Genomic DNA, 251,643 nt, shown 5'->3' on the forward strand with positions numbered 1-251,643 from the left:
ACCATTATTAACTTGAAAAAGTTGATTTCTGGAACTGAACCTTAGAAGTTATAATTTTTCAGCAGCTCTGTGGTCACATGTGTTTATAGTACAGCTACATCAGAAAAGGCTATAGTTATGTATAAGCCTGGCCTCTGTAGAGTAATGTGGGCTTAAACCAGTGATTTGTTCCTTGCCAGACATTTTCTCTTTTCTCTTTGGCATCTAATGAGACAAACCAATGAAATGATTAATCAAGTTCTCATTGAATACCAGGGGAAACACTTCAATTGATGGGGCAAACAATTAATGGCATCCTGTTTATTTGAAGTGATTATACTGGGTTTGTTCCCATCTGCCTCGTGGGAGGAAATGGCGTCCCTGGTGCAGATGCTGTTTGTCAGAAGTCAGAACGGTGAAGCAGCGAGCCAGCATGAAACAGAGGAGATTCAAGCAAACTGAAATAGAACAATGGCTCTTCCAAGCCCTGTATCCTATTTCATAGAGAACAATGCCTAGTTTGTGGCATTTTTCCATACACATGAAAGACAAGCCATGCTTCTATAGCTATATACTGTACGCATTTTTGTGATATTTTCGTGCCGTTTGTTTTGAAGTGTGGGAGAGGAAAGACAAGCCTCAGCACAGCATCAAATGCATCATTCTCTTTAAAGCATTTTTTATGCGGATATAATGATTTAGTCCCAGACTGTGTTTTAATGCTTATATGTACGCTATATTTAGGATTGGCTGCTGCACCTCAGGCCTCTGTCTCTTAATGTAGGCCCAGTACAGTTTGAGCAGCAGCTACAGTAAATGGAATTAGTTCTTACCCCAAAATTGTTTTGCAGGTCGTAGCTACAGCTGTTTTTGTAATGTTGCAAATTAGATTGAATTTAAGACCTACAAAGGAGCCAGCCCCAGAGATAGTTTAGTTACCGCTCTCTTATTTGTGAGGACCCCCATGGCCAAACTGTGGTTTAAGGTGACTCCTCCTTCACTTATTTCCAATGGCATGGTTGTTTGTTTGTTGCCATAGCAGTATTGTTTTTACTGTCACTTGTTGATCTTGGTTTATGGTCCCAGATGTTGGCAGAGGGGTGCATCCAACAGAAGAGACATCTTAGGGCTGGAAATGTTCACTGAAGTTCATGTGGTGTAGGGCTTTGGCAATCACTTCTGTTAACTAAATTAATAGCCACATATGCCACTAAGATTAGGCTACAGCTAGCCTGATAAAACCTGTTTTTCAACAGTTTGTTTTGCAGGTACTGTTGTTTCCCAATTGAGCGTGGTGAATTCCACACTCATTTCCTCTCTGTAGGTGACTCCAACCTCCACTCCTCTGGTTGTTGTCCGATTGGTGTTAGGAGGCCACCCTGGTCTTTTTCTACTTCTGTAAAGGTTAGGAGATGTGAATGGGTAGAGGCAGCACAAAAGCCTGTTGTGGGGGGTGAGATGGCCCCGGTATAGCGTCTTACCACCAATCAGCAGTGATAAAAAAGAGAGAAGAAGGAGCCAGAGGCGGCAAGGGGAGTAGAGCTCCTCTGTAATTACAACATGGTCTTAAAAAGCAAATACCAAGCCCTAGCAACCTCAGCCGGGAGACAGAGAAAAAAAAGGGGGGGGGGGGGATAGTGAAGAAAGAGGAGGGGTGGAAAAAAATAGGCAAGGGGAGTTAAGAAGCGCCACAGAGAGCGACCCCGCAATGACCTCGGCTCTCCAACAATCGTCCCCTGCCAGCTGGAGCCAGGGTTAGGGGCGAGAGCGAGGGGCCGGGCAGGATCCCCTCCGATTTATGACTGACTATAAGGCCCCTAAAAGAAACCCAATCACCCAGGATTCCTGCGCAGCATGACTCTAGCTGTAGAGAATAGATAGCCCAGGAGAGTGTGGGACTGGGGCTTCGGCGGCAGAGCCAACGACTCATACACAAGCTCTGACACAGAGGGCCACTTTACCGAGGGGAGGGCCAGTGGGCACTGGCTCTATTATCTGCAGCTCTAACCATTGAGCATGATATCATTACACTGTGCCGACTCTAACCTCAGCTGCGTTTGTCGACTGCCCAAACTCATCCTCTGAACTCTCTTTGTCCAACATATTTCACAACCTGGACTTACATGCACCCGGCTAATTGCTCTATCTGTCTAATTAGTAGAAATGTAATGGTTATTACATTTCAACCTGCTATCAATGTAGAGTGGGAAAGAGAGAGGCAGCCTGAGAGTAGGGCATGAAAAGAAAGGGAGAAGGCAGCTGTCTTTTAAAGCGGGGTAAGCCGCGCTTGGAGCTACCCCGCTGATCCATTAGCATATCTGAATGATCCTGTTCCTGCACAGCTACCACCACGCTGCAAGGTGGCACATCTGAAGAACGCGCCCTTTGAATGTGCTTGCAAGCTAGGGAAACTCTTATTTTTCAACCCGTTTGAAAATTCGGAGACAACTTGATGTTTGAGAAGCCAACAAAAATAAAAGAGGGAAAGAAAAGGGGAGAGGGGAGGAAAAAGTTTGAGGTTTTGAGGAGGACAGAGTTTTACAAGCTTTTTGAAGCTGGATACTTAATAATTCACTTGATGCTACACGCAGCAGTGAGGCTGTATGGAAACACACTCATGCATGACAACAGTTTTCGTCGCCTATGCGTTGTCAAAAGAAAGTGTGTCACAACCCCGGGTTCAGGCAACAGAAATTCGTTATATTGTTAAAAAGTGCTGAGATCCTCAAAAGCATGCCCATGTTCGAGATGGATTTCATTAATTGTGCTTACACAATTTTGAATATTTTGAAAGTCAACATTTTGTCCAGCTTAAATGTTTTGATAATACCTGTAACAACAAATTGTTTTGCGGCTAGCATAACTTTGACGTCCACTTAATCCTATAGCCTTTCACAAAACAGCTAATATGATTCTCTAGTGGCTGCAGCGTCACGTCCAAAGCACAATTATAATGCACTGACACCTCCAACTTCCTGCCTTACTCTGCTAAAGAATTTGAAACTTGCAAATAATTATTAACAAAGTATTTTTGAAAACAGGTTTGGTTGTATGCATCCCTTAAGGGAGACACCCCCAATATCTGTTGCACGAGTAATACAAGCAATTCTGAATTTCTGAATGCATAATATATATGTACGTTCTGATCCTGATCTTATTTGCTAAATGTGTCAGAGCTTAGTTTTTTTTTCTTTCCCCCCTTTTTTTTTTATCAGCCTTGAAGTTGGTCTCCCCTCGTCCACAAAGCGGGCTTCTATTGACTGGTTCCAGGGAGCGTATTGATGGTTCCATCATTTGGGCACAGGAACACAAAAAGGCTGACCCCCGCTGGGCTCAGCACGACAGCCCAGTCAGCAGGGAGGCTTGCATTTATTAGCCTGGGAGAGGAGCTCCTGCAGAATTAAAGCACATTCACCCACCCATTGATCTCTGTCATGAAAACAATACTCGCCTCCGTCTCTGGCAGGGAGCTAGCACTGCGTGCTCTGAGGTAATTCGGCGGCCATAGAAAACAGGATGGCTCACACCCTCGGGCTCCAAGTAAACTATTTGAAAAGTGAGAGGAATAGGGAAAAAAAAACCTAAGCCATATTAGATTATCAATCCACCTGTCCAATTGTATTATTCCATGAATCGTGATGAATGAGGGTTGAATATGAATGCAGCTGTTGTGTACGTGCTTCCAGAGAGCAGAAACCAGTCTTTGTTTTCTGGCTATGTTGTGACATGTTGAATGCTACTTTATGTGTCTCTGGAGGATTCTGGGCCGGGTTTCCTCTATTTTAGTGAAAAGCTGTATTTGGATTGGAGCACGGCTCAGCTTTACACAGCTTACTGAACTTGTATTTTACTTTTGGCTCTGGCATATGAGAGGTAGTCATATGATAGGTGCAGCGCGTGGTTGCATAGCTTACATCTCTCCAAGGGATCTTATCTGCTGGCAAGTGGACAAGGTTAATACATGGGATACAGCTGAGGAAGAATTAGGGCAGTATGTTCCAACACTGTGAGCCCCCACCATCTAAGTTTCTTTTAATCCACTGATAATAGCCTTCATCACCTCCGAAAATACCAGAGAGTCAGTCACAAGGCAGGAGCATGCCTTCCACTATCTCCCATCTGATAGTGTGCACATGTGCATGAAACATACTGTAGACCCCAAAACAGCTTTGAAGTTGGCCCAGCACAGACACACAAGACGGATTCATGAAAATGAAGTTATCAGTTGATGTTTTGGGCTTCAAGCCTTCCTCTGGGCCCACAAGAAACAATCGTGAGGAAACTGCAAGGGGGGGCTGCACCAAAACTGCCGTCATCACCCTTTGAATCAGTTGTGTGTCTCTGTGTATGTACAAGAACCTGACTTTTGACCTAAGGTACTCACATTGCTTTGATGCTACCCTTAGTGGCTAGTGTCCAAGGAGCAGGGGCTGTCTGGACGGTCAACTCCCCCCACGGAGGCTGCAGTGTCAACACAAGACACAAGAAGACAGAGAATGTCACAATTCACACATAGTTGAAAGGAGTGATGCGTCTCATTATGCCACCTAGAGCTGCTTTTGTCAGCTGGGGTTTGATGTGTGGAGGGGAAGGGCTCCAGGAGACGCCATGGCCTGGTATGGGGCCTGCCGCTGCCACCTTTGAAGTCACTGTCGGGACAAGGTCTTTCATATTTGCAAAAAAGAGAGAAAAACTCAAGGGATGACCTTGATTGGCACACTGTTTTGTTAGCGCAATAAATGGCGTGAACTAATCACCATTTGCACCCGCACTGTTCATCAACCCTCTTGCAGCCCCAGGAGTTTTAAAAACAGTGCTTTGCAGGCACTTTTTTTGCTCCTCAAGCATGAAACTGCCTTTAATCTATTCTTACTCAAAAAGCCATTCAAACATCTTACATAAATTATGCTCTTAGCATTAGAATCAAAGGCAAGTAACATCTCCTCATGCTGTCAGTTAACCTTTTGATGGACATGTTTATATATTGAAGCTTGCTTTATGGGAAGCTTATGCCTATTGTAATTCCAAAATCAAGTTTGAGACTCGACTTTATCCCTCGGTGAAGGAGCTCATAAACACACATAATCCTATCGGTGAAACCGAAAAGTTGATGCATTTCACGAGCATATTATTATTCCATATATTTTGAATATATATATATATTTGTATATATATATATATAATATCTGCATGTATATTTTCTATTTCGACATGTATATTTTATATTTTATATTTTATTTTATTTTTCTTTCTATTCTTGTATATTTTGTAGTTTTGTTTTATTGTAAAATGCCTTTTATGCTGCTGTAACAACAATTTCCCAATTTGGGATCAATAAAATACTATCTATCTATCTATCTATTAAACTGACGTTATATTAACCTCCGCTACACAGTGTATTTTGCTTTAATAAAAAATGTTGATCACAAAAAAAAGGGTTATTTTGCGATTTGGCAAATCTGAGTCTGCTGTTGACTCCTGCATGAGGACGAGTCTGCTGGATCTCTGGATCTGCTGCTATATACGGCTCCGAGTCCGCACGAGTCTGCTGTGTGTTGCACAGTGAGTCAGGATTTGCGAATCTGAGTCTGCTGTGGACTCGTGCATGACGACGAGTCTGCTGGATCTCTGGATCTGCTGCTATATGGTTACGGCTCCGAGTCCGCACGAGTCTGATCCGCTGTGTGTTGCAGCGAGTCAGGATTTGCGAATCTGCGAATCTGCGAATCTGCGAGTCTGCTCGTGCATACGGTTAGGAGCCGTCGGCTCCTCTGAGTCCCCACGAGTCTGCAGGAAGTTTCACTGATCCGTGTCCCCTCCCCTGAGCCAAACGATAACTTCTGGCAGGCCGCTATCCTGTATACTTGCTAAAGGGTAGGTAGATGGACTGGGGTACGTTGTAATGTGATTTTACATGTTATAAAGAGAGTAGCGAGTGACGCAATTTATAGTTTTAATTTGTACGTCACACCAAGTGTGGGACTCAAGGACTCGGGTTAATGGAGAGGGGAGACTCGTCACGACCAGCTCATTTCTAGGATCCGGGTTAATGATCCGGATGAATCAGGACTCGCCCATCTCTATCATGTTGACTTGATATTGTAACCTACTGGCTATCAGGACAAAATGCGTCTAATATACACACAGACACATACAATATAGTATGCATATACTAAAGCAATATAGGCCTATATGGAGTGTAGCCTACCGTTCCTTTATTCATAATCACTGCCCATATCAATCGAAGCCGACAGAGCATACTTGCAACACAGTCTCACTGCATTTCGTGTTATAGTCACGAAATTAATCTATTGATTCGTGTTCACCAACACCATTTCCCCATTTTTTTCGTGTCACACAGAACGATTTTAAAAGCAATGTAAATAATAACAAATTAGAAGGAAAAAGAGATATAAAAAAAAATACAGATTTCAGTATTCTGACACAGAACGATTTTAGAAGCAATGTATTTATATCGTACTTGGTATGTTTCGTGCCTGCACCAAATAATAACAAATTAGAAGGAAAAAAAGATTTGAAAAAATACAGATTTCAGTATTCTGAGGCTCTGAGCCCCATTTCTTTTCCTCGCGGACGGCAAAAAAACTCAGACATTATACTATTTAAAATAAAAGGGTTAGTGTTAGGCTTAGGGTAAGATATAGAGTGGCGAAGTCCCTCCCCTTCCGGTTGAGCCCCATGGGACCTTATTTCGGAAAAGTTATGCATTGAAGTCAATGGAGAGAGAAAGATTATCTTTCGATCCCGTTTGAATTGTGCCACGAATTACACATATGATGTTTGTCAATTTAAAAGATAATTTTGCAAGTCAAAAAAAAAAAAATGTGTCGTAAAACTGTGAAGTAACACATTTGTTTGTGTGAAACGCTCAATGAACTACATCTCTCTCTGGTCAACAACACACGTCACCAAGATGGCCGTCACTACTGTCTTGTCAACACAACGATTGACTATCCTCACTATCACCACAATGAAACACGTCCTGAAGAATGTCATGCAAAGCTGCCTGCCTGCCTTCCTTTGATTCTCTCTGAACTGCCTGGTCGTTTTAATGTTTAATGTCAACCATTTGTGCAGATAGCATGAAGTAGAGAAGATCGCCGATGCTAACGTTAGCGTTAGCATTTCTCCCCCGGGCTTAAATGGTGTATTATAGAATGATCACACCGGTGACAGTACTATTCAAAGGGTTCACGAAATATGACTACTACTCTTACTGTTTAACATTTTGGGTTACTTAATGTTACTTCATGTTAAGGCTAATAAAAATGACAAGGCTGTAATGCTAACTAACGTGCTAGCTACTAGCTAGCTTGATCCACACACTCCTCTTTCATCAGACGGGAAGCGAAAGAACGAGCAAGACCCATTGCTGGTATAATAACAACCTGGTACTAAGCACACAGGCATCTTGTGAAAGTTATCTTATCTTAGCCAGCGCCATATAGATAGATTATATCTATATGGCGCTGATCGTATATATACGGTATTATACGTATATCGTAGTGTCTCAATTGTGACATCACTTACGCGACTCTGGGATTTGTAGTCTTTCTAGTTGCGTATTTTTCATAGTCTTATATTTCAACAGTTTTACGACAAACTGTGACTTTTTTGACATGGAAATGATTTTTTAAGATTGACAAACATCATATGTGTAATTCATGGCACAATTCAAACGGGATCGAAAGATAAGTTTTCTCTCCCCATTGACTTCAATGCATAATTTTTCCGAAATAAGGTCCCATTACCCGGAAGTAAGTGGGCGTGACTTCGCCACTCTATTGAGTAAGAAAATGTTTTTATGAACCACACAGCTTCCGGTCTTCCAAGACCCGACTGGACAAAAAGACGTGGTGCAGGCACGAAACATACTACCAATAGAAATACATTGCTTTTAAAATCGTTCTGTGTGACAAGAAAAAAATGCGAAAATCGTGTTGGTGAACACGAATCAATAGATTAAATTAATTTCGTGACTATAACACGAAATGCCGTGAGACTGGGTTGCTACTTGCTAGAGTATAGCTAGGCTAATGTTAAATGAATAGTTTGATGTTTTAGAAAAACAAACACCTACCCTATGCATATAAGCTTCCTCACGAATAGTTTGATGAAAAGATCATAACCACTCTCACATCTGGTTGTTCAATATCAGGCGACAACCAGCAGACAATTAGCTCAACAGTGAGTAAACAGCTATCCTACCCTAGCACAGAGCCAGCTAAAAGTGAGCCAATGCTAAGGTTTTGTAATTAAGACGCGATACCTCTTGTTTTTAGCTAAGCTAACAGTTTCTTTGATGCAGCTTCATGTTTGAAAGACACATTTGAGAGAGCCATCATTCTTATCTAACTTTTGGAAATAAGCAAATAAGCTTTAATTCCTTAATAGACTCAATGGACATAGGATAAAGAGTCAGACCTGTGTATATACCTGCTATACACATTACATTCTTTTCACTCTCACGACTGCTTCACAGTGCTCTTCAAATGTCTGTATGCTTAATACTGCACATAATTGGTGAGATTAAAGGCCTACAGTAAGTGTTCCTCCTCTTCCTGATTTTCTTTATCATCCAAGTTATTTTATTGTATGTATTATGTTTAACAGGAAGAGCATCCATATACAAAATAAAAACTGCTTTTACTCAGGATAAGAAAAAGTATGATCCTTCCTCTATATTGTAAATGAGAGACGGAAGACTTTGTGGTGTTGACTAGTATACCTCAAAGCACCATGGAAGGTCACGATCAGGGCCTCTCTTTGTAATAAACACAAGGATTCTTTCATAAACAAAGGAGAGAGAATGAGAGAAGAGAGGGTGTGTGAGTGTGTGTGTGATGAGGGGGGATGTAAATAGACTCTGTTCTTATCTTTGTTCAAATAGTGTGGAAAGGGAAAGTCAGGAAACACACAAAAGGGAGAAAGGAGAGTGGAAACAAAGCCAGGTACAAGATAATGAGAAGGTCAAGTGTGCGCTCAATGGCTCAGTTCAGTCGGAGAGAGATAAGGCCCAACCTGCTGACAAGGTGTGTGCAGCAGAGGGGAATGGGAGGTCAGGTAAAGCTCTGGGGATAGTTCCCCCTTCCACCTACACACACATCTCAAACTCCTTTTGAGCATCTGTCTATGGTAACACCAGCTCTCCACCACCATCTGTTGGACAAATGAGAGAACACAGCTTGTGAGTTCACAGTGTGAGTGACAACAAAGTAGAATCTCAAAAAGGTCTGATCTTCAGCTGAAAAGTGTTTTAACTGGCTTGTGAGGTAGTTCTTATGGATGCTACAGAGATAGATACTAGAGTTGTATCCATACATCATGCCCTTATGTCTGAAGTCGAAACTTTTATAATGACAGCAGTCTGGGAAGCTTTCAGAACCCACAAACCAAAAACAATGCAGGCTTGAAGGGCACTGTGCCAATGCATTCATCAACCATTTCCTGGAGCAACTCCAACAATAACCAACAGTTTTACTGGAAGAATTATTGTCTCACTATGATGTTTAAGTTTCTTCTGTTCCTGAGGGGCACATCACTGCTGAGTGAAATTTAAAAAGGCGCAGAGCTCCCATCTGACGTCGAGCATGACATTAAGTATGATTTCAAACGACAACAAATAAAGTGCGAAAGGACTACAGGCTCGCAACTTACTTTCACACAGCATAAAGGATAGGATTAGTTGAAGGCTATCTCTGATGTGTCACTCATCTCCAGGAGAGAAGAGAAGAAGAACACAAGATAAAACGTCTTTTAGTAGACCAGCAAAGCCGGAAAAGAGAAAGAGAGATGCAGAGATATGCTTCAATAGATAACTTATTCACACCTGATCCTGACACTGACCCTAATCCTGATCTGGAATTCTGATCCCATGCTTGGATAAAGGGATAAAAACCCTTCGGGGGTTTTAGGCAAAAAGGGAGGCCTTAGACTGATACTCAGAGGTGGGCTGGGTCAGTGGGGCGTCAGGCAGTACTTTGACCACACCGAGCCTTGAAGATGCGAGGGGCCTCATCTAATTCCTACCAACACAGGGAGCCACAGGGTGAGCACTAAGAGAAAGCACCAGGAGAGTGGGATTGAAGTGAACTACAGGGAGCAGGCTGGCTGTGCAGTTGTGAGAGATATATTGATTCAGCCATTCTTTGCTCTTCTTTATTAGACTATGGGGTGTGAAGGCAGATTCAGAGGAATTATACCAAAAAAGTGTAACATCTAACCCTTATAAAACCCCCTTCTTTATTGTTAATTGTTTTAATTTCCTTTATAAAATCAATTTTAAATGGAGTAGGAGTAGTTCTGATACAATTGAACACAGTAGGTTTCTTCAATGTTGTCATCCAGGGTTTACATACAAATCCAGATAGAGCATGATTCAGCTAATCTGTTTTACTGTAATGAAAATAAACAACTAAATACATTTTAGCTGATATTGCCATCTAGTGGTTACAAAAAAAGTTATGATCAATCATAATTTATAAGGGTCTATGTTACTTTAGTTAGTAGGTATAGTGTTCAGGTAAGGCTTCAGAATATTGGCTTTATATATTAGAAATGCACTCATGCCAACATGAACCAGACGACAGCTTGCTTCCAGGAGGAGGCAGTCTTAGGTCAGAGATGGAGGTTTACACACACACACACACACGCACGCACACACACACACACACACACACGCACACACACACACACACACACACACACACACACACACACACACACACACACACACACACACACACACACACACACACACACACACACACACACACACACACACACACACACACACACACACACACACACACACACACACACACACACACACACACTCAAAATCCCTGGCAAAGCCTCTGCTCTGTGTGCAGAGGATTAATCGGCCATAGCAAGGGCCCTGATGGAGGGGGAGCCAAGCGTAGAGAAGATGGCTGGCCCCCACTCTATCAATCACACAAGTCTTCTTCTACCCGAACCAAATTGACCTGCCGATGCACTGGCCACGTCCGAGCTCTGTGTGGAAATAAATCACATTGAATCAGAGGTAGGTACCTGTCAGCTCCACTGAATGCACCATCCCTCCCTGTGCTCTTCCCTGGATGGTAAACTGTGTCTGGCTGCATGGCTTACTACCTCACACACCGCATTGAACAGTTATACTGCACACGCAAACAATTATGGAAAGAGCTTTTTTAATGTATGATGTCAGGCTTTGGCTGAGTCTATTATCATGTGTACATTCATTTTGATGCAGACGTGGGATAAAGGAGTTTAATAGTACAATGCATTCTTTAATCCCCTCGGATCATCCATTGGCCCACAACAACAGCTGTAAAAACAAACTGTAGCAGAATCTGAACCAAAGAGGTTAAGGCTGGACGTTAAGTGCAAGTTTTGTAATCACTGTATCCCCCTCTCCTTGAATGAGAATAAATGAACAGAGATTTGTCCAGCTGGCAGTGGTGCAGACTTGTCGATATGTCCTTGCATCAGTGCTGACAAGACAAAGTCCCTGACACTCATTGTACTTGATGAATACAGATATTTAATTCTCATTAGAAATACAACCAAAACAGTGTTGCATCCCTCCCTCATCCTTCACCTCACCCTTTATTTATAAAATCTGTTCCAGTGGCTCTTAGCTCCAGGAACTTTCACAACATGAGCAATTGTGTGTGGGGAAATAATGTGAGGAAGGCCGGGCACTAAATCTCAGTTTTGCTCATCTCCTCTCATCCTCTGGTTCACCTACGCAGCCGGCTGACAGATGACACAGTGTGCGGTCCAGGCTGCATCTCTGTTCCTGGGTCATCCATTGCTCCTGGAGTGATAAGTGGCTCTGTCCTGGCGTGGCTCATACCGCTGCATACACAGTCAATCACAGGCAGAGCCACAGTCCAACAGCAGCCTGTGGAGGACAGCAGAGCAATAACAAAACTCGAGGTGACATCTGTATCACCGGAAAAGACAAAAGAATATGCTACTGTGGGGGCAATACAGGACAAGTTGGGCTAATTCCACTTTTACATCCAGTATCGTTAATGACCCACAGCTATTGTATGAGTTTGTTAAGTGACATCTAAAGAGATTACAATTATGAAAATGTAAAGCATGAAGGAATACACACTATGTTTTAACTTTGGGACATTGCTATTACAGTAAATATTGTACACTAAAAAATAAACATGGATTACAAGATCGGTTACATGGAGATTTGTATGTTTGTTGCTTAACACACCAATCAATGCATAATGTATTTTTTTAATATTCACTCAAGAAGAATAAAGTCATAACACCCAAGACTTCATTGATGGCAGTGAATTAAATATATGTTAATGAGAGCATTATAATATATATAAAGAGATGACATTTTACAAAACAGCAGTAATGCACTTTTCCTATTAAATCACAGAACAAACTGTGGATTGCAGTGTTCAAAAGGACTATTTCCTTAGGAGAAAGTAGTTCCAAAGTGACAAGAATTGTTATATCAATCGTGTTGTGATGTGACACATACCTCAGAGAAATTCAAAAACATTGCAAACGAAGCCCATAACTATATTTGTGGTTGGTCAGAATTCTGTTAGTTTTATATATTTATTTTTTGTAATGTGGGTGAACTTCATAATTGACACGGTCCCAAAACCATGGAAACAGATACGCACTGTGAAGTTAAATCGATAGAGTATGGCAATAACAGTGCCAGGACCACGGCTTTGATACCCTCTGGGATTACCCTTACTGGAGACATGTGCACTCCTGACACTGTAAAATGCTCTGAATAAAAGTATGTGTGTGTGTTTAAGTGTGTGTGTGTGTGTGTGTGTGTGTGTGTGTGTGTGTGTGTGTGTGTGTGTGTGTGTGTGTGTGTGTATGTGTGTGTGCGTGCGTGCGTGCGTGCGTGCGTGCGTGCGTGGGTGGGTGGGTGGGTGGGTGTGTGTGTCTGGGGATTATGCCTCAACAAACACTTTTATTCAGAGCCTCACACACACACACACAAACAAACACACACACACGCCTCACAAAGATAAATGAAAAGCAAATGCATGCAGTCCAGAATCTATTTTACATCCCACTGCAAGCAGAACGAACAGCGAGGTGCAGCCTTGAAGCACTAGATGGCAGCAAAACCGCACTCCTGCACCGCTGCCTAATTGAATATTTAGACACATTTCACCTGATCAGTTCTATGACATAACATGATTACATACAACATCGTAACTGTCTATTCACCTGGTTTGACATGAGATTGACATGTTGCCTGCCCTAAAACTTCTCAAGTGTGCACCTGCCCCTGTGAGGAAAAAAGAAAATCTAATAACATGGCTGGCTAACTGCTCAGCCTGCATGTCATGCTGTTGTGAGCTTGCACGAAAAGAAATATACATAAATTAAAGTTGAGCTCTGACATCAACTCATTGGCCTTTCCCTAAACCACTCTCTGGAGATAAAAAAAAGACTGACTTTTAAATGAGAATATTCCCTGTTAATTTTCCGATCGCAGTTTGCCAGGTAATTCCTGGAACCTGGCACTCTATCAGTGAAATGGGAAATTGGGCTTAAGACGTGGAGGCCCTCTGGTCTTGCAGCGAGTCTTTAAGAATGCTGAAGGGGAGTATTGGAAGTTTAATGATTACAGTCTGTACTTACTGCTTTACTGCTGTTTCTGTTCATGTGCGGGAATTTACTCCAAACTGAAACACGCTTTTTATATTTTTCAGTGTTAATCATAAAATGACAGCAAACATCAAATGACATCCACACTGCACATGCTTGATATATAATTAGACTTCAGGAATTTCATATATCCAGGAATCCAGGGCCATGTCCGAATGGGTTGTCCGTATTGTGTTTGTAAATGTATCGTGTGGTGTTGGCGTATACTTATCTGACTCTGAGATTCCTGACCGTCATGATTCATTCCATCATGGCTGACTGTGCTCCCCAGAGCGTGAGGGAGAAGCTTATCATCTGTCTCCTCATTTCATGCCCTGTAGCAGGCAGCCTTCAGCTAAGGAACAAACTCAGGATGTAGCCATCATTGACACACCATCAACACTACACAGGAGACATATAGGGGAAGCAGTGGGCACACATTTAATCATCATATTCAAAAGGAGATTCAGGTGTGATATTTTCACAAAGATGTAACCTTTCAGCTGCTGCGTTTTCAGGATAAGGTGACTGGCTGCAACCTTAAAATGTGCTGTAAGCTGAGATAACCTATCCAATATCAGCAACTAATGAGGCAGAAAGAGGAGCTGAAGCAGACAGACACTATCATTTCAGCTCCATACGTTTTCTTGTGCAAGAGCTTTGTCAGAGGTCAGATACTGTGTGATAGTTTGACCAATTTTCAGCACTATTTCTGGCAACGGCTGTCGATTTGATGGCAGCCTGGAATGCTAGCCGTGGTGAATGAGCGGCTGCTTTGCTTTTGGCTCACAGGGGAAATCTGTTTGGGCTGCCTGGAGTTGAACTGCCGAGCACTTTTACTCCTGGTGAGAAGATTGCTCTCATGTTTTATTGAACGTTGCCACAGGCACCTCTCATCCTTGACAATCTGATTCTACCAAGGTCCACCTCATGACCTTAATGTCCAACCAATGGGGTGTTGCAATTCACTCGCTCTGACCCCTCCATCAACCTCATCAGCCTCTCAGGTCCTTTGGGTAGCATTTATGGGCCACCTTTAAAGTGGATTGATAACTTAGCTGCCTGGCTGCATTGTACTTAACTGTCCTTGTACTTAAATCACCTGCCATCTTTGCCCTTTAGTACGCTTGTCTGATTACAGACAAGGCTAGACATCACTTTATCATCTATTCTTGGTTCTCTTTACTGTTAAGCTGCATGGCAAACAACCTCCTCATACTGAGTATCTACATGTCCTTTTAGCAAACATATTACATTTGGGTCAAGGCCCCTCAGCGTGCCAGCAGCTGAAATAAGAGTCTGTCTCGTCTCCTTGTCTGACCTCTACAGCTGCCGCACAAACTGTATTGTTGTAGAGATTTAATCCACTATAGCTGTCTTGGAGCAAGTGATGCTGTCATAAAACACAAGCCCAGTCATCTATTATCCATTTCAACACTTAACCTTAACAAAGTTTCAACAAGTAGGGGAAATACAACAAATAAGAGGAAAAAACTATTTATGGTCTTTGCATACCAACAGTGTGAGTCTACACAGGGCCGGCCCTAGGCACTGGCGAATAAGGCGGTCGCCTAGGGCGCCAGATCTGGAGGGGCGCTGCGCTGGGAGAAAAAAATATATATATTTAAAGAAAAAATAAATATATTTTTTATTTTTATTCTGCCTAATTTTCTGCCCTTGATGTAATACATTTACATTAATAATTGAATAAAGTAAACACCCTTTGCACCCCGGGCCGGCAATATTTTGCATTTGCCCTGTACGATGTGCGCTGTAAGTGATGAAAGTGGGGGATGTTGATGACTTATCAGGCGCCCGCAGCTCACAGCCAAAGTGCGAGCGAGCCTCCGAACGAGCAAGAGAGAGAGAGAGAGGGCGCTTCAGTACCGCGGATTGTTGTTGGATTGAGGCTGATAACTACAGCTCAGTGAGGTAAAGGACTCTGAGTGTTTCGATAGTTCACTTTAGTCTAAGTTATCTCAGTGGGTCTCAAACGGTTTGGTCACAATTTATGTAAACAAATCTTTCCAAGGCACACCTTTATAATTATTAGGATAAATAACAACAGGTTTGAAATCATTCCAATGCATACTATAGGACAGTAAACCAAAAATATCGTTTAAAACTGGAGATATTCAAAAATATTAGATTTTTCATTTATTCTTTATATATTCTATTGTGTATTGCTTGGAGGGGCGGGGCACCAAATCATAATCTCGCCTAGGGCACCAAAATGTCTAGGGCCGGCCCTGAGTCTACAGCTATTCACTGAGTACTAGCAAAGGCTGTAGCCTACTTTTGGCAATGTAGAGCTAAATTCTAATGCCAGCATGCTAACATGTTCACAATGACAATGCTAACATGCTGAAGTTTAGCAGGTATAATGTTTACAATGTTAAACATTTAAGTACAGCATGGTAGCATGCTAATCTGACAATTAGCAGTAAACGCAAGTACAGCTGAGGTTTATGAGAATGTGATTCATTTTACAGGTATACCTGGACATAAAGCTTAGACATGTTGACCTGATGGTGATGCTAGGAATAGTAAAGTGATGATAATTCAACCGAAATTGAACATACATGTATGTTACATGTTTCGTGACAATCTGTTCAATATTAGTTGAGCTATTTCATTCTAATCCAAAGTGTGGAACGAACAATGCGTAGACTACATTTCCATGCATACAGCCATGCTGCAAGCATGACTAAAAAAGTAGAAATAAATGATAGATGAATGCGATCGGAGGGATCATAATAAATCTTCCATGAGATATCTATGCTTAATTGTGGCCTGAATACTGCATCACTGATTTCATTACCCCTGTTAGTTCCTTAAGATAACTAATCTGGTATTTAATGAGTTGATTGTTAAAACATGAGGATTCCGTGCATAACAGATGATTTTGGTAGGAGACAAACTATCTGTTTGATAATTGCCTTAAGTGTATTATTTTCTTCTTTCAGCTTTAAAAGGAAACGATCTTTAGATGTTGAGATCTTGTTCTTGTTTTGTGTCACTTTGTTTACATATTTCTTTGATAATTGTCAAGACTGCAGCCTCCAGTATGTGTCTCTCAGATATTTCAAAGCTTTCTCATTAGGCAAAAAAGAAAATATGCAAAATGTTTGTATTGTAGAGTAAGAAGGAGCAACCAAACATCTGGTTTTCACCCACTCAGAATCCATCTGGTTTCTGCTCTTCCAGGCAGCTGTGAGACGACACAGGCAGGAGACTTCCTTTTTCCTCGGCTCAATGAGCCTCACGAGCCTACGCTTTCAAATAACCATTGTTTCAGGGAAAAATACAAACATAGTCAGAAAGTTTGATGACTTCTAAAGTTAGGACATTTACCCTTTTACTTTGACTTAGAGACATCATTTATAAAGTAACAGTATTTATGTCAGATTTCCCCTTGGATTTCTTGAGAAGTCTTACATAAACATGACAACACTGGCACATGCCACAAATCTCAATCACGCGCATCCCAGAGTGCACGCTTAGGTCAGGGTTATTTTAGGTTGAGGAGAAATTACTCAATTTAACTGAAAATGCAAACAATCCTCAGTTGCTTAATGCATTTTAGTTATTTGTCGAGACATGTAAACATCAATTCTGTCGTCAATCAAGCGTGAGAGACAATTTTCCTCTAAAGTGGCTGCCATCGCTGTGTTAACAGTGTGTGTGTCTGCTTGTGTGTGTACAGCAGTGTGTATTGGCTGTTCATTGGGCCTGCCTGTCTTGGTGTGTCTGATTTCTCTGTTGTGGTGTTGGGATTACTCTGGGGATTAGCAGGATACTGGCAGCACCCATCGATGGGACAGAGATGACAGTTACCATCATGTAGTCTCCCGCTTCAACCCCTCGCTACTTCCCAGACTTAAAATGGCACAAACAGCAGATTACATGAGAACGACAGCAGGGGAAGAAGTCACACATCGCACAGTGGAGATTAGGCGGAACAAACTCTTCTTCGGCTGCTTGGGGGTATTCAACCCAAACATTGAGAGCTGTTTCTCATGGCACAGTTTGGGCTGGATTAGGGAGCTGCAGAGAGCATTTCTTTGGACAAGAGTTTGGGAAAAAACAAATATGTTAGTCAAATAAATGGTAAAATAAAAATTGTAGTTAATATGCTGTTGTAAGCATCACCATTTTCACATACAAGAGCATTGGGTAGGACTTTCATCCATGTTTAGCAATAGAACTACATCAAATGATCTACCTCTAAAGACTGTACATTATCATATGAGTTTCACCTGTATGTTCAAGCCTTATGGATGTTTCCGTCTATCTCTTTCTGACCAAGCTAATCTGTATGACTCTAAAACCCAGTAGAAAAAGAGAAGTCTGGCTCTTGCCTGAATTCAGCCATTTGAGCCTGTACCTTTCAAGTTTTACAGACTTGCAATTAATGTTTGGAGAGCAGCATACATGGGAGTGCAGTGGATGCTGTACAGGCATGTCATATGAAAAAGACTCTAGCCGACTCCCTCCTTGTAAAGCACACAGAAACAATTATCTGTGTGCTATAGAAACTCTCAGCATAACAAAGATATATATCATCTTTTGTCGTTTTATCTGAGTTGGAATATAATGGTAAAGTGCGCTTTTGTACTGTAAGTTGACAGAATGGTTTTCATTGGAGTTTGAACAATGTACACTCTTTTATGGTCTATTGTGAGAGGAATGTAGACGGGGCTACAGGAAGGTGGGAGGATCGCAAGCTGTAATTGCATGTGGTGTATTGACTTGGTTTAAGAAGACTGTTTGAACATAAGCGTCAGTATGTTTAATAAGACTTAACTGTTTGTATGCGTATTGGCATCTTTATTTTGGCATGCAGTTTGTTACTGTCGGTCTTAACCACCACTCTCTGCAAACAACACACATCCCCTGTTTGTCCTATAGACACTTTGTTTCTGCTTTGATGCACCTGTCACTTTAGTAAGCCCAGTCTGTGTTACAGAATCTACTAGACTTATTATTATGGGCATTCACCTGCAGAGAAGTACAAGACCCCTACTCCGTACTCTGAAAAATATTGAGTGTTCAAAATCATCAAGAAGCCACGGTTCTTTAGTTTTAACACCTTCGGCTAGATTTGAATATTGAGCCATATTTGCAGAGGTGTTGATTTATCTGGTGAGAAATGTCAACTCTTGTTAACTTGAAATAACTCTAAATTTAGGAAAGTCAAAAAGTATCCACACCGTCAAACTTGATCTGAGACCCAATTTGCACCAAACACTGGCTGTGTGTATTTTTAACATTGTGAGTGTTATTCTGCCATGGGATTAATTTATTTGCATCAGTGCTAAAGTCAATTACAGAGAAACAATTGAAGAAAAGCAGGACTTTTTGACAAGGACCCTTTTGTACAGTGTTTATAATTTAAAACGTTATTGTTGCAAATAAAACATCTGATTTATAGATATGTAGTTATCCAACAATTTAAGGGTTTCCAGACAATGGAAAACTGGTGTTTTATGCAAATGTGTTTTGTCTTTTAAGCTTGCATTTTTTGTCTGACAAAACACTTTTTTGTAATTTAAGTACATTTTATTACCTATTATATTATTACTTTTATTAAAAGAAAAGTTAGAATTTTGGAAAAAAGTGCTGTATTTGCCCTCTTGCCAAGAGTTATGTAATAAGATTGATACTACTCTCAAATATGACATTAGTATCTTAAATATGGGAGTGGTATCGACCCTTGCAGTAAACTAATTTATTAAAAGATTACCGACATCTACAATTCTTTTTTTTGTATTAAGTAGAATACAAATAGCATTATGGAGTTTTCAAAATCAGCCCACTATACACAATAACACACAAGCACACTCCACCTTGGACATCATATGTTTAACCTTCAATGGTTAGCAACAATGTTTTTTTTTTTTTAAATATGTAAATATCAGAGCACTCACTTTCTGAGTTTGCAATGAAAATGAGAATGGGAACATTATAATGGCGTGTGTGGCTAAATGCACCTCAGCACAAACTACCACTACCTGTCAAACAGAAGGATGATGTACATTGAAAACACATTCGCTTCCTCGTGGCACTCACATCTATCACAAGTTTATGGCCACTCTCCCCACTCTAGCACATCTCTGCTGTGACATCCATCTATGTCACCGTCCTAACTTGCATATCCGGAGGCCTGTGTTGTTTTTCCGTCTTTTAAGTGTTCATAAGATATTCTTGACAGGTTTCACCATATGTTGTCTCTGCATATGCGAGCATTTGTGGATTCTTCTTATCGAGAGTAGCTGGAAGGTCAACATTTTTTATAGTTTAATGTCATGTTAAATGATGGGTGAATGTGTGACGGTTCTGACAAGTAATTCTCCATATGCACTACATCAGGTGACTAACTAAGCTGTTTCCTTGCAAGAGCATGCCTCTGCTATTTTAATAAAGATTGCGTTGGGAGATTACTCAGGCATTCAGCTGCCAATGTCTCACATCAAAACTGTTTCATTTGCATAGTAGGGAAGAAATGTGGTTCTGTTTACCTTCAGCTAACATGGCATGCTGAAATATAATAAATATATGCCTGTGTATGCATGTGCAAAAAGTATTAATGTTCTGTTTTTACAGTCACTGTGTTTGACATTTGGGATGTATTTGTACTGCTGTAGAACTTCAGCTCTGTTACGGGGCGTAAATCTTCTCAGGTTTTTCCGAAGACACAGTGCAGTGGCTGATGCTCTGCGTGAGGGGCAGGTAAATAGGAAAGGATCTAAATCATCCTACAGCAGCATTACACAGCAAACTGGAGCAACCCAACACACAGATGCTGCTGCTGCTTATCACAGTGCTGCAGTGCTAGGGAGGAGCTTGAATACACTCACAGCAGTAGCTTGTGGCAACTTCCTCCTGTCTCCAGATACTGTGAAGTTTGGTCACACACTCTTGTGAGTTGACAAGTTGGATAATCCTCCTTATTAGTCAATAAATCCCCATTACATTTACCACTACAAGTCTGCAAACAAGTCACTTTTGTTGGCGTGAGTATGTGCACTAAGTACAACACTGAGTTGTGCATATCAATGCTTGTGTTCTGTTTTTGAAGGATAACTGTTTGTCATCCTGCTCCCTGTTCCTGAAACATGCACATATTGTGTTGAGTTTTAGCATTTCTTTCACGAAGCATCTGCGCATAAGAATAACGTGTGCATAAATGCATGAATATCTGTTCTATCTATTAGGTTCTCTGTTAACAAATATGTGTTGAACATCTCCAATTTCTGATGCAATTGGGATGCAAGCAATAGTCAGGCATTAACCTTTACTTTCCTGACACAGAGACTCCTCTTAACCATCAGAGGGCACTAAAAATCCACCTGATGCTCTCAAACATTCAGAGACAATTAATCTAAACATCACTTGACTTAGAGCCAGTCTATTTGGTCAAAGGCAATATGAAAACAATTGTAAAGTACATGCTTGGTTGTATATGAAGAATAATCCTCTTTATCAATTTTTAAATGTTGAACGAATTTTAATAATGAGGTAAGTCTGATGCAACCATGTGCTTTGCCCTGGCTGAATACAAAGTATCTTAATTGTACATGCAGACAAAGTTGCAACTTCCTAGCGCGTTCTATGTAAAGAAAAAACGTCTATTTTTCTGTGTAATGAAAAATAAACCCATACATTAAACGAGACTGGAAATTGATTGAAAGTTTGCTGATCAGTCTTATGGAAATTATAAGACACTAAATATGTCACGTTGATCATTTCTTCACTCAAACCAACGCAGGGTTAATCCTACCAGCTGCGTATTGGACGTGGCTTCCTGAGCGGATGAACAGTGACAGATGATGAGTTTAGTGCCCTGAGGATTGCGCACAAGACAGTCAGTGATCTATTAACAGCCGTTTAACACCGCAGAGTCCCAGCCGCGGCGGCAGACTGGGAGACCGACTCAAGCTGGAGGATTTGTTAAGATAATTCGCTTAGAAGCATAATATTGATCGCACCGAAACATTCTCCGTGTCACAGTTTCAGCTCAAGACTTCTGACCGGGCAAAAAATCTCCAGGAGAGAGATCTCCAGGATCGTTACGCACAACTTTTACGCACAAACGGAGACCTGCCGATGAACAGATCTTCATGTCACCTTCAGCACGGACTATACTACAATTTATACTCACACAGGTGTGATAATGTTAAGTGTGCGAACTGCAGGAATGGATGAAACGATCCGCTACATGCTCTGCTAAAACAACACCAAACCACGGACACTGGGAACTTGCCTGTCACAGCGAGCAGCGCCGGGTGCCAAAATGAGCTTTTACCACCAGAGCTGGAGGATCTTACATATTGTCGTTGCAACAATTACAGCCGTTCTCACACAAGGTAAGTGACCTGGAAGTAATAGTTTTCGTGTTTTGGTGTATTAAAATCTAAAATGCCCACCAGGGACAAACAGAAGTCAGCTTCTAGCAAAGTGAAAGGAATTATCCTCAAGTTTAACTGTTTCATACTGTTTCAACACATTAACTGATAACAGTTGAAAACGAATGATCTATTAAAGAGAACTGTCCTTCTTGTGCACGTGTTACTGATGGGGGTTGGCCTTCACTGAGCAATGCCATGCCAGCTGTGAAACAGCCTTCTCTTCTAGTCTAAATAATATATAAATGTCCTCATTTGTGCCACAAACTTACGTCTCACTTCACAGTGATACAGCTTTCCAGTGAGCCAACAATGAGCATTGATGTTTTGTGGCAAAGGGGTGTGACAGCAGTGAGTGGAGGTATTAAACATGTAGGATGAAATCGGTGCGGAGTAAAATCGTTGATGGGTTTACATTACAACTCGAGGCATGCCTTAGCAATTCACTTTTGTTTGGGAGGAATTGCTTCCCCAAATTGTGTGCTAGAAAATGTTCACATAGCAAACAAGAAGCAGACAATCTGAAATTCCAACTTTGATAATGGAGAAAAAAAAGCATATCACAAAGGCATTTACTGTAAAGCCTATAACTGCCTCGTAGATTGCTATTTCCAGGGAATACAGGCTTGCTGATTTATGTGGATAAAAGGATGACACAAAAGGAGAAAATGTGATAAAACCGGAGATTTAAGAGTCTCATTGGACATAGAAATCCCTACCAATCACTGCAAAAGCTTAAGCCTTCCTCTCTCTCCCCCTTTCCGCCTATCTTCTCCAACCCTCACTCTACCCATCCCCTCGGGCATTACATGCTGCATGATCAGAACATCCTATTTGTATGTTAGTATAAAGCACTTCATGCAAGATGAGAATATAATGCTGCCAACAGCACTTTTACTAGACCATGACATTTGACTGACAAGGAACTTTTACATTGGAAAGTGTGGAACTGGGTTCTTCACTCCACTGTTGACAGCACATAATTCAACATCATGACAAGAAGTAAATGGCACAACAACAAATCAGCTAGGGAGTCTTGACCAAAGAACATACATAAACTTCCACTGAAGAGTTTTGAACAACTTGCAAATTGCTTATTGTAACAACCCAGACATTTGAGATCATTATGTACAAAATAGGTAAGCAAACTCAAAATCTTTGTGACTTATCTTTTAATTTGGACAGCTATACCCTAAGTAGATTCCTGTAGCAGACACTACATTGTATCACACACAAGTATGTCTTCCAGACCTTTTTTTGGATCACATCATTCCAAACTTTCTGGATGCCCTTTAATAATTTACCACAATGTTGAGAAATACCAAAAATAACTTTTTGCAACTTTTAAGAAATCCCTTGAGTGTGTCTGTCCTCTGTTGTTAGGCACTCTTTACCCCCCAAGATTATTGCCAAAGGCCTTAATGTCTCCAAAAATACCGAAACATCTTTGTATTTAACCTATACTATATTTTGGTGTAAAGATTGGAAATTGGAAAGGTCAGCCAGTCAAAAGAGAAAAACACATAGTGCTAACATAATTTCTAAGACAGAAAATATTATCTGCTTCAGGTGCTTAATTATCGTTATCGTTATTGATGTATGACCTATAAAGCTAATATAAAAAAGGGAAAGAGAGACACAAAAATATCTCAATTACTGATTAAAATGAAGACATCCGTTGTTGTCCTCTGTGATGCTATTGGGAGCTGACTCTCCCTCTGCAATCTGTTTTGCACATATGGTGAATGTCATTACCGCACATTAGAATTCACAATGTTTACTCCGCAGTTTAATAGAATAATAAATACATTTATTATAATTTGGGAAATGCTGAAAATAAGTTAGCTGACATGTCTTTAAACATATTTTAATATAGAGCCTTGAGACAAACTGTAGAGCCAAATGTATCGCATTAGAGACAACAGTGTTTTGTTTTTTAAACTGGTGATGGGGAACATTACTTTTAAATGGATCTGTACATCTTAATCCCCAAAGTAAACTTTTCAGTAAGAGGTTTCAACAGAAGACATTTCAGTACACTTTCCAAAGTCAAATACCATCTTTACTTTCCACATCCATTCAAATGTGTGGATTTAAAGCCCTCATTGGACTGTATTTCCTTCATACAGGTGGCAGAGCTGAAAGATATTATTTGATCCTTGGCATAAAGGAGCTCTCCAGTTTTTTTGCCCTCATAAGAGAGCACTTAAAGGTAGGGTAGGTAAGAATGGAGAAACCAGCTCGAGTGCGCTATAATTTGTATACGCAGCCGAAAAAAATCTGCCCCTTCCTTCAGACTTCCTTACAGAGCCCCTCCTCCAAGGCCGGCTAAAATAATTGGTTGTGCTTTTTACAGCGCTACGGCTTCCACAGATTTTTTAATGTATTTATTGTCAAAGCATTTAATGTATTCATTGCTATCGGGATGTTAAGAGCATTCCATGGAATATAACAAAAAGTGTTTCTGAAGTGAATTACCTACCCCACCTTTAACCTACATACTGTGAAGGAAAGAAATTAAATAAAGAGACAATTCAAGGCGTTGAAAAGGAGCAATCTCAGAGTGGTGTCTTTTAGAGGCAGCTGTAGCATCTGCATGGCAACACTGATGCTTTTTGACTCAGCCAAGGAGCAAGAGAAGCTCAGGGTCTTCAAAAGAGTGATTTGAGAGGCTGTACCAGCTGGTGCAGCGGATTTTCTCTCATGTTTATCGGCTGGGGGCAGGACTCTCATCAGGATGATAGGACCATAGAAGTACAGCTTCATCGGCCACTTATTAAACATCCAAAATATTGGCAGAGGCATCGGGTGCATCTTTTGCACTTTGCCAGGACACATTACAAACAGTGCTTGCAAATAGTTGCGTGCTATTTACGCCTATTTACTCTTGTTTGACTCTTTCTGAAAATAAATAGCATGTGAAAAAAACAGAGAGCACAGATGACCCATTTAACCCAATTGTAAAGGGATGAGCTTGCATGTGAGGTACTTTGTTGCCACATTGGCGGTACATTCTCCCTCCAAGAGACAGTGAGCCAGTTTACATTCACTCCAGCCCTGGTATTAAAACAGCACATCTGTCACTATAGCGACTGCTAGGCTAAGCCAGGACAGCACTGTTCCTTGCTCCAGTCCCTGCCACATGCAGTGTGTTGCCCACTCAGAAAACATGACTGACACTCTTGTCTGTGTGTCAGGGAGAGAGAGAGAAGGAGGAAAAAAACAAAACATGCTATTGTTTTTTCCAAGGGCTGCTGGGTGACATGATTTTGACGCGAGCAGTGTAGTCATTGCTGTGTGAACTGTCAGACCCTCATGACAGGCTCTTTGGATAAATGAGGATTACAGGCAGAAGAGGCCATGATAGAGGGACGCGTCCATCAAATGCCAACAACCATCAGGGACATGGCGTCTGATATTGACATAGAAAAGCTTCAAACCTTTCTTGTTGGATAAATAACAGTTTAGAATTCAGGGACAGACAACTCTATATCTGACAACTTTCCTAATACTTCACAAATGCTTAAATCTAAAGACATTATCTCTTTTGTTAGACATTGTTAGCTTTGGTTTACCAGTGGGATGATTTTTGTTTTGGTCTTTGATGCTGTTTTTCTACCATGCTAATGCAGCCCCATCCATTTTGTTTTAATCTGCAAAGTAAACACAAGTGTTTCTGTCCTTAATTCACTAAGTACGGCAATTAGCCACCAGATAAAGACAGCACACTCAGGTCAGCTGCCATAATCTTCATAATTCTATCAAAATGGACGTTTAATCAGGACACTTGATGGCCGAGTGACCTCTGCTCGAGTCCACAGAGACAAACACTTCCATTAAGCTTTTAAACCAGCTCAGAGAATATTTATTCAGTTTTTTTTTTTTTTACTCACTTGTATAAAAGGTCATCCTATGCATGATCGGTATTTAACACTCAGCCAGTAATCCTTATGATCATTATACTAGTATACCGTCCTTTACAAAGCAACTAAAACATAAATACACATCTAACAAAATATTATACAGATATATTTTCAGATGTGTTTCTCTAAGCTTCATATTTTTAAATTAAAATCTGTATCATCGCCTTTACTTCATGTGGTGATGCTCCACCATTCATTTTGTTATGGGGGATCTGCTGGGTATTCACAGCCTGCTGTGCTGACAATCTGAAAAGCCATTTTAATCCCAGTTTTTGATGGGAGATTTGAACCTAGAGCCAGATGTATTAGATCCCACCTTTGCTCCTCATATAGAGAAAGCTGATCATCCATGAGAGGTGAAACTGGGGCAGTGGGCGGCATATGATATTCTTTTGCTTTTGAATTGAAGTAACAGAAGACATACTTTTAAATGAAAACATATGAATTGAAGAATTACTTTTATAATATATTATCTTTTTATGACATTTTATAAAAAATATTACTTAAATGGATATAAAATGTGTGGACTGTACAGAATTTGTTAGGGGCGAAGAGGGGCTCAGAAATGTTAATCCAACTTCTTTTTGGCTTAGGTCTTTTTCTTTTTTGTAATCCCAAACTTTTTTTTATTTTTAATTGAGCCCTCTTTGAAAACATATTTAATAATCATGCCAAAAAACAATTTATTTGACTTGCACAGTGTTCATTAAGGTGCACATGTAGAGGACACAACGTCAGTCTCCTTATCAGGGTTTTATTAATTTGCAAATTGTGGTGCACGTTATAATTTTTCATTAGAATATTAAAATGTAAATTTGGGTACACAATTAAAAGTGTTTCTTTGCAATTTAATACTGTTATATTATGTTTTATGTGTTGTTGGGAGGCTGTTGCATTTTCTTCTAAGTTAAGAACAGGGTTAAAAGAAAACACGAAAAGCTCAGGGCCTTGCTCGTTAAAAATGGGAAATAGAAGGTTCAGCTCTCCTCACGCCAATATTTTTTAACAGTCTGAGCAAAGTCACAGAGTTCAGCTGCTGCTTTATCCCAATTTCGGAAAGTATAACCCTTTTAAGCTTCCCTTTACATTAGTTCACCTATGTGTACTGTTACAGGCATTTAAGGTTAAGCTCAGAGGCCTTTTAGTCTAATACATTGATGTCTCACTAAGTTGATCAGTTGGCCTTGACTGACTTTAGGTTCCTGGAATATTGTCGGTATTTTTCACATTTGATTCTCAAATGTAAAAAAAGTCGTTCTCATTTTGTTGAACTCTAGTTGCTCAGACACGTGGAACTGTGACATATTTCCATGTATTTTAACAGGCCTACTGGGATTCTGTCTATTTTTACCTTACAGATTTGAGCAGTACCGAGCTGAGCGACATTAAGAGCCCAGTGCCTTTCCCTGTCTTCTTGCCTGTCAATTATGAGGTGCGAGATGCTGACTACCTCTTCCTTAAGGAAGCTGGGCAAGACTTCATGAGGAACTCCAGCATGCAGACTCACACGCAACCCTTTGTCATCTTAAGATCCAGTCGGCAGCCAGCGGTCAACGCCAGCTACGGCCCGATGTCCACAGAGCAGCTTGTGCCTCTAGATCTAGTCCAGTCTGTGCAGCTTTTCAACGCTCCGGAGGTCTTTACCTTTAACTGGAAAATCCAGTCCTTCGTGCTGACGCCTCGGGTTTTCTCCCCCAAGCCCAAAGTGCGCGTGCTTTTCTATGTTGCGGGTAGGGACTGGGACCGAGGAGAAGGAACTGTGGATGAGCTACCGTGTGTGACAGTGTACGCTTTCTGGCAGACTCAGGAGGTCAGGGGTTCCTGTGCCATGGGAGGCGAGAGGGGAACCTGCATGGCTGAGCTGAATCCTGCACCTGGTTGGTTTGCTGTGGGGTCAGAGGGCACCAGCAGGGAGAGGCAGGACCCGACTACTGGGAACCCTGTGGAGCTGTACTACCAGGCGCAACCCAAAGTCAATGGGAAGTGTAATTCTGTGGATGGAAGTCGTTGGGGGGGCTCACAGCAGCAGGCAGAGTATGTTCCCATCACAGCCATGCAGAGGATTGGCAGTGTTCGTCTTCTGCAGGTGCCCAAAGGAATGGCAACACTTTCACGGCTCAAGCTCGGCAATGCTATTGTTATACGGACATCTTCTAAACCACTGAAGAAGACTGATATCGCCACCTTCTACATACTCATGGCCAGCTCTGCTCAGCTGACTAACTTCACTCTCAGGTAAGGCTGTGTCTTCCATTAGCTCACAGTTTGTAGTGGTCAGACTGGCTGTGTTTTAAAGACTGAGGTAAAACCCTTCAGTCTAAATTAATTGGGTGATACGAATTCAATACATGGAATGGTTATCTAACTGTATTAGTCCTCTTCTCTTCTTCTTGCAACTCCTGTACCGTGAAAAATAAAGGAGTATTGGAGGGAAAGAGATTAAGCATTGATTATAGCATAGAGGGTAACTGTCTTTCCGAGAACTGGGGTATATTATTCAAGTCAAGTTAGACAGGTACATGTTCGAGTGAGCACAGCCTGATGACATGTACTGCTGCTTCATGAGTCATCAAGGTTGACATGGATCAAATAAGATCTCCAGTAGCTCGTGACAAATGTTTACTCTGCTTTCTGTGGTATCTCAACCTAATGCAATCGCTTGTGTTGAGATCATTAGTATAACCAGAATTGCTTAATTTGATTTGAGTCTTAATATGCAATGGACAATTTTCTCCTTTACTCCTTGGTATATAAGCTTATATGATACAGTTTTCCCAAGAATGATTGCCTCAACCAATGTTCTTATTATTCTCTGACGGAGAATAATCCAATGAACAAAGAAAAACAAAACTTAACCTGTTCATATGACTTTCTTTCAAGATGTCAGTTTGTAACTCCCCTTTACAAGGTGAAATGATGCAACATGGGAGATTTGCACCTTAAAACTGAACTTGAATTAAATGTCTCTCACCATTTTATGGACAGTGTTCATGGTCATCTGCGCAATAATGTATTTTATGATAATCATCCAGACGAGATCAAAGAGAACCACGTTGCAGGATAACTAGAACTGTCGAGGTTAGCTGTCGAAACAGACAAGTGGAGATTTACGTTAACTTGATAAGAGACTGATTTATTATTATTGTTCTAGACACTATCTGTTTTACTCCAAGTCAGTGAATAATGAACTGTCACAAGGTGTAAAATACATTGTCTCAGTTATTCAATACGTTTGTGTGTAGATTCATATCACGAGTAAAGAACGTTATAAATCCTTCTTATATGTGTTTTTGTTTCAAGTAATGATAAATGAAAATGATATGGTGCTGTTGAATGATGTCCAATAAGGTGCCGTGACAGGCTCAATAAGAAAGTCTTTGAAGGCAGCTTGTTCAAGTGTGTTAGTCCCTGAAAAATAGTTACAGCTTTTCTTAGTAGATTAAAAGACGCTTTAGTACACAATCAATGTTTCCTGAAAAATTAATGTGCTCCGAGTAACCTCTGACTTGCAAATTCATGCTTGAGTGGAGGTGAGCAGGTGAGGGGACAGTCATGCAATATTCATTCTTTTTTCACCTGGTTATGTATTCATCCACTGATTCACTTACTCACATCATTTTTGAATGGATAAATATTGATTGAGCCAACAGCTGTGCTCGAGTGCACCTGTACACACAGGTTTCTGACTTTAGCCATCCATAGTCACTCAACATTTCTCTCAGGTCATTCAGGGTTTTTTCTTCTGGTGCACAAACGTAGTAAAGAAACAAAAAGGTGTTTTATTCTTCGGGTTGTCTTGTGAGAATCTGAGAATGAATGAATCCACGCAATATATTTGACTAGCTTCATTCCTTTTCTGTCTTGATTTTTGCTGAAGCAATGAACCAAAAAAATAAATCCTGATTCCCCCTCTTCATTCCGTCACTTTTAATCATTGCTGCTCTAATTCATTTACTCAGTCACACATGTTTCTGAACAAAAAGCAGATGTCAGAAAAGCCTCCCTTCCCCACATCTTGCTTGTCTTCTTTCTTCTCCTTACCTTTCCTTTACATTTATTTCCTTTCTTATTCCCTTTTCATCTCCATTCCTTTATATTCCTCTCCTATTTCCTATTCTTCTCCTTTCTTTTGCCCTTCTCCTCTCCCCTCCTTCACTTGATTGGAAGATTGACACGCTTGTTAGTAAGCTTTGTAGTAATATTCTTGACATGCATAATACACTCACTGTACTTTTAACCGATATAAACAACCCCCCCCCACACACACCCCTCTATCAGCACATTAACAAGCCCTCTGCATCCGGTCCACAACAGCTGTCTGTGTGCTTCATCACTGTCTGAATGTCCCATTAAGCTTTGCTTAATTCTCTCATCAGCGTGATAAACCTGTTATTGATGCCACTAGCTAGAGTCAAGGGACATACACATTTGAGGTTGATCGAGAAAAAGACAAGCCACACCTGTCCTTTCCTGCAAAATGTAATCATTCTCAGCGATTGTTGGATAAAGGTCATAGATAGACTAAATTCATTATCATTCAACCTCGGAAAGGCAATTAGATGATCCCTTCATGTTATGCTCAGATAGTTGAGTGGCAAGAAGTATGAGCTTACAATAGCTTTTAAAAGTCAGAAATGAAGCACACACTTTTATTGTGTTCAATGTTTTCATTTGAAGGAAGCAGTGTGTCGATAAGTAACCTACAGTAAGCTTCTGTGTCAACAGGACACTGTGTCAGTGAGCTCTTCAACCAGGGAACCTACTCATTCATCTGTGGGACAAAAAGGAATTTCACATCCTTTTTAGTGCTTTGGTGTTTGCCATCTGGCAAACATGGTGGCACGAACGTCTCCCCAAGTCCCTGAACTGCTCCATAAGTACGATAAACACATACCGATAGCTGGCCATCAGACGGCTAAACGGTGGACATTTGCCTGCATAATTAACGATTGCATCTGTTTCCGATTGCACCGGGGTTCACTGGTGCTACCATTGCCCCGCAGTGATGCATTCACAAAGCCAAAGATGGTAATACAAATTATATCGGGGAAGCAATTACAAACCTAAGACATCTTGATAACAGCGTTGGAGATGAAATGGATCTGGGCCAGGAAGTGCAGCTCACACAGAAAATATTATCTAGGTCTTTAAGCAGTCTCTGTTTTACTGTATTATGCAGAGTGTTCGTTGAATTGTGTCATTGTTCTACATTTCCTTGTTGGCCATGGCTGTGTGATGTTTCAAATAAGCTTGAAAAACACCATTCCACAAATACACAAGGGAGGGAGCTGACTGATGAAGGCCAAGGGCCAACAACCATTCTGTGTGCCAGTTTGCCGGCACATGCAGGTGTGTGTGTTAGTGAATGAAGAGTATGTAAAAGCTGCAGGAATACTGCCACTCATGCTGTGCATGGTCAGAAGTGAGATGGATGGCAGGTGCAGCACCTGAGAGCGGCTTTTCTCACACACTGTCAGCTTTAGTCTCCACAGCCATCTATTTTCCCTGCCCAGGTACCCCCCCCCCCCCCCCCCCCCCCCCCCCCCCCAGGGCCTGCTAACCAAAGACATAGACACTGGTCCATGCTCCCAACTACTCAGAAGAAAGCCCTCTTCCAATCGTTGGGGATTTTCTTTTTTACAAAAGGGGAAGAGAAAAAGAGCTTGAGATAAGGCTTGCTTGCTGCTGCCACTGTCTATTAGTTAAACCTGGCTCCATGCAGCTCAATACACAGAGGTGTTTCGTCACAACAGGACATGTTATTCAGAAGTCATTACAAGATTAAAAGTAACTTGGTTTCCTCATTCATGCATGCATGCCATCCGGCACACTTCATTGATTATGCCCAGATTACATTGCATTTATAATTCTCTACAGTCAGCATCTGTGGGGTAATTATATACGGAAATAGAACATGGAAGTTGGAGTAATCAGCACTATGTTGAAAAAAAAAATCATATAGCAAATCTTTGATAAAATGTGCATGTGCAATGTTTTATGCAGCACATGTCAAAGACATTTGTAGACATAGTGCTGTGAATCCAGACTAAATGACTTACAAAACTATTAGATGGATTGCAATGTAGCAATGTCCAGGCATCATATGCACCAGGATGAATTATATTATACATAATATTAATAATCCAACATAATATATCCAATAATAATGCAAAACCAATGTCATTCCTATCAGCCTCAGATATACTTGATGTTAACATGCGAAAACGCTAAACTGGTATAGTAACATTATACCTGCTAAACAGCAGCATGTGAGCATTGTCATTGTAAGCCTGTAAGCTTGTTAGCATTACGTTTAAGGCCCTGCCGTGCTTAATGCAGCTTGGCAGCATTTATATGTCATTTTTGGTGGGGATTTATCAAACAAATTAAACTAGAATAAAAAATAAAAAAACATGTCATGACAACTTGCAAGTTGTCATAGTTACACAACTGGATTTCTGCTTAAGAAGTTTCATGGGAGCTCAGCTGTAAGAAAATATGTGACCATCAGAGCAAGTGATGGAAAGATATTTTTCAAATGGTGAACAGATCTCAACTAAATTCTGGTACATCTCAACCCTCAATGCAGACTTACAGTCAGAGATCTGAGCAGCAACAACATTGAAATGCTCTGAACTCTACAAGACCGGCGGCTTAATGGATCAGGTTTTAGCTGCTTGCAGAATTAAGACATCCATCATTGTCAGATAGAAATTCCGCTGTGGTACTGTCCAGTCCCAACATCAATTATGTGTGATGTTGCTCTTGTCTTTTCTGCACAAGGTTTAAACAACATATTCAAAGTTGGAGATGGGCAGGAAAACCCAGAAGGCAAACCCAGAAGTCTGAAAAACTGTAGCTGCTTACATTTTGCAAAGTGCAATAGTCACATTTATGAGCTGATTGAGTCATCTAAGACTACATACTGTATTGTGTGACAGTGACATTTAAATTAAAAGTCGATTTGAGATCTCTCTTTGCTAATTTAGCCACTGTAAAGTTGGTTCTGCTGTCTCGGGAACCCTCAGACTGATAACCACTGATTTGCAACCACTTTATGTTTGCCATTGTCATTCAATATTATTCACAGGACACAGACATGCTAATTTAATTTAGCCCATGCAACATTTAATGTATTAGGCTCCTTTTTGGGCTTTATTTGATGAGAGATGCTCAAAGCCAGAGTTTGAATTCCCTGGATTTCTGTTTTTCTGGGGCATTTCTGCTGCAGCTATAACAGAGAGCTAGAGGTGGTTCTTCCACAGCTCCCTCAAAGTACTTGGTGTGAACGCGCCTATAATTATATGGGTCCACTTACTGACCCCAAAACTATGGCATTCAGCTGCGTGCAATCATGACCAGAGGACTTGCAGGATTTTATTTTCCACCGCTACATGATTCCACCTTTTAGATCTCTGCTCCCTGGTTGAAGCTGGGTTAATCAGATAAATCAGATGCTGTTGTGTGCAGCTGGAAATACAGCAGTTTCTGGGGTCAGGATAGCAGAAGATTGAAACCACTATTGAAGGAGACACTGCTCAGTCATCCCTCTTGAATTGTGACCTTTAACCTATGAGGTCTTTGTCTGTTTGATCTTTTAGTGGTGTCACAAATGCCACAAGATGACATTACTTCCAAATCCATTCTTTCTGACAAAGAGACGGAAGAAAAAAGGGAGACCTTTCTATCTTGCACTCCTGTGGTTAAGGCACCGGATTGTGTTCGACTTTGTGGCTCCACAGCAGAGACTTTCATGCTGAGATCAGTGGCCACTTGAGACCTTCCTTCCAGATTACACGCTCGATGTGCAGATGTTAGTATTAAGTCGCACACAAAAAAGCATGCGTACTTAAAACTCATCACAAATCCCTTAAGAGGTCATCTTTAATATTTCAATTAGGAGTTAATGCATGTTGTTTTTGTTTCATTGTGCTGAACAGGGAGTCATAGTCAAACCCCTCTTCTCATAACAGGAGAAGTGCTAAGATTGCTCTCGCTCCTATCCTAGATAACACCTCCTCAGAGATGCCTAATGCGCTCAAGACTTTGTTTATCAGGAGTCAGAGATAAAAACACACAGCTTTGCATGCAGATGATCGCCAAAGAATTACAAGAGGATGTTGTTCTGAACTATAGAAAACTTGTATTAAGGATTCTTATCGGAGCTTTCAGTTTAATAAACAAGCCATACTTCCCGAGAAAAGCTAACCATACGGACTATTGGTATTGTTGGAGCAGAGGAGCGGGTCTTACATGCATGTAGAGAATATCTCATTAACATTTGACCTGCTGCAAGCTGCTTATGCTGGGGCAGTCCATCGGGAAAGGTGTACATGTTCAGCTGCATAATGCTTATCATTTTACAAATTAGAGGCCTAAAAAACTAATGATGCATTGGAAAAGTAAAAAAAAAAAGGTTTTATCTGAAATGCAAATAATAATTTGAAATAGATTCAATTTCAGCTTTTGACACTTTTTTTTTTAATGTTATTAATTGCTTGTCTTCATTCGGTTGTATCCCTAAGTGAAATATGAATGATATGAAATTCTGGATTTATTGTAATAACCTGGAAAGGTATTTTAATACATGAATCAAATACATTCTTTGTGAGTAAACTAAATGTTTTATCTAAAAGTTTAAATCTGTACTGGGACTGGGATCTATTTATATTTACTATTTTGTCACAAGCATGTTCCAAAAGGAATGAAAAATTAAGATCAATACAATATTCCAGATATTGTTCACATTATATGCTACTTAAACTTTGGAAAGATAAACATTAATTGCCCTGAAATCCATTGGATGTTAGTACAGGACATTTCACATTTACCACATTCTTGACCTTTTTCGTTTTTGACTTTCCACAGAGTGACAGTAAAGAAAGGTGTGACCTTTCGAACAGCGACACCTAGTAACTCTTTACTGTGGGACATCACTCTGGATATGGGCGCAGATGGAGACATCGCTGTTATTTGTCAGAGGAAGGCTCCCATACCTGGGAAAAGGCAAGTCTGTTTTTCTCACATTACTCTGTATGCCAGTGTATGATATCCATCTGTGTCTAGTTTGTTGTGGCTGGGACTTTATATATATTTATGGGCTTAGATTGCTGTCGTTAGAATGGACGAAAAACACTCCAAAGGTCCAAAGGGAATTATTCACGTACTATTGGTTGCTAGTGTCTCTAGCTGATAAAAGCTGCACCATTGTGATGAATGTCCTGCAAAGAATATCAGTATTTGTCTCAGTACTCTGTGGAGTAAAAGACAAACCATCTACGCTGTACAAGCCTGACAACAGCTCACTGCAGGAGAATACTGTGCTGCGTCCTGGGCGGACATGTCTTATACTCTCTAAGCACAGGTTGGCTACAGGTGATCCTATAAAGCTGCCGCTTGTCAACAGGTATTCCTTTCCCCCTTTATGATCCTCTCCTCCTCTGTGCTTTTATCATTTTTAAACATTTACCAGCCACATGCATCCATAGTATGCAGTAGAACATATATCTAACCTGTGATTTATAATTTAAGCAGGGAAGGTTATTATGACAAAACAGTTGTGAGTCATTTTCAAACTTGGCACCACAATTATTTACAAAACAATGCATCTAAAGGCTGGTCTGATCCTACTTATTGGGCCTTCTAGGAAGTACTTAACTTCTTGCCCTGTAACCTCATTAAAGGACACTACAGCCTTGCATGAACAAGTGGCTTATCTCAGATGTCCTTTCATTTTCAGCTACAGTAAGTGCATTTCATTGTACAGTGAGGTTAGCTGAGGCCGTTAAAGAGTTATCACATAATCCAATGCCTCCTGAGATTACAGGACTCTTTTTATTTAAAGGGAATAGGAACAAATATTTATCTAATGTCCCTTCAATCCTACTCTGTCTCGCCACAACCGAAGCTTAAAGGTGGGGTAGGTAAGTTTGAGAAACCGGCTCGAGATACACTTTTTGTTATATTCCATGGAATGCTCTTAACATCCCGATAGCAATGAATATCTTAAGTGCTTTGACAAAAAATCCATAAATAAATGTCATCTGTGGAAGCTGTAGCACTGTAAAAAGCACGACCAATCATTTTAGCTGGCCCGGCTAAAATAACTGGATTTTTGATAAGTCAGCCTTCCATCTGTGCACAAACTTATCTCGTGCCCTCATTGGTCATGTGTTCGTTCGTGTGTGTTGGAGGAGGGGCTCTGTAAGGAAGTGGCAGATTTGTTCCGGTTGTGTATTTTCAAATTCTAGCGCAATCGAGCTGGTTTCTCCAAAATTAACTACCCCACCTTTAAGGTTAACCTCTCTTGCAGTTCTCTCATATTACATAGAATAACGTTTTAAGACTAAGTCTAATCTTAAACCATGTTAGTGGCTCTGTGCAGCAGAGCTATGACACAGGAGTAAGGATACTTTGTGCTAAAAGCAAACATCAGCATGGCAACATGCTTACAACGACAATGCTAACGGTTGTTTAGCAGATACATCACGCAGGCAATTTTGCTTGTGATCATGTAATTGATGACTGAGTCACACTGATTAAGACCACAACAACATCAGTGTCACTCTAAGGCAGGGGTCTTCAACCTGCGGCTCCGGAACCGCATGCGGCTCTTTCACATCAGCGCTTTTCCCTTTCTAGCTCCTAGCTAGAGCTTTTCTGGTTCAGCTCCGGTTTCCCTTTTCAGCCCCCGCTCTGTTCACAACGCCCAGCTGCCGCTGCTGCGTCATGACGTCACCGTTTACATCGCTGATTTTCTCCCCAACGGAGCTCACAACAACAACAACGGGGGGGACTGCGTCGGGTCGATGATCGTGTTGCTTTTAATCATACGAAGCCAGATTAAATTAAATAACGACTTCTGTGCCGTGGTTCATTGTTTATTAATGTGTTTCAGCGGCATTTACCGACCGCTGCAGTGCTGGCTGCTCTTCCACGGGAGTTTATTCTCCCGTTAGCTACGGGTTAGCTCACACGGCTCTAAAGTATTCACTGTCTGACTGTCACACAAGCAGCTGATACATATCCCCAGTTCCCCTTAAGTGAATGTGTGTCAGTCTGAATTGACGCTGTTTGGCATCACAACACTGTTATGAAAGTTTCTCTGGTATAACATGGGTGATGTTAGCATAGCAACCGAAGCTAAACTGACTACTTGCCAAGCCGTTTTCTACAGGCACATTTTACCGGCGTATTTTTCATTATGATTCTACTTGTGATAGTCGGACATGACAACCTGTGCAGCCCATGTATTGATTCCATCCGATAGCTGCTATAATAACAAACAAAACGTCTGCCTGCTCTCCACAATGATCAATAACAGCAAACGGATGGTCAAAGTAAGGTACAAATAAACAGAATCACACGAAGCCTGGTTAGTGTTGCCTGACTTTATAAAGTGTGTTTTTTTTATAAGTGTGTGGTTGCCTTCTAGTCACTTTGCTCAGCGCTACTGCTTGTAGGCAGGCATGACGAGACTCTTCAGTCGACCCATGTTCAGGGGAGGTGGGTTTAGTTTCCTGCACGCCTCGACGTAAGAGAGACGTAAGCGACGCCGCCTCTAGCTCCGAAGCTCTTGCCTCTAGACCGACAATTTTTTTGGAGCTGGAAGTGAACCGCATTCCGGAGCTATGAGGCGGCGCCGCTGCGGTGTGAACAAGAAAAAACGGTACTTTTCAGGCTCCAGCTCCGAGCCGGAGCTGAAAAAGCGCCGGTGTGAAAGGGGCATTTAAGCCCTCTACTCTGGCTCCCTTGAGCTTAGACAAAAATAAGAAGGAAATAAAATAAAAGTATTTGTAGGACTATTTAAAAAATGTTGCATGGTTGAAAATGTTTCGTATCTTGTATTTTAAGGTGATACTGTGACACATAAATAAAATCAAAACGATTGTAATTAGGTCAACTAAAATATGCGTCATATCCTGCTACGGTCCCGCACCAGCGCCTTTTCTTGCAGGTGAATAGCCTGACCCCCGGCTCGATGAGCGAACTATGGATACATCAAAGAAAATAAAAGTATCAGAGGAACACAGAGGGTTAAATTCTGCGTGGACAGAGTTATCTGCTTTCACAGCAAACAAAGCTGGCGTCCCCGGTATATTTGATATGTGGAGAGGAGTTGTCAAAGGTGCTGCAGCCTTTACGTATGGGAGGAAAAACACGGAAGAGGAAGACAGCTGACGATCTTCAGTCATAATTCAATCAGTTAACTCTTTTTAGGGTGCAGCTATATGTTTTATTTATTTCAAAGTGGGTACATTTTAATTTTATTTATTTTCTTCAAATGTGCAGACGACTCCCCAAGTGCTGTGTTTAATTTATTTTAAAGCAGGCCTGTGTATTTGTTTGTATTCTCCTTATTATTAGAGGTTAACAGTTTTATATAATGTAATAAATAATAAATGCAAAATAACTGTAGTTTTTGTCTATGATATAACAATATATACAACTTTATAAGCTATCAAGCTATCAAATATATTTTGCGGCTCCAGACAAAAAACATTGTTGGAAAAGGGGGCAAAATGTCTCTTTTGGTCAAAAAGGTTGCAGACCCCTGCTCTAAGGGTAAAGCATGATAACTGCTTATTAACACCAAACATGATTTTGTTATTTGGTTAGATACCAAAGTACTGGTTAAATTCAAATCTCAACCTAAAGAAGTTGCTAGATACAAATTTGAAGGGGCCCTAATATGCTTATTGGGGTTTTGCCTTTCCTGTGGTTTGAATGTAAATGGTATGCGAAGTCTAATCACAAAGTTCCCTCACACCCCCTGCCTGAAACGCCTCCATTGGACTTCTTTCGTGTACTTTGGTAACATAATGGCATCACTATGTAACTCGTGCTTCTCTTGGCTAGTGCTCCAACACATTGTAAGAGATATTCTAAGGGACAGGACATCTCTAAGCGGTTGACCAATCAAAACAGAGCCGGCCAGTTAACCAATCAGAGCAGACTGGGCTCTGGTTTCAGACAGAGGGTGAAAAGACGTGCTGCAGCACAGGCACAACAATAAAGCATGTAATCATGGCATCATTTGTCCTCTTTTAGGGGCAACCAAAGTGATTATAATTTATCCTAAAGGAAACAAGTGTTTCCACCAAATTGCATGGCAATCCATCTACAGTAATAGTTGTGTAGACTTTTCTCTCAAAAGAACAAATCAACCTCAACCTCAGTGAAAAGTCAAAATCCTCTTCGTGGGACCATGAATAAAAACTTAAATATTTCAGTCAGGAGGTAAATTGTGGACCAACAGACAAACTGCCAGGCTGCTAGCTTGGCCAATAAGTCATTTAGTGAGCTGACAATCCAGCTGTCTATGTGCAGGAGAATACTATTTATGTTGTTTTTGTATATTGCTTTTTATTATTTTTCGTCGTACAAGCTTGCCAGTGCTCCCAGTGAGATTGAACCCAAACAGTAAGATTATTTCTGCCTGTAGAGCAACTCCAAGACATGCGTGTAAAACTAAAGCCCTAATCTGTGTGTGAATGCTGTGGCATAGCTGAAAAAGAGCAAATGTATGCAACAAACTTTCTCAGGATGAAACAAAAACTAATACAATTATACAGATAATATCACTCCTCAGTGAATTTGCTTTGCTAAAAAACAGAATTGTCTTCAGAATGGGGAGAGGGACTTTGTTAGAGGTCATACAACAATGCTTGCTTCAGAGAAAGAACAGTTTCCTTATGTCTGCTTCTTATTATTGGCTTGACCTCATTAAGTTTGTTTCCCCATTCGTGTGGATTATGCCATTGTTTATCACAACATATTTAACATATTCTTTCACTTAGTCATTTCCACTAATCCCCTCTAAAATGTCATGAAACCAACAGAAACATGCAGTGTCCACTGTCACACCACTGTGGGGATTTCTCTGACTTTTTGTCTTCCTGGCTTTAGTGAGCACTTAAAGTATTTACGGTATCTGTACATTAAAGCTTTTTAATCCACTGTCACAGCAGCTTGCTTTGGATCTTAATATTAAAGCGCTGCTACTCACAGACAGGCTGCCGGTCGTAAACAAGTTAAAGCATTATCCCCCGGCAAGCTTCACAAGAAAGATTGAGGCATAAATAGCATTTCCTACAGATATCTGTGTTAATACATACTTAAGGGGATATATGTGTGCTCATTCAAATTAAGTATATCTTGTTTTGATTCTTGACCAGAATACAATAATTATCTTTTAATCTCAGGTCTGGAATCAATATACTAAGATTATTCAATTACACTTAATCTCTGTGTTGCCCTTAATGGGGGCAGATATATGGTGCACTGAGTGAGAGGGCAGTATAGAATAGAAGAAGAATTTATAGAATAGGGAGGGATGAAACCCTCTTTAATGGTCACACATGCAGAGCACACAGCACACACAGTGAAATTTGGCCTCTGCTTTTAACCCATCCTAGTACAAGGAGTCTAGTACTAGGAGCAGTGGGCAGCTATTGTACAGCGCCCGGGGAGCAATGGGAGTGGGGGCTGAAGGGGGGTGTCCGGTGCCTTGCTCAAGGGCACCACGGCAGGGCAGGAGGTGAACTGGGACCTCTCCAAGTAGAAGTCCACACTCCATATTTAGGTCTGGTCGGGGACTTGAACCAGCGACCCTACGGCTCACAGTCCAAGCCCCTACTGACTGAGCCACTGCCGGACTAGAGAGGACTATTGTGTGCTTTGTTGTTGAGCTTGGAACATAATAAAGGATTATCAAAATATTATTTGTAGTATATCCAATTGTTGTTGCTTCAATGCAGAAACACGGCTGGGATGCAGCCCTTCAGAGGTCATTTTCATGCAGTGAACATGACTTACTGTTTGTCTGCACAGCCCTGGCACAGACATTTATAAAATGTACACACAGATGCAGTGGGTCTGATAATGTCCATGCGGGTATGTGCATTCTTATTGCATTTTTGTCCACCAATATATCTTTTCTATAGTTCATTTCAGTGCCAAGAAATAAAACCCAGCATACTAACTTGGGCCATCGGAGAAAATTGAATCCATGGCTAGGACACTCTGTTCTGGCTGCCATCACTGAGAGGCCATTATAAGTTATCAAGGCTTTTACTTTGTTGTGTATGCAGGAAGCCACTGTCCTCGGAACAACTTATATTCAGTTCACATTTAACAGTACCTGCAATTCAAGGGTAGGTCGAGCAGCACAGAGAGATTCAACTCTACTCTTTTTTGGTTTAGTTTGTGGGATTGCCTCCAGATTCAAAGCCCTCTAATAAAACAAAGATAAGGCGTTGTCGCCGCTAGTGTGATCACATCCTGCTACAAAACTCTTTTCACTTTCTTCCTACAGGACTAAATTCATAACATTATTATTAACTTTGAGTTTAATATCTCCAAGAATCCAGTCCAAATCTTCATCTGGTTACTTTATACTGAACTTTCAACAGCACCAACTGTTTCCTGAATATGTAATAATTGCAATCTGATAGGACCACTTAGTAATGACTGGATCCAGGCACAAGGGATGACATAGATCCCAGGGATGGATCAATATGTCACAGCAGCAATGGCAGCACATCATATTCCTTTACCTTTAGTGGTTTAAGCTATTCTGTGAGGACGTTTGGCTCTGCTCACACTGGGAAATAATGTGTCCATTCAGCTACTGCAATGACTCGTCTTGTGCTGAGAGCAATGAGCCACAGTGCAGGATACACTGCCGTAAAAACCACTGCACCTTTACGAAATGTAACATCATTATCTCTACAGGAATTTATTGTGTGATGAGGTAATTGCAGAGCCCAATTGTAAAATAATCTGATTAATTATCAGAGACTTTGATGGAAAGCTTCTTTCTGGTGGAATTGTGCATTCTCTTACACGTTGTAAAAACAAAAATATGGCACTCTTTACATCAAGTTATAATGAATGATAGCATAGCAAAGCTGCCGTAAAGTCAATTTTACAGCGTGTTCTTCTCCTGATTTGCGTTTCTATATAAACTTTACACAGTTGTTACACAGTTTAGAAAACCACATTTGCTGTTGTGGAATTTGAGATGAATGCATGTATGTCTAACTCATCCTGCTTCCCATTCAGGCTTGAGAGCAGTCTGCTGGAGGTGCTTCAGATGGATTTCGAGGTGGAGGAGCTGAGCAGTCCTCTTGAAAGTCAGGTGATCATCTGGAGGCTGGAACTAACATCTGCGTCCAAAAACGTAGCCAAGACTGAAGGAGCCATGAGGATCTATACAACTCAAAGAGACTTTGTTGGCCTGGCCCCTCTTGTAATGGTGAGTTAGCTGACAGCTTCCATGTCACACCAAACAAAACAAAATGGATGTTTCTGACAGCAGTGTTTCCTATAATGCCAACACTTCCTCCTTTGAGTGTTGGTGCATACAAATATCATAAAATGCACTTTGCTGTGATCCACTTGTCTTGTTTGCATTCACAAAAGACTGGATATGCTTTGGATTGTTTTGTAAATGGGTTCTATTCTGAGCCGAGTGTGACCCTGAGATGCTGACTGTCAGCTAGCTGATGTTTCTCCTCTTTGTTGTTCTGCTCTGTTCTGGCATGCAATATGGTCATCTTCTCCTCCTAACAGCTGCTTCATGTGCTTCTATTTTGGTGCTGCGGGCCTCTTTATCATGCATCCTCTATAATTAATCCATGATGATATAATCTCGACCACTAAAGACAGAACAGTATACAAGAGTTCAAGCCACTTACAACATTGAATCTGAATTGTTGCGTCACCTGGGAACTTCTTCTGCCGTTGTTTGCAGGTTTGACTCAGTCTGTCACACTCTTTTTTTCAGTTTCTTAGTTTTAATTCAACCACACTTTTTTGATGAAATAATGTGCAATTAAAAGTTACGAATCAATATGCCATTCGTTTGGGCAGAAGGGTTACTTACATTTCACAGTTCTGCATTTCCATCATAATGGTGCCATAGAGCTTGACGTTATGAGGATATGCTACAGTATCCTGATTCGTGAATTTGACATGGTTCATCCTTCTCGTGGATTAAAAGATGACCTCAGGCAGAGGGCCAAACACGAAGAGATTTGATGGCTGGCTCGAGGGGACATTAGCGCTGACTTATCACTCTGAGCCTTGCTCTGTGAACTCCATATAGTGCTGCTGCTCAATACTTCTATATAATGGTGAAAACCTCACTGACAACCTTCAGATCTGTTTTTTTTAATGATATTGTATGACAGCAAAAAAATAAATATGTTCAGTTATTTCAGCTTCACTTAAGCCAGTTTTACAGTCAAGGGACACATATCCATCTGCTTCATTTTCATACCGAGTAACCAAGTGTCTCTTTAAATCTGATTCAACTGATCATGCACAGAACTTGACTTGACTGCGCTCCACTACTCTCAAAGTAATTTACATGCACTATATTCAATTATTTCAACTTCATTTAAAACAATGTGTTTTATAGAGGACGACACATACCCATCTGCTTCATTGTCATGCTTTGATCATCCATGCATGCATGCACATGCAAGTAAAAACACAGAGAGTGAGACAGATGGGTGCTTCTCCTACAGTATTTATAATAGTGGTATTCATATCACCATTTCACATATACGCATACATGGAAGCAATTCCCTTCAAGTTGCCGGCTTTACCGCCCTAAACAACCTAGGCTCAGAGTATTGCTCAAGGACAAGTGGACCCATGGATCAAATATCTAACCCTGTGATTAGTGGACAACTGTGCTCTACCTGCCACCGCTGCCCTATTTCATAATACATTCAGCGTGAAAGAACAGGCTGTACTGTAGATGTAGAGATTATTTTTAGTTCACCGCCGCGGGTCAAGTTATTTGATCGTGTTCAAGCAGATATGTTAACGCTCTGTGGGACATGCCTCTGCAGAAAACCTGGCCATCACCAGGCCTTAACTCTGCTTCCCCCTCCCCTATGTCCCAAAGGGAGACCGGCCTTCTCACCTTATCTGGACTGATGAGTCACTTAGTCACAATTCATCACTCCGGTCTATTCTACCTTCCTCCTACAGCAGTCCACAGTGCTACTGTCCCAAAACCCTTTTGGTACTACATGAAAAGTTTACCCAAGAGCCCAACAATTGCAAACAAAAACGTTTTTTTTGTTGCAATTTCTTATTTCAATGTAACCAAGATACTAGACTAAAATGTAATGACTTTTGCTGATTACCCTGGCCTCCCTGCAGGACACAGAGATCCTGAATACAGCTGTTCTGACTGGAAAGAAGGTGGTGATGCCTGTGAGGACGGTGGCAGTGGAAGAAGACGGAGTGATAACTGACGTGTCCGACTACACAGACTGTAGCTCCACTGATGAAGATGTTCTGAAGGTAGGTTAACCTGCTAGCCTTCACATCATCATTTATAACCTTCTAACACCTTATTTTAAGTGTCTTTGGTTTCACACATTCCCAGTAAAATAATTTTATAGTAGAAGGATTTTTAAAGCTTTTCAATTTTGGGGACACAATCATAATGAAAAGGTTAGGGTTAGAAATAGCTTCTTTTTTTGTTGTTGCATTCAACCTTACGTTCGCAACTGATTTAGAAAACATTCAATTAGTACTTGTAAATGGTTACCCGAGAACGAAAATGTGTTTAGCAGCAATGAATGGAACAAAGTGAAATGTTTGTGCCTTGTCTGCCCTTGTTGAATCTACGGGGCCAGGGGGCAATTTAGAGTGGCTGTTTTAAAAAGCTTCATCCAGCCAAGACCTGATTCATGTGTGATGGGAAGGACAGACGGACAAATAAGTTCTACCAAAGTCACATCTGCTCTCTGAGTCTTTTGCACACAGTAAAACTAACTATTAGCAGGGATCCGACAGCATCGGCCATCAATCTCCTCGACAATGAACAACCGCTGAGCTCAATCGCTTTTCACAAATGACCTCGCAGTCTGCCTCTCCTCCCTTCCCATGACTTGCTACTTTTATCCTGTAAACCCTGAGCACGGCTGAATGCCAAAAGCCCGCTTTGTTTATTTTATGAAATTGAAAGTCAGGTCTCCTGCCCCTGAGGTCAGAGGCTGTGAATGTACTCAAGGGTAAAGTGGCAAGTAAACAAAGGCATGCCATCTAATACACTTTTTTTTATTTGCTGCCCAAAGCATGTCTAGCAAACAACAGATGGGTAGGTTGATAGTATAGTATTTTGTTCAGAGTGTCGCACAATAAGATTTGTAGTACAGTGTATACAGTAAGTGCACATGTTTTTTAGTGCAGATTAGTGTCAGTTATAAGAAAAGTAGGATTACATGAGGAGGTCAAAAGGCCTGGTGTGGAATAAATATTTGTTTTCAACCCTGTAATGTAGCCGTCTTTACTGTTGTTCTGAGCTTACAGTAGCTCTCAGTTTATTTGCTGACCAGAGCACGGCTTCATTCAAAATATTCCCTTTAATCTACTTAGTCTAACAGGTTGACTCCAATATCTTTTCTCTTTTGATCTCCGAGTATCAAATCTGCAAGTGACAGATGGGGTGGGATTTATCCATAATGTGTCGCTCATGTGACAAAACAATAACAAAACAAAGTCCTATCTGCTGTGATGGTATATGCATGATTGTTGGAGAGACTTGAAATGTGCTTATAGGCATTCTCTTTGTCATTTCAGTATTGAAGGATTGAGACTTTAATATATTAATCAGAGACATATTGAGCACAGTTGTCTAAGCAGTGATTAATCAGGACTTTTCATGGCTTGGCTTATTCATTTGACTAAATGATCAAGCCCGAATGATTGTCCCTTTACAATAATTCTTTCTGCAAAGATATTTACATGTTTTATTTACACAAGAAAAACTACTCTCACAGTTGTGTCGGTGCAGCATTTAATACTTTATTTATTTATCCTTGAATACTGTACCCAATGATGAAAGTAATATCATCATTTTTAGCAAATATCTATTTTGACGGAAGGATATTCGAGGCCGCAGAATCAGATTGTGACTAGAATGATCTGCAAGATTATACATAAAAATGCCATTCCTTTTAAACTGATGCTTCTGAATATTCTTTTGACATGGCTCTTGGAGGTTCAGAGAAGGATGCTTCTCTGGATGACTGGTTACACTGAATTATACACATGAGTTCACTGATCTATATCAGACCTTGTCTGTTCTGCCATGCTTGCATTAGACATTTCATATGACAACCATTCAAGGGCTCCAGAGCCACCTCTAAATCTGCTGTTTGGATATAAATCAAGCATTGGATTATTTTCAGGAAAGAGTCCAAGGCATCTCAGCTAACAGCAAGAATGACACAGTGATGTGGTCATTCGAAAGCTTATGCTCTGGTCATGGGTGCAGGATGACTGATGCTGTGACCCACTGAGGACACAGGATGTTCTCAAAAATAGCATGACCCTGTGACAGCACATCCTCTTGCAAATTGTTGAGTTCACGTAAATGAGAGTAGGAATCATTGTAATTCCTCCTTAGGCTATCTGTCAAAGTCACTGTTTCCCCCCCCTCTTTCAGTCCCTTGTACACTTTAGGGGGTTTGTGACTGAATTTTAATGTTGCGTTGATTATCCAATTTGTTTAAAGCAGTGGCCGTTGAGAGGACCAAGGAAAACCTCCTGACTCGTGTCTGACAATGTCCCTGAGAGGTTTGAGCAGTCGCCCAAACTTCCCAAGGTCACATTTGAAAACATGAATTAATGAATGTATATTGCTGTGAAGGACTGATGTTCAGCACTGCACCACATGATATTTTGATTAACATAAAATTGCAATGCTGCCTCTATAGCGCTCCGGACCGGTGATCATCGCAGTAGTTTATAACAGCCAGCTGACATTACTATGGCTACTCAGGCAGTGCAAAACTGCATCAAGGCCATTTGTTGTTGTAAGAATGGCCTATTTGTTAAAGTAGTGACTTTTATGAGAATATTTGATTATTTTTTGTCATTGGTTAGATGACTCATATCTCCTTCATTGACAACAAAGTGTGATGTAGATTGTTTACACAAGTGTGCTTACACCAAATTAAAATGATAATATATTCATGTTCTGATGGATTATCTCCCCCTATCCAGGTGTCGGACAGGTGCGACTATGTTTTCATGAATGGCAAAGAGATAAAGGGCAAGGTGAAGTTGGTGGTGAACTTTACTTACAGCTACCTGAGTGCTCAACTTGAACTGAATGTGTGGATGCCTCGACTCCCCCTCCAGATCGAGGTGTCAGACGCAGAACTGAGCCAGATCAAAAGCTGGAGGGTACCGATACTTACTTCAAAAAGGTGGGACCCACAAACAAACAATTTATTTAACATAAAAACTTCTCTTATTTGGTTTTGTAGATAGGATATATAATAGCCACCCCTAACCCATACACATCATATTTCTCCAAGGATTTAAGGTTTTGATTCCATTAGATAATGAACTGCATTATCTCAATCTGATCCAATCAGGCAAAGAGACAGGGTTGAGTGATTGGAGTTTAGCAGGTCAAAGCATTTACCATGTGACAGGTGTGACTTGTACGTGTGCTTTGCAGAAATGGTTGGAACAGTGAAGAAGACGACAGGAAAGGGAAGGGCTGCATGCTCCAGTATCAGCATGCCCTGGTGCGGGTGCTAACTCACTTCGTGGCAGAGCAGGCAGACCCTCGGGATCCTAAGGCCTATTTCCTGGGCTCGGATTGGCAGGTGGATGTCACAAGGATGGTTCAATACTTCATGAAGGTGGAGGACCCTCGAGTGGCAAGGTTGCAGTCTGGAAGGGTGCTGTCAGGACGAGACCTCGGGACAACCACCATCCAGGTAATGACCTGAAATTCGAATTGGATCAACCTTGCCACAAACATCCTGTTACCAATGTCATAGCAATAAGCAGCTAGACCCCAGGTCAGATGGAGTGTTTCATTTGCTTTACTTGCACTTGTTGAACCTGATATACTTAACTCTTCAACCTCTGATTTAGTGTATCTGATTTTCTATGACAGGTGTTTTCTCCACTATCTGATGCAATCCTGGCTAAGAAAACTATCAAAGTCGTGGATGACAAAGTGACCATTACAGAGTTGGGCGTCCAGCTGGTTTCAGGCCTCTCCATGACTTTACAGCTCAGTACTGGAAGCAATAGGGCCATCCTGGCAACCACAACCACACAGGAGGTCCTACAGAGCCCCAAACAGGTAAATGACTGAATCCATATAAATGACTAAAAGATGAAAAGTAGGATTAGAAGCACAATTACAATTTATTTTATTTTCTGTTCTCTTAGGAAGCTTTGGTCAGTGCCTGGCTGCAGTTCAGTGATGGCAACCAGACCCCTCTTGACATTTATGATCCTGCTTACTACAGAGTCATGGTGGCGTCTCTAGATCAGGGGGTGGTGTCAGTGCAGGGCACGCCTCCGACTGTGGTGGCTGAGGGTGAGGGCGAGGGAGTCCTGGTCAGAGTAGAGATGTCCATCTGTGAGTCCTGCCAGAAGATCAAACGCAAAAGCACTGTGGCCGTGGGCAACGGCAGCCTCAAGGTCAAGTTTCAAGTGAACAATCGGTGGCTAGACAGCAATACTGGTAGCACGGACAGCAGCACTATTAGCAACAAGGACAATGACAGTGACTATGGGAATGATGGAGAAGAGGTGGGAAGTGTGAGGAAGCAAAGGAAACCATTCCAAAACCCTCCACGGCGCAGTCCCACCTCAGATAGAGAGGAAAGTGTCATGCAGAAGATTACAACCACCATCAAAACTACAGAACGAACTTTCATCACCAGTGGGAGCCTCGGAGGAGTGGGAAAGACAACTAATTCAAGAAGCGCCGACATTCCTACCAGCATCGTGAGCAGCCCGGCAGATGGCAGCAAGGTGTATGGGTCAGACAATATGATAGTGGAGGATATGACCAGCTTTGCTAGCACTGTGAAGGCGCCTGGGAACCTGGTGAACTATAACTTTCCCACCAAGGTGGAGGTACCTGGTCAGGAGACATCAGAGGTAGAAATAGGTGGAGAAGAAATGTTGGCCAGTAGGCCGCTCACAGACTTGGAGATTGGCATGTACGCTCTGTTGGGTGTCTTTTGCCTGGCCATCTTGGTCTTTCTGGTTAATTGTGTCACCTATGTTGTTAAGTTCAGGCACAAGCAGCCTCCCTCGCACGGCCAGGAACCCACAGGGCACAGGCATGACTGGGTATGGCTCGGCACAGACGCTGAGCTGGTGATGAGCATGCCAGGCAGTCCAGTCCAGCAAGAAACCCAGACTACAACCACCGTTATAGACATCGGGCCTGATAAGACTGCCTCTATGTCCAGAAGGCCCAGTTGCCTAGCCTCTGTTACGGACTCGCCCATCAGCTGTGGGGGCTCCCTCAGGAGCAAACCTATGCACAGCGAGTCCATCCACTCGCCCACTAGCAAGCGAAAGAGAGTCCAGTTCACCACCTTCTCCACTTTAGAGCGCCAGCATTCGCCACGCCTCCCGCCCAAGGAGAATGGCTATGGCATCCACTGGGTTGGGAAGCAGGACAGTTATGAGGAGCAACCTCAAATGACCATTTCAAAGCCTGGAGACGATTTGTAATACAGAACCTGATCAGACCTCACATGAACAGAAGATGTGGCTTTGATCACCTCTATGCCTTTCTTAACTGTCTAGAATATGTGATTTTGGAATTGCCCTCCTCTACATTTCATTACCTATCAAGGCCTTTTACATGAACTGTATATTATTGTACATTTTGGAGTGTGGATATGTGTTAAATGGTTAACCAGATGGACTTTTAATACACAGCATTTAAAGCCACCAAATGCTTATACTGCATGTGGATTTTTTTTTCAATTGTTGCACTCACATGCTGGTATACAAAATACAAAGACACACTGAATAAGTGTTCCGAATAACAAATGCCAACTATTGATTTCCAGTTATAATACTAAACTCAACAAATTGTTTTCATATGTAATATCTAAGGCCCCTTTCTTTGTAAATATTATATGATTATTTCTCATTAAAACACCGTAATCTTAAAGGTCCCATGTCATGGCCATTTCTACTGATCATAATTCCATTGTTGAGGTATACTAGAATAGATTTACATTGTTCAATGTTCCAAAATCACATTGTTTTCTCATACAGCATCTCTGTATAGTATGTGTATTCACTCTCTGTCCTAAACGCCTTGTTGGAGCTCCTGCCCCCCCCCCCTCCCTATGAGCCCACTGTGCTCTGGTGTTGGTTTATGTGTTACAATGGCGTTTGTTAGCAACCAGAAAATGACACCAGTAAGGACAAACAGATGAGAATGCTGCGTGGGGTCTGGGTGCCGTGTTGGCGGGACGTTGCGGGGCTCGCTGCTCCGCCCTTTGAGACTCGAGGAGCCGACAGTGTGAGCTGTATTACTGGTGTCGTTTCCTGGTTGCTGCATGGGGTCTGTGAGACAGCGAGACACGGCGAAACTCAGCCTGAACTCAGCCTGAGCACACACGTGAGTGTGTGGCAAACTGTGAGTGGAGATCCACGCAGCTGTGGCTGAGAAAATATAAGGCTGAGTGTGCCGGCGAAACTCTGCAGAGTATCGCGGATTCGCGGCTGAGAAGATATAAGGCTGAGTGAGTGTGTGTGTGTGTGTGAGGAGCTCCACGGATTGGTCCATTTGGTCGTCGTTACGTCACTTGGTACCAGGAAGAAAAAAATGGAAAAAGAAAAATCTCCAACGAGGCGTTCTGGGGCAGCATAGACTGGTCTTTTCTGTGTTAAGAGTTTTACTCGCTACAGGGTGTACTTTGAGGGTTTGTGACTCTGCAGACTGTTTACATGCAAAAAAAGCTACATAACACACAAGGGGACGGGTAATAACCGGAAAAGCATGACATGGGACCCTTAACTATTTTATTTCCCTAATACAGTGCAGGACAGCTATTGATGTTTATTTATATTTTGTGTCATTCTAAATGTTACATTTGCATCAAAAATGTTGCTAAACTTTTGAGGGTTAACATTAAATGTTTTGCTAACCAGCCCATGCCCCAGCGTGTTGCCAAATCAACCTTTGTAACGACAAATTACAAGAAGCCTTTGTGCCCCTCTGCCCTTTAAACAAATTGAATTTTTGCTTGGCCCCTGGATGTCTGCAACCCAACCATTGAATGTGGTAGCAATCAGACTGGAAGAAATATAAAATACTGGAACAGTTGCAGAAAGGGTACATTAGCTGATCCACTGAGTTTGTGGAGAAATTTAAATTTTGGCGTAGGGAATGAAATAGAGGGAATGAAAATACATTTTAAAATACCCAACCATTCAAAAACAAACAGTGGAGTTGTTTGCCTCTTTTATTAAGTAGACTGATAAGAAGAGAAGCCTTATTTATATATTTATTCCAAACATAAATAACAGTACATTAGCAATTTAGGTATACATTACATATATTAACAGGACAAACAACCATGTATTGTCTGGTTCTTTGGTTCAAAGTGCTCTGCAGCATAATTTCAATTCGGCAGTACAGATAAAACAAGATTATTTTGTACAGCATCTTTGTAGCCTGATTTCCTAAAAGACAGTGAATAAAGACATCTGTGATCATTTTACCTACAGCATGTAAATGCAGCAGGGTAATGCCCAGCTCTTCCTGAGAAAGTTTACAGAGTGGGGTTGAGCGCTGTCACCTTACGCTCAGAGCAGAGTGTCCACCAGCCACCGGTAGGTTTCTCTCTCCTGATTCAGGCCGTGATGCTCTTCCACGTAAAGTTTTCCATTCCTTACCACTCTCTCTCTCAGCTCGTGATCTGATAACAGCCTGTGAGATTGATTCACAAATTCCTGGCAGGGATAAAAGCAAAACAATTCTCATTTACTGCCAAATGCAACGTAAAGCTTGCCATTGAAGTTGCTTCAAGAATTTTCTTTTAAAGAATAAAAGATTATCCAAGGCATGAGAACAGAACTCAAATAAGAGCCTGTGCTGATTAGTAAATACTTCAAAATATCTGTACATTGCCAAATAGGGGAGGTATTTGTGGCTCCAAGTCAAAAACAGTCTATCCAAATACTGTAATGCTACAGTTTAACAATAAAAACCGACCAGCTGTCACATTGACATGGTGAGGGAAAGATGAGGATATAAATGAGACAATTAAGACATGTTTAATATTGTCATATCTGAACATTGACTGAGATGTGTATTCACACATTATCCTGAATCCTAGCAGTTCATCTTTTGGCCCAGCAGAAGCCTCCAACAAAATGAATGAAAGTTCCTCAAACGTTGGCTTCCTACAACATGGCACTCAACATTTTTTGAAGCAGAAGGAGCCAATGGGCACACAACGTTTTAGCCACTGCCAGTCAGCAAGCCAATTCACTTTACTTCATTCAAGTGACGTGATTATGTCTGGAGAGGCTCTTGGTAAGGAACGTCTTCTATGTATGGCCATGAGAGCTATAAATCCTTAGCAACAGGATTAAAGCTCAACTTATGAGCAGCACGCCTAGTGTAAATTATAGAGTCAGACAGGAAGTGCCATTTTCCTCTTAAAAAGCTTTTAAGGGCTAGTGTGATTGTTCCTTTTGACACATTTCTTGATACGTACATTCATCATGTAATTACTTTTAGTCAATAACACATAGGAGGGGATTTTTAAGCAGGCAGAAAAAGTCTAGAGTGCGGTCGACTGCAAAAATATTATTTTGTTGACAGAATAGCACTCGCTGCCCATCGGCCCAGGCTGGGGTCGTGGTTTATTCAGCCCAGGTCGCAACAACCATCTGTGAGAGCTTTCTCCTGGCAGCTGAGCTGAGCACACATGACCCCCCCGGGGAGGACTTATCCCTGCCGCTACAACAACATCACGCAAGAGCATGGCGTCTTGAAAGCACCATGCTCAACTGCCTTAACCTATTCTCCTTTTGTATCAAATCTCATTCAATATTAGACTGATAAGCTCTCATTGGAGGGCCCCACTTTGCACTTTCCTGCTATGTGTTGCATCACCACAATGTGGTGTCTTTGCTCTGTCCTTGAATGCTAGACTTCTTGATCCTAATCCAAGCACCTAGGGAAACATCAGCTCCTTTTGCTATATTGTATCTGCTTAGATTGGATTAAGGATAATAAGATAAAGTAAGAAGTTTGACAAATTGATGTAAAGGTTTCCTTTTTAAAATTGAGATAGTTTAAGTTAAAGTAAGGTAAATTATTAACAGTCAACACATTTTGGTCAATTGAAGTGATAGAAGCGGACATTGGCTGCAGTGCTAATAAATAATATCCTCTCAGACTGTGGTGCATCAACACAGACAGTGTTAAAGCCTAATGGGGATTAATGCATGGATGTGGTGGTGACAGTGTATGGCTATAAATACCTGAGGAGACGAGTACAGCAGGCCAGTGAACTCATGCTGGACTACGGCTGCATTTCCTGGAATGTCCCTGGCCAACACAGGTACCCCGAGATCCATGGCCTGTTGGAGCAAACAGATTACATTCTCAAAAGTGGCTAAAATTCACAATGTCACAGAGTAAAGTCACTTATTCACAGACTCGTTTATTTTATCACTATCAATAAAAAAAGCACCTTAAGCACCTTGGAAGTTGTACAGCTCAGCCATTCTGCTCCTTAGTGCCTGAGTTCACTTCCACAATTAACAGTGTGTATCAGCCATTACCTTCAGCAGGTTGTTGAGTGAAACATACTAATCAGACGTTAAGCCAGCTGTGAATTGTCTCAATCGACTGTGTTTTAAAGAGATTAAGTGGATTTGCAGGTTTTGTTCACTCAAGATTGGAGTAAAGCAATTCATTTGGGTAATTGTCCCTGAAGTGGTCAGATAACATTGTAGCTGAGCAAGAAACAGCAGGATAAGGACTCCTGTTAATATTTACACCGTTTCATTTTGACAAGGGCTTTGGATGGCACATTTTCAGTTTTTGAAAAAATCGAATTCACTTTACCAAAATGGTATTCTACACCACAATGCATGAGCTATAAAAAGATACAATTGTGTGTACAGCATTGAAGTCAGAACATGATTTTGTGTTACGTATCAGCCCTTCAGATATTTACCTCCAAAATGGCTGCTGACATGCCCTCTGAGACGGAGCTGTTTACCACGGCGAAGCACCGTTTCATGGCAGCGTGAAGCTCCTGTTGGCTCCTCTCCTGGGCCAAGAAGACCCCTGCTGTTCTGCAGAAGCAGCGACAAAGCTCAGTTCTGCGTGACTCAGGGCTAACAGAGGCGTGAATGATGCTAAAGGGCAGTGACAAGCTCAGGGCAGGAAACACAGCTGCACTATATGTGACATGCACGGAGAGTCCAGGTGAACTCCTAACCAGAGAAGGCATCTTCCTGCCGCAGAGCTTTGTTGTGCTGAAGGCCCTTGGCGAAACACTGAAATATCAGCAAGGACTTGAGAGTGGGAGGACAGATTAAAAAAAAAAAGGATGGATCTTGGCGCTCCCCTCAGATTTTCATTCTGTTCACATTATGTCAAGATAAATGTAAGCTACATTCACTTAGATATTTTCCTGTGCCACATGGGGCATATAGAAGGATAAGTAGTCTTCAAACAGGAGTAAATTCTTGGCAAGACTGTCGGATAAATGTTCTTATATGAGCTGTGTGACTGGTAAAGAAAAGAAAAGATGGCTTACCTTTTAACAACAGCTTCCACTTCAACAGTAAATACAGGATCAATCTAAGTGAGACAGAAACACCACAGAGACAAGTAAAACCTGCTGGTTTTCATCAAGGAAGGCAGAAATGACTTAATCTGAAAGATGAAATAAACAATAACACAAATAATCATTTCTATCATGAGCAAATCATTCTCTGAAAATCCTGTATTTTCAGAGATTGGGGTCAGTTGGGATGGGTGGCCAATCTGATTAATTGCAATGTGGGATTTGTGTGCATTAGCAAGCCCGCAGAAAAGTCAAAGCATCGCAATTTAGGTCAAAGATGTTGCCAAGCAAGCTGCTACTTTTTTTTCTTTTCCATTTTATAGCTCATGGAATTTCTAAATAAAATCTGCTTTAAAGCACTTGTGCATTACAAATCAAAGAATCTGAATTTTTTTTTGAATCCCGGATAAATCTGGGATTAGGCAGTCATTGTTAATCCAGCAGGGGATAAATCACGATAACTGCTGTAGTAACGAACACAAATAATTTAGGCACAGTACTGATTCTGTGCTCTTCCATGGTAAATCAAAAGAAATCAGAAGTGAAGGAAGTGGCCAGTCAGAAGGGGAAGGCTAAGTACCTCCCTTTTTTTTCTTTTTAGCTTTTGTGCCATTTTGCCCAGTTTCTTGTTTGTGAGCAAGTATAATAAACTAAAAATAACATTATTGAAAACATTTCGAGATGTATTGTATTCAATAATAGTATAGAACATAATGTACATTGTGGGGGAAGATAAGTCCCAGCCACAGAGGAGCAGGATGTGTCATCGCTGACAAACTGACCTGGATTTTCCTCTTAATGACAGATGCTGTGCAGCCAGAGCACTTATTACTTGAATGAAGTAGCAGCGGATTTATTGTACCTCATGACCGCCGGAGCAGAGCATAGTCTCTCACTAATATCCATATTTTTAGAATTTACAGTAAATCCATTAGTAAAATTATGGTGGAAATGTTAAATAATTGAGGGAAATTCTGGCCATCCTACAAATGCATGTTTATAATAATACAAATAATAATACACTGTATGTCTTTGGATTTCTCTAACAAACAAACACACAAACAAACAAACGCTTTCAATGTGATTCAGGGGTCTCGAGATGAATCACACGTCCCCTGAACCATTTCATCAAACAACAAAGCAAAGCGCAGCAAGAAGCGGCAGTCAGACAGTGAATAAGCCCCTGGCCATGTCTAATTGAGTTGTTTTTGAACAAATCTTAAGAAGAACATACCTTTTGCCTCACAACACTGTTTGAAAGAAAGAACAGACACAAACACACTGTACACTGGTGTCATATCAAAGCAAGTCAGGGGGAGAGAAGATAAAGACAAACACAGAGAGAAATCAATGAGTGCGAAATTGGAAATGAAATGAGGGAAAAAAAGAACAGTTCTAAGAACACTCGGGCTGCTGCTGATATAACCTGACTCTAACATAAAGGTGCAATCAGTAAAAAAAAAAAAAACTGACTTTTTGGCTGACTGGTTGATTTATGAATATCATAAAGGCAGGCTTCAAAAGTTAAATAGTTATTTTGTTTCAAAAATATTTGTCATGCTTGACAAAAAATATGTCCATGTCTTCAGGAATGATAAACAGGGTGATGGTGTGTGACAGGACTGCAAACTGCTTTGGCTGTTATTTATACTAACACACCAGATATATGCCCACCCTTGTTTATTAAAATGAGGTAGGTCTTTACAAGTCCCTAGTAAAAGGTAAGAGCTAATCTGGAGTAGGCCATGCATACGACTACCAAGCAGAGAGCCAGTTTGACAGAAACATTATCAAGACCACTGATGCCGCTGACCCTCGCCCTGTTTGCATAAGATTGCCTTTTTCCTCCTAGGGCTGCCAGTTAATTCCAGCTAAACAGCTAAAGCCAGTATCTCCGCTACATCCAATTAGAGGCCGCTAGAATTCCCAGGGACGGTTTCTATGTAGATACAACTGAACAGAGAGTCACGCTACAAAGGGAGACACGCAGCAAGTGTTAATGATTGTGTACTTACCTTTGGCCCAATAATGAACAGAACATTCAGTGGATTCTCATAATGCCACTCTGAAATATACAAAATGAAAGTGGTCATGGAAACAAAAACACAACACAAAAATGTAACAGCAGCAGATCATCTGTAAATTACTTACAGCTATTGTTGCTTGGGGAAAGGTATAGTATGTTCACATGTTTAGGCATGTGGGTAGCACAAGTTAGTGCCAAGAAATGCCATGTGAAAATACATAAATGTTGTTCTATTATCTCAAAGAATCCCTGTAGTGCTTTACCATAACTGTGTGCAACATAATGAAAGTCATATACATTACAAGGAGGAACCTGATGTTGCTAATTAATTATCACGGTTGAACATATGAACATATATAGTCCGTATAGAAAGAAACAGTGTAAAGGCAAGACCCAACAAGATAACAAGGGAAAATGACTTTGTCGGCCCAACATGATCTAAGGAGGATCTCAATGCATGTTCACATACATGTTTTAATTAGCTGAAACTCAACTGCCGAGATCTAACTTCATTTCTTATTGATGAAGACATATATAATGCATCTACCACAGGTTACAACAGACAGACAGTCAGAAAGGCTTTGCATCTGGGTTCACAGGACATTAAAGAGAAGTGAGGCACCTTTAGATGTACAAAAGAAGTGTTCATGGTAAATGTAGTCAGTTTGTCATTATAGCAAGAACTGAGGAATGTATTCCTTAACTCACCTACATTCACCATCAAAACTGATTGAAAGTACACAGAAAAGGTGGACAATTTTTCCCTTTAAGGTTGAGCAAGCTCAGTCTTTAGCTGGGCTAATTGCCAAGTTACTCAACTATGATGTTGATAACGTTGTTTTATGTTTTTCAATACCAGTTTATTGTATAATAGATGGTAAACAGAATAAAATGTATGGTATACCTCGAAAAACCTCCACCAGATAAAGGGGGTCCTTGACTCGTCTGAGTCCACAGACCAAGAGGAAGACACGCAGCTCATCCACGTGCTCTATGCTCGCATCTGGAGAGGAGAGGAGAGAGCACCAAAATATCAAAACACTGCATAATGAACATCCCGAGTACATCGACAGATAATGAAAGCAATACATCACCCAAGGTCATGAGGAAAATAAGACAGCAGTGACTAATGTGCTTGCACAATTCTCTGATCAGAGTTGTAACACACGGCAGGGAAATAGACTGCTGAAAGCATGGGAAGGTTGAAGCCTAATCAGTGTGTAATGTGGCATCATAACTACAGAGCACAGTGTTCGGGTGACAATTTGCTCACTGAACAACGATAGATTAAAATGAGCTAACCCAACATCACATAACAAGATCAAACGTTTTCAGAACCTTGCTTTTAAAGGGAGGCAGGGCCACTAAATCTGCTCTTTTCCCAGATCATCCAACTTTCAGGATCAATCCAAAGATTAGTCAGAAGCTGGTCGGCATTCAACTGTGAGCCCTGCCAACAAGCACTTTCCTGCACCTGACCTTCCAAAAGCAACAGACAAAAGTCATGCCCCGTACAACACTGGATTACCATGATGGCAACACTTGAATTACCTTTACTACATTCTTAATCCCTGACCGCTAATGATCGACAACGACCAAAAAAGTGAAATCCTTAATGTTGAGATAGTGCTGCTAGCAGTGTCTGTTACAAACTTATAAACAAACCATGTGGAAATAAAACCGCAGACAGACACAAGCAGGTGCTGGAAGCACAGTGAGAGTGGAGTGAAGTCCCCTGATGCCAGATAAATCCAGATCAGGAGGCTGAAGCAGCTCTTTAATGCTATTAAAGAGGATCTTAAAATGACAGCGTGGTGTCTGGGCATTGACCCTAATTCAAAAACCAATTGTCAAAAAAGCTCTTTATCTGAGGGATGTATTGAACTTACAAAGATGTATTAGATGAGAAAGCATGTCAGCCGAGGGTAACAAACATGTCACTTTCTCAGAAAATAATTGAGGATAGCTGGAATCATACAAGAGCACAGATGTGTCAAAGTGAGTAAAACATTCTAAGAAATATTATGATAAAACAAAATCCCCTTTGAATCTAAGGCACAATTCATCTTTCCTTGGGGGAGTAAAACAAAATTGTACAAATCATCTCTTTTCTCTCTCGCTCTTTGCAGTTCTGTCTGTTCTATGCAAAACACATTTTTGTTCATTTGCCTTTGATTTCAGAAGGGCATTCTGAACAGTCCCCTAATGCTTTAATCAGTATGTTTGTAAATGTGTGTGTGGGGGGGGGGGGGTGACCAAACACACACACAAAACACACACACACACACACACACACACACACACACACACACACACACACACACACACACACACACACACACACACACACACACACACACACACACACACACACACACACACACACACACACACACACACCACACACACACACACACACACACACACACACACACACACACACACACACACACACACACACCACACACACCACACACACACACACACACACACACACACACACACACACACACACACACACACACACACACACACACACCTGAGAAAATTGGATATATTGTACCAGCAAATCTACACTTGTAAGACATATTAAGCTAATGCTGATGTTTGGATAATCAACAGCTCTGAAAATAACATGTGTCCGAGCTTTGGCTAGTTCCCTTCTCTTAGGAAATATGTCTAGTCGGAAAAAAAACTGTCATTTTTTTTCTAGCATGTGATAAAGATGTGTTAGTGATGTATTTTTAATGTCTACACATTCAACGAAAACTCATCATAGCAATATAATGAACAAGGAGCATGAAGCCATTTTCAAGCATAACGTGTCCCCTATGGCACAAACAGTGTTCTCTGATCATGGTCCCACACTATAAGATGACAGTAAGCATTAAACCTGACATCTAACCTTCCTTCATCTCTTGATTCTTCATTAAATTATACCAATTCATGCACACACTTGAGGGAAAGCTTCTTATGTAACTCATGTGATATTCATGCTATCCCTTGAGGATCAGGTAGCTGGACAAGATGACAACAACAGAGCCTCTGCATGTTTACTCTCATCCTTCAGGGATTCAAAGCGTTGCTGTTCCTCATGTATGCCCCTACCTCAAAAAGGCACGCAGCAGGGGCCGTACACCGAGTGGCTGAAGTACGTGTGCCTTTGGAAAGTATTCGAAACCAAAAGGATAACACATACAGTATAGTCACATATCTTCAGTTAGATTTTCTGTTCACAGACGGAGGTATTTTAGAGTGTGCCTCCAGGCCACACAAAATATGTTTATTCCAAACATTCTAACCTCCACACACACTTTAATTAAACAAGCCTACTTTCAATATACTACATTTTGTCTTTAGTAATGATTGATTTACCAGAATACAAGTTGCCGCAAAAGTCAATTATTTCGGGCAACGCCGTTATGTTTGAGCAAAACTAAAACATGATGACACTAATTATTTTAGTGGACGGAGCAGGTAATGAAAGTTCAAAAGGAGAACATGGAATATCTCATCTATTAGACAGCAGAAAAAAAACTTTTTAGTTTTATGAGGAAAACGTTTTTTTTTCACTGACAAATAACACAGATAATTTAACACAGTCAGACAGCACATATGCAGTCAATTAAACAATGTTTTCAGCTCCAAAAGGAACCCCGAGTTGGATAACAGTGCTTTAACACATCACTGAGGAAAAGCACAATAGTAGTGACTCCTATTTCAACTGGAACAAATGGAAAAGTGACTCAGGGCAATTAGTATTTCTTACAGCGTTTGTGAATTGTTGTGACAAATGGCCCCAGGCCAGAAAGCTATTAATCAATTGTTCCTCTCTGTACCCAACTGTGCTCTCTATGAGCACTAATGTACCTTGGATGGACATAATTTTGCAATGTCCAATTTAAAGTCTGGGCTGCTTGCGAAGAGGATGCTCGGAGTAACAGTGCATATTAACTGAGCTATTCAAAAGGGAGAAGTAATTCAGCTACAAACTCTGGCCTCTCGGACAATCAGACACATTGAATATAGCTCAGAGTACATTTATGCTCTTTGATTGGTACTTTTAGGATGGGATGTATGATTGCTTTCCCCATTGTGCTCTCAGTGTTGGCTGCCCCGCTCTGCCCTGCACTACACAGTCTATGTCCAATTGTGGAGGTGAGAAGCATACAGTCTAGAATATAGCAGAGGGCTATTATGTACAATACTGCAAATGGTTTAAAATATGTGACACACCTTGGTATAGCTGGTCAAAACGACACCGATAAAACTTATTTTACAAGGGATCTTAACTTTTAGTGTGCATGTACCTTTTCATCGTATTGCATTGACGTTTTATCCAGCACCTGTCCTAGTAATAAGGTTGTGTAGATGTGCCAACAACTATTCCTGCTAAAGTTTGAGACGTAGCCTTAATGATAAGACGAGAAACGACTTTCAGCTATCCAAAGCATGACACATACTTATCACGGTGATTTCCAGATGAATGATTCTGCCCTGCTTTGTAAGTGTTTTTTCATCCTTAAGTCCTGTACTCTTGATGACCCTTAGATTATTTCCTAAATTCCTACTAAAGGCAAAAACACTAAATAGTAAACAAACAAAACAAATGTCCTGAGTAAGGCCTGCTGATTATCAAGTCAAACATTAGGCAATAGGGGAAAAAACAACCAACATAAGTAGTAACATTACCTGAGCTCCTCAAGAATTCACTCCAGCAGAATGTCTCACTCACTTCAGTCTGGATACCTTTACAAATAAAGATAAATGAAAAGCAGTTTTGTCAGAACTTTTACCGAACAACAATGTAATAACCATTATGTAGAATCATATCAACAGGTTCTTTGTTGTTGTATAGATAAATAACCTTAGCGACCCTAACCCTTAAATAAAGGGTTTGTATACACCCAAAAGTAGAAATATCAATCACATCCAATGTTATTGATAACCTTAGATAGATAAATAAGTACTTTATTGATCCTATTTGGGACATTTTTGAATTGATATTGGACATACAGTGTTTGTATGACTTATTTATACATCTTGATTCTATGTAAAATAAACAAAATCAACATACTTAAAAACCTTTTTATGAGGTTTGTGTCAAAAGTGTTTCAGTGTGATCACTATCTGGGGAAAAGCATTAAAATTAGCTTCCACTGGTCAGAGCTCAGCCATGCAGCTGGCACAGGGCTCTGTTCTAATCTATGTAGGGACTATTTGCCAAAGAAGGCTGCTGGTGGGAAACAACATGGAAGAGTGATTTGGGCTGTCCTCCATGGTGAGGTGGCCAATGGCAAGAGCAAATACAACTCTGTACTGCAGACAGCATGATAATGGAGGGAAAACATGTCAAAGCTGATTAATGCAACACTTCAATGGCGAAAAAGGGATTCACAGAATGAAGCGAGGATATTCATCCGGCAGAGCTTACCTTGGGGCTGCACATAGATTCTACTGCTCTGGGACAGCTTCAGAGAAAGATAACAGACGAAAACAATTCTGATGAAAACAAATTCAAAACAAAAATACACAAGTGTTTTGAATCAATCAATTCTTAGTGTTTGTTTATATAAATGACATTTGATTATTGCTAAATGTGCTTCTTTCTCTTGTTGTCAGACAATAGAAGCCAATTAAAGCTGTTTGTGCTCCAAACACATTTAATCAAAAATCCAAACTTTAAAAGAGAGTCAGGAAAGCAGTTGGTAAAGATAATGGGGGTGGTAGTAAATAAATCACAGGGGATGAAGGGGATATTGACTGGATGTTATCACGGTAGATTCATCCCCTGTGTGTTTTCTGTCACAATAAAAGCATGGCGATGCCTCTCAGTGCCTGTCCTGTCTGCCTGCTGTCAGCACTAAATGGCAGAGATAAAGCATGCCACTCGCCTCAATCCACAGCCTAAGGCTAGAATCTAATCCTAAAATAAAACATGATAATATCATACCAAATATAATTCTGCTTCTTCTTTCAATTTGTCAGTGAATGCAACAGCAAACCTGTCAGACAAAAGAAACGTCATTATCACCCCTTTGAAAGTAATTTAAGTAAAACAAGAATGTAATTGGCGGCAGTACGTTTTAGAAGTTTTCAAGCAGTGACAATTTTCACAATAAAAGAGGAAAAAGCAGTGGGAACAGAAGTTACACACACTTCTCTATGCTAAGGCTGAACACGTGAGAGCAGAACGAGTGCTTGTGGTTTGAAGGCAAATGATTCAAGAATACAGAGGGAAAAAGTACAGTGGCGAATTTGCCTATGTGAGCATGCACAAGTTAATTGGCCAAAAGGCTCAGATATCTTGATCAAGGCTGTGTGAGAAGGCACTAGCAGCAGGAGGTGCGTGGATTTAGATGTTTGAAGTCACAAGACCTGGATATCCCCAGTTCTCCCAGAAGGCAATTATCCCTTTAGATTTACTCAATGCCAACTAGTTTTATCAAAATGATAACCGAGCCACCAGGGTTCTGATGTTAGGGCACAGAACAGGATATGGATAAGCTTGTGTACACATGAACTTTTTACATTGTTTAACTATGGGAGGAGTGATCACACTAACTGCACAGATGTATTTGGCCTTTATATGTTCCTAATACTTTCATACCAGTTCTTTGTTTGATGTCCAGTCTTTTTACCCAAACACATATTTGATACTCTTGTCCATATGATTTTTATAGCTTGAAAAATAAAATTGGTGATCATAATTGCTTCAGTTAGGATTTTTTTGGAGCTGAGCACTGAATACTTAAAGCATTACTGGTCAATAACACTACATATGTTTCACTTGTACATATATAGTGATTAATGGCAATACATCACAACTGTGGCAACAACTTTACTTTGAGCCTGTGAAGCTGTAATTTTTTCCAAGACTTAAAAAGCACATGATTAATACAATTTGAGATTAGAGAGTTATCTTCAGAGATATCTTGATTGACAGGAACAATTTCAGTTAAGTGTAAATGATAGAATTTACTTCCTGGTTGCACTTCAAGATGGTGACATCTGCATTAAAACCTCTGTAAAAGGAAGTAAGCGACATATTGTGTGAGACATTACTGGCAAATTTGGATATCAGAAATGTTAACATTTATATCACACTCTTAACGGATAACTCGTCATATAAAAAGTCCCATTGCATGTTATTAGTTGCACGTGTGCTTTTCCTGCAATAAAATGTTTAAAAGTCTGCCATATAGTATGGCAAGTCGATTTAGCTTTTATTCATTTCTGGAGTATATAAAAAAATCAATTATTACTAGTAAGAATGCGAATTCTTGATATCAAAAATGCATTCTTACTAGTAATAATGTTTATTTCTGATATCAAAAATTGAATTTTAACTAGTTAGCATGCAAATTCTTGATATCAGAAATTCAATTGTAACTAGTTGTAATGTGTATTCTTGATATCAGAAATGCGATTTTAACTTGTGAGATTTGCATCGTTTTTCTCATTCATTTCAATGGGAGTTGGAATTTGAACTAGTTCAAATGCCAATTTCTGATATCAGTAATTCAATTGTTACTAGTTACAATTACATTTGAACTAGTAAAAATACCAATTTCTGATATCAAGAATTCAATTTCAACTAGTCGAAATGCCAATTGTTGATATCAGGAATTCAATTGTAATTAGTTATAAATACACATTTAATTATAACTAGTAATAATTTAATTCCTGATATCAAAAAAGGATTTTTGAACTAGTTCAAATTGTATTTCTGATATCAACAATTGAATTACTGATATCAGAAATTTGAATTTGTACTAGTTCAAGTTTAATTGTAACTAGTACCAATTGAATTACTGATTCAAATTGCAACTCCCATTGAAATGAATGAGAAAAACGATGTAAATCTCACTAGTTAAAATCGCATTTCTGATATCAAGAATACACATTACAACTAGGTCAAATTCAATTTTTGATATCAGAAATAAACATTATTACTAGTAGGAATTGAATTTTTGATATCAAGAATTTGCATTCTTACAAGTAAGAATTGATTTTTTTTTTTTATATCCTCCAGAAATGAATAAAAGCTAAATCGACTTGCCATAATATGGACCCTATATTACACATTTAAAATTCAGAAGCAAAACAAATTGTGACTGCTGTTCTCCACGGATATCAACAGAGAAAGACCTTTTATGGGTTAAAATAGTTTGCATCAACATCACCTGGCTTTCTGTAGCACCTGCTCCATAACCACACGCTTCTGCTCAACTTTCACATCTTCATTTATATCTGTTCCGCCAAAGATAACACCAAAGGGTACTTGGATGTCTGGTGTAAAGGTTAGACATAAAACAGAAAGGTCCTGACATTTATAGGACAGGTAACAGTGTACTTGTATGTCTTATATTATTTTTTTGACAAAAACACATGACTTAAAGGTATGTGGATAAGTGAATAGATCATGACAGCAAGGATGTTTACCTAAGAGAAGTCTGCCTGCTTTGAATAGATGGATGGCCAGTGCACCCTCAAATGTAGGATTACTAGATATCAGGTTTGCCACCTCAGCAGGAGACTGAAACTCTGCTGCATCTCTGAGCTCACAGGTGTGTCCAGCTGATTCAATGTGGGACCTAAAACAAAATAAACATGACTATGGATAAATAAAGTTTCAAACATCAAAGCTTCATTGGAAAAGCCTTGTTTTAATCCTCAAATGTTGTGTTGTGTCCTTGTTGTTGTCTACAACTATCCTTCTAAAGCTGCATATTACTGAATCAGGTTATAGCTGATATACTAAAGCCAAAGTGCACTAAGGTAGGTAGTTAAATGATTATGTTACAGATGATTTTTAAAATAAATTGTACAGTCAAGTAGACCGTTTCATTATGACATAGCCTTGGCTTACAGTGAACTACATTGCTATTGCCTAATGCAGCTTCAACAGGTAAGTACTAATTAGCTGTTGTAGCTAGCTTAGCAACAACGTAAATTACCTTATTCTCTCAGCTGTAGTGTGGTTTCCAGTTTTAGGACTGAGGCAAGCAAGAAAGAGTAATTTCATATCTTCACTAATGGCCGGTATGACGAGCTAACTAGTTAACATGTAAACATTAGTGAAAAACAGGTTGAAAAATGCAGCAAGCAGAGCCTCTAGGTGCTGGTTCAGTAGGCTCGCTAGCTGAACTCGTATCACATTTCCTGAACCCATGCCTGCAAGTTACACGTAGAGGAAAGCTAGCACTTTAAGGCTAGCCCAATTGACAGTACACCCCACACGCCCATGGATGTATAATAAGAACGCCCCACACTTGAAATGTTTACAAGTCCGTCTCCTATATGTTCCCCTGGAAACACATGACGGTAGCACATACTGTACACTAGTATATAGCACTGTTGCCCCATATCAGTATTTAGTTTCGAGACGAATATTTAGGACTAAGTAAAAATAAAACGACAGGCAGCTTCCTGTCTGCTGACAGGTTTGTCATAGACAGTATCAGCGATAATAAAACATGAAGAAAAAATAAAACAACCGCATCACCACTTCCTTGTATCGATGTACGCGCCTGCGTACAAGGAACAAATTTACAAATCACATGGATGGGCTGCTGCCGCATTACTTTGCTGGGCATGCCGGGTAAATTTCACTTATAGATCGTCTCCAGGGCTATGCAAGTGTGACCGTTTGTTGACTGCGAGCATATGTCACGCGATAGTACTGTGACACTGTTTTTTGTTGACTTCCAGTTCTCCTTTGACAAAGTAATGATTTAAGACGGGTCACAGTAAATGTTTGAGCGGTACATATTATATAGGTTCATGGAGATCATTGAATACAACTGGGACGTTTCAGTCATATTAACGGTAAGGTAAACACAAACTTATTAAGCTTTCGTTTAGCTAAAGCTAGCATACTTTAGGTTTGTATTAGTTGCCTGTATACATACTGTATTATAAGGAAGGGGTTATTTGACAAATCAGATGTGAATTCTGTATAGTTAGCTGTTTTCTCTGTGTTCACACTGTTGACAACGTTTGTCTTACGTGTTTGACATCCTCTGTATTTTCTTTACAGATTTGAACTCTCTCTAATTAAGAAGAATTGAGTTAGTCAAGAATGTCTAACAAAAGGGATGCCAATGAGAGCACCCCTCTGTTGGACTCTGGGAACATACCTTCACCACAACCATCAGTTTTCGAGGGAAGAAGACTAGCATGTGCAGCCATCCTGCTAGCTGAATCATTAGAAAGGATTGCTTTCTATGGCATCACATCCAATCTAGTCCTTTTTCTCAATGGTAGTCCCTTTTATTGGCAGGGCACCCAGGCGAGCCAGACACCTCTGTTGTTCATGGGAGTAACTTACCTGATTTCACCATTTGGAGGGTGGTTGGCGGATGCATACCTTGGGAAATTCTGGACAATTGCTTCAAGTTTGATCCTATATTTTCTTGGCATGCTATTTTTCCCTTTCATCTCAAATGAAGATACCAGGACACAGCTATGTGGAGACGAAGGGGCATTTCCTGTGCAACCTGCTGAATGTATGAGCACAAACAGTACCCTTTCAAGCAATGTAACCTGCCCCATCCGTGCCCCATATTGTGGCCCGGTGATCTACAGTGGCCTTTTTTTAATTGCATTAGGAGTGGGTACCGTGAAGTCCAACATCACTCCATTTGGGGCAGATCAGGTAAAGTATGAGCCATATTACTTCCAAGTCTGTCTTAATAAATAAGGAGTGTTAAAAGTAGACATGGAGATTTTTGTTCAGACATACATAGGCCTGTATAAGATTAGGTATTCAGTGTGACATCATTGAGGTCAAACATGTGATTTCCTTTGCACCATGACAGTTCACTTAGACATGCATCTTCCTTTTTGAATAATCGTTTATTGCCATCAGGAAGTGAAAAAGAACGCTGTTTGGTTAGTTTGAAAATGTCAGCACAAGAAGCTGTCATATAATATGGAAAAGTTCATCAATGGGGTGATTGTTTTCAAAAATAATCTAACTATGAGAAGTTAAAACCTCTCCCAGTGAACCGGCAGGGTGAATATGATTAGTTCCTGATCCCACTACGCTCATTACAAGTTCCTCACGTCTCTGTCAATGCTCCTTTTGATCATGTTCAAACAGACACAACGGGGCACACTATCAAGCAAAGTCCATACATTGAGGGACACAAATAAACACAGAGACGGGTACGCCCGCACACGACAGAAAACACAACAGCAAAATATAGAATAAATATTCTACATTTCAGACAGTTTCGAGCAAAACAAAATTATAGAAACTGACAAAATGTGACTTGTTTTTAAGTAGAGCAATATGATCTGTGTCACTTAGAGGTACAATTTCCCTTCATATTTTCCTCCAGCTCGAAGTCTAATTGATGAATAGTTAATACGTGAAATTTGCTTCGTTTTAGTATTATTGCACCCTCTTTCTATGTGGACATTGCCTTACTTGTTTCGACAGTGATTTAAAAAAAAGAATATACAACTTCTCAGTAATCATAAAGTTAGAGGATTACTGTAGCTGCTGTCGTTCTGTGCAGGCAGCGGATGATGGATAGAGTTTGAAACTGGGACATCGAATAAAAGCAGGACACTGTGTGGCAGCTTTTTTTGGTCTTTTTATGAGTCACTGCAGATGCAATGTCTACCAGCATATGATCATTGTAATATTTATACTTGATCATATTCTGTATTTGATGGATGGTCAACACTGAAACAAGAAAGTAAATTAGATGTTTGTCTTGTCCTGACGTGGCTAAATGCTGGAGGGAACACAACCACTTACTCTGATTGATCTTGTGTCAAAACTAAATGTAGGAGCTATTAAAGTACGCTTCTCTATGTATGCATTATTTTTAGACTTTATTATAATGCAATTTTAGATGATACCCGGCAATTAGATGGTCTGAATCAGATAAGAAATAAACAAAAAAAGTTGCAGTTTATTATAAGTTATAAAAAATACTTCCACTCTTTTTACCTTATTCTTCTACCAATGTTATATTGCTATTAGAATATGCCACCCGGCGACAGAGCTGCTCAACGTGTATCATTATCACTATAAAAAAGTAATTTTGTGACCTCTCATCCCCTTGTCTGTCTCAGCTTGGTCCTCATCATCGGAGCAGTTTTTTCTCTTCATTTATTGTCAGGATTTAAAAAACTGGACTTTTAAAAACAGCTTGTTGCTTTGCCCATTGCAATTGCCTTTCACATGCACACAATTTGATCTCTCTAGAGTTAACTTCCTTATGTGACTTTCAAAACTTGCATATCAAAGTGCTGATGAACACAGTTCCTTGATAGCTGACCTTTGCTGCTAGTTTACCATTGATCTGATTTGACACTCAGCTGTAAAGATCTTTAGTGTTCAAGATCTTTTCTATGAGACACATGTTTTGTTTATTTCTCCCTGTATGTGTGACCAACTTACAATGACATCATTTGTTGCTCTGTATGTGATCTTAGGTCAAAGACAGAGGACCCGAGGCCACGCGCCGATTCTTCAACTGGTTCTACTGGTGCATCAATTTGGGAGCTATCCTGTCTCTGGGAGGTGTGGCCTACATCCAGCAAAACTACAGTTTTTGGGTTGGCTACATCATTCCCACCGTGTGCCTCGGGATATCCTTCATTGTCTTCCTCCTGGGCCGTACTGTCTTCATCACCAAGCCCGCTGATGGCAGCGCCTTCACAGACATGTTCAGGATCCTGGGCTCTGCATGCTGCTCCAAGAAACCAAAGGAGCCAAACCTTCTCCGGTGAGAGCGACATTTCATCTCTGTGTTGGTTATTTTACAGCATTGTATGTAATAATGGGAAAAAGATGACGACGATATGATAACAAATGTTAGAAAAATATCACTCGTCACCGGCTTGAGCTTCAATATCAGGATACATGTATTTATTATCCTTGCAAGAATGGAAGTAGTCACCACATACAGAGCATATGGTACAACTAGTTCCCGAACAGTGTCCTTCACATGCTTATATACAAGAGAGGGTGTATCACAGTCACAAGATGCAGAATACCGGTTCAAAGCAGTATACAATGTTTAGTTTTAGATTAACTAAGACCCACGTCAGAAATGATCATGCTTGTCACATGTCTATCTCCATAGAGGCTGAATCATCATGTTAATCGTTGTCACATAGCTATCATATGCCTAACAGTGTGTCCTGACATTCTTCCAGGTAATCATACTTCCTGTCATGTACGCAGTTACAGTTGGGCCTTTGTTATCATGTGCTACTCTGATATTGAAAGAGTACATTGAGTATTTTCCAAACAATAAAGTAATAAAGTAATTCCCTGAATGACAAACGGCACACTCACATTATATGTGAAATAGCAAAGCATTTATCCATCCCAGTAGGAAGGCTCTTTCCAACAGAGTAGCAAGTATTTTTGGTCATGGCACATGTTGACTCCAGTGGATAGCACAGGTATACCTCTATGTTACAAACCTCCTTTGATCCCCCCTATAATTATTTTCTACCCACCGGTCCAGGCATTTATCTTCATTCCCTGTGGCGCAAAGTTATTCTGAAGTGCTGTTACTTGACTTTGAACCAAAGTAGCACAATTGGTTCAAAAACATGACATTGAATATTTTAAGTTTTCCAATCCCACAGCCTTTCAACATTTTCTCCAGAGATGTGGATTATAGGCTTTAAAAAAAAAAAAAATCCTTTTCTATAGAAGTGCATTAATGTAAGGGTGTTCTCAAAAGGGCTGATTAAGTCTCAAACTTCAAGAGTTGAGAGTCATTTATCTGTGTTCTATATGTATGTGTTTATTTTATGCTATCAATAACAATGTGGTTTAAGATAATATTTCAAAGGTATTCTTTTTTTCTTCTCCCCATGAAGCAACAAGCCAACACTGCTCGACAGTGCCAAAGTTTCCTATGGAGGAAAATATCCAGAAGAGAAAGTAGAAGAAGTGAAATCCCTGGTGAAAGTTCTCCCAGTTTTCTTTGCTCTTATCCCATACTGGACTGTGTACTTCCAGGTAAGGTCACCCAATTTTAAATTAAATACAAAATATACGAGCCATGTTTCCCACAAGATGAAAAACATGAAGGAATTAAACATGAGTATTTAAGATTTCTGGAAGCGCTTGTGTTAACGCGAGGGATGATTATTTCCTGCTTCAATGTTGGAGAAGAGTGTTTTTGCACCAGACACCCTGGTGATCATGAGGTGGAGAATTACCTCACGCTGAGACTCTAATCTTCTTATTGTGTTGCAGATGCAGACAACGTACATCCTGCAGGGCCTCCATCTGAGGATTCCTGGTAGTACGTCAGATGTCACCCCTGGCTCCAAGGTAACCGAAAAGTAGAGACACTCTTAGTCCAAGCACCTGTTTCTTGTTTAAAAAAAGAATATCAGCAATGGGGTCACATATTTAGCAACTTCTGTATAATTCTATTTAGAAAACATATCAGCTTGGAGTTTAACCTGCATCCACATAATCAGGTTTGAACTAGATTTGTTTTCACGGCTGAAACTAAAGCAGTCTGTAGGCCACTGACACACATTTGTAGGCAACAGCTGGAGGCAGAAGCAAAGGTTGGTAATGCCTTGGGGATTAAGTCAGAACTTCACTTCACAGACTAATACCTCGCAGATTAGCAACCTGGCGGTGACTGTACCTCTCCGCAGTAGCACCTCCATCTGATCCTTCCTGACTAGTGTTGCTGCTGTACGCGCGTCTCTCTCTCTGACAGAATGTATGTTATGTTTTGGAGGGCTTTGATGACTGAATCTCCTCCAGTTGCTCCACATGATATACTGTAGGACTCCTCAAAAATCAAAGGTTTTAATGTGATGAAATCGGAAAAATACGAGGAAGTGTAGTACGTCGGTTCTTCTTTATGAGCAGGCATGCTTGAGGTGAGGTGAAATGCAGTGATTTCATGGAAATGTAAAGTGAAACACTGGCCTGTTAACCACGCAATCTACCCTACTGCTACATTCATGTGATCTTACATTTGTCCTTTTAAGGCACAGAAACGTGTAGCATTGATACTTTCGACATAGTTTTGTTCACTCATATACTTGTGTGTTTAACTGTGTTAAATATCCATAGTGGCACCCTTCCCCCCTCCACATACTGTTTACCTAGTATCTAAAACAGAACTGAGCCTTTTCAGCTACCAGTCTTGACACTTCTCAACATAAAAGGGAAGTGAGATTAGTTTCCTCTCTGATGTGATCCCCCTACCTTGCCCGACACATTTCTGTAGCAAATCTTAGCAAATAATGCCTCTTCAAAGAATGAGAGCCCACACTTATACTTATATATTTCTATGGGAGGCAGACAGGCATGAACTTTACTTTTACAACAGTAACTATTTGAACTATGTTGTGTAAGGGATTCATACTTTAAATAAATATTCAAAACTACCTTTTCAAATATATTTATAGTACCCTAGGATACATATAAAAGGTGGTTACCTTTTTATATGTATGTAAATGTCTTTTTCGTTCTTTATTGCTCATATTTCCCAACTTGTGTATCATTTATTGAGTCCTAAACCGGGGAACCATGATCTAGAGTACATCCTGTATGCACAAAGTATTCAGTCTATTTGTGGAAGTATAAAAAGCAGAACACCATCATCAGTTTCATCCTTCACGCCATGCTTTCCTTGGTAAAAGTCTCCCTTGGCTCTTTCTATCATTGCGAATATGATAATGCACAAACAAGGAATGAAAACCCTCTAAGGAGCTTTGTATAGATGGCCAGTGGTTACTCGCAGAAATAGAAATTCAATCTAAGAATAAATTATGCTATTCAACCAGAGACGCATCAGGAGCTCAGATGGCACTTGGAATTTGAATTGCAAAAAAACATCTCCAGCAGTTTGCAGTCTTCCATTCCTCAGACAATGAGATATTGCCTTAAGTTATAGGCACATACAACAAACAAAGCTCACAGTAGGTTTTCCCTTTGATTTATATTGCATCCAGTCTGTTTCTCAAATAGAATTATTATTTTCATAATTACACCTAATGATACTAGTTTATAGTTTGTGCTGAAATCATCTCAAATGCCTCTTACACATTTTATTGATAAGCAAGGTAAAACAATACTACTACTACTTATGATAAAATAAAGACAAAACACACAAATAATAACTACTATTGACCTACTAATCGCTAAGAAATCGACTGTAAGCTTCCTTGAAGTGAAGTGAAACGAATATTTTCTATTTCATTATGTTTGATTTTGTCCACTTGGGGGTGCCAAAGCAATATTAAGGCCCGGGTACACGCGCTCACACACATGCACACTCATAGGAACACAAACACTCTGTGAACTGTGTGGGAATGCACTGACTTTCTCAGTAGTTTTCATGCTTTGTTGCGTTTTTGCACAGCTTTACCTCATCCTCCTCCTCTGATCCCCCAGGTGACGTTCCGCTTCCCTGCAGCCTGGCTCACCATGTTTGACGCAGTGCTCATCCTCATGCTGATTCCCCTTAAGGACAAAGTGGTGGACCCCATCCTGAAACGCCGCGGCCTGCTGCCTTCCTCTCTGAAGAGGATCGCAGTGGGGATGTTCTTTGTTATGTTTTCGGCCGTGGCGGCGGGTGAGTGTAAAAACAGACATGTCCTCTCTACGCTGTCACATAAGTAGGCCAAACACACGCTAATGAAACAGCTAAGTTAGTGCTTGCGGTAAATGCCACTTGCAATCAGTACTTTCAAGGCAACGAGCAATGCATTTGTAGAACCACAGTTACATCATTTATTAATTTCAATTCTAAATACTGCCTTTGTCAGACTTTGGAAACATGGTACTAAAATATCAGTTCCTCACCAACAGTGAGAATACAGTATTGCTGCTAAAGTATGATTAGATTCTCTTAAATGAAGGGTTTGTTTATTGTGTTATATTTTGCTGTGGGATTCAGCAGATGGTCTGTCACAGATGTATTCATACATCACATTCCACCTAGCAGAGGGAAAGCGCGCCCTGCAGAGCACAGGGGGAGCTGTGGCATCTTACCTTTGGGTCCCGAGTGACTTCAGGCGACTGCGGCAGAGCTGCTCAGTCCTATTAACTTTCAGACTGAAGATTATTTTATAAATAAAAGTCTCAGCTATGCCTGTCAGCGTTGCTGCTGCATTGATATATCTAGGCTAAAATGATTTGAGAGAGACAAGCTTGGGGCAGGAAGAAAGCAACTAGGTAACACTCCTGAAATCAATGCTCATTATATTACCCACAACCTCTGCCCTTTCTCTGATACACAATGCGTCTGCCACAGAATATGGACACGTTCTGTCATTAGTGACCTTTTAGATATTGACTGGTGTGCTTCACCCAGATTGCCAATTGTCTGTTAATGATGCACTGAATCACATTTGACAACCATTATGAAGGATAATTCAATTTTATAAAGGGTTTATTAAATATTTTGTTCAAACTAATTACAATGCGGATACATTAGAGGACATTTGTCTAACACTTAAATACAGCAAATAATGTGATCTGACTTAATTCTACATCACTAATGTTTGTTACACTGCTTTATAATGATCTGAATGCAATTTTATTGAACCTTTTTATAATAGCTATTAGAGGTCTGAGCAGCCGTGTTTATTGTTTCAAATGATTTTACAAAGTGCTTTTTGAGTCCAGATCGAAAAGCAATTTTGAATGTGTGAGCTGCATGAACACACTTTTTGCAACAAGAACACTGGAGCCGCCAGATAAGATGATACTTACCGTATGTGTCCTGTCATACTCACAATCTGCTAGTGCTCTGAATCCTCATCAGCATAAGTAGGTTATTCATCTCTATAGTCATCTGACAGCAGAATGTGTAAAAGGCCATATGGTATAAAGACCAATACGTATAATACACAGTGTTTAAATGTGTTTTTATATCGATCTAAGAAGAAGCATTTTTCCATATATGGTAAAAGTTCATGTAATAATGACATTAACAGTCTTTTTAATCAGCTCTAATCCAAGTTAGTTCTCATATTAGTAGTGGCTGATTAAAGCAGCGGAATATAGAGTTAGTGGTGAGTATGATATGTAGTGCCATGCCGAATAATTTCACTTAAAGGGGACCTATTATGCAAAATCCACTTTTTGATGTCTTTTATACATTAACATGTGTCCCCTCTGCGTAAAGAGATTCTGAAAGTTTCAGGAAAAAATATTCTCTCACTTTTTGTCCTGATCCATTTATATAAAAACCTGTCTGAAAATGAGCTGATCAGATTTTGGCCACTTTATGATGTCATAACGATTTTTTGCTTGTGTAACCATTAGCCAATCACCAACCAAGGTAACCCCCCCCCCCCCCACCTTTTCACCTGAATCTCCTCCTAGAGCACCATTGTGTTCTTTTTAACCAAATATCTCTCAGAGGGGCGTGGGGAGTGGCTCCTTATTTTCATCTAAAGTAACAGACAGAGAATCAGCACTTTTGAAACAGGGCTGAAACAGAGGGGATTATGGGATGCTACAATGATCTGTTTGATATTTCGAGGCAAACACTTCAGAGACATGTTTTGTATATATCTGAGACCTATAATATATTGATGAAAAACAGTATAATAGGGGACCTTTAAGTTTTAAACCTACTGCATGTAGAACACTTTATAATTGTAACACTGAGTCAGTAGTAGGAGACAGTAGAAATATGACATTTTCACATTGTCTTAATCCCTGACTTTTTTAATAGAGGCACTGCTTTTGCTGCAAGGATATCAACTCTTGGAAATCTTGAAATAAAGAACACTTAACTGCAATGGTGGCAGGTGACCTACTTTTTTACCTGCCAAAGCTTATCGGGTGCTAGTTGCATTACATGGTTGGAATTGATGATCCATGAATTAAGATAAGAGCTACCTTTTGAAATATCTGTGTGCTGTCTGTGGGTGTTGTTGTGGTTAAGAGAGAGGAAAAGGCTGCTGGACTACTGCTCTTATCCTTTTGCCTCACTTTATATAAACATGGGGAAGAAGAGATGAGAAAGTTTGTTGAGTGAGAGTCTTGTGATGTTCTAGCGAATTATTAAAGGCTGACTTAGCCCATCAAAAACATCCTTTGCAATCAGAGAGATGTGGTGAAAGGTCTATGAACCAAATCTAATGTGTCTACTTTTTCACTTTAAAGTCATATTTTCTTTTCAGGAGACATGAGCAGTCCTGGAAGAAAAGGTGCTCCAACATGTTCTTTTTATGATGTTCAAATGTTATTTAGGTATTTACTTTTCCATTTGGCTTCCTGAAAGAAAGTGCAGTCCTTGCAGTTGAATTTGGGATAAATACATTCTAAATATTGCGGAAAGCAATTTTGGGTTCTCGGAGTGGAGAGAAGGGGTTTAAAGTGGTGCAGTGGTGTGGCCATTGGTCACAGAACAGTAGGTGAACACACCGCTAGTGAGGACCACAGTACTGACCTGGATTTTATAAATGTACTGTTATTGAGATACACCAATAATTATATTGTATCTGCACCTTATTTGAACAATTATTCATCCCATGATTATTTGCTGAGCCCGTGCGCCCTGTATCCCTTGCATTGCCTTGCTTCACATTAATTCAGTCACACACATTGACTCCTGGCTGCTGCCTTACAATTTTATAATTTTTTTGAAGGGCAATTTCCTCAGATGGTTTTCTGTGTGTCCCCACTGCTTATCTGCATCTGTCCAGTCGCTGAAATCATGTTGTGTTCAGAGACTGAAAGATGGATAGGTGTGAATGACCGAGTGTGGCATCTTTTGCCAGAAAAGAGCTAGACCAACACATTGCATTGTCAGCCCGCCACTTTGTGTCCACAACATTGGCCACACCGCTGCTGTTGAGAGTTAGAATCACTTTCATAACCATGTTCAACAAACATGCATGAATGTGTCATGATGTCATGGTTGCAGGGATATTTCACAGGGTTTCATCGCGCCCGCTGTCACACGCCTGGCACGAGGACAGCTGGACCTCGTAGTGCAGAGAGACAGCTGAAGACATGCTGTCAGACGGACTGTTTCTGATCCGCTCTTCATTTGTGAACAACAATCAGCCACATACTGAGGCCTGCTCTGAAAAGCTGTGCTGACACTGCTTCTGAAGAGTTTTTTTCAAACATGTTTTATCACATTCTCTTAACTTCATATACTAATCTGCTTTAGCTAAAGCTCAACGGCTTTTAGGTGTCCAAAAGCATCTTTATTTATTTTTTTATGAAAAGCTGTAGCAGAGTTGCCAGGGATCACACTGGCTGTGTGATGTTTATAAGCAGGGGTGTGTGTTTATAGTGTGGCTCTTGCTCTCAGCAGCCCAGTGGCCACACTGCTTGAGATGGACGGCTGGTATTATAGGATAGTCGGATTACAAGGCTACTACTTCTCTCAAGAACAGCATTAAGTGTAGTTATGATAGGAAGCTGTCTCTGGGAGTTATCTGGAAATAGCCTCTGGTTACATGATAATAGCTCTATCGAATAAAGCTTTTAGGAGGCGGCAGCGGTTGATGACAACTGCTAGCCTCTTATTATAAAACTGTCTGCACTGTTCCATAACCAACTGCCATAGTATGGAAGCGTGCAGATGTGATCTTAATGAAGCGTTCGGGTAGCCTTAAAACGAGTTAAATGCTTAACGGACTGGCACTAAGTCCTCTGCAAGTGTTTGGATGTTTGTTGGTGTCATGGACTTTAAATACCTTAGCAAGTGTCTCTTAATCCTGACAAGTAATATACAAGCCTTTAGATTCACCCGTGGCCCTGTTTGCATCTTTAAATTAGTATGTATGTTGCAGAATTTTCCTTATAAACATGTGTGTACGGAGGTCTTTTAGAGAACAACGCTTTGTCAAATTCTTCTTACATTTACACTCTGCTAACTATGCTTATCTGCATTTTGTTTTTGTCCCCTCAGGTATTTTGGAAACAAAACGCCTGGAGATCATCAAATCAAAGGGTACCATTGACCAGGTGCTTGGCAATGTTACCTACCACGCTGCAGATTTACCCATATGGTGGCAAGTGCCTCAGTATGTGCTGATAGGAATCAGCGAAATCTTTGCCAGCATTGCAGGTAAAAGTTGTTTGACATCTCCTGTGTGATTTAGCACCCACAGCGTATAAGACATGATGATTCAGACCAACAGTGAAATACAATATCCTCCTCTGATTAGCCTCATGAGTGGGGCTGCTCTGATTAACCTTCATACCGAGCTGCTCTGAATGGATTGTGGGCTCAAAACCGTAATGCCCATTCTCCTAAGCAGTTTGCAATGAAGACTAATGTTTATAATCTTTTTGAACATTTGTTTGATTCATTGCCTTCACCGGCATAATGTGTTTGTGGCTTGTAGTCCAGAGTAAAAAGCACAAGAAGTCGATTGATAATTGATTATACCAAATTTCTCTCACCCCAGCAAGACATTATTCAGTAAAGGGACATTTTATAAATACAGAGTGTATAAAGCAAACTTTTCAAATTTGGAAATGACGATGCAATCTATGACTTCGCCCCCGTTTGTAACCCGCAGCACATTGCAGTCCAAACAAATGCTAGATAACAGATAACTAAGGGCACTCGGAGAGCACAGATCTCCGCCAAGGCAAATAGTTCAGTCTTCCATGCTACAGTATGCATATCTGCAAGCCCCACAACTACGTCTACTCTGGATATATTTCCAAAACTATCACAATTAGGTCAAAATAGTTTCATCCCGCTGAAGCCTCATCATCTTGGCTGTGCATTTATAAAAAACACAAAATACTCTATCATCTACATATGTAGACACATCATATGCCTAGACTGAAATAACATGAACATGAACGCTTATTATCAAAGGAGTAACTATATGTTCACAACAACAACAAATGTAGAATCTGGAAAACAATGCTACTTGCTTGCAATGTACTTTATTGTACCTGTAAGAAAATCTGTTCTGGACTGAGGGTAAAGTCACAGTGGTAACACAATTAGCTTCACAACATGTTCAGGCCGCTGCTGAGTTGACATTTATCACTATATACTTAAATATACACCAGCATAATGAAACAATATCTCCCACACTAAATCACGCTCGAGAGACATAAAACTGACAAATTGTCGTGGCAAACACTTAATTAAAAGTTCAACTCTTAATTATCCAATTAGCACGCTTCTCCAGCTGACACAGTGCTCATAGAAATATATTACACAGAAAACAATGACACGTTTAATTATCAGTCCAGCAGGGTGCTGACAGTTACACTTGTGTGTAGTCCAAATAGGCACATTTTTTATTTTTATTTATTTTTATTTTTTTTATTTAACCTTTATTTAACCAGATAAAAAACATTGAGACAAAATCTCATTTTCAAAGTATTTTTATTATAATGATGCTACTCCCCCTTTAAGAGGCATTATACTAAACTGTAGTCCCTGACTTACTCTAAAGCTAACAGTACATTACAGAGCTTCGGCTCATTGATTAGCAAGATTGCCTACAAAGGCCCAATACAAGCAGATATTGCTTCCATTGTCTAAAAGTTATATAACAAATCTGCAGGTTAACATATTTTACTGTAGACTAAATCACAAACACATTTTGATTCATCTGTCTTTTGGTATATTTGTCGTAGCAGCAACAATTTCAAAGGCAGGTATCTAAGAACCAAAAATCAAAACTATGTTCAGACTTCTATATATACAGTCTATGGTCTAGTCTTAGGTTTTGTATAACCCTTCTTTCTATTCACATTTTCTTAACCTTAGAAGATACAGTATTTTGTTATGTTTGATATATTTGTGATACCTTCGATAGTCTATGTACTACAGGAGATAGATTATCATAGGAGAATTTATTATAAAAAAAGTCAGAATTCTAAAACTTTGTTTTAGCACTTGGGCCAACTTTTCACACCAGCAGGTCTGATTTGAATTTAAAGTTGTGTAACTGTCGCTGCTCAGACGATTCATCTCAGTAAATATAATTCAAAGACACAGGCTCATCAATTTGAGGCTACGCATAATCCTTCACTGGAAATGTAGCAGTGTTTGCTTTCCCTGGAGAAATAAATTCCCTGTTCTTCTCCGGAAAATGATTAAAAAGAAAAGCATTGAATCAGAGCAGGTCAGAATAGTTCATGCCGGAACTGACAGCTGCAGTCTTCTTTTTGAGACTTTCAGGGTTACCAGGCGAAAACTGCTTAGCAAGCAGGCTCCATTTCTCTTCTTTTTTGTGTGACCATGGCCTAAACAGGAAATTTCATTTAATTAAAAGCTTTGAAAAGTAAGGCCACATTGTTCCAGTTATACAATAATGTGACAAAGTGAGAAATTGCTTTAATGCTATATCAAATAGGGACTGCAAAAAAAAAAAAAAAATGGATAGAAAAGCAACAGTATTGTCCTTTTACTAAAAGAGGTTGTCAGATAGAAAGTGTGTAATATAGAAAAACTGAAATCTTCCCTGTATTGTGTTTATCTTTTGTGTGACTATTTTTTTCTTTTCTCCCTTCATGTATTTTTCTCTAGAGTCATGATCGTTGCTTCAGGCCTCAGTTATCTAGTGATTTGAGTTTGTTAAAGCCTCGAGCTATGATTGAGTCATCCTCCTCGTACTATAGGTCATGCTGTAGTTGTTTTTTCTATAGCAATCGCTTTACTCTATATAAATAGTGCTGATTGAACTATTAATATTTAAGACTTATTATTGGAGGTATTAGCAAGCGGATCCATTCACTGCAGGGTGTTTCTGCGACTGAACGTCTACATTTGATATCCACAAGTTTAAGATCCATGGATACTGAAATGTGTTTGATTAGCTCGGGTATTATAAGGTCCTTGAACAGAACTAGATTTTGCACAACTATCCGGGTCTCTAAAAAGTCAAATCCAGACATAACAAAGCTAAAGGGAGCCTTAAAATAAACGTACTTTCTCCTCTCCCTGCATACCATCCCACAGGGCTTACTTGTACGAAAATTGGCGGAAAGAATTGTGACATATGTCTGGTTTAGAGGAATATTCCCTCTAGTCTCCTTTTGTTTGAATAAATCTGTTTAAAACCTCTGGTGACACCAGACTTTGCTGCACTCCTTGTTTTGCTTGTACACCACCCAAGTGTGTCTGGTTTCAGGATAAGAGAATATACAATATTTTTTTTAATGATACTTAGTATTTAAACTCTGTTTTGCATGTGTGAAAGATATTAAAGGTTAATGTTACTTTCTAAGAAAAAAATCAATACTATATATAATAATAGTGCCCTTGTTGGGTATTGGAAAAAAGTATATGAACATTTGAAATTGCATTCATTTTTTATTTCCCCTTTTTTCCGTCAAAGAAAGGTCAAGCTCACTGTGGTTGTTTCTTGAATAATTATAGTTATTGATGTTAGAATGTTAGTCTGTATTTTCCCTTTACTGTGAGGAGTGGTATCTGAGAATCCTCACCAACCTTTGTTAGTCTCCTGTGACTATGGCTATTGACGAGTGTTCCTTTGCTATCAAAAGGTTAGCTAAGGATATAAACAAATGTATCGCTGTGAACTTTTGGAAAGGGGATCATGCTTTCCACTGAGTCAAAACCTCATATTTGCCATTCCCTTATCTCAGTCCTTTTTCTTCTGACGTTTTTTCTTTGCAAAACTACCACAGGTATAAGTAAGGTAACTGCTCATCACATTCATTTGTGCAATGTCCCCCTCCAAGGAAGGTCTTGAAAGGCAAATGTATTTAACAGCAGTTTCCTAATCTCTCCAGACAGATGTAGCTATAGGGCCTCATTTCAAAAATCACATGTTTGAGGTGCCATGAAATTATCAATGTCAGCTTGCAGGCAGACAGATCTCTAGGCGAAAGAGACACTTATTTGATGTTTTTAGCCCATCATATTTTTCCTTAGGTCCCCTGCCCATTTTCTTAGTCCTTTCCTTTCTTTCATGACTAAGTAAATACTGAGTGATGTGTTTTCCAGAAATCACTGCTTTGTGAGATCAGTACTAAGCTGAGTAGTTCCAAACAAGGCCAACACAGACCAGTGCCACTATTATAATTAAGATGCCAAAGCAGCTGTCGAGAAATGTTTTTGGTCTCACTTACAAAATGCTAAAAGGAAACTAGTGATTGTCAACAAACAATCTAAATAGAAATCGTATTCTACCCAAATATGTAGTGGTGCCTTGCTGGCTCCACTGTCAGAGGCATGAACTGGACAGTATATTTTTGGGAGTGTTTGACTAAATAACATGATATTACAGGTTACATTACACTTTTATTGGATGTACATTTCTACAATGTTATACCCAACAATCTAACAAATACCTAATGTTACTGTTTTCGTTGAAGGTCTGGAGTTTGCCTATTCTGCAGCCCCCAAGTCCATGCAGAGTGCCATCATGGGACTTTTCTTTTTCTTCTCTGGGATTGGCTCCTTCGTGGGCTCTGGTTTGTTGGCTATTGTCTCCCTCAAGGCGATTGGCTGGATGTCATCCCACAAAGACTTTGGTAAGAGATCACAGTAACTTATACACTCATTATATGTGCAGTCACTGTTGCTAACCAGACAAGAGGTTCAAATAATAACTAATGAAAACCAATATCTATATGTTTTTAACCAATGGATTGAATAACTATATGTCACATTAAATATATTTTTTTCACCTGCCTCCTATGGCCTGCAACATGTTTTGGATCAGTCTGATGGTTCAAATATATAGATTTTTAGCACACTAGTAGCAGCCAAAGAGGCAGATATGTTCCTAAAGTGATGGTGGATACCAAACAGAGCTAAAAGGAGAATGAATACAGTATGTGGTCAGAACACAACTCATATTTAATAATAACACTGATTAATCTGTTAATTTGCAAATGTTTCCTTGTTTTGCAATAGCCCATTTAAAAGCTCTTACATCGTTTGATCTATTATCATTGTATATCACTTCCATAATGGGAATCATGACTTCGTATGCATGTAAAACAATCGTCTGTACTTAAAATATAATGCTACTCTCTTCAAAATATCTCCACGAGACAGGGATGGTTGATCGTTACTCGTAGTTTTCTCAGGGCTGTCCACCATCCCCCCCAAACTGAGCATTACAGTTGTCGACCCTGCTGTTAGATGCTCAGAGCATGTAGAGTGCACTATTGACTTTGCACATTGACTGTATGTATGTACTCGTAATAGAATTGTTGGTATCGATTCATTTACTGCTCAAGGTGTTATTTATTTTTTAGGCACGTACCTTAAGAATGCTCCCAGCTTGTGCAGATTTAAAATGCACTTAAAGGTACTGTAGGGTAGGTAAGTTGGAGAAACCGGCTCGATATCGCTAGAATTTGAAAATACACAACCGGAGAAAATCTCCCACTTCCTTACAGAGCCCCTCCTCCAACACACACGAATGCGCACATGACCAATGAGGGCACGAGATAAGTTTGTGCACAGATGGAAGGCTGACAGGCAGGTAGGCCATCCAGTCATTTTAGCCGGGCCGGCTAAAATGATTGGTCGTGCTTTTTACAGTACTACGGCTTCCACAGATGACATTTTTTAATGGATTTTTTTGTCAAAGCACTTAAGATATTCATTGCTATCGGAATGTTAAGAGCATTCCATGGAATATAACAAAAAGTGTATCTCGAGCCGGTTTCTCAAACTTACCTACCCTACCTTTAAAGAGTTTGTAAATTAGACGCAGTGAGAGAAGAGGGAGGGAGGGGGGACGACAACACATAGGGCAGTTCTCTTGTTTTAAGAACGTTTCCTATAATAAATAGACATGTCAGGCTAACGACAAAAGGTTTGTGTAAATCTGTCCAAGTGGTAGAATAAATAGTGTGGTGGTGGCAGCAGATGGATGGGCTCCCTAGCGAGAGGAGGCTTCCAAACCCAGATGCACTTTTCCCTGAGCATGCGGTAAATAAGCCAACACTGTAAATTGTTTACCCTCAAACACCTAATAGCTCATTAATACAGTTTGCCGACAGTTAGGGAGGTACTTTTGATGATGTTAGCACTGGAAGATGCTTGGCACGCTCCATAAATCCATCCCTTGCTCAGCCTGGCTTCACTTGAGGGGCAGTTAAACTAAAGTTGGATTGTGGATGTGTTTTTGCTTTCCAAAAACAAGTCATTTAAAAGGTGAGCTGCAGAAATGGAACAAAACATGCTCCTGGCCACCAATAAAAGACACACAGCACAAAGCTTAGGCATTAAGTACAGTCAGTCAGGAATCATGCGGCTTGTTTTTGTGTCTGTTTCTCACAGTTTGTCGGATTTTAGCTTCTTCCACATCTCCTGGCTCTCTAGGTGAAATGAATTCAACTTATTTCCATGGCTGCAGGCGAAAAGGGTGTGCAGTAAACAGCATCTTGGGTGAGCTGTGCTAAGTTGTACTGAGCTGTACGGGCCTGAAGACAGATGAGCAACATTAATCACAGGCTGGGGGTCTGATTACATAGCCCTGGATCTCTTAAGTAAAGCTGTCCCTGGAGCATTACATTGAGATGGCACTGCTCGTCTGACATCACACTGGATGCTCAGCTCTCTCTGTCGCACTGTTGCTCCTTCTCTCCCTGCTTTGCACTTACCGATGTTAGTCAGAATCCGTGAAGGTTTTGAAAGTCTGTCATTTGTTGCGGTGCTACCTGCTGGTTTGGAAATTAGGAAAAATAAGTCACAAATTCTTGGTTTTGTAAAGGATTGCAGAGAACATCGGCCCCAAGGAATGCACAACACCACATGGCCTGTGTGATAATGAAGTCTGGAAAGAGGTGCAAATAGGAATTAAAGAGGCCCTTTTTGCTTTTGGAGTTATCCTTTTCATGTAGTGTGTTAGGAGGTGTTAGTGCATGTAAATGGTCTGCAAAGGCTAAAATCCCAAAGTTCACACCAGAGGGAGTTTTTCTCCCACACACAAAAGGCTAGGGGGGGCAATCGGTGAACTGTTGGATGTTTCTATTTGTTGTTGGTAAGATGCATGCGAGTGAGATGTATGTTTAAATCCATTTATTTTGTATTTGGACGTTAGAACTGCACATGAGTGATTTAATTTTTGAGTGTGTCTCCTTGGGACAATTTAAATTATAACCAGTTGATGCTAATGGTCCAAAGATCCTATTGCAGTTATGTTGTAGCCTATTGGCTCAACTCTACTGTGTCCTCAATTATGAAATACAGTAAAAGTATTTAAAAATATTCAACATAATATATCCAGCAAATCCTCAATTTACACCCCATTCACAAGAAACACTTTATACATGTATAATGAATATAGGTTTAGTAGTTCTAATACTGAACTAAAAAAAATATATATATATATATATATATATATATTTGCATATACAGAGCATAAAGCACAGGACATGGAAAATGACATTGATCCGGTAAACAACTTACTGAACAATATCAACAACAGCTGCAACTATTTCACAGAAGAGCAATTCAATGTAACGTGTCAATCAGAAGAGAACATATCAATTATCCACTTCAATAGCAGAAGCCTATATGCCAACTTCCTCAACATTAAAGAATATCTAAGTCAGTTTAAGAACCCATTCAACATCATAGCAATATCAGAGACCTGGATCAGTGCTGAGAAAGGTGTGGACTTTGAGATGGATGGCTACGAACTGAATCATACAAACAGAAGGAATAAGAGTGGAGGGGGTGTGGCAATCTATGTGGATAAAGGAATGAACTATAAGGTGGTGGAGAGCATGACAACAGCTGTTGACGATTTGTTTGAATGTGTTACAGTAGAAATTTGTATGGAAAAGTCTAAAAATGTTATTGTGAGTTGTATATACAGAGCTCCTGGAACCTGTATTGACACATTTACAGATGGGGTAGAAAACATGTTTACTAAATCATTACAAAAAATTATGTTTATCTGTGGGGATTACAATATTGACCTGTTGAATCCAAATAAGCATAACATGACAGAACACTTCATCAATACATTGTACAGTATGGGTTTGTATCCTAAAATTACCAGACGTAGTAGAATCACTTCTCATTCTGCTACATTAATAGACAACATATTCACAAACATTATGGAAAACAATACAGTAGGCGGACTATTATACAGTGACATCAGTGATCATTTACCTGTTTTTATTGTCTATCACTGCAGTTCTAAGAAACCTAAAGTCGCCAGCCATTTCAAATACAAAAGATTGAGAACTGAAGATAACATAATTGCATTTAAGAATTACTAAATCAGAATTGGAGGGTAGTATATGAGAGAGACGATATTGACAAGGCCTATGATGAATTTCTAAACATTTGAAATCACTTTATGACAAAAACTGTCCTGTGAAACAATGCAGAGAGAGACACAAACAAACTCACAGTGCATGGATCACTAATGGCCTAAAAAATGCCTACAAAAAGAAAAATACACTATATAGACAATTCATAAAATATAGAACTTCAGAAGCAGAAAATAAATATAAAAGATATAAGAATAAATTAACCCATATTCTGAGGATATGTAAAAAAGAATACTATAATAAAATATTAGAGAATAATAAGAATAATATGAAAGGTTTATGGAAAGTATTAAATAGTGTCATTAGAAATGGAGCAAAAAGTTCAGGTTACCCTGAGTTTTTTGTGGACAAAAATAATGTTATTAATAATACAGAAGATGTGGTTAATGGTTTTAATGAATTCTTTGTAAATGTGGGGCCAGATCTGGCAGAACAAATTAAAACCGTAGAAACAACTAAAGGGGAAGATACGGACCTCTGGAATGAAAACAATAGCTCTTTCTTCCTCAGAGCAGTCGAAGAAAAAGAAATCATAGATACTGTGCGAAAATGTAAAAACAAATCCTCGACCGATTGGAATAATATTGATATGATTATAGTAAAAAACATTATTGAAGAAATTGCAGAACCATTGACTCATCTCTTTAACTTGTCTTTTCAATCTGGTAAATTCCCAAATAAAAGTTATACCATTATATAAAACTGGGGATAAACACCATTACACAAATTACAGACCTGTTTCATTGCTCTCTCAGTTTTCCAAGATCCTTGAAAAGCTTTTTACAAAAAGACTTGACAGTTTCATGGAAACACATCAGCTTTTGGACGACAGTCAATATGGATTCAGGAAAGATAGATCAACATCTATGGCACTAATGGAATTAAGTGAGGAAATAGCAAACTGCATGGACAATAAAAAACAAGCAGTGGGAATATTTATAGACTTGCAAAAAGCATTTGACACCATGGATCACAATATTTTACTGATAAAACTGGAACGGTGGGATTAGACTGGGTGAGAGATTATTTAAGCAACAGACAACAATTTGTTGAAATTGGTGAACATAAATCAGAATCCATGAAAATAACTTGTGGAGTACCTCAGGGGTCCGTGTTGGGTCCAAAGCTGTTCATAATATACATCAACGACATTTGCAGAGTATCAAATATATTGAAATTTATTTTATTTGCAGATGACACTAATATTTTTTGTTCCGGTGACAATTTGAAAGAGCTAATGGAAGTGATAACAGCAGAAATGATTAAAGTAAAACATTGGTTTGACACAAACAAATTATCATTAAAGGTGGGGTAGGTAATTTTGGAGAAACCAGCTCGAGTGCGCTGGAATTTGAAAATACACAGCCGGAACAAATCTGCCACTTCCTTACAGAGCCCCTCCTCCAACACACACGAACGCGCACATGACCAATGAGGGCACGAGATAAGTTTGTGCACAGATGGAAGGCTGACCGGCAGGTAGGCCATCCAGTTACTTTAGCCGGGCCGGCTAAAATGATTGGTCGTGCTTTTTACAGTACTACGGCTTCCACAGATGACATTTCTTTATGGATTTTTTGTCAAAGCACTTCAGATATTCATTGCTATCGGGATGTTAAGAGCATTCCATGGAATATAACAAAAAGTGTATCTCGAGCCGGTTTCTCAAACTTACCTACCCCACCTTTAAATATAAGCAAAACAAAGATTATGTTATTTGGAAAACATAAAACAAATCCACAGGTGCAATTAATACTAGATAACATAAACATAGAAAGAGTATATGAAATTAAGTTCCTTGGTGTGGTTTTAGACCACAAAATCAGCTGGAAACCTCATATCACTCATGTTAAAGCAAAACTGGCTAAAACTATCGCAATATTGGGAAAAGCCAGACACATTCTGGACTACAACTGATTGTATACTCTATATAACACACTAATATTGCCATATCTGATTTACTGTGTGGAGATTTGGGGAAACACGTACAATACCAACCTACAGCCGTTATGCACATTACAAAAAAGGGCTATAAGAGTTATCAATAATGTTGGATATCTTGAACACACTAATGTATTATTTTTGAAGTCACACATATTGAAGTTCACTGATCTGGTTAGATTTAAAACGGCACAAATCATGTGCAGAGCAAGACATAATCTACTTCCTAGGAAATTAAAAACATTGTTCGTAGACAGAGAGGGTGGGTATAATTTGAGAGGAAATCTACATTTTAAACAACTCAAGGTCAGAGCAACTCTGAGAAGTATGAGTGTAACAATCTGTGGGGTGAATTTATGGAATGGTTTGGAGCAGGAGTTAAAACAAAGCACAAGCATAATTCAGTTTAAAAGGATGTACAGAAACACTTTTTTGGAAAACTATGAGAATGAAGAGAGGTGATTGAAGATGAGAAATTATTGTATATGTATGTATAAATGTAAATGTACGTAGGAATAACTTGCATAATGATTTAAAGGACAATCATTGATCAAGTAAGGGGTGGGAATTAATAAGCATTTGCTTCCTCCTACTTCCTTTCGGACACATATGATTTATTATTATTATTAATATGAAGACTTTATGTTTTTTGTTGAATATATAAATATTATCATGAATGTGGATAAATACTGTATTTTAACAATACGGTATTCTGTTTTTCACATTTGTTATTTTTTTTATTTGTTATTTCTTTAATCTGTTCGAAATGAAGTTTGAAATGAAAAAATGAAATTAATACAGATATTAATCCACAGAGAATTAAAGTTCCAAATGTACCAACCTTTTAACAAATGCATAACAAGTTTATATGTCGCAAAAGAAGAAGAATAATCCCAATTAAGTCTAGTATACATGTGTTATGTGGTTCGCCAAGTCATAAAGCAAAAAACGTACTGAAATGAAAATGGCCTCTTCAAAGTCCTCACATCATGCCAGCCTCTTAAAATGTGAAGTGAATGACTTTCCCATTTGGTGAACAGTATGGGAGTGAATGAACACGTGTGACTGAAAGCCCCTGGCATCAGTCTGCAAAGCCGTTGTGAAAATGGTTACAGCATTTCAGCAACATCTGCTCTCAGACTTAAGAGTTAGTGAGCTTATGTGGTGAAATTATTGATCCTTTAAATCCCCGGGCACATTATATGTCCACAATGGTTACATCTGGTTGAGTAGTCACGCATCAAACACTTTTATTTGGTATTTTTACTGGCCCACTATGTCATCCCTTTCCTTTCAATGACATTTGTTACGTCATAAGACAAGTCAATCAAAGACCAACCTTTAGTTTCTTACCGAGCATTATTCCTCACATACAAGGAGCTTTTTGTTTCTAGGAAATGTCTTCTGCCTTTGTTGGAGTTTTCTTCACTCAATATGAATGCTTTTTGAGAGTTGCTATGGTCACATGACAGGAAGTGGCATTTTTCTTTGACCAGTGTCAAAGTCATGACTGATCTTAAATCAGATGTCTGGGACGTGTTCAGACTTTCAGAGTGCGCTGACATTCCACATCCTGCCCGTGAAGTGTTGGATCACATTTAGTGAAATGTCAATGTTTTAATGGATGCCTTTTTAATGTCAGATCTGGCAAATTTAACATGAACTCTTATTTTGTCTGAAAGGGCTATATTTGAAAATATAATTTGCGTGTGTTGGACATGTCAGGGACAGCAGAGGCCAGAAAGCATGTGCTATCCATTTAGAAGATTACAGCGTCAATAATCCTCTTTACGAGCTACGGGGCGCAGAAAAATAATATGTTATGATATATTTACAGCTGGAACAAACACACATTGATTCCCTCTTTGATTTCATCCAGAGACAGGGGATGGCCTTGAATGCATTGAAGCATTAAAATGCTGGGTCATTGCACTGACGGTCTGGATCAATTGATCTGTTTTCCAACATTAAATTGAAATTGAGCCATTTCATCTGGCCTCACATGGCCTTCTCAGAGCCACTCGGAGGTAAATGGTCCTATAACTTTATGTCACTAAGATATTAGATGGCCGACTCTTTCTGGTAGTGCATTCACAATCTTCTCATATACTAACTCAGAGCTGTAAAACATGACCGCAAGTTATATCCCAACTAAAAAAAAGTGTAATAATCGAAATACCGCACTCTGATTGGTTTGCTATATTTCCTCCTTTGGTAAAAATGTTGCTTTAAAATAACTGTCAAATTCTTTTGGCTTCACTAATGTGTTTTACAGCGAGTCCTTGTTTAGTCTTTTGCTGCCGTAATTATCCTTCCATATTTTTTTAAGTGGTTAGCAGCCAAGTGGGCCCTGGGGGGCGAGGGCTGAAAGGAGGAGGTAGAGCCTAAGTTCATTTTAAATAAATTGCAGAAAGAACCAGTATACAACTGAAACCTTGCACACTTTTCCAGAATGTTGCCAAACTATTTCGATTTACAGCCTTTTTTGCGAATCCTCTTTGTAATTCCTTGGGTGCTAGATAAAAGACAATTGTGGAAAGTGGAACAAAGTTTGAGATCCAGTCCTCGGTCAGAATAATCTTAAGGCTTCAGAAACCACATGTTTTTAAGAGTAAAAATGATTTCAAAATCAGGTTTTCTTACATGCCTCATGCTGACACGATCACATTCTACTAAACATAGTGGTTATTCCTTCATTTATTTAATTGAAAATATATTCCCTTTCTTTCTGTCAGCAGTCCTGCGGTGTTAATGAAGACTGCAGAGGCAGACTCTTGGTTTATTATCTGTTAGGCGAATTATTGATTAAAAAAAATACAAGCTTCCTCGCTGCAAATGCACTTCCCTTTTCCTCCCGTGCTCTCCTGTCAAGTATTGTTTTGTTTTTTTCTCTTCATGAATTATTCAAAGACTTCTTTGGCTGTTGTCCCATTTCTCCCATTTTCAACTTTTGACCAGTTTAAGAAGACAACAAAATAAGCTGAAAGTATCACAGGGGTCAAAGAATCAGGGTTTCCTTTCCCCCCCATTATTCATTAATGTTGTGGCAGAAGTTCACAGCTCTCTGTTCCCAGATCAACGGTTTCAAGATAAAGGGAGTAGATCACCACAAGAGCATGCACGCAACAGAGTGACTGGAGAATGATTATTTAAATGCAAGATACGCTTGGTACGGCGGGATAACTTTTTCAAAATGAGTTAATCCTGCTCTTTCATCAGGAGCAAAGCCTGTTAAGTCATGTACAAGATGCAGATAATGCAGTGAGGTGGGTGTGATGCAGGCCTTTGGCGTGAAACAGTTTTAATCACAGTTGGGAAAGTATTCTGAGAGGAGTATTTCGCCATTATATCTTTGACATCTTCAGCCAAGTCTCCACAAATACACAGGTATTTTTTTCAACACAATTGTTACTCCTTACTGAAGAGCTTGTACTGTATTTAAGATGTGTTTTAACATTCTCTCCTGCATCACATTTCACACATTCCAAAACAATTACGTAAAAGTAAGATTAAAGATCTTTGTTAATCCTGCCTGTCCATAAGCACCGTCTCTTCCTAGAAGGCTGCTAACTTTAAATTGATTAGGCTCTACTGAAATACACTCTCACTCAAACACGCACAGGCACACACATTCCCTGCCACGTGAAGAGGAAGTACTTAAATTGAGTATTGCCCCCATATATAATTAAAATCAAGGCTTTTTCTCTCTGCTCTGTATTCGGTGTGACAGCTCCACATGGTGGGGAGCTAATGGGAGCTTTCTGAGGAAATGGCAGACTACTCTGGGGCTTCACATGTACTCATTTGATGATAATGTTTAATATAAGCTATAGGTATCTCTGAACTGTGATGAAAAATGTGCCTTCCATGGGGCCTGTTACATGAACCAAAGACATGTTCTTGCATATGCTCTAGCAGGAGAAAAGTGCTCATTAAGAGGCACCCTTCAACAACCAGGTCACCGAAAAAGTCTCCTCGCCCAGCAGAGGGGTAAACCGTCCTCTCACGCTGCTAGCTACAAAGTCAATTGGTCAGCTGGACATGGTCAAGAGGACAAAAGCTGCTCTAAAGCCAATTGTCTCCTTACTTGAACAAGGTGTTGTTTTTTTCCTTCATGTCAAACCCTGAAACAGGATTTGTTTGTTTGCTCTTGGGCTTTGTTCCTGAATGAGGACAGCCATTTCCGGGAAACAGCAAATGATAAGAGACTAATTGGAAGAAAAAGAAAATTGAAAGCTTAAAACATGTGTGTCCTGTATGCTCAGTCTCAGCATGGTCTGTTTGTCCTCCCCTCCCTCCTGTGCAGAAGTAATACATCAAATCACAGCGGAGGCATGGGTTTATTTTCTCCACTTTTTTTATTGCATCTCATCCCCACGAGGAAACAAACCGTCCTTTAATACCGATGAAAGACTCCCTGGCTCGAAGCACAGCTGAGGGCCCGTGTTGTTGCGTTGTATCTTAGATGCTTCAGTCCCACAGCATCAGATCTGTCTTGCTTTGTCAACTCAGATGAGCGGGGTCAACTGTCTCCGCTTTCCGAAGGTTTCACCGTTGCGAGATGAGAAGTAACAAGCCCCCTCCGCTGAATCCTAATTCCTGACAGCCTCCCTGCCATGCTCACTTCTAACAGTTCTTTTATGTCGAGCAGAAACACAACAACCTGCCACACTCGCGAGACTGTGGCCGTTTACCTTTGCCTTTTGTATTCTTTTTACCTTTGCCTTTTGTATTCTTTTAACACGTCGCAGTACTTTGTGATAAAAGCGCCCTCCTGCTGTCGCCCTCTGAAGACGCTGTGCCTGACTCTTTTGTTCTCCAAATGTCCGTGTTTGTCATTTTGGTGGAGCTCACTGTATTCAAGCATCATCTGAATGCCAGTCTTGTGTCTCCATCGTAATAATGCCCTTGTTTTCTCTCTCTCCAGGTAACATCAACGACTGCTCTCTGCACTATTACTTCTTCCTCCTGGCAGGGATCCAGGGTGTCACCTTGTTGGTCTTTCTTATCGTCTCTTTTAAGTATGAAAGGCAGAGGGGTCGGACAGGAAGCCAAAGGCAGAGACACACTTCCTCTTGACCTGTCCCCCATGTCCTCTTCACCAAAGCTGCCTTTTGCATCATATCGCTCGGTGCCCAAAGACCCTGTCGAATAGGTACTTACTAATTTACTCCCACTAGTTTGGTTCACCTTCCAGTTACAAATTGTCATGACTATATTTCGTGTTTATGTTTACTCAAGCTTTTAAGAGGAGACTCTTTTTGAATCTATCACTGGATGAACGCACAGGAACCACTGAACATAATGAATTCAGGAGCCATGTTTGAATCTTCTCTACTGTACTCCTTTACTCCGGTTTGTTTACTCTTGCTGCCTTTTTTGTTGTTGATCATTTGCACTTTTGGAGTGGTGCCATAACACAAATGTGATATCTAGATATTTTCTAATCATGAAAAATGCTCAGTTTTTATAGTTGGATTTTTACGTTTCCTTTTCTAACAGTTTTCTTTATTTTGACTTTTGCTAACAATTTGCCTGACCCTGATACACCAGGGTTAAAATGATCTCTAGACTAACATCCAGTCGGACATGTGTGTATTAAATGTACTTAGCATTATTTTTTTATTACAATTACGCCTTTTGGCTTTTTGATAGCTTTGAATACCTATGCAGTTTTAACTCCGAGACTAGTTGTATGTTTTAAACCATTGCTATTAATGACAGAATAGGGCTTTGTTTGAGGAGATCAATACACTTTAATTGATGTAATCTATTATTCAATTCTAATATTGAGAGAAAACAAATATGTTACCAGTGCCTGTGATTACATATTGTAAATCCTTATGAATCCCTTCCATAAATCCGCTGTAATTCCTCAAACAGAACCATACACATTAATATTGAAAACTCCTTGTGATAAAAAATACTCCTGTGAAGCTTCAAAGCACTTTTTTGCCTTTCTGGCCAAGCTGCATGTCCGTTTGACATTCAACTAATAGAAATGAACCTAAAGCTTAAGAGGCCACCTTGAGTCGAGCTCTTAAAATATCTCCTGCATCACATGCTGGGTTCTAAATAAAAAGGTGTGTGATTTACACAAGCAAATTACATATTTGTTTCATCTTCCCTACATTTAAATTCTGTTCCTCGATAAATCGTAATTTCCTTGCATTTGTTGTCAGGGATCTTTAACAGTGTTGTCATGGCTTTGCAGCTTTGCCAGAAAATCTTAAAAAATAGGTTTTGTTGTATTTATTAGACTGTGATGCTTTTAGCTTAATACTGCTCAGAAAAATGCTGTCTTCTCTTCATAATTTTCAGAATAGGTACTGCATTTTATTAACAACAACAAAACTCTCAGGGCTCAGACTGATATAACTCTCCAGGAATTGTACAATTGCCTTTGGGAGCACAGAACTGTGTTTACCCTGTGGTGTAAATAAAGTTACATTTGTAACAGCACATAAAACGCAGAGATCTGACTCCTGTTAGTGATTTCAGTTTGTGTTAAAGGGGTCGTATAAATGGCTTTGTTTTATTGCATAGTTTATATATACTTGCTTTGTCATTTCAGTCCTCTCCCTAAAGATTTGTTATGTTTATTTTGGAATGATGTTCTGTTTCCTTAATGCTATGGAATTTGAATTGTGTTGTATTTGTTGCCATTAAAGTATATTAAATAAATAATTGAGTTTCTCATTTTCTGCCATTTTATAACAAGACAAAGTTAGTTCATACATCTGTCACATCACTTGACCTGCTGTCATGTACTGCAGTTTTTAATGTTCTCTGATTTAGAAACATTTTAAGCAACAGAAAACATTCATATATGAGTAAGAGCATTTTCCAAATCCAGAGGACGGGATGACCCTGGTGTTAAAATGGAAATCACGGATAGTGCCTGTCTGGATGCTTTTGTGATGAGGGCTATGGTTTATCCTGGGAAACCCAAAGTAGACTTTGTAAATGAGTTGTATAAAAACACACCCTGCAGCATGCTGTTTGGGAAAAGGTTGCAAAGACAAAGGTTTAACGCCTCATTTTGCATTCCCATTGCGTAAGTATTTCTTCTTAGTTTCATCAGACACAGATTGAAATCAACACGTCATCACACATCTTTTTTTTAATGCGAAGCCCTAAAAGCCAGGAGGCTCGGAGAGGGCCATTTCCTGTCTAATTTGGTCGGAGAGCCCACATAGCCGTGACTGAGCAGACAGCTTGATGTTTGAAACCAACACAATGCCTCGGGGTCATAATTCTAGTGTGGCGGCTTGTTTCTCATATTGAGAGACATTTCTGACACTCCAGTGGTTATGGTGGCAGAATTGCAATGCAGTAACATTGAGATATATAGTTCTGACCTCCCACTATTTTATTTTGATTTGTTGGCCATGATTCAAGCAAACAAACAACAGTGGCTTGGAAACAGCGGCTCCATATATGTGTATCTTCTAAGGTCCCTTTGTTCTTTTGTTTTTCAGTATGTTCCAGGAGCTAAGATAATGCATTGCCTACACAATTCAAAATGTAAAAGAAAATACATTTTGTTACACCATCCTAGTATTGTAAGGGTTGGTTATAACATTGTTAGTCTGTCGGTTTACCTCTCTGGTCCAGTGCAATCTACATGTTGGATGGATTCTCCCAATCCTTATGGACAGATATTCATGGTTGCCAGAGGATGCATCCTGATTATTTTTGGTTATCCCCTGACTTTCTCTCTAGCACCAACCAGATCTCAAAATGTGTGCTTGGCGTGGAATGTACCAACAAATACTTAAGTAGATTACTATGTCACATGTGTGTGAGATTTCTCCTCAGGATGAACTGTAACATTTACAAAATCCCTTAAGTTTATGGTTATAGCTAAATGATCATACTACAGTAAATGTTGTGTCCAATACTTTGCTTTATGATTTAATAACTGCAAAAGAATAATGATCTATTACATTCTCATCAACTTTTTGTGACTGTCTTGTTTATTTTTATCCTCCAAATCAAATACCAACAACTTATTAGAAAAAAAGTTTCTTCTTGTTGAAAAGCTGCCAAAATGAGGATAGCAACAATGCAGTAATTATTCCACATTTAAGTCAGTGGTATTTACTTTCTCCAAATATCTCCAGTTTTACGTCAAAGTGTATGAAAATGAAGTAGAAAAGTTTTAAAAACACAGATAAAAATAAGTCTGTGTATGACGCGGCATGTGTCTGTCTTACATAATCTACAGAATGCTAAGCTGCTTTTAATTGTATTACTGAGTCTTACTGTACCTGTGTAATGAGCGACCGGCAGATGCTCCAGAAGATGTTCCTCCAGTAATTGGAGGATTAGGAGGTATCATCACATGTTAATTAAGATAAGCTAATGCAGACACAATGTTTAGGAAAAAGGGCCAAGCAGACAAATCGGCTATCTCTGAGTACTAATGATCCACACTCACAGAGACCTAATTATCTTATCCGAGCTGTCTCTGTTAGTCTGCATCCCGGAGCATTTTCTGATTCAAAATGGGACAGCGTTGGACAAGAGACAAGTTGTTTTACTTCAACTTCATCCCTAATGAGGCATGCTGAGAATATGAGCCTCTTACAATCTCCTGTTGCAGAAATTGTGCTGCTTAGGTCTTGTCACTTAAAAGGCTCTCTTCTGTTGAACTGAGCACGTCAGCAGGTTAACGGATAGGATGTTCATTCAGACGGATGATCTGTGAAATAAGCAACCGTAAAATGTGTTTAACAGCGTACATCCATCTGGATTTATGGCTTCAACCTCGGTTATTATGTGCAGGCCCTGTGGTTTAGAGCGTCTTATTTGTACAGAATGAGGCTTGACTCCCATATAACAGTACAGGTATCAAGATGAATTTTTCTCAGCCACACTGAGGAATACCATTTGTGTTAGGCGTATCTTTGTAGCCCTCTGACCTTCTATTGTTTTCCGGCAGGCAGAAAAATGCCCCTTCCTGTCTCAGGGTGCCGGCTGATATGTCGCTCCCCTGAGCACGGTGCTCTGCTCTCCTCCTGGGCCGACATATCTAAATGACACGGTTGGTTACTCACCACATGCTGCTCAAGGGCTACTGTAGTTCTTTTTTGTCTTTAGGTTTATGAGTCATCGCTGATAATTTTTATAGTGCATATGTTTTTACTGTGGGTAGGTTTGTACTCATATCACATTGTAAAAATCCAAAGCTGATGTTCTAATTGTGATTTGCCTCAATTCTGTGGATCAATGTTGATCTCCACAAACAGTTCATTTGGGATTAAGGATAAAGGCTGGTGGTATTCTTGAATTGATATACTGTCAAATGAAAAGACATCTGAAATGAATAATGACAAATGAAAATCTGCTCAAATAATGTAGGTCAACCCTTTGAGAAACTCTGAATCAACCAACAATAGTATAACATGTTGTGGTTGGACAATATAATATGAATTGTAACTATCAGATCCGACAGGGTACCATCATTTAATAAGGCTAGACTGAAGAACAATAACTTTAGTTATTGTAATGTTATGCTAAATGAATGTTACCTTGTTTCTTGTCTTGAATATGTTTCTTTGTTGATGTTGCAAATGGAGCTGCTGTGATGCAAGTTTCAGACTTGATCTGACAATCAATTATCCTATCATATTTAAATCCAAAACCAACAATGAATTTACACCTAAAGTCTGATATATCGTATTCCTCTCTGCCATAGCCTTCCATTGTTGTTCAAAAGCTATTTAAATCACTCAACACCAAACACATATGTACTGTATTACCTACAGCTTAAAATAGTCCTAAACAATTGCTCTAGTATATCCTTTATGAGTATTTTTTGCTTAAAAAAACTACAGTGCATAGCTATTTTAAGAGATAAAAATGAAAGCAAATATCTAATTTGTTCACATTTTATCAAGTTCCGAGTAGGAAAGTCATAAAGTATTGAAATTGTGTGTTTTTATGTTTTTTGTGGGATTTGGTGACAATAAGAAAACTATGGAATATTGTCAGCCTAATCCTGTTAAATTATTATAAACTCAAGGTAAGACTGAGGTAAGGGGCTATAGGTTTACTGAAGCTAAAAGTAACTTAAATTGCTAGTGAGACAAGTTACTCTGTGTTAGAACAACTGGGCGTGTGTGCCGTTATTCGTCTTCCCACTGGTGCTCTTGTCAAGTGGGAGATAGTGTTTACAAGACACAGATTTGGCACAAGGGTGTTTTTTTACGAGTGCTGTTGTCTTTGGTTCCCTGTGGCTTAATCTGTGAAAAATCGGTCAGACTGGAAAGTCAAGCTGACCTTGACAGCTGCTCTATCGTTCCTCGGAGAAAGCATGTTTGTGCGTTTTTAGTTGATGTAGAACCATTGTGAACTGATTTAGAAATGAATTAAAAGGAAGCAACATAACTCAAGCACTGAATAATCATTTGGAAATTGCAAATACAGAGCCGACATATTAGGACCACAGGGAGCACAACCAACCATTAGTGGGAGTTTGTTGGTCTCACATCATCAATTTAATTAAAAATCCATTTAAGATGGAGGCCTGGGGAAGGATTTTAACTTTTACTCTTAGAGAAGGCAAGACATCAAGGCCAATGAAAATGAGTGTTGAGTTACCATGCTCTAAGAATGGAAGTGAATACAGTCATTATATCTGCTGTGCCACATCCCAGCAGGTGTGAACACTTGTCTAAAACTGGGGCTCGAGGGGGTGGAGACAGCAGGTCTTTAATGGGCTGCGCTGTTCTGCCCCTACCTGAAGAGGCTGAAACCACCGACGATGGTCACGGAGAGAGAGTCGCAGTGGTGTTTTAATTACACGGGGCCCTCCATCAATCACGCCCCTTGTGGCTGACAGTTGAATCCCTCCCAGGATCTGCACTGGCTCTCCTCGCCCTTCACAGTCCACAGGCTGGGCACAGCAGCCATGGTCCCAGCACACAGCACTCTCTGCACATGGATCCCCCTTTAATCCCCTGCAGCCACGGATAGAGCTTCAGAAGCAGGAAAACCACAAGGCAGATCGCACCGGAGAAAAATAAATCAGGACAGCAGAAACTGAGACAAATGAGTGAGCAGGGGGAGTTTTTCACGAGTGTGTCTGTGAATACATCATGGAATCAATGTATGTGTAAGCTACATTTACAATGATTTAAATGTTAAACTAAAGATACTGTATATGGAGAAAGTATTTCAAGTCAAAAAGTTAAGCCGAATCGTCACATTTTTTACTTTTCCTAAACTTTAAAAGTTGATTTAGCCTGTAACACCACAACATTTTTATTTTCACATTTTTGAAAATGTATATATTTTTTAGATGCCATGGTAGATGCTTATTACCAGTAATATGTTAACAGCACCTCTGAAGCTTAGTAGTACTAACATACTATATCTTGAGACTCACGCAGCTTATTTTGCCAACCAAGTATAGTTTGGCACAAAACCCCATGTAAACCCGTGATCTTTTTTCTACAGTATTTTCACCTCTGGAAGAGTCAAGATGTTGTCTTTATGCTAAGCTAACCGTCTGCTGTACTAATTGTAGCTTCACATTTATTGTGAAGAAATAATAGTGGTATCAATCTTTAACACAGCAAACAGTAAATAAGCCCAGTTCTCAGCATTTAAAACTACTCCTTTAATTATACTAGCTATCATGGCTTGTTATTTTTCCATTTGAAATCTATTTCTTGATTCTTTTGTGGGGTGATCATTTGGTGGCTCAGCAAGCAGGGGATCATTTGCAGCACCACAGAAGTAAGAGAATCAGTAGACAAGCTGTTTGAAATAATTAAATAAAAGTGGAAAAGCCACTCAAACTAATTCAGGAGTCGGAGGGGCTCTTTTCAGTGCCGACTGTTGCTCTAAATGGCGTCCCCTTATTGCACTCAAGGTAGTGCTACTATTTGCTTGAGTATCTCGCCTCCCTTCTTCCACGCTGAAACTCTGAGTGTTGCTGATTAACAATCTGATCCACACTGCAGCAACAGTTAACATAATGTGAACATTTCTCTGCTTGATAGAAAATAATAACACAAAAAAACGCAATCAGCCAACACCACTGTGATGATAATAACATTCACTGAGCAAAAGGCAATTTTTCAGCCGACTGCCTTTGTTTAGCAAGTTTTCAGAGATGATTATTATTTGTGCAATTATCTGGATAATAAAATATCCTTTATCAAAAAGAACAAATTTCCCACCTTGCCTTTAATTATCCCTCTTTGTATCCACACTATCCCCAAGAGATGGAGTGCACATTTCATCCCAGTTTGTCCATAACACACAGTTTATCAGTATGCTTTTCCTGAAGGCTATGGGAGAGAGGTTAACAAGACCTTAATTGGCATTTTCTTCAAAGCTCAGTAAACTTTAAACTGGAGGGTGGACAGCGGGAAATGTCACATTACCATGTCGTCCGGCAATTTAGTTCAAAGACCCCTTCATGCTCTGCTGTCATGTTAGGGCACGAGTTCTAATAGACGAGACGAGAGTATTAATGACCACTGCCTTTGGTCACCGGCCAGCATTAAAGGGAGCAGATGACAATGCCTTGTTGGTGAATTGCATCTCATGAAATACTTTTTATACAAACATGAATGTGTAATTGGCTTCTTTTCATCCACCACAATCCTCGGCTGACCTCAGTACTTGATGCTGTGGTCAAGAAAAGCTGATACATACTCTTGACATTGTTGTGTATTTCTTAAATGTTATGAAAATACAATATACAGAGCAACAATACAATGCTTTGGAGACTGTTTGGTATATACAGAACATGTTTTCTGATGTGTTAAGGACAATGAGAATGAACCAGAAAGTTGTGCCTTTTTTTTTTTCTCCATCTACATGCAGAAATGTCTCATCGCTTGCTTTGGCCTTTACAGAACTCTTCCACAGATTAATGATCTGACGTAAGAAATTAAAATCCAAAATGTTCCAAAACGTCCAAAACCATTTAATGTGCACACACATCCGGAACATCTATCTAGCCATTTTACGGTTTGTTTTAAAATCTACATGTTGTCTGAATTGTCCACGTCGTAGTTGCTGCTAGTCCTGGGTTCATTCTATCTAAACCCTGTAGTATTAAAATTAACGATCAAAAGCTAATCATCTGATTAACAAAGGAACAAAAGAATCACGTGACGTCCTCTTTCATAGACTTTTTTTTTCCATAAATGATTCATCATCAGTCACTTGTGGAATCACCACAATCCTCTTTAATATAATGACCCTTTGGCAGTTTGGGATGATTCTGACGTCAATTTCCAGATCCGGTTTCAGTCCAGACCCACTGTCCTCTGAAAGGCATAAGGGTGAGTTTGTTACAAGTGCACGCAGTACATTATACCACCTCTTTTAAAGCACTGTCGCTTAACCTTTCCATGTAATTGCGCAACTCCTTGGAGTCTCCCAGCTCCACATCTTGGCACACCCACTCAATGTCCTGGCAGTGGCTCCCAGTCAGTGTGTTAACAGTGGGGTAGCTACTGTCCGAGGGGATGGTGGTGAACGTGGTGAACTTGACTCTCTTCCTCTTGGTGGTGGGGGAGTCTCCTTTACTGTCCTTGACTGTGCACCCTGTATCCGCTCCCCGGTGCACTTGGCCCTGCACATTCTTCTGGGCCGATCCTCCGTTCAGCAGGTGGCTTCCTTCCTCCAGCCCGCTGCTGGAGTCTATCATAGAGGTCTGTTCCTCCTGCTGGGGCGACAGGCTGATCTGGCTCTCGAGCAGCTCTGCCTCGTTGCCAAGCCATACCCAATCGTGAGCATGGTTCATGTTCTCCTGGCCTTCAATCGAGAGCTCCTTGTGGCGGTATTTCAGCGTATAGGAGATGCAGTTGATGAGAAAAACCAGGATGGCGAGGCAGAAGACCCCCAGCAGGGCATACATGCCGATCTCCAGATCTGTAAGTCCACGAGCGGTCTGAATAAGGTCATCATCCATATTGCGGCCACGGGGCAGGTCCACTTGTGCAGGGAAGTCAGCAAAGTCAATTGGCATGTTCTGGCTACCATCATCCGAACGTTTATCCCCGTTTGGTCTGTGCAATATGGCACTTCTAGTGGTGGTGGCTCTCCTTAACACCCCATCCTCCATGTCAGAGATGGAGCTGCCATAGTAGTGTGTGATAGGGCCGGTCCTGTCCTGGGAGGGGGAGAGCCTGCCTCTGTTCTCCATATCGTCTACATCAGGGCCGTAGTCGCTGCCCCCTCCCCTCGCACTGTCACTCCGACCAAACTTCACTCTGACGTTACAGTTACCCGCGGCCAGGATGCTGCGGCGCTTAAACTTCTGACAGGTTTCGCAAACAGTCATTTCCACCCTGACCAGCAGGCCTTGGCCCTCCGCCTCCGTCACTATGACAGGCCATTTCCACGAGGGGTTCTGCTGAACTGTCACGATTTCTTCATCGAGGGAGGTGGCCGTCAGGACAAAAAAGTCTGGATTATACAGGTCAAGAGGAGCCACAGAGCCGTCACTAAACTGTAGCCAGGCGCTGATCAAGGCTTCCTGTAAGCACACACACAAACACATAAACAACAGGGAGAGAGAGAGGGAAAGGGAGAAAATAGTCAGTGACACATAAACAACATGTTGTGCTTTTGTACTTCAAAGAAATGCAAATAATAGTGCAAAAATAAAGCATCTAGCCTCACATCATGGAAACCTACGGGAACAGATCAAATTGTTTATACTTTATTAGCACTGAAATTATTATAAAAACAAATTAATGTATTCTAAACTGAGAATTACATTTCTAATTTTGGAAAACATTTTCTAAGCTCACCAAGTGGCGTGGTTCGAATATCTCAGCGGCTATTTCCGCTCAGATTAAAAGATAGGCGGAAAAGATCAAACAGTAACATTACACATTGTTCATTAGAAGGAGGATTTGCCATACATAGACATCTTGAGGCCTTCTCCTGCTGCAAATGCACAATTTGCCCTTTAATGTTGCTGAAGGACAAATCCCTAATGGTGCACAAGCAGTAAGTGTCAACACTCGCTAATTACTGGGAACAGCGGACTAACAGTGCAGCGCTGCCTGCTTATCTTCACAGTTTGGGCATAGAGATAGGATAGATAAATGGCCTTTCCATTCTTCCTCACATGGAAGAAGAGGGGGGATGGTAAAAGAGCAATCCAGAGAATTTGTAAGAGGGCTTGATGGGCAGATCAAAGGGGCCACACTGAGAGTAGCCAGGGCAAATGAGCGAGAGAAGCATAATATGTATGTTTGTGCTGTGAAGTCATATTTTGGTACAGAAGCTGTGGTGTTGCCTTTGCATGCTTTCAGATGAATCTCCAGTTTCTATTAGATGCCCAAGGAAACACATTCTGTCACACTCCGGCTTTAGGCCTTGTAGTTAAGAGGGTTAGCTGCTGTGGAACAACAAAAAGGCACGTGTACACAAGCACATGCACACCCGCAGCTTTTTCTTTGACTGGAAAAATGCTCATTCAGGAAACCTGATAGTGTGAAATGAAATCTGGAAGTAAATCTTTAGTTTTGAAAGGGACAGTAATCAAGTTTGCAGAATCTAATTTTGTTAGCTTTACTAGATATGTAAAAGTGTTTCTTTCACCAAAAGGCTTATATACCATTTGAATAATTCAATAAAATGAATGCTGGGAGAGAATATTCATCATTCTCTGTCTTAATCCAATTTTGCTAAATTGTGTTTGCAAATAATTACTGGTCGTTTTTTTATGCATTAGATAAGAGACTGTGTATTCAACCACATTGGCTAGAAAATAAATATTCAATTTGATGCTTATATTTTTCACTTTCTTTCGTGTCTTATATATACAATTATTATTTGTCTTTTAAATAACTAAATAAAAATGTGAAAACTGCAGCCTGAGGTGATAATTTGTTTTCTTCTATTTGACCAAAATCCCCAAATGTACTGATATTCATTTTACTATTAAAGGTGGGGTAGGTAATTTTGGAGAAACCGGCTTGAGCGTGCTAGAATTTGAAAATACACAGCCGGAAGAAATCTGCTACTTCCTTACAGAGCCCCTCCTCCAACACACACGAACGCGCACATGACCAATGAGGGCACGAGATAAGTTTGTGCACAGATGGAAGGCTGACAGGCAGGTAGGCCATCCAGTTATTTTAGCCGGGCCGGCTAAAATTATTGGTCGTGCTTTTTACAGTACCATGGCTTCCACAGATGAAATGTATGGATTTTTTGTCAAAGCACTTAAGATATTCATTGCTATCGGGATGTTAAGAGCATTCCATGGAATATAACAAAAAGTGTATCTCGAGCCGGTTTCTCAAACTTACCTACCCCACCTTTAAGTAGAACTAAACTACAGAACTAAATCCCAGGTCAAGTCAGCCCTGAGGGGTCTTTGGGCAAGTAAAATATCAGACTTGATCAGACAATGAATTATGATCGTATCGTTAGTATGACAAAGAAAAGCAGCAAAACATCACATTTGGAAAGCTGGAACCAGCAAATGTTTAAAATGTTTGCTTGAAAAAATTAGTGAATGATTAATGTAACATTCAAAAAGTTGCAGATGAAATGGATGACATGATTATCTACTAATTGTTACAGCTGTTCTTGTAAAACGTGTGCTGACCTGTTTGGGGCTCTGCAGAATCTCCTGTGTTGTGGTGGTAGCCAGGATGGCTCTGTTGCTTCCTGTACTGAGCTGCAGACTCATAGAGAGGCCCGTCACCAGCTGCACCCCCAACTCTGTGATGGTCACTTTGTCATCCACCACTGTGACAGTCTTCTCTGCCAGGATGGAGTCAGATAGAGGAGACAACACCTAGGATGTGCAAAATGCAGCAAAAGAATAAATAAAGAAAACAAACAGAGATGATAGATTACATTGTGACAGTAAATTAATTTTCAAAGGAAAAGATGAAAGAATTTTCTTCAACAACAATCCCCTCAAATATGTGTTTGTCGAGCAATAACCTGTGACGTTCTGGTATGATCAATTACAGCTATGTTTTTCTGCAATAGTGACTGAAGCTATTGTATAGCCTGTTCATGAAAGACTTTTCATTTCCTGCTCTAAACACCGAGGGTTGTGAGGGTCTTTCCCTGGAGAAATTAGCAGCGACAGCAACCGTAGCTAAAAAGAGAAAAAGAGCACTATAGAAACTTCATAAACAAGAAATCCACCAGAAGTTAGTCCCTACTGGTCACACTGCTTGATTGACAAGGCGTTCCTGACAGGAATGTAAAAAAGTCCCATCAATGAGCACTCCGCAGTGAGGTTGTCACAAACATGAAAAAAGCGGATTACCACGAGTTATAGGTGATTTAACAAAATGTCTTCCGATGTGTTTCATCTGACATAAAAAGCTCACAAGCCCCTGTGCAATATGCACAACCTACTTTTTATTTTATCTCTTTACTCAGGCTGTATAGATCAAACAAATGCTTGGCTGCCATATAACCCCGATACTTCCTATAGGTAAGAATCCTTTCCCTTTGATTCATATCCAGAGGAGAAGCACACTTTAACCCCAGTACAGAAGAAGGAAGTCTAACGTTATTTAATGATAAATGCTGCAGATGTTATGTGTGACTCTTCTCCTCGTGCACCAGACTTTGTGGTGCGTGGCACAGGTAGACACAGCTGGCAGACTTTAGTGCTGCTCATGTTTGCCAGTTCGTGCTTGTTTTGTGAAAACGTTGAAGCTTTCCCACAAAGGTGAAGACACGTCTGCGCACAGACAGACAGATGAGTCCCCGACAACAGGGAGCGGATCCCACTCACACAGATGCCATTAGGAGGCTGATATTCATCCAGTTAGTCTGGAGAGCATGACAAACCAAAGGGCTTTGGGGGGGGGGGGGCAACCACTCACTGCTGAGAGCCGCGCTACAGGCTGTGAAACACCAGCATGCACCTGTCTGCACTAGACAAAAGGAGGTACTATTGAAACCACAGCACCAATCAGTGGCATCTGTAATACAACATATGTTCATGCTCCTACTCTTTATTATTCTTACATGTATTTGTATTTGTAATTTGTTCCTTTAAATGACATAATTCAAATGATAAGAATGTTCCCGATTTGATGAATAATTAGCATATTCAAATTGAGATATTGGAATAATCTTCTCATTATATTCTGTTATTACTAACACAGACCTTTGCCAAGATCTCTGGCAGCCTCTAAGGCCCTCTGCACTGCGTTTTACACCAGCAGATTTTGGGAGGAATCTGTATAATAAGAAGCAGGCACTGATCTCTCAGAGATTACAGCGATGGCAGATGGTTGATTGAATGAATTTATATTCTCTGTTAGTAAGAGCTGATTCCGGATCCTTGTCTGTCTTTTCATAAGGCTAGGTAGACCTCTGAGACAGGAAGCAACGGGTTCATGGGAAATCTTTTTATTTTTTATTTGAGAAACACCAGCACAAGTGGAAAACTAAATTGCCAGCGCTTCCTAGCACCTGCAACATAACAATGCCACAAAGCATGTTGCCAAGGCTACTAACTATCTTATATTTTTAGGCATGCATGTTTAGCAACCACTGTTTAATGAAAAAAAAGTTTAGGTTAATTAAAACTTTGGCCTTTTTTAGATTTATTTTTGCCATCATTTCTATATAATTATGAAACTTTTAACTCAATAAAATGTGCGTGATTGAACTAAAAGAAGGGTAAAAGTGAAACCAGGCAATATGTTTAGTAAGATACATGTACAGTTCAGGTATTAAATATAAGTTTGAGGGTTTTTGTACAACCTTTCTGATTGAGCAACTGTCATATCGGCTTCATTTGAGCTTTTGGGTGCTGGAGGTTGAATACAGTTGTGTCAATACTAAAAGGAAGGATATCCAAGACTTTGAAAATAAGATCCTAACATTATTTCTAAATGCTACATTAATTAATGAACTACTTTGTGCAGTTCACAACACCTGGCCTACCTGGATAGTGGTCATCCCCATGTCCAGCCCCACCAGTATCCTCCTGTCCAGTATCTTTGCAATTTGGGGGTCCTCCACCTTCAGGAAGTCCCACACCAGCTCTGTGATGTCCACCTGCCAATCAGTGCCCAGCATGAAGCTGGTCTGGCCTCGGGGATCTGCTGACTCAGCCACAAAATGTGTCAGGACCCTGACAATGGCGTGCTGGTACTGAAGAGTGCAGCTTCGTCCACGCCTGTCCTCATCATCCTCGTCCTCGCTGTCCCGTGTGGACCTAGTAAGAAATAATAAAAGAAACAGATGTGCAAACTGGTAGCAACTGAAAACGTTGTTGCAGCCATGCTTGCGGCGTAGCTCTAGGAATATAAATGTTGATTGGCCCACTACATTAATAGAGAATAGTAATATGGTAGATATTGAATCAGTTGGCATGGCATTTGGTGTAGACATTCATGGTCCCCAGAGGATAAATCAGAACAATATTTGTGATCATCTGACTAGCACTACTGTCCATTACTTTCTTGTATTAATAAATACATGCAAAAGTAATGACATCCACAAAGGCTGTACTTTGTTTTAAGTGCTAATTATCAAAGTACATCATGTTAACACGCATGGAGTACAATAGGCCTGCTATGGCTGTATACTCTTAGTCTCGTTAATTATGCATGCTACTTTAATTAAAACATTGCAGAAAGTGCACGAGTTAAAGCTGTATCACATTAATTACATAATGATATTTACTTTGCAGTTATTGCCAGTTTACATCTCCGCCAAAGGCCTAATCTAAAATAATTGTGGCATATGTGTATACTGTTTGCTAATTATACCTATTAGATGAGAAGAGAAAACATCTGCTATGTCTTCTGGATTGGTTTGTGGTATTTTCAGCAGCGTTTAGAGAAACTAAACTCTGACAAACGTTCACACACACACACACACACATCAGTCTCACACAGGGATGTTTACCTAACGAAGATCAAGTTAGGATGATTAAACCATGGAAAGAGGATAAATCCAGCGTATGGCTCTCATTTTTTCTTCTTATGTCCCTCCTTCACCATTTCAGAGCACCTGGTCTGGGTTGTGAATGTGCACACGTCCCCTTACTGCTTTCCTTAATAGCCCTAAATATCCCTCATTGCTTTTTTTGCTAGCAAATCTAATTTGATTGCTTTAGGTAAAAAAAAATTGCCAACTGAGGCTCAGGTCTTTCTCACCAGGAAAATTGCAGTATGTCAAACTGGCTTGAAATGGTTACTATAAAGCTGCACTATCATTAGACTTTGTCCATATTTGTTTCAATGTTATTCTTCTTCAACAGCCAAGAGATGAAGCACCCTGAGATGTTGAATGTTTGAATGGTTGATCTGGGAGAATAAATGCTGTTACAGCTTTTCAGTCTTACACTGGGGCACGGTTTGGACATTTTTAAACAGGAAAGTGCTTTGTAAACAAAACTGCTAATCATATACGCCACTGTAGATTCCCATTGTCTCTCTCTCACACACGTACACACCATCATGCCATCTTGATAAAGGGGAGAAGTAAATTAATTAATCTTTTAAACTGTTTTTTTATCGCGATTATCCGCTCGGCTTGTCTCTTTTCTTTGCGAATCCCAGGAGAAATCTGACTGCACATAAAGCCGTGGAAATCAAGATGCTAGCTGCACGCGCCAGAGAAAAACCCCAGAGCACAGTGAGATTTGGAGTTACTGTAGGGGCTTAAAACTTTCCCCTTCAGCAGCCATTTCACCTGCAACTGAATGACAGCCATTCACAGAGGAAATGACTAAACTGTGGAAATTGTGGGATCATTTTTAGAAAACATTTTGATTCAGGATTCAACAAGTGAACACATACCCTAAATATGTTTTACAAACATCTGTGATGAATGCCTTTGAAGTTGAACAGTGGTATCAAAACACAGAACGTTCTTTTAGCTTTTATGACTATTTGCTCTCTATTGTTGTGTCTTGTTCTGTTTAATCCCCCCAAAGATTCACATAAAAGTATTTCTATATATCAAATATTCATGACTACGATTAAAAAATATTTTAGAGCAGCCACTTTAGGGACTTTGAATTCAGAAAAAAAAACATTGCGGTGGACTGTTGTTTTCAACTTGTGTGTGCTATGTTTTGCATAGAAATACCAACAAAAAGAACTGTGTATGAAGTCATTGCTAAGGAGGCGGCTCATATACACGAGTTAAAGCTGTATTACATTGGTTGTGTAGCAAGCCCTGTAGAACAACCATCAAATCACACAGCTTATCCATAATCGGAGTTAGAACGTGGAATGGACTTCACCCAGACCTTTCAAGTATCACTTGTCATCAACAATTCAAAACTAAAGTAAAAACAATTCTATTTATAGATTACTCCAGCTAACAAATATTGGATATTCACAGTATTATTTATATATGCATTTACTTTTTTTCTTGACCTAACTTTTATTTTATTTATTTATTTTTCTCCAGTTTTCTTTATTTCTTTGTACTCCTTAATTTCTATACGTTTTTGACTAAATACATGCCATTGTTATATTGATGCTAATGATGATGCACGGGAGGGCTACTCCCCATAAGCTATGCTTCAGCCCTCCCGCTTCTACTAATTTTGTTCATTTGTGTGTATGAATTATACGTTTTTGTTTTTGCATGATTTTAGTAGAATAAATAAATAAAAAAATTAAATAAAAAAAATATACAGTATTTTGCAGTGTGATCTGAAAGGACGTTGGTTTCTGCTCAATATTCCGTCGCGGTTCCTTTTACACTACAGGAATTATAAATACAGGGACAGTCCAATCCAATTGATACCATTGACAATTCCCTACAATGCAGAACCATTCAAAATCTGTCCACTACTTCAGGAAAAGATCAAAAACAAAACAAAGAAATCTCACGTTAACCATCCTTAAACCATCTCTGCCAACAATCACTAGCATGTCTGAGCGCACCTCCCCACATTGTGTTAAAGAGTTAAAACATTTTTGCACTATTAGAAACCCTTCCAAAAGCAGATTGAAATAACAGAGCAGTTGTGCCTTAGCAGGCCCTACATGACACATTGAATGCATATTTATGAATACTAACGCCTCCACTTATGATTGTTGTGTCATTTACACACACATAAGTGAACAACTTGGATTCCAAGGAGTGGACGAGGTTATTTGAGTCCTTCTCGGATATAATATTTGTAATCAAATACAAGGAGCTTCTTCCTTGTCTTACCTTAGAGTGACTCACTGACTATTAAAAGGCAAACCTTCAAATTCACATACAAACAAAAATAACTCCCATCTGCATGAAATGTGGCACTTTATCAGATACATTTTGTAATTCCAAATGACTAACAAGCTTTGTGATTAATGAATTTGTGATAAAAAATTCATTCAGCATCGGATTTTTCTCTTAAAATTCCCTTCGCCTTTTATAAATTCCTGTTTTCCACTCACTCTCCTATTATTTACATAAAATAAGTAGAGGAGAAAACCATCTGCCAATGATTTCTGTCCCCATTTTCCAATTATTTTAACGCCAGTAATTGAAAGTTTCTCACCGCTGACTGCTTTGGTTAGATCCTTTTGGATCATATTGTGTGTGTTTTGAGTGAAAACAGAATCTGTTATTTGACGCACTGCTGTTGAAGGATTTTGTACTGACACAATGACCAAATCAACATCTAAACAGTATATAGGGATCTTTTTAGATGCAGGTATTAGTCAGATGTAATGGATTCAGGAGTAAACAAGCTGATAGTGAAGTCCAACTGTTTTAGCTCCACTATAAATCTGATATGCCACTGCTTGTGCAGCCATCTCAAAATCTAATCTAAGGTTAATCTAATAAACAAATCACACTCAGCGGCGAGAACAACCTGCTACACAAAGCAATTTTTCTCTCTGCTTCATTTACTTTCAAGCCCAATTCTGACTTCAGAGGAGATGCTGTGTATTGGAGTGTGTGTCATACTTATTTGTGTTGTGCCCCACAGATCGAGTGCTGTATTTGATATTTATTTTATTATTTTTGCTACAATAACATGACGAAGGTCATTTGGACGGAAATAGACAGTTCTGCTACAAAGTTTGATTGTTTACTTATATTGTGTGGATATTATTGTACGGAATTCAGCTGCAAGTTGGTTAAGAAAGACAACACTCAGTACACGCAGCAAAAGCCAACCCAGTATAAAAACAACATAAAAATTAGTATTAAAGGAGATTTCTAAAAGCCCTATCTGGGTAAACATGTCTTTAAAGACCTGTTAAAGGAGTGGTTCAAGCCTGAGTGCTACGCCTACATTTAGGTTTGCTGTCTGCGAAGGCTTATCTTGTCCCTGTTCTGACAGGGCTTAGGGAAAGGAAGAGGTGAGCCATACAGGAAGTGCCAGTCAAAAACCGTGTGAGTAGTGCTTTTGCAACTATCAAACCTTTGCCGGATGTCTCTTTATTTCTCATTTCTCTCTCGCCCCCAAATGTGGCCACGACTTGCCAGCCGGCTGATAGACAAAGGTCCCGCCACTTTGTATTGCTGCTCAGTTCCTTGTGGGCTTATGGACAGTGGAGCAGTGCCATTTCTCACCAACAGGCATAGTGCTACTGTGCAAGGTCACGCCTGTTATCCACTGATAAACAAAGGCGGGTTGAAGACAGGGAGAAACAATGCTCTCTGCTTCCCATCAGCAGTGGTTCTGGCGTCAACAATGACAACACAACTGGTCTGTCTCGACTGATAAAGGCATATAGAGCAGAGCTGGAAAAGCAACATCCGCAACATGCCATGGCATTAGTCGAATGCTGTACCCCTGTCACTCAAAATAAGAGGGGAGCCAGGATAATTAGAGCAGCCACACTGGTGTGTGGGATGACTCCAAGTCCAGGAACAGCCTCAATGCTTTTCCAGAAGTAATTACTGCAGGTAGGCTGATAGCTGCTCTCTCAATTGATGGATTTCAACAGTTGCAGAGAAGCGCTGCACAGAGATGTTGGCAGAGGTGCTGTTAGTGATGAGGCCCCCAGGGGAGAGGTCTGACCTCCATGCAGCTCTAATAATGTTCTGTTCTACTGACGACTAAGAGGCAAATGGCAAGACACCTTAAGTCGGTCTAATGACAAGCTGTATTGCACAGGTCAGCCATTTTGTTATCAGCCAAGAACTGTCAGCAGGACTGGAGTCAGGAAGGGACAGGTGGAGTGGAGTTCAGTCACACATCTCATCATTATCTTATCTAAGGCTGCCATGATTGAAATCGAATACATCACCTGAAATAAAGGCCACTCGTTACCCCCTTAAATGAGGCTAATGCTGCTGAAAAAGCAGAACAATTGCTCATATTGAGAGCATCTATGTTGCCTTGCACAACGATATTAAATACATAAGAAAGGGCATTTATAGATATAGCTCGGATCCACTCAAATTAAGATTGGGGGCATGGCAATTGCCGTTTCATTGGATAATTGTACATTTTGCTGGAATTACAGCAGACACAAAAGAAAAGTTGAGAAAATTAGCCCTTTGCAAAATGTTGAATTGTTATTCTAAAGAATGCAGAGAAGACTGAGACAACCTGCAGTTTAATCTGTCCAATAAACCAGAAGTACCAATTATCTATGATTCTCTGGTTTAATCTTGTGCAGAGAACGTTTTCTTCATCACAGACTTCTGAGTCACAAAACTATAACTAAGTCATACATGTGCTATAATGATATTGACAAAAGGCTGAAAGTGACTATAGTGACTGTTTAAAATATTTAATCAACAGTATATCTTTCTAGATATTAAAACGTTTTTTGAAAAAGGATTTGGTGCAAATCGCGCAAACCTGACAACCAATTACAGTGCAGCAGAGGGCAACACAGACGTCCATTAAGGAATATTTGGCATCTATTCAGGATGAGTTATTTAAGGGTCGACAACCCCCTTAGCTGTGATATACTGAGCATATATCACGGCCTGAAGTGAGCTATTGCTTTTATAAAACGGTTACCAAGTGTGGCAATATGAAAGAAAAATACACACTCTAATTTAAATTGTTTTTATGAGTAAATAATGATGTTCAAAATAAAATAGTCCCTCCGTTGCCTTCTGCACAAAACACTAACAGCTAGCGAACATATTAGACAGATAGCGTTGATCGATTATTTGGCTATTTATTTACATTCATTTGTATGTTGCCGTTTATTGTGCACCCACTGAAAAACTGTCCAGCATCAGTAGAATGGCTTACGTGGTTACTTGTATAGGTTGAGGTTGTTCTAGGCTGTTGCTTGGCGTGGCGAGAATATTGCTCCATTTTCTCCGGTCCCCGAGATTCGCACCTGTGGCCACTAACGGTCATAATTTCTCTGCTTTGTTTCAAGACCCGCATCAGAAAGCTTTTGAATGGTGTACTTTTCCAGTTGGTCTACCTGCTCTTCACGTAGCTCTGCATGTCGTCGTTTAGGTGCTTTTTTTTCTGGAGATAGGCACTCGCACTCCTCAATCCACTCCTCCATAGTAAGACCCCCCCGGAGGTCGAAGTTAACCTTAAATGTTTCCATCTTAAGCTTTGTAAGTTTGTTTCGTAACGGACGAAATGTAATAATATTTATAAAACGGACAAGTCAAATCAAGCAATCTGATTGGTTCTTAGCCGTGGTATACTGAGCGTATACCACGGGTAGAATTGTAAGTTACTTTTCACAACAAGTCAGTATCCCTCCGCGTCTGAGAAAAACTGTATTCAGTTGGGCTGAAAAGCAAACTGCATGCAGTTTGCTTTTCAAACTGTAACAAGAAAGCAGCGGAGAAGTAACCGGGCAGAAACCCTCCTTTTTACGCAACGGTCCAGACATAGACATCAAACGGCAAAAACATATTCAGTGTGCAGTTCCTTTGGCATTAGGGCAGGGATATTTAGATACTTTCCAAGGTTTGACATAATAAATTGTGCTACTTTTAAAGCAAGCAACGATGTTTTCAAATCTGTAATCAAAAAGGTCCGCAAAAACGCTATCGACCAATCAGATTGCTTGATTTGACTTGTCCGTTTTATAAATATATTTACATTTCTTCCGTTACGAAACAAACTTACAAAGCATAAGATGGAAACATTTAAGATTAACTTCGACCTCCGCGGGGGTCTTACTATGGAGGAGTGGATTGAGGAGTGCCTATCTCCAGAAAAAAAAGCACCTAAACGACGACATGCAGAGCTACGTGAAGAGCAGGTAGACCAACTGGAAAAGTACCACCATTCAAAAGCTTTCTGATGCGGGTCTTGAAACAAAGCAGAGAAATTATGACCGTTAGTGGCCACAGGTGCGAAAGCTCTCTCCAGAGCTACTGGAAGCCCAATCTCGGGGACCGGAGAAAGTGGAGCAATATTCTCGCCACGCCAAGCAACAGCCTAGAACAACCTCAACCTATACAAGTGACCACGTAAGCCATGCTACTGATGCTGGACAGTTTTTCAGTGGGTGCACAATAAACGGCAACATACAAATGAATGTAAATAAATAGCCAAATAATCGATCAATGCTCTCTGTCTAATATGTTCGCTAGCTGTTAGTGTTGTTGCATAGCAACCACCTCGCACTATGTTTCGTGCAGAAGGCAACGGAGGGACTATTTTATTTTGAACATCATTATTTACTAATAAAAACTATTTAAATTAGAGTGTGTATTTTTCATTCATATTGCCACACTTGGTTTCAGGCCGTGATATATGGCCATTATATCACAGTTAAGGGGCGTGGTTCGGCCCGACGCGAACCACGGCCTTTCGTGAGCTATTGCTTAATTATAAAACGGACAAGTCAAATCAAGCAATCTGATTGGTCGATAGCGTTTTTGCTGACCTTTTTGATTACAGATTTGAAAACATCGTTGCTTGCTTTAAAAGTAGCACAATTCATTATGTCAAGTATCTAGATATCCCTGCCCTAATGCCAAAGTATATGAATATGAATATGTTTTGCCGTTTGATGTCTATGTCTGGACCGTTGCGTAAAAAGGAGGGTTTCTGCCCCGTTACTTCTCCGCTGTTTTCTTGTCCCAGTTTGAAAAGCAAACTGCATGCAGTTTGCTTTTCAGCCCAACTGTATACACAGTTTTTCTCAGACGCAGAGGGATACTGACTTGTTGTGAAAAGTAACTACAATTCTACCCGTGGTATACGCTGATTATATCACGGCTAAGAACCAATCAGATTGCTTGATTTGACATGTCCGTTTTATAAATTGGGGTAGATCATCAGAATTCTATGACTTGACTTGTTACTTGCTCGACTAATAGTAGTGGCTGTTTTTGACTTGCTGTATTGTCAACCCAGTAACGTGGGACTTGCTTGGGACCTGGGTGTTGGGAAAGGAGTCCTGCTTGGGACTTGCACGTGTGACTTATGACACATACACGGCCCTGTAGCTGACAGATTCATGCAGTACTTTACCTCTGACTGGTGGCCATGACGGGTACTCTCCACCCTTTGATCTGGCTCAGCTCGGTGTCTGACACTTCAATCTGGAGGGGGAGTCGAGGGATCCACACGTTGAGCTCCAGTTGAGAGCTCAGGTATCCGTAGGTGAAGTTCACCATCATCTTCACCTTGCCCTTCATCTCCTTGCCGTTAACAAAAACATAGTCGCACCTGTCCGACACCTGCGTGAGAGGAGAGGGAGAGATGAACAGAGACGACATTTAAGTTGAGCTCTTCTGACGGTTTCTACACATTGAATTACAGTGCGATATACCATAAAGCGTTCACTGTGGCCCAGGCTCTCCAAGTTGATTATAAGGTTATAAGGTTTACACTTCTGAGCTCCCCACTGATGCAGTATTCCTGTAACTACTTTGAACAAGATGAAAGGTCCTGAATGTGCTCCACACTCAGGAAAAGAAGGGAGGGGGTAACGAGGACTTATTTGAACCTTAGGGAAAACAGATCATGGTCTGCTGTTCTATTATATTTTTGCCGAAAGCTAAAAGAAGAACCAACAGATGGAAAGTAGAAAGAGGAGAGCAAATGTCTCTTGATAAAATGACCCGACTCAAAGGCACCCGCTTCATAAATTGCTTTAAAAAGAAGAAGTAATCAGCTGGCCACATTTTTGCTTTTTCGAAGGACACAACTCCTTGTTGCTTTGGTTCACTCCGTTTGAACCCATCCCCCCCCCCCCACAAAAAAGAAGAAGAAGAGGATCTCAAGACGGCTATCCAGCACACACTCACACAGAGGCTATTAATCAGTATGTCTTAAACAGAGATTCCTTTTTTTTCTGGGCAATTTGTCAATCCTATTTATCTCATCATATAGCAGACTACTATGGCTCAAACCAGATGGAATTAAATGGTCGGGGGAAATATCTTTTTTTTTTCTACTTCCAAGTTATTCTTCCACAGAGAGATAAAACCATAAACAGCCATAAATCACAAAGCCGCAGCGGGATATCCTCTGTGACCACATTCTGGAGACAGACAGAGTCCTTAGCTTGGTTTGAGCTCTCTCTATTTCACAGCATCTACAGAGTGAAGCCAACACAATACTCTCTGTGGAAGATACATTTTGCTTCTTGGTTTACATTAAATCCGATATTTGAATATGTGCTTCACTGATGTTATACTCTGTCCTAAAAACCAGTGTGTGTTTGGACACAAATATTGGCTAAATCAAAACAGTCATCAAATAAATTGTGTATGAAATAATTTATTTCATACACAATGACATTGTTTGATGCAAACTGTAGTAAGCTAACATCATGTTATATGGATTTAAACCAAAGAGAGATTCAAAGAGAAATGTATCTTATTCTATTTTTATATATACATAGATTATTTAATCCTGCTTTTAACTTGCACCATTGTGCCACTTGCACTACTTTATTGGACTATTTTACTTCCTTGTTTCTTTTTATGTCTTATGTTTATCACATGTTGCTTTGTTGGAGGAAGCTTTAGCTACAGTATGTTGCTTATGAAAAAAAAGCCTTTAAAGCTTTTAAATCTAGAGAGTGCGAGATTGAAGATAGGATTTAACAGCTAACAACGTCGGCCATGCAGCTTGTTAACTGCCTGTGTGGCTGTTGGAATTAAACTAATGATGAACGATTTCTGGTGTCTGCAGGCAAAAATATAAATTTGCACCAATTAAATTACCAGTAAAAGCACATTGTCTTTTGAGACCTGTATTTCTCACCTCCTACATTACATTTATGCAGAGAGAGAGCTATTTTATCTGAAACATATTTCTTAGCAAAAATGCTTTTTTAAAGAGGCAATATTATGCTTTTTGGAGTTTACCCTTTCCTGTGGTGTGTTTTTGTGCATGTAAATGGTCTGCACAGGTTAAAATCCTATAAAAGTTCACACCAAAGGGAATGTCTCTCCAACACACTTCCCCTCTGCCTCAAACACCTCGACTGGACTCCTTTGTTTACTTCCATAACATAGTGACATCACTATGTACCTGTTGTGCTTCTACTGGGTAGTGCTCCAACACATTGTACATGATAGGATGAGGGGCGGAACATATCTAAACGGTTGACCAATCACAACAGAGCCAGCCAGCTAACCAATAAGAGCAGACTGGGCTCTGGTTTCAGACAAAAAGGTTTTCAAGACAATAGCAAGCTTACCAAAGCAGTTGACTTTATGTCTGAACACTGGCCACCAGTTAAGAATACCCCTGTGAGGAAATAAAAACTGTGCTGCAGGGGATCATCCAAGGCTACAGCCAACCATCAGAGAACTTCTGTTAAGGACTGCAAAAGCCCTGAATTCTCAAATGGATGCACACAGTATGAGTGGATACATGCTTTATGTTACTACAATAATTAAAGAATACAGAGCAAACAGCAGTACCTTGCTCGTGCACTGACGCCGTACAACACTGCGATGAAACAGGGTCAGACAGAGTTGCTTAATAAAGCTTTTGACATTTTTTACAAGGGCAGTGGTGCTCCCCTGGCTACACTCAGTCATGTAGCCGATTGGGCTCCGTCAGTGCTCCCAGTGTGAGACTGTGTGTTTGAACTGATAAAGATGTCAGAGAAGTTCCTGCTCCTTATCAGCCCTCATTGTTCAGCTCTTTCTCTCTCGATGCACTCAGTCGGCTGATACAGAAGTGCCTTTGACAGCCCGTTTCATCTCAGACTTCTCTCACAAGTCGGGGTCGTGCAACCTGCCCGCACGAGCATTATCTTGCTTGCTAGACACCACCTGACTGGGCTCCATGTGAGGCTCATGAACAGAACCAAAAGTGATATATAGCTGATCGATAAAATGGATGCTCCTGACAAATGCGTTTATCCTATCAGATGTATTTTAGTTACAGTAGCAGATGCAATGGTTGTGAAATGACATCAACGTGCAATGATGTAGAAACACAAAAACAAAACAAACACAGACTACGACACCATGCTGTGCAATAACAAGTGTGTGCAATCAGTTAATTGGAAATGCATTAGAGATGTTACTTGTAAATTGAAATAACCTTTTTTTTGCATGCCCTTTCTAATAGTGTTTTATTTTCTCTCTCTATCTTAACATATGCTGTAACAAGGTACATTTCACCTCTGTGGGACGAATAAAGGTATTCTGATTCTGAAAGCTATAAGAATACAATTTATTCTTATTTGAGGAAAGAACATGTTAATGACTCTGGCACTTATTAACACACATGTCTGCTACAGTATGTCTCATGACAGGCAAATGAACTGCCTGATGGTATTTCTTTGATCTACTCCCAACAATCTAAGCGGAAACAATTTAAGCAAACATGGCAGCTGACATCAAGCCATCCCGACACATTACGCTGACATGCGTACACCCTCCTGCTGTGCTGTATCATCGACCAACACACATCCAAGTCAACATTTTAACTTAAAAAGACAGTCCCTTTAACCTCTTACAACGTCCCACAAGGATGTGTGTTGTGGCAGACCAAGCACTGTCTCTGTGAATTACACACTCTCGGTCATCCTGATTCACAAAGTATCATAAACGTCCAGGAGGATCCACTACCACATTAATCAGAGACATTAGGCAGCTAACGGGAGAATACTTACAGAGGACATTAAGGCTGTCTCTGGATCTAGCCCAGGAAATTAACAACTCACCAGACAGATACAATCCACGGCAGATATGAGCGATGGGAGTGGGGAGCATGAAGGTGGGTTGTGCATGTCTCTGGCTTGTATACAGAGTCAGCTTGACAGAAGCAATTAAGCTGCTCAGGCTCCTCTGCATAAGCTCGAGCACTCACTTCAATGCAAGGGGAAAGTGTATGCATATTCTCATAGACTTGCTCTGTGTAGGCAGTGGTAAGAAGGGCCCTCTCGTCGACCTTGAGTAAGTAGAGTTCATGTCTAACAAGGAGAAGAACAATTTGTTCAGATTTTTCTATAAAAGATCCTTGGAGCCAAAAAGCTATATTCCTAAACATGTGCTTCTTACTAAAAAATGTAGTTATGAAGCACTGGTGACCAAATAGGGAGGAAAAAAACACATTCCTCCTCATTTTTGATATGGTAGTGAGTATTACAGTCAAGAAAAGGGTTTTCATTTTTTCAAAACTTTACAAAAATGGTAGGCTAGGTTGATATTGAATGGATGTTGACATACAAAAAATGAAGTATCCTATACAATCATCAAATCTGGATGCATCCGTCTTCCAAATTCATTCTGGCAGCACTGAAGTATGCCATCATTGTTTGGACCCTTCTATTTAAAACGAAAAACTAAAATATTAGATATTTAAAATGCTGCTTCATGTCCTTGACCTGATAAGCACTTTAATCAGCTGCATACTGCTGAAAGATGCATCATTTGAAAATGTTTTGTTGTCGAGCTAGTTAGCTAGTTGCAAACTTTGTCTGTTGTTGTTTTGAGCCGGGTGGGAGGCAGACAGTGGGTTTTAAGAGCTTTGCCACTGAAAACAACAAAACAACAACAGTCGGTAATTAGTTCCTGTTTGTTGCACTACAGACAACCACTTTCACTTACAAGTAGTCATGTGATCCATTGTTTGTTCAAATACATTTGAGTTGCTTCAAGTCTTTGGCAATGTCCCCACTGTATGCAGCTGCAGCATGATGAGCTCTAACAAGGTGTTACAGTAGATGTACACCGGATATACCCACCCACATCCACAGCCATCACAGTCCAATCAGTGAGCCTGGACTCACGCATGGGCCCTAAACTGAACTGTGAAAACACTAAATGCAAAGAGAGCAACATTAAAAAATAATGGAGGCAGCGCTTTCTTTCAGCCTAAACTTGTCAGATACAATTTGTTTTAGCAAGACTAATATTAAACGTGGTTTAAAGAAAAAGCAACTATTTCTTTCTTTTCAAATTCACTGAAATTATAGGGCCACAAGTGAGTGTAAGCATCATTTAATATGCACAGTGATTCATTATTCAAGTTTAGATTTAGATAAATTAGTCATGTTTACATACATGATCGCAGGCTATGATAAGAGAGATGAGCAGAGGTGAGCAGGATGAGGCTCTGACCTTCAGCAGAGATCTCAGCAACAGAGCTATTGTTTTTCTAACTTCATTGATTTGCAATTTATTTCCCTCTAAGAATCCCTTAGCCAACCATAACTTCAAACATGATGAAGTGGATCAGTGTGGGGACATATATAGGATTTGTTTTTATTACTGTACATTACTTGAGTTTGATATGCGGCATTCTAGTATCTTTTTTTATCTTTTTGAGGTGTGACTAGGAAACACAAAATTCAAGGTAAACCATAGCACAGTAAGATCTCAGTCACTTAGGATTGGAAACACATCACAGACAGGATGTGATTTTCTCTTTGTTTTTTCACCGGGCAATCTGTAGATAACCAAGAAGTCATTGGGATTCTGTTGAAGTGCAAAGCTAGTGATACGAAGGCTCAACTTTATAACACTGTAAGTCACTTTTTACTCTTGTGTGCCTTGTGCCCTAGGGTTGTAAGGGGCTCTAAAAATAAAGGAAATCGTGAACAACCTGTCAGCAGTCACTGCATATCAAACACACACTTTCATGTTGCCTGCTGGTGTTTGTTTATCTGAAGGATTTATATAGATGTGCTAAACATAGACAATCTTCTCATCTGTCGCATTATTTATACTCACATTGCTTTCACATAAACTCTAATGCAGTCTGTAAACAAATACCTGCCTAGAGTCAGTCTTAAGGCACAAACATTTTATACATACACTATTTAACACCTGAACTCTGTAAAGTGCCTCCATAAAGCATTCATCTGTTTGCATCTTGCAATTTATTTCATTTTTTTACATTCTGCTCGTGTATAACATTCTCTGCATTATTTGGCTAATTGTCATTATTTATTTTCCTCACATGTATATTACTTGATCTTCATCTGCATTACTTTCACATTGGTCTGCAACATAATTGCACTATTCTGCTTTGTTTCTTCTTGCACTATTTTATTTGTAATGTTTCATTGTTGTATGTCTTATATAACTATGTTGCATTGTTGGTTGGAGGACCTCAGGACTTAATATTTTCATTTCCATATCCACGCTGTAGCTAGTGTTAAAGCCTTTGTATCTTCAATCTTGCATTTTTTCAGTATGATTCGATATTAAGTTATTAATGCAATTAAATTGGTCTAATAAACAAGATTGACCTGCAAACTACCAACAGTCTATTGTGTTAAATTGAGTGTATTTATCAGTATTTTAAGACATTTATTATGGATCCATTACATTTAATATGTACACATTTTGACAAAATGTCTAGAAAATATGCAAAAGAAAATTCTGATTAACCTGCGTTCCCATTAGTGGCAGATCATTTCCATTTGCCATCAAAACCATTGCATAAAGGATTCAACAATAAATTATGTTTGTTAACTGCATACATTAGGGGGAAAGTCTCCTCATTGATCTACATTTTAGTCTGTTGTAATGTTTGAGTTGAATGAAAGTGGAAGTCCATGTACGTCATGTCTTGATCACTTAAAGGTGGGGTGTGTAATTTATTTCAGAAACACTTTTTGTTATATTCCATGGAATGCTCTTAACATCCCGATAGCAATGAATATATTAAATGCTTTGACAGTAAATACATCTCATACAAAACATTTTCATCTGTGCACAAACTTATCTCGTGCCCTTATTGGTCATGTGCGCGTTCGTGTGTGTTGGAGGAGGGGCTCTGTAAGGAAGTGGCACATGTTTTCCGGTTGTGTATTTTCAAATTCTAGCGCACTCGAGCTGGTTTCTCCAAAATTACCTACCCCACCTTTAACCTCTTTCAATTACACTTAGTTGTAATTATTGCTTTGATCAATACACCATTTTGTCCACCTCAGCTTTCTAAATTCCAACTTAAGTTGTTCTATGGTAGAATCTTCATACAAAGAGTTGGATGACAGTGTACAAAGATTTGTTTCTTTTCAACAGTTCATCGTACTGACCTTGACCACATCTTCGTCTGTAGAGCTACACTTGACTGCTTCCGAGATGTCAGTAACAGAAGCGTCTATTCCAACGGTCACCACCTTCACTGGCACAGCCACTGTCTTCCCGGTCAGCACCGCCGTGTTCAAAATCTCAGAGTCCTGGAGGCAGAAAGAGAGAGAGGGATCAGCACAGCAGGTCCCTAATCCACCCAATCAGTGATTAGCTCGGAAAGAATAGAAAAAGTCAAAGTAACAAGCAGCATCGAAATTGGCCTAAAGAGGCTTCGCACAACCAACGCTCAATTAGTGATTATTGGGTTAACCACTGTGTAATCAGAGCCACTGTTCAGTGAACAGCTAATGTCTGATGGCAGCTGCTGAGAGCACAGTTACAGCAGCTGAAAGAACATACAGTCACGCTTCAATCACCTGGAAATCATTTCTTAAATTTGTATAAATGCAGCATGTAGAATTACTTGTGTTGATCGAAGTTTGAATAGCTACTTCTGAGTCTCCATATGAAGTCAACCATAACAATTTGTGGTTGTTCTAATTATTGTGAATGTAAGTATCAGGATGAATACAAGACATTCTCCCAACTGCCACGCTCTTCAGCCAGCTAACTGTTGAAAGTAATTAGCACAACATTGTGGTGCGCTAGTCACCAAAATTACAGATGGGCAGATAACATTTTGATTTTTCTTGATTTTCAACAGGCTACAAATGAAATGGTTAAAAAATTATATTTCATGTGGGGAAATCATTCATGCTCTATGACGTGAGCTTTTGTTCTATGAAAAATGTGCTTCTGTGCATCGGCAGCAATATAACGCGTATGTCACTGTTGCCAAGTCAATCCATCTTTTATATATATATATATATATATAGTCCTGGATCCATAGTAATTTAAAGGTACTCTTTGCAGTCTCTGCGGCTGTGATTATCCTCCTCTTGAGCACGTGTAAGTGCCTCAAACTCTGCTTTGTTCGCAATATATAATGAATGTCATTTCTACCTTCAGTCAAATGCTTGGCCTCTATGGTCTATATGTAAAAAAAAAAACATGCCCTTAAGCATTTCTATTATTCTAGATTTGGATCGGGTGAAGAATGTATTTTAGATTTAGAGTCATAAATATGTAATCATTGTAAAATTGTTCTAATAATAATACATTTTCATTGATTAAGAGCCTTTTTACCATAAAAAGTGCCGTAAAACAAATGTGTGCTACCAGGAACCTTATTGAATTATGGTTGTAATTACTAATAAAATAAAAGTACACCATTAAAATAATATTCTACAAAAGGTAAATATATCACATTTTGAGGCTCACTAGCAATCTGCAGAACAAAATGTGTTAATCTTAACCATAAAACCGACATAATACACTGAAAAAGCAGATACTGTGCTCTGTATTTCAAAAAAATGTACAGCATGCAAGAAGAAAGAGCAGCATTCACCAACAAACTGTGTTCTCTCATCTTTGTTGTACATAAAATACATTTATTTTAATCATTTACACTCTATGGTTTATAGAGGTTAAGAATGTGATATAAAGGAAGCTTAAAGGTGGGGTAGGTAAGTTTGAGAAACCGGCTCGAGATACACTTTTTGTTATATTCCATGGAATGCTCTTAACATCCCGATAGCAATGAATATATTAAGTGCTTTGACAAAAAATCCATAAAGAAATGTCATCTGTGGAAGCCGTGATACTGTAAAAAGCACGACCAATCATTTTAGCCGGCCCAGCTAAAATAACTGGATGGCCTACCTGCCTGTCAGCCTTCCATCTGTGCACAAACTTATCTCGTGCCCTCATTGGTCATGTGCGCGTTCGTGTGTGTTGGAGGAGGGGCTCTGTAAGGAAGTGGCAGATTTTCTCCGGTAGTGTATTTTCAAATTCTAGCGATCTCGAGCCGGTTTCTCCAAAATTACCTAACCCACCTTTAAGCTATTTTTGGCTCTTTACTAGATGTAACAATGAAAATGTGATTCTGAGTGAGTGACCTGCGCAGTCTGGGAATCTTTGCTTCTTTAAGTTCAATGGCAGGGCTTCATCCCTCTGAACATAAATCTTAACCTTTCAACACACACACACACACACACACACACACACACACACACACACACACACACACACACACACACACACACACACACACACACACACACACACACACACACACACACACACACACACACACACACACACACACACACACACACACACACACACACACACACACACACACACACACACACACACACACACACACACACACACACACACACACACACACACACACACACACACACACACCACACACACCACACACACACGATAATTGGGGCCAATTAAGATAAGTCTAAGTTAACTTTTTCTCTCCCACATGCACATTGGGTTGTACAAAATGTCTCTTCATTTACACAAATTGCTCTGGAATCCTGGGTAGCTCAGTAATTTCCTGCCATTGAGGTGAAAGTGCACCTTTCATTACTTATACCATTCAACCAACACGGCTTTCTTGCTATTGGGGAACCAAAATGACTTCCATGAGCTAATTGCACAGCTTGACAAAGGCCTCTCATTGTACGCATTTGACTCTGCTATTGGAGCTCACACAAACGCCCTGCTCTGACTTCTTTAATTTCAATGGGCATGAACCCTGAGACACCTTTTCTTTTGGCACAGTATTGAAGCCATACCAGCACTGAATACATTTCAGTTCTATTCTATTGAGGTAGCTACTATTTTTTGTTTAAATCTCACTCTGTAGTGATGCCTTTTGAATAAAATGTCACATTTGTTTAGAGTATTAATGTTAAACCTGACTAGCACAGACAGGACCAATCTACTGTGCCCAACTTCCTGTCACCACATTCAAGAGTATCCCATTGTCCCTAGGGAAGTGCAAAAGATGTGTACAGGGCCCTGTTAACTCGGTTTCTAAAGACTTCCCCTTGTGTTTGTGAGCTTGTGAATCAGAGTCATTCAAAAAAAGAGAAAAGGAGGATTACGTTTGGTTGAAAGGAGCTTTGCTCGTTTGTAAGCATCAATTACTGAGACCAGTCAGCTCTGGAGTGAAATGATTTTTAGTTGAGCCAAGAGATACCAATGAATCACAAAAAAACACTTAATCTTCAAATGGCTTTTCATTACAATTTTATAGACTGTGACAGTGTTATATACTGTAGGAATATAAACTCCTATCTCACTGTGCCTGTGACTTTGATTCAATTCCCCTTAAAATCGAGGGTTGCTGTAAATTAATTCTGTGTCTGCTGGGATTTCTCCAATTCCAGAGGGTCATCTATAATACATGATGGGGTAAATGGTTGGGACCTGGTGAAAGCAGAGGCTAATGTTAGATTACAGCAGCTGGAGATGACCCAGCAGGTTGAGAGCAGGGCCTGGCAGTAATAAGCCACAGTGGGATCCCTCAGTGATGCATCAATGGTCCACACACTCAGACATAGACAGCGCAATTAAACACAAAATGAGAACCAGCGGTGCACATCAGCGGCGTTACTAAGTCATCTAACGGTACTCTGAAAGAAGACACAATAAAATCTGGGCCTGTGAAACTGAAAGGATGACCTGATGAGAGTTTTTATTATGGTCGGAGATTTATGACTTCCTTACTTGAGATGGTTAAGGTTTACATCATAAAAGGGATATCTTATTGAAATGCATTTAGTTTTTGTGCCTACATTGTTTTTATGATTAATCTTTTTAGAACAATAAAAGCTGCCATATATTGAAATGTGTGCTTTTGCAGAAGTGTATGCTACTGTTGATGTCCTTCTTTTCTGGCAACTTTCGTGTATTGTTTTAATAGTTACATGTGTCAGATTTGTCAGGAGATAATCCATAACAGACTGTGACATTATCGGAAAAGAACACACAATGCAGAGTGCATTATTCTTTCAAATTGATTAATCAATCATATTTAAAGGACATTTTAATTGTAAATAGAACAGTATAGGCTTTTTCTTTACTACATTAGAATAACACTAACATGTATGGGTGGCTTGGGCCAAAATGCCCAAAAAAACAAATATAACCAATGTAATTTACAAGTCTTTCAACAACGACATACACCACATAGTGGGTCTGAAGCCCTTGAGACACTCGACAGTCTCCAGCCCAGGGACAGTTGCCCGGGTGATAGAAGACAATTGGTGAGTACTCTCTATGGCTATTATATCACACTTCAACATATTACGTTTACACTTTAAAAAATGGCTTCTGTGGAAAGCTGGAGTAAAACCTGAGCATTGATTTATGTAAGTCAAGTTCTAGTGTGTTGCCTTCAATACTCTGTGCATAAGAATAAAAAGATAATGAGTGAATAATAACAATAATTATAGAGCACTAAGCATATAAATGCTTTAACCGAGCACAGAGACAGTATTGCCATTGTACAAATTCACTAATTGATTTATTTAAATACATTTTTATTCGTGCAATGGCTTTGTAGTTGACACTGATGTTTGTGCTTTTCTTACTAGCCAATCTGCTCCCTCAAGTCTAACAGATTTTGTTCAATAATCTGTTGGAGAACTGCCGGTCTGCTTTATCAAGGATCTCTCTGTTAGCATTCAGCACGCTGCTGTGCCTGGTAATGTGCTCTGGGCCCTAATTTCTGCCTGTGTCTCGGTTGGATCTGAAAATAAGTGAGATTTATGGTGTCAGCCTGAGTGACACGGGCCGCATGAAAAGTAGCGAATCTGCTGCCTGTCCTGCTGTTGCGATTAGCCTCTGCCTCTTCCTGCACTAACACATCCACAGCCTGACCCCACCGTGGATTCAACAACAAATGAACAGGTCAAGCGCAGTGTTGAGTTGGGGATTTTAGGCCCTGCATTATTCATGGAGCAGAAGAAAGAAGAGAGGGTGGTAAACACAGTATATACTTAGTCTGTACACCTATTATTGTAGGCCCTTTATCGTTTCCACTGCCCTAAAACCAACAATCTTACCAGATAAACCCAAAAGATCAACAACCTATGAGAAAACCCGAAACACCGATTGTGATGATTTTAAAAACAATGATTAATGACATGTCATTGGACAAGAGCCTCTTTTTGATCTTTCAGGTGACATTTCAAGAGCAAAATCATAAATAAAAAAGGGCTATGAATGAAGTATGCCAATACTCAAATTACTCTAAATGAAATATTCATAGTTCTGATAAACATGTTCATCCCTTGGCGATAAAGTATGCGTACGTGTACGGAATGTTAAATGGGAGTAGAGGGATAGTGAATTATGTGCTGTAGACATTAAACGCCACGCAGGCAATGTCCTGAAGCTATTAAGCAGACTTAAAGAGACATGTCCTTTCATCAGCTCTTCTCTGCACATTGTGCAATGTTCAATGTGGCACTTCCTCCCTTCTATTCCAGTGGGCGTTTAATTGGCTAGAACCGAGAAACATGGAGGAGAGTGGGAATAAAGGCCTTGGTACTGTAGCACCATGCAGAGCGATACATCACTGCATGACAGCGCATTGAAGTGGCGGGATGGTTGTGAAGCCAACATGCTGCCTTTTAATGAGGGTCTCTCTCATGCTCCTTCCTCTTCTCTTCCCACTCTTTGCTCCCGCGACAATGAGCCAATTCCACTCCAGTCTTCCCTTTTCCTCGCTACTTCCCAGCTGACCGGATGAAGGTTGCAGCATTATAGGTGGCACACAAAGAGCTCCAGTGAGTGGCAGTGCCCTAGGAGTCTCATGCTGGTCAGACATCAGTTCTGCTCATTACTGTTGGCTGTGGCTGCTATGGGAAAAAGACTGACTCTTTTGCTGCTTTGATAGCTGATTTGCTCCAGAAATGGTCAGTTTGAAAGAAGAGGTAATGGGAGATCATGGTGAGGATCATATGGACAGGATAAATGGTTGACTCAAAACGACCAGTCTTACTATCGCTTAGTTGGTACCTCATTCACTAATTAGGAAATATTATAGAAAGGGCACTTCGTTCCTTGTCTAAGCACATAGTTGAAATATGTGAAAGAGCTGAATTGTCAGGCGGATGGCTGATAGTGAAGGGTGTAGATTGTGGCCCATGGAACATTTGCTTGTGTTACTTCTAAAATTCACAATACTGTAGTTCTTAATGTTTTTCTGTTCCTTATTTTCCATGCTTTTGCCAACAAATTTCTAACCACATCTTCACTAATTACATGCATATGCCTACTAACCCCATTAAAGCTAGTTATCTTGTGCATTAATCCATATACAGAAGTGTTAAAATGACAAGTTGTGGTATCATGGGGGCAGATTTGCTTTACTTATCTTTTGGCTAGAAGCAAAGTCTTGCTCGGATCTTTACTGGTTGCCTGACAATATTTCTGAAAGTCAATGTATTTCCCACATTTTCAAACTATTATTTTATGGGAAATTCATTATCATTCCCTTTTGCCGTTTCTGCAAAAAGCTCAATGTAGAACCACTGTCTTTATATATCAAATTCCTTGACCTATTGTAAGTGTCTCTGACAAAAATGAAAATAATAAAGCATTTGACTTCTGAATGTCTGACCTGAATTTAACTTTTGATGACTAGGCCAGTGTGTTAAGCAGCATAGTAAAAAAGAGAATATTAGACAAAAGCACTGATTCATCCCGACACTTCTCACAGTATCTAAAAGAAAAAGTGCAGCATAAAGTTGTACGGAAACTCTGGAGCTTAAAGTGCACACAGTGGTGGAGTGATTTATGTTGTATTGTCCCCTCCCCGAACTTAAAAAGAAGGGCAACCAATGACGTCTCAAAAACTCTTCAACCTAGCTGCTTGGTCAGTTATGCAAGAGGATTAACACCTCGTGGAAAATATTGATGTTTAAGTCACATAGAAAAGCTCTCAACAGTAAATTATTTATGAGTGAACATGATTTAAGAGGTAAACTTTGACTGTGGGGAAAATGCCACAATGACAAGCTGCTGACAGCAATAATCCCCCCACAAATATTAATTATAATCTTATCTGTCCTTGATTCTTTAGTCTACACAAGTTGCTGACAGTTCTGTATAATCAAGTGTTTTACAATGCAAAGAGACTATCCAGGGTCTATTTTAAATATTTTATTTTCTGAAGAGCCAAACAAAATAGGACAGCAAATAAGTTTATGCACTGCAAGTACTCTGTGCTGCATGCATTCACCTTCAGGGCATCTCTTATAAACACACCACTCTAATAATACGAGTGCATTAAAAGAGGGATTATTATTGTCTGTACCTGCAAGATAAAGTTAGGAATTATCTCGGGTGGTGGTGGAGGTTCAGAGCCACCCTCAGGAGTCTAGTGGCCATGAAATGCGCTTCATGCTGTGAAAATGAGGTTGTGAATAAAACATGGCCGAACGTGGAAGAACAATATTTTACATTTATAGGATAAATCCCCTGCAATTCTCATGAATACCACACCTGTAATATATCTAGATCAATGGGTCAGGAGGGAGGGGAGGGTGTCCCTGGTGAGTTTCAACAATAGTCAGACTCAGCTCCGGAGGAATCAAGGTCAGGCATCAGCGACACATCTAGCTCTCTGCTCACCTAGAGATGACTGAGAGAGAGCTGCAGAGGCTCATGGGAGGGAGCTGCTGGGTGCTTTGACTGATGCTCTGGTGCTGTGAAGGCTCTCTGGTGCCCCTGCTGTTTGCCCATTGAGCTGGGGCCCCAGAGGCTAGAAGGCCAGGGAACAACCCTCCCTACTCAAGTCTGCTCAATTTCAGCCCAATATCTATCACACTCAGCCGATCGATGAAGAGTTCTTCCCCAACAGCCAACCATGCCTGTGGGGGATGACCTCCTGATCTCTGGTCTGATTTCTTCTCCCGGGTCTGATCGAGATCTATACTAGCAGCTTAGCTTGGCTTAGCTTGGCTTGGCCTCTGGACACAGACCTATCTCAGCGGGCAGAAAGGTCAGCTCCACTGTAGAGTCCATTACCGCTTACAAAAATACACACATTCCTCTCAAACCTCAGTGGGCCAAGACAAAAGTTGGAAAGAATAGAAGTTGGCCACTGTGGAGTGGGATGTTAACAATTATGGTGAGATGTGAGATATGGACGTGTGACGACCCTATCACTCTGAGATTGATCTGTCAGTCTACATCCTGTCCTTCTCCTCATCCCTGCAGCATTCTTTGTTACCTTGCTGTACAAACTATTTACACGAGAACTGACAGGCTGAGGAGAACAAAGAGGGCTGAGGTGACGTGGATTAAGGTTCAAAGCATTCAATTCGAGAAACTAGAATACACTGTTCTGTAAGTGGTTCCAAACGGTAAAGGCCTTCACCGTTTTCTGTGTGCAAAGCAAAACAAAACTTTTACGCAAATGCATGAATCAAACAATGCCTCCATTCTTCTAAGAATCACAATGGTACAGTAAAGAAGTTATCTGACCTCGCTCCCGGAGGAGCTTTTAAAAGCATTGTGGGAAGGTTAGTTTGAATGACTGATAATTATCAGTTTAGCAGAGATAGATTCCGCTGCAGCAAAATGTATTAATTTAACACTCTGATCACACAAGGAAGGTTATGTGAGTGTGTGCTTCAAAAGGTAACAAACTCAGCTCATACAGTCGCTATATGGCATTTAAATTAAAAAAGCATCTCAGGGTTAATCGTCTTCTTGAGTGACATTGGAGAACTTTGCTATTAACCTCAGTGTATCTATTCTTTTTCAAAGTAACTCCCAGTTTACCTTAGTGTCATAAGGTACAGTAATTCAGCTCATAACTTCCTCACTTGTTACCGTACATGCACTCAGGGAAAATGTGTCAGTACTGTTGCATGCCCTTTACCTCCTGACCTGGCAAAGGAGTGTGGGAACATGGATGTATTAAGCCATAAAGTGTAGAGGACTTCCATGTGTTGTGGATTAAGTGACCATTCGTCACAATCTGTTGTCCATAGCATTACATGTAGTACACCACATGTGCATACTGCGGCAGCCTCAATCACTGCTACACACTTCATCATCAACCTCTAAGCTGTAGTAGATGCTAATGAATTTTATGTTTGAAGGTCCATCTATCAACCCCTCATTGTAAAATGTATGACTCATTCTGCTTCATCCTGATCCACTGAAAAGCGGAGGCATGCTACCAAGTCTGCCTTAAGTCAGGTACTTTAAGCAGAGTGTACAGTACAGTACATGGTCTTTCGATAAACATCTTGCATGATATTGCATGCATCCATGCGGCACTCCTGCAGGATTAGCTGGCATATACGTGCTCATGTCTGTATGACTAACTATGCTTTTGATAAATGGCTCTCCTGATCTCACTTGCCTGTTAGAGAAGATGTGCATTGCAACAGAGGGAATGGAATTGAAAGGAGTAAAATGAAACATTCATTGGATGATGTTGATAGATGACTTTATCATGTGAGAGCAGAAGTGGCCAGAGAAGGCCAGGGTGATGATGTATTGTTTAACGATACATTGGAGCGGTTGTGAATACAAACGGCTGCTTTCATTTCTCCTCATCTCTATGCCCGCGAATGCTCATGTGAGTGAGCACAGTTTGGTGTCTCGGCTGGAGCAGGAAGACTGATGAGTCCAGATATGATGTATGCCCTGTCCTCCTGCTCCCTCTCCATCACCAGGCATCCACAGCATGGGTAATGATGATGAGGGCAGCCAGGACAGGAGCGCATTACTTCACGATGGTAAAAGATAATGGACCAGCCTCCTACTGTGCAGAGAAATTCGCTCAGGCATCCAATTACTGCCTTTAAAATTCATCTAAAGATGACCCAAAAAAACACACAGCTCTTTCACACTTTAAGTGAAATGGAGAATGCCAACATGAGAGGGCGGAGGGTGACAAGGGAGGCAATTAATATACATTGTTAATATATTAATGTATGTTTGTCTGGAGCGAGGCGACACTATAGGGGGAGAGGAGAGGTAGAGAACAGCAGATGAAGAGAAAACCAGTCAGTATTACATTCGACAGAAAGGGTTCGTGGCATTTCCTCGCTCTAAACCGATTTAGATTTTGAGTACTCTTTTCATTTTCAGCTTTTGAAATAATTGCTGCACTTGCAGAAATGACTGCTTTATGGTTTGAAATTGGTGACAAAGTGGTGAGCGGTGCTCTGAGCCCTGCTAATGCAGGTTTGTCTGTGGCAATACACAGGAGGAGCCTTCTTCAAAGGGAACAAGGGAAAAAAAGAGTTGTGTCTTTCAAAACGTTGTTGCTGCTCTCCCAGAGGTGTCACCCATGGCAGAACCCATCACTTGGCTGGAAAAATGCAATAAAAATACCTTTTTATAATAATTGATTCCAGCAAGGGCATGGTAATTTAGAACACGATATAAATTGGCTGGGAACGGGTCTGTGGAGCAATTGAAGTAATAGGCTATAAATGTGATCAAACCCAAAATAAGCTTCTCATTTTTAATAGTCATTAGCTTTATTACATTACAACCTTTTGAGACATGGTCAGTTATGGATCTTCATTTGGTTTATGAGTTTATTTCTGGTCAAAAAACAATTACTGCAGCTTTTCCATTACGACTAAATACAGTCTAGGCTGGGTATTAGACTAATTAGTGCTCATTACAGATGAAAAGACCTTCTAGAGCAAAACCACGGAGCTGTTGTGTCAACAGATGCCCTCAGCATGCTCTGTGAAGTCTCCCCTCTCAACTTGATTAAAAAAAAGTGTGTTTCTTCCTCTCCGCTTTCTCTGAAAACACCACACTTTTCCCCCAAGTCTTTTCACCTCGCCTCTTCTTTTTTCATCTGTAGCCTTGATTCACTGCCTACATCACTGATCACTACTTCAACATATACAACATAGACAAAAAAAGGCTTAGAGTTCATCTTAACATGGAGTTACAATTGTAGCTAACTAAGAAGACAACTAGATAACCATATAACCCTTAAAGTGGACCTATCATGCTATATTATAATAATATAGTGTAGGACCATACCTATATAAGGCATACATTTTATACTTTTTTTTTTTCAAAATACCAAACAGATCATGCATTTTAGCCATGCCTCATGTCGCTCAATTTGAAATTGTTTAGCTCTGTTTTTGCAAGGGCTGATTCTGTGAGAACAGCACCATCTACTGGCCTGGCATATGTACTACAGCGTCTCCAGCGCTTTCGAACGGCAATGGCCGTGGCTGTCTCCTCCTGATTGGTGGAGTTGGCCCAATAGCCGTAGCGCCACCGTCCTGACGTCAGGACAGTGTTCAAATCTGGATCAGTTTTTATCAGATCCGTTGCAGCCCCTTTTTTAGAGATTTGGGTATGGAGGAAAATAGAGAGGGTTGTGTTTTCTGACACTTGGTGAGTTCCCTGGAACACCGGGGACACATATTCATGTATAAAAGACGTACAAAAGTGCATTTTGCATGATAGGTCCCCTTTAAGCAATATTGTGTGATATTAATGCTGACTGTCTGTGATGTTATTTTGCTAATACTAAACAGAACTGGCTTACCGCCATGTTCTGTTCAATACTTCAGCTCTCAGAGACCCAGATTTGTTTCTCAGGAGTTAGGGGATGGAACAAGAGGCATAAACACGAGTAAATGTCGGACTTGCAATCGACCAGTGGTGCAAAAGAAGATAAGTCAATGTTGCTCTGATTCTGCTAGCTGAGTGAGTAATGTTCAAAGCTTGTGAAAAAGGGATAAATCGACATATTTCAGATCAGTTGCTGAATGCTGACTAACCACGGCCTCAGAGATTTCCACAGAATTTGTTCAACACTTGTTCAACTCTATCCAAGGCTCATAGACATTGTTCTTATAAATCTTCCAAATCTGAACTACAGAGTAGTGGAAACCTGTATTATGTTCAGTCAACTTGTACTCTTTTTCCTCTGCAGTACAGATCTAATTGCAACCAACAGTCTCTAGAAGCAAAAGGAAATTGGATATTGTGGGCTGACATATTTGAATTGTTACATCGGCGTGGTTTTCCATGATGATTATATTATATAATATATATTATATTCCCATATTGCAATAGTGGTGTTTCCCGTTTTAAAGTCATCCACCATTTGTTTTATGAACATTTGGATAAAGCTGTGCCCTGGTCTCCCAGTCACTACATCCCACCACCAACGAAGCATTACTGGGCATGTTATAACATTTCTTCTGTCCGCCCACATTTCATATAGCTCTGCTACATCTCCATCTTCACGACTCTATTAGTGACTTCAGTTATGTGTGCCGCAACCGGTTTTCTTTTCGAATCACTGATTTTGTTTCCACTTTGGAAGACGCAATATGGGGATGTTGGGCGATGTGTGTGTATGTGTGTTTGTAAGGGGGGTTGACAGCGCTGCTCTTACATTACAGTACCTTACTTCCTTTTTTTCTATCAGTGAGGAGTGTAGCAGGGGGAAGGAAGAGGAACGTATCTGTGGGCCTTTCATGCCACAGTGATCCCAAGTAATCTAATTCAGCCTTCCTCTTTCTCGCTTGTGTGCTTCTCTCATATTGGTGCATGCAGATTGCAAAAAGCTGCGTGTGTGTGTGTGTGTGTGTGTGTGTGTGTGTGTGTGTGTGTGTGTGTGTGTGTGTGTGTGTGTGTGTGTGTGTGTGTGTGTGTGTGTGTGTGTGTGTGTGTGTGTGTGTGTGTGTGTGTGTGTGTGTGTGTGTGTGTGTGTGTGTAAGAGTGAGGAGACAGAAAAGAGGACAGAAGGAGACAGACAGAGTTAATGAGTTCTGAATGTGTCTGCATGAGTATTTGTGTTGTGTGTTAAGTACCATGGGGTGGCTGGGGATGATGTGCACCTTGGGAAGTTGTCTGTGCGGAAGAAGCACTTGGACGAAAATGAATTTGAAAAGCGAAGAGAAAGTCTCATGATGGAGCAAAAATAAAATAAGTTAAATTGTCCAAATCAACGTCTTTTCAAAAAAGGCTAAAGATGTGAATGTTTGAACATTTCAACACATTCTGACATGATAGCAGCTAATTCACTGAATCACTGACAGGTCCTCTAAAATAATAGCTAATCAATGTAAGGAACAGGCAAAATGAAGTCTTTCTGCACACCCAGGTCACACACACACAGTTCAATACACATCTTAATCTCATGACACACTCCTACCTAAATAACTCTGTCCCTAATTGATTTATCCTAGTTTAGCAAATCATTCTAATATCAGGTTAATTATCCAATAAAGAGATGGATTTTTGCCACTGTCATGATTTATAGTGAGTCATTAAAATCCCTTCTTTTATGAAAAAATGGAGCAGGTTGATTGAAGAAATGCTTGTTAGATTTTGAAGGGGTGGACACTTATTTTACAAAACAATACAGGTGACTTGTTCTCTCCTTCATCATACCATTGCAAATAAAGTTAAATAAACAGGATTTTATTCAGACAATAGCTAATTATGGTCAATTATTTTTTAAGTAGAGATTTTGAGAGATAACAATGTGAATCAAAGTTGCAATACTTTTGTCAGTGGAAGATGTAAAAGCAAACTATGTATTCCTAGAGAAAAGGAAGCAGGCTGCCGATTCATCAGTGACATGAAAAAGATGTGAGAGAAGGAACTCGAACAATACTGCAGCATTAAACACATTGCTTCAATTATCCTGAGAATGGATCAGTGGGTGATGCTGCGCCGCATTCCTCTGAATCAAGGAACAGCCACCCACATGCATCTATCATCCACACAGCTACGGGCAATACTTAGAGAATAACACAACAGTCAGGTCTTTATCATGCAGATCAGAAGCACCGAAATAAAAAATGAATGCGGTTTTTTGTTTTAGCAATCAGCGCTGAGGTGACAGTAGGCTTTCTCTTAAATCGACACACTTTGATGTTGCTCATTTGTTCACCTGAATGTTCTTGATCTAAATCAGAAGCAGTGCACTCTGGGTCGCTGAACAAAACTCGCAATGTGAAGTTCTATAGGGGGAGCTTGGCTTAATCTACACAACAGAGAGTACCTGCGCCTCGCTGAGGGAGGCACACCGCTCTGGGCTCCCCTCAGGCCAGAGCCAGAATGCTGACCCATCTGAGGCCTGCTGGGAGGCTTCTAGCAAAGTCTGCGAGCACAGACCCACGCCATCGCTCTGCCTTTTTTATCCAAGCAGCAGTACGTGGAGAAAGTAATCAGATCCTTTACTTAAGTAAATATAGCAATATAACAGTGTAAAAGGTCTTTGTTACAAATACACATCCAGGTAAACTTACATTATAACAGCAAAATAAAATATATTTTTAAAAAGGTTATATATGTATGACTCAGTATGCAGGATGGCCCTCTCAGAGTGTTTTGGGGTAAATGATTGCAATATTGTTACTGTTGTATATGCAGAATATTGATTTTGTAGCTGGATATGGTCGAACTAATTGCACTTTTTTGTATATTGTTGAGTAGTGTAGGAGGTATTCAAGAAAATGTTTGAGTGTTTAGCTTATTTTTTATTTATTTTCAAAAGATTGGATAGCACTAAAAGCACCTCTGGTGTGTGTAGGCAGGCAGGTCCAGGACCAGCATGCATGTCTTTTTAGAAACTAATCACATATTTTGTGAAATCCTAAATAATTTAAACTTGACATCAATTTATGAATACATATGCATGTAGTATTTTTAGGCCAGAATATTTTACTCAGCAAGGTGTACAAGCAAACATCCTTGGAGCTCAGCATGCTATGATGTTGTTCCTAAATTCTTAATTGAACATCTTCTAAAAACATATGACTAGTTTGAGAATACATTCATGTTCCTCCCCAAGACTTCAACCAGACATGATTAAAAGTGCAGAAAGGTATTTCAATTATGTGTTGAAAGAAAATATATGCAAATGTCCACTTGAAGTGTAAATTAAAGAATGTGGTGCTCGACATTTCACAGTGCAGCCATCTCTCTGGGAGTGGCAGTGTGCTGGAAGCGGCCTCACTCACCATGGCCAGTGGCACGATGCCCGCCAGGTCCTCCTGCGCCAGCTTGATCTCCGTCTCAGCCTCTTGTGTGGCGGCACGACTGGACGGGTACTCCACCTGCCAGGCCATCCAGCGGCTGCCCAGCGGCTCCGGAAAGCTTTCCATTTTCAGATCCACCTGGAGCACCCTCTGAACTCCCATTTCAGACCTGCCAGATAACAGGAAAAAAGTGTCAATGAATGGTTAAGCAGATGGCTGGGCGAGAGTTGAAAAAGGTACAGCATGTGTGGATGTGCTTGAGTTCCTGAGCTTATTCAACTGCTTAAATGACGGCAAAAAGCTAAAGCTGATGAATGTGCCTGTGGTTGAAATCCATGATATTTTACCAACTGAGATTCTCCCTGTGTGTTTGCCTCCCTGGTCAACACTATGTGATGGAATAATATCACACCACTTTTTCTATATTCCACTCACAATTTTCCAAATTGTTATGCACTGTAAATAGAGCCACAATTTCATGGCTGGATCACAGGGAAGTTCAAAGGTATGCATCGCCAGGCGTCACCCCCGCTAAGGTGTTGATGTTGGGCTTCGTCACCGGTGCCCTTGTTTGCCGTACTAGAGCGTAAATAAACGACACATTTTGGCACAATCTAAGGAAGGCCCGAATTAAGTCAGACAAATTGAGAGCGTTGATAATAAAATTTCCCCGTAGCGCTATAAGTCTCTGGTGCTCACAGTTTAAATATAGCCTGGAGGCAGAAAAGGTCAGCTTTACACGGGAGCCGGAGGAGATGGGAAATGGCACAAGATCTGTTAGCCACGTTTTGCGTGTCAAATGGCGGGACTTGGGGCCAATACATTTCATGCATGGTCTCTGTGGCACACCGGCACAAAACAGCAGCGTGTAATTTGAACATGGTGAGGGGGAGAGAGACAGAGAAGAGGAAAGATGAATAAATCCACATAGTATTTAGTTTGGAGAGAGAGGGGGCATACAGTATAACATGTATCAAATACATGTACTGTAAAGCACAAGGCAGAAAAAAGATAACTTACATTCTAAATTCAGAAGTAGAATAAACAAAACATTGCCATAAAACAGATTATTCATGTGAGAAAGACAGAGCAAATGTATGACACCTAAATTATAAATAGGAGACTAAAAACAGTAAAACAATAAATAATGGAAAATGTTGTATCCAGTGCTCTCATATTCACGTAGGTCTGACACTATTTCCACATCATGCTCATTGTATTCAGTTTTATTCTGAGAGAATGAAAGATGTGTTGTGCAGCAGAACACAACAACCCAATTTTCACATCCAACAGAGGTGTGTATGAATAATTAAGATGACAACCAAATAACTTGTGTCACATTTCATAACAGCGTTCCAATCAGAGCAACGAGCAACTGAAGGCGTAGTACGACATCATGGACTTACATAACCCGTCCCACAATGCTTTGGGAAAAGACAGATGCTAATCTCAGGTCGGTAAAAACCGGAGGTTCATCAGGCAAACAGATGATGCACTGAACGTCCAGAAATAAACATTTGAGAGTTTTTAGAGTCAGTGAGCGTCACACAGGACCTGTGTCAGCCATCAGCAGAAATGGCCTACTTTCTACAGCACACGCACACTTTTGCTCTGGAAAATATCACACACTTTAGGCATGCAATTAGAAAGACAGGCAAAAGAATGAAAGAGACTGCACAGCACAAATGTTTCATTATACACCGCCAAGTACATGAGCTAAACTCACACCTTCACAAACTTAAAGAGCCTCAAGATAAAGACAGAAAAGTTTACTGATATTAGCTTTTCCTCCCCCTTCAGATATGTCAATTGTTTCCCTCCTCGCATCAAGTTGGCAGAGTTAAATAGCGGCTGCGAAAGTTATAAATGCTATGAGTTTTATTTTATTCCATCTTAGAATAGAAATGCCAGAGAATTTAGATTATAAGAATTGACATCGTAGGTTAAAATTAGACCCTCTGCTTTATTTTAACATGGAGACAAGCTGTTAATTCAGGATTTTTTGTGACAGAAATATCCAACTTCAAAAGATGACAGCAATATAAAAACAAGGGAAAGTGAAGGCAAGGAAAGAAAAGGATCTTAGGGTAGTGCAAAGTTGAGATCAATACAAAACGAAGACATTCAAAGACATGCAAACTATCTTCTTACTTTGGACATTCTTTGCCTTTCATTAAAGAAATGAATAAAAACAATGGCAGAGTGGACAACAAGTGAGTTTGCAATATAGTAAAACATGTAAAAGAATTATATAATAAAGAAATAACATGTTGTAAGTAGTTCATTTATTGCATTTTTTATGGTGACTTAAAACCAAAGCTGCTGCAGGTTGTATATCAAGCTAGCCAATACATTGAAAGGTGAAAAAAAGTGAACAATGAACATTCACGTCTCAAAAATGAAACCTGACAGAAGCGTGAGTGTCGGGGTGAATAAGACTTTGACGCTTTACACCAGAGTGCCATCCTGAGCCGACATGCCCTCTTTAAAGTCTGCTAATCGCACAGATCGCTGAGGGAAACTGTTCATTTCTCTGTCACTTCCAGCATGGGGTCTAATTCAATTAGTAGCAAAGGGCCCGGATGCGCGCCACACAGCTGGTCACAGCCTGATAATTATCTGTAAACTAGCTGTGGTTCGGCTGAATCTGAGGCCAGACAGACGACCAGAGGGCAGCCAAAGGCAATAGAGAGGGGCTCAGTAGATAACAGGCCCTAAAGTTGGAAGCAGCTGGCCCTTTGGCTTTGGAGACCAAAATGGAGAGCGAATCAGACTGGACGGTGCTGCCCGAGACCGCTGACAGCTGACTCCCTGAGAGTAGCAGAGAGCTGGCTGTGAGGATGCTGTTTAGGCACATTCAGGATGCACATTCATCAACACGACACCAGCAGATCTGTCCGATACGCAGTGACACACAATGAAACATAAGTGCATAGCTTGGCACCAAAATGTGACTCAGTCAGTTATTTCTAATTAAAAAAAGTAGCAATAACTGAACAAATTACAAGGAATTGGTTAAGGATGTTAAATGATTAAGCTCAACAGGGAAGGATCTTGTAAATGAAATATACAATTGAAAATATAATTATAAAGTATCTTTTAATGGGTAATAGAAAAAAGGATAACACAGAGCATGAATCCCTGCTTAGTTGTGAATATTATTGATGTGTTTGTTATCTGTTGATTGTATCCTATAAATCATGTTTAAAATATGTTTATAATCAACATGATCAAAACAAGGATCTGTTTAGGATGTAGTATTTCTATATATCAAAATGAGTTTTTTCAGTTTCTTGCTTAGAGTTAGAGGAGAAGTTTGATAGCACCCTCAGAAACAGCTCTTGGTCTAAAGTTTCCTGAAATGTCCAACCATTGCTTTAATCATTTGATCTATAAATGCTGAAAAATACACATCACAAACTCCTACAGCACAGGGTGATGTCTTTGAATAGCTTGTTTTGCCTGGCAAACAGCCCAAAGGCTTCAGAAATTCAATTTCTTATAATAAATAACAGCAAACACTGAAAATTGAGAGGATGAAATGGAGTTCAAAGATCTGGATGAAGCAAAGTCTGCCACCAACTATATTTCATTTTTGCCAATTAGTTGTCTTACACTCTGTTCCTTTAAACGTTTAGCCAATTATCTAAATAGTTGCTGATTCATTTTGTGCCAATCATATTGATTTACCTAGTATTGGTTCCTATCTGCAATTATCAAAAGGTCATGAGGTGTCAGCAGGTAGCTTTCAAGTTTACACAAATAGTTAACTTGGCATTACATCTTCCACATGTCCTTTCCTAAGTATCGTCAACAAATCCAAACTTCCATTGATCGGCTGTCGTCTCTTCTTACACAGTCCAAAAAGCTCTTTGCAGAGGGATTCAGCTCCATCTTATCTTGATGAGACACGTTAGAGCGCTATTGAATTTAGACTGCAAGAAGGTTAAAGAAAGATAGATTTAAATGTCAAAATGAACAAACAGAAAAAGGACAAAGTTATTGGAAGAGTTTCCTTTTTAGCAGATTTCTCTGGAGAAATAGCTGTAATTGAAAGAGCTTCTTTTGTCCCATTATCAAACTCACAGTGTCAATGTGACACTCCTTGTTTAATCTCTCCCTGATGTGGTAGGATCCGTGTGCCCACTGTCGCACCCGATGGGGATTAGAGAATAAGAGAGAGATACACATAGAGTCTTTGAAAAAAGTGACATTTTCAGGTCCAATTTAGTCATTTCTCAGCTTGTACATCAAGTATTCTAGACATCCATCTTCTTCACTTAATTATAACATTGTAACAACAGAAACATTTCTGAGGTCAGGCCAGAGTTTTGTATGTTTTATGTATAACATACATGACGCAAGATGTTGAGTACATACCACGAAGGGCCATAACAAACCTCAACAGAGCAGGACGTAACACGCTGACTTCCTGGAACAAGAGATGTTTAACAGAAACACAATGGCAGATGAAAATGCATAATGCAGGCTCCTGGAAGCACAGCACGCCATCCACGGCAGTTTCAGGCAGCTGTGTGTGTGTGTATTTGTGTCTGTGTAAAAGGGGGGCTTCATGCAAACTCTGAACTACGTGTGGAGGCAAAAAAATAATCAAATTTGTGGCTTCAGTGGTGCCTGAAAGCAGCACCTTGAAGCGCTGCTGTTCTCATGCTCTGTCACCTGGAACAGCAATAAACCAGTCAGCACAATGAAACACACACACACACACACACACACACACACACACACACACACACACACACACACAACCAAGCATCTGAATGTGTGTCTGCAAACACTGTGGACCTAATCACTCATGCTAGATGTTTTTTTTCTAAGTCTAATACAAACATCAATACTGTATGCAACAAATGTCTCAACTAACAATAAAATGTCTGCTACATGTGTTCGCTTCTCTATAAAACCTTCTACTACATGCAAGTATTACAGCCTGTCAAATGCATATCAGTTGCTAGATTCAAACATTTTTATGCTGTTGTGTCAACAAACTTAAGTACACAATATCGCTCTGCTGCAAACAGGAGTACTGCGAGACTGAGAAACGTACATTTCACAAATCTAATTTATACTATTACAAAAAGCTCAACTTAAAGACTGCAAATTACATTTGTTTCCATCATCAATTAATCTGGTACATATTTTCTCGTTTACATTATTATCACTAGTAATTATAATGTCTACATTTTTCACGTATTCCTTGATTGTAAAATGTTGTTGTTTAACCAACTGATCAATACTCCAAAAGATGATGTATAAATTCCTCTTTTGGAGAAACTGGAACCAGAATTTGTATTTTTGCTTGAAAAGGACTGAATGATTGATCCACCCTAAAGATAGTTCATTAAAGGCCTATTTGAATACTAATCCTTTATGCTCTACACCATTTTCATTCAAGAGCTCCTATGTGCAAATACTGCACTTTCATTACGCTGAATTTTTATTATAGAGTTTGATTTATGACATCTTACTGACAATCTTTGGTGGCGCATCTGAATGTGAATGTGAATGCTAAAAGGCTGAAATCTCCCTCCACTTTTTTTCATCCAACTCATTAAATATATTTTCTGAATTTGTAGCTTCTTGATAACCTCAAAGCCTTTCAAACAGGAGAAATCTGTGAATGGCAAATGTAAGAAGATGGACTGTAATTATAAAGTCATATTTTCAGGTTGTATAAAACCCACAGATTTTCTTTCAAAATACAAAACAAATAATGACCTCAATGGTGGCTCATGCCTGATTATTACAGACGTCAAGAACCCAGTGATGTATCTATTAAAGTGATCTTATTGAACACAGAATGGTAATGGATAGATAAGGGTGATGATGAACTGACACCTGAGCAGTTAATTAGATATGTCATGTGATTTTTAAGACTGCTTATTCAAAATATATTTGATACCATCCTGACGAAAAGCCTATTTGAAGTGAATTATCCCACTTCCTATAGGTTTCCCCCTCAGAGGTCGGCACCTCAGTCTTTTTGGGTCTGATTTCTGAGAAAATAACCAAATGGTCACAGCATGCAGCACAATCCCTCCGCTGAGGGAACCCTTCAGAAACTGCCACATCATCACGGCTCTCTGATTAGCTGCTGTGCAATCAGAGCAAATCAATCAGAACCTGAATGCATTATTGCTAGGGATACATTCAAAGGCCAAAATGTCATTTATTTAACGGTATAATATTGCATATGGACTGGATTTTGAATTGGGTATTTATTATTATAATAATATTCATGAATAGCCCAATTTTACGGAGTAGTTTGAGTGAGAGCTGCACAGTAGTAAATTGTGGCCTTATGATGCTCATTTCAGGTTTCATAATTATATATTGGCTTCTACTGTGACATGTTTACATGCTTTAATGTTTAAAAAAGGTCTCATACTGCCTGTGCTGCAGCGCCTCTTTTCACCCTCTGTCTGAAACCAGAGCCCAGTCTGCTCTGATTGGTTTGCTGGCCGGCGCTCAGAGATGTAAAGGAAAGGGAAAACCCCCAAAAAGCATTATAGGGCCCCTTTAAACTACTGCATGGCAGAGGAAACTTGAGTGCAAATCGAGGTATGGTGAGTCCATTAGTATCTTTACATTCCAGATGATAATTTCCCATTGTGTTCCTGTGAAAGTACAGCAAGAGAGATGGTGGAGAAGAGCCAAAAGGTGGGAAGAGGGGGGAAGCGTGGGAGGAAAAGCACCCTGGGATGCATTTACACAGGGGACCTTTGCAATTCAGCCTTGTCCAGAATAATAAGGGAGATATGTGACAGGATGAGTAAAAAGGTGTAAATTCTCCCTGAAACACTTTCAAATAAAGAGAAGACAGCGATGAGAATAATAGTGATAAATGTCAGCGGCGTGTAGCTGACTGTGGCTCGGGTTCATGGTTATGTATTGTATGTAGTGGCCACAAGAGAAAAGATGAGAGTTAGAGCTGGATAAAAGAGAAAGACATGTGAAAAGAATACAGACAATTTTAGATAATAGACTGGATTCGTGATGATGTAAAAAAAATAGGCCTTCTGAGAGAGAAAACATCAAAAATAAGTTCAGTGATTTAATGATAAAGTCCACATTATGGAGTATTTTGCCAGACATTGAAGAGTTCATGTGTGTTATGCTCTTGTTGCCCCTGTTCTAAACATCTGTAGATTAGAAGTGGGAGAAATTCACAAACTGAATTGCATCTATTGCATTCATAGATGTATCGTATGACTTGGCGAAAAAAGAATGTCAATATAAAACTTTCCTTTAGGTTAAACACAAAGCATAAAAGAAAAACACCATATTTAATCCACCTTTTTTCCCTTTCACTTGACAGCAGCAACTTGTCCTTGCAGCAGTGCGAGTGCTCTCCAGGATGTAAGCTATAAAGATCCCTCTGTACAAAGTGCCTGCTGACGGGAGCCACCAGTGCCTAACATTAACTTGTCAATATGACATTGAAAACGACACCAATTTTACATTTGATTAAACCTTAATACCAAGCTGCCTCTGAATGTATGGGCTTGTGTTTGGAGAGTGGGCATACATGCATAAATGTGTGTGTACAGTATGTGTGTATGTGCAGCATTTCGGTATTTCAAGCATGTCGATGTGTTTCATACATGAAGGCTGCAGTGATACAATCAAGGAAGCTAAAGCATTATTCATGTTGCTATAATTTCCTCCAAGATCTGAAACCAATACTTTTGATTTATGGTGTGTCAACTGACATCATTTAAACACTTTTAAACTGGCAGAACAAATATAGAGGAAAACTAAACTGGGCTGAAAAAAAGGAGCTCTCAGTTTTAAATGCTGTGTTGAAGATGTGGAAGTGTGATGACAAACACATAGATTGAAGTAACACACTTTAAAACAGCAGCATACATCTTTTAACATGTCTGTGTTTAGGCGCACATATTCAACACTGTCAGACTCTCCTGAGCAGGACTCTTTTTACAGAAGCCACTGATGTTAAACAGTAACATGAGTGGAATGTTTTTTAAAAAGCAAAGTTGTGAGGTAACCTAAGTGACTTCTACTGCGGCGTAATATCAGATCTCCCTCCCTAAGGAGCCACAAAAGGCTTTCTACAACTTCTCTCCAAATATGCAGTCAACTCAACAGGGCGCGTAAACAGATTTTGAAGTGTACATTTCTTGAAGTTCTGCTTAAAATGTTTTTCTTTTTTTGCGAAATGTATGTTTGTGATGATATCCTGTGGTGTTATCTAACTTGGGACTGCTGCTCAACCACATGCTTTTGAGTAATCCATTTGCAAAATATGATGTTTCAGATGAAAGCACTCAAAAGTAGATAAAGCAGTTCAGCTCCCTTGATGTGTAATCCAATATTGTTGTGTAAAATAAAAATGTAAAAGACTCATGTGAGCCATCTTTTTCCACTTTTAGTATGTTTGTGAGATAATACTGCTATACAGTATTGCTATGCAGGTATTTGTATTGTTGTTTTGCTAACAATTCACTTATTCTGCCACCACTGATCAAAACAAACCACATAAACCCAATCAAATGTGTGAGTTTTACACTGATTTTTCTTTTTCTGCTTTGACTATAATATTAAAGGGGTCCTGTTATGCTAATGTTCAGGTTCACATATGTGTTTTTTGCTTAAACAGTAAGACACTGCTACAGTACTTTCAAAAGGGTGTTCTACACTGTACTGCTTTGTTCTTTCTAATTGCCAAGAAATACAATCTGGGATATTTTCTCCAGGAGCTCATAAAAAAGGTTGGGCTGTTTCATTTCAAATAACCTACAGTGCCTGAATTAAAACCCAGTTTTAATAGGAATCAGATTCCTTTTAATTTAATCATTTATTCTTTACCCCTTTCTAGCATGCACACAGAGAAAAAGGCTGAGTGCTATTAATTATACGATTATAATGAACCATGGGCTCAAACCGGGGGCTTCTGGCTTGTGTGCATCAAACCCAATAAGGGGATCACATTTCTGATTAGCTTAACAGTGTTCTGCAGCATTCATCAGGCGACATATTCAACTCCCACACACTCACTCACTGCTCTTTCTCTCTCCTCAGCTGGTCTCGCTCCCTCTCTACATCATACAAACTGTCAAACATGATTAAATTAACATGGAAAAATTCTTTTTTTTGTGATAATTTACTCACATATGTGGCCTTGAATTGGACACAGAAGAGCTTTTGTCATTGCTTTGTTGCTCAAATCTCAATAAAACTGTTTAGTTGGAAGGTTGATCAACATCTACATATAGAATAAAGACAATACCTTACATTTTAAAAGTGCAATATAATGCTGCAGCAAGAAAACTGAGACACCTTATCTCCAGACAGGGAAGATAGTTAAAAGTCAATTTGTCTGGGGGCGGGATAACGAGGGGAAGGACGCTTGTTGTAAAAGGTATAAGAGTGTCAGGAGAGGAATATTCCGTTATTACATTTGTTTCTTAACTTGCTTCAGATTGCCTTGAGGGACACAAGATGCCGTCTGTTAGCCACGGCAGTGGCATATCAATTCCCAGACAACAAAATCTCATCTTGGAGCTAATGAAATGCACCATGCCAACAATTGTCTAATCAAAACTAAATGCTACTCTGCAGTGCAACATCATTAGAGTCCACCAGCTGAAGGAGGCTCAGTGGTGTAATGGATCCCTAACGACGGCAGCTATCATCACCGGTGACCTCAGACCTTTGTGCATTAGACATTACCTCTCAGTCACTTGCACTATATCTGTCTCATTCATAGAAAATATATACTAATAGCAAATTCCAATATAACAAATTGCTACTTGTCCCGACAGTTACACTCAATTTTCGTCACATCAAAGCACTCATCTCAAGGCTGGATAACAGGCATTAACCACAGGGGATGGCCAGCAAGGCTGCTGATCACACACACACACACACACACACACACACACACACACACACACACACACACACACACACACACACACACACACACACACACACACACACACACACACACACACACACACACACACACACACACACACACACACACACACACACACACACACACACACCACACACACACACACACACACACACACACACACACACACACACACACACACACACACACACACACACACACACACACACACACACACACACACACCACACACACACACACACACACACACACACACACACACACACACACACACACACACACACACACACACACACACACACACACACACACACACACACACACACACACACACACACACTAGGGGGCAGCAGACACTGAGCCCTGGGGCACTGATGCAAATGCTTGTGCAGATAAACTCTCCCTCCTCTCTCCCTCTTCTACAAGCTCCCCCAGGTCGCTCTGCGGGGGACATCATGTGACCTGCAGGTGCTGTGACACTGGCAGCGCCTGTCCTCTTCTGGACAAGTCCTTAAAGACCCGCAAAACCTGGGGTCCTTTCAGCTCTGCCACCGTTGGCATGGCAACATAACCTGGATAACACACAAGAGTCCAGATTGCGCCAGAGGCGCCCAGACAATCGGATCAATGCTACTCTATTACAACCTGTGCTTTATCCCATACCCTTGCTTGTCGGGGAAAGTTAAGCTTGGTCTGTTAGACAAAAGAAAGGGGGAAAGAGTCAAAGGATTAGGTCAATATTACAGCATGTGTTAGCAAGCAGGTCAGAGGTAAATAAGGACAGAAGAGCCAGATGTAAAATCTGCTGGACCAGCAAAACGTGGGCTGAAGTCGAATAGTCCATTTAGCTTAGGAACCTTCCTAACGGAGTGAAATGACCCGGAAGTCCCTCAGTGGCAGCCATGATAAGTGCTGTTTGAATTCTCTAGATAGGAAAGGAGGTTTCAAACTTCCTTTATAACCTCCTTTAGCTTAGGAACCACTGGACCTCCGTAACCGAAAGGAGAGGAGAAAATGCTGCCCCACAATGCCTTGCAGCCGCAGCATTTGCCGTCACACAACAGTCGGCCGTTCACGGAAACAACCGATTATGACCGAGAAATGATATCATGAAAGTTACGGTGCTTATTAAGCATTTTAAAACGTATGTGGTAACTTACCAAAGTGCTTTGTTTTGAACGTTCATCAGTATTATAATCCAAAAGAGAAATATGAACGTTAGTTTTTACTGAAATGATCAAATAAAGTCAACATTTCACAGTCTTTACTGAGCTGTGTGGGGGTTGTTCAACTTTTAAAAGATGTTTGAATGGTGAAATACACAGTGATAGATGTTAAGGACTAACGTTTATAATAAATACATTTGTATTGATTTTAAGATATTGTCATAGTTCATACAATCATACGTATTGGGATCATTTGTATTAATGTGGACCGGAGGGAGAGGGTGACGAGCATAAGTTTCACTTTCCTTTTTTATTTAAATTCCAACTTTGGTCATGAAGAATATGTTTCTCTGTTGTCCACGTTCATAAAGCATAAAACAACAGCATCAGAGCACGGTGCAGAGTCTCTAGATGAGTTTACAGTAGTCCCTCGTTCTTATTAAACATCCATGTTGTAGTCCGCTGTATAGAAAACTGTAGTTTCCATAGTTTCCCCACAGCAGCAGACGCACATTTATGACGTCCGCTGGCGCATCATAAACACGTCGGATAGTGAAAGTGCAGTCGGATTCTCTAAAGTACTGCAGTCTCTTCTCCTAAGTCCTTTTGAATTCTCCTATCCACTATCCCTTAACCCCGTGACGTTTCACTCAGAGGTCAAGGAATAGACGATAGGGTTAGACGTTAGGAGCTGATTTTTTGACTATTTGGTCTGTGCCAACATATGATGAAAATGTAGTGCAAAAAGCTAAAGGCAGGGGGAAAACATGTAACAACATGTGTATTGTCTGTTCACCAACATGTGTTCACATCTGAATGATCACATGCAAACACACTTAAATGTAAGAGTCACACTCCTGCTGGTTCACATTTAAACAGATGTAAACAGAGCTGCTTTGTTTGTGATAATTACAGTGTTGGTGAGGAAGTCATGCGGAGGCTGTGTGGGCATGATTGCCTTGTACCTCAGTCTTAATGCAGTGCCAGGCATCACAGGGGTGAGGGGTAATGATGGAGAGTCTGCTCCTGCAAAACTCCTACCTTTTAAGGAATCCTTATGAGATCCATTTTTGATTTCAGGGACTCAAAATAAATCTGTGTTAAAGCCACATACTGGCTTTGTACTGACTTAATTAAATGTGTTTTCTTTTTTAGCGAAAAATGGTTTGCATGCACACCTTGTAGAAAATATTGGCGTCCACATTTACTGAGAGTTTCAAAAACATTTTGCTTTCAATAATTCTTACATTTCACTGCACATTTGACTGATTATGCAAATTACTATACGTGTTGTCTAGCTGTCAAACAAAAAAGGTTTGCTGAATTAGCAGCCGGTCGATTTGAAGCCACTTTGAATGATTGGTAACGATGATCCGACTGTTCATTCACTCTGACATCACATTCTATGATCACTTAATGGAGATTATGAATTTTAAATTACATTGCACATGAATGGACACAAACATAAATTAAGAGTAATAATACTTGTCTTTATTAAAGTAAATAGACTGATGATTCTGAAGTAACTTGACTGCTCTAAACAATCTGCATCCGAAATGTGCAAGCTCTCCTCAGAGCCAGTCTGTAAATGCCTTTGAAATCTCTTTGTACATAAACATTACTGCACGTGGACACACTGGCAGTCTCAAGCCAATTAACTGTAAGATAAGTTAACGTTTTGGATTCCTAAAATCCCTGAGCAGCTTTCACGGGCTCTAAGAACTGAGCTTATGGACCCTAATGGCCGTTTTTTAAACACATGATTAGCATTTTATAGTTTCAAAGCGCTATATCAGCAACTCCTCCCAGTATACAACTCCCAGTCAGGAGTGCATTAAGGTATTAGGCAGAACTTAGTCCCTTTTTATGCATCATTTAATGAGCTCAGTGCTAAATAACTACCAGAGCAATTATATACACAACAGGCCTATATCCCGCACACACCGCATCCACTTCAGTAAACACAGCAACAACACAACTCCAGACAGGACATTCCATAAATCAAAGTGCCAATGTAATAAAATCTGATCAGGTCTATATATAAAAAAAGAAAAAAGATCATACAAGACCTTATAATACGCATACAGTATCAGCAGGCTTATCGCGGCAGAATGTCTCATTGATCAGCAGTTATTGAGTATGATGTGAACGGCCCTCTTGGCAAGGGAGAAATTAAAAAGCATTTTGTAACGGAAAAAACTGCCTCACACACCCAGAGGTCTGTGTGTAGAAATGAGACATTGATCCATAATTGGAAGCACTCAGTCATGAAACTAAAGACAAATTAAAGAAAGAAAGCTTTAATGGCAACCATTTACATATTCAGCACAGCCATTCAACGCCGCCTGCAGACTTACGGCTTGTGGGAGATGGAGGGTTGATCCGGAGGCCGTGAAGAGTCGAGTCAGATCACGCTATGATAGACGAGGGACAAGTGTCGTAAATGTCTGACTGCATCAGCCGCTCGCATTACATGACTAAGATGCTATTCAGTCTTTGAGGCTCATTGACAAACAAATCAGCAATGAAAAACATTCATACTAGCATCAAGGTCTTTTGATGACGACAAATCATGAATGTGGTCTTTCCACACGTAGCTGTAAAGGTCTTGAAGTCATCACAACCGGGGAGCTTGTGTTGTTGTCTTTTCAGTGTGACCTCCACAAGCCTTCGGATTCTTCACTATCACTTGAGGTTGGAACTTGAATCACTCACATGCATCGGTCCATGTGTAAACGTGCATGCACACCTTTGAGTCTGTATGTGTCGAGTGTTAGCGTGAGCAGGTTCAAGGTGGAGGAGGTGACATGTACACAGTGTGGCATCTCATCTGGAGGCATGAACATGTCTGCTGGTGCTGCTGTCTTGGAGCACCGAGGTGCTGCTTCTGATCCCCCTGAGGCTCACTGAGGTGTACACACCGCCTGATTACGTGTCAGGGCTGGTAAGTCCGGCTAAACGGGCGAGAGGAGACCCTACGGTGGCATCCTATACTTTTCCTTTGCACGTTATCTGTTGGACAGAGCCACTGCTCTCAACCTGTTAGGCTGGGAATGATAACAGAGGACAGCAAAAGATTGCTTGTCAGGGTTGCCACGCACAAGCGCCGTAGTGCAGACGAGAGGATGTGACGCGTGCCTTCCCTGTTTGTCTTCTGGTTTATTGAATCAGCTCAGAGCTGCCCATTTGTGTTCCACGTGCTGAGCTCTTTAACATCCCTTCCGTTTTCCCCCTTTCTTGTATTTTTTCTTCTGCTAATACCTTTCTTAACAGCCCAGGGCCTGTTTTAATAAGCTTATTTAAATATTTCTCCTGCGCAGGTTAGGAAATGAAAAAGCTTTGGTGCCAGACAACGCATTTCTTTAAGTGGCATAAGCTTTGGTGTTAAAGCCAATCATTTTGAAGGCCAAGCTAAACTGGGTTTAATTGGAGCCAAGTGTAGGCCAAGGTTTCTTTTGCCTATAGAGTAAGATAAATCTGTAGTGCAGGAGCTTTTGTGGGGAATTTGACTGGCAGTAATAACGACCGTTAGAGCTCATTCTCACTGATTCGTTGTTAAACATTAGAAGAGAGTGCTGAATGAGGGGAACCTCATTGCAATGCAAAGTACTTGTGTAATAGACACTACAAAGATGTAATTAGAAGAGAATCAAATAGGATGTTTTGAAAGCCTGTAGACAATTGCATGTTTACACCTAAGCCCACGTTGCCTTCATGGCTGAGTGCTACCTGCAGCAAGCACAGCAACTATTTGGATCCAACCACAGGTCTAGACTCTGTCTGTCTGCTCAGAAAACATAAGAACATTTCTGCAGAGGGTACAGTCATACATTTATTTATGGGAGAAGAACACAGGAAATAAATCCATGCTGTGCTTATTTGTAGCTTTTGTTCATAACACTAAAGCATTTCAAAACAAAACTGAAAGCTCCTGATCTTTCACAGAGGGAGGAAGTAAATGGAGGAAGGACATTGTAATCTAATCAGTCTAACAAATCTAGTTAATTGGACATTTACTTTATTTGGTTTTAAATTAATTCACAGAGAAATGCTTGGTATTAAGGCCGCAATTTACAGTGTACATCTTTTTTTACAAAAGAAAATGTATTAATAAATTATAACTATCAAACTATCAATTATATGGTTTACCTATTAGCCATTTATTTGTGTAATAATGTCAACATTGTACACCATAAAGATGTTATTCTCTGACCTGCTGTCACCTACATCTGGCCATTTTCTTCTGGTATAAGTAGTCAGTAAGGTTTTTAACTGGTGTCAGAATACACTATCAGAATACTTTCTGTATAAGTAATAGTAATTACACTGTCAGTTTAAATAAGAGAAGTATTTTAAAAAGTCAAATCTGGACAGGTAAATGATGTTCAAATCAGTCACTGCTTGTTATGTTACTTATAATGACTGGCATCATGGTGTAAAGGTGAATATGTCAGGTTGTTTTCTTGGTTCATTTTATGCCGGATGTCAAGACATCTTGTATTAACTCATACCAAAAAGAAAACAAGACAAAAACTGACTTGTAAATATGACTCATGGTGGAGCTGCTCAGTTTTGTGTACAAATGTGCAGTTCAATGTAAAAATCCACTTTTTTTTGGAAAGCACTTTCAATTGCTTTGTGTTGAAAGGGGCTATACAGTATAAATAAACTTGCCTTGCCTTGCCTTGCCTTGCCTTACAATAAAATGAAAGAAAGATATATATATTTATATATAAAAATGTTTTGCCATCATTCTTTTTAACTTTGAATTGTCATATTCAGTCTTTTTTTTAAAGCAATTGTACAGTAAGTAGACACAAACACAGACACAGACACACACAAAGAAAACCTCTGGTAATGCAACACTACAAACACCGGTGGCAATGATCTAATCCTTAGAGGGATTAACCTCTAAGAGCAGGATATTCACTCATAAACCTTTATAAATCTGAAACACATGAACTCTCCGGAACACATGCAAACCTCAATCTGTCTCTCCGTGCACACAGAGTACTTGGTGCCGCCTACCAACATATTCTGATGCGCAGAATTGAAAAAAACTGAGCTACTATGCAATTAAAGTGCTATATATATTACTGACAAACCATTCAGGTCACCGTGTGTAGCCTTTGAGAATGGTTACCTGAGCAACTTCACGGTCACTCGGTGTGGATGTACTGTATATAATGAAGATCACAACTTCGCCATGGAGTATTATTTCTGTCTCATTTGGGAACTGGGGAAAGGTGCAATGAGGCCCACTGGGATAATATTTCCAATATATTGTTTCCTTGGCAATGGGAGAGAAAAGCAGGCTGAAGAGTCAGATGTAATCTGGACTGACTGCTGTAATCAGCACGCTGTCCTGGGAAGAAATCTCTGCTCCAATCCTGATAAAGGGAAGCAAAGCACATCTATTCTAGGTACAATTTGGATGTTCATTGTTCTCCAACCTTACAATACGTCACCTTTGTAACACCCCTCAATCTTGATGAAAGAAAAAAATGAGCAGAGAAATAAAGCTGTTCCATTTTTTTTGCACGTAATTTCTATCATTGAGAGATTACTGAGGACTCTGGCTGCATCTCACTTCTCTTATTTTTCATTTCCTCGTTCCTCGGTCCTCGCTCCTCGGTATCACCGGAACTTGATTTCTCTGCGCCATCTTGAGTAGCGTCCCATTGCCCTTATTTGTGCCGGAGGATCAAGGAGCGATAACGGAGGAGCGATAATGGAGGAACCACCAGACCATCCTCCGGTGAAATCCTCAGCCACTCGCCCCGCCCCCTTACTGTGTATCGCTCACTGATTGGACGATGCAGCGCATGCACTGATCTGATGCTTCTTTACATGAGAGCAGTTTCCCAGCGGAGTGAAGAAAACACATGAAACTCACTGGACTCACTCCTCAGTTTATACTGTGTTTTGTTTCAATTAATGTATCATTTAGTTACAAATATGTGATATATATGAACAACAAAGTGGACAATCCAATGAATGTTAATCTAACTGGGTTTTGATAGATAACATATCTCTTTTTCTTCTCTCAATTATTTTATTTCCATTGTGCACTCAAATCAATATTAATCAAACTATTGTTCGTTTATACATTTTAAGAATGGCGTTTATCTTTTTTGAGAATGAGTTCTTATTTTATTTTATTTATTTGGGTCTACAACAGATGATACAAATGTTTATGTCAGTAAATGTGTACTAACAGAGGCGGGGGTGTGTGTGAAAACAACGGGGACAGAGCTGGCTGCTGTCAGACGATCAGCTGTGCGGAGTCATCACAAACGGATGTCGCTTCACGTGACGCTCCGGAGGAAAGGACGTCCCATTGCTCTTAAAACTCATTTCCCTGCTTCTTCTCCCTTCTCTTGGTTTTCCGCAAGGAAAAGACGCAAGTGAGGGACGCAAGGATTGCATTTAAGAAAAGTGAAATGCAGCCACAGAGCATTGTAGACTGTTGTGTGTTGGTAAATACTGCCAGTGAAGCTCCGGTGAGAGTGTTTACGGTAAATTAAGGCCAGTGGGAATAGGGCTGATTCCTTATTAAGGGTGTTCGCATTAAGACTGTCAAGTTTGGCCCTAATGTAATTGGGCCATTTCAGCCTTGATTTATGCAGCATTATACAGCATTAAGGCACACAGCATGAGACTCTATCTCAGTGCTGCTGCCTGTTTTAAAAAACTGATGCCCAAATCAAGAGGATTTAGCAACTCATTTGAAATCAAGTTAAATATCACAGAATTACTGTAGCTTAAAACTTGTAATGTGTGATGCGTTTGCCGTCTCTGTAACTGGTCTTTTCACATCTCTGGAGCAAGGCTCATAGGCTTGCATTTCTTAGAGAACCTCAGATATCAGAGAAAGATTGTGACATCCACATTCTCGTACTTTTTAAATAAAATTCAGGAGCCTTGAGCACTGAAAAAGCTATTCTGGGCTCCTTGTTTCATTGCAGTTTTGCTGTAAATGTCACAAACTATAAATAATTATTATGTTAAAGGTTCTCCAGACATTGAAATTAAGATAGATTGTGGGGATGCTGCCAAATCTCACCCGTTATTACATTGCTGTATGATTTCTCTCCCTCTGGGATCCTTACCATTCACTTTGATGAGATTTACAAGCTTGCTTTAGAGGAAAAGTCGTGTATCTTTATAGCGAAATTAATGTACGTTGAATTCAATTATATTAATGCCAAGTCTATGCAGATTTGATTTAATGTAAAACAGGGCCACGATGAGGCTGTTTGAAGTTTGGAAAATTAAAAAAGATATTTAAAATATATGTCCGCCCCACCTTCCCCCCTCCTCTCCGCTCTTAAATGGCTCTCTTGAGGAGTGGCTGTAGTGGACGACGTGCTGTCCCTCTGTGGGTGTGGTGTGGGGGATTAATGAAGTGGTGGCTCACAGGAGAGATCCATCTGCACCCAGACAGTCTTAATGAACTACCAAGGCCCAGACATGGCACTTTCACTGAGGCCTCCACTTATAGCTTATGACATGCTGAGGAAGCAGGACTGCTTTTGTTTTGAATGGGTTCGCCTTTAATGGTGACAAAGTGAACCTTTCAATCTACCAGAGTGCATTTACGCCAGTATTATGTGTACACAGAGCAATTCTGTCCCTTTCTATAGGGACTCATTTTGATTCCTTTGATGCACTGTAGCACCCTCACTGAAAATCTCAACCTGTCAAAGAAAGGACGCCATGCTCTCTTCAAGATATGATGGAAGGTTGAAAATGATCTGCATATATATGTGGCTATAAATGCACACTTACGACCCAACGATGTCATCTCTCATCATTCAGGCTCATACAACAACAAGAACATGTAAATACATTGAAGGACAAACCATTATCTTTATAGGATGACAAACAAAACTCATACGACAACTTTTAAATAAATAAAGTTATAGGAACTGAGGGTTCATCTCCTTCTTGCACTGCACATATAAAGTTTGCAAAAATATGATATTATTTCAAGATGCATTTAAAGGTTAGTTCAATTATGTAATTCTTAAAGATGTAAATCAGCGTCTTCACCAGCTTTTGATATTTAGAAGAGGTGGAAATATCTTGTATGAGCTTCATCTAGGGACATTTCTGCTTATAGTAGGAAAACACAAGTGTGATTTATAATAACAGCAACAATGGGACCATCCCTTTAAAGTAAGCTATGACAGTTAAGAAGCATCAATAGCAAGGAACTCCTAAATAAACTGCAATCGTCATATATGATGGTTACTGAGATGGGTTGAAATATCAGGTATGACAAATAGTTTATTTTGGTGTAGAGTATTGCCCTTATTAAAACCCATCGTATCAGGCCAGTCGTTATTGGTGATGAGCTGTTATTGCATACTGTTCAGGGGCGGGGTTCAGTCAATACATTTTGAATAAAAACATTCATCGCATTAATTCATATGTTGAAAAGTAATCAAAAACCCATCAATTAATGACTAAGTCTTTACAGTAATAATGTACAACATTATCCCATTATAGTTTGAAATTAATGAGGGGTGATTCCAGAAAAATCCAGCTCTTACTGTAGGTGTTTTCATGTTTTTTTTTTTATCCTTTGTTATTCACTCAGATCTCACGATAACACCTACAGCTTTGAAGAATGTGTGTGATCCTGCATGCAGTGCAACTGGAGCAGATCAGGCTTTTTCATTTAAATATATTGAGAGAAAATCCCGGACAGCTATGAACTCATTATTGCACATTCAATAGATTTCTTTCATTGAACGGAAAATAAATGACATCAGCTGTTTGATGGCATTTCCTTTAGGGTAAACCCAGCTCTGTTATTTTCAGTCAAAAGCCCAACCTGTCTTTACATCGTAGCACCTCAGCAATGAAAAACTGTCACCTCAGTATTGTTTATATTAGGCTGGTTGCCGCAAGTGAGGGAAAGTGTGCAGGTCTGCATTACCATATGAACATTTGAATATCTACAGGGCTGAAAAACAGATTAAAAAAAAGCCATTCCTCTGAAAATAATATTTTGTGTGGTGGAAAAAATCTATTTCGTTTGATGAAAACTGACAAAAAAGTATACTATGTTTATCTGTAAAGCAGATGATTGGTATATTTAAAGCTTGGGTGGCAGCAAGAATAAATGTCCATTTAATTTTGTTTTAAATGGGTGTTCAAAGCCAGCTAGGTGTGGTTGGAGCATCAGCTGTTAACGGGAAGAAAGGAGTGGCTCAGCTGGCCAGTGTGAGCAGCTTCAAGTAAATGATTGAACCGGCACATATTAGGCTACACCTGACCCATCAGTATCAATGTGCTCTCATGCTTGCAGTGGGACTGGGCTGCCATCATGGCACACAGGCTTCAAATAGTACTCCCACTCACATCATTCAATGACACTTAAGTCCAGTCCACATTCCAAGGTGCAGCGCCAACTATCCATTTGTACCACAGCTGACAGTCTGGGCTCCGATTCCAATTTTCAGTCAGTGTGTGTCAAGATGAAAATCCAACCTCAGTGCAACCCTGAGAGCAGTTACTGATGACATATATGTTTTCTGGTGTCATTAGCTGTCTCACTAACAGCTGCTAAACCCTGGACGGCTGAGGCACTTTTACCCCTCCATCCAAAGACAGTTTGCTTTAGATGTGCAAATCATAGACTGTATATAATGATGGACGACAGGACGAGTACCGAAAAGTGAAGCCAAAACATCTAGCTGATGGCTGGCTGCAGTAAAGCTCATAAATCTCGCTCCTCTACGTTAGCTGATGGGAGAAGTGCCAAACTAAAAAATCATGTATGCGTCGAAAAAAGTGTTCATTTTCTAAAGTGTTATTTAAGTTATTTAAAGCTATAAAAGGGAGTGTGATGTCATGATTGACATCCGTAATTGACAGCAGCTCTGAATGAAGTAGTCGCAGAGCTAGAGGATCATGACTTTTTTTGTTTAAATAAGCAGAGAAGGTGCAAGGGTAGATTATTTGATATTAATGCTTGACATTGAGTGTGCTGCAGACGAGTCAATTAATAATCAGCCAACACGAAGTGAGTCTATATGAAAAGCTTTTGTGCACATTTTAAATAGCACTGCAGGTGAACAGCTTTTAGTAATCTGAAAAAGCATTACCTCACCCTACATGGCTATTGTTGCAAGATAAGGACTAGTATTTATGAGTAAAAAGCACCCAAAGTCTTTTTTTTTAAAGGGCTCTGCAGAATATAAGCAATACATTAATAGATGATCATATTCATTGTGTTGTTAGAAATAAGAAAACAAAAGTAAACAGGATCCAAATGGGTTTGACCCGCTGCATTCACACACCTCATCATCCTCCCATCCTCAAGGAAAGGAGCAGAAAAGAAGAAAGCGAACTGAATGACAGCTCAACAGATGAGATAGTCTAATCCTCTTCTAAAAGAGCTTCATTGAAATGACTGGGAGCGGGGAGGACAAGACGAAAGAAAAATTGGAGCATTGTGTATTGTATAGCCATCACGGGGCGTCTTTGGTCTTCTCTGTGAAGTGACTTTGACAGTTTTGGGGATTAAGGAGCAGTCCATCGTCCATGGCCCAAACAGCAGGGATTAGACTAAATATGCTCACACTTGTCTCCGGTTCCCTCCACTTGGTAAATCAATAAAGCATTATTTTTCTACAGTAACAGAGCACATGTGTGCGGGAGAGAAGGTTTGTTAAGAGAGAGAAATACATGCATGAAGGGGGAAAATGGCTCGCCAGTGTTGCTGAAATCTCCTTTTTCTGTTGTTCGAGATGCTCGCTTGCAGACATTCACAGACAAAATATATTACTGCTACCGCTAAGTTATTGTTAAAGGCCAAACCTTCAACTTGGAATAACCTCGGCCAGCCCCCTCACATATTCAGGTCAGAAAGTATTGTTTTGGGATTTTGATGGAAAATATCATTCTACATTTTACATTTCCAAAGAAACTCCTGACATGATAGCTGCCAAACATAACTACATTGGGTTTCAACCTTTTTGGCTTCTTGCAAAAATGATAGAAACCTCTATGTACTGTACAGCAACAACAAATCTGATAACAGCAATGACTTCTGTATAGTTCTAGCTCCTGATGTGCTAGTAGGGTGTTATTCAGTTTTGATATTTTAACCGTTATGTGTGAGTCAAGGTGAAATATGTAGGTTTAGCCAGAAACAAACAGATCAACATTCTGCATCCCTGTAACATTTCAGGCAGCTGGTACCTTTGTGTTGGAAAGGCTGTGCCGTCATGCTGGTAAGATGTAAGGTCAGGAAAGATGGTTTCAGTGCAAAGGAGACTTTGATCTCCAGGGGCAGCACCAGTTTGGAAGTGAGTGCATACAAAGTCCAAAAAAAGTTGTACTTTATGAAATATTTAAAAATATTAAACCAACAAAAAAACATTCCTTCAAGATCAGCAACTGCCACGCCATTTCTGAAAGTAACTCCTCAGTATCACAGAACAAATTACTGTATGAGACGTCTTTTAGAAAATGTTTATTAGCTGCTTCCCTTTTACAGCTCTTCAAAGGCAGGCGCATACAGTATATCTTTGGCTAACGTCTGTGTGTATTGCAGTTACACTATAATCATTCTTCGTAGTAATCCACTAATAGCGGCATGTCTAAACAAATCACTGGACCAACACATTCACATTATTTTTATAGGCTGCTACACTTAAAATAACCCCTGCACAACGTTGATTAAAAGTTGCAGCTGCAATGTCAAATGTCTTGTTTTCTTAAGGGAGAGTTTGCTAAGTGGAACGAAAGCTAAAGAGCAAATAAGCGGAGCTTTACCCGACCCCAAATCAGACTCTAATCCATAAAATTACACCTGTCACTAGAAACTTATATAATTTAAAACTACTTCCTGATCCGCGGGGGAAAAACCATTAAAGTACACAAAGACCTTCAATCAGCACTTAATTAACACAGCAACCTTTTTACTGAGTGCTGGCAATCACTCCCTCCCTATCTGCCAGATTAGTTTAAAGACGTGAATTCAGAAAGGAAATGACGAAAACAACTTTGAGGATATGGCAGTGGAGAAAAAATAAGTATGCAAATAAAGAGAGGGGAGTGGATAGGAGAGAGGGAGAGAGAGAAGAGGGGATATTTCAAAGGTCTGGTAACTTCCCCATCCCCACAGAGGTCTCAACAGACATATGCCACGGCCTTTACGGACAGTCAAGTGTGACACCACTTACACATTACATGTATTAGTGTATCTTTGACTAAATGTAAATGATGAGCCAAAGCAATTTCTGAAATGATGTTAACGGTGAAAAAAAAGAGTTCAGTCAAAGTGATTAAGTTAGCTCAATGAATGAGTATCAAAAGAGTGAGTGAATGAGATTGTAGCAGCTGTAAAATGCACTCAATCGATTCATAGTTATGTTATTATATATATATTTGTCTTTTATAAATGTAAAAACGAGATTAGATAAAAGACTTCTGCTGTGTCAACTAAATAGAAAGATATGAGTGGAGACTAAAAGCAACTAAAAACAAGTAAAGAACAGATCAGATTAAAAGTATTTTTCTCATTTCAATTGAAATGATGTGTATATAAAAATTGAGGCTGTAATAACTTGGACAAAATGATGACTCACCAGCATTGCTGAACCACCAACAATTAGTACGTTTAAGTTCTGCTGTTCCCTTCAACTCGGGAAGTGTTAGCGTCCTTTAACTCATTGTTTTAGACCAACTTTAATGTTTCAATTTACCCTCATCAAACTTGTTAGGAGCAGCAGGTAGCTCATCGAAACCCACTGTAGGCCTATGGTAACTGCACAGCATCAAGTGGCAGATGGACAACGATAGCTAGGAACACATGTATATATCTGATAAATATATTGAAGTATTTTATCAGCCAAATAGACAGATATTTAACTCTAGAGTTGGTGGAGAATAAGGAGAAAATCAAAGGGAATGTTGAAATTAAATTCACCAGGGGGGCAGACAATTACTGCAAACACTTGTGCAAATGTGAATGGCAGCTGTTTGCTAGCATGTTCGCTATATCAACTTTATAAGATATCAATGTTATGTTTAGTTGTGCTGCAAACGTAACCAATGAAACATATTTGCTGGTAGTATTCCTTTAAAGTGAAGTCATTTATGTGCTAACCTTTGCTGATCGTAGCCCGACTCCTTCCTGCGGCAGTGAAGAGTCACCACTCGGTGGCCTTCGCTCCTCACATCCTGGCTCACCATCCACTGAGTGGGATTGCTGGGACGAGCCCCGAGAAACGTCACCCCTTCTTTCAACTTCACCCTGTGGAGAGAGAAAATACATGTTTATGGATGTATAAGGCTGAGAGATTCTACTTCTTTTACCAAGAAGTTTCTCATTTCCGTTTGTCATTGGATATGGATGCATGGCAGCTGCGCACAGACAGACAATTACTTTTTGTTTTGTCATTCTGTCTAGAAATACATTATCCAGATGGTTCACTGCACTGCCTTGTCTTCTGAAGATGTCCCAGCTGTTATCTTGGTTTTGATCACACTGTTTTTAGTCCCCAGAGGACAACTGGGTGTTTTAAACACATGTGTTATCTTGTGTTCTCCACCGGTCAATCTGATAATCAAAACGCAGCAATTTGCAAGTGTTGTTTGTACAAAGATATATCCAAACAGAGCCTAAAGCTAAATTAACTAATCAAAAAGTAACACCCTCTGACACTTTGGGATCAACCATCAAATGGTGATGGTGTTTGCTGTAAAATGATGGTTTTGTATAAGAGGGATGTGTCCATTCCATTATGCAACTCCTCTACCTCCCTCAGTAATAGATTCACTCTCTGACAGTCTGAAAGGTACACTATGAAAAGGTTTCTTTGACTGCGGCAAAATTACAGCGTCAATGTCCTTGGCTCAGCGGACTACAAAGGAAGGGAAAAAAAACGGTAAATGAAAAACTCGAACACAGAACCCATATTGTAAGGTATATCCAAAGAGAGTGAACTCGGGTGAAAGTGGTGACAAGTTACATAACATGTGAACTGTCATTTCATATCGGTGACATCGAAGTTTCAGGATTGATTTATTCAAGACTAAATTATAAAGAGTGCCTAATCACTTTCACTATCTAATCCATACCAGGTTGGCAGATGGGACCAAAGAAAGGACTTTGCTTTCATCTTCAATTTGTTGCTGCACTTTAACATGCACTATGCGATTGCCTGTCTGTTTGCCAATGAATATATCTGCCGTCTCAAGTCAGGCTACTGTCTTTGATGTTGTGATGGGGGTTCTATACGAAGTGAAAATGGGTATTATGACAGATGGTATGCTTCCCCTCTCCATAAGAATAAAGGTAAACACTAGACACAAGGGTCAATCTGAATGTCCGTGTGTATATGTGTCATCTTCTGTGTGTTGCAGTCTTCCCAATATGATTTGAAGTATTTTTGCCAGCTGCTTCCCTCTCTGTTGTGAATGAAAGCCTTTCGACATTTATAGATTTTGCCACCACATCACATGTAAAGTCTTTATGATCGGACTACAATATTTTTGTCCTTTGAGATGAGATCAGTGTCAGATTTGGCATCATAGAGTCCTAAATGATTGCCAGTACTTGGCTGACAGACTAAATGTTGGACACCAACAAATCACATTGCCTTCTTTTACAACTCCTGGAACTTGAAATGTAAGGTTACCGTTTCACTTGACAACACCAACAAATATTGGGTCTACGAATGAAAGCAAACCTTGAACCCACGCACCATCACTCAGCAGTGAGGTTGGTTACTTTGCAGTCTGCAGAAATAGGTGATTGTGTGTGTGGGCAGCATGTGTGTGTACAAAGAGTGATGCTGCAACCAGAGGTGTGATAAATATGGTTTAATGCTTCTCACCAGAGGAAGATGGTTAAAAGGTTACAGGTTTACTAACATTTAAACATATTGTTTATAGTTGTGTACTGAGAAGCAATCTGTGACCACAGTACTTGGCAAATAGGATTGTTTGTGAATAAAAAGTAAGCAAACCACATCCAATAATGTGTATAACGGTTTAAAAATATCTTCTGTTCTATAAAGGAGATTTTGTTTTATTAAAATGTCTTTTCACATTGCATTACTGTGTCAACACGGTTGTTTCGTGTTCTAATATTATTCCTAATTTTGTATTTTGTTCTTTTATATTCTTTTAATTAATAACTTCACTTTTCCCCCAAAAGATCAAAAGCACATAGCAACAACTAGATATAGTATACAGTACATGCAAGCTAAAGTGTAGTTTGCTAGAAGGCCTTTTTTTTTTAATTCCATTAAATAAATATAATTATGAATCAAGAAATATGCTTGGTAAACATAATATAAAAGCAAGAAATCACTGCAAATGGTCTTATTTGGCTAGTAAAGGTCAAGGAGAGGTATCACTCCAAAAAAGAAACCAATATCACTTCATCCTGACCTACATTATCTAAAATACTCTGGACATCATAATATAAAAGCTTACGTTGTCAATGAATTTTTCCCCCCCGACTAAATGGTAGATCCACTGTTCAAGCCAGAGTGAAAGGGAGTGCTGGGGAGGACCTAGGTGGCAGTGAGCATACAGCTGTAACACAAAGAGCTCAGTCCTCCCCGGGTCCCAACGGGAGCAGCGAGGGCTTGTGTCTGGTTTCTTTACACTTCAGTGATCAGGATGTCTATCAGTGCTTTCCAGTGAGGCTTCAGAATGTTTTAAACACAGTGGAGTCTCAGAGAAGCAGTCATTACTCCACAGACCATATACCAGCTTTCTGATAGGTGTTAGAATGTGGTCGAAGTGTCTTTCATTGACTTAATGGTCAATTTGGCCTTGTAACCAGCCAGCAAATTAGTCTCCTTCAGGTTACAAAACAGTCATCCAATACTATTGACTCTGTAACATTTTATATATAAGATATAAGATCAGTTTATAAACTGTGCATTTATATAGGTTAAACTACATAACAGTGTATAGGTATTAAAATAACCTTGACTACATTCAGAAGCTGAGGCGGTGATGAATCAGGAATGAAATTCCTATAATAAACATATTATAAATGTAACACTTTGAATCCATCCATTTTGCATATTGTGTGCTTTTACTTTTGATAATGTATGTATTCATTGCCCCTAATACTATTAATGTTTAAGGTTTTCAATGTAAGACTTTTAACTACTTGAATAAAGGAGCTACTAATGGCGCGTTTCCACTACAGCCCGCAGCCCGGTTTAAGAGGGCTGTGACGTCAGCGGCCCGTCTTTGGTTGCGTTTCCACTTGGCCTAGTACCGGCCGGCGGGTCCTAATTCACAGTTTTTCTGGCCTCATAAAATCGTGGGTCCAGGGCCAGAGACAACGAGGCTGAGTCGGGCTGAGTATGCTAAACTAGAGAGAGCGTCGCTGGCAAGGGGGCAACAACTACAACAAGATGGACATATTTCACCGTGATTTAATTGTAATACACGTTTCAAAATGATGCCGAAGTAACAACATACTGATACCGGTTAGTAAAAACCATGAATTAATGCTTTGTCAAGTCTGCAGACAGACGGCAGGCGAAAAACCTTTTAAAATGCTTGTTTTCTAAATGGAGATTGGCTAAGCTAACGCAGTATATGCTCCGACCGTCCACACTCACAACAACGGCCTATACAGACATAAATAAAGCAGCGACTGTATTCACCATGACACAGGCAGTCTGTGGTTTGTACTTGTTTAACTTTTGTCTAGTTTCTGAACATATATGAGGAGCTGTGAGCTCTGAGTGCTAACAGCTAACGGCTGTGTTGTTTTTCTGGGGTCCTCTGAAGATCACGTCACGGCTCCGCATACACTGCGTTACTATAGATACTGCCCCAGTTCCTAAACTGTAATGGAAATGCGCCATAAAGTGAGCCAGTCCTAACGAGGCCCAGCCATACCGAGCGGGGCCGAGCGAGGCCGTGTAGTGGAAACGCGCCATAAGTAAGAGAGTGGTGGAAGAAGTGCTTCTACTACTGTCAAAATGAATGTTTACCAGAGTATCAGCGTAATCCATGCATCAAAGTATCAACAACTGTTAAAAGTTTCCACAAAATGACATACTTCAAGCCATGCCACTACGTAGTATGGCTAATATAAAAGTATTATACATAGCAGAACATTTTTCATTAAGGCTTCAAGGAGCTGTATGTTTATACGTTTTCTTTGATCTAATTTTATTTTTGTATATATTTTATACAACAAAACAGTATAACTGTTGTTGTGTTGCATTTCAGAACCAGCAAAATGAGTGATTTCAAGGGCAAGGCAGATACCAAGTATTACACAACTAGAGAGAACGTAAAGATACAGAAGCCCAACAACTGTAGAAGGGGAATGTAGGGAGGCGTGTGGCGCAGTGGACTAGTGCGTTGGTGTTCGGATCAGGGGACCACAGGTTCAAACCCCACTGCAGTCAGCATGCCGTTGTGTCCCTGGGCAAGACACTTCACCCCAAATTGCTCCTGTGGGGATTGCCCACAGTATTGAGTATGTAAGTCGCTTTGGATACAAGCGTCTAACAAGTAACATGTAATGTAATGTAATGAATAGTCTAAAAAGGCAAACGTGTTTAAAGGCGGACTAGATGCAACTCCACAAAACTGTAAGAAATCATAAGAACTGGACCAGTATTCATCAGAACCATAGTCTGAGGCAAACGGCACCGAACAAGGAGAAATGATGCAAGGAGTACAGGGGCAATCAGTGAGCCGTCTGAATTGTTATGCCATGTCATCACTGCCCTTACTTGGAGAAAAAGGAAGAAAAATCATGCTGCAAATTCTCCTATTTTTTCCTTTCTTCAACTTTGGCTTTCTACTTTCTCCCTACCGACCAGCTACCTTCAAATCTGATTGTATGCTTGGACTCCTCAGGGGCTCCCTTAATAAATAGTGATGAGATAAGTAGGAGAGATACTTCTCAGCAGGGACAGTGAAAGGAATAAACATTTCCGGGGGAAATCCAATAAGGTTGAGGCTGGACGACAATGGGAGTCCCCAACCAGTGCTTCATATCCCGCGACCCTGGCTGCACTGTAGTTACCTCTGTGTGGCCTGCTTCCATCTGGCTCTGTGGGGCCGCTCCTGGCTCACATGCATCACAGGGTTTGGTGACCTATTCTGAACATTTTCTCTACCGACTCCTCTGAGGACCATGTGCATCAACAATCAGGAGCTCCCAGAGGAAGCGATTCTCATTTTATTGTGCCATTCCGCCTACATAAACAGTGTGCAGAGAATACAACGGCTCAGTGGGGAACAGGGGGAAAGAGAGAAGCTGCAGTGGGAGGGAATGGCATAGAGACAGCAGGACAGTACTTTGTGATGGTTTGTGGTTGACTGCTAATGGAACAGTGTAAAGCACCACGCTCATCTACAAGTCTGCTGCTTCACAGACCATAAATGCAGCAAGAGCAGACACTGGAACGAACACACACCCTTACACAGTGGCAAACAAAAGATAAATCAAGCCAAACACCCACACTCCAATTCCGAAGCGACACATTACAACAGACTTATTTTATTTCAGAAATGTACAATAAGACATAGAAACTTTTGCAAAGTATTTCCATATGCTTTTTTACTGGTTTTGTGTCTGTGTCTGAGAAACTATGCAGTGGGACCTGTCCTAATATAATATGTTATTATAATGCATTTAACCCACCAACCTAGTCTCTTGGCTATTTGGTCAATTGAGCTGCCATGATTGCTGATTGTTGTATGTTAGTAAGCTAGCTGTGTTGGCTGCAAGGCTCTAAGGATGGCAGTGTTGTCAGAGATGTCCATAAGGCCAACCCAATGGATCCAAGTTACATACCTCATACTATTTGAAGGTTGAAGAAAGTATATATAAGTTGTCATGTGATATATTTCAGCATTCACTTGATGGGTCTGCACAAAATCGTATACAGACATTCTTGCCCAGACAATGTCCTAATGGCTTTGGTTACGGTGACTCTGATTCAGGAAAGCTTGCGTTTTGTTTAACCCACTGCAACATCAAGTCTATCTGAATGTCAAAGTCAAAGTCAACTTTATTGTCAATCTTTCAGAGCTGATTAAAAAGGGATTGACGCATTATACTATAGATGCCTGTGTCCCATCGTAAAGATCACCAAAAAATCATTAGCAAGAACGTTAGTGCTGGAGTATGTCAGCAGTGTTGCAGATGGCTGGGCCATGTGCTTTGAGTGAGGCAGATTGCCCCTCAGAGGTTAAACCTCAAACGAATTCTGCCTGGTTAGCATCCATATGTTAGCATTGCTATGTTTATATAGAGAGAGACGATAGCATGGTTGTTGACTCTGAAAATCCCCATTGGAATCGAGACAAAAGGGAGACGTTAGCAGGGCATAATTGTTCTGTCATCAAATCCACATTGACGCTGTTCCCATTAGTGCACAGCAGCTAGCTGACCTGCTTTAATAAGGCTTTTTAGTTTAATAAACTGACAGCATACATTTACCAAACTAAATTATTTTTCATGTTGGCTCTATGGGAAAAAATCAACAATGTATATATTGATTTTAATTCCCCTCCCACTCGGCTTGTCCAGGCTTTTTGCTGGCTATCAGCATGGTCAGGTATCTTAACTCTGCCTATTTCTCTTAGTATAAATGATGTATTTGCTCTTTCTTTGTGTGCAACTTAAAACCTACATCCATGTAAACATTGGCATTTATTCCAGCATATTTGAATAGCAGGAACGTTTTAGGAAATGTCACTGCCTGCCAAACAATATATAGACAGTTCTGTTCCATTTGCTCATGTTTCAAATGGTAGAGCCATGACAGTAAGTGTTGGAAAAATAATCTACCTATGAGCAGTCACTCCCCCACATGCCAGGAGGCACATTTTATTGGCTTTTCATTTCTGAATCACACAGCAGAGATTACAAAATTACCCATTGTTATGCTGAGTGGCCATAAAAGAGAGAGGAAACACATTTTGTATGGAGATCTGTTTGCCAGTTACTCTATCTTTTGTGTAGACACGGTGTGAGCAATTCTTCAAAATCCTATTTGAAGAAATCATATGATTGCTATCATGGCGCGCAGATTTGTGGTGATCTCGCAGAATGTGTCCAACTAATTGGATTTTCACGACATTCAAGAGCACAGTAGGAGGGCAAAGAACCGGGGACAATAAGTGGCAAAGGAAAATAGAAATAGTCAATAATATTAGGATGGTAGATCTTTTAAGACTTCTAAAATATTTGCACAGCTTCCCTTTTCCGTTTCAACAGATAAAAGGTTTGTCAGTCAAACCATTCAATAATGTCTCTTTGTATGAATGCGACATGACTGACTGCAATTGGTTTGTTCTGTGAAAATGTTTTGCTAGCCTGTAAATTACAGCAGCATCCCTTGTTGGAGGATATTAAATCGTATTTGAGAGAAGCTGATCTAGAGTGAACAGGTAGTGGGGCTCAACAAAGGCTGCTGCAAAGTGAGTATTTCCACTCTTTCCTGCATTGGGGCAGGCAGGCAGCTGCAGGCTAATCTGCAGATGAATGCTTGTGTGTGTATGTGTGTACTGTAGGTAAACATGATCCCTTTTTATTTCGAGCAAAACAGCGAGTTCAAAGAGACCAGGCAAAGGAAAATCTGCCAGTATACCAGACACACAAAAATGTAAATGTCCACATGTGCATATATACTAATGCATGTATGAATTGCACATGTATGTACACAAACCCTCAAACAAATGCAGAAACTTGCAGTAGCAGGACTCTGCTAAGCTGTGACGAAGAGATAATGTCACAATGTTGCCTTTGGCGATAGAGATTACCCACACACTTGTTTTTCTATATTTTCCCCTGTTGTTGCTTTCCATTTCCATCATTTCCAGTTTTGAGAAGACGAGAATAAATAGTTGCATGCCCCAAGGAAATGGTTAGTAAATGGGAAACTATTGAAAGCTCTGGCTCTGCTGCTCAAACATTTAAGTCTTATCATTGGTTTCATCTACTATGTTGGATCCATTACGCCAATGTGGAGAGACAAAATGCTCAGGTGTAGTAAAGTTCATTTTTAGGTGAAGCATATTTTCATAGAAGTGCCTTCTCTCCATGTCAGTGCTAAGTAAAAAGTGGAAGCCATCTAAAGTTATTTTGTGAAGTAGGAAGGGCTGTTCAGCGACAGAAACTCCGCCCTGGCATTTTGGCCCAGACCGGCACGATCCTTGCAGCCTCATTCAATATTCGTACATTTCCCCAAAACGCTGCCACTGCAAAGCTGAGTGGTAAGTTCTGTTGACAAGTCTGTTTCAACTATACTCTCCTCCTGCTCTCTCTGTTCCTCCTCAGCTTTCCTGACTTCCCTTTGCCTGCTTCTCTGCCTGGAAGTGACTATTGCCAGCTGTCTCTCTTCCTTCAAGTAACACCGAGAACACATTAGAAACTAACAGGCAACTGAGCAATGAATTGAAATAATAAATTTCACATATACATTATGAAAGACCATTATGAAGGTCAAAAGTTGGTGGAAAAAATGTAATTCCATTCATCCAGTTTGGCCTGAAGTCACAGTAATTGACACTTGCTCACCCACTGAAACCAGAAACCATTCAGTATTCCACCTGTAGCATACCAATGCAGAAGGTGGGTGTCCATTAACAAGGTGGATGGTTGTTGTAGAACAGGTGATGGGCACTGACACATAGAGACCTGTCTGCACTGACACACTGATGCGAGGCCATCACGGTACAAAGTTCTGTCAGGTCAGGGATGACGGGGTATGCGCAGAGGGAACTGGGTCCTTCAGGGATAACAGCACAGTGTTTGGCTTCTTAAATTTCCTCCAGAGCCCAGGGTTATTCACACCAGCCGGGTGCTTCCTGTCTTCTTTGACACATCCTCTCAACCCCCATCCCGCCCCCTTGTCTCTCCTTTTTCCAAAGAGGAATGAGAGTTGGTAAAAGATAAGCTTTGTGTCGTGGCAGAGGCGACTGACACCGCTTCCACAACATGAGGATTTAGCCTGCGAACAGAGAACTAATGCCCTGCACATGCGGGGATTCTGTAATACACACCAGCACCCATCTGCTCATGTATACCTAAACATAAATGAAAAGGCACACATTTGAACACACGTACGCTCATGCAGACACATTCAAAGAGTGAAATAAGCTGAACCGATGCATCCTTGAGTTCACACGTACAGGCAGATACACACGCACACACCCAATGAGGTAGAGAACAGCCTGCCGCAGTAAACTGCTCCCGGCATGACTTACTCTAATGCTCACAAAATTGCTTTTAATTGGTGAAGGAGAATAAATCAATGCAAACCATGTTTAGAGTACTGGCAGAGGGGAAGAGGAGAGGAAAGAGGGTGTGTGCAGATCATAAGATGCGGAAAAATGTTAGAGCACTGTGTTGTTGACAATTTATTTTGCAGATTCCCCACCCCATCTATCCTTAGAAACTGGTGTTACATGTGAATTGCAACTTTTCATAGCACTAGTAGATCTGAGCAGACTGCAGGGCCATGTCTCCACACAGCGAGTAAGCCTGATAAGTAGTGGAGAATCCTCAGAGAGGCAACAGCCCCCCCCAGGCGTCCGGCATCTCGGCCCCCCCTCGCCCACAGTTGCTTTGATGAAAATTAACTGTCAGTCTGCAGCACTCATCTGATCGACACACCTTCATCCGCAGCTCACTGACCTTTGCAGAGAGAGCAGGGGAAAGACGGGCGTCCACCTCGCGCCGAGATCAACACGTCGAGAGATAAAACAATAACAATCTCAGAAGCTCAAGGAGATGACACAGTAAAGGGTTCGACTTATCACAGAAAGACAAGACTGGAGCCGAGGGGGGGCTGAGGTGTACAAAAGGATGTAGCTATGTGTATGTGGTGCAATGTGAGTGTCAGAGAGTGAGTGAGTCTGTTTTCCAGAAACGAAAAAGCAATGTGTAAGAACATCAAATGGCTTGAGGGAGATAAAAGCTCAAACCACAGGCAAGCGGGACAATGCTTTGCTGAAGACGAATCAAATTGAACTCGAGAAATAGATTATAATCTCCTGTATGCCACCGCCTCGTTAGCAAAAGCTCACAAAATGAAAATTGCACCTTTTCTCTTCAGTTACTCCAAAGGAGTTGATGTGCCTTAAAGTATTCAATTTGCAGGCTCACCAGGTAAAATCCATTAGAGCCAGCCAGTAATGTCAATTGAATTAGGGCTGCTTCGTATAAAGCATGGATTCCCTGTTCCTTCAAATGAGTGGCTCTGCTGGCACCCTGTTTGTGACCACAAAGAAAATGGGATTAGAAGGAGCTACCAGCCGCTAATGTAACGACACAACTTTTCTAATCATGCAAAACCACAGAGAGCCACTGATGGCCTAATATAGCACAGGGACAAAGCACTGCAGTCTATTAAAGACTCAATACGTATCTGGAAAATTGGCACCCACAATTCTGAAACTCTGTCATCCAACTGGTACTTGTTTGCGTAGTGAATTAGGTGGGCTGAGAACTATCTCTTCACTTGGAAATTAACAGTGTATTACAAGACTTTGGGCACTGTGTAAAATGCTACATGGGTTTGGTTATACGGTTTGTTTGCATTCTGTATGGTTTGTAGTAACTCTACTCAAAAGGAATCGAGAAAATAAAGAGATAATGAACATGAAAGAAAGTGTTTGACCCTAGATTAGTTAACAAAATCACTTAATGCTATATTTCAACAGCTGGTTGCTTGCATTGTCGGTCTGCTGTTTGAAAGGTAGGACTGGGATAATCTGAAACGCATGCTGATGAAAGTCTTAAAAAAATAAACAATGAGCTAAAAAACAGCATTGAAAGGTTGCCTGTTTCCATTTTAAAAGGATTTTATTAAAGTAATGTCACTGTCAGCCAGCAGTGTATATTTGTAGAAGTGAGACGACGTATGTTATACTGACAGGCCATAAACTGACTATCAGGAACACCAATATCATATACTGTTTTTGGTTGTGTCCTTATCCCTGCAGTGATATACTGTAAGCATGCTTTAGTAAAAAGCACGTTTTTTTCCCCCTGAAACTAATGTAATGCGGATTTTCCAGATGGTTATTTGTGAATATACGACCCTCCGTAGCGTTTGCATTCAACGGGAGCACTATAGAGGTCGAAAACTTTAAAACGTGATTATAGGTCGTAATAAGGGCTTGAACAATCGACCTATTCGGTCGTATGAGTTGGAGGACTTGTTGTGCGGGACAGTCTTTGGTTATTCTTAACATTTGACCATCATGAAGACTAATATTATAAAACATTATAAAACTAATGCCAGCTGCTTATAAACGGACTGTTTTGGACTGTTCCTCGATCAAATAGTAAGCCAAATGCATGTGGATTTTAATTTCTTTATATTGTTTAATTTTATTTTAATTTAACAGGTCGTTGACAAACAAGACGGACGAACTTGCAGCACTCGTAAAAACCCAGCGGGAGTACCGGGAGTCCAGCTTGCTGTGTTTTACAGAGACATGGCTACACAGGGATATTCCAGGTGGTTCTACACCTCAGACTTCCGCTTCAACTCCGGCTCATGCCACCTACAGAAGTTCTCCTGTCAGCTGCATCATAGATGACAACAAGGAGGAGTACAGGGCCCTGGTGGAGAACTTTGTAGGCTGGTGTGACAACAATCACCTCCAGCTCAACATCAGCAAGACTAAGGCTGCAGCCACACGAGGACGATAACGGTCGTATCTGCTAGAGTTCTCTATCAGATAGACGGTTCGGCCACACGAGGCCGACATGGAAACGCAGAAAACGATAACGATAACGGGTCCCAAGGTGGGTAAATCTGTAAACGAAACGCTCTGGGGGAGCAAACGGCTCTGTGTTTACGCCTATACGATCATTTCCTGATAACGATGACGCAATAGCCCAAGTGTTTTGAGCCAGGTCCCGGTTGTTAGGGAATAATTTGCTTAGGTATTCAACCTTCGACCCAGTTCATCGTTTTCTCTCTTTATTGTCTCTTTTCCCATGGCATAGTTCTACGGCCTTGGATATTGCTGCTATCTCACTTAAGGAGGAGCAGCTTGGGCGCATTGTTGTTGCCAGTCTATGACAGAGCAAAAGCCGCCATGAGGTAGTTTACTGTTCAGGGACGTAGGTTCCCTGGCGCACATTCTTTTCTATGGACGAGAGCTCTAGTTAGATTCAGGGTCCATAATTGTTTAGTCTCACTGATAAAGAATGTTGATTATTACACTCCGAACAAGTTAAAACCTGGAGCTGCAGAAGAGTTCTTCAGAATTGGTTTGGCAACCGCTGTGTCAACTCGTGACACACCACCTGTTTTGTCAATTTTCCGGCCGTAACTCCAAATAAACCACCAGTGTTTGCCATCAAAGCTCCAGCTCTCCTCGTGCCTCTCTGAGTCCTGTTTCCAATTGCTTCAGAAGGTTCCCCCACACCGGTATCACACAGGACAGTGCAACCAGCTGGAGCTTCCAGCTAGATTTGATCGATATGGATATAAACGCGAGTGAAGTCTAATCGGACAGGAGAGGAGACACGCAGCTCTGCATAATAACCTGCAGCTCCGCCCGCTGTGATGGAGCGATGAGCGGAACAAAACACACACTTCAAGTTAGATCATCACCCTTACTGTAGCTATTTTAATTACCTCTCAAACTACCTAAACTAGTTATAAATATGTTTATTTTTACTGTCGGGTCACTCATTACTGGATCAGCCAGCTGCATGAGACCACGGATACTGTCAGGAGAGGGGGAGGAAAAGAGAGGCTCCGTCCTCCGTCGTGTATTATTATATAGAGTCGTTATTCATTTGTTTTAAAGCTCAATTTTTGACCGGCACTTTTCTAATTTTGTCCTGGCATATGTACTACAGCATCTACAGCGCTTTTTTTGCGGTCTCGTGTGAACGGACACGATTTCGGTCCGTTTGCGTTATCGTCCTCGTGTGCCTCCAGCCTAAGGAGCTGGTGGTGGACTTCAGGCGGAGCAGGAAGAGGCCTCTGACCCCCATCACCATCAGGGGGGAGGATGAGGAGGTGGTGAACAGTTACAAGTTCCTGGGAGTGCACCTGAACAATAAACTGGACTGGACAGACAACACTGATGCTCTCTTCAGGAAGGGACAGAGCAAGCTGTCCCTTCCTGAGGAGGCTCAGGTCATTCAATGTGTGCACGAGGCTGCTGCAGATGTTCTACCAGTCTGTGGTGGCCAGTGTGCTCTTCTTTGCCGTGGTGTGCTGGGGTGGAAACACAAACACAAGGGACACTGGCAGGCTGAACAAGCTCGTGAGGAAGGCTAGCTCTGTAGTTGGAGTACAACTGGACAATCTGGAGGAGGTGGCAGAGGGGAGGACGAGGAGGAAGCTCGACAGCATCCTAGAGAACCCCTCCCACCCACTCCATGCAGAGCTAGTGAAGATGAGAAGTACGTTCAGCCACAGACTCATCCCTCCACGACACAGCACCAAGCGCCTCGGTCAGTCCTTTGTGCCTGTAGCCATCAGGCTGCACAACAAGGGGTCAATAATGTGAAACTATTACTAGACATAAATACACACTGTTTCCACAACCCATGTTAATATATCTAATATGTAATATATGACTCTATATGTATATATGTCCATTTTAATTTTAATTCATTTCTTACCTAGTTTATATGACAAAATATGTATGCTCATTTTAATTTGAATTGTATTCATTTCTTATTTCATAGTTTCTCATTATTATTATTTTTATTTTTATCTCTGATCTTATTTTTGATTTGATTAATCTGTGTGAATCTGTGCTATCCTGTTTTTCACTCTCACCCTGTTGCTGTTTAAACAACTGAATTTCCCCACAGGGATTAATAAAGGTCCATCTTATCTTATCTGTAGGTGTCTCAAACTGGCATGACATCATGAGCAAAGAAAAAATGCAACATTTTAAATATTGAGTTTGTTCTGCATCCCCACCAAAACAACCATGACCTTCCCTATTAAGCAGGAATGGAGAGCTATCCCCTTAAGTCCATCACTGCTGGCATCACTACAGTATGTCACTTTAATTGCACCGCTCCTCATGGAGGACAATTATTCCCTGATACTAAAATTACAGTGTGGTGTGCTGACCCCTGCTTTATGACACAAAGGTCTTCAGCAGGGTTAATCATCCCCACAGCTGACTGTACCCTTGGCCTGTACACTGGACAATACATAACTCTGGTGATTGACAGATGACACCAGCTATAACAGGCCAAGTGACACTGAATTGAAGTGGGCAGCAGAAGTTGTGTCCTTGTCCTGAATATGTGGTCAGAGAGCTGTGCAGAGCTGATAGTCTCACCTGTCAGAGCAGCAGCCCTAGAGCTCTTAAAGCAAAAGGCTTTTTCACATCTCACCAGGGACAACTGTCCTACCGATTTCTCCTTCTAACACACACGCACACACACACAGCGTACATATTGAAGTGTGATTGTAGAGAGAGGGTATGAAAGCTCCTTGTGGACTGGTGTTCTTTATTTCTCCTGTATGTGCAGAAACATCAGTTTTTTTAATCAAAATCAGCTCTTAAAATATGCATCATCTCAGTTCCAACTGACTGGAGCATGACATTACAGTTCCTAAAAACATAGCTGAGACATAGGTAATGACCACCAGGTTTCTGAATATTTTAACAAGAAACATCTGCCCTCAAGCATCTTAAATTATACATAATTCACAAAAAAACCTGGCGGCAAAGAACACAGACTTCTGTCTAGGCCTGTGCAGAGAGAACTCCACCATGAAAGAGGAAGAGATAGACTTCCAGTTCCTCTTCCAACAACAGAAGCCTAAAATGCATTAACATTTCATAAGGGTACATGGGTCTTTCATTCACCACAAGATTAGAAGGATGTTTCGAGACATTTGGGAAAAACACTGACTGCAATGACAGCAGATAAATCATCTTGAAAGATGAAATCAAAGCACTATTTTTAAAGCTCTGATAATATTTTGTTGTACTAACATAGGATCAAATAACAACCATCTTACCGCTGTAACTCCTTCAAAGAGTGTTCATGAAAGTTAATTCAAGGCCTTTTTTAAAACATGGTTAAACATGTCTTGTTCAGCATTTGATGTTCCACCCTCTTGTGTCACCAACAAAACGGTAGTCAACAATCCACTAGGTGACATAATGATGACTACAACTACTTGTTATAAATAATATCTGAGAATGTGCAACCACTATGGGCTTCTATTTTTTCTCTCATAACCAGGTATTAAGCTCATTTGTATACAATCTACACTACAGTATGTTTCATGAATAATTCAACGCTTTGACTGATGCCACAATAAAGAAATTATCTACTCAGTATGTGAATGTAGACTGTAAAGAGGAAAGAGGTGGAGCTGAGCAACAACACACAATTAAACTACTGCACCTTCCAAATCAACATACATGTTGTAGGAGCCATATGTTAAAATGTATAGTTTGATATATTTGAATATTATAATCCTTTGTTGTTAGTGCTATTATATCATTTATTTGAACCAGCCGTGTGGAATTGACGGCCGCAGCTGTTTTGTGATTGGAAGTGAGAAGGAGAAAGAAGCACAGAGCAACATCGTTTTTTGACCTGTGAAAATACGTGTTTGTATTTGATACCTTTTGTTTTAAGTAAAGAGTCAAACAAACTATCCTGAGACACGTATTTTGTCCGAGTCAAGCTTATTGCTACCTGTGAATCGAATTTTGGATTAGACGGAACTACACATGTGAAAACACACAAATATGACAAGATATCTAGCTCCAAAGCAACCAAACCCACTGCCAACACACAGGACATAATTATTACAGTCATCACCTCACCCATAGCCTACACATACTGTACAGGAGCAGTTATTACACGTGGCAGTCGGCAATGTCTATTAGTAAGTGGGTGTCATGTTCTATGTGGATTATGGATGCACATTAACTGACGCTTATTTCACGGCTAGTTATCTCATTGACAGCAGTGTGTTAATAAAGAGGTTGATTTATGACCATCTGTCTCGGATTACTCAGTGTCAAGCCAGGGTTGAGAGACGTAGGAGGAAAGAAAGGGGAGACGAATACTGTGTTGAGTTTCCATTTCCTTCAGTCTGTTTCTCTCTTTTCATTATCTTTCCTCTCCCTCTTCAATGTTTATTCTCACCTCTATCCCTCATTCATTTCCACTTGTTGTCTGTTAGCAATCTAGGTCTAATCCGTTGTGCAGAACAGCAAAGAATCATCAATCAATGCACCACGTACACATCGTTTCCACTCATTGCTAAGTGCACATTTGCAATATGCTTCATTTCACCTTAGCTGGGGCTGTTTACTCAGCATACACTGGGAGCAAAATGAGAGTGTGACAATTAATGGCACTTGTTTGCAAAGTGCTGATGTTGTCGCCACTGAATTGTTTGTAATGAAATTGTTTACAATGGCAAACATGAACTTCACAACGAAAGAGTTGTACTCTTGGAGCTGTGTACTTGTTGGTACAGCGGCAAATGTCGTACTTCATCACAATGAAAGAAAGGCCCCAGAAGAGGCTTTTCTCTTGGGGACAGATGCGATCAGTTTATTTGAAATGAGCAAACGCGTCTCTGTTTGCAATGCGTCTTATAAATGCAGCAGATTTATATTACAAACTTTGTAGTTGCAAGATAGCAACCTGCCCTTCTTGTATGATATCTAAAGTTGCCAAGGTGCCCTGCATAATGCTCATGTCGCATTACAACACGATGTGACATGAATACACTATCAACCACCTGCCTTCTGATAACTTTCAGATGTAAAATGGGTCTTGAAATAACCTCCTCAGAATGTTTAGGACAAGGCACCCTACGATATCTCAGCAAACAGCACATCTCAGTTTGTCATGACATAACACGGTCTTACAGCACGTACATCAGATGTGCAAAAAATGTCAGGGCTTCAAACATTAGAGACCCAAGACCGTGCTGCTTGTCACTGTGGAGGTATCTTCTTGTCTTTTTGCAGTCTGAGAGCAGTGCTGCAGTTTGTGCAAAAAGATATTGTGGCATTTTACCAAGGCTCAGGAGGATGGATATAGCTGACACTCGCGTCCTCTGCTCAGCACCAAGGAGATGGGGACGTCACACAGTAAATTGCCGACAGAACAGGAAAGCTGAATCCTGCGAAATTTGCATTTTAACAGCTACAGTACACAAAAGTGTCAAGAGCCACTGCCTTACAAGATGATACACTGAACCAGGAGGATGTGAGGGAGAGAATAAGTGAAGGGAGTCTGACTGGTGAGAACTGGAGAGGAAAAATATAACAGAAGTTTTTACTGTGTACGTTGGCAATTATACACCTTCGTTTTACTTCCATTAACTGTTGAAGGACTACATCTACAACACAGCCACTGCATTGGCAACTGTGGGGGAATATATAGCACCAACAACCAAGCTTTTAGACTTTAGGGAAGACTAGAGTGTTGTGCAATTTAAAATGCAAAATAAACAGGCTTGATTACAGGCCAAATCAGTACGTGTATATGTATATATTAAGGAGATAAAAAATACCTAAGGGAAGGTATTGTTGGTTATAAATTCAAAGATGGAGTGTTCCATGAATGTACAAATATTTTTGGGAGCAGAATAATACATTTATTCAACAGTCTTCTTTAGAAATCTATTTCCACTGGCTTGGTGTGTCAATACGATACCTTAGTCATACCTACCTGTACTGTATATATATGTATATATAAAAGGTTGTCTTCTATTGTCCCATTCGATTTACTGAGAATATTAACTTACTGTATATAAAGTTCAAACCGCAGCATTAAATAGTCAAACATTTTAATAAACAACTTATCAATTATACTATTATGAAAACTACTGTGTATGCCTATAAATCCTCATATGAAGACACATAATATTACAACTGTGATTTACCATATTGACAAATGCATTAATAAACACAAATATATGTTTACATTAGAGGGGGTTATTATAGGGCATATAATGTCATTGAGGTGAAGGTACAACTGGTATTCATTCAAAAAAGGGTTTTCTAATTTCCTGGACATTCAGCACAGTATAGTTTTTAGTTGTCATGCTGCTTGCCCTTCTATACACATTAATGATGGCAATAGCGGAAACAAGAATTTGTTAGCAGAGACAAAGACAAAGAAACAATTTCAAATCTGTTCCCTAATCAGAGAGGATTATTCTGAAGTGTACTTTGTATCTAAGAAAGGTCGGAACTAAAAAGCATAATCAAGCAATTGCAAATGTTCTAATGCTCTACACACAGTGAAGTCATAAACATGAAGATGAGTATTGGCCTTGACTGCTATGCTGGTATTGTTTCCAACTTGTGTGTTTGTGTGTCTGTGAGTTTTTGTCTGTGTGTCTCATCATGGCAAATGGTGATGCTGCAGACACCTAATGTAGCAGGAACCATCACAGAGACAGTTTTAAGTTATTTGCCAGGTATTAATATGGACCGATGTTGCATCCATGCAAGATCCAGTTCTGAAATTATGCTGTTTGATGATGAGTGTTAAGTAGGTAGGAAGTGAGTAAGGGGCCATCGGCTCCCCTACATTACAGCCCTGACTGTATATGGCGTTGCAGCTGGTGTGTTCCCAATTATTAACGATTTTAAGATCATTTTTTCTGAACATGGCAACTCTGTGCCTAATGTTTCCTCAATGCAAAGCATCATTGTGTTGAATTATCAGACATTCGACAGGCAGCGTTCAACTCACTTTGTTCTGATTTTGTTTTTTATAGACTTGTACCCTATTTCACTCACACTGGTACAATAAACACTAATCTTTGAAAGATTCCCTTTCTAATTACTGTTATTCAATCTAACGATCATTTTTGCCTGAAGGGTTTTCATGCTTTGCCATGGTAAAGGTGATGGAAAAAAAAATCCATAATCTCTTTTCTTTGCCCTCAAGGTGACAACTGTTTTAAAAGAACTCTAATCTGAGCTGATATAAAAGGACTTTCAAAAGCCGTTTCAAAGGTGTGTGTGTGTGTGTGTGTGTGTGTGTGTGTGTGTGTGTGTGTGTGTGTGTGTGTGTGTGTGTGTGTGTGTGCCCTGGTGTCCTCGGTCACACATAGAGAAAGCAGAGCCATTGATTATATGAAAAGGTTTTCCTGAAGCCTGCACGCTGGAAGAAAACTAGCCCAACACTCACCCTGTTTGATGAACACTGTTGCGTCCTTCATAATGACAATGAGACACAGAGCTTGAATCTATTTAGGTAAGCTTAAATGCTAATTAAAATAGTCACTTAGCCATTATTTGCTTCCTCTGGTACGGTCAGTCATTTTAGCCTCTTTTATCCCTTTTGGTGTTGCATACTAAATAACAACCTATAGATAGATTATACAGGCATAAATAAAGCAGTGACTGTATTCGCCATGACACAGACAGTCTGTGGTTTGTACTTGTTTAACTTTTGTCAAGTTTCTAAACAGATATGAGGAGCTGTGAGCTCTGAGTGCTAACAGCTAACGGCTGATGTTGTTTTTGTGTGGTTCGCATTGAAGATGAGGTCATGGCTCCGCCTACACTGCGTTACTATAGTTACTGCCCCAGCTACTAAACTGTAATGGAAACGCAGCATAAAGTGAGCCTGGCCTAACAAGGCCTAACTATACCGTACCAAGCCGAGCGAGGCCCTGCAATGGAAATGCGCCATAAGTCACCATGTCTTTGTGGCAGCCCATACATCTTGGCTCACAATTTCTATATGCAATTTATAATATACTACCTTCGTGTGTATAAGTGCATTCTGTGAATGAGAACAGCCTGTTCATCGTGACCCCAAAAAACAGGTTCCCCTCCCCCCCAATATGTGGGTAAGCATGGCTTCTAAACACTGCTCCTAATGGCCTGCTGTAGCCTCGTCTCTGCCACCGTCCCTGTCTCCAGCCTGCTCCCCCTGACCACCTCCCTCCAGACTGGACCGCTATCTCCCAGTATCAGCTGGAAATGTGATGGATGACAGGTGGAGGGAGAGAGAACAGGGCTCCTCGGAGCCCGTCAGGCTCACTCCCTCTGCCCATTAGTCTTCCATTTAGCCCAGCGCTAGGCCAGCCACCCTGATCACACACACTTGAATTTTCTGGTCAATGATGAATCCCTAACCTTCCTGCTGCAGGATGGGCCCACAGGCACCTTTTGCAGGAAAGAAAGAGGCCACCGCGGTTCATGTCTCTCAGTCTTTAGCTACTCAGAACAACCACTTTGCTGCTCTTCCTCTTCCCCCCCTTCAGTAGGTGCTTAATGCTACAGGAGGAGCTGTCAGATTCTCAATGTCTGTCTGTGCTAATATGTACTACAGAAGACAGGACTACTCTCTGCAGGAAAGCCACATACTGCAGAGTGCAATGTAAAAAGCCAAACTGCAGTGGAACAAAGGAGTGAATTTGAAGTTTTAACTTGACAGGGGGATACTTGGGGTCAGCTCTTTTAGCATGTTGTTTTCTCTACTTTAGTACCGTTGGCCTTGTCAAAGAGTCATGGATGTGCACTGACGATTCTGCAGCCTGTTGGATAAACCTCAGGTTCATTGATTAGGACTGGAAGAACAAGGCAGAAATGACAGGCAGTAAAGATCACAGAAGGCCTGCTGAGAATTGATTGATGGTGCCGATCAGCCCATCTGCAGACCTAACAAGGCCCCGACCTCACATGTGCCCCGGAAAAACTCATGTTGAACACAGAAACATTGACATTGAAGATACCAAATGAACAAGTAAAGGTTGTAACCTTTGGAAATGCCAGACAGTTGAATAACATACCCAAATTTGGAGGATCATGCAAAATGCCAGAGTTCGGCATCGGAGTGGTCAAATCCCGAGATGTTGGGGTGAGAGTGAGACAAGCTGGAAATAATGAGCCGAATCTCCGGTGGACTGGAAATCGAGAAGAATAATGCTGCTTGATTTGTAGTCAGGGCACATGTTAGCATTATCAAGATACGAGTCAATCAAGGTGAGATACATCCCTATTCAATAGGCCATTAAAACAAGAAGCCAGAGCTGCATACTGTACATGCAAGCCAAATATTGCATTATCCCCACCGCAACTTCCCAGAATGCAATCTAATCTTGAGTCATTTCACGATCTATCTCCATATCCTTTACGAGAACAGGGTCTCCTTGGGTTAATAACAGTTTCCTCCAAAGACTGGAGAAATTGTTCATCCTCTTCTTCCTGTAAAGATTATTACAGGAAGAAGAGGATGAAATGTTAATAAGGGAGCTTGCATTTTGGTCATGTGGGGCTCTGCTCCATTTCCATTGAGGGATGGAGCGAATGTGGAAATGGTTTATCAATATGGTTGACAAAGAAAAAATGGATACATTTCACACACGCACACATATATACACATATACCAGCCCTTACATAAACCAAGGAGAAAATGTGTATTTTGCTGCCTTTTAGTGCATTATATAAAATCCTAAAAGGTCACATGTTGCTGCAAAATCAACAACATGTGAGCCGAAAGAGAATTAAATAAGACCAACAATTGTATTTAAGACCTTTATGTAGTGGCTTGGGTGCAGATGTACACATTCAATCAATTATACACACCTTGTAAGAAAAATATAATAGGAGATTACAATGTGCTATCCACACTGATCCCCCCACTCAGCTAGATAGTCAGCAGTCAAGTTGTGAAGGTAAACAGTCACCGCTGGACTCTAATAATGCAGCCACTGTTTTGAGGATAAAAAAGGTTTATAGATATAACTTTCTCTTGCAGGTATTGTGTCTATATACGCAGCATGGAACTTTTCATGATGGATACCTATGTTTAAAAGTCATAAAAATGTCAATTTTTTCTATGAAAGGTGATTTGACTTGGACAATGGAACAATATACAAAAGCGATTGTGTTTAGTTTTATCAATACAACAGTATATGGGAGGATAAACTGTATTGTGTGTAATGAGTAACGTAAATCCATACAATGTTAGCCCCTTGAGCCTATGTGAGCACACAGAGTACTTTGATCAAAATAAAATGGGGAAATAGCACCAAAAGAAACTGCATTTGGTATGAATCCAGAACTCCTGGTTCATGTAATAATGCACACTGTTTAAATTGCCCAAAATGTGGGTTTCTTTAAGTTGTTGAACAATAGTTCAAATGTGTTTTGTTTTTTTAATGATTAAGGATAAAAGTTACTATCAGGATAAAGGATACACGTTTCTTTCATCACTCTCATCAATAATATTTAACACGCATAACTAGTTCTTTCTCTTCTTACTGAATGAGTTGACTAATCCCTCATTTTGGTCATATTACATCCACATTAATTAGTTGATTAGTAATGTTTTCATGCAGAAACGTTTATTTTATTAAAATTAGTTTTACAGATCTGTCAGTTAAATTAACAAAAGCACAAGTAAACTAATCATTTCTGTAGTCCATGACTTTACCTTATTACACCATTTGTAACATGGATCATGAGGTAGTACTGTATGAAGATGTGTACTGTCCCATAATAGATTGAGGGAGGGTGAATGAGCGGTGGCGCTGCAGGCAGGTCAGTCTGTCAGAGCGGGGATAAGTCACAGCATGGGAACATTTCCATGGGTGGGAAGGCAATAACAGCTAATGTCACAAATGCAGGTGGCATCATTATTAACAATTTTGTGTTATGCATAGTTTTAGAAAGTTATGCACAATGACTCATACTCTTTTTTTTGCACCCACACAAATGTGAGCAAATTGCAATCACACAATCAAATATGCCATAAAGAGAACAGTGAAATTGATGTTCATAGAGCCAGATGTCTTTCATTTCCATTACCGAGGCTGAGTCTGAAGTTGTATAATCATTATTCTGTTAACATAAAAAAATATAAAAATAGACTCGCTACCCTTCTTCCCCCGAGACCTCAGATGAACTGTGGCATGTCCCAGAAACGTATTTCCTCTGCTTTGCGTTTTTCTTCTTTTCTGTTAGTGGTATTAGGATTATCCCTCACTGATCTGGTTTGGAGCAGTTCTTATTTCCCAACATTGTCATACTGTCTACAATTGGTCAGAAAAGCCAATTCAGATGTATTTAAAAATCACGCTATCTTTCTCAGCTCATGTGCTTACATTCTTGCAAGGATAGAGATAGAATAATGTGATTTTGTTTTAGCACAGGAAGCGAATGAAAGGTTCTTTGCTCTTGTGCCACTTTAAACTTTCTACTCTATTACATTTCAGGAGGACTTAACCAAAACCTTTTAAAACTTATTTTATAACAACTATAGTTCCCATAGTTACAAACTCTACAAAGATTGTATATACAAAACTTATAATGAGCATAGTTTTCAAGACACAATGCATTATAGATTACACCAACCAAGGGTATGTAAAATGCTTGAAGAACTGGCTTCATTTCGCATAACAAAAACAGTACAATATTACTTATACATTAATGAATCAGTGTAGTTATGTAGCATACAACTAACAGTGGCCATTTTTCTGTGTAATTTTACGATGAATACTACATTTTGATAATAATACATACTTTCACTAAGGTTGACATTTTCATTTCGGGACTTCTACTAAATGGAGCCCTTATTTCAGGGTGGCTTGTGTATATATTAGAATTAAAATGTGCCACACTACTGCATTACACCATTAAAATTAATAGGAAAGGTTAAGGGCACTTCTGCATTTTCTATGTGTTTGTGTGTATAGTGTGTTTCTGTTGTGGTGGCATGAATGACTTATTTGTACTTTTGTAAAGTGGTGGAGCATTGGGGTTAAGAAAGTAGAACTCTCTTGCCTAAGCTCCAAGTGCTAGTTCAACTTCATCGGACAGAGTAAAAATACCTTTCTTTCGAAGCACTGGCCATGATGGATGGTCAGTCACAGGGGAAAGAAAAGACCTTTTTCACCTGTGGCAGACGCAGGAGTTGGTAGCTATGGAAACATAGTTTGGATTTTAAAGTATTTGACATTAGTTTTTAATTAACAGTTTTGAATTGTGGTTTTCTGCATTGTAGTCATGTGGTGGCTTTCAGGGCCACTGTTGAAGCCCCTTCAACTATATATATATGTAGGATGGCTGTAATGAGAGATCAGAGCAGTAAAACAGATTCCTACTGTAGCATCAGCTCTCTACAGAAAGACGGACGGAGACGCAGCCCCCTGTGATCTCAGTCCCAAAGCATAGCCCCCACCCCCTCAGACCCACATCAAATCAATGATTTCAGGCAGAGTGCCATTATACCTCCATATTGAAGGCAGAGTTTCCTCTTTATGCTTTCCTGCTTTGCTGCTCTGCAGTAAAAAGAAAAACATATGACAAATGCAAAGTACATCTTATGAGATAAAAATACCTTAGATGAGCTCTTCATGTATAGATGTACTTAACCTGTTGAACCCCATCGACCCTCCCCCGGGCGGAAAAACGCATCATTTGCAGGAAACAGCGTCTGAGGGCTTCTTAATATTTAATAAACGATGAATGCTTTATATCCATGTAACGGGAAGAAACTCTGCTAACTGATCATTATTTTATTTTTTTGCAAAGAAAACCACAAAGCTAACGCTGAGCCTCTGAATTAGCCACGAGCGAAAAAATGCTAACGGCGGTTGCACAGAAACTCACTCATAACACCCTTATTACTTCGTAACTGCACATCCAACATATCGAATAGCATCGTGAGAAGACACAGAATCGATAGGTATCTAGATCATCACTCCATGATAAGAACTCGCGACTTTATAAACAAAAACAGACATCACAACACAAAAGTTGTCTTCAATGGCATTAAAACGATAAAAACGCTGCTGAAGGTTAATCCATAGGTTAATCCAATCCAAGTCTGTGTCTCTTTGAAATGATTTCTGATAATCCATCAGCAATAAACCTACTTTGAAGTTTTCAGATTACAGAGCGTGAGACAGGTTTCGCTTCAGGCAAACTGCATGCGCGTAGCCCCCACTTCACAATGGTAACATTGGTGTGTATGTGACAATTCCCCTTCGATTCTATTGGCTCTAACGGTTAAAAAGAGATGTCAATCATCAAAATCGACCAATGGGTTCCAGAGAAACGGCAAAAACTATTTTCACTATAAGTAAAAGATATTTTTGGGACGGACACTATAATTTACAGTTTTATACTATGTTCAATCTGAATTTTCTTTAAAATAAAAAACATCTATATTGATTCTGACTTTTCCACATCCAACTCACAGGTTTATCATTGCTTTGAGAAAAAAGATTATTAATTTTCCCCTTTTAGAAGGGAAGATATGGTCATTTGTTCTGGAAATGTCATTTTCGAGCCTGAGACCTGAAAAACAGGCTTGGGGTCTAACAGGTTAACACCATGTTTAGGATTGGGCTCATCAGACATTATGAGATTAGAGAGTATGTCTAAAATATCAGATCTGCAAAACAACCTGCAGGACAAACAAATCCAACCTGAGGATCAAGAAATTGGTAAAGAATTTCCAGAGTAGCGCTGAAAGTGTAGCTCTAATTATTTGAGTGCATAAGAGATATTGGATTGCCATTTTACTTTGCTCACAGCACTTTTAAAAAGTGACAAGAAATACTTTATATTTAATTGTACAGTATGCCAGTTATGTAAATTGCTCAGTCATATCTTAAAGACTAAATCGTGGACTATAATGGATGATAGTGAAATACAAGTTGTTCACAGATAAAGTGACAGAATGCACAAAAGGACCATTTAAACATGCTCACATTGATCTTAACAGAGGCACGCTTTCTGTCTGACTTTAAACTCAAAGCTTAAACTAGAGAGACTGAACCAGAGGCCATCTGCGATATGTTTAGCCAGACAGGACAACACTTGTTCATTTTCTTGATGAACAGATGGATAATATACAAATGAGCAACATGTTTTGTTTTGATTAGTACAGCTGAAAAAGAGACACATTACCAGCTACTGTTCTTTAAATAAATGACTGGTTATTTTGGTTATTGCAATGGTTTGCATTACAGTAAAAAAAAGTCCCAGAGTGAATTTTTCTATCCTTAAAGGAGTAGTTAGATTGTTCGGAGAGAAGATTGATACCGAACTCAAAAGTGGTATTGATCTTTTCTTTTAAATCTTGGAAAGAAACCAAATAAGAATATTTGCAAACATGACCAACCATTCCTTTAAGAGCAGACTGTCATTGGGTATTCCTGGAGATTAGGCATCTAAAAGAAGTATTGAAAAGAAAGAAAAAAAACATCCACATAAAAAAATCGTGATCCTGTCTTCCAAATGTAATCTACTCAGCATCTGATACATTTGATTGCACTTCTGTGTGGTGGAAAGATAATCCTCTCATTGTTATTCTTATCTGGACGTCAGAAGAATGCAGTAGTGAGCGAGCTTCGAGAATCCTGTTCCCAACTGCTGACTACTTTTTATTGACTTCCCATAACAGCAATAATGCAGCTAACTGAGATAATTAGCCACTGTCAGTGAACAAGTGGCTACACATGTCAGGGAAGATAAAATACAACCAGTTACAGTGCCAATTATAGAGTTTTAAGGGTGCATTAAAGTCCATGAAAATGAATAAGGAAAGCATTCAATGTTGTCTTATTGTGTTCCCTGCAAGAAACTGCATTAAATCATATCTCTGTACTTCCCGACTGCTAATAAGCTGAGCATCGCTCAAAGCCTAATGGACGATACAATCAAACTGAGCCAAGGAGTCGAGGTTTAAGTGTAGTCTGAGTGACATACTGTATCTATAGGGGCAATATGAGGAAGACAGAGGGATCATTCTTTAAGTACATTTTATAAAAATCAAATTAACCTCTCTACTGCACATCTGCTGTCGCCATAGATTGGGTTGTATGATACATATGACCATGGATGAGTGAAACTAAATCAATACTATAATTCATTCATTTATATGAGAATGCTCATCTTTAAAAATAAATAGTAATTCATTCGAAAAGAAAACTGAACATTTAAATCAGGACTTTGTGTTGGACAACTATTATTATAAGGCTGGAAAAATCCATATAGTACTGACCCTAAATTAAACATGAAACTACACGCTATCAGGGTCTAGCTTAGAGACTGTAACTAATTATGAGAGGAAGGCTTTGATCATGTTTATGCTTAGAGAAGAATAAAGGGGGCAAACGATGAGTCTAAGTAAAAGACTGGGGACTGAATAAGCTGACCTATTAATTAGCACAGAGAAACAGAGTAATTATTGTAATTTAATTCAATCATTCTACAAAGCAATAATTACCGCTGCATGTTTAATGTAGAGAGCGGGAACTGAATTGTGATATCTGAGGCGGTCTTCTTGTCAATGTAGTCATCAGTGATGTGAGCTTGGCCTCTATTAGCCTTTTCCGGAAATGTAGTTTATCTGATTGAGAGGTTCAATCTATTTAATATTGGTCAAATTACAATTAGCATGCTAATCTTACCTTTTTCTGTCGGTCAAGGTGTGACAAATGCAATTATGGATCAAACTGAAAGATAATTTAATCTTTAAAATGTTCTTTATAGGTTATTCAGAGTGTATCTATGATGATGAGGGATGAGGGCAGAGGGATTGCCTCCACACAGCTATCAACATGGCGATGGCTAAGCGGGCAGCTATAGCCGCTAACATCGCTAACAGTGAAAAAAACAGGCAATGTGACATTTTAAACCCATTTTCTTTGCAAGCCGATTCATTAGATGTTGTACAGAAATATAAAAAAGAATAAAAGACAAGAGGGGAGTTTGTAAAACTGAGTGAGAAAGGTTATTATTTATTATATTGTAATGTGGATAACGACTAACGTGCAGACACATTTATTCACAAATAATTAATTTCAGTGAAAATGACCTAGTGTGTGCTCAAGATTTAGATACATGTAGTTCTCTGGGTGTACATTTTTGTAACACAGGAACGGACCCTGAAACCCTGCTCCCTCAGGGATCTGTACCAAAACAATACAAATTCAGTAGTATGCTCTTTCTCCTTTCGATATTGCACGATGAAAAATGTTGATTCATTGTGAAGGCCTAATTGAGACACAAACAGCACCCTATACATTTTGATAGGCATTGAGTTTCAAAGGGAAATATCCCCCTCTAACAAGTAAGGGAACAGTAGCTGTGTTGATGTCTAATTACATAGGAATGCTATTCCTGGTTGTGCGATACTGTATTTCTACTAAGAAGCTCCGAGGCAGATGATTGGACCCCCTGTGGAGCTGTGTGGAGGCGACGGGGTCTATATGTGGGAGCTTTGCATTACTCTGCTGTGCTCTATTACAGCCCTGCCACCTCTCTGTGCACCCATATTTTGGCAGCAGTGTTTGTTAACAGGACCTCAGTCAGCCGCTGACAAGGCACACAGCACCTAATAAAAATGTAACAAACATAATGGGACAAATTTAAATCGGCAAGCTCAGCATAGGAGACGTCGATGTTTGACACCTTGTGGCACCCGTTGTGCTGACTTAATGAAAACGAGAGGAGACTACTTACTACATGAAAACAAATAGATACTTAACTTATTTTTTAAGTGTGTATTGATGCATCCAAGACGGTCTGAAAAAAAACGTCTCTGCTGTTGACACTATGAGCAACTTTCATAGGAGAGAAGACAGTTGAAAATGCACAAGCAATCTGTTGTAGGTTGCCAAATCAGACTGCAAACTCTCACAGACTAAAAATAAACAATCTACAAAGAAGTATTTCCTTATGACTAGAGGAGACATCTGACAAGATTTATTTTATGCACGATTAAAGCCGCTTTCTCAGATATGTTTAGTCCTAATCATCTATATCTGGTCCCCGGAGTGCTTCTTTCCCCAACTTTCAAATGGAGAAGCTGTTTTAAGAAAATGGCTTATGGCTTCAATGCCTGCCAATAAATGACAAGGCATTTTCTTAGTCTTTCATCACATATTCTCCCCCTGCAGAGGCACCCCAGAGGCTGCTGATTCAGTGCCTGTTTATAGCCAGCAATAATGGCTTTCAAATGAGATTGCACTATAATGAATCGGATACGAGTGTGTGACCATTGATTTGATCTGTGTATTGTGGTTTTGTTGCTAACAGCCAACTACCATTTGTGTTGCTTTCTATTTCTTAACCTGAACAGTCATTTATATCTATGAGGTATCCGTTTTATTGGGACTTTTGTCACAAGCCATTAGTGGTCAGCAGCTATAAGAGACACAATGATTACATCAAGTGACGGAAAGTAGCCAAGTATAATTACTTAAAGGTAGGGTAGGTAAGAATGGAGAAACCAGCTCGAGTAAGCTAGAATTTGAAAGTACACAACCGAAAAAAATCTGCCCCTTCCTTCAGACTTCCTTACAGAGCCCCTCCTCCAACACACACGAACGCGCACATGACCAATGAGGGCACGAGTTAAGTTTGTGCACGAGATGGAAGGCTGACAGGCAGGTAGGCCATCCAATTATCTGCCGCAGGCCGAGGCAGATAATTGGACTTGCTTTTTACAGCACCATGGCTTCCACAGGCTTGCCAAAGCATTTAATTTATTCATTGCTATCGGGATGTTAAGAGCATTCCATGGAATATAACAAAAAGTGTTTCTGAAGTGAATTACCTACCTTTAAGTAGCCCCAATATTCTAGTTACTTGTGCTTTATTTGAGTATTTCCATTGATGAAACTTTATACTTTCATTCAACACCATATCAGAGCTATCTACAATCTTGATGACCAATTTTTTTCTGATAAACCAAAAGATTAAATGGTTACCTTGTTGTTTTTTAACCTTGTCTGACTAATGGTGACACCAACTTTGCAGCTGTTTTTGCAGCTTTGGTTGTCTCCAAAACAGTGTGCAGCATAAAGTTAGGAAAGATATCTCTATGTCTGACTCTTCATGCCTGTATGTTTAATATTGTCTACATTTGTGAGTAAAGCTGAAGCTTGTTAGAGTTGTACATATTAATATAATGTATATAGGTATACAGTTCTAGAACAAATTAAGAGACCATTGCAGCATTTTCAGTATCTCTGGTTTTACCATTTATAGGTGTGTGTGCATTTTATATTTGATTCTACTGACAACATTTCTCGTTGTTGAAATTCAATAGACACTAGAATGGAATGGCTGCCATACATGTAGAGATTGATATTCAAGAAAAATGTGGAGTGGTCTCTTCACTTTTTCCAGAGCTGTATTTATGAATACCTGACTAAAAGGTATTCATAAATACCTGACATATTGGTCTTAAGGAAAAAATGTACAGCTACAGGTTGGTTCTATACCCAATACAGTGTTTCCCCTAGGATGGAGTCATAGCAGCGGTGCTAAGGCACGCGGGCCCAGCAAAATGTGAGGGCGGAACGCAGGGAATTTTTTAGTGTGTGCGCGTGCGAAGTGCGCCCCGCCAATATGTTTCTATGTGTCTGCCAGCACAAGAAAGGCTCTTGAGGCCTAGTACATACAGTGGCAATGTCTCAAGATTTAGCAAAATACATCTTTATTGAACATACAGTAACACAAATACTACAAATCCACATAAACAATAAAAAAGCAAAAAGGGTCGCCACTTATTATTATTTTAATAATTTGTATATGGGAAAACACTGCAATATGAAAGTTTGAAGGCCATTGCTTCTTGCATACATTAGTCACTGTTGTTAATCAGCACACATAATGAAGCATAATGATATATAATTTGTCTTCTGATGCACTGCCTTTTAATGACAAGGACCTTTCGAATCCATCCCAGAGGTTCACCCAGTACTCTTTGTATTCACAGTGCGAGCATGGCACGTCGTCAGACATGTCAGCTTACAAAACACTTCTGTTCACATAAAACATGTACACATACACTCCCGTACGCACACAGACAAACATGCATATACAATGTGATTGCAAAAGGCTGTCAGTTTTATTGAAATCTGTTTGCAAACAAATGTTGGAAGAGTGTTCTCTGAGGGAGGCAAACGATTAAACAAACTGCATGCAGAGGACCAGCAGCACGTGTCTGGTTAACAAACATGTCAGCTGAAACACAGACAGTCACATACGTGCACACAACACACAGCTGCATCTGTATCACACACACAGACCCACACAAATAATATATTCAAGCTATATTTTAGTCCATCTTCCACATCATTTTTACAATCTATAAAGCCGTTGATGAAAGTACAACCACAGCAATAACAGTTATTATCTCCGCTCTGATGACAACACAGAATCTTCAGTCATTCGAACCAATTTTATCACAATCTTTTTAAAATTCAGCCTCTTTTCAGTGGAAGGACAAATGACATCCAAGGCAGCAAGATCAAAAAAAGGTTTTTTTAGAGACACTTGAAAGATCAAAACGTAGGGTCGCTCTCAAATGCACTCTTTACGGGTTGAAGAGAAGACGAATTGGCTCTCCAGGAGAGCACTTTTATCTTTTTCAACCTTTCTTGTTAGATTTATGTCAGTTTTGAGTGCCTCAATTTGACAGTTCTAATAATATTAAACCATTCAATTTTCATTAGCCAATACAACTCCCCCCTAAGCTTTATTCTGCACCATAACAGAAAGCCAAACTAATTATGTGGAGGGGGCAAAGAGAAAGTATTGCAGTGAAGAGCTGCCACCTGTGCCCAGATCATTTGTTCATTGAGTGGAAGTATAAAGCATTTTTCTTTAGATCTTTATTCAGAATGGATACATTTTACCATGTTGTATTGTTTGCCATAAATGTAATATATATTTGTTGTCTCCTGGTGCAGAATATCTTCTCAGTGGAGAACATCTCCAGTATGCTTTGCCTCTTAGTTATTAAAGGTAAACCACAACTGTTGTATTCTTTTGTCTTTATCAAAGGGTAAACATAGTTTTGTTTGTTATGTATTGCCTTGAGTGAAGTCACTTGAGTCTGTGTTTGTTTATTCTGAAGACAACTAATTTGAAAATAAAACTAAAATGGGGGTTAACTGACATCTGTAGTAGCTCCTCATCCCTGCTTGAGGCTCACTTCTCAATGCTAAAGTAACTGCCTGTTTGAGTAATGAGTAATTTGACAAAGAAAATGAACCTATAGAATAAAAAAGTAAATGTGAATTTAAAACCCCTTCCCCATCCTTTTATTATCCTTCTTCAGACAATCAACAGTGGTGTGTGAGTGTTCCTTTACTTCACTACATTAGAGGGTGAGATTTTTTGTACGGTAAATAACATTCAAAGCAAGGAACACAGTATTCTTGGAGAACATCTGCTCTTGTGAACTGTTGTGTTACTTGAATCAACTAATCTATCGTTAAAATGATGGCTGGCCGGGGAGCACAATGCACATGTAATAACCCTCGCTGGCTGTACAGTGACTCAGGCAGCACTGCACCAAGACAGAAAATAGAGCAATTTCCTTTTGTGCCGAGGTTTTTTTTTGTCTCGATAGCACAAGAGACTACAGGAGGAAAATATCTTTACAAATAATTTCCTTTTTCACTGCATGTGATTTGCATATGAAACATCTTATACTGAAATATAATAATGAATTATCAATGACATAATGATCCAAATTGCTTGCACAGTGATAGAAGAAAACATATTATGATAATGAGTCCAGCTTATACATTACTTGCATGTTAAATGTAATAACTTCAAATGCCTAACTGACTTTTTACCGTCCTTTCCTTTTTTCGACTGCCCTGCAACAGTGCAGAATCTGCTGGTGTGCATAAAATGTCTATATTCTTTGAAAATGACAAGGACTACCTCCTGCTTGTGATAAAACAGCATTACAGTATATATTATGATGTGATACGCTTTCTCAGCCAGAACAGTAAAGCAGGGAGATATCAAAGAAGGAATAGTGCTGCCAAAGAGTTAATCCTGTCTAATCCAGCTTTGTTCACAGTAATTTGTGTTTTCATGATGTCCTTTGACATTGACAAGAAATGTAAACACCGTCATAAGATGTTATCCTACTGGAAGGAGTCTCTGTTTGTATGTCTGTCCTTCGATTTACTCGAAAACTTTTTCTCAATCGACTTGGGGAGCGAATTTCAGAGGAGCCAAGTGCATTGTCGAGTGCAAGCTCTTGAGATATACGGCTCATATTTATTAGCAGTGAGTTATCCACACACTGCAGTGTATCGAGAGGGGACCACAATAAATTGTTCCTCCACCTACTAGCACGCAGGCTACAATTTGCTTGGTTGATGATGATGCGAGATTACAGTAGGGGATGCAACTTTGTTTTGGCAGGTGTATCGGTCAGTGTTGAGTTTAAGGTGGATTGGATAAGCAGTTTTAACGAGCCCATAATTATAATTCCATGTGTATTCAGTAAATCTCCAGAATATGTATACCTCTTGGTATTGATACGACTGCAAGATATGTAAACCTGTCAAAAATGTCATCAATGATATGTAATGTAGTAACAAGTGGTTGACGTATATCGCATAGCATCATTTAAACTAGATTTAGGGCACATGTACATTTTGGTTAAGGAAAGATTAGGGTTGTGAATGTTAATGATATGTCCTGTTGCAGGCTTCAATTTACTTTAACCAAGACTGCAATCCCTAACAATAACTATGTTAATATGCCTAAACAAATACTACACATCATCAGTGAACAAATTCAGCACATAAACTGAAATTATCACTTGTTTGTTGAAAAAATAAAACAGAACTTGGGTGTCACTACAGCTTTCTCCAAATGTATTTGCTGTATTATATACATTCAATTTCAAAATAAATTGTATCATCATCATCTTAAAATGTGATCCTTTTTTTGAGCATTTGGTGAACACTGTAATAATAACGCACACTTTTAATGTACCCATTATTGAGAAGAATATTTTTTGAGCATGATTACACTGAACTGGATCCCCAAAACTCGGCAATTTGCATCTGAATCATGTAGTTTTTTCTCATAGTGGACAATTATTTCTTATCGAAGCAAGAGGAGGAAGGAAATAGAATGAACTCATGGCAAAACGTCTCAGGATAGTGACAACTATTTAATGCTCCATGCCAAAATCCCTTTTAATTCAAGCAAAAATAAACTACAGTGACACAGAGGAGGTCTAATCAAATCAGAGCCCATCAGATGTAAATCAGCACGTTAATACAGAAATACCTCAGTAAGGCATACCACGCTGGGCATCCACAAAGCAATAAATTGGCCGAATGATTGCCTATTAAAAAAAAAATTAAATGACTTTTCATTGCACAGCATGAACTTTTAAACATAATGGATGAGAGGAAGGTGGAGAAAATAAGCATGTATATCTTGTTTCATGCTGAAACCGATGTAGAGCTATAAATATGAAAGACAGACATTTTGTTTTTCAATGTACGAAACTTGCAATCTAATAAACATTTTTAAGCTAAAGTGGCGGAAAGGTCTGTTTGACAGATTTCACGGGATCATAAGCTCATTCTGCATGCACGGCTACACAGCCAACAATGGCTAACGCAGAAGTGTGTAGTACACAGATGATAATGATGTTGTGAATATAGAGATCAAAGTCTTCTCTCTCTGGTGATTAAGCGTCCTAACAAATGCATGTATGAGGACAGCCTTATCACCTAGGACCACACAGAGGCCTTTCCATATCTGCCCCTCTCAGATGGCCAACCTGCGCCTGCCATGGCGCTACGCTGCCAAATAAAAACACCACAGGCATCGCCTCTGTGGCCAGCCTCGCCTGCAAATTTGCCTGATGAAAGAAATGTTTTTCAATTCAGGAAAGAGAAAAAAGTTTCCAGTGCCTTATCACTTCAGTACAACTATTTTGTAATTAAATGAAGCACGGGAAGGACATAAGTCTGGAGAATTTGTTTGGCTTGTTAAAACTTCACAGCTATTGTCAACTTGTTTACTGTTGCTAAGATTTGGGGCCTAAAGCACTCTCTGTGTATCTTTTTTGTTAGCCGAGTAAATTATCTTCATTAGTAAACAACTGGAAAATGAAAATAAGAGTGCAACAACCTTATATAAACATTAATATGTTTCATTTTAAAATTGCCTCTGTGCTTTTTGCCTTGCCTAAGCAGAAAACCCTCTTATTCAGCATGCGGCTTGTTTTCGTTTCACACAGGTTGAAAAATAGTCTTGACCTCGTGCTGCAGCTTTTCGGAAGGTTTATAAATGATCCAAACTAGTGTGATTAAGATCGGCTTCAGTCATTACATTAATGGACATGCATTTTAATTAATGACATCCTCATTTGCATTGCATTCATTATCTAAATCATTTTGTCTCATCTGTTCACTGTAATTACTACCCATCAGCAGCTTCACTGAATCAGGCTACTTCCCAGAGATAACCCCCTGCTTCCTGTTTTCACCGTTGAAGAAATGCTTGGTTACCTTGATGAGGGTAAAGGTGGATAGATAAAAATATAAACAAAATAACTTTAGAGTATAGTTTTTATGAAGTTAACTAAAACTAAAATGATTGCTGGGTTTGTTTACTGATGGTTTATAGCTCAGGCCCTGGAGTGGCCTTGTGAGTGTGTATGTGCAGACTTGTTGTCATTTGTTTAATGAAATGCAAGATAAAGATCACTTAACTGAAAAATAATGATTCAACATGTTCACCTATTCTCTACAGACCTCTCAGAATACAGGTAATAATAAGTATCACTTATTTAAAATAGAGAAGCATGCCTTTACAGATGTACTGTAGAAGATGTGTGGGAACAGAATCAAGCAGCCATCTTTCCTCTAACTCTCTCTGGTAACTCGTTTTGAATTCCAATGCGGCCAATCGAATGGTAAAGACATTCTAGTAGTCATTAGTGTCTGTTTACGCTTATGTTGTTTGACCACTCAGCGATCAATATGTATTTCATCGACAGCCTCAGAGCACGCAGCAGAGGAATTGCTGTTTACCTTGGTTAACAGGTCGCATCTGTGAACTGCAATCGAATCGTTATTTTAAATGTATTCAGTTGTAAGAATTCAGAGCAAAATAAAAAAATAAGTCAATGAGAACAACTCAATTGTGGTTATAATGAAACACAATTTAAGTGATCATGTCGAGCAGGAGGGAGAGTTGAGGACTCCCTGCTCTCACAGTCCCTGAATGTGATTCCTAATCTCAAGGTTTGCTTATAGAAAGACAAATGGATAATCAGGTTAGGCCACATTTACATTTCTATATATTTTAAAATGCAAGGTTTCTGGCATAATCTTTAAATGAGACTAAAATGACCAAAGTCTGAGACTGAAAATGTCTTCACAAATGAACAGAGAGAAAAGCATTCTTACCTGAGAGTAAACATCTCCACGGGAGAGAAGGCTGCCACGCTGATGAAAGCAGAGATGGTTTCCCTCTGTCTCATGGGTGAGGCTGGCACCAGGACCATAAAGTTATTATCCAGCCTGTGTTCAGCGAGGGGTGGAGGAGCGGGGTTCTGGTAGAGCCTCACACCCCCGATCCTCCGCAGCGGTGTGGAGGTGTAGGAACCAAACAGCCCCTCCTGGCTTGAGTGGATGATGTTTTCCTTCCTGGCCTCCTCTGAGTGGCACTCCCCCCCCTCTGTGGACTGCAGCATGTAGTACAGCTCCACCGGTGTGCCCTCAGACATCTCCAGGTTCTTCTGGCGGCCCGGCACTACGCTGGGTGGGCTGAACCAACCGGCCAAGGGCTCCAGCTCGGCCACGCACAAACCCAGACCCCCCTTCAGCTGGCAACTGCCACGCACTTCCTGGGTCTCATGGAAAGCAAACATGTGCACGCAGGGCAGCTTGTCGATGGCGCTGTAGTCGTCCCAGTCCCTGCCGGCAACATAAAACAGCACCTGGACCCTGGGCTTGGCCAAGTGAATCCTGGTTTTCATGATGAAGGTCTGCACCTTCCAGTTGAAGGTAAAAACAGAAGAGGCGGGAAATGTCCCCGGGGTCTGTAGGAGCTCTAACGGGACAGGTTGCTCCACAGACAGAGGCCCATAGCTGGTGTTGATGGAGGGCAAACTTCTGGCCTGGTAGATGAAGAAGGGCTCAGTCCGCGACATCAGGCTAGAGTTCCTCATGAAGTCCTGGTTGGCTTCTTTCAGGAAGAAAGCCAAGTCAGCGTTGAGCACCTGGTAGTTGACAGGCAGGTATGTGGGGATGGAGGAATATCTCTGTAGTCCTTCCAACACTCGACAGTTGGCTACTGAAAGACAGAAGAGAAGAGCTGAGTCAGGGAAAGCTCATACAAAACTTATGTGAGTGACGGCCATTAGAAGCAGTACAAAAAAAGAAAAATCTAGACATATGCAATGATTGCTATGACTGAGTTTTTCATCATAACTTAATTAAGGCTATAACAATCAAGCACTCTTTGCAACAAAAACGTATCCATTTTCTTTACAATTAACTTAGTGTATTGACTGCTTCAAGCTTGCTGCTGTATCACTGAAATTGAAATACAACAGCTATTCTAATCTTAAAGTAAAATGGAGGGGAGAAAAGGGGTAAGAGCTTTTGGCTTGGGTTGCGAGGATGAGACAAGCAAAAGTAAAAGTACTATTAAAGTCAAATCTAATGACACACATGTACAATGTTGTGATGCTCTGATAACCATTCTGTTATGGATACTTATCAAATCATCTATAGAAATAAACATAATTACAATTAAGCGCAGACTCCTTTAGTATGGGCTATTCCCACATTGGTTGAGGATCAGCAAAGCTCAGATAAAAAAAAATGTTTAAATCAAAAGACTTTGACCTTCCTCTCAAGAGCAATCTGCTGTGTGATTACACTCCTTCGCCACACCATCTTCTTTCTGGCTGCCAGAGGATTTCATTCCTCTGATCATCCATGTAAATCAATGCCCCGACAGTTTACAAATCAGACAGGGATTTGTGATTCATGATGGCCCTCTTGACCTCCGTGCTGCTGTCCCAGTGGAGGATACGAGGATGGAGGCAGGTCCAGACCTCCACCCAGGGGCAGCAGCTATCCTACGTAAAGCATCAGTTAGCTGCTTCAGAGTTAACACTCGGCTCTAGACCATATGAATACGACAGGGACCACAGACTTCTGAGCAGCTGGGAAACACAGAGCAATTTGTATTTTTACTGAACAAGCAGGATCCTTTTGTTGTTTGTTGGCAAGATGCATCGTTGTATATGTGGATTTTCACTGCTGACAAATGAAAAGCTTGATAATTCGGCAAGACAGAACAGTCAGGAACAAAGTCATCTCCTGGTCCCTGGGTAGTAATGTTACCCTCACTCCCATGTCTGAGCATTTGCGTTTCAAGTAAAGTGAAAGCAAAGTGCTCTCTCCACAGGACTGCGCACTTGACTGTTCAAATGTGATTTATTCTTTTCAAGGCCGACATAATGGACTGAAATGTGCTTAATTGTGCTTATACACACACAATATGGAAACAACAGGATTACATACATAGATCACTGATGTTATGTTACAGACTTTTGTCGAAAATCGATTTTCGTCTTGATATAATTGATTTAAAAATGTACCTTTGTGCAGCAACAAGCATCTACTGTAATTTCTTGAAGGTCTAACATACCCATTATGAAGAATGTTATCCAACCATTATAAAATACACTATTCTTAAAGGCTGCTCTGATAAAGCAAGCAAACTCAATGGGTCTATACGTTTTTACAATTCCAAGTGCAATACAAGAATAGCATCTGAATGAACATGTGAATAAAGATCTTATTTCAGGAAGGCAGAGTGCTTGTTTAACCACCATGTGTCAAAAAAAGAAATTTGTAAAAGTATTTGAGGTCTATTTAAGGCGCATCCTTCGTACAAATAACATCTACAAAACACTTTTATATCTTCACAAAATGTGCAGTCAATCTAGTGGAAGGGAAACGAGAAATACAAATTAGAGTCCTTGTATGGGCCAGGCTCAGATTACATTTAAAGTAGCTTCAACATTTCATTAATCTATGCTTTGTTTTTTAATTAAGACATTCAAATCATGGAGCTTTAATTGTGATTATTTGAAGACAGTCTGTTCAGTGTATTTCAGTGTGTGCACTACTACAAGTAGTTGGGAGGCAGTTTGTCTCCAAGCGGCAGAAGCCTTGTTTAGAAACAGTGGGAGTATCACAAGACAAATAAACCTGGATATCTCCAAACCCAGATCCAACAAGATCAGAATCAGCAAGCCTTTGTTATGGATTAGAATTAATAAATCATACAAAGCTATTTCAAGATGAATTGCTCCTTGCTTTGTTCTGGGAAGGAGAAATTGAAAACAAAGTAAACCTACTTTTCAACTAGTCTGTTTTTCTCTGCAGAAGAGTGTAGCTTTGATAACTGGAGCCCTTGAATATTGCTTATTTTGTAATGGGCTCCTGCTGTGGCCCCAGTACAATTTACAGCTTTTACTTAATTGATAAAATATGTTGCTAAAACGATTTCTGGCAAGAGATATGAGAAGATTGATATTATTGATGTTGTAAGTACAGTGAGTCCTTCCGAAAGTCAAGGAAGTATTCTTAAATGGTTTTTATTTACAGCACCCTATTTCCAGTATACGCTTCATCATCCAATGTCTAGGATCCTTAAATGCCCATAACAATAATAATAATAAATGATATTTATATAGCGCCTTTGAAGGGACCCAAGGTCGCTGTACATGGTGGACAAACAAAACAAACAGACAATCAAAGGGCAAACAATAAAGGAAGCCGGGGGCTTGCGGACAATATGCTATGATGCATTTCCTGTCCCCTATTTATATGCTACAGAACTTTTGGTTACTATAGGTTGATATTGAGAAACAGCCCTTTTGAAACGGGGCTGAAACAGAGGGGTTTATGGGATGCTACAATGCATGATCGGTTTGGTATTTCGAACCAAACACTTGGGACATGTTTTGTATATATCTGAGACCTATAATATATTGATGAAAAACAGTATAATAGGGGACCTTTAAGATGTAGGACACACCGAGAGTAAGTACTTCTAGATTGCTGCATGGAGTCAGGGAAGTGAAAGCGCTGTGCTAAGTAACAACAGTTGAGAAAATAATAATTCAACTGCTTTATTTTGCTGTAGTATTACTCCATATTTCTGTTTAATATGTATGAGTCATTGATTACATTTTCAACATCAGATGTATGGAAGTACAGACTGCAGTTTTGCTGTGGAAGCATCAAAGAGGTTAAGAGATTCGGACTTCTGTAATACGGGTGGAGGGGGGGGGGCTGCACGTAACTTTCAGCTGGCAGAGAAAAATAATGGTGATTCAACTGAGGAAAATGTCTATTTCAGCATACACTTTATGATCCACATCATGTATAATTAAATGTCCCTATTGTGTGGCATTAAATTGTAAAGCGAGCATTATGCTGAGCCAGATGAATTCAAATGTTTGAGGCTGTTTCTTCATTCCTTGTTTCTAATAAAAAGGTTTTTTTCCGTCCTCCTCTTCACATGGAAACGCTGTAGAGGCTGTGTTTTCCGCAAGGTAAAGCTGACATTCCCGCATTGACCCCTCAGTGATTTTTAGCATCGAACAAATACAGAGGATGGTTGCTTCATTAAATGTTATTGGTGAAAGAGCATGATAAAATTATCAAATATGAAATAAGTATTTTATACTGGGTAGTGGCAAAGTTGGTCTGATGGTTTATCCACCATTTTGTCCTGGACTGTCAGACCATCAACAATACGATGGATTGAGCATGAATCCTGCAACTTTAGTGAGTCCCTGTTTTTTCATTCATGTTCACAGATTCAGTGCTACTGGACCGCCACAGTCACAATATTGCCACAATATTTTGTCCAGACATTCACTTTTCCCAGATGATGCATTCTAATGTCCTTAAAGCTCCTTTGACCTAGCGCCATCATGTGATATACAGTATGTTGTTTGAGGAGAATTACTCACTTTGACTTTAGTTCTGGCTATATCACAGCTCAGTGGAAAACAATCTTAGAAAGTGGTATTACAATCTCAGTCAGCACTGGTCTAGTTTCCTTGTAATCTAGTTTCTTAGGCAGTATATAAGCGCATATCATGTAATAGCCTAACAAATGTTTTAGTTCCAATTAATTAAGTTGTCACCCTAATATATCTGATGCCACTCTTGCAGTCAATTTAAGTTTTCGTGTTTCTTAGGTTAACAGTTTTTCTGTCAGACACGGCTGTGGTGAGGTAAGCGGGGGAGAAAGACAGGTCTCAGATGAGTGCTAACTAGCCAAGCAGCACCCCTCCTACAGCCAGCCTCATACAGGCTCACTCATCCTACCACTGGGGCTCCACGCTAAGATATGTTGAGCCGGAATAGGACTGGCGGAGCGAAGAGCAGCCTTCACACTCGCAGGATCTGAGTAAATGAAAAGCCACAATAGAGGACACCGGGGAAGGAGAGGCGTGCGTTCCTGCTGTCCACTCCTGGCTGCTATAACACAGGTGGACACAGAAGTGAACGGCTGCCCGGGCGGCTAGCTTGTCCGTTTCCTGTCTTTATGCTTCATCACACACGTCAAGAGAGACAAGAGATAAGGAACATGACAGAAAGCTCAATAGGAAGCGACAAAAGTAGATGGTGAGCAACAATGAGCAAAAGTACAGTAAGAGAAAAAAACGTTGGTTTCTGTGATACCTGGATTCTATTAAGATATTCAGTTTGTAATCATCTCGTAAACAATGATCACATACAGACAAGTTCCTCCTAAGCAGTAAAACAGCAAATCAAATCGCAAAGCGGCTGTTTGTCAAGGTTTAAAATGACACTCCCTCTGACCCTCATCCTGACCCTGAAGCATTCAGAGATTTGTCATGAATGCCAAACAGGACAGTCCTAAACATGAGGGATGACGGAAAGCTCTCTGGTCCCATTGAATTACCCACATCATATTTCTCTCCATGTTCAATTAATAAGGGCTATTGAATTTGTGACCATGCGTCAAGAATAATAATTACAATATTTCCTTCAAGGATCATTTGCAGATGATTTATGCTTTCGAGCCACCAAGAAATCCAAGAGAGAGGGACTGGAAAAAGAATCAATACATGACACAGTATGGTATTACTTTATGCCAGCTTCCATAGAAAAGAAATCATTCAGGCAGATAGAGGTCGGTGGAGTCCGCCTAGCTGATGAGTAAGAGTCATGGAGGTAAGGCCGCAATACCACGTTTGAAAATCTTGTAAGGGAATATGCTACACAGGGTGTCCCTCTTTATCTAGAGGATGAGCTGAATTCAATTCACATTATTGCTCTTGATTAAGGGTCAGTTTAAATTACCGTGTGTGTGTGTGTGTGTGTGTGTGTGTGTGGTGTGTGTGTGTGTGTGTGTGTGGTGTGTGTGTGTGTGTGTGTGTGTGTGTGTGTGGTGTGTGTGTGTGTGTGTGTGTGTGTGTGTGTGTGTGTGTGTGTGTGTGTGTGTGTGTGTGTGTGTGTGTGTGTGTGTGTGTGCTGGCAGACTACTGAGGGACCGGGTGTTTGTTGCCGTGCCTCTAATGGATGGCCACATTTAAGACGCTAAGAGCTAATAAAGAGTAATGGGCCTGTGGCTTCACTGGGGAGGAGGAAGAGCTATTTTGAGTTCATGAGAGAAAGCATCATCTCGGGAATTAAAGAGTATCGACCGATGAAGAGTAAACACCGCAAAGCCGTGCCGCTGGCCTATTTGGTAAAGCTGTGGATGGAGGAGATGAACCCAAATAGGCTCCGCTGTTAGTGGCTGGGAGGGTCAGCGGGGATGTCATTAAAGGATGCTGAGATGGGCCTCCAGGTGCTGCGAGGAGGCCAGATAAGTCTGGAACAGTGTTACCACAGCAGGAGACTGCAGACTCCGTGGCAAGAACACTGGGCATCCTGGGCATCCTGCAGGCAGAGAACAACACCTCCGTTGTGCCATCCGTTGTGCCATCCAGTGCACATGGCTGGAGGGGAAAAGGGGTAAGAGCTTTTGGCTTGGGTTGCGAGGATGAGACAAGCACATATCTGTGTGCAAATCAGTATTCCCGTGGCCGCTCCGGACTTCTCCAAAACATAAACTGGTCTCCTTAATGAATCTCTTCCCCTCACACTGGCCTTTATTGCAAAACTATATCGTAAATCAGGCTAAATAGAAAGGGGCAGAGTCAGTCAGCCTCTTTGTGAGTGCAAAGAGACATTTAATAGTGAGTGAGCTCTGTCACGACGGTGGATACACATCCAACCAGGACTTAATGGCCACCGACTGATGAGAGCTAGGTTGGAAATCATACACAATTACACAGCAAATAGGATTATAAGTGAGGATAACATGCCTATTGATCATAATCAGTGTATAACTGAATATTATAAATTCAGATCTGTTAGTGTAATTCACTTTTCAATGGTCTTTAAATCTTTCGTTGGTCTACTCTTTGAGTCTTATCAACAGGAAATTATGTATAAACTGTACTAAATCAAGGAACCAAGACAAGAACATTTAGAGAAAATTGAACAGAAGCGAAGCACATTGATTGTGGACGGTGATGCCTGTCTGTGATTTCGCAGGTTGAAAATGAAACACTGCGCCTCTGATGAGTGTGAGGAAGAAGCTGTTTCCTCTGATAATGAAAATGGGTATGAATCAAGCCAAAACATGCTTTTCTCCATACTACGCATCAGCAGAAATGTTCCCAAAGACAGCGAACATATTCAGAGTTCAACTGTGGTCCACTCAAACATTCTCACAAAGAACTGTTGTTGCCTAGATTTAGTTAAAGCCTTTATCCCAAGGCTTTAGAGGGTTAGCTGACGCACCTTGGGACGATAGCCGTAAAAGTTAATTAAATCAGTTTGTATAGTTGGTATGGAGGGAATATTTTCCCTTAAATCCCGTTATTTACAGCAAGGTGTGAAAAACAGAACTAGTAAATGAAAGTTCTGAAGAACAATGCCTCTGCATGCTTAAGTGCCTCCTTATCCAGCGCTGCTCCCTCCCCAAATCTACTGGTAAACCTCTCCCCAAGGTCATCCACACATAGGATGATACATTCTGCCTGGAGCTCTCCTGACAAGGCTGAATCCCTATAAATGCAGCAACACTGCGAGACTTGGCAACACACTGTTTATGAATCTAGTGTTGTCTTGACTCAGAGTTATTTTCAAAGCTTTTTCTTCTAGGCTCTACAGCACCTGACCTTAGGTTTAATGAATAGAGGATAATCATGATGATAATTGACACTGATTGGATAATACCTTGCAGTAATATTAGACTGCAAATGTGTAATATGGGTGTCTTCATTTGAAACTGAAAGGTGCATTCGGATAAATTGCTGAGCAAAATTTGGGGGCGATACGAACGTATTCAAGTCAACAGAAAGATGATGGAGGAAAACAGGTGTAGATTCACTGCAGAGACTGTGAACTGAGGGAAATATGTGTGTGCTTCAATTGAATATTTTGTCTCATCTTAAAAGATATGAAATTACGTTAAAAACAGCCGGAAGTAAAGGGAATGTTGGAAATGTAACCATTGAAGAGTTTCTGATAAATTACAAACTCAGTGTATGTCAGCTGTCAGTCAAACAAAAGCATAGAAACGTTTGTTCTGTGATGTTACAGTTATACTGAAATGACTGGATCGTCAAACTAAGAGGAAATCAGCCGCTGGATGTTTGTGGCTAATAATTATGGACGGCAAAAACGTTTGAGCTATTAAATCCATACTTATACAGAAGAACCACATAAGTCCACATCAAACAATGGATTAATTTGAAGTGCTTCTGTAAAGCTCTCTCATATGAGATTTGACAGTTGGTAGCCAAAAAACAAAAGCTGAATCCTGCTACTACTCTACATTCTCATTCTGAATATAGTGGTGGGTTTTTTTGTGAACTCTACCGCTGCTATTAACTCTTTCACTTTGATACTTAGTGCTTTGTTCTCCATAATGTGGAAGTAGAATACAGTTATTAAAGGGGCTCTATTATACTTTTTGAAGTGTTCCTTTTCCTGCATAGTGTTAGGTTTTTGTCCATGTAAATAGTCTGCAAAGTCTAAAATGTATATGAAACGTAGTGACATCACTTTGTCACACTGGCGTTTCTATATGCTAGAACTCAAACACAATGTAGTGGGACACCTAATGGGTGGGACATCTCTAAGCGGTTGACCAATTCAAACATGTAAACATGTAGAGGAACAAAATACAAATACTAACTCTGAAGTAAGTGTAATAGTAGTTCAAAGGTATGGGGCAAATTCACCTAAACTTTGGATTGTGTGGCTAACGCCACTAAGTAAATTGAAATTGTGTATTCTCAAAGCATCCACAAAAGGGAGAAATGCACCCCTACTGTATCTGAGCTTCTAAGCAAATAGTGTCTTGGTGCTCCTGTGCTATTTGCACATATTTAAATCAGTTAACATGCACAATTGGCCTCTTTTTATGCAAATGAGCTTCATTGCAAAAACAGTCCAAGATCAGCGCTAATAGCCACACACAGCAACAGTGAGATTAATAACATCTTCAGAGAGTTGGTTGTCAGAGAGAGACTGTCCTGTTAACATAACACAGGCTAATAAGTCCCACCTATTGTTCCTCTCCGTCACGTTTAAATTCCTTGCCTGATTTTTTGAGGAATATCTCTGAGCCTCGTCGGTCAGGACCTGAAGCTTCTGATATGAAAAATTATTTTGTTATCACTTTGCCATTGTCCACTTGCCTGCTTTGTATTTGGTGCAGAGTAAACATTTGTACTTTGCTAAATGCTTAATTGCAGCTACCTTATCTTACAAAACTGATTATGTTGCCCGTTCGCCCGGCTCTGCTTTTGGCACGATACTGCATACTACAGTTAAGACAGAGGCCAAATTCTCTCCATTAAAGGTGGGGTAGGTAAGTTTGAGAAACCGGCTCGAGATACACTTTTTGTTATATTCCATGGAATATTCTTAACATCCCGATAGCAATGAATATCTTAAGTGCTTTGACAGAAAATCCGTAACAAAATTTCATCTGTGGAAGCCGTAATACTGTAAAAAGCACGACCAATCATTTTAGCCGGCCCGGCTAAAATAACTGGATGGCCTACCTGCCTGTCAGCCTTCCATCTGTGCACAAACTTATCTCGTGCCCTCATTGGTCATGTGCGCGTTCGTGTGTGTTGGAGGAGGGGCTCTGTAAGGAAGTAGCAGATTTCTTCCGGCTGTGTATTTTCAAATTCTAGCGCACTCGAGCTGGTTTCTCCAAATGTACCTACCCCACCTTTAAGTGTTAGTGTAGCATCAAAATTAGTTTTGTTTTACTAGTTACATAATGTGGCCGTTATGATATGTTCTTTTCAACAGTGCATCAATTAAATATCTGTTTATTTGTTATTGTTTTTAGGAATGTAGTGACTACAATAATAGCAACAGTTGACTCTGCACAGATTCCACCTGATTCTCTGTCTTTTCACCTTTGGAAACAGGTCATGGTCGCTCCATTCTGCTTTACCTGATGGTTGCACATTCTGCACTAAACTATACCAAGGGCAAAAGAAAAGAGATTTATGTATAGAAACACTACAAGGTATATTTAGCCCCTAAATCCAAGCACTGTTTGAATTACACCCATGAACTCATCAGGATAAATCACCATTCTCTCAGTCGCTTTGGGTTCTTAATTCTCCAGTGGTGTGCATGTACATCAATACATATTGCAAGGTCACGTAATTGTTTTAACTCGTTGGAAAATATGAAAAATAGGATTTTCCTTTCTCTCTACAGAATGTCACTGCTTTGTCCCTTATGAAAATAGCTTTTAAGCTCCAGATGGACTTATTTTAAATCTGCTGTTTGGCCTCAAATCTGTCAGAGTGGTAACTAACTCCACAAACCAGATCTATTTTAGGCCAGGGAGATAGAGCTATTAAAGCAAGGGGGGTGGGGGGGGGGCATTGTTTCTATTTCAGTAAATATTCTATTCTATTCTATTTCTATTTACTGAAAAGGCCTGTTCGTTTAGAAGAAATATTTTCCAAACGGAAATGCGGCAAGGCACATTTTGTTTACTAAAAGCCTCCCTGTCCGGCTGCCAAGCTTAACTTTACTTCAATGACTGACAGCAACTCACTCAATGCCAGCAAACTAGAAATCCTAGAAGACTAAAGCGATTAGTCTCGAGCCAGCCTTTCAGAAGTGGGCTTTCTCATGTGTTGACAAATCAGGTAAGAAAACAAAGGCTAATTATAAATGTTGTTCTACAAGCATTTTTGTTGATGCAGAGCTGCTCTGCAGGCTGGACAAAGAAAAACTCAATGAATCCTCAATAGGCAACACTAAAGCACTACAGGTTTTTCTGGCTTACTGATGTTAGACTAAACCCCTGTGGAAAGTAAAGAAGGGAGGGGGCAGCCAATATTATGAAGCCTTTTAATCTGTGGAAAAGGAAAGTAAAAAAAAAAGTAGTCTTGGCATATTTGATTAACCCTGTTAGCCGTACACCTTGCTGCAATATGAGGATTGTGGGAGTTGAAAGTTAGTTTTGAAAATAACGTTTCATTGCAGACTTTTCCCCTTAAAAGTGTTTGCCTGTCAACCTGCAAAATACTTTCATCAGCTCCGTTTCAAATGTCTGGCTGGAAAAATAGGTAATAGAGCGGGAACAGCTCATTGCTTTTGAAGATAAATAGCTTCATTTTCAAATATAGATTCCTACTCAAATATATTCATTGTAACATTGAAAACACACAAAGACTGTTACATAATGTAAATACATAGACATTAAGGTCTGTGAGCAGTGTTAAACTACTGATGATAATATTGATCTCTGGCCTTCTTAGATATCTTCACATATCTTCCACAAGTTAAACATCTCTAAAAACCAGTAAATACTGAAGTGGGAGAGTATATTATCATCCAATCTTTATCCTCTTATGCTGCTGCAGTGAGGATGCTCAGACTCTATCAGGCAGCTGAGGTTATGGTGCATCCTGGTGTAAAATATGACTAACTGTATAACTTTGACACAGCTACTTCCCTTCATAAATTAGGTGATGCACTGAAAAATGTGCTATAAAAACATCTTCATGTTTTATGTCTTTTTAGGTTTTATTTGCACATTTTTAAGAATAAATGTCTAACAGAGACATAAAAATAGAAATAAAATACACCTGCAGGTGAGTTATAAACCCATTACAGGCATATCAAAAACCTCACTTAAAAGAGAGAAGAAATATATTAATACAAAATATGTACAGTGTTGCCTAAAAGTGGTATGACCGACGTCCCAAAGACAAGACTTATTCAATACTTAAATAGCTGTTTAGTGGGAGATTCAACCACATCAGCATGACCTGAAAGATCATTTTCTCATTACATGCAATAGCCTTTTGGGGCTGTTAGTAGTACTGTCATTTGTTTTCAATTCTCCAAACCAAAGATTTCAACATTTCAGTTCAGTGCACTCAGAGTTCAACACTGCCTTATTCATAAACAAACCAAGCATGAAATCACATAGACTGACAGCTAACTCGCTCATTGGATGAGTGTGGTGATTTGTCAGCAGCACTACATACTGTAAAACCTGTGATGGGGAACAACAAAACAAACCTTAATCAGATGACTGACAGCAAGTCATTCAAAACTTTACTGTGATAGAAAGCTTGATTTAGATCCCCTGGTGGTCTGGACCAATATGAGCTAATGAAAAGTCAGCGTCCGAGCTGCAGGACGATGTAGAGGGTGAATTTGTCTAGATTTGCTTCCAAAGAAATGCCACATAATGCATATCCTGTCAGTGGTCCACAAAGCTCACAAGTGAAGCAAATGTGAAAGTGCCTTCAACCTGCATTCGTTTTAACGGACTTAAAGGTGGGGTAGGTAAGTTTGAGAAACCGGCTCGAGATACACTTTTTGTTATATTCCATGGAATGCTCTTAACATCCCGATAGCAATGAATATCTTAAATGCTTTGACAAAAAATCCATAAAGAAATGTCATCTGTGGAAGCTGTAATACTGTAAAAAGCACGACCAATCATTTTAGCCGGCCCGGCTAAAATAACTGGATGGCCTACCTGCCTGTCAGCCTTCCATCTGTGCACAAACTTATCTTGTGCCCTCATTGGTCATGTGCGCGTTCGTGTGTGTTGGAGGAGGGGCTCTGTAAGGAAGTGGCAGATTTTTTCCGGTTGTGTATTTTCAAATTCTAGCGCACTCGAGCTGGTTTCTCCAAAATTAACTACCCCACCTTTAACTGTGCTTTCTTCTCACTTGATTTACTACCCCAGTAAACATTTTCCTAAAGAGTTTATGGTCTCTATCTCTTGTATCACCTGGTCTTCAATAAAGCATGATGTTCCTAAGTTAAGGTGCCATATAGATAAATCAACGATAAAGCAGGGTTTACTATCCAAATGTCTTTTCTGGTTTAAAAAAAACCAAGACGGCGACTTCCCAAACCCATTATAGAGACGGCCAAAACGCCAAACTCAAGGCTTCAAAACCAAAGTCCGTAAATCAATTTATGGACGTCAGTGTGACTTCTTCACCTTCTTCCACAGTCTCTATGCTCACACATCACACCATAGTTTGACTGGAAATGAAAGCCTGAGAAAGGATCACGCTCTACCTTTGTGATTGTTTGTTCTGCACCATGGTTTATACTAGCAGTATTTAAAGCAGATTGGATAGACAAAAGCCCTGGAGCAGGTTCAAATAGTCTTGCATTTGATAGTTTCTTAGGTGATTTAAATCAGCATATAAATTAAAAAAAAGATGTGGAGGAATATCTAATCAGAGTCATTCTCTAAAATTAATGTGATCAAACTCTACTTTAGCACAGAGTTCTCTGGATTACCGCTGCGTAACAGCATCGCTCTATATCATTCAACATGAAGAGATATACCAAAAATAAATCACAAGTTCACTTCGCAGTTCCCTCTGTGAAATTGTGTGCGGTTTCAGATTCCTTATCAAATAATTGATGGAATTCTTCTATACCCTAGGCTTTCAGGTTTTTTGTACTTCATATGCTTTGGTGTGAGAGAACCTGTACATTCTGGGTGTGTGGTGTTTGTCTCAGAGGTAAGCTTATTTAGTTGACAGTGCTTTATCACAGCATCTGAAAGTTATTCTTCCCTTCTCATCCATCTTCATTCAGCAGGAGTCTACTGTCTCAGAGATCAAGCCACCTCTATCCGCTGGCTAGCTCACAATACATTTCCAGGCATATTTCTCATTCGGACACAAGTTGCTAAGTCGACATGCAGGTTGGATCCTGAATATTTATTTGAAAGAAACCACTCTTGGCTTCCATCTCTGAAAAGACCAGATAAGTGCACCTGACATGCTGAGTTGTTTTAAAGGTCCTTTACTTTATCATGCTGTACTTTCTCTAACTGCTTTCCTCTGTCCTTTGCCATGGATATTGTTCAAGTGGTCATGCTTGCATCAAGAATGCAAGGCAGCACTGTTTGTGTGATAAACTCCACATCCTCTGTCAAAGCAATATGCGCAAGTGTTAGTTCCAGATAGGCTTTAAAAAATACAACCCGACAGATTTGAGAAAGTATCAACTGGTAAAAAGTAGCAAAAAGCAGTTTCTTCACTCTCGTGGGCTGAATTAGCCTTCCTACACATGGCATGTGCAATTAGGGATGGAGCGCTGATTACATCACTCTGACTTTCAGCCATTGCCTCAGTCCCAAACCATCTAATTACGGGGCCTTCACGCAAGAACCTTTAAGGTTCTCTAAGAATACACAGCATGAAAGAAGGGCAGTAATCAAATGCAACCCAGCAGCACTTCTTTGCATTTATCTCTGGCTTGTATAGGGCAATAGGTCACATGTCCTCTGAGCGAATCATATCAAGACATCCATCATACTTTCACGTATCGTTAAGCTAAATCCCTTTCAGACCCACAAATATTTCCTATCTAATCTTAGTATTGTTCTCACCGCAGTATTTAAAGGATACATTTGGATATATTTAGATATTACTTTTCTCTTCGGACAACATGTTTGTATCATTATTAAAATCCATACTTTAGTATCTAAACTATACTGCTGGAGAGGAACTAATGAGGAGCTTTTAATTGATGCAAAGACAACCATCATGCCTCTCTCCACTGCCTGCCAATAAAGGCCAATTCTAAGCTTTTACTCAGCACCTTCAACACAGTCAATAATCTGCCTCCGGCCTACATTTCCCAACTTTTGACCCAGAACCCGGAGTTCTCTTTAATTATTTTCTTATTTTCTCTTGTATTAGTAGAGTATTTTTGGCATTTTGTAACCTTTTAAAAAAAGACTATTAGTAGAAAATAAATGCTCTGTGAGGCTCTACTTTAGCACAGCATTTAACATGCTCACAATGACAATCTGCTGATGAAGAAAGGAATAACTTTTATTACGCTAGATTATCGTATTAGCATGTTGACGAAAATACTTGTTGGAATAATTAAAATGTTAACTTGATGATGGTGCAAAACATAAAGTAAAAATGACCCTGAGGAGAATTTAGGATTCTGAACCAAACTCTATGGCAATCCATCCAAGTTCATTTCACCCAGAGGGATCACATCAATCATGAGGATTCCTCCTCTAAGGATCAGGAATGTCTGTATACAATTTGATGATACATTTTGCTCTTGGCCCAAAGTGGTAAGAGAGAAACTGGCTGACTGACATTGCCATCCATAAAGCCATGATACGAGTATGGCTAATACAAATGATGATGATATAATATATTAATCCAAATTATAATTCTGAGCAGTCGGACAGCATTCAGTGTTGCATTAACATACTTATACCATTTTATTCCCAATTTGAGTTAAGCTGTAATATTTTTAAGGCTAACCCTTCATTATCTTTGGGGTCATTCTGTCTCAGCTTGGTGTGGCCACTTCCAATTTGTGTGAAATTGAGGGACTGAGGGGTTAAGAGGAGAATCTGCAGGAGCAGATAGTGGTACCGAGCAAGCTGTGGTAATATGTACCGACTGCCAGCGCTGCGCTGCCCCCCCCCCCCACGACCAGGCGGCCCCACTGAGCACCGTAGGGCCGCACTATGGCTACACTGTCTATGTTGTGACTGATTAAATGTAATCCTCCATCGTCATTAGCTTACTGTCTTAGCATGAGGGAAATAAAGAAACATGGACAATCCAGGCTGCCAAAAACTAAAGGACGTCCTGTTCTGTGAAACAGCCATAGCAATATGACATATGCTTCACATGTGGTTAAAGATCAGGATTTATAAACATAAGGAGAATACTTTTTAGATCCAGGAAGTTAAAGTCCATAAAAGGACTTTCGTGCTCCTTGTCTACAGTATGATCACATTCACGCTGACTCAGTGAGTTCACTTGAGGGAGTTCATTAAGTTAGAAGCCACTTCTGCCAGACTAACTTGTACACTGATTGTACACTGAGGTGGCCATTACTTTCACACTGATTAGGAACCGGTGATTGTGTCAAGACTGATTGGGGACGTACATATACACTGGCATTCCAAGTACCATCTGGACAATGGTCAGGGAGCACTTCAGCCATTTACATTTAACTGAGTTGAAGTAAATGAGCAGATGATTGTTCTGTAGAAGTATTTTTATTGAGTATCCACTGTAAAAGTCAACACAGCCCATTTGAAAATGATTTTTACTCTCTTTCACCCAGTGTGTGGGTCCAAGAATGCAGTTCAAAACTGTTTTTTACATACAAAGAAACAGATTGATGAAGCCTATTCACCACATAATGTCATGGTATAGGGTTACATTATAAGTACCTTGCTGTTTGTTACTGTGCAATGTTCAATATTAATTAACTATTTACAAAATGAACAATTTAAATGGATAATGTCTATGTCTACTGTGAAAGAAGTCATTCATGTTGATGAACCAAACTGATTTTGCAGCATCCTAGGGTTTAAGCACCTTTTAACTCATTGTTATGGTTTTACAGCCCACAACTTTACTGTTGAGACTCCCATCGACCCTGTTTGCAGTCGCAGACAGCTGCTTTCACAGATAAACACACTGTTTACAACCTGCCCAGCACAAAACAGCAGACGAAGTTAGCAACTAAGAACATAGTAGAGCATTTAGCAGCAGAAGAGACCAAAACAGCTAAAAGGAGAGTGAATATTAGCCTTTGAACTTCAGATGAATATAGGATCGATTTAAGGAAACTGTTTTACAACAAGTTTGCAAAATTAACTCTATAGGTTGCTAATATGTTGGTGCTTTTAACAGCTTGTTGTGCTGACAAGTGGCTAAAAATAATCAATTAATGCTGATTAAAGTATGGCCATGATGTACTATGGGTAATTTAACAGCTGCGAAATACATTTGAATTACTCTTTGGTGGACAAAGTACATTTTTGGGTTTTATTTGATTATTTATTGGCCTACAAACATCAATACCAATACATCTGCAATCAGGTTATATCAGCCAAGCAATGTATTGGTCAGATTCCAATAAAGATGAAATCATTGCAGCAGTGCTTATCGTGCAACAATTTCAGAAATACAGTATGTGGCTAGAACTATGTGGAAGAATTACATTTAAATATTTTAACATATAACATCTACTTTACTTAGCTTGGACTGAAATTGTTACATAATTATTCTAAAGGACTGATGCTTTGATGCTCTGCGTATGTGTGCTGACACTTTCTTCCTGTAAATATTATACCACAAGTCTAAATAGCTTATTAATACAGCTAGTGTAAATCACAACTGGTGATAGTGAAAGCAGGGGATTAGCATGTACATCTGTTTGATGATTTGTATAGAATAATAATGTTATTTATTTGAGAACAAAGCAAGGTGCAGCACCAGAGCGGAAACTTTAATCTTTGATATCACACTGATGTTAAGACTAGAGCTGCTCCACTGACAATAAACATGCAGATTTCATACAGTGATTTCTTGTTATATCTAAAAGAAATATGTATTAGGCCAATGCGCTTTGTTTCAAATGATAAAATGTGCTTTGTCAGAGACACCTAACATAAATCATTCTTCACGCCGCTCTACATTGGCTTGCTGTCACAGATGAAAGGGCTGAACAAACTCTCTGGTTTTGTTCTAGCGGCATCAGACAGTAGTGTTTATTCACAAAGAAAAGGGACCGCTCAAGGGGAAAAAATTAAATGTTGTTTTAATTAAAATGCAATGGTAGTTTAAAAGCTGCTGTTTGGCATTCTGCTGCGTGAGCACACCACTGTGAATCACAAAGAGGCACACGACTCCCATCTTAACATAATCTCGACAATCAATCAGCCACACCACAAAGAAGTCAACGAGCCTTGGCAATATGTACCTGTCAGATCATTGCCTTTAATGCATTGGGCTCTGATGCCCCTGATAGACAGTGACTGCTCCGCACACAGCTCTGATCTCTCAGATGTATTGACAGCCTTTTGTCCAGCCACCTGCCTTTGATTATCCAAATCAAAAATGCATAACCAATTGGAGTTATGGATGCATCTCCCCTGATGGGAAGGAAGCAAGACAAAGAAACAGCACATGAAAGGCTGTGCTATAACTGGCAGCAGGAACAGATAGTATACCTGTGATACAAAGTAATTACTTATAGACTTTTTCTTTTTTCTTTTAATTCAGGACAAATGTTGATGTTATTGTTTCTCCTATTCACAAAGAAGACCCAAAGTTGCAGGGAAATTAAGTTATTGGGTGTATTCATATTGTGTAAGCCTTGATGCTGGATATACTGCATTAATATCTAATATTGCAGAAAGCTATACTAGAAGTGTTTTGTTTCCAGAGAAGGCTCCAAGGCTAATGACATTTTAACCATTTTTTTTTCCAATATCATATGATTCAATAGCTTTCACATTACAATGAACTCTGCAAACATGCATAATACAAATGTTCAGCAGTTATTGAATACAAATATTTACAATAAAGAAATAGGTCACAACATAAAGACATTAAATGTATTGGGTTTGAAAATATAGTAAATGAGTGCATGTTTCTTTCGAATACATTTTTCTGGTGCTGTTCTTTTATTTATATAAGACCATTACTATATAAGTGTAAAGAAAGGCTATGTTTAATTGTTCCAAGGGACATACATCAGGGGGTCCCAGGTATATTGTCCATCTTGTAGGGGTGTTTGGCTTAGAAATATGTAAAATCTCTGTTTAAATAGGTTTTCTGAAGGAAAAACATAATATCTGTCTTATTATAATATGGCTGAGTTTTTATCAAAAGGTATCCAAGCAAACTCATGTGAAGCCAACCAAGCAGCGAAATACGTCCAAACTAAAGGTTGGGGATAGGTAACATTTGGGGGTGAAGTCACTTAATTCTGCTAAATTACATTATCAAAACATTCCAATATGGCCCGAACACATTTTGTCATTCAGAGTGGCCAGGAATCCTAACTGAGTTGATCCACTGACATTTTTTCTAGCACCACAATTAAGTTGACATTTTTTCTTTTTTGACAATGGGTGTTTCTCAATCGCGAGTACGCTTGCTTGGTAGCACATGTCTGCCGAGCATCTTGCTTCAGAAGCGAGTCAAGAATACTTCCTGGCATTCGGAAAACGAAGTGTGGAACACGCTAGCAAGTGTGCAGGTGTGCGTCATATGAGAGGCCCCGCCTTACATCTTCCGCCACAGATTTGGGGAAATTGGTCCGTGCGCAAAGCATTGTGGGGATTTTAAGACCGCGAAGTCTACTCATGTGCAGACTCGATATTTCTCCAAACGGAGTACGCCGGGCTCGATAGATTTCCAAGTATACTAGAGATTGGAACAGTACTTCGGCGGCACTCGATGACGTAGTATGCTTGAAATAGTGGCTCTGAAGCAGCTTTACTCGCGATTGAGAAACACCCAATGTCTCAAAAAGCATTTGATGATTTACAATGACTTTTCTACTAGCGCCACCATCAGGTCAAAATGGACAGTTCTCCAATACTTTGGTTAGTTTACGATCAAACATCTGCAATACTAATAACATCAACCTCAGTGGTATGGTGTGTTGATTGTTAACTAGTCAATATTAGCATGCTAAATCACAGTAAACTCAGATGATGAACATGGCAAACATTGCCTGCTAAACATCTGCATATAAGCCTCGTCAATATGCTGAAAAGTCAAAGAACTGCTGAAGGCTTTCTGTCTTTTTTCTAACTACAAAACAGTAAAAAGGTTTTTGAAATAACACATCCAAAACCTGATAAGTAGCAATTCTAAATTTCAATTTCCAGTGCAGCCTGAGTCCGTGAATAACAATCATTTATATTAAAGCATGAGTTTGAGACAGCAGCAGTCTGAGACAAGCTGCTGTTCTCTGGAGCTTTCCCTCTGGTGCCGACGCAGCACGGCTGGAGCACACAGTCTGGCTGAGAACAGATTTATGAGGGGGAAGTCCTCTGATTAGACACAACTATCCACTGATGAGAGAACACACAAACACTGCATCAGCATGTTTTTCAATTACTACAATGCCTGCCCCACACACACACATTAACAGCCCCTCCCTTTAAAGCTTTTAAACAGATTTCCTTCATTCACCTTCTCTAATCGTGAAACTTGATTAAATTGAATGTGAGATCACTGCAGTTATAAAGAGCCAATTAACACAGGGCAGATGTGCTTCACGGGAATATTAAAGCACATTACACTGATGATATGTGAATTTATGGGGGCAGAACCCCTCTTTTGACTCACTGATTGGAAAGCTACAATGTACACCTCCCACACACACACTTTAAGTATAATGAGCATGGAAGAGCAGTATAGGGATTAATATAAGAGTCCACCTACTCTGTGTGTTCCATAAAACGGTCATTAAACAAACAAAGGTGCACAGTTTGGCACACAAACTAATGGCATAAAACATTTGTGATGGTAGGTAATTACAAAGCAGACAAGTCCAAAACCCAGCGTACACCCTGCTGCTGCTGAGATTCTCTTTTCCTTTCTCCCTCCATGAAGAGAACACCCAAGCATTGCCAAAATTGGATTTGAGGGAAGAGAAAAATCTGCCTCTTTTTATCAGTGTCCTCCCTCACAAGTCAAAAAAGTGAACCACAGTGCGTGTGCTCAAAGCGCAGCTGAAAGATAGCCTTGATAAGAACACCACCAAGCCAGGGATTTCTTCTGTTTATTTTTGATGTGCTCTGATCTGGAAATAAACTCCATAACCGAGCTAAGGCCAACAAACCAGCAAAATGATATTACAGGACATTTTCCAGAGCAAGCTCACTTAAGACAGAGACTCACCTAAACGTAACAACCAGATGCTTCTTATAGCAGTATGAATGATGAGCTTTTAAGGGTTTGAAACTGAATGTAAGAGTTCTCCATGATCTTTCCTGGAATCTTCCGGTACAATAAAACATTATGACGAAGACTTAAGTGAATATAAAAAGATCCACCTATATAATACATTTTTAAAAACCCAGCTGATTGTAAATGTTGATTGTAAAACCTACAACAATGAGAAACAGACACACAATGGGATGCACACATAGACGTTCTATACTGTTTCTGAGTCTCAACGCATGAAGACAGTCTTTCAGTATCGTGTGCTCTCTCAGCTGAATGCTTTTGCATCATTGAGATGTTATACTGAACTCACATCTCATACAGATAACTTAAAGTCCATTAATGTGAGTCATATTTCCCTTTTTCTATTACATATAAATGCAGTAGGTCACCTCTCTCTCATTCCTTGGTATACACTTCATCAAGGACATGAGTAGCAAGGTTTAAAGACTGCCAGGGGCAAAAGAGGAGGAGTTGGATGTGTGCCACTGCACCGGGACGCAGGACCACAGCAGAGGATCTTTCTGAGGCCGACTACAGATACAAACTCTGCTGAGAAAGAGCCTAAGAATCTCTGTTCAGTTAATAAAATGTTGGTGTTCCAAACAAATCCTACGACAACCCCAATCTCTTGACGGGGATATAGAAGCAAGAGGACAGACACATAGCTGGGGACCAGAGACAGCATGGGCTGTGTGCTTAGTGCTTAAAGATGTAGACTGAAGGCTATCCTTGCTTGATCCTCTTTTGGATTTTGTTAAGCTTAAGGATAAGACGAATGGAGGGAAGATTGGATATTCTCCTCAGGAATCCCAGCGAGGTTTCTTGCTGGAAAACACCAAGCAGCTACACTTAATAGAGAGGACAGACTTTTAAAAATAGGCCATAAGGTATTAAGCCAGTTCAATAAAAACATAACAAGTTTAACCTTTATCTTAAATGTGTCAGTGTGCCATTCTATCAACAGATTTTAATGCAAGATTGTAGGTCTAATAAGTCTGTCCTGATTAAATGTAGCATTTCCAAACAAAGGGTCTGGTCGCAGTCACGCCACAATACGAGAAGTTTCCCCTCCCTAATTATGGCTCGATTATGCTGTGCAGGCATTTTGCTAGCCCGGGTTTGATACTCTCATTTCCTGGAGTGTGTTATCAATTTTCATCACTATTCACAATGAAAAGCTGTGTCCTGCAGCTTTATGACACACAATGCTCAATTAGGATCATACCGTGTATGGTTACTGAGAAGGCCTTGGCATATGGAAAACATCATTACTATTCACTTCAAGCCAGTGAGTCAGCACTCATCATAGAGATGCTGTCAAACAAGAGTCATCCTCAGAGCCGTGAGAGTGAAGCCTAATCAAGGTGTACGTGCACAATGGATATATGAGATGCCGTTTGAGTGTTGAGCATTTCACTTTCTGAACATGCATGACCTCTGAATTATGTAGGGGAATAACAGTAGATGTTTTTCTTATTTTTACAATAACTGATACATGATTGGCTTTGGGCTGTATGACATGAATATAATGATAAGGCTTGGCCTCAAGGCAATAAGGGAAAACAAGATATGGTCAATGAACAGGAAATATGTATTCCATCGCTGAGGAAAGAACATTTGCAGCTGCAAGGCAGAAGCTTATAATTATATCTGCTTGATAAGAATAGAAGGTGTTATCAATAGAAAATATTCACAATAGTCAACAGGATACTTTGTTCAAATAGCACAAACAAATTATGCAATGTGGTGTGCATATTTAAATTGTCATTGTTTTAGCAAGAAGTCATATAGAGAGAAAGTCCTCAAAACAAAAGATATCTGTCTGTTGATTGCCTCTGTTTACGATCATGTTGTGATTTGAGCTATGGAGATGTATGCAGGACGGTCTCTGTAACTTTTCCCATAAAATAATTATTGGCTTTGAGACGAATTTTGATGTAATAACCTGACAAGCCAAAATGTAATAAAACCACGATGCTTCTGTTACACAAGAGCATCCCTGTCATGGTGAAATATTCATCAGATAAATGTTATTTAAGGCCAGAGCTGCTCTGGGCATGTAGTACAGGTGCAGTGGGGCTTCATTATACATCATGTATACTTGAACAGATATGAACTCCATTTTTTTTTTTTTTTTTTTTTTTTTTATAAATGGAGTATGTATTAAATATGCCATGCAAAAAAACAAAACTGTGTGGCATCTATATTCAGATGTGATAGAGGCAGAGCATATTGACAAGTGACTCCTGCAACCCGTGTCTCAGGTACATTGTGTCCCTTGTATACCTGGCATGAACTTGTCCTATGTGTTGGCTTCAACTTCTTCATGTCTCTTTGGATATTCTTTGTAAATAATAAACACATTTCTTCAGTTGAAACAGTGGACTAGAAGACACAGTTAAATTGGCTGACAATGTGCTTACCTCCAAAAAGTAACACCGCCGACTGAAGCGCAAGGATATGCAACATGTTTCTTTGACTCGTTAGGCAAACGAGTATCCCCTTAAAAAATTGTTATGGAAGCCAATTGGCTTAATTCAAAGAAGAAAATCCAACTTGTAGCATCGTTAGTAAAAATTGCAAAATCATCTTTTCTGGTAAAATCGCCATGCCTCATCCAGTCATTTGCGAGTGCTAAAAAAGCTCACTGTGTGGGAACAACACATTTGAAGCCTTTTCACTTGAGTCCTGTCTACTTGTGTTTGTCTGGAACAATCAAGAACTGTAGAGAAAGAACTTGCGCGCAGCTTTGCATCACTCTTTGAAGCATTTTTCGAAAAGAAAGAAGATTATGCCTGAGGAATTGCATAAACCCAGGGAAAACATATATATTGATACATCTTCAAAATGATCTCAGTAAACTCCAAAACGATTTTCTCCAAAACAGCCAAACTGAAAACGGATTCAGTCCCTTGTCCTCAGTTTGTCTGCTCTGTATCCTCCGCATCACCAGTCACCTGAAGTTGGCTGCTATGCAGTGCGTAAAGTCCGACACTTGTGGACGAATAGAAGCAGTTCCCGCACAACATCATGTATGTTATAATATATAAAAGTAAAGAAGTTCAAATAGCAACATGAGTCAGCGTACATCCACTCCCAGGCAAGTACTGAGCGCAACTCCAGCAGCAGCACGCAGCAGAACGCGCAGAGGTCCGATCCCGGAGCCAAGATGCCACTTCCAATTACACTTTGGCACCAAGTGGCTCAAATATTCAGTGAAAGTCCGGTTTCAAGCCTCCATCTTTCGATGTTTATGTAGACAGGCGATCGGCTACAGTTTCAGTGGAGCTTACGCACTGTGCACCGTCCAATGCGCGTCGAGAGAAGCAGAGGAGAAGAAAGCAGTGACAGAAGCTGGCACTGGCACACATCGGGAGGCGTGTGGCGCTCCAGCAACACACTATTCTTCACAGGTAGTGGTGAGAATACGTATACATATTCTATATTCAACACTTTTTATAATTTAATGTATATTCAACTCCAGAGGCAGACCGCTGAAGTGCAGTTTATCGTCATATAGGAAGCATCATTTATAAAGTCAAATAGTTTCCTCCTTACAAGAAATGCCTCACACTTCGTTGCCCTCTGTGGACAACAATAATGACTTTAAAAGTTGTTATCGAACATGTCGAGGAACTGGTCGCATGATTGCTCCACTCGACAGGCACTAGTGACCCCGTGTGGCAGGGCAAGCGAACTGAACAGAGCTGCTCAGGTGTGAAGGTGGAGGGCAGAAGGCAAAAGGCATTTAACACTGTGGGAACCATACAAATCTAATCAGAAACCAGTGGTTAAAGTGACATGAAATCACAAATGTCATTAAAATCATGTTACTGAGTGTGTCTTATCTCAGTCAGTCTCTGTTGTTCAGTTATGGCTGTGGTGCTAAATAATGAGTTTATTGTGTTCTTGTTGCATGTTGACTTCTTTATTTGTGTAGCCATTTTATTTTCCATATTTATTCTTGAGGACACATGCTCCCTCTCAGCATGCATTTTGAAAATATGTCGCCTATTCTCTAGCAGACTATGAAAATGACAAGATCTTTCCATAAAGTAATGGTATCCAACTAACATGTATTATTGGTAATACTTTAATCCAGCAAACTATGGCTCTACTGCTAAATAATCTCTGATCAAACATCATACATTTGTTTTTAAAAGAGACTGAGGTCATGTTTGCAGTTTCTTAGTTTAAAATAATGTGTCGGGATTTGACAACTTAATTGTTGCCGCTAACACATTATTTAAAATTAAACTACATTTCCCCAAAAAACTAGTTATTGTTATGACTGTAGTAAGTGATTAAAAACTGTGAGCCAGATCAAGTTGTTTTTCCTGTGTAGGCCAGATGGTGTTGTGAATGAAAGATAAAGAAAGATCCATGAATGGTACAGAAATATCAGATGAGTCAACCACAAGTCCAATCATGCTTTTCATGGGTGTTTGTTTTTATTGCTCTGCTTGCCTGCCAACGCTATGATCACTATAAAGCGAATACCTTATATTAGGTATTTTTGTGCTATTGATTTTAAGGAAGACTCTTAGTCTTTTTTTAGATGTATTGATTTTACGAAATATAGCCATGTTATTTAATCAACAATGAAACCCACCACATTTTAAATAACCTTTTTAAAGTGTATTGAATGTGTGTGTTGTATTGTATCTTAGGTGTGCAGTGTAATAATACTTGATTTGCAGGTATAAGTACATTCTCTGACTACAGGTACACCATGCGTTTCTTAAAGCAGAATGGTATACATATTTAAGTTTTAAGCATATAGCTTGAAGGCCCGACTTAAAAGCAATCTTACATGCTGTCAGTCGGTGTATCACGAATCGACTGACAAGCCAAACTAAAGTACAGTACATTGCAAAGCAGATGTGCTCAAAAGTGGTTTCACAGCCTACTTTGGACCCTGAATGCAGCATTTAGGTCTGAAAAGGCCTGTCAACTGAGAAAGGGAATCACACAGAGCCCTACTTACATTCACACAGTGAATACTACTTTAAGTAGATGTTTTCAAAGGCGAGTGTTTTGAATCCTTTTGACCACTTAATCATAGTTTCAGTCCTAATATTAATGCATCCTTTCTAGGTGACTTCAAATTCCTTTTTACCCCTTAAGGAGCCTAGCCTTTTCTTCCTTCTGAATGTGCAATTTGATCGTGGAACCAAATCCACTCTTGTACAGCTGCAAAAAGCATTAGATGTGGGGGGGTGCAAAAAGTGTTGATGTAGAGCAGTCACTTCCCTAGCTGTAATGGCTGGGCTGGAACATCACTCTCAAAAACGCTGGTAGCTGTCCAAAAGCAGTCCGTCTATAGCCTGACACTCAAACAAATCCCTTGAAGCCCAGCCTACACTGAGGTCCATTTAACAGCTGGAAGTCAGAGGGGAAACCAGACAGAGCCCAAGTTGCTTGGGTTACATCGTCTGTAGCTGCAAGTCATTAAAAACAGCAGCATAACCCCTCTCAGTCCCGCGTATGGTAACTCCATTTGCCTTATTGTTATGAAAACTAACACACCATCAATCTTTCTCCTAAATAAGATAAGACACAAAAATGTGGGAGTTTATATAACAGGTTGAGCAGCTTGGTCAAAAATACAAGTGAGTGTGTCTATACATGTGTGACGTTTAGGTGCGCAGACCTCTCTGAGGATAGGTATTGAGACTTTGATGTCTGGAGAAAGGTCTCAAGTCTTTGATGTCTTGAAAAAGATCTGGACGCTTTCATACCTTGAAAATACACCCAAGTCTGAAATGTCAGACTCGAACATACAACACACTGCATTTCAACATCCAGACACCTATCAATAGATTTTAATTTGGCACTCGAGTTTGTGTAAGGGCACAGAGTCTCCCTAAAAAAAATACTAAAATCAAATGCTTGTAATATTTATATAAAAATATAACGTTTGTCAGGCATATTCAGATATTAAGAATACCATCTGGGTGAGTAGAAACACACTACAGGCTGTGTTTTTGAACTAACCCAGTGTCACCCAATGACCTTCAGTAGGTCTCGGGGGTATATACTATCCTCTCTCTGTACTATACATAATGAATCGTCCCTTGTGTCTTCTTGGGTGGTATCCTTCATATATGACCTTAACCAGCCTCAGTAGCCTGTCCTCCAGTAAGTTGGTAGACAGGGCGCCCCAAATTCATCACACCTTTCATTCTCCTCCCCTGGCCTATCTGATCTATGATAGCATTAATAATAACCGCTGCAGAATGCCCTGTCGCCCTCTGTGCCTTGCCCACTCCCGGCCTGCGCAGATTACCACCAGCCATTCACAGCCCATTAAAAACTGTATTTACTTATCAGCCTCTCTGGGGCTGTCACTCTGTTTTCAAGACTGATGCCCCGGGGGAAGGCAAAGAGTGACCTTCCTTTGGCCCTGAATGCTGTAAGTCATTGCTCCCAAATGATTTGTCCTTTATTTTTCTGCCTGATCTATACTGAAGACAACGCTAGTCCCTTTCCATAGCAAGACATAAACAGTTTAATTACTCTGTATAGAATGAGAGAAAGGCTTTTTAATTCAGGCAGTGGAATAAATCGTTTTTAACAACACATAATCCTTTTCTGGTGAATAATTAGATAAAAGCAGTTTTCCTATCTGTCCAATAAATATGAAGCTTCAAATAACACGAAGACTGGAAAGAGGGAGAACACAGATAGCCTGGCTCTGTCCAATGCTCACAAAACATGCCTACCAGCAGCTATAAACTTAGCTAATTAACATGCAATTTCTTGACATTTGAAATATTCTTCCAGTTATGTGCCACATTATGTCTGGGAGCGCTCTTGGAGCCTGCATTTGAGAGGCTGCGACAATGTAAAACTATTCCATTAAATGGATCATATGACGACTACTTATGGTGATGAATGGGCAGCTCTATGGACTATTTAGTGTTTCAGCTCCTTGTTTTGGTTTCAGTCGACAGCTGAACAGTTTTCTGCTTTCGGCAGCAGCAGACAGCTGTTTTCAGTTAAAAAGAGCTCTATCAACCGACTGTATGCTACACAGGCAACATTAGCAACAAGCTAGTGAACATTTTCCACTTAAATAGCCGGAAATGTATCCCAGGACTTGGAAGAGACTAAAACCAAAACTAAAAGAAGAGTGAAGAATGGACATATACAACCGCCCGGTAGCCAGAAACATTAGTCCAAACAAATGCTTATGTGGCTGCATATATTTTATGTGCAAACCCGCAAAAACACATTAGCCATCACCTTCAAACTTTTTCAAAGGTTTTTGCTGCAGGTTAAATGAAAGAAATAATTGCAATGTTGATTGTAATTACATCTCTTACTCGCTGTGAAATGTACTTATACTTTATGAAGTATTACTATGCTGAAACACCTTGAAGATGCTATCAAACTATAATGGCAACACTATAAGTTTTTTCAAACATTACTCTCCTCGTCTCAAATTAGGTTAGCCAGGGTAAGCCAGAGTTTCCTATAGTTGCAGTTGGGGTCAACTGCATATGTGCCATTATATTTGACTGACAGTTGAGTAATCATGATAGCATAAATGGGACAAGGTGAACTCTCATCATTCCTCCTTACACAGACAGTTATTTCTTATCAGCTAGAATATGTCATGGTCTACTTTGGGTGTGCTTAACTTCCCCTGACCTTTAAAAGGGCTGATTATTTCCATCCACAATCTTCACTCGGCAAAACGCTGCCAGCACAAAAGGATATTAGGCCCAGACCTGCTGGTCTGATAATTCCAGCTGTCGGTATGGAACTAAGGGAAACCAAACCACAATGCGCTGCCACTCTATTATCATTTCACTGCCTCCACATTCACCTTCCCCGCTGGTATTCTGTCTTTTACCGGAGCTGAAGTGTTCTGTGTGTTCCGTTTTATTACATCTATAAGTACTTTTTATCCCTGGTAATTAACCTCTTTTTTATGCATCAGCCTCCTGGGACAAACTACCAAGCTTTGCATAACCCAAAATACGTTGTAGCTGGGTAAATCTCCTCAGCGTTGGAAGACCTCCATATTTCTCCAGCTCCCTTGACAACACTATTGGTTAGAAACAGAGAGAATCTGACAGGGCACCAACAGGTCTAAATGTTTAATAGATTCTTATTTTACTTGTGGTAATCTGGTCATCAGAGATTCAAGGAGGTTACATCTATCACCCATGGAACAAATAAAAGTCTTAGTGTGTCTTGCTCCCTCTAACCTCAGGAGGAAATGTGAACCAGATAAATGATGGCCTTGTTTCAACAGAGGCTCAATCTATTGCCAGCGATTTGTGGCCAACAAAGTAATTTCGATACCGTTCTTTGTATTGATAGATGGGACCTAAATTTGATAAAGAGCCAATTTACTCGTAAGGGGTATAGGAATGGAACCGCAGTTATCTTCCCTCTTTGCCTCCATCCTACCAATCCCGCTCAAAATTAGATGGAAAGAAAAATACACAAACAGCACAGAGGGTAATATTTCCGAAAAGCTTTGCTCTTAACTAACACCATCACTCTTTGATACCCATAATCTCTGTGTGTTATCTTACCACATATAGTATTAAGAGAGGTCATACTGCTGTATCAAAGTGAAAGGTGTTTTGTTTTAGAAGATTTTTTCAAGCCATTTCAAATTGTATGTTTTGATGGCCACAAGCACTTAAAATGCAACGCTTTGTGACACTTGCTGTGCCAAAGTGATGTTCCTAATCTTACTCAATTACCTGCATTTATGCTAATGCTAAACTGGAAAGAGGGGCCCTGCAGCGGGGACTTTCTTTTTTCATTTTCATAGCCAGGCACAGGATGTGTTTCGCCACCTACTGTTACTGTTGTCTGACAAGGCTCAGTATGCTCGTGTGACCACATGGTGGAAAAGGTACAAATTAACCTCAGAGTGGAAAAGAGAGATTGCCTGCTTCACCGGGGAAATCCAGACAGGTGTGTGCACAAAGAATTAAGCACTAATCACGGGCAGATTTGTAAAAGGGGAGATGAAGTAGATTATTCATGAGCACATGGCTCCAAAATCATGGGTAAATTGAGCCTGTTTGGAAAATAGCAAAAGAGATTTTAGCTACATTAGATGGACTCTGGGCAGGCAGCCATGCGTTCAGGGAACAATGCTATATTGATTGGATCTGTTGAAAGTAAAAATAATAATTGTCTTGAAATTGATACAATGAGAATTAATCAAGCCTCGATTAAATTACTGCAATTCTATTTTCCCCTTCAGAGGAGGGACTATTGGTATGGAAAACTGATTCTCCCAGGGCCGTTTGTTTGCATTTCTGCCCATGTCTACATTAACATGATGGTTTATGTTTGCTTCAATGCATGAGTAAAACTGTGCGCTCATGCATGAGTTTACAATACCAGATGTGTAGCATTGATTCCAAGCTCACCGCTGAGGGGTGTAGACATGTGGTGCACTGCTGCCACCTAAAGACAGAGTTTAAAAACACCATTATTTGGTCAGCAGTCATTCGGCAAACTGTATTGAATTACACACAACTATAGTCAAATACAATTATGCCTATCTTGTTTACTTATTAAGTTTCTAACAATATTTGAACACATATTTTTCGAAAGATTGATATTGAATTCTTTATGTTAAGGATTTGAACAAATGGGATCTATTGATATCCTATATTTGGTATAGATTGATCAAATTACATTCATTAAATGAGGAGGAGCTTACTTTGTTTTGGGTTTACTCTTTAGTTTTGTTTCAATGCAGAAGGGTAATACATTCAATCAATGCTAAAGGCTGTATCTCAATATTTAAATAAACCAATTGGGACATCTGACAAAGAATCTCATAAAGGTATCAGCTTCACATGAAGTGCTGCAAACACACCCTTTATTTTACTTATCCTCTTTGTTTTCATATCATTTTGTATTTGAGGTCACACACTCTTAAAAAATATTAAATAAAAGTGATTTTAACTAATGTTTCTTCTTCAGTAGTGTGTCAGCAACAACACATGTTATGTTAAAATGCACTTAACATATGCTGTGTTGAAAATCAGACTCACAGATATGTTCAAATTACATATTTAGTAAGAAAGCACTCCTCCACATCTCTCAAAGCGAGCCATCTGTCACCAAAGCCAGACACAGCAGGGGATTGCTTGCTAAACAGGACAAAGGCGACTGTTACCAACCAGATGCTGTCAGCAAAATGGAGTAGTTGTCAAAAATAAATCTGAAAGCTGCTGTTTTAGACTAATGTGCCATATGGACAAAGAAAACGTAGGAAGTGATGTGTGAGCTAAAATATTTTCCTAGTCACATTTTCTCAGAAAGAAAAAATTGAAATGCTAATCAATGACTTGATCTCTGAAAAAGTACACAAAATTAAAAAAAAGTTGGTTATTATTTCATGACAGAACATCTCAGACACGGAAGTATAATCTGCGACACTTGACATAAATAGATTGTAAAGATGAAACTTGCCGATCGACTTGCAGAATTACTTACAAGGGCCTGACACATTAACAATTGGGATGGTTGTTTGGAGGGAAAACATTTTTTAACGTCTGGGCAGTGTCCTGAGATATTATTTGCAATTACCCAAGCTTATCACCACAATTTAAATGATAGGCACACACAAACATCCCACCGTTACTAGTTCTGACCATCATGGGCGGTGTATATGTTCTAGCTAAATACTTGTTCTATCAAATCTATTATCATATTAAGATGTTCCTTTTGATTAAAATAGCTGATAAACTTGAAAGAAAAACTACTCACAACCTGGTGCTCAAGGTTCAATTAGAAACTATATTGTTCACGAAAAAGAAATGACCATTCGCTTCCCAATCCCTTATTATTTAATAAAAACTGCAGAGACAGCCCAGCTTTAGGTTTTCTTTTTCATTTATTCATCTACCTCTTTTTTAAGCAGTAAATTGGACATATTTCGTTTAGTGCAGGAAAGATTAGCCATTGTGGTTGGACTGCAGGAAGGAGGCTATCACCTATCATATTGATGAAAGCCCTCATGAGAGCAGTGTCATCTTAGCAAACACAAACCACCCAAAGCAGCAACCATATCTGTGTAGCCTACATGTTCTGCCCAAATACTCGGAATAGGGACTCTATTATATAACGCGTTCCTTTTCATTAGAATAGCTGATAAACTTTTAAAAACTACTCACAACCTGGAGCTCAAGGGTCAATTTGTTCACAACAAATAAAATACCATCCGCTTCCCAATGTCTCTCATTATTTAACCCTCCTGTTATCCTTGGGGTCAATTTGACCCCATTCAATGTTTAACGTATCTAAAAAAATGGTTCACATGTTGCTTAGTATTTCATGACTTTTCCTAATTTAGTGAGGACTAATGGGTAAACATAAAATGAACATGAAGATCTTTTTTAAATGTCCTGTACGCACTTTGTACGCATCGGTGTTCCTTGGGGTCAATTTGACCCCAGGCTGTTTTAGAAAAACATATACAAATGTCAACATTTTACACATATTTGTGTTGATTGTGTAGCCTACATTGTACAGCCAGTAGCCTACATGTTCTGCCCAAATACTCGGAATAGGGACTATTATATAACGCGTTCCTTTTCATTAGAATAGCTGATAAACAAAAAATAAAATACCATCCGCTTCCCAATGTCTCTCATTATTTAATAAAAACTGGAGTAACACTGCAGATGTAGCTTTTGTTCCTCATATAGTCTTCTTTCTCTTCATTCATCAGTTAACTTGTCAGTGTTCGTTTAGTGGAGAAAATATTCGCCATTGTTTGAGGACAGAGCGTAAAGTGGAACCTTTGTTGCACTGTTTTAGCTTCAAGGGGGACTAAAAACACCGTCGGACCCATGTGGGCGTGCGGGACAAGGGCTTCCTGTTATGAACTAAGGGAAACGACCCGGCGGGAGTAACGTTATCAGTGAGTTTCTTACAATTTAGATCATTTCATTCATGATTTAGCAAATATGAGCGATGCATTTAATGTAGCTACCAATGCTAGCAGTGACTGTGACGTTTAACATGTGCATGCTAAGTTAGCTAGCTAGAATATAACTTTTTGAGAAGGTGACGATGAAATGCTATGCACATAGTGGCAACGCGTCTAAAGTAGAAAATGAGTTTAAATTGTGTCCTATTTCCAACCAATACATGTGTCTGCTCGACAAAACGTTAAGAGACTCTATACAAAATGAAGTCCCTTATATGACTTGTACTGTTGTACTTTGTTTTTTAGGTATTGACTTACTAAACAGTGTTGAGCGGAGGAGCCATGCCTTTCCTCCATGGGTTTCGCAGGATATATGAGTACAAGCCGCTCGTGGACGCTGTCATGAGTGTAGTCGGACTGCTGGAAGGAGGCGGAAGTCACGAGGACAGGTAAAGCTGAAGCCACCATATTTATATTATTTATAAATAGTTGTAGGCAGACATTTGTTTTCACGATTATCCTGACCAAAGTAGTTGCAATTCAGGTTATTATATAGAAAATATGCTTAAAACTTACTGGAATCACTTTACCTTACATTTGTTTAACAAACAAATGGTATTTATTGCAATCACAAATAGGACAGTGTTTTTGTAGTAAACATCCTTTTAAGTAAAACACAATCAAATAATTACTCCTAAATCCTGAGGCTGGGGATGAAAGTGTTAAAAACAAATTGCAACATTTTGTGAGTCTGTTCTTTCACGATATTGACATATCCTTGCCCCATTTTATTATAACTTTTTTACTTTTCTACCTTTTCAACCCAGACTGCTTTTTCAAGTCACTTGTTGTGAGGATATTCAAGATTACCCAGATCATGGGATACCACCCTGAATTAATTGTCAGAGTATTTTATTGTAATTTGCTAAAAAGAAAAAAACGTTACTGTTCATGAACCACTGGCTCAGATAATGAAAAACAACAACATAAGTTACCATAGCTATGCGGATGATACCCACATTTACATAACCATTTCACCAGGAGACTAAATTCTAAATGCTCCAATTCAAACACTGAGTAAGTGCATTGAACAAATCAATGACTGGATGTGTCAGAACTTTCTCCAATTAAACAAAGATAAAACTGAGGTAATGGTTTTTGGAGCCAAGGCAGAACGTATAAAAGTTAGCGCTGAGCTTCAGTCTGCAATGTTCAAAACAACACATGAAGCCAGAAATCTTGGGCCCTTTCTCATGTCATCAAATGTCCCTCCTCGACTCCTATCCTCGAGACTTAGTCCCGCCCACAGGAGATGCGAGCGGAGGAGCCGAGGAGGGGAAGCAGCAGGCGGTTAGAGAAATGAGAACTCCTCTCCTCTGAGCGGTCATTTTAAAGAGACGTCCATTAATGATGACAGGAGGCACAGCAGCCCTCTGTCTGATGGACAGATGTGTTCATGACGACTTATATATTTACTTTGATTCATTCACAGTGCGGTATAATGAGACAATAACAGGCTACAGATGCGGACATACACACAGACACACACACACACACATATATGTATATATTTATATAAATATATACAATTTCAGAATCAAACAGAGCACTCTCATAATAACGTAACACTATCAGAGACTGGATATATCCCCCCCCCTCTCTCTGGTCGCTACAATGAGGGAAATAAATAACGGGCCAAAAGTTTTATTTACAAGTATTACAAGTAAGCAGAGGACACCAAACCAACTGAGACCTGTCTGTCCGCTGCATCTACGCACACACTGCACCACACACACCTACACCACACACAAGCACCTACAGCTCCTAAAGCATATCATCAGGCTACAGCCGTTGTGTATTTTATTATGTGAAGCACTAAATGGTTTTAGAAAAATATCGACTTTGTTTGTAGATATCTACTAAACTAAAGCAAATAAAGAGAGTAGGCCTGTTATACTGAGTGATATGATATATATTATACACACTGCTCTGCTTTCTGCACGGACCTCACAGCATCTTTTTTAAATGTCCTGTACGCACTTTGTACGCATCGGTGTTCCTTGGGGTCAATTTGACCCCAGGCTGTTTTAGAAAAACATATACAAATGTCAACATTTTACACATATTTGTGTTGATTGTGTAGGATGATATTGAGGTGACTATTACATGCAAATGTAATAGTCACCTCAGTAGCCTACATGTTCTGCCCAAATACTCGGAATAGGGACTATTATATAACGCGTTCCTTTTCATTAGAATAGCTGATAAACTTTTAAAAACTACTCACAACCTGGAGCTCAAGGGTCAATTTGTTCACAAAAAATAAAATACCATCCGCTTCCCAATGTCTCTCATTATTTAATAAAAACTGGAGTCATTTTAAAGAGACGTCCATTAATGATGACAGGAGGCACAGCAGCCCTCTGTCTGATGGACAGATGTGTTCATGACGACTTATATATTTACTTTGATTCATTCACAGTGCGGTATAATGAGACAATAACAGGCTACAGATGCGGACATACACACAGACACACACACACACACATATATGTATATATTTATATAAATATATACAATTTCAGAATCAAACAGAGCACTCTCATAATAACGTAACACTATCAGAGACTGGATATATCCCCCCCCCTCTCTGGTCGCTACAATGAGGGAAATAAATAACGGGCCAAAAGTTTTATTTACAAGTATTACAAGTAAGCAGAGGACACCAAACCAACTGAGACCTGTCTGTCCGCTGCATCTACGCACACACTGCACCACACACACCTACACCACACACAAGCACCTACAGCTCCTAAAGCATATCATCAGGCTACAGCCGTTGTGTATTTTATTATGTGAAGCACTAAATGGTTTTAGAAAAATATCGACTTTGTTTGTAGATATCTACTAAACTAAAGCAAATAAAGAGAGTAGGCCTGTTATACTGAGTGATATGATATATATTATACACACTGCTCTGCTTTCTGCACGGACCTCACAGCTGTTCTCACTGTAAACATCGCGTCTCGATGAAAGCAGTTAATAAAATATTATCCAGGGGATGCATGCAGATCTGTGATTGGCTGAGATCAGTCCGGCCGTGCGTCTCGACTCTTTGAAACATCACTGTTGCCGGAAATGCATCCAAGGAGGAGCCGTGGAGGACCGTGGAGGACCCATCAGTGTATCCTCGGTTATAGCTCCTCCAGAGAGCCTCCTCGACGCTCGATGCTCGATCCTCGATGTGCATTTCGAGAAATGAGATGTCCTTCAACATGGCGCGCTAAAATTCATTTCCGGGTCACTACCGGAGGACCGAGGAGTCGAGGAGGGACATTTGATGACATGAGAAAGGGCCTTGGTGTAGTCATGGACTCTGACCTGAGTTTCAACAGTCACATTAAAACAATTACTAAATCAGCCTACTATCACCTAAAGAATATATCTAGGATTAAAAGACTAATGTCATAGCATGATTTGGAACAACTTGTCCATGCTTTTATCTTCAGTAGACTGGACTACTGTAATGGTGTCTTTGCAGGTCTCACAAAAAAATCTATTAGAAAGCTGCAGCTAATTCAGAACGCCGCTGCTCGAGTCCTCACTAACACTAAGAAAGTGGATCACATCACTCCTGTTCTGAAATCTTTACACTGGCTTCCTGTGTGTCAAATAATTGATTTCAAAATACTGCTGCTGGTTTATAAAGCTTTGAATGGTTTAGGCCCAAAATATATGTCTGACCTACTGCTAAATTATTAACCATCCAGATCTCTCAGGTCTTCAGGGACGGGTCAGCTTTCTGTCCCCAGAGTCAGAACTAAACATGAAGAAGCAGCGGTCAGTTATTATGCTCCAAATATCTGGAACAAACTCCCAGAAACCTGCCGGTCCGCTGCAACTCTGACTACTTTTAAATCCAGGCTGAAGACTTTTCTTTTTGCCGCTGCTTTTAATTGAACTATTCATATCTTAAACTGCACTGTAACTTTTATTCATGTATTTTTTCTTTTAATGTTTATTTTATTATCTTTGCTTTTTAATGACTGTTAAATGCCATTTTCTTAATGTCTTTCATTTTTGTAAAGCACTTTGAATTGCCTTGTGTTGAAAGGTGCTATATAAATAAACTTGCCTTGCCTTCATGCCTTATATATATTTTTTTGTGCACATTTTATTTCCATTATGTTCATTGGAGTTCTTTCTCAAAGCCTTTTGTGAAACAGATTAATAAAGTTATTAAGGTTAAATCCAATGTATCTTCATGTCTGATGCATAACAGTAAAAGGTAGTTATTTGAAATGTTCAAGTGTGTGTCAGTTTGTTCTTCTCCAGCTATATTGTTATAACTTCTGCCAGTACACAATGTATAGTTGATCTGGTAGCATTGCATACAGTTTTGATGAAACGGTACACCTTTCTGCTCTTGTGTTCAGAGTCAGAAGCCCTGAGGGTGAGTCCGCTCCTTGTAGCTCTCTGGCGGAGCTTCTGGAGCGAGAGTCCCAGTCAGAAGTGTTTGTGGAAGGCATCAGCTGTTCTCTCTCTAAGGTAGCAGAGCATGGACTGGTCGACGCCGCTGAAATCCTTCTACGATACGGAGCTGATCTAAACTTTGAGGGTAAGCTATCTCGTAAATTAATTGTACACAATAAAATGGCACATAAATAGGAGTAGCCAGCCAGATAACCCTAAACAACACTATAAGGGAACACTAATCCTAATCACACTTCTCTTACTGTGTACAATGACAAGTTATATATGAGTGTTCATTTTTTATTATTTTAAACTTAAATCAATTGTTTTCCTCTTTGTAAATTAAGTGCCTTATTGTCACTAGAAATCTCTAGGACTTGTTTCTGTAACAAACGGTATATATTTTTGCTGCTGTGATGCAAGAGACATTTCAGACTTGATCGAACAATGAAGTATTATATTATTATTTTCGCTTTTTTGGCTAGTAGCTACAATAGCTTTCATCTTGCTACAGTTTTAATAGGTGATCGGGAGTCTTTGTCAAATGCACAACAACCTGAATTCATAGAGAAAATGTAATAAGTGTTTGAAGTGTGGGACCTAAGTGGCCCTGCCATTTTCAATCTTACACAAGGATTGCATGTTTAAAATTGAGCAAGTTGTCCATATACACTGAAGAGAAAAAGTCTCCCTTTTGCAAATTGCAGTGGAAAGTGCTGCATGTCTTACGGCTGTGACAGAATCTGCCAGGGTGTCAGATTCTGCTGTGGTGACCTCTGGTGGTGGCAAGCATGTCTTTCCCCTGGGACATAATTAGGCTTCCTGGCAGAGGCTGCTTCAATCATCTTTTACATGTATTGAATGCCTTTTTCCAGAAAGTTAACACTGACAAATTCTCCCACATAGCATGCAACTATGTTCAAGCTTCTCTATTCTTTGTGTTTGTCATGCCTTGATGTTTCAAAAATAGTGTGTGCAAACTATCTGAGAGGCCTGTAGCAAAAGCTTATGATAGTAAAGCTAGTTACTAGACAGGTTCATTTGGTCAAGCAAAAATAATAATACATTGTTAGTGTTCATGCAGCACTTTAAGGCATATCATATTTATATTTATGTTTTTCGATGTCACAAAGAGCTCAGGAAGTAGTATCAGCAGTATTCGTGTTATGAAAATGAAAATCCACCATATTAATAATGACTACAGCTTTTAAATCAGCCAAAATAAACCGGATTAACTAGATGGACGGACCCAAGTTTGTTTTAACCCTTAATAATATGGTCAGTAATATATAGATATATGTAGTTAGTATTTACAATCAGGCACAGGGGGCTGTTCTGTTCAATGTAAAGCTTAGAATAAACTTTGGTTTATAATCTGCTTGTATACTGGATTGCTGCAAGCTACAGCATGGAAGAGTCTGACAACAACAGCTTGAGAAAACACTCAGTCACCAGTTAGTCAACACATATGCTGCATCTGAAGCTCTAAGTAAATAAATACAACACAAGGAAGTACTGAAAACACCCTTCAACCAGATCCTTTAAACATGAATTGGGTTGCGGCAAATTGGCCATCATGCCTTTTAAAGAAAATGTAGCATTGTCAGAAATCTTAATGTGATAAAGACTCCATTTGTTTAATATTCATTTCTGTTTTTCTATCCAGACCCAGTGTCCTACTATAACCCTCTCCATATGGCAGTTTTGAGGAACAAACCAGACATGGTGAGGCTGCTGGTCAGGCACGGAGCAGACGTTGAAAAGAGAGACAGGGTGAGGCAACTCTGGATGATTTATGTCCTCTTTTGTTCTCATGATTATCTTTCTGTAGCATTGTGTGTGTAATATAAATGTAACTTGGTAGATCCATGAGAGCAGTCCCTTGGATCTGGCCAGTGAGGAGTTGGAGAGGCTGCCCTGCTTGCTCGTCCTTCTGGAGCTCGGTGCTGATGTCAATGCAAGGGATAAACATGGTACATTGCCTGGCCTTATTCCAAGATATGTATTCTTTCACTGGTTGGTTCATTCTAACACCTGATTGTTTTGGTTTCATCCCTAAAGGAAAAACCCCTTTGCTCCATGCCTTTGCAAGCAGCGACGGACTCACTGTGCACAACATAGAGAACATTGAGCTTCTTCTTCAGAGAGGTACTGACTGTGAAACAGCCTTCATCTTCACTTTGCCTTCTTGTCCGCTTTCAAACAGAATCGCACTCAAACCACTACATTCAGGAACTTGTGTTAGTATGCATACCTGCCCACCTGTATGCATTTTCAGATCAAAGTAAACTCAGGGGTTGTCAGGTTTAAATATGCACATAGAGTTGTTATCGAAAGTGAAAATGGAGCAGAACTAATCCTGTGATTCCGGTGTGAAGCGACTGACTGACCGACAGACAAGACTTTTAACTGCAGGAGGTTTAGGAGTCAAAGTCTTTCACGTCTTCATAGGCAGTGTAGTGGTGTCATCAATCTGCTTTATTAGTATTTACAACACCAGCATAAAACAGCAGCACATTGGGAATTTTATTAAAAGTCAGTTTATCACAACTGTTGGAAGTCATCCAGAGCTGCGATGAAGTTGATCAATAAACAAAAAATTGTATTTATATTTTAAAATAAAAGTTTGTCGTTCATATGGCCATAAATATTGTTTGAGCCTCTCAAATATGAAGATATCCTGCTTTTCTTTGTTTAATATTGATTGACATGCCCGGTCCTGTTATTTGATGTTTTGTTTAAGAAGCTGCTATAGCTGCTTTACAGTATACGTGGGTAAAGAATCACAACAAGCCAATCTGTTATAAAAAACCCACTTAAAATAATCTTAATTTAAAGAAAGGAACACTACAGACTATTGGTCAAGCTATGTCATTCTCCACTGCCTTGATTTGTACTATTCCTTCTCATGAATTCTTTCTAATTATGATCTGTTTTGAAAGTTACCAAACCTTATAGAAGTACTATACATGTATGTCTGGAGTAGCCTTTAATGTAGGCAGCAAAGGCTCAATTTAAAACCAGTCAATGCTCGGTAGTTTTGTTTTAGTATTTTCATAAAGGGCCTAAACAATTACTAATTTGTAGAAATGATCATCATTAAATATAGTTTATTGACAAATTGGCTCATTATTTGAATTTACTCATAACCTAAATATTGTTCTGTGTGATGCTTTCTTCTCTGCAGGCGCTGACGTGAATGCGGCTTCTTTAGACGGTGAAACGGCTTTGTCCTTGCTGGTGTTTGTGGTCACGGAGGCTCTGGAGGCCACCGCGGAGGACGCTGCTGAGATGGGTAACTTTTGCTTGAAAGCCACACAGCTACTTTTGTCTCACGGTGTGGACCCCAGCTCCTGTCTGAACGCGGACGGCAAGTCCTCGGTGATGCCCACCCTGACGCAGACGAGCCTGGAGCACTTCGACCTGCTCTTCCCTCTGGCGGTGCTGTTAATCCGGAGCGGAGCGTCTTTGGTTTGCTCCCATCACGGCGACTCTTGTTGGTCAGGGTACAGCCTCCTTTTCCAGCGGCTCCACACAGCCCTGCAGCAATGCCCCGATAAGAGTCACGCCTCCGAGCTGCTGGAGCAAGCTGAGGTGTTGCTCGACTTAGCGAAGGTTGACCTCATCGCGTTGCATGTGGAAGTGAAGCTCCCTGTGCCCGGTCGAGACCCTCACCCCTACGCTCAGGCTCTCAAGGACCTGCACAGCCGCGTAGAAGAGCATGAAGCGAACCCTCCTGCTCTGCAAAGCTTTTGTAGGGCGTTTATAAGGAGCCACCTACAGCCTGGGCCCCTGGAAGACAGAGTGAAAGCTTTGCCATTACCGGACAAACTGAAAGACTTTATTCTTCCTGAGCCTTTCCCTAAGCCCGGCTGGGACTGCTTCAAGCCCCAACTTAGCCAGCGCTGACAATATAAGCTACCAATAGTTTGTGCTCTACCTGAAAATCTAAATTGAAGGACTGAAAAGGCCTGTAGTAGTTGTATAAAAGTACTGAGCACCATTGAGGCCTTTATTTCAAATCTTATCATAGTTTTCTCTGCCAAATGACCAGACAACCAGTGTATGTTTACTTCAAGACACAAAGTTATGTCAAATTACAACTACATTTAAACTGCCACACAGTGAAGTGAGTCATATCAGTGAGTTTAGGCAGCGGCAATACACAATACAATCCACCAGATGGCAATGTTGCTCTCTCAGCTCAGATGTTAGGGTCACAGATTTAGCCATTCACAGAGCAGCATGTTTAAGTTGTTCCAGCGCAGTAGGCTCCATCTATATTTCATCTCCTCAACATGATGGTGGTGTAATTTGTGAATATTCTCGCTTAAATATAAAAATGAACCAATAAATCAGTCGGGTTTCTCCCCATCAGAGTCCTGACAGCTGCACACAAATATCAGTTTGACATTTTTTTTTTTATGGCTGTCAACATGTAACTGTTTGTAGCTGACCAGGTAGTGGCAGTGCAGCGCTGAGTGTGCCTCAAACTCACTGGCTGCCTGGTTATAGTGAAGTAATTGTTGCTATATATATTTAGCATGTTCATACACCAAACATCAGTTGAGTGAATGCAACAAAAAAAGGAATATAACGCTCCAACACTGCAGGAAGCCTGTAGATGTTTTGACACTGTTCCACTGTGACATAATGTGTCTGCAGTGGCTGCTGGCCTGGAAAGTTTTACCAAGCATTCTTAATGCTAATGTTTAAATTCAGATGAATTCAGGGGCCCTTTCCTCTTTTTTTTTTTTTTTTTGCTTCCTCATATGCACAAACCCCAATCTGCACATCCCGTCTTTGCTAATAAACAGACGGCTTCTAAAAGAAACACACCACTGTAATGCGGAAATACTACAGGGTACATATGTGTTTGCGTCCATGTCTCTGTTTGTGTGAGCAAACTAAATAGGACATTGTGTTACACAACTAACCCCTTCCTGACATTGCTGAAGCTGGAGTGGCTCCAAGGCTTGCAAGCGCTCCAGCTCCTCTTGGTTATCTAGGTCACAGCCTCTGAGGAGAAGAGCCTCAGCAGCAGCAGCAGCAGCCCTGCATGACACACGCTTCACTCTCCTGTCTGACTGAATCTCTTGACAAAACCTCAACACTGGCCCTGGTCGAACGAGGGTGAGAGAGAGAGAGAGAGAGAGAGAGGGAGAGAGAGGGAGAGAGAGGAGGTTGGGAGGAGGTTGGGAGGGGGTTGCAGGAGGCAGAGCAGTGAAAAGAAAAAAAGTTACAGAGACTGCATATGTGGAGTGGTTGTGGGAGCACTCATGGAGGACACATGGAAATGGCAACGTTGGATTACATTTATACAATACACTAGCTGTAGGAACATAATCCATCCAACCAACAATCACAATGGCGGGGGAAAACAGCCTTCTTCCACTGAGTCCAATCCCTGCTTGTCGAAGGTGATAGAGATAGTGGGGGGAGGGCTGAGGCAGTCCAGCATTTATTGGAAAACAGCGCGAGTGAAGCTCGGTACTGAAATTAGTTATTGATCTATTCTCTCCCTGAAGCCCATGGGTCTTTCCCACCACACCTGCTCGTTCTCTCAGAGCCTTTTCTTTCCCTGCAACCCATTGTATCTCTCGCTTCTGTGCTTTTCTGCTTCTATTGTAGTTCTTGTTATTTTCTTCAAATCCTCTCGTCATACAGAGAAGTCGTTTAAAACTAAGATTCCAAGAATAAACTCATGTCTACTACAAAGTTTTATATGAACATACTCCATTATTAATTAACAGTATCCATTTAAGGGCATTTCACTGCAAATCATTGAATGATAAAACAATACTTTTAGTTTATGGTAAAAAAAAAAGTGATACTTAAATGAAAACCTTATATAACATTCTTGATATGTTCCCCTTTTTATTTGAAATTCTTCTCTTAACTACATAGCATTTTTTTAGATAACCTATTTTCTATTTACAAGTATTGTTTATTTCGAATTCTTCTTGGTCTTAAGAAGTCCCTGACGTCATTGCCAGCTTCAGCAATTGATGACAAACTCTTTGACTTAACTTCAGAAAAAAAGGACATTTAATGGCACACGCATATAACATGTTTTGAATGATACACCAACCAAAAGTTATTGTATTGATAATCAATTCAAAAAAAGCACTTGGAATACTGCACTGTAACAATGAGCCTAAAACATAAAGAGATATCTTTTTCTTTTTAAATTTGGACAATAACTGTTTCTAAAATATTGCTGCTTTTTTTTGTATTCATGGTGGTGCTTGTTGGCTGAGTTCCCAGTCTGGCTCTAAACATTTTTATTAACCACTGCGTCACCAACTCAAACACATCGTGGTCTATCCCGGGACTTCTCTTTTATACATGGAGCCTGTGCAGAGTGTGCATCTCCTTGTCTTTCAGTATACATTGTCTACCAGTAGACATCGTCTAGACACGGGATGATTGCAGACTTCACTGAACACTCAGCTGCTGCCTGAAACCTCATGGGAGCAGAGGTGGACTTTGGAGGGAAAGGCCCAGCAGTCAGTGAGGGGTTGGGGGGGGTTACACTCGCACCCCTTTAGATTGAGTATTTAAGTGTTTGCCCATACATCTTCGTGCTGTAAGTGTTTTCTGGTGTGTGAAGGCAAGCCTGAATTCAGATGTGTGTGTGTGGGAGAGAGCAAAAGAAAAAGCGTAGACATTGACACACACAGTGTTCATAACCGCAGATGTGATGACTTCATCACCAGAAAATGTACCCCATCCTACTGCTCTGCTAGCGTTGATGGAGCTCAGCAAAATGAGTGGCTGTTATTGCTAACACGAATAAAAGCAAGGCAATAGTAGTCTGCACTTTTGCTGGCTTCCATACAGCAAATGTGTCTCCCATAACAATATTGTTGTTTTTCCCTCGCACTGTTAAATGTGAAGATTTGACTCTGTTTATTGGGGGGTTGTCTGTTGGTCTCTGAGATGGTCACAGGTTGCCGGGTTCATCCAGGGCGTAGGACTAATCTCAGTGGGGGTGGATTGGATGCAGGATAACTGAGTCCTGTTGGGGCAGGCCACCTTCTCATTCTGCTCCAGGTGTTCCTCCTTCAGACTGACATACCGACTGTTGTGCTCAGCAGCTTTTACTCATTTGGCTTAATTCTTTAAAGTTTTCTGGCTTTTTTTGTTTTAAAGACAGCCTTTAAGGAAAAATGTCAACTTTAAATTAGTTACTTGTTGGAAAATTGAGAGATCCTTCAACAGTTACCCTACTTTCCTGTCTACTGTTCTCTTTTACATCTCTTCCTAAATGTGTTTTTCTATGTGTAGCTTTTCTTAAATCTTAGGTTTTCCCAAATCTAGTTGGAAGTAGAACTGCTCCAACAAGTAACCTTACTGCTACACACAGACAAAAAGCTGCTTCTGCTCGTTGAGCTTTGAGGAGGAATCATTTAAGTGTAGCACGCCGAAAAAGTTACGGTTCCATACTCCTATTTTAGAAGCACACAAATCCACCACCCTCCACATTTCTACAACTGACGCCATTTCACAGAAATTCCAGACAACTGGCGCCTGAGCTCTGCCTCAAGAAGGACATGATGAATAGGACACACCCTTGGTATGCTAGTGAATGGTAGAATATATGGCACACTGCAGTGTTACAGCCTAGATTCATTACAGCCTCTCTTCCCAGCTCTTTAGAGTGTCGGTTTTTCTGCTTCTCTCCCCCTTGCGTTTCATGCTGCTCGCCTATTTTTAAAAGCTCGAATTTGAGTGAAATGCACTGAGGCACCAGTAAGGCGAGCTACAGCTCTTCCCAGCGCTGGTTCCTGATCCACCTCTTTGTTGTGGTCTATGCATGCCTGCTCTAGTCACATGACTGCGTTTCTATGGCAACTCGGGTTTGAGTAATCATTTGCGTTACGACCTTTATTCCCTTGAGGAAAGGGGAGGGGGAGGTTAGACTGAGCCTGTAGAAAGAGGGAGCAAGAGGAAAGAGAAAAGATAGGCAGAAGGGGAGCGGCGGAGAGGCACAGGGAGAGAAAATAGGCAGGAACAGCGGCTGTGGAGAAAATGTTTTGCTCTTTCTTTCCTTTTATATTTGATCTTTTCCTCTTCGTACCGAATCCCAGCCTCCACCTCACCGTATTCAGTAGTTGAGGAGGGAAAGAAGAAAAAAGGCTGCCACTAAACACTGGGTTGCTTCAGTTTCAACCATAATGTCTTTTATGCTGTGACTCACTCTGTGACTAGGGCAGGCGAGTGAGTTTGGTTGGAGAGGCAGCAGGCATGTATGTTTCATAAGGGCCTACACACACACACACACACACACACACACACTCATGTGAACACACACACCTCCCCTTCTCTTCTTCTCGGAGGAAAAGCAGTACTCTGCCACATGTGCAAGTCTCAGCAGAAACAGATTCTGTATGTTCCTGTTTCTTGCTCTCCCGGCTGTGTTGTCATGGTTACAGAGCTAGTCCACCAAGGCACGCAGCTCCCCTCCCTCCCTGCCTCCCTCCCTCCCTCCCTCTATATTTTTCTCTCTCGCCACCGTTGGGTGATTCAACCCATCAGTTGGGTTGTGTCATCTCCTAGATGGAGTTTCTAGCTCCCACATCTCCTAAATGGAGTTTTTCAGTTTGTGTTCCAATTGGATTCTAGTTTGAGAAAATAGGATAAATGTGTTTGTGTGTATGTGGGTGAGGTATGGGTGAGTTTTGCGGGCGTCCTTTACCCGCAGTACTGGGGATCAAGCATTGACAGGAGGTGGGCTGGAATGGGGGTCTGGTGATAGACACTGAGGGGGTTGTGGAGAGGGTGGAGGTGGTGCTGGTGCTGGCTGCTTCCAGGTGCCTGCGACTGGGGCTGAATATGAATGAGGGGCCCCGGTCCTCCAGAGATGGCGGCTGGGGAGAGAGCTGCTAAAACCAGAGACCAGTGGAGCCTGGCTGCGTGAGAGGCCCCCACAAGCTGCTGACAGGAGCTGGAGCTAGCCATCACGTTAATTAGCGTTTTTACTCTCGCAGCTCCGAATAGGGGGAGTGGGTTAGAGAGGGATGTGGGGGTGGTATATGACTCATAGACACAGTATGGTTTATTCATGATGGAGGAAGGGGATGTGTGTGTGTATTTGTGTGTGTGTGTATTTCCTTAGTAGATCACTGATTGGCACTAAGCCAAGATATTATTATGTCTTGAACTTAATAGCGGGATTTCATTGTTTCTTTCATTGAGATTTTCTCTGAAATAATTTTACAAAACACACTGAACTAATTCTTTTTTTATCTAAAACTAGATATTTTCCTATCGTTGTGTAATACTTAATGTTACAGGAAGTTTGACACAACACATAAAGATGATGCCAGTAACAAACTAGAAGCCGTAACATTTTATTTTTAATTTCCTCTGTTACCGAAACATTATTGATCGCAGGCTTTTGAGGCCTGTCTGGGGAGCTTCAGACTGATGAAATGGGTTAGGGGTGCCTCTCTCATATAGGTGACCTGACCTTGTCTCCTATGCCTCAGCCCCTGACAGTGATCCTCACCCCCCTGAGTGATGCGTGAGATCAATAAATTGGTATTTTCCCCACACCAATCACCAAGGACCCCCCGTCCAGGTTGAGCAGAGCTGAGGAGAAGAGCTGCTGCAATAGAAAGAACATTCCAGAAGAATCGTCTGTTCGCTCGCTTCGTGCCAGAGTAGGGATGTGAGAGGTTTGTATGTTTGTGTGTGTGTGTATAAGAGGGTGTAAGGGGGGGTTACATTACAGCTATGCTATTGTCTAATTGTCTCCTCTTATCATTAGTGACAACCATGACCTCTGTTATTGGCATATCTGCATTCTGCCTGCACTGCAGAGCCTCCACCACACTACTCGCAGCGTTTTCTCTCCCAAGAGCGGCAGGGCCCATGCCTCATAAATACAAACACAATCTCTCCTACACCTCCTGACTGCAGGACAGGACTCCACACATATCTGCCCGTGGAGCGCAGCTCATTTGCATACATATTAAAGTGACGCCTCAGAAAAAAGGAAGAGAGAAAGAGGGGGGAAGTAGAGGAGGGAGGGAGAGAGAGAGCGGGTATATGCAAACAAGGCTTTCATCTAATATGCAAGAACCGGCATCGCTCTGGCATAAATCTGCATCTGAGCTCAGGCAAAGAGAGCGGAGCCCATTTGACAGTAAATGGGCTGGGGATGGCTGTCAGATGCACAGGGGAACAGTGTGTTACCCCACAGAGAACGGGCGATTGATCCGTATGGCATGTCACACATAGCAACAACTACAAGGTAACAATGGCACATGGTAACTAAAACCTATGGATGGCATTGGAGGAAAGACATGGGGGATAGATAATAAAGTATATCAGACAAATATGGGTTGCTGAAAAGAAAAGTTGAATATTTATTTTGTTATGTCCTTGTTTGTTATTTGATTTTTGTGCAAATTAAACAAATCAGATATAAAGTGTTAATTAGTGAACTGTAGAGATGCTGGTAGGCACATTGTTACCTTTGGACAGAGCTAGCATGTTTCAGTCTTTATGCTAAGATTAGCCAGTGTGGCTGCTGGTTCCAGCTTCATTTTTAATAGATGAGATTTGAAGAGATGAGAGCGGTAGGCCTATTGATCTGATTAAAGCAAAACAACAATTAGAAAGTGTAATTAGAAAATATAAGCATGCTAGAATACTAAACTGAGATTACCTTAAACGTGCTAAACATAGATTCAGTATGTTAGCATTGTCTTTGCTAGCAATTAAGCAGGTTGATATTAGCATTTGGCGAATAATCACAGCTGTACCTTTAAGTACAATTGCAAAGAGATGCTAGTATAGCTGTCGACTCCTATGTGCAAATTTACTAAGGTTTTACGCAGATTTTGTGGATGCTAAACCTGCACTAATATGTAAAAATAACCTGTCTCATCCGCAATGGCATTCCTAATTGCTGCCAAGCAAATAGCGTCTCGATGCTACTGTGCTATTTGCACACATTTAAATAAGGTAATATGCATACATTTGGTGCAAAATCTGCCCCATTCTATGCAAATAAGGGCTAATAGACGAACATAGTTATAGTGAAATAAAAAACGTCTTCAGAGAGTTAGCGGTAACTGAAGTGCATTTATTGAAAGAGTCACGCCCAGACTTTTCCAGGGATAATTTATGGCAGCATTAAATGATATGTTTTTGTTGGTGTTCTGCTTAAATATACCATCTTCCTCTACAGTCTGAAGGTGTGCATTTGAAAAACAGCCACAGCACAGTCAGACTGTGATATTTAATACCAAATTGTGTTTCTCTATTTCCTGCAATTAATTATTTCTTGAGTGAGTCTTGTTTTAACTTTTGGCACAGCCTTGTTTCCCCCTTGTTCTGGTCTTCATGCAAAGCTTAGCTAACTATTGGGTAAAGCAACATTTTTATCATTAGAGTGGTATAGATCTTTTTAACTAACTTTTGACATGAAACCAAAAGAATAGAAAATCCCAAATATTGAACTGTTCATTTTAAAATGTAAGCATATGGTCCCTGTATTATACGTATGCTGCACGATCCAATTAACTGAATTGAAGTAGGCCTATTGTCCTCAAACTAGCAGTTATTAAACTTCTATAAAACTCTTTTGTACAAGCAAAAGTAGAGCGCACGATGGCAGTGCTAAAGCAAAAAAAAGTGTACGAGTGAAACTTTACCTACTGTCTTCAGAAACTGGAGTGCTGCCATGAGCTCCGGGTTTTCCCTAACTTTGTGAGTATTTCATGTTGGAGACCCTTGAACTCCCTTTCCTGTTTTCCTGCCTGAGCATGTCATATTGAAGCACGCCATTCTGTCTGTACAGGTGATCTTACGCACAGGAAATGGAAACTTTGAATGTGTTGTGTATGTGTTTGCGCAGTTTGTGTGTGTGCGTGTTGGAATAGGGGCGGGTTGGAAATAGGGGTGGGGGGTTTGAAACAGGATATGTTGGGAATAACACAAAGCACAAAAAGTGTCACATGATCTGAAACACAGAGTTGATTTATTTGGCTTCAGAAAGAATCTGTTGCATGTGGTTTGGAGGAGAGAATGTTTTCCTTCTTTGCTCTCAGTGTGCTCAGACACAACACATGGAAACATTTTCAGAGAGGCCATGGGTCCGGGAAAAAAAGCTCCAGACATTTTATTTCTTCTCCCTCTTTTCATAGCTTTTTCAGTTCTTTTTTTTTCCAACTGATTGAATTACATACATCTGCTTGCCACATGTGGAAATATCCCCCTAATGAATATTTGTGATGCAGGGGTTTTGACGTGCAATTAATAGAATATGTTAGCAGTTTATTTTGGTAAGAATCAACTGGCAGTAGTATACCAAGTGGTGGGCTCTTCACTTATTCCTTGCCAGGGTGGTGGTGATATATCAATGAACATCCTATTTACAGCCTCTATTTCAGTCTGTAATAAATACACTTCCACTCACATGAGACAGTTGCAGGTCTGCTCTATTGTCTGCCATAAATATGCTGGAAGGGTTGGTTAAATATTGATAACACCAATTTTCTGCCTCCCCCTCTCCCCCACAAACCCTCCCTCCATCACCACACACACACATACACACACACACACACACACACACACACACACACACACACACACACACACACACACACACACACACACACAAACATCACACACTCATCCCAAACCCCTCCTTCTTTTTCTCCTTCTATCTCGCGGTTATTTCACCCTCACAGTAACCTTGCTTATGCATATTGCATATGTAAATAAAGCACCCTGCCTCTGAAGTAATTGTGTGCATCTTCCACAGAGCTGCAGATCTCAGCTCTGTGTTTAAGAGGATGCACTATAGAAAGACTGACTTCTCTTTGTTAAGCAGGTGATTCTTTTTTGTTTGGACTCATCCACAAACTCCACAACTATAGATTTATTGATTTTAAAAAAGAGCTTGAAGTACAATTTTTACAACTCCCAATTTGTTATTGTTATTAAGGAGCTGGTTATGGGTGGGACTGAGTCCTTTGAGTAGGATCACTCACATATATCATTTTACCTACAATTCTTCATCAACACAAGTAGTGTGATGTAACTTTACCATCAGGTTGAATATTATGAATAATTATATCTTAAGTATTTTACATGAGAATATATACCTTGCTTGTCATATTACACATGGCATCTTCCATCATTAATGTGTATTTCAGTTCCTAAAATACATAATTAACATAATAAACTACCAAATATAATTATATCAAAGTTACAGTGTTTTCTTTTTCCTCCTAACACAATTCTTTGTCTCAAGAGAAAGATATAAACATCTGTTTCCAATGCTGGCAGTTTAATGCCCTTAAAAAGGTGCAGGTATGAAATGTGCTACGTACATAAACTCAATTTAACCTTAAACCTTAAAAAGGTTCACATATGCCTTAAAATTATGAATGATGTCTTAAAATGGCTTTGCCTTTGTCAGTTGGTTTGTGTGTAAATAAAGACTTACTTTATCTTTTCTCAAGCGCAGACACCCAAGGTAAATAGGATCAAAAGTTTAACTTATGGATGTATCATTTAAAATACTTTTATTTTTAATGCTGTGTGTACATAGGGTTAAAAATGATTTGAACTTAGTTTTGACATATAACACTCAACATTTTTTACATAGGTATTTTTAGATAACTGATGGGGATGACATTGTAAAGTTTGCTGTATCTAAGTGGGGGGTTAGAGCTTAGAGTATGAGAAAAATCTAATCTGAGAAAAAAGCCTCTCAAGATGCTTTGTGAAATTGCATACACTTTGCAAAGTGATATAGTTGAATAGAGTAAAATAATGTATATGTAACAATTCAACTTTCCCAAGTTTTCTGAAAAGTATTGTTTAAATATGCAAATACAGCATTTTTGCTACATTTAGGTAAATATAATAACACGTTTGCAGATTCAAATAGTCAAAATGAGGCAAAAATAAACACCTTTTATCTATCAGGAATGCTCTGCAAAAAAATATATAGAACTCTATAATCAATAATGCAGTATCTAGAGAACAGCAATACCTACCTTCCTTTCTTTTTTTACATGTATACTTTATTATTTGTTAACTCAACCCTGTGGTATTCTGAGGGTGTTTCTGATATGGTCCATATTATTTTGAAATCTGAAAAAACATGACGCAAAAAGTAGAATTTTTTTGTGTTGGAACTGGATGGAACAATTCAAAAGGTACTTCTTTGGTAATTTCAAGTATATCTGATATCTAAATTGTACCATACTTTATCTAATATAAAAAATAGAAGTGTATATGTATTTTGCATTTCTGTATGTAACTCCCTCTGGGACACTCAAGACGTTTAGGTTCAAGTTAAATCACCAACTTAGTTTTAGTTTAAGATTTGGTGTAAGTTGTATTGCAGCAAAGAGAAAATGAATAATTAAGAACATACTGCTGTTAAATCAAAGAACATTAGATTGTCTAGAGTTTGGATGTCCATATTTATATCAGAGATTAAGAGCCTCAAGTTTGATATTACAAAAACAGAGCATAAAGAACATTTAAATGATCAAAGACTGTTTCAGCATCAGAGTTTGGGCATGACAGATCATGAGCCAAAGGCAAAAATGACATGTTTAAGTAACTGCAGAATACACAATTTAAGTTTAATAAGAAAGATATCTAAGAAATACATCTGTTATACTTGTATCTGTGATTGCAGGTTTAAACCTCTAACAGAGCAATTTTCACAACATTTAACCTAAGTATGCCACCTTGACTTCTTCACAATGTGTCCTTTATGCACATAGAGGTCAAAACAATCAGGAGAACACTAAACTCTTTTATTTGTATGTGTGTACTTTTGCAAACCAGCAAAGCCATCACTGTCTTATGATCTTTAAGATTACTCAAATCAACATGAGTGTGTGTGTGTCTTCATACCTGATTCTAAGTCCATTTGACATTTGCTCTGACCTTTGGGTCTGTCTCTCACAGATTGTAGGTTGCGGTTTCTCTCCAGTGATGCTCAATAAACTGTTTGTTACGGTTTGTTTTCCTCCAATTTGACATTTTGGCACCTACCCTCTTTCCCCCCCACTTGCTTCTCTGGCATTGCCATTTAGCCATCCATAATTATTTTTGCCCTCAAGGTAACAAATATGTATTTTTTTAGTTGTTTTCTATTTAGGTTGCTGTTATAATTGGAAAAAGACAGAGCGAGCATTTTCACAGTTATATTTGAAATGTCATATACAAGCTCTTTTGTTTTACTATATTCTTTACTATACTTACCTTTTCTACACTATGTCATCTTTGTAACCAAAAACCTAATCACATATAGTCAAGGCAGTGTGACTTGGACAAAGGGATGATTGGTGATTGTCTGCAAATGTTGTATAACAGCATGGAGAAAAGCAATTCAGTACAGTACTTCATTACATTAAGTGTATCTACTTGATCTTCCCCTAATTATTTAATAGAATTAAGGATACTTGAATTTGATTATTCTAATGCATTCAGTTCTATACAAATTCCTGAGCTACAGCATAAAATACAATGCTTTGCCATACCGTAGCATGCTGTACAATAAAAAATGATATCAATCTGCTCCCAGCCACTTAAATCATATTCCAGGGAGAGCACACATGTCAAACTCCAATTTACTCCATTATCAGAGCATGATAACCATAATAGTGGCTGTCCTCCTGATTCACGTATCTGGCAGGAAATCAAAGTAATATCCAGGTGTTCAGTATGATGTCAGCCATCTGTGTGTGTACACACAAACAGATGTGGGGCATGGATGACAGATAATCCGTCTACAAAGAGCTTTTACCTCACACATCTGAGAACGGTGACAGTATTTCTATTATCAGAGGCAGGCCCGATGACATCATTGTCGGGTCCAGACAGTCCATTCATAATTGCGTATTTGTACATTAACCTATGTACTGCATGTATATATTTAATTTCAGTTTTGGAGGAAATGTCTGTTTAACTAAGTATAGTAAACCGTTATAATATAGTAAAGTACAGTATAGTACAGTGAAGGCTTTTAAAGTACACAATTGTAAAATATGTTATAGAAATGAATGTCAATGTGTTATTTTCCATTGTTAGGGTTTATGCTTCTTAGTGAGAGTGTGTATATATTTACTTAACTTTTGAGGAAATATCTTTGTTAGTAAAGTACAAAGTTATAGTATAGTACAGTATAGTACAGGCTTTTGTAGTACACATTTGTTTAGTATTGTTTAGAAGTGAAACATAATGTACATCTTCTGTTGTTAGGGTTTATGCTTGTTATTGAGAGTGTGTATATATTTACTTTTGAAGAATTCTATTACTTTTATTACTTATAACAGTATACAGTCATATAGTATTACGATACATATAGAAGGTTTTGTTTTTCAGTGTTGTATAGCAGGATTTTAATATGTATACAAGTTAATTGGTTAAATGATTGCAGTCAGGAGCTATGGCGCCTGCTTCATGGATCAGTCATTCAGGGGATCTGAGGAAAGTTGAAAAATGTTTTGAAATGTTGAAGTTTGGGATTCAAACCTGCCATTCTAGTTCGCAATTATGCTGGTTTCTTGATTATCTATTGTTTATACTCATTGCACTTATAATATCCTTTTCGTTTTTCGTCACGTGTTGGTGACATATTTTATTTGGTCTTTCTGTCATTTATGGATTTACTTTATCTTTGTACAAAAAGAGCTCTATTAATACGCTAATTTTAGCAATGTATTTTACTGTACTTTTTGTTATTAACTGTACTGTATATGTCTCAGTTCTGTGCTATCACTCTCTGCTCTGCTGTATTGTATTCCTGTCTATTGTGTTATATTGTTCCATAGCCTTTATTCAATTCTAACACTCTCACTGCTATATATTCCATTCTCTTCTTATGTGTTTTATGACTCTCCGTTAGGTTTTTGATCTGGTTATACTCTACCATATTCCATTCAACTATTACAATTTGGTATGGTC

The 251,643-nt window shown here is 40.0% G+C and overlaps 5 protein-coding genes across 8 annotated transcripts; 3 read left to right on the forward strand and 2 right to left on the reverse strand.

Moving 5' to 3' along the window:
* The first annotated feature begins 21,534 nt into the window (after nucleotides 1–21,534).
* LOC117472465 (transmembrane protein 132D) lies at nucleotides 21,535–49,973 on the forward strand. The gene is made up of 9 exons (XM_034117657.1): nucleotides 21,535–22,025; nucleotides 27,346–28,222; nucleotides 34,856–34,993; nucleotides 42,053–42,245; nucleotides 44,168–44,311; nucleotides 47,024–47,229; nucleotides 47,487–47,751; nucleotides 47,934–48,125; nucleotides 48,215–49,973. Exons 1-9 carry the CDS (start codon nucleotides 21,953–21,955, stop codon nucleotides 49,517–49,519), a joined length of 3,393 nt encoding a protein of 1,130 aa, XP_033973548.1. The 5' UTR covers nucleotides 21,535–21,952; the 3' UTR covers nucleotides 49,520–49,973.
* Nucleotides 49,974–51,256: 1,283 nt separating this feature from the next.
* glt1d1 (glycosyltransferase 1 domain containing 1) lies at nucleotides 51,257–66,116 on the reverse strand. 3 transcript variants are annotated; one of them, XM_034118151.1, is made up of 13 exons: nucleotides 65,608–66,116; nucleotides 65,093–65,244; nucleotides 64,834–64,939; nucleotides 62,601–62,652; nucleotides 62,082–62,118; nucleotides 61,340–61,396; nucleotides 57,552–57,650; nucleotides 56,637–56,686; nucleotides 55,856–55,909; nucleotides 54,592–54,635; nucleotides 54,004–54,119; nucleotides 53,303–53,401; nucleotides 51,257–51,760 (listed from the first exon to the last, which is right to left on the reverse strand). In XM_034118151.1, the coding sequence occupies exons 1-12, from the start codon at nucleotides 65,673–65,675 to the stop codon at nucleotides 53,334–53,336; spliced, it is 903 nt and encodes a 300-aa protein (XP_033974042.1). In that variant the 5' UTR covers nucleotides 65,676–66,116; the 3' UTR covers nucleotides 51,257–51,760; nucleotides 53,303–53,333. The 3 variants fall into 3 exon arrangements, with proteins under 3 accessions (XP_033974042.1, XP_033974040.1, XP_033974041.1); XM_034118149.1 differs by having other exon boundaries at nucleotides 54,004–54,124; nucleotides 65,608–66,110; XM_034118150.1 differs by lacking the exon at nucleotides 55,856–55,909 and having other exon boundaries at nucleotides 54,004–54,124; nucleotides 65,608–66,109.
* A 172-nt stretch (nucleotides 66,117–66,288) lies between these two features.
* On the forward strand, nucleotides 66,289–94,523 carry slc15a4 (solute carrier family 15 member 4). 2 transcript variants are annotated; one of them, XM_034118058.1, is made up of 9 exons: nucleotides 66,289–66,483; nucleotides 66,690–67,307; nucleotides 69,104–69,396; nucleotides 70,508–70,649; nucleotides 70,890–70,967; nucleotides 73,059–73,239; nucleotides 77,548–77,706; nucleotides 81,957–82,115; nucleotides 92,755–94,523. In XM_034118058.1, the coding sequence occupies exons 2-9, from the start codon at nucleotides 66,732–66,734 to the stop codon at nucleotides 92,904–92,906; spliced, it is 1,740 nt and encodes a 579-aa protein (XP_033973949.1). In that variant the 5' UTR covers nucleotides 66,289–66,483; nucleotides 66,690–66,731; the 3' UTR covers nucleotides 92,907–94,523. The 2 variants fall into 2 exon arrangements, with proteins under 2 accessions (XP_033973949.1, XP_033973948.1); XM_034118057.1 differs by having other exon boundaries at nucleotides 66,289–66,478.
* Nucleotides 94,524–100,064: 5,541 nt separating this feature from the next.
* On the reverse strand, nucleotides 100,065–221,004 carry si:dkeyp-14d3.1 (transmembrane protein 132C). The gene is made up of 10 exons (XM_034117676.1): nucleotides 220,718–221,004; nucleotides 197,365–198,253; nucleotides 161,307–161,453; nucleotides 137,072–137,258; nucleotides 122,174–122,317; nucleotides 115,186–115,394; nucleotides 106,746–107,019; nucleotides 104,428–104,619; nucleotides 101,201–102,336; nucleotides 100,065–101,122 (listed from the first exon to the last, which is right to left on the reverse strand). Exons 1-10 carry the CDS (start codon nucleotides 220,761–220,763, stop codon nucleotides 101,083–101,085), a joined length of 3,264 nt encoding a protein of 1,087 aa, XP_033973567.1. The 5' UTR covers nucleotides 220,764–221,004; the 3' UTR covers nucleotides 100,065–101,082.
* A 9,071-nt stretch (nucleotides 221,005–230,075) lies between these two features.
* Nucleotides 230,076–239,090, forward strand: asb6 (ankyrin repeat and SOCS box containing 6). The gene is made up of 7 exons (XM_034118711.1): nucleotides 230,076–230,208; nucleotides 230,524–230,666; nucleotides 234,654–234,835; nucleotides 236,357–236,463; nucleotides 236,555–236,663; nucleotides 236,752–236,838; nucleotides 237,878–239,090. The coding sequence occupies exons 2-7, from the start codon at nucleotides 230,560–230,562 to the stop codon at nucleotides 238,597–238,599; spliced, it is 1,314 nt and encodes a 437-aa protein (XP_033974602.1). The 5' UTR covers nucleotides 230,076–230,208; nucleotides 230,524–230,559; the 3' UTR covers nucleotides 238,600–239,090.
* The last annotated feature ends 12,553 nt before the right edge of the window (nucleotides 239,091–251,643 follow it).

Source organism: Trematomus bernacchii, unplaced genomic scaffold, assembly GCF_902827165.1.
Source record: "Trematomus bernacchii unplaced genomic scaffold, fTreBer1.1, whole genome shotgun sequence".
Taxonomy (NCBI): domain Eukaryota; kingdom Metazoa; phylum Chordata; class Actinopteri; order Perciformes; family Nototheniidae; genus Trematomus; species Trematomus bernacchii.

Bases quoted from the DNA above. Each gene is read 5' to 3' on its own strand.
- asb6 (XM_034118711.1), top strand. From the start codon at position 230,560: ATGCCTTTCCTCCATGGGTTTCGCAGGATATATGAGTACAAGCCGCTC. The intron at 230,667-234,653 runs GTAAAGCTGAAG...TCTTGTGTTCAG, and splicing joins GGCGGAAGTCACGAGGACAG to AGTCAGAAGCCCTGAGGGTG. The intron at 234,836-236,356 runs GTAAGCTATCTC...TTTTCTATCCAG, and splicing joins AGCTGATCTAAACTTTGAGG to ACCCAGTGTCCTACTATAAC.
- glt1d1 (XM_034118149.1), bottom strand. From the start codon at position 65,675: ATGAAATTACTCTTTCTTGCTTGCCTCAGTCCTAAAACTGGAAACCAC. The intron at 61,397-62,081 runs GTAAGCTCTGCC...TTATTTGTAAAG, and splicing joins AATCTATGTGCAGCCCCAAG to GTATCCAGACTGAAGTGAGT. The intron at 55,910-56,636 runs GTAAGTACACAA...ATATGACACCAG, and splicing joins TGTTCATTATTGGGCCAAAG to TGTACAGTGTGTTTGTGTCT.
- slc15a4 (XM_034118058.1), top strand. From the start codon at position 66,732: ATGTCTAACAAAAGGGATGCCAATGAGAGCACCCCTCTGTTGGACTCT. The intron at 69,397-70,507 runs GTGAGAGCGACA...CTCCCCATGAAG, and splicing joins AAGGAGCCAAACCTTCTCCG to CAACAAGCCAACACTGCTCG. The intron at 70,650-70,889 runs GTAAGGTCACCC...ATTGTGTTGCAG, and splicing joins ACTGGACTGTGTACTTCCAG to ATGCAGACAACGTACATCCT.
- LOC117472465 (XM_034117657.1), top strand. From the start codon at position 21,953: ATGAGCTTTTACCACCAGAGCTGGAGGATCTTACATATTGTCGTTGCA. The intron at 22,026-27,345 runs GTAAGTGACCTG...TTTACCTTACAG, and splicing joins TACAGCCGTTCTCACACAAG to ATTTGAGCAGTACCGAGCTG. The intron at 47,752-47,933 runs GTAATGACCTGA...TTTCTATGACAG, and splicing joins TCGGGACAACCACCATCCAG to GTGTTTTCTCCACTATCTGA.
- si:dkeyp-14d3.1 (XM_034117676.1), bottom strand. From the start codon at position 220,763: ATGTTGCATATCCTTGCGCTTCAGTCGGCGGTGTTACTTTTTGGAG. The intron at 161,454-197,364 runs GTAAGAATGCTT...CTCTCTCCACAG, and splicing joins GTGGAGATGTTTACTCTCAG to GGTGAAGTTGAAAGAAGGGG. The intron at 137,259-161,306 runs GTTAGCACATAA...GTTATCTGGCAG, and splicing joins TCGGGCTACGATCAGCAAAG to GTCTGAAATGGGAGTTCAGA.